Source organism: Panthera pardus, unplaced genomic scaffold (genome assembly GCF_024362965.1).
Source record: "Panthera pardus isolate Hobbes unplaced genomic scaffold, ASM2436296v1 HiC_scaffold_24, whole genome shotgun sequence".
In the NCBI taxonomy this organism is placed as follows: domain Eukaryota; kingdom Metazoa; phylum Chordata; class Mammalia; order Carnivora; family Felidae; genus Panthera; species Panthera pardus.
This window is the reverse complement of record NW_026526810.1, coordinates 52620399-52895398: the sequence shown is the minus strand read 5'-3', so window position 1 is coordinate 52895398 and position 275000 is coordinate 52620399. Positions and strand designations below refer to the sequence as shown.

Sequence of the window (275000 nt, the reverse complement as noted above, 5' to 3'; positions counted from 1 at the left end):
TATTGAGAAAAATGTGTTGGCCCAAGAGCAACTAGTGCCCTAGTGCCATATTGTAATCTCAATTATTTCCCAATAAAAGGAAATAGGGCTTCCTGGAGAAACAGAGTTCCAGATTCCAACAATAGCATGGGGGAAAGTTCAAGGAAAGCCTGAAATATGGCCTGTGCCAGAAAGGAAAGATGACATCAAAGAACACTGGAGTTAGAAAGACACAGCAACCAACTTGAAAGGGCTTCCACTAGCCAAAGACACGAAAATTTGAGCATCAAAATAACAATGACTGTAATGAGTTGAAATAAAATACATAAAAATCCTTGAGTTCATGGTGATTCTGGAAACAAAAACAAAAACAAAAAAATTCACCGGTCATATATGGCACAAAGCTCATTATTCTGAGAACTGGAAAATAAGAAGGATCAAAAATCAAGTCTTTACCCTGCCCTTCTTATAGCAACTATGTTTCGGGGGGAACACAGAGCTGGTGAAATAAAGTTCTAACTTGATAGAATAATTCCACTTCAGAAATTTGGCAGAAATAAAATAATCAGAAAAATCACTATTTTGTAACCCTTATGGAAACAATATATCCAGACAATGTACTCTTGCCAAAAACAACAGCAATCACAACATGAATCTCACCGAAGCTCTATATATCTACTACCAGTTCATAGGAAACACAGAGGCTAGAGAAACATGTTAAAAGGCACCCCAAGTATGTGATTAGCCAAATCCAGAATTTGGACTATTCTATAGAATAGAACTAAGAACTTCATTTCTCCAACAAATAAATGCAGGGGCACCTGGGTGGCTCAGTCAGTTAAGCATCCGGTTAAGCATCTGACTCGTGATTTGGGCTCAGGTCATGGTCTGATGGTTCATGAGTTCAGGCCCTGCGTTGGGGTCTGGGCTGATATCACGGAGCCTGCTTGGACTGGTTAGGTTCACACAGCAGTGGATGGTGGAATTGGTCCTGATTCCTCAGGTGTCACTTTTTTTGTCAACTACAACTTATGTTTTTCTATATATTATACTTCTGCCACTTCCCACTGGTCAATGCTATAGTCAAGAGTCAAAGCATGCCTCTCAGTCCTGCTCACTCACCAGTTCCTTCCCTCCCCATCAGTGCTGACAAGGTATCGATAGGCCTCAAAGACAGAACAATAGGATATTTTTGATACAATGGGAGAAATTAAACACTGCATAGATTTTAGATGGTATTGAGGAATAACTTGTATTTGATAGGTGTTTAAAACTACTGTTTATGTTATTTTAAAAAAGGAGCACCTTACCACAAATTATAGATCTTAGTTATAATAATGTATCAATACTGGCTCACCAATTATAACAAACATATCCCAGAAGCAGCACCAGGATGCAGAAGGAACCTAGCATTTCTTAAATATTTCTTAAATATTACTCCAGCAAGGTGGCAAAGAGTGTTGAAGGAGTAGGATATAGCTGCAACAGGACTGGCCAAGTGCTGATACATCAAAGTTGAGTACTGGGTACAAAGAATGTTCTTTATATAATTATTTCCATCTTTGTGTATATTTAAATTTTTTCATAATAAAAATTAGGGAAAATAGCAAAGTTAAGATTTGCCTGTCTTGCTGCAGGATTATAGCTATGTATCAAAATTTTATAAATGGAACAGGAATCTTTATAAAAAGCATTGATGATAGGTTTCTGAGGTGCTACAGAATTACTGGTGATCAATTTGAAGTCATGAGACAGAAGGTTTTTTCCTCTTACACCAGCAGTGCAAATAAAACTATACTTACTAAAAAGACCAAAAACAAAAAAAATGGTATAGTGAGATACAACTCAAGAGGGCCATTAAAATGGAGAAGTGAAGATAGCTAGGATATTGCTACAAACATGTACTGAAGATGGGAGAAAAGGAAGGAAAAGGAATCTAACAGACGAGGGAGGCAATTATCCCCTTAGCTCTAAGTTTCAAAGCAACTGAATTGAAAAAGGTTCGGAGACAGTAAAGTCCAAATGGAGACAAGGAAGAAACACAAATAAATTATACACAGATATATATTACTAAAAAGAAAAGCTTATTAAGTTGTATGGTTCTATTTACTAGGATACTTTACAAAATAATAACTAAGTGTAGACGTACTATCTAGTACTAGAAGTACTGCCTACAGACATGGTTTAGTCTAGTAGCAACTAACGCATTCAAACATATTTTTATTTATTTATTTAAGTTTATTTATTTTGTGAGAGAGAGAGAGAGAGAGAGAGAGAGAGCGAGCACACAAGCAGGGAGGGGGCAGAGACAAAGGGAAATAAAGAATCCCAAGCAGGCTCTGTGCTGTCAGTACAGAACCCAACGCAGGGCTGGAACTCATGAACCACAAGATCATCACATGAGCCGAAATCAAAAGTTGGACACTTAACCAACTGAGCCACCGCCCCTCAAACACATTTTTAAAAACCAAGTACAATTCAGGAGTCAAACTTGACTCAATAGAGAATTGTAGGATACATCCAGAATTGGTTCAGAAAGCTGTGAAAATAGAGTAATCTGAGACAGTAGCATAGGGAGGTGATTTAGAAGAAAAGATGGGGTAAAACGCTAAGGCCTTCACACTTCAGGGCCGGTGAGAAAGGATCATACTAGTAATGAGAGTTCTGCGTGAGCTAAGGAAATACAGGGTTAGACTGAGAGAAAATTGAGAACTGAAGGAATCCAGGAAAAAAAAAAAAAAAACTGTGAGAATTTTGAAAAGGGGGATTGATTTATTACAAGGAATAAAACTTAGGGCTCTGGCTAAATTCACCTAAAATATCTTTTTATCTTATAAAGAAACAAATCCTTATACTACCTATCAAAAATTGAACATCAGTTAAAAACCAACCAATCCTGGGGCACCTGGTGGCACAGTGGGTTAAGCATTCGACTCTGGCTCAGTTAATGATCTCACAGTTTGTGAGTTTGAGCCCCGCATCAGGCTTTGCACTGACAGCTCAAAGCCTGGAGCCTGCTTTGGATTCCGTGTCTCCCTCCCTCTCTGCCCCTCCCCCACTCACACTCTGTCTCTTGCTTTCTCTCAAAAATAAACATTAAAAAAAAATCTAAAACCAACCAATCCTTTAAAGGGTTAGCCTCTGGTTGTATATCTTCCCCTTATACACTTAGCCTTTTTATTGGGGTCAGTGAGTAAGAAGTCATTATATCAAAAGGAAGGCAAGCAAGTCAGCCCCATAAAAATGTTCTCAAAAAGGCCCAAATTCTAAAGCACTTTCAACAAAAAGAAGTTGTGAAGCATTAAATACGCAGAAGGCATAAGTGAGAAAGCCAAGAAGAGTCAAGAGCTGCCTCACTGAAATACAGAGCATAGAAGTGAAACCTTAAAAACAAAAGAAGAAATACAGACCAGAAGATAAAAACCCATTTATTTTTGGAAGGTGAAGGATTCTGAGAACTAGGATGTGGTTATAAGCGGGTAGGAAAAACATGTCAGTTAATAGTATGAAAGATAAAATAGCCAGAAAGAGAAGGAGAGCCTCAGCATCTCAGGGTTTAGCATTAAAGTTGGGCACCTGGGTGGCTCAGTCAGTTAAGCGTCCGACTTCGGTTCAGGTCACAATGTCACAGTTTGTGAGTTTGAGCCTCCCGTTGGGCTCTGTGCTGACAGCTCAGAGCCTGGGGCCTGCTTCAGATTCTGTGTCTCCCTCTCTCTCTGCCCCTCCCCTGCTCACATCCTGTCTCTCCCAAAAATAAACAAACATTATTTTCTTCCCCTTCCCTTCCCCCATGTCTTCTAAGTTTCTCAAATTCCACATATGAGTGAAAACATATATGTCCTTCTCTGACTGACTTATTTCACTTAGCATTCTACCCTCCAGTTCCATCAACGTTGTTGCAAATGTCAAGATTCATTCTTTCTCATTGCCAAATACTATTCCATTGTATATAGAAACCACACCTTCTTTATCCATTCATCAGTTGATGGACATTTGGGCTGTTTCCATAATGTGGCAAACAGAGAGGGAGGCAAACCATAAGAGATTATTAAATACAGAGAACAAACTGAGGGTTGATGGGGGGGAGGAGAAAATGGGTGATGGGCATTGAGGACGGCACTTGTTGGGACAAGAACTGGTGCTGCACGTAAGCGATGAAGCATGGCAATCTACTTCTGAAGCCAAGACCACACTGTATACACTGTATGTTAGCTAACTTGACAATAAATTATATTTTAAAAAATAATAATAAACTAAATTTTTTTTAAAAAGCTACTGAAGTTATCTTCAGGCTTTATCCCATAGAATCCTGGGTAAATTGCAGTCAAAATAGGCAAGAAACCTACTGAAAGACCTATAGAGCTATATCCTGCCTCACCTGGAAACATCTTCCCAGGGCCAAGTAGGAGAAAGGTGAAATGGCACTGTGCAGGCCACACTGATGCTGACATATCCTTTATGAGCTTGTCCGAGAGTCAAAGAGATCTGCTAAGATCTGAGCAACCCAGGAATTGGTAGCTCCAGCCGCACCTATTTGTGTGGCCTCTATGTCACTGAGCTGAGAACAGCTCCAAAGAATCAGGGAGTACGGAGAAAAGGTGAAAAAAAAAAAGAGAGCACCATCTTTTCCCCTACTATTCCTTCTCCAGTTATGTTTCTTCTAATAGGTATTGATTTATCCACTGCTTTCCTAATTTCTCATGTTTTGGGAAAGCTAATTTTGGACTAAAAAATAACTATTAAACAGATCTATAATTTTATTAGCATCAGGCTCTAATCAAACGAGCCAATTGTTAGAGAAACCTGGATAATCAGAAAGCTTAGGCAAAGGGCAATGATTAAAAGAACAGACATTGCCAGAATACGTAATACACACACACTTCATTAACTTAACACAAACTAGTTTACTAGAATTCCAAACATCAAGAATTCACAAAGAGAGCACATTCACCCTAGAGACTACACAGCCATGAATTTGAAGGTCCTAGGCTACACAGCATTTTGTGCTTGCTATTTCTACCAACTACAGTTATTTCTACTAATTCTAGCAACTTTCTTTGCTCTATATGTTACCACTAAATTCCTTTAGATACTAATGAATGTCCCATAACAATATCAAACCGTCTAGAGCTTAACGAGATAATTTAATGTGCTAATAACCCCATTTAATTGATTCAGACAAAACATTTAAATATGAGTAATATCAGATTACATCATTAAGCTGAAGATACAAAGATGAATATAAACTAGCAATAAATTCAGGGTATTACATGACTGGGTTAAAGTCAGAAAAAAACTTATTTATCCTTGTAGTAAGAAATAGGAACCCAAGTAGAAAACAGATCTCAAAAATGACAACAGGGCAAGAAAAAGTTATCCACACAACAAATAGTATTATTTTTAATCCATCCTGCAGTATGATTTGAAGGCAGCTTCCTTAGTGATTAAAGCATATTTACACCCAATGACATGAGTAGAAACAACTCAGAGGTATTCATGTTTAGTGGTTTAAAAAAAAAAAAAGGCAAATTTTTACCAAAACAGACTTACAAAAACACTTTCTAAAGCAGAATGTTTTAGGTAATTCACTCTGTCATCCTTGTTCACCATAAAAAGGAATTCCCAAAGTCCAATTAGCCTAAGCAATCAGTATCTCCACTCCTACTAGCTAGTGATAAAATTTCCAAGAGAAAAATGCTATGCATTGTTTATTCCTGATTATTCATTAATAGTTTGAGAATGTAACTGAGGTTTAGAAAGGTAACAGCAAATTATAAATTGTTTGGTGTATCATACAAAATAGCTTACCTTGTAGTTTTTTCAGTACAGCAACCTCCATTTTCAGAACTTGTTTTGGTTGTTGAGCTGATTCTACCTTCAGTGCAACATTTTCCCTGGTAAGCATGTCCAAGGCATCGTAAATTTCTCCAAAGCCCCCACCCCCAATCTTCCTCAACTGCAGGGGAAATAAGAACATACACACATAAAATTACTAGAACATTCTAATTGGAAACCAATTCATCTCTTGTATATAATTTTACTATCCCTATTTGAGGATAAAAGATCTCAATATCGTTAAATTAACTGCACATATGCCAAGAAAACAGATGCCTAGAAATACCATCAAAACCTTTTCCCATGGTTTTGCCCACAAAAGGTAATTAAATTATTTCAGCCACAATTTTAAAATTTAGTCTACAGCATCAAAAATGTCACAAAAAAGGACAGCACCTGAAAGTTTCACTTGCCACAAATGCCCCCCAACAACCAGATATGTTATTTTAATTCTAGGGCAACATTTGTAAACTTTTAAACCATGAAATCTTTTTGCCAATCAAAATCATATCTGGACCCCAGCTGAGATGTGTATGTGCAGAGGCTGGAGGTGGGAGTGAGGCAACCAGAGCCCAGCCTTCTCAGCACCACTTATCCTCCTCTCTGAGGCACTGAGCAGACTCCACAGAAGAGACAGAAAACTCCTGTTCTAAACTATCCCAGAGTTCACTATATAACTATATGCTCAGATAAGACAAAGTCTAATCAAATAAAACACCTTCAACAAACACTTAATATCCTTACTGATAAAACGTATTAGCTTAACTAGGGAATACCAGGATCTCTGTCTGAGTACTACAAGCAAGTTCTCAAGTGTTAGTGACAACTAAACCTGTAGAGCTATGAGCACCAAGGTGGGTAGTATACTTCAAACCAGATGTAGCACGGAATTAGCGTTCTTCCATTTCCTGAAGATCTTCTCCTTTCCACATTATCAAACACCTAAGACGTGATGTAAAGCAGGCAGTCCTCACTGGAGGCACAAGGGTCCTAAATCCTAACCACCCCAGAGGACTCACTTTAAGCTCTACTTCTTTCAAGAACACTGCATTACTGATTACCTCCAGGCATATTTCTCTATCTTCTGAATCTCTATAGGAATTATTTGCTTAATCATTTAATCATTTTACTAACCTAAACACCTCAGATATCACTTGTATTAATACACTATACTATTTTTTGACTTTCCACTGTCAATGTCCTAGCTCCCTACAGTGAAACTAAGTTTCTTCAGAAACAGCCACACCTTTCTATTTTTTTGTTTCCCTTACAGCAAGTGGCTAAGTGGTAACTACATAATTATTGCTAAATAACTATTCATTGCTTTGTATATAAGAGCCATAATCCTTTATTCCAGTTGGGTGATGGGAAGAGATAGCATGAGAAATTCCAGTATGAGCGCAGGATTAAAATAAAGTTCCAGAACTTCATTGCAGTTAAATTGTTTTTTGTTGGGCCCTGATTGATACTTACAATTCTTAATATCTGTCTATTAAACAAAGCCTAGTATAACTTTAAAAATCCATAAGCAATACCAAAGGGACATTTTTCTAATTATGGACAGTGGTGAGAGGTACCTTCATGTTTTACCTCACAACAACCTTACCAAATGACAGAACAGAAAATCTAGACCAAAGTAATGATTTTGCTCCTTGGTCTACTCCTATAATGTCATCTCAACAATAGTGGGAACATTAATATTTTTTACTGAGCTTGACAAAGCATTAAGACATCATCAATGTTTATAAAGCAGAAAGCTAGAGGCAGTTTAGTATGATGGGGGTATGTAGATTAGGGAAAGAATGGTGGTAAGGCCTGTGGCAGACTTTGTTTCCTAAAGATGATCACAACAATATCACCCATCCCTTTTCCTCTTCTTCAGTGTGACCTTGCCCCTCACCCAAGATATAGCATCCATTCCCCACCCTCTTAAATATGGGTTAATCTTGTGGCTGCTTTAACCAACAGAACATGGTGAAGTAATACTGCCCCAGCCCTGAGAACAGCCCTTAACCAGCCCCGCAGTTTCTGTTTCCTGTCTCTCAAAAGCCAGCTACCATATAAAAAGTGTGACCATCTGAGAAGCCACAGACCTGTGAAGAGGTCCTAGAAAATAAGCTACCAGGGATGACAGGGGGAGGACTAGGGAACTAAGGACCTTCAAGTCACCAAACAGCCCACTTGGAAGTTGGGTCCTCTAACCCACCCAACCCTGCCGAGTGCCACATGGTTAAGAGACGAACTGGGGCACCTGGGTGGCTCAGTCGGTTGAGCGGCCGACTTCGGCTCAGGTCATGATCTCACAGTCTGTGAGTTTGAGCCCCACGTCGGGCTCTGTGCTGACAGCTCAGAGCCTGGACCCTGTTTCAGATTGTGTCTCCCTCTCTCTGACCCTCCCCTGTTCATGCTCTGTCTCTCCCTGTCTCAAAAATAAATAAAAATGTTAAAAAATAAAAAATTAAAAAAAAAAAAAAAGAGACGAACTATCAGGCAAACTCATCTCAAATTCCTAATCCACAAAATTATATGTAAAAAAATAATTGTTTTTTAAGCCTCTAAATTTTGATGCAGTTTGTTCATAATGGTAGATAACCAAAACACCATCCATAACAATGAGACTATTTCTTACTAAAATGCTACTATGCCTGCCAAATTTGGGGGACATGTTCGATATGTATATTAGTTCTAATTATCAGGACAGAGCAACTAAGCCAGGCATAGCTTCATTTGTCACCTTTTGATATGTCTACTGGAAACAGCCAAACTTTATCACAGCACTTAATACAAAGCACTCACCAAAGAAACACTCATTTCTGACTTACATAAAAGATTACTAATTGTAATCTTCCTGCACCAATCCATGATGACAACATGATTCTTTTCTTACATTTACTCAAGTAAATTTTCAAAGCCAATTGATTTGCCTAATTGGTTAAAACACTGTATCATAGAAACAAAATTTGTATTTCTAAAGGAAGAATCTTCTTTTTCCAATCTGTTGATAAACTAAGGAAACCACTAAAACAACTTTCCTACACCTGGTAATGAAAAAAACTCTGATTAAAATACATATTTAAATACATCTGAAACAAAAATTGTTCCTTGAAGAGCAGAGAAGATGGCAGATTCCAAGTCCAGGACAAGGAAGATATCAAAGGACTATTAGGATCATGTTGAAAGACTCAAGAGACAACTTGAAGGGTGTCCTCCCTTAGTCAAATGGGACAGTTTAGGGATCAATAAGGATAGTAATGACAACTGACTGAAATATATGAAATATGCTTAAATCCATGCATTCTTGACTACCTATTTTTAAAAATCTCATTGGTCACTTTTGGAAAATGCCAGGGAACCAATTCATTATTTTGAAAACTGGTAAATTAAGAAAAAGAATTAAGCATTTATTCTCTTTTCCTAATCAAAATGTACCTCAGGACAATCAAATAGTTGACAACAAAAAATTTCTCTTTGTAGATGTACTTTAAAAAATGAAGGAATGACAGGAGTGCCTGGGTGGCTCAGTGGGTTGAGCATCCATTTTGGCTCAGGTCATGATATCTTGGTTGTAAGACTGAGCCCCATGTCAGGTTCTGCATTGAGTGTGGAGTCTGCTTCAGATTCTCTCTCTCTCCCTCTTCCCCACTTGCACACGTGTGCACTCTCTCTCTCTCTCTCTCTCAAGATAAATAAACAAACATTTAAAAAATGAAGGAATAACAAACGCTCAATAATCTGCAATTAACAGACCTAGAAAATGATGATCAGGACTGCTAAAATGAGAATGGCCAATAGGACACACAATGTCTTGATGGGTGATAAGACATTATGTGCCTCCTATTGAAAGATCACAATACCCTTTATGAAAAAAAAAAAAAAAAAACGCCAACTCAATAAACAAACCTGAACTTAGATCTAATCAAACCCCAATAAATAACAATTTGGGGATGCCTGGGTGGCTCAGCTGGTTAAGTGCCCGACTCCTGATTTCAGCTCAGGTCATGATCTCATAGTTCCTGAGATCGAGTCCCACACTGGGGGTTGTCGGTGCAGAGCCTGCCTGGGATTCTCTCTATCTCTATCTCTCTGCCCCTCCCCTGCTTTCTCTCTCTCTCTCAAAATAAATAAACTTCTAAAAATAAGTAAATAAATAAGAATTTACATAAAATACATGAGACAGAGAAACCTATTAATACCACACAGAAGAAATCAGAAAAATCCAAACTGTGAAATTCTACAGGTAAATGACCAAGTTTCTTCCATAAATAAACTGTGAGGAACAAAAGCAAGATGAAAAGAAATCTAGAAATTAAAAGATATTTAAGCGATGTCAACCAATTGCAGAAGAATACTTAATGACATTAAAAAATTATTACTTTTTTAGATGTGATAATATTATGACTACATTTTTAAAAGAATTTTTAACCTTTAGAGATACATAATTGTAGTACACACAGAAGAAATACCAGAGTAAAAGATTTGCTTCAAAATATTCCGGGAGGGAGGTTAAAGAGATAAAACAAGACTGACTATAAATTAATAACTACTTAAGCTGGGGCATGAGTATATAAAGGTTAATTATATCAGTCTCACTACTTTTATGTATGCTTACAATTTTCCTTAATAAAAAGTTCAAAACTTTTTTAAAAGAGAAGTTCATTGTACTGTATTTTTTTTTTTTCATTTGTCTTTCTCTAAGTACACTTTTTTCTACCTTACTCAGCATTAGCTATCAGTGGTTAGGAAAACTGACTACTGTATAAAGCAAGAATTATTGTATAAACAAGACAATCACAGGAAAATAACTGAAAACTGATTCAGGCATATTAGCAATATATATATTATTTCCTAAGGAAATCCTATTTTTATCAAGATACCAAAAATTACCCCACATGTTGTCTCTCTCTCAATCTAAGAGAGATACCCACCACTTTCCATCTTTCTTTGACCAAGATTCCAACACTGAGAATATCCGGCTGCTCTCCTCCTCCACTCATTGCAATTCACTGATGTGATAGAACGGTTATACAGGCATCCAGCTCCCAAGGGTGGTTTCCATTTAACCTAAAACAAAAGAAACAGCAGCAGCATATCAGGGCTAATTAATTAACACAAACATTCCAGGACCAAGTAGCACCATTAATTCTATACATTAATTAGGTTGCTTTGTTGGAAAGGGAGTAAAAACACCACAAACTCAGTTCCAAAATCTGTTTAGTGCTTATATAAAAAAAAAAGTACCTTTCCATTAAAGGTGCCCATGACATTACAAAGACATTATGTTACAACACAGATATAATTTCAATAACTGAGACTGCTAAACTATAGAGCAAGCATGGTGTCAATGACAATTGACCTAGACAGACCACCACCCTAACTACAACATATTGCTAAAGAAAAAGACAAGGCACCTAACTTACAACAGCTTATAGTTTAATAGGTTGTAACTTAGAGCTTATCATCATCAGAGCTAATAAAATTTTAATATTACATAATGTACAAAATGCATTCAAAATGCATAGGAAATAAACATGAGCCACAGAAATGTACTGTTGATCAGTTCTAATACAATGATATTTAAAGAAAAAGAGGATAATAATATGAACAGCATACCTACAGAAAATGAAAATAACCAGAAAAATCTGGCCTAAAGGAGATAAGGAGATGACAACATAAATCATAATTAGAAATTAGGAAGACATAAAAAGAAATCTGAGCTAACTCAGAAAAGGATCAGAAATGAAGAGGAGACACATGAGAAAACACCATACAAATTAAGGAAGAAAAAAAAGAAGAAAATGAAAAACACATTTAAAAGCAAAAGTGACAAATAAAAGGCAAAGTAAATACAAAATACATATTATAGAAGGCCCCCAAAAAGAAAACCCATGCTAGGAAATAGAACAAATGCTAGCCACTATAATACAAAAAATTTCTCTAAATTAAAAGAAAAAGGCTAAATTTGCATACTGAAATGGTATATCACTGGGATATTCTTGGGTATACCCAGGTATACCTGAGAAAACAACCCAGGAGATCAACATCAACATGCAGTCTAATAAAACTACTGGATTTCAAGGGGGAAAAAATCATCAGCATCTGTGCAGACAGTCCAAATTACTTAAAAGGTAAAGAAAACAGACACTGGCACTGACAATAGACATTAGCACAAACAGTTTACACCAGCAGACAATGAAATTATACATTTAAATATCTAAGCCAAAGATGTTCTACCCAGCCAAATTAACTTCCATAGCTAAAGGAAACAAACAGTTATGAAACACAGAACTCAAAGAACACTGTTCCCAGGAAATGCCCCTAAAAATCAACTATATAACAAGCATCAATCAAGGAATTATGGTAGAAGATCTGGCATGAGGAATGGCCTGAAAAGGCCTAAAAGCAATGATAACCCAGTAGCAATGAGTACCTCTGCCTTCAGATTGTGGACTTTAAACATCACCTCCCACTAAAAGAAATCAGGGCTTCCTGGAGAAATGGCTTTTTCCAGGTCTGACACAGGAAATTGTACACAATGAACTTGAGATATCTTGTCAAATCAGAAAGCAACAAAATATCAACAATACTACTACAGGCAAGTCAAAGGAAATCAGAGCCAGGCAAAAGGATTCTCATTTGCCAAATTTCTCCCTTGAGCATATACAAGAATGGTGACTGCAATGATTGGAAAATATAAAAAATACAAATACCAATAGTTTATAATGACACTCAAAAAAAGAAAAAGAGGGGCGGCTGGGTGGTTCAGGTGGTTGAGCATCTGACTATTTATTGGTTTTGGCTCAGGTCCTGACCCCAGGGTCATGGGATGGAGCCCTGTGCGGGCATGGAGGCTGCTTGGGATTCTCTCTCTCCCTTTGCCCTTCTCCCCCACTCACATGCAGTCTCTCTCTTTCTCTCTCTAAAATAAACAAACAAACAAAAAAAAAAGTAAAAAGAAAATTCCTCTTTGGCCATCCTGTGGAGGTTGCCAGAGTACAACTTATTACTCTGAACACTGATAATGAAACAAAGAATCATGGATTTATCGTGCCTTTCTGGTACGAACAGTATCTGGGGGAAACTAAGGAGATGAATTTTTCCTCAAAGGATAATCACAGCTAATAAATGCTAGAAGAAATGACAGAATTAGAAAATCACCATTTTCCATGGGGTGCCTGGGTGGCTCAGTCGGTTAAGCATCCGACTTCGGTTCAGGTCATGATCTTGAAGTTCTTGAGTTTGAGCCACACATTAGGTTCTATGCTGACAGCTCAGAGTCTGGAGCCTACTTTGGATTCTCTCTCTCTCTCTCTCTCTCTCTCTGCCTCTTCCCTGCTTGCACTCTCTCTCTCAAAAATAAACATTAAAAAAATTTAAAAAAAAAAGAAAATCACCATTTTCCAAATCCAAAGGTAGATGGGGAACTTTAATATGAAAGATTAAGTTGAACCCACCAATCAATCTTTTTTTGTTTTAAATTTAATTTATTTATTTGGGGGGGGGCGGTGAGAGCCAGAGAGCACAGGGGGATCAGAGAGAGAGGAAGAGAGAGAGAGAATCCCAAGCAGGCTCCATGCCACAAATGCAGAACCCAACAGGGGACTCAAACTCACAAACCATGAGATCATGACCTGAGCCAAAATCAAAGAGTCAGACGCTCAACCAACTGAGCCATCCAGGAACCACCCCCCCCACAACCACCAATCAAGCTTAACATCACTAAAAAGCAAGACAATGAAACGTAAGTGCTTCCTGATATTCTGCAACAAAATTTTCTCAGCACCACCTATGCTACGAAGCCCCTCGCCTAAAAAACAATTTCAAAACTAAATTTAATCAATATTCTAGATTTAATTATCATTTAAAAAAATAAGGGGAACAAAGGCATATGTTAAATGCCAACCTGAGAATACAGTAAGCTAAATCCATGATACTGGAGATTCTAAAGGACAAAATGACCAGTTTATCCAACAAATAAATGGTATGGAAAATAAAAGACCTTACACTATACATTACAAGAAACAATATACATCTCAAACTAAGGCAACAACTAGCAATCAGAAAAATTGAGTAGGATATAATATTAAGGAATAACTGATAATTTTCTAGAGTGTAACAATAGTGGTACGGTTATGTTTAAAAAGTCTTTCTCAGACAGATACCATATGTTTTCACTCTTATGTGGATCCTGAGAAACTTAACAGAAACCCGTGGGGGAGGGGAAGGAAGAAAAAAAAAAAAAGAGGTTAGAGTGGGAGAGAGCCAAAGCATAAGAGACTCTTAAAAACTGAGAACAAACTGAGGGCTGATGGCGGGTGGGAGGGAGGTGAGGGTGGGTGATGGGTATTAAGGAGGGCATCTTTTGGGATGAGCACTGGGTGTTGTATGGAAACCAATTTGACAATAAATTTCAAAAAATAAAATAAAATAAAATAAAATAAAATAAAATAAAATAAAATAAAATAAAATAAAATAAAATAAAATAAAATAAAATAAAAAGTCTTTCTCTGTCAGAGACACATAAACTACCAATGTACGAAGTGAAAAAAGGTCTTGAATTTGCCCTAATTCACTGTAAGGGGAAAAAGAGTTACTGTGTTAGGGGTGGAGAATTAGATGAGGTAAGAATGGTAAAATTTTTATAATTTTTCTAACTGTATGATGGGTACATGGGAATTCACTATACTATCTATTTCTGTGTATGTTTGCAATATTTATATACTAAAAGTAAAAAAAAAAGTGCATAGGTTAAAAATATCTAGAGTCTTTTGTAACAAACAGTGCTGTGATAACTACACATCCAATGCAAAAGAATGAACTTGTACCCCCATCTAATATCATATACAAAAATTAACTCAAAATGTATCAAAGACATAAAAGTGAAAGCTACAATTATAAAACTCTTGGAGAAGAAAACAAAGGCATAAATCTTTATGACCTTGGATTAGGCAATGATTTCTTAAATAGGATACTGAAAGTACAACAAACCAAAAAGAAAAAAAAAAAAGATAAATTGAACTTCATCAAAATTTTTAAAATTTATGTTAAAAGACAACCTAGAAGAAAAAAACTGCAAACTATATTATCTGATAAAGGGCTAATGCCTAGAATATATAAACAACAATTCAACAACCCAAAAAAACCAAACAACTCGATTTAAAAATGGGCAAAGGACCTAAACAAATAATTCTCCAAAGAAGACATATATATGGCTAAAAAAGCATATTAAAAGATGCTCAACATCTCTATCATTGGATAAATGCAATTCAAAACCTCATGAGAAATCACCGCATAATCACTAGGATGGCTAGTATTAAAAACAAGCAATCAGTTGTTTAACATAGTGTTGGAAGTTCTAGCATCAGCAATCAGACAACAAAAGGAAATCAAAAGCATCAAAATTGGCAAAGATGAAGTCAAGCTTTCACTTTTTGCAGATGACATGATACTATACATGGAAAACCCGACAGACTCCACCAAAAGTCTGATAGAAGTGATACATGAATTCAGCAAAGTCGCAGGATACAAAATCAATGTACAGAAATCAGTTGCATTCTTATACATTAATAACGAAGTAACAGAAAGACAAATAAACTGATCCCATTCACAATTGCACCAAGAAGCATAAAATACCTAGGAATAAACCTAACCAAAGATGTAAAAGATCTGTAGGCTGAAAACTATAGAAAGCTTATGAAGGAAATTGAAGATACAAAGAAATGGAAAAACATTCTGTGTTCATGGGTTGGAAGAATAAATACTGTTAAAATGGCAATACTACCCAAAGCAATCTACACATTCAATGCAATTCCAATCAAAATTGCACCAGCATTCTTCTCAAAGCTAGAACAAGCAATCCTAAAATTTGTGTGGAACCACAAAAGACCCCGAATAGCCAAAGTAATACTGAAGAAGAAAACCAAAGCGGGAGACATCACAATCCCAGACTAAATTTAGCCTCTACTACAAAGCTGTAATCATCAAGACAGCATGGTATTGGCACAAAAACAGACACATGGACCAATGGAATAGAATAGAGACCCCAGAACTGGACCCACAAATGTATGGCCAACTAATCTTTGACAAAGCAGGAAAGAGTACCCAATGGAAAAAAGACAGTCTCTAACGAATGGTGCTGGGAGAACTGGACAGCAACATGCAGAAGAATGAAACTAGACCACTTTCTTACACCATTCACAAAAATAAACTCAAAATGGATGAAGGACCTGAATGTGAGACAGGAAACCATCAAAACCCTAGAGGAGAAAGCAGGAAAAAACCTCTCTGACCTCAGCCGCAACAATTTCATACTTGACACATCTCCAAAGGCAAGGGAATTAAAAGCAAAAATGAACTATTGGGACCTCATCAAGATAAAATCTTCTGCACTGCAAAGGAAACAATCAATAAAACTAAAAGGTAACCGACAGAATGGGAAAAGATATTTGCAAATGACATATCGGACATATCCACACCTAAAAAACAAATAATCCAGTGAAGAAATGGGCAGAAGACATGAATAGACACTTCTCTAAAGAAGACATCCAGATGGCCAACAGGCACATGAAAAGATGCTCAACGTCACTCCTCATCAGGGAAATACAAATCAAAACCACACTGAGATATCACCTCACGCCAGTCAGAGTGGCTAAAATGAACAAATCAGGAGACTACATATGCTGGAGAGGATGTGGAGAAATGGGAACCAGCACTTTCAACAATAGCCAAATTATGGAAAGAGCCTAAATGTCCATCAACTGATGAATGGATAAAGAAATTGTGGTTTATATACACAATGGAATACTACTTGGCAATGAGAAAGAATGAAATGTGGCCTTTTGTAGCAATGTGGATGGAACTGGAGAGTGTTATGCCAAGTGAAATGAGTCATACAGAGAAAGACAGATACCATATGTTTTCACTCTTATGTGGATCCTGAGAAACTTAACAGAAGACCATGGAGGAGGGGAAGGGGGAAGAAAAAAGTTACAGAGAGGGAAGGAGGAAAACCGTAAGAGACTCTTAAAAACTGAGAATAAATTGAGGGTTGATGGGGGGTGGGAAGGAGGGGAAAGTGGGTGATGGGCATTGAGGAGGGCACCTGTTGGGATGAGCACTGGGTGTTGTATGGAAACCAATTTGACAATAAATTTCATATTAAAAAAATAAATGAAAATAAATAAATGTAGAAAAAGAAAAAAAAGCAATCAAACAGAACTAATAAGTATTGGAGAGGATATAGAAAGTAAAATATAAAGGTAAAATAGTGGCAAAGTAAAATATAAAAATGTAAAAACAGCCACTATGAAACACACAGTATGGCAGTTCTTCAAAACATTAAACATATATTTCCCACATGATTCTGCAATTCCAGTGCTGGGTATATATCCCCCCAGATTGAAAACAACGTCTCAAACAGATATTTGTGCACTCAAGTTCACAGCAGCATTATTCACAATAGCCAAAACATGGATACAGCCCCAATGTCCATCAACAGATGAATGGATTTAAAAAATGTGGTATATGCATACAATGGAATATTATTTAGCCTTAAAAAAAGAAGGAAATCCTGACATGCTACAACATGAATGAAACTTGAGAACGTTATACTGAGTAAAATAAACCAGTCACAAAAGGACAAATACTCTTATGTATCCACTTATATGAAGGATTTAGAGTAGTCCAAATCACAGACAGAATAAGTAGAATGGTGGTTACTAGGAGCAGGAAGGGAGGGAAAAAGGGGAAGTGTTGTTCAGTAGGTATAGAATTTCAGTTTTGCAAGAGGAAAGAGTTATGGAAATCTGTTTTACAACAACGTGAATATATTTAACACTAATGATCTGTCCGCTTAAAAATGGTTAAGATGGTATATTTTATATTTTCTTTACCATAGTAAAAAAGCAAAGCAAAAGGAAAGGAAAGCAAAAGGAAAGGAAAGGAAAGGAAAGGAAAGGAAAGGAAAGGAAAGGAAAGGAGAAGAGAAGAGAAGAAAAGGAAAAGGAAAAGGAAAGGAAAGGAAAGGAAAGGAAAGGAAAGGAAAGGAAAGAAAAGAAAAGAAAAGAAAAGAAAAGAAAAGAAAAGAAAAGAAAAGAAAAGAAAAAGAAAGGATGGTATGGGCCCAAGGTGGGGAAACTGGTAACATTCAGCATGATAATATACATTCAAACTCTAAACCAGTAATTATACTTCAAGAAATCTATTCCAAAGGTACCACGACAAAAAATGTGAAATGACTTCTTCACAAGACTTTTCACTGTAACACTACTTACAATCACAAGACTAGAAAAAAAAAAACCTAACAGCCCATCAATAGGGGATTAATGGAATGATATGGTTCATCTGTGTAATGGAATACTAGTCCAGGAATAAGAGAGATGTTGATACAGTGATTTTCAGGATATATTGTTAAGTGAAAAAAAGCAAGATGCAGTAAAGTATTTACAGTATGCTACTTTTGTGTTAAAAGAAGATAAATGTTAAACTTATTTGCTTTTTTTAAAAAGAAAAAGAAAAAAAGATAAGCCAAAAAATGATGAAAATGATTCCTTATAGCAGAGGTCAGTGTATTGTTGGAAAAAGGCTAGATAGTAAATATTTCAGTCTTTTCAAGCCATACAATCCTTGTGATAGCTACTCAACTCTGCTGTTACAACACAAAAGAAGCTATAGATGATATGTAAACAAATGAGTATGGCTGTGACAAAACATTATTTGCAAAAAGAGCTAGGTAGCCAAATCTGGCTTACAGGCTGTTGTTTGTCAACCTTTTCTCAAACGAATGGAGAAAACAGAATAGAAGGGATAAGAACGGGAGTCAGACTTCTATGGATCTATTTTATAACATAGGTTGAGATTAAGCCCAGCGTTGGATGAGCTTGGAGCCTGCTTAACATGCACTCTCTTCCTTCTTTCTCCCTGCCCCTCTCCCTTGCTCTCCAAAATTTAAAAAAAAAAAAAATTAAACCAAAATCATTGTTTTGCATGAGAAAAAACTATTATAATTAAATTCCAAGTTCAAGAAAGTAACTTTCCAATAGTAATCATCAGAGCTGGCTTTAAACTCATCCTCGTCTATCAATAATAGGTATGAATAAGTGACCACACTTCAGAAAGTCTACTAATTAGGGGATGCCTGGGTGGCTCAGTTGGTTAAGGGTCTGGCTCTGGATTTCGGCTCCGGTCATGATCTCATGGTTCACGGTATCGAGCCCTGCGTTCAGCAAAGAGCCTTCTTCTAGGATTCTCTCTCTCTCCCTCACTCTCTGCCCCTGCCCTGCTCGTGTGTGTGGGTGTGTGGGTGGGTGTGCGCGCACACACGCGCACACCCTCTCTCTCTCAAAATAAACAAACATTTTTAAAAAGTCAACCAATTAGCAGTGACACTCCATAACCACATGTACATAACGAAAGTTCAACCACTTCCTAAACAGTCTCACTTCACTGATCCCAGAACTCTTAAGCCTCATAGCTCTCCCTTGCACAGAGAGACATGAAAAAGCATTTGGTTCAGATATTCAGTGACGGCCTCTTCCTTCAAGACAATTAAAAGATATAATTAGGGGCGCCTGGGTGGCTCAGTCAGTTAAGTCTTCGACTTCAGCTCTGGTCATGATCTTGCAATTCACAAGTTCAAGCCCTGCATCGGGATCTGTTGCTGACAGCTCAGAGCCTGGAGCCTGCTTCTGATTCTGTGTCTCCCTCTCTCTCTGCTCCTCCCCCACCTTTTCTCTCTCTCTTAAAAAATAAATAAAACATTAAAAAAAATTTTTTAAGACAAAATTAAATTTAAAAAGAAAAAAAAGAGCCAAACATCAAAAATTTTACACAACCTCTAAAAATTTAAAACAGACTGAAACCAATAACCTACTGTTTTACCAAGTTTGTGGCTCTAAAATACAGTAATTTGATTGTACATTCCCTATTCTAAAGGAATAAAAGAACCACAAAGAAATGTTAAAACAGCCTTTAGTAGTTATATTATTAGAATATTGATTACATTATTTTAAAACTATTATAGATATACTGCAGAACACAGCAAATAACTGATTACATTAAGCCACTAGGAATCAACATTTTACGCAAAAAGAGATATAAATACAGAAGTCAAAGAAGTAAAAATCCTGAAATCCTATAATGAAGAAAGTATGAAAAAATATGATCTTTATTTAAATATGTACTTCACAACTAACCATGAGCAGTCCTAGGAGTAACACAGAACAGTCTCATTAAACATTTATTAGTATACAGACTGAGGGTACCAAATACCATTTTCCTCCCCACCACACCCAAAACGAAAAAGACTGAGGGGTGTCTGGGCAGCTCAGTTGATTAAGTAACTGACTCTAGATTTCGGCTCAGGTCGTGATCTCATGGTTTGTGAGCCTGAGGCCCACATCAGGCTCTGACGACAGCGGGAAGCCTGCTTGGGATTCTCTCTCTCTCTCTCTCTCTCTCTCTCTCTCTCTCTCTCTCTTACTTTCTCTCTCCTCTTCCTCTCTCCCTACCCCTCCCCCACTCACATTCCTTCTCTCTCACTCTCAAAATAAATTTTATTTATTTATAAACTTTGAAAACAAAACAAAAAGAATGAAAGCTCCTTGGACAAATGACTACTTCTAAACTACGGCAGAGTATGTAAAAGATATGCCTAGAATCTCGCTATGCTTGAAAGCAGGGAATATACAGGGGTGCCTGGATAGCTCATTTGGTTAAGTGTCGGACTCTCGGTTTCAGCTCAGGTCATGATCTCACGGTTTGTGAGTCTGAGCACGTCAGGCTCTCTGCTGTCAGCAAGGACCCCACTTTGGATTCTCTGATTCCCCCCGCCCCCATCTGCCCCTCTCCTGTTGATTCTCTCTCTCTCAAAATAAATACATAAACTTTTTTTAAAAGTTTAAAAATTTTTCTAATTTATAAAAAGAAAATCTACAATCTAAAAAGGCTAGTAAAATATTCCTCCCTTTTACAACTGTGTCTCTGTATGAGGCCACATTTTCTTTATATACTTCAACCAAAGCAACATATTGTAAGAGAATGAACACAGAAGTATGAGAATCCAGCTGTCTTCTATCACGCCAGATATTGAAGAGACTTAAAAAAACATAAAAGAATGCCATTCATTTCATCAACTTGCTTTTCTGTTTTGGAAAATAGTTAACATGCAACAGTTTTATTATTTTAAAATAAATAAATTTAAAATATATTTTAATCTTAATACAGAAAATATCATTATATATAAATCTATGATTAAAAAAACAAACTCTTTAGGGTCCTCAAAAAATTTTAAGATTAGTAAGACAGACGTCCTGAAACCAGAGTTTGAGAACAGCTAAATTATGTTATAGAGATATATATTTTTCCCTATTAATAATCCTGACTTATGGTATACAAAGCTATGCGAATGAGTAAACTTTTTTTAGAGTTCCATTTTTGTTTTATAATGTTTTCTAATATGCCATTTTGTAGTTTTTTTTAATCATGAGAAGTGTACTCTTTAATCCCCATTACCTATTCCCCCATCCACTTAGATTAAGAGTCTGTTTCTTGGTTTGTCTTTCTTTTCCTTTGCTCATTTGTGGTTTTTTTTTCTTAAATTCCACATACAACTAAGACCATATGATATCTGTCTTTCCCTGACTGACATATTTCGCTTAACATAATACTCTCTAGCTCCATCCATACTGTTGTAAATGGCAAGAATTCATTCTTTTTTATGGCTGAGTAACATTCCATTATGTGTGTGTACACGTGTGTGTATACGTATCTTCTTTACCCCATTCATCCATCTGTCGACAGACACTTGGGCTGTTTCCATAGTTTAGCTATTGTAAATAATGCTACAGTAAATATAGAGGTGCATGTACCCCTCTGAATTAGTGATTTTTGTATTTGGGGGATAAATACCAAGTAGTGCAACTACTGGATTGTGGGGTAGTTCTATTTGTAATTTTTTGAAGAATTTCCATGGTGTTTTCCATAGTGGCTGCACCAGTTTGCATTCCCACCAACAGTGCAAGGGGGTTCCTTTTTCTCCATATCCTCGCCATTACTTGTTTCTTGTGTTTTTTTATTTTAGCCATTCTGACAGATGTGAGGTGATATCTCATTGTAGTTTTGATTTGCATTTCCCTGATGATAAGTGATACTGAATAATTTTTCACATGTCTGTTGGTCATCTGTATGTCTTCTTTGGAGAAATGTCTACTCACATCTTCTGCCCATTTTTTAATAGGATTATTTGGTTTTTGGGTGTTGAATTGTATCAGTTCTTTATATATTTTGGATATTAACCCTTTATTAGATATGTCCTTTGCAATTACCTTCTTCTATTTGGTAGGCTGCATTTTAGTTTTCTTGACTGTTCCCTTCACTGTGCACAGACGTTTTGTTTTGAAGTAATCTGAATAGTTTGTTTTTGGTTTTATTTCTCTTGCCTGAATAAGTAAACATTTTTTAAAATTCTACAATCTCAACTTTTACTAATCATCCTTTCAATAAACATTTGATGAGGACCCTGCCAAAAACTGTGGAAACACTAAGATGAGTAAGCCACAGTTCCTAGCCTGTAGGACAAGAATGGCTCCAGGAAAGAGTTCTCAAAGATGATGCTATTGATAGAATACCTAAATGAACCTGAATACATTAAGAGGAGACCTGTACAAATTGAGGAAAATTTGGGACTGAATTAGTGATTAGGAAACTAACCAACCAAACACACAAACAAAAACAATTATAAGCTCTAGGAAAAAACAAACAAAAATAACAGTGTAGAGAAGAAAAGATACCATTATCTCTATTTATATCTGTATAGATAGCAAATTTCACCTACATGTCAAAGCATTTAGAGTCAAAATAAAGTCTGAATATTCACCTAATCAAAATTAAGATATAACATTACTGAAAAAATAGGACTTAACTGTAGTAGGAATGAGATAAGCAATGAAAAAAATAAAATTCCCATCTTCCATAGAAAAAAGCCAATATATTATAACTAAAATTTAAAAGTTAGGGGCGCCTGGGTGGTTCAGTTGGTTGAGCGTCTGACTTCAGTTCAGGTCATGATCTCTTGGTTCCTGGGTTCGAGCCCTGCATTGGACTCTGTGCTGACAGCTTGGAGCCTGGAGCCTGCTTCAGATTCTGTGTCTCCCTCTCTCTCTGCCCCTCCACTGCTCACACTCTGTCCCTCTCTCTCAAAAATAAACATTAAAAAAAAAATTTTAATAAAAATTAATCAGCAGCAATACAAGCACATCAGTTTAAGATATAGAGGTAAACAATGAAAAAATCAGGAAAAAGTGTTCAAATGAGTACTTCTGCAGAGTTGTAAACAGGGCAGACGGGGAGGAAAGAAAACTGTTCTTTTCTATAATAAAGTGCAGAGAATCATTAAACTTTACATGCATATTTAAATTAATTGAAAATTAAAAAATAAATTTAAAAAGTAACTTGTTGGGGCAGTTGGTTGGCTCAGTCAGTTGAGCGTCTGGCCCTTGATTGTGGCTAAGGTCATGATCTCATCATTCATGGTTTCCAGCCCCCCGGAGAGCGTGCTTGGGATTCTGTTTCCCCCTCTGCCCCTCCCCCACACTCACTCTCTCCCTCTCTCTCTCTCCTCCTCTCTCTCTCCCTCTCTCAAAAATAAGTAAATGAACATTTAAAAAAAAGTAACTTGTAAAATATTTAAACATGAAAAATTCTTTATGCTTCAAGTTAAAGAGTTATAAAACAGTATATATAGATATATACATATCTATCCATATATATAGATAGATAGATATGTATATATAATCCCATTTGTATTTTTAAAGTGTACACATAAATTATGTATAGAAAAAACCTGCATTGGGGTGCCTGGGTGGCTCAGTTGGTTGAGCGTCCAACTTTAGCTCAAGTCATGATCTTACTCGTGGGTTTAAGCCCTGCTCCCCCCAAGTAGGGCTCTAAACTAACAGCTCAGAGTCTGGAGCCTGCTTCCGATTCTGTGTCCATCTCTCTCTCTCTCTCTCTCTCTCTCTCAAAAATAAATACACACTTAAAAAAATAAAATAAAAAACCTGACTGATATTTATCAACTATTAACAAATTAACAAATTAACTATTAACAAATTATATAGTTCTATATAATAGGATTATTTTCTTAAGGAGGATTCCTCTTCTGTAAATTTACTACACCAAATACAGATTTTTACAATAAGAAGAGAAACACTGTTTTTAAAAGTTAAAAATGTTAACCCTTACATATATGGTCAAATGATTTTCAACAAAGGTGACAAAACTATTCCATGGGGAAAGGACAATCTTTTTTAAATGCTTACTTTAATTTTTTTTTTTTTTTTTTAGCGTTTATTTTTGAGAGAGAGAGAGAGAAAGACAGTGCGAGTGGGGGAGGAGCAGAGAGAGGGGGAGACACAGAATCCGAAGCAGGCTCCAGGCTCCGAGCTGTCAGCACAGAGCCCGATGTGGGGCTTGAACTCACAAACCGTGAGATCATGACCTGAGCAGAAGTCGGATGCTGAACCAACTGAGCCACCAGGCGCCCCTTAAATGCTTACTTTATAATCGTATGCAAAAATTTACTGAAAATAGAGTTAAAAAAAACTATACAACTCTTAGAAGACTACATAGGGGAAAAGCTTCATAACATTGGATCTGGCAATGATATCTTGACTATAATATCAAAACAAGAAAAAACAGATAAATTGGATTTCATAAAAATTAAAAACTTTTGTGAAGCAAAGGATGCTATCAACAGAATGAAAAGGCAATGGAATGGGAAAAAAAATATCTGCAAATCATATCTGATAATGGGTTAAATATCTACAGTATATAAAGAACTATAACTCAACAACAAAACAATGTTTTTAAATAGGCAAACAACCTGAATAGGTATTTTTCCAAAGAAAATATGCAAATGGCAAGTACATTAAAAGATGCTGAACATCATTAATTATTAGGGAAACACAAATCCAACCAGTAACCACTTTATACCCATTAGAATGACAATTATAAACACACACACACACACACACACACACACACACACACACACACACACAAACTGCTGGCAAAGATGAAGAGAAACTAGAACCCCTGTGCATTTCTGATATTAACTTAAAATGGTGCAGCCACTACAGAAAACATTATTGGCGGTCACCCTCAAAAGTAAGCATAGAATTAAAATATGATTAAATAATTCGACCTCTGAGTATATAGCCAAAAGAATTCAAAGTAAGGAGTCAAAAAGACATTTGCACACCATTGTTCATAGCAACACTATTCACAATAGCCAAGAGGTGGAAGTACCCAAGTCTCCATCCCAAGTGACAGACTAATGGATAAACAAAATGTAGTACATACATATAATGGAATAGTATTCAATCTTAAAAAGGAAGGAAATTCTCAAACACACTACAACATGAATGAACCTTGAAGACATTATGCTAAGTTAAATAAGCCCATCACAAAAGGTCATATTTATGGTTCAATTTATAATAGGTACCTAGGTAGGCAAACTCATAGAGACAGAAAAGCAGTTTCTGTCTGGTGGGTTGCTAAGGGCTACAAGGAGGGGATAGTGTTGATTTACTGTTTGGATACGGAATTTCATTTTGGGAAGATGAAAAAGTTCTGGTGGCACAATAGTGTTAAGGTATGTAATGGCACTGAATTTGTCCACTTAGAAATGGTTAAAATGGTAAATCTTATGTGTATTCTACCACAGTAAAAAAAAATTTTTTTAATGATTACTAGTTACCCCTCAGATATAACTACAAAATCCAAATAATTTTCATGGTCTCACTCTAGGTTACCAATGGAAATATCATGGAACAAATGATACCCTGGGTGGAGTCCTTCACAGAACACTGAAATAAATCTAAGAATACACCTGTTCCAATTAGGAACTGAACCCTACAGAAAACACCTAGAATCTTATAAGCTACCAAGATGTACTACTTGTACTGCTTCTAAAATGGCTCCCAATGATCTCTCATCTCATGCTTTTGATCCCTCCTTGAGTGTAGGCGAAATCTAATGACTTGGGGTGCCTGGGTGGTTCAGTTGGTTAAGCATCCGACTTTGGCTTAGGTCATGATCTCACGGTTCGTGAGTTTGAGCCCCGCATTGGGCTCTGTGCTGACAGCTCGGAGTCTGGAGCCTGTGACTCCCTCTCTCTGCTCCTCCCCTACTCATACTCTGTCTCTCTCTGTCTCAAAAATAAATAAACATTAAAACAAATTTTTTAACAACAAAAAAAAAATCTAGTGACTTGCCGCTAATGAATAGAATATAACAAAAGTGATAGGTTGCTTCCCAAATATATTACTAAAGACATCTACCTTGCTCACATTCTTTCTCTTTGGCCCTTCCCACTTGGTGCTCTGATGAAGCAAGCTGCCATGTTGCCTCCCAAGAAAGGCCCAACATGGCAAAGAACTGAGGACAGCCCTTGCTAGCAAAATTATATGATTCCATTTATAACTGGTACCAAGAGCTATAGCAGAGAGCTGAGGCCCTCAGTTCAACCACTCCAAAGGAACTGAATCAATGCCAACCATCGGACTAAGCAAGGAAACAGATCCTTCCCCAGCTGAGCCATGTGACAACTACAGCCTATCCTGACTGCAACCTGTGACTGACCCTAAAACAGAGTACCTACCTGACTCACACCCAAAATCTTGCCCTAAAGACACTGTAAAATAACAAATGTTGTTATTCCAAAACACTAAGTTTTGGGTAACTTGTTAGGCAGCAATAAATAAGTGACACGCCAGCCTTCAATGGTATGGGGCAATAGTTCTTTCTGATTCCACATCACTAAGTATATCTAAACAGTGAATGTAATTTGGCTGCAAATAATTGGAATTCATTTTTCAGTAACACTAATAACTTAAAAATAATCAATCTTGATGCAAGAAAACTAGATACTGCAAGAGAAAAATTAAAAATTTCCTCCCTAATAATATTCATGACCTAGAATAACCTAGGTGACCTTAATGACCTAGATCCTAATAGAGTAAACAGCATACTGATGAATTCAGTCGATGAGGATAAATCTGAAGATGTTGCCAAAACAGACCCAAAGATGATGAAATATGAACAAAACATATTAAATGGATATTCAATTTGTAAAATAACATGTGGTGAAAAATCACTTGAAACATGTGTTAGATAGAAAAAGACTGAGAAGAAAACAGCCAACAAATTAATAAGCAAACACTGACAATCCCCTAGATTATAAATCCCTTAAAGATGAAAACCATATCATAATCACATATCCTCTGCCATAATAAAAAAATATATAAACTTTGCAGTTAATCAATAGATATCTGAGGGGTGCCTGGGTGGCTCAGTTGGCTGAATGTCCGACTCTGGCTTAGTTCATGATCTCATCGTTCACGAATTCAAGCCCCACATCAGGCTGTGTGCACAGCTCAGAGCCTGGAGCCTGCTTCAATTTCTATGTCTCCCTCTCTCTCTGCCCCTCACCTGCTCACACTCTTGTCTCTTTCTCTCTCTCTCAAAAATAAACATTTAAAAAAATTTTTTTAACACAAAAGTGTATTTTAAAAAAATAGATATTTGATGAAGTTAATTAACAAAACGAAAATGAGGAAACAAACTATAATTTAAAAGTTATACAGATTCACATACACAAATAGAAAGATGCGAAGAAAAGGAGAAAAGGAAAATGAAAATAAGAATAAGAGGAACAATGGCAAATAGATAAAAAATCCTATAATAATTCTATAAACATAAGCTAGACCAAACCACACCAAATGAAGAGAACTCCCTATAAGAGAAATTAACATAATACTGCAGTGAGTTTATTGTGTTCTAAGTCCAGGGACTTCTCAAAAAATAGACATGAAGACCAAACTACCTGGAGTCAAATCCTGGTTGTGTAATCTAAGGCCCATTACTTAGCTTTTCCATGCTCAATTTCCTCATCTAAAAAAAAACAGGTAACAATGGTGGCTATCTCAGGATTAAAAGTGACAATATATGATATATGTAAACTATTTATCACAATGCCTGGCATACTAAGTGTGCTCAATAAATGGCCATGATTACTTAATAAATCATTGTGTATGCTTCTTAACCAAAAGAAGAAACAGTCACATTAACAGACATACTACTGTCCAAAGCAGTCCCTGTGCTGCTTGAATGCTGATGAACAGAAATTATCATGTTTGCATAGAGGCCTTGAATTTAAACCTATTATACAACTACTACTTAGCAAATTCATACAAAAATGTTTTTGCCAGCAAGAGAAAAATATTACTCTACAACTATGATTACAAATTAAATTACAGCATTTGCATTGTTATAATCTTGCTTTTAAGGTTAAGTGAAAATTGGCTGATCAAAAAGGGAATAAAAATAAACCAATGCCACCTACTATTTCTAAATTCGAAAAAGTATAAATTAGTTCCTAAATGTGTCTTGACTTGAAGCAAATTTTGAGAATCCGCCCACATAAAGGAAGGAAGCATTATCATAGTGACTATCAAAGAAGAAATTATTTAAAAATAAAAACTTAGACTCTCATAAACCATTGGTAGGAATGTACTCTGGAAATAGTTCTAAGTAAAGCTGAAAATGTGCATACCTCGTGACCCAATAACTCTCTTCCCAGGTATATATCCTAAAAATACTCTTCTCTCATGAGCCCCAGGAAACATACACAAATATGTTCATAGCCACACCATCCATAAACGCCAAAACAAAAAACAACTCAAATGTCCAGTAAGAGAAGAAAGGATAAAGTGTAGTATATAGTCATACAGTTAAGAAAGAAAGAAAGAAAGAAAGCAAGAAAGAAAGAAAGAAAGAAAGAAAGAAAGAAAGAAAGAATTAGTTTCCTACTGCTACTGTAACAAATTACCACAAATTTATTGGCACAACAATGCAAATTTATAATCTTACAATGGTAGAAATCAAAAGTCCAGGCTTCTAAATGGGGCTAAAATCAAGGTGTCAGTAAGGCTATGCTTGTAATGGAGGCTCTAGGAGATAATCCTTTATCCTGTCTTTTCCAGCTTCTAGAAGCTGCCGGTATGCTTTGGCTCACGGCCCCATCCTGCATCTTCCAACCTAGTTGTACAGCATCTTCAAATCTTTCTCTCTGAGCTCTGCTTCAAACATCATGTCTCTTTATATATGTCTCCCTCTTCTAAGGTCCCTTGTGATTACACTGAACCAACCTGGATAATCAAAGATAATCTTCAAAAGCCTTAACTTAATCACATCTGCAAAGTGCCTTCTGACATATAAGGTAACACATTCACAGGGCACCTGGGTGGCTCAGTCAGTTAGGGGTCAGACTCTTGATTCCATCTCAGATCATCATCTCACAGTTGTGGGACCGAGACCCAAGTCAGGCTCTGCACGAGCAGTGCAGGGATTAGGGCACCAATATCTTCAAGGGACCATTTTCTACCTACCACAAAAACTATGCTAAACCAAAAATAAACTACTGTGACACTGAACTACTAGAACAAGTCTCACAAACAACATTGAAAAAAATCATACAATATAGATCCTTTTTTTAAACTTATTTATTTATTTTGAGAGAGAGAGAGAGGGAGCATGCAAGCCAGAGAGGGAGAGTGGGAAAGAGAGAATCCCAAGCAGGCTCCGTGCTGTCAGCGCGAAGCCTGACGCAGGGGCTTGATCCCATGAACTATGAGATCATGACTTGAGCTGAAATCAAGAGTCCGTTGCTTAACCAACTGAGCCACCCAGGTGCCCCCCCCCAATATAAATCCTTTTATATTAAGTTCAAAAATAAGCAAAACTAAATTATGTTAAATAGGGATGCAAACATAGGTAGTAAGTCTATAAAGAAAAGCAAGGACATGATTTTTTACAAAAGTCACGAGAATAGATTCCTTTGGGGTATAAGGGAATAAGATCAGGAAGGGGCTTCTGAGATGCAGGTAATGTTCTATTTCTTGACCATTTATAATAATGTTAAATTTCACACCAATGTTTTACGTAGTCTATGATTAATATGTCTTATTAAAAAAAAAAAAAAAAAAAAGCAGGAGGGATACCGGGGCACACAGTTGGTTAAGTGTCCCACTTCGACTCACGTCATGATCTCATGGCTACAGAGTTCAAGACCTATGTCTCAGAGCCTGGAGCCTGCTTCGGATTCTGTGTCTCCCTCTCTCCTCTCTCTGCCCCTCCCCCGTCTCTCAAAAATAAATGTTAAAAAAAATAAATAAGTGAAAACAGCAAAAGATAATAGTCATATAAACCAGAGGCAAGTAAGCTAGGCACAGAATAGATTAGGCAACAATCATCTAGCAGTGTGACAGACAGCAGGAGACTGTTCCATCTATGCAATAGTGAAAAGCCAGCTAACCTATGAGTTGGTCATAGGGCAGAAATCTAGGTTCAGAGTAAAGAAGCAGGCTTATAAGCACATACATAATTTACAATGCTTTAAATTTCTTGAGGTCAAGAGCAGAATTCTTCTCATCTTTGTACTTAGTATCTGGCATAATACCTACCACAGAACAATCTTTCAATAAATGTTTAATTATTGGAAGAATGAATACAACTTCTTTCACATTCTATACAGCTGAGTCAAATTAAGTCATCCTCAAACAAGTAATTGAGAGTTGATTTGAAAATAGTCATTCAATGAATTGTTATAAATACACAGAAGAGTAGGTAGAAATGTAATGCATGGTTTTGCCCTTAATTAATTTACAAGCAAGGAAAGAAGAAAACATAAATAATTATTTCCAAATTATTCTTTAAAATAGAATACATAATGCAAAAACAGAACGTAACAGTAATTCTCTGGACTTAAAAGGTAAAAAATACAAAAAGTTAATCAACATCAAACTGTAAGGGCCAAGTACACATGACAAATCAGAAATGCGAGAGGTTTACATGAGATAGGATGATTATACAAAGTTTCTCAGAGGAGGTGGACAGGATTTATGATGATGGTTCAGTAGATTGCAAAATAACCACAAATTCCTCCCACTCCTGTATACATATCTTTTTACAATGTGACCTTGCTGCATCTCCCACAAAGAGGTAGAGTTTCTTTATCCTGGAAACTGAGGTTGGCCCTGTGACTTGCTTTGACCAACAGAACATTAGCAAACATGACCCAGAAGCTTGAAAAGCATTTATGCTCTCAACTAGCCCTCTATTGCTTGTTTTGGAACCCAAATTGTGAAGAAACCCAAGCTAGCACAATGCCTCGCATACATGAGCCCAGACAAGACCAAAAAAGAATATGCAGTTGGACCCAAACGGCCAATCCACAGAATATTTTACTAACAAATTGTGTTACCCTCTGAACTTTGGGGTGGTTTGTTTGAAGGCAAAAGCTAACTGACTGAGGAGCTAAGCAAAGGCACATAAATGGAAATGAACAAAACACACAAGTGCATGGAAAAATGAATATGTACAGTTGTCTACATGGACTAAGATTGGTCTAAAAGAGTTCTGATCATAGAGAAAGAATACATAGACATGAAAGGTAAACTGAGTTCAGACTGTAAAAATCATGCTAGGAAGAAAATGAACTTTATTCTATTTCAGCAAAGGGGAGCCAATAAGGAACTTCGTATAAGGGGGATGAATATAAAGCAAAAGGAAACAAAGTTCAGTTATAACTATTATTATCTAGATATACTATAACTAGATATCCTCCTATTTGGAGGGGAAGCTAGATAATTCACAAAATAAATAACAGCATGGTTTTTATACATAGTGCCATATACAGTTTATGTTAGATTCTGCTCTTGAACAGAGTAGTAGGAAAATTATTTTTACTACAATTTTAATCCCAATAAGAAGAGTGCTAGAATTAATCATCAGAAGCTTATGATGTGTCTAAAGGGCACAGAAGATATCTTTGAAGCTATATTTGGGCATAAAGATAATACATAAATTTCTAATGACAGCATAACTGTGAAATATGACTCCTCTTTGAGATTTAAATATACTCACCAGGTGAATGCAGCTCCTGGCCACAATAAAGTGACAGGGACCAGATGTACCCTACCACATTAAACAACTAGAAAAAAGGACAAAATATATGAAACATGGTTTTTAGACACTATTGACAATAAGCACTACAGAATAGGGATTCATGAGAAAAAGGGAAATAAAGTTAGCCTTACAAGTGCCCCCAACTCACTACCTGGAGAGAATTTCCAGGCCACACTACAGGGATGGGGAACCCAAAGAAAGACCAGAAATCTCACTGAGTTAAGGAGACAAAATTCAGAGTTCTGGGGAGGTCAAGGCAAAACGAAACACTGGAGAGGAGAAAGCACATCAGCACAAAGAATGAGCTGTGGATATCTAGAGAGAATTCTCCTTGAGATTCTGGCTAAGTACTTATCAATGCACCTGTGTAAGGAAGTGAAATGATCAAAACCAAGTTCAAACCACTGGAAAGGGGCAGGCAGAACAATCTTTGATGCTCAAATAAGGCTAAGAATAGTTTGCATACTCACCAGACAGAGTGAAAAAGACCTTCAAAAACATTCAGAGCCTTGGATGCATCAAAGTATTTTCAAATAACTGTATCCCAAAACAAACTCCCCAATATTTAAAGGAATACAAAAAAAAAAAAAAAAATCCAGCACGTAACAATGTAAAATCATAATGTCTGGCACTCAAACAAATTACCAGGGATGCAAAAAAGGAAATATCAATCAATAAAAACAAACCCAAGTCAAAGCATTCTGAAGAAAGAAGAACAAAGCTGAAGGTATCACAATCCCAGATTTCCAGATCTACTACAAAGCTGAATCATCAAAACAGACACACAGAAAAGAGAACCCAGAAATAAAACCACACATTTATAGTCAATTAATCTACAACAAAGGAGGCAAGATTATACAATGGAGAAAAGACAGTCTCTTCAATAAATGGTGCTAGGAAAATTAGACAGCTACATGCAAAACAATGAAACTGGACCACTTTCTTATACCATACGCAAAAATGAACTCAAAGTGGATTAAAGACCTAACTGTGAGACCTGAAACCATAAAATCCTAGAAGAAAACATAGGCAGTAATCTCTCTGACATTAGCATTAGCAACATTTTTCTAGATAGATCTCTGCAGGAAAGCAAAAACAAACTATTGGGACTACATTAAAATAAAAAGCTTTTGCATAGTGAAGGAAACCATCAACAAAACCGAAAACGTAACCAACTGAATGGGAGAAGCTATTTGCAAATAATATATCTGATAAGTGGTTAATATCCAAAATATATAAACAACTTACACAACTCAACAGAAAAAAAAAAAAAAAAAAAAATCCAAAGAATCCAATTTTAAAATGCGCAGAGGCCCCAAATAGGCATTTTTCCAGTAAAGACATACATACAGATGTCCAACAGACACATGAAAACATGTTCAACATCATTAATTATTAGGGACATGAAAATTAAAACCACAATGAGATATCACCTTACACCTGTCAGTGTGCTAGCATCAAAAAGATAAGAAATAACAAGTGTTAGCAAGGATGTGGAGAAAAAGGAACTCTCTTACACTATTGATGGTAAGCAAATGCGCAGAGCCACTACGGAAAACAGTATGCACGTTCCTCAAAAAAACTAAAAATAGAAATACCATGTGATCCAGTAATTCTACTACTAGGTATTTATCCAATGAAAACACTAATTCAAAATGCTATATGCAGTGCTCGCTTCGGCAGCACATATACAAAATGCTATATGCACTCCTGTGTTTACTGCAGCATTACGTATAATAGCCAAGATATGGAAGCAAACTAAGTGCCCATCAAGAGATGAATAAATAGGGGCATCCAGGTGGCTCAACTGGTTAAGTGTCCGACTCTTGATTTCTGCTCCAGTCATGATTTTATGCTGGGTGTGAAGCCTGCTTAAGCTTCTCTCTCTCTCCCTCTCTCCCCTCTTCCCCTCCCCCACTTGCGCACATTCTCTCTCTCTCTCTCTCTCTCTCTCTCTCGCTTTCTCAAAAAAAAAAAAAAAAAAAGAGAGAGAGAGAGAGAGAGAGATGAATGAATAAAAAAGAAGTTACATATCATGGAATATATATGGAATGTGGACTATTACTCAGCCGTAAAAGAATGAGATCTTGCTATTTGTCACATGGACCTAGAAGGTCTGTGAAATAAGTCAGACAGAGAAAGACTAATACAATATGATTCCACTTATATGTGGAATCTAAAACAAATAAAAACAAATGAACAACAAAAAAAGTAGATGCACAAATACAAAGAACAAACTGGTGACTGCCACAGGGGAGGGCCGTGGTGGGATGGGCAAAATGGGTGAAGGAGATTAAGAGGCATAGACTTCTAGTTAATGGAGTGAATAAATCATGGAGATGAAAGGTTAAGCACAGGAAATACAGCCAATGGTATTGTAATAGCATTGCATGGTAACAAATGGGAGCTACACTTGTGGTGAGCACAGCATACATAACTCTAGTCTTACCTTAGCACTGTACTCTACACACCTGAAACTAACGTAACATTCATTGTGTATCAAATATACTTTAATTAAAAAAAAAAAAAAAAAAAGGAAGAACAGAAAGGAAAAAAGAAAAGTAAAAACAGACCCAGAAATAGAAGTGGTAGACAAGGACTTTTAGACATTAAAAGTATATATCTGAGATAAAAAAAAAAGGGGGGGGGGGAGCGCCTGGGTGGCTCAGTCGGTTAAGTGTCTGACTTCGGCTCAGGTCATGATCTCACAGTTCATGAGTTCAAGCTCTGAGTCTGGCTGTGCACTGACAGCTCAGAGCCTGGGGCCTGCTTCAGATTCTGTTTCCCTCTTACTCTGCCCCTCCCCTATTTGTGTTCTCTCTCTTTCAAAAATAAATAAATAAACATTAAAACAACAACAACACTGGATAGGATTAACACCAGATTAGCTACTGTAAAAGAAGGGATTATGAACTGGAAGATAGAGAAGAGAAGAGAAAAAAAAAAAAAAAAAAACTATCCAAAATGAAACATACAGAGAAAAAGAAACCCAACCAACAGATCATCAGTTAGTTATGGGATAACATCAAAAAGCCTAAAACATGTAATGTAACTGGAGTCCCAGAAGGAAAGAACAGACTGTTTACACTTTTATTTTGTTGTCAGTTACTGTAACCATACTGTCTTATATAAAGTTTCTTTCCACTTTTAGTAGATATTTTAATTTCTAGATACACTTATTGGGCCCAGAGGGATTCCATGCTAGGGGGAAAAAAATCTAAAGAAAAAAAAGTCTTAAATTTTTTCAAATTTGATAAAAAAAACATTTATCAAACACCTCCTATTATTAGAGTAAAAGACCAGATGCTTTCAAAGTAATCCTGATCTATTATATAAACAGGTAGAATACATAATCTGTAATCCAAAAATAGATTAAAATATAGTATGATGCAGAGTGGCTACCTCCTATCTCAAAGTCAAAATAATATATTTTTCACATTATAAAAAATAACCTTGGGGTGTCCAGCTCAGTCAGCTAAGCACCCAACTTCAGTTCGAGTCACGATCTCCTGGTTTGTCAATTTGAGCCCCACATTGGGCTCTCTGCTGTCAGTGCAGAGCCCAATTCAGATCTTATGCCCCCTTCGTCTCTGCCCCTCCCCCCTCAGTTTTTTTGTTGTTTAAAAAGTTTACGTATTTATTTTGAGAGAGAGAGAACACAAAGGGGGGTTAGGACAGAGAGAGAGGGAGAGAGAGAATCCCAAGGAAGATTCACACTGTCAGTGCAGAGCCCAACTAAGGGCTCAAATCCACAAACTGTGAGATCAAGTCAGATGCTCAACTGACCAAGCCACCCAGGAGCCTCTCAGTTATGTTTTTAAACAAGCTGAGAGACAGATGCAAGTTTACAGAGGTACACAACAGCTAAGTTTTTCAAGACACTTAATAATATTAATGTAAAGAACAGAAATAACAATCAAGAATAGGATAAATCTCATGGGATTTTGTTTTTGTTTTACCCCAAAGATTTTTGGCCAGAGCCTCTCTAAAGGGCTATTAAAAAGAGATAAAGATTTGTGATTAATGCTATTTGCTGATAGCAAAAGGAAAAGAATATTTAGTCACCATTCATACTTCAAATGTTCCTTCTAAACTTTCACAGGAGGTAAATTACACTTCTAGCAGCATGGAAACTCTCTGGGTTCAATAAATATATTCAAGAAAGTAAAATACCTATTAAAGACAAACTTTACAAGTCAGTATAGTTCCAATTACTGACAACAGGATAAAAGTGTAAACAATCTAGTTCTCTTCTCCCTGGCTACAACACTAACAACACATAAGCAAATCCTTTCCCTAAAGAAAGTACAGTGTAACTTACATGGCCAGATTGTAATGAAAACACTGAACAAGACCGTTCCTTGGGTAAAATCTTCTGTAGCTATATCAACCAAACAAAGCATTATATAGGTCTATGATCTTCCCACTAAGACAAAGGGAAAAAAATCAATACAGAAACTTCTCTGTAATAATCTCCATTTTAATTATATTAATTTTCCTTTTTAAAAACAGCAAAACTGAGGCAAAAAGGAGTTAAGTAAAGTACTATGATATGTTACAGTAAAGATTAGAATACACTCAAATTGCATCCTGATGCATAATTAACAGTTTGTATTCACTTGCTGTGTAAGCGTTTATTTTTTTATTTTTTTAATGTTTATTTATTTTTTTTAAATATATGAAATTTATTGTCAAATTGGTTTCCATACAACACCCAGTGCTCATCCCAACAGGTGCCCTCCTCAATACCCACCACCCCCCCTCCCCTCCCTCCCACCCCCCATCAGCTCTCAGTTTGCTCTCAGTTTTTAAGAATCTCTTATGCTTTGGCTCTCTCCCACTCAAGCATTTATTAATGTAGAGGTTAATGGCTCTAGTAACTTTATTTTCTAAACCAAAATTAGGTGCCAGAATATGGTAAGAGACTTTTTTTTCTGATTTAAAATGCACTACATATTTTTAAACTTACAAAGATATCCAAATTATATCCTAATTACTTGTATATTTAATAAGTCACCTATAGGGGCACCTGGGTGGCTCAGTCGGTTAAGCGTCCGACTTCAGCTCAGGTCACGATCTCAGTCTGTGAGTTGGAGCCCTGCGTAGGGCTCTGTGCTGACAGCTCAGAGCCTGGAGCCTGCTTCAGATTCTGTGTCTCCCTCTCTCTCTGCCCCTTCCCCACTCATGCTCTGTCTCTCTCTGTCTCAAAAAAATAAATAAAAACATTAAAAAAAATTTTTTTTAAATAAAAAAATAATAAGTCACCTATAAACTGTTAGATTCTAGCCACAGAGAGACAGTTACTTACCTGGAAGACTTCTTTTTTGTAGCCATACATACCCTCCTACTGGTAATGCCTAGTCCTCATTTCTGAGATTCAAACACAGAATGTGAAACATAACATAGGAATTCTGTCAGTACTCAAGCAACTGAAGCCTGAGAAAACCCAAAGTAGATACTCATACTGTACAGAGAGGTGGACAGACTCTGTAGAACCAAATTTTTCAAATGCTCTGGTGTTCTGAAAGCATTTGTCTGAAGCTGTTTCAAAAGCTGTGTGAACATTTAATTCTTATTAAATTGTTTTATTTAAAAAGCTTATTAAAAATAAATTATTATTTTTAATTACTTAACTGCTTATAGCTGTAATATATCTATTAACCTCTGAATCTGCTGGCATATGGAGAATAAACTGTGGGTGACAAAACAGAAGACTACTTCCCTGAACCCACTCCCCAGACTGTTAGTTCTGTCTGGTAATACGTTCACCCAGTAGTCTGCATTTTCCCTTCATGATACTTGGAACACTTAGAATTCCTTATTCTATAACAGACTGCCTCCATTATATTGTTAAGCTCCAGAAGTGACATCATTTTTGTCCTTTTCACTGCCAAATCTCTAACCCCTAGCATAGTAACACAATAGATGCTGAACAAATATTTAATGAACAAATGGATGAGGCTATTACAATAGTTCCAAGGAGAGATAATGAGGTTCAGAGCTGCCACATGTTTAAGGAGAGGTAATGAAGTGAAAAGAGGCTAAGTTAAGGTACTTACAATAGAAATAAAAAGGAGAGATTCTGTGCAGGTAGAACCAGGGGGAAAAGGAAACCAAAATATATACATACATAATGAGATTTTTGAGCTTGGGCAACTGATTAAATAATAATACCTTCATTTGTAGAACTAAAGCACTTAAAAGAGGGCTGACTTTTGTCTTGGACATGTTGGATTTTCTAAGTGCTAAACAAGCGCAGCAGAAATGAAGTCCTAATCTAGTTTACTATCTACCATACGAATTAGCTTCCAGATGATTTTTTCAAATCAAATTTCATGAGAGGCAAGAGTCTCTTTAGCTATTCATTTTTTCCTACTTCCTCCCCTCATCTCTGCCTCATTGGTCATTGCAAAATGTTGATAAAACCATTTCTGAAGTATTTTAGAAACTAGGCCCTTAATGGATCAAAGAAAGTAAGAAAGAGGGTCTTTCCAACTTAATATATAATATATAACATGTATAAAACTAAATGTCAGACAAATATTAACAAAATACAGTATTTAAATGAATAAGACAAGGAAAACAATGTGAAATCACTTTTTTAAAAAGGCAATTATCTTGAAACTGCAGAAAGAAGAAAAGACAAATGTAAAAAAATGATAAAAGGAAGCAACCAAGTGTCCATCCATTGATGAATGGATAAAGAAGTGGTATATATACACAATAGAATATTTCAGCCACAAAAAACAATGAGATCTTGGCATTTGTGACAACATGATGGACCTAAGGGGTATTTTGCTAAGTGAAATTAGTCAGACAGAAAAGGACAAATACCATATTATTTCACTTATATATGGAATCTAAAAAACAAAACAAATGAACCAACAAAAAAGCATTAACAGACCCATAAATACAAAGAACAAACTGAGGGTTGCCAAGGGCAGGGGGCAAAATGGGTAAAGGGGAGTGGGAGGTACAGGCTTCCAGTTATGGAATGAATAAGTCATGGGAATAAAGGGTACAGCATAGGAAATATAGGCAATGGTACTATAATAGCACTGTATGGTGACATATGGTAGGTACACTTGTGGTGGGCATAGTGTTACATATAAGTTGTGTACATATGAAACTAAAGTAACATTTTGTACCAACCATACACTTCTATATAAAAAAAATGATAAAAAGCATTCTGGTAAAAATACATATAATGGCAAATAAATTTCCTATTTCAAACATTTAAAAACACCAATTCTTATTTTCATTAAGATGCAAACTTTCTATAAAACAAAAATGCTGATTCCTAAAACACAGTTAAATCCTGAAAGCTTACCAGAGAGAGTGAAAAGCTACCACCTCCCATTCTTTTTCTTTCTTTTTTTTTTTTTTTAATCTTTACTTCTTTATTTTTGAGAGAGAGGGAGAGAACTCAGGGAGGGGCAGAGAGAAGGGGAAGGATAGAGAAAAGGGAAGGGGCAGAGAGAAAGTGAGACACAGAATCTGAAGCAGGCTCCATCCACGCTCTGAGCTGTCTGTGTAGAACCCAACTCGGGGCTTGAACCCACAAACCATGAGATCATGACCTGAGCTGAAGTCGGATGCTTAACTAACTAGGCCACCCAGGCTCCCCTACCACCTCCTATTCTTCAGAAGACACTAAAACACCTCAGATTCTTTTCAAAGAACACTTAATTTTTTGTAATGTTTATTTTTGAGAGAGAGAGAGAGCGTGTGCGCACACATAAGGGGGGAGGGGAGGCGGAGAGAGAGCATAGGAAGCAGGCTGACAGTAGAGAGTCTGATGCAGGACTCTAACTCACGAACCATGAGATCATGACCTGACCTGAATTTGAAGGCTTAATGAACTTAACCACCCAGGTGCCCCATAACACTTAATTTTTTACCATGGGAAGTTTAAATCTAAGTGAAAGTGAATTTCTTAATACAATAAAAAGGAACTATCAACATCCCAAAACATCGAGGATCTCATATACAAAGGTTAAAAAAAAAAAATCATGAAAAAAATTCAATACAAGTCCAACTCTTGATTTCACCTGAGGTCATGATCTCACAGTTTGTGAGCTCCGTCTCTGCATAGGGCACTGTGCTGGCAGTGCGGAGCCTGCTTGGGACTCTCTCACTCCATCTCTCTCTGCTCCTCCCCTGCTTGTGCTCTCTCTCAAAATAAATAAACATTAAAAAAAAAAGCAGACAAACAGAACAGGGGCGCCTAGGTGGCTCAGTCAGTTGAGTGCCTGACTTCAGCTCAGGTCACTCATTATCTCACTGTTTATAGGCTAAAGCCCCATGTCCAGCTCTGTGGTGACAGCTCAGAGCATGGAGCCTGCTTCAGATTCTGTGTCTCCCTCTCTCTCTGACCCTCCCCTGCTTGTGTTCTATCTCTTTCTCTCTCAAAAATTAACAACCATTAAAAAAAAAAAAGAACATATAAAATAACCACAAAGAGAAGAATAATTATGTTTATCATAGTCATAAAACATAAATGAAAATATACCAAGAAATCTGCTTAAAAATCACCGATTTAAAAGATGAAATTTTCTGGCAAAATTGACATTCACATTACGTAAATAATTTAATTTCAGTATGTATTTTAGAGATTTTTATTTTTTTTAAGTAATCTCTAGACCCAAGGTGGGACTTGAACTCACAACCCCAAGATCAAGAGTCACATGCTCCACCAGCCAGCCACCCTTCAACCTGTATTTTAAACCTACAATAAGATCACCAGATATTAAGGAAGACAGAAACTTTTTTCGAGAGAGAGAGAGAGAGAGAAAGAGCGCAAGGGGCAGGGGAGAGAGGCAGAGAAGGAGAAGGAGAAAGAGAGAGAGAGGGAGAGAAAAAGAGAGAGAGAGGGAGAGAGAATTGCACACAGTCTACATGACCAAGCAGAGCCTGACACGGGGCTTGATCCCACAACTTGGGATCACAACCTGAGCTGAAATCAGAGTCCAACGCTCAAAAGATTGAGCCTCCCAGGCACCCCAAGGAAGACAGTAACTTCTGAGTGGCAATACTATATGTTTGTACATATGCTCAAAAGTTAGCTCTAAAATACTCAACTTTTTCATACAGACTTAAAGACTCCTGTCTCAAACATGGAAGTATGACATTTAACCTGAAAACACTGAGCATTTACAAATAAAAGTTATAAAAGTATTTTCAACACAAGGATTCTATCCACTGAAGCCTCAGGTGGGGTGGGGGGGGGTGGTGGCGGGGGTTAGAATCCACCACTGCCATCGCTATTATTTACAATACACTGCATAACAACAACAAAAAAAGGATGACAAGGAAGTAAAATAGCATAAATATGTTTAATTTCAAAAATTCATACATTGAAGATATCCTGCAATATTACTAATCAAATAAACGGACACAACTCCAGCTATATGTTGAGTATTTCTCAAAAACCTCAAGAAGAGAAAAAAAAAAAAAAAGGAATACATGACTAGAATCATTGTGAGTAACTTAAATTGTAAAGTTTAAATTATAAAGCCCAAATCGTAAAGTTGTTTGTCACATATCTATAAAAGAATTTTTCTACAGGAGACTTCTTTAAGAGTGGGGAAGGGGGGCGCCTGGGTGGCGCAGTCGGTTAAGCGTCCGACTTCAGCCAGGTCACGATCTCGCGGTCCGTGAGTTCGAGCCCCGCGTCAGGCTCTGGGCTGATGGCTCGGAGCCTGGAGCCTGCTTCCGATTCTGTGTCTCCCTCTCTCTCTGCCCCTCCCCCGTTCATGCTCTGTCTCTCTCTGTCTCAAAAATAAATAAACGTTAAAAAAAAAAAAAAATTAAAAAAAAAAAAAAAAAAGAGTGGGGAAGGATGTAAGCTATATTTTCCATTAATTCTAAAAGGCTATTTTATTTCGTGAATCAATTCAACCCACACTAGTTCAATAATGGTCATTAAAATTTTCCCCTTGTTATACATTGCTTTTTGTTTTTAGGCAACAAACATTCATTAACTCACAGAGTTTCTGAGGATTAGGAATCTAAGAGTGTCTTAGTTGGGTGGTTCCAGGTCAAAGTCTCTCACAAGTTGCAATCAAGTTGTCATCTCTATATAGTACTTTTTAAGGTTATAAAACATAAAGAATTGACTGCCCCTGTCAAAGTTAGATTCCATGATAGTGAACTAAGCTCTGTAAGATTTGTTTACATTGAAAAACCAACAATCTATCACTAATTATCACCTTTTAGCCCATTTTTTTGAGGTAAAATACTTTCAAATTTGTCTAAATTATACAAACTTCACTTTCAACTCTACATTTAAAACTATTTGAAGCCCTATATAACTGAGTTCAATTTGCTAAAGCAAATGAGCGTGTTCTCATGGAGATTTCCTGAGGCATTAAAATAATCAGTATTTTTTTAAGTCAAAAAAAGACACAAAATCTGAAATCATATATAGTACAATAGAGAATTTACTAAATTATGTATTAACCACAGTACAAGAGCATAAGCAAGATCTATTATTTTTAGCCCCTTACTGAAGATCAGATTTATTTCAATTTGATATTATAAATTAAATTAATGAAGCTAGGGGCTTCAATTTCTTTTATGTTTCTAAAACTGAAAGAGAAAAAAACATTTCCTAACATTCTATCATAAAAGAATGAGAAACTTTCCTTTATAAGCATGCTTCAGACATCCCTTTCAGTGCCTTGATCTAAGATACATCATACAGGAAAACATAACCTTCTAAATTAAAGGTTCCTTTTGGTATGTTTTCAATTTGAATGGATCACAATATGCCATGGAAATGAGTACACTTATTATTTGAAAAATTTCTAGAGTTAGTTCTTCAAGATTAGTCATATTAGTAATATTTGTCAACATTACTGTTTCTTTATAAGAAATACATAACATTCAATTCCCTCGATACTTTAAAATCAATCTCCCATCTCTCCTTTCCCCCCAAAGAGAACATTATTCTACTGAGCCAAAAGAAAACAGCAAACACATCTTTCTTTGTGGTCTACTCTGGCAAATCAGTGTTTAGAAACCAATGCAACTGTTATTAATGGCTCAGAACACACACTAACAAAACACAGAGTGGATTCTCCCTGCGTGTATGTGTACATGCGCCCATTCATAATAATGTGATCCTCGTGTATTTCAGTTTTTTTGGATTACAAAATCTCAATTTCTACTGAATACCAAAACATCTTTACATAATACATAGAGTATAAGAAAACTGCTCTCTCTCATGTTTAAAGAACAATTTCTAAAGCTAAGGATGAGAAGAGTTAATACCGGGATTGCTACCACCTATCAACTTTAATTCAAAGCAAAGTACAACTCAATGTCATTTTTACCTCCAATGCAGCCACGACTGAAACAAAATTAACTTCACTGTGCGATAAAGTATCCTGGCATCCAATGGATTATTTACTTCTCTGATTTGACAGTACAAACGTGTGGAGTCTTTTGTCCCTCCCACAGCACCCAGGGTGTCAACATCATCTTAGTCCAGGCAAATGGCAGGCAAATCCTTCAGGTCATTACTTTGCACCTTAAGTACCAGAAAGTCATGGCCTTCATTGTCGTTACTACACAGCAAACACACTGCATAGTCCCATGCCTCCTTCTATTATATTTGGGGAGGCGGGGTGCGAAAGAAGCGCTCAGTGTATCCTGAGAACCCTCTGTGCTCAGCCCTGGTACCAGAAGCTGCATAAATACAAGCAATATATGGGTCACCTACAGAGAGAGAAACAGACGAAGCTTCGTGACCCTCCAAGTTCAGTCAAGACACCGAAAGGCTCTCGGGAAACAGGGCACAAGCCTTCGGGTAAACGGTGTAGAAGCAGACGGTCTCCGAGGTGGAGTGACTAGGTCTGGCACAAGCCCAGGGCGTGGGCAGCTACCGAGGAGACTCTCGTACCCTTCCCCTCCGCACCAGGGTCGGTCACTCCGCGAGGGGTGCGGCTGGAGGAGGGGGTCAGGACTGGGGGAGGGCGGGGCCCGGGGCACCCCAGAGGCGCCCGGGGGGTTCGGGGGGGTGTGTCCTACCTGGGCTGTGGCAGACGCAGGGATTTCGGGCGGAGGGCTCGGATCCAGCTCAGGACCAGGACCGACAGGGATCAACCCTCAGCAGGCGGGACCGCCGCCGCCTGCCCATCCCCCGCCGCCGACTGCGGCGGGAGCCGAGCGCGGCTTCGAGGGCCGGCCGGCTGGGTAGTCCCCTCGGGTACCGTCCGCGTTTACTGGCGGCGGCGGCGGCTGCTGTTAATGCTGCTGCTGGCCGCCCCCAGCCGCTGCTCTTGTGCCAGCCCCTGCTCCTCCTCCTGCCGCCGCCGCCGCCGCCTCGTCCCCACCGCTCCCATCGCCGCTGCGGCGACTACTGCAGCGCCCGCTGACCCGACCCGACGTTATTCTCCCCCTTCGCAACCCGACACAGCCTAGCCCACCTGCCCTGCCAGTGCGCACGCCCACCTCTCCGCCGCAGGTGCTGATTGGAGAGCACGACCCGAACCCGCCACGTCGGTTGGCTGGTCCCATTGCCTATCACGACGGGGGCGGAGAGTCAGGCAGAGAGCGTCTCCGCCCCCCACCGGAGAATTGCCGCTATCTTCAGGTTTGCCTGAGAGGGCGAGTTACCGGGAAAGGAGCATCACAATGGCAGCGCGCGTGCGCGCTGGAATTCTGGGCCTTGTAGTTCCAGCCACAGCCGCAACTGCCCGTGGGTCCGGAGCGTAGAAGTAGAGCTCCTGAGACTAGTGGTTGGCCCACGTTGGTGTCCTCTTAGCTCAGTAGTTAACTTGCTTATAGAGGCATGATTGTGACCCCAGGTTTGGGCTTTTTGGAAGAAAATCGGAAATGCGTTGTCACGATACGAATTTACACTGAAGGAGTCACGAAGAAGGGCCCCAAACCGTGAGGCCCTACCATGCCACCTCCTCAGAACCAGAGCTGCCAGGATCTGGCAAATTGGCGCCATCCCCAGAACCGCCTAACAGGAAGCTAATCACCGGCGGGCACTAGGAAGAGGCCTAATGGTAGAAGGAGGAAAGGAGACCGAGACCTCCAGAAAAGACTACCAGCCTGGAGCCCGAAGTGTCCTTACTGCAACCCGTGAAAAACGAGGCTTCCTTACCTTTTTCAAACACCACTAGCAAAGGATACACAGCCCTTGTGAGGGTCAGGATGGGAATCTAAGCAAGACAATTGCGGGAGTCCCTCGAAGACTTTCAAGGAAAAGCGAGGAGAGCAGGGCAATGAGGCTGTGTGGGATAAATTTGTATTAGGTGTTGTGTCAAGCTCTTTGGTGAAGAGGAAACCTTAAGATTAAACCTCTCTCCCATCCTTACCCACCCATTTAGAGAAGAAAAATCTCAAAAGAAGTTAAGCAACTTTCCAAGGCCATAAAACTAATTAGTGGCCAAGCCAAAACTCGGGTCTCTTGTTTACTCGTTGTGTTTCAATTATTTATTTTATTTTCATTTGAGAGAGAGAGAGCGCGTGAGCGGGGGAGAGGGGCAGAGCAAGAGAGAGAATCTTAAGCAGGCCCCTCATTCATGGCAAAGCCGGTGGCAAGGGCTGGATCCCACCATCCTGGGATCTTGACCTGAGCCAAAATTAACAGTCAGATGCTCAAGACTGAGACACACAGGTGCCCCTAATTTATTTTAAGTAATCTTTATACCCAACATAAGACTTGAACTCACAACCCCAAGATCAAGAGTTGCTCGCTCCTCTGCTTGAGCCAGCCAGACACCTCAAAACTCAGGTCTCTTAAACTTACTCCTGTGTCCAATGCTTTTTTTTTATTTAATAATCAAAATGACTCCCAGGAGTCTGCCATGGACTGAAAGGATGCAATGAGTTACAAGCTTCATCTTACATTAAATATTTTTCTTCACTCAAGTGACATTATGATTGAAACTAATTAATTGGGAGTATGGAAAGGTTAATAATAAACCCTATGTTCAATCTCAGAACTGTTATAGAATCTGTTTCTTCTTATTCAGGAAATGCCACAGCCTCCCCACATTCTTTAAAAAAAAAACAACAGACACCTCTGTCATGCCTAGATCCTTGGATAAAAAGCAGGACAAAGTGTACATTATGCACATTAAAGGCAATTGATGATGACACAGCTTATCTTGTTCTGTTCAAACTTAAAGAAGCCAAATTGTTTCCTTTCCACTGATTAAAACCACAAGTTGTTTTTCCCATTATTTTGTCCAATGGAATATAGTTCACTTCAGAATATTGGCTGGGCAAGTAATTTGAATTGGAAAGGATTAGGGTTTCTGCAAATGTTTTTCTTTAAAATTAAAGAAGTTTATAGGGAAAAAGTTCAGATTCATTGAAATTATGCCTAGCAATATTTCAAATAGCTATTCTCGGTTCAAGATAGTATTTTTCACTCAGCAAATACAGTGTGTCCTCTTCAAGCTACCCAGATAAAATCTCTGCTATCATGGGTAAGAGTTTTAATTAATGTATTCACAGAACTATTATTTTGTTTATTTTAAATGAATCAGTAGGTACAGCTGGATTCTCCAAATATGGAAAGATGATTATTTTTCTGATTGTTATTTTGTAACCAACTCCATTTGCAAATCCATGAAGGGTAAGGTAATAGCAAAGTATGTGAGAAAACAATCCAGTAGCTGCATATCGAGAACAACAAAAATTTTTTAATGCAGTGCAGAGGGAATTGCTCTAGGATGAGTATCTTAAGAATAGGGTACAGTGGGGGCGCCTGGGTGGCGCAGTCGGTTAAGCGTCCGACTTCAGCCAGGTCACGATCTCGCGGTCCGTGAGTTCGAGCCCCGCGTCAGGCTCTGGGCTGATGGCTCGGAGCCTGGAGCCTGTTTCCGATTCTGTGTCTCCCTCTCTCTCTGCCCCTCCCCCGTTCATGCTCTGTCTCTCTCTGTCCCAAAAATAAATAAAAAACGTTGAAAAAAAAAAAAAGAATAGGGTACAGTGTATCTCAGAGTAGGAAGTGTAAGAATTAATAGACAGTAATGAATAAATAAATAAATAAATAAATAAATAAATAAATGGTGAAAATGCCACAGGAGTGGGAATCCTATGATACCGGACTGGCCAAAGAAAAGCTCACCAGGTCACCCTTTTCCGGGATCTTTTCCATTTTAGAAGTATTGAGGCAGCTCTTTCTGCCCATGGGTCCTGTCTCTGTGCTTTAATAAGATCACCTTTTTTAAGCCAAAAAAAAAAAAAAAGTACTGAACTGTCCCAAAAGGCATTTTTCAGTTAGAATAAATGGCAAGGTAATATATTACTGAAGAGCTGGTACTAGTGTTAAGGAATCCCTTTTGAGATAGGTAGATAGATAGATAGATCTCAAATATGTATGTATATTTGAGTGTATCTATTTATTTTGAGAGACAGCAAGCAGGGGAGGGGCAGAGAGAGAGGGGGAGAGAGAATCCCAAGCAGCCTCCTTGCTGTCAGCACAGAGCCCTATGCAGGGCTTGATCCCAGAAACCATGAGATCATGACCTGAGCTGAAATCAAGAGTCAGACGCTTAACCAACTGAGCCACCCAAGCACATATATATATGCATACACATTTTTTTTAAATAAATGTAGTGGCCAGCCTCTAAAATGGCCTCCAATGATCCCTTCTTCCTGGTATGTTCACCCTTGTGTAGTCCTTCCCATACTGAATTGGGCTAATCTGTGTAACTAATAGACTTTTTCAGAAATTATGGTATGTAAATTCCAAGACCATATTGTAAAAGACTTTGCAGTTTCTGCACTATCAACAAGAACCAAATTATTGCTTATTAGAGCCCTAATGCCCATTGACTAATGAATGGATAAAGAAGATGTTGTATATATATACGATGGAATACTACTTGGTGATCAAAAAGAGGGAAATCTTGCCATTTGCAACAATGTGGATGGAACTAGAATTATGTTACTAGTATTATGCTAAGTGAGGTAAGTCAGAGAAAGACAAATACCTTGTGATTTCACCCATATGTGGAATTTAAGAAACAAAACAGGTGAACATAGGGAAAGGGAAGGAAAAATAAGATAAAAACAGAGAGGGCGGCAAACCATAAGAGTCTCTTAAAGACAGAGAACAAACTAAGGGCTGCTGAAGGCAGGGGGCAGTGGTACAGGCTAAATGCGTGATGGGTACTAAGGAGGGCACTTGTGATGAGCACTGGGTGTTGCATGTAAGTGATGAATCACTAAATTCTACTCCTAAAACCATTATTACATTAATGTTAAGTAACTCAGATTTAAAAAAAAAAAAAAAAAAAAAGACTTTGCAGCTTCTGCTTTATGCTCTCTTGGATCACTTTCTTAGAGGGAAGCCATTTGCCGTAACATCAGGATGTTTAAGCAGGTGGCCCTTAAGAGTGGCCACCTGGCCAGGAACTGAAGCATTTCAACAGTCAGCACCAGATTGTCAGCCATGTTAATGAGCCATTCTTGAAAACATATCCTCCACCCTAAGCCAAGCCTTCAGATGACTGCAGGCCCAGCTAGCATCTTGACTGCCATCTTGTGAGATACCCTAGTCCAGAACTACCCAGTTAAGCCATTCCCAAAATCCAGACCCACAGAAACCGTGTGATACGACAAATGTTTACTGTCACTTTAAGGACTTAGTTTTGGAGGGCAATTTGTCATGCAGCAATTCATAACCAGTGCAATAAAATTTACAAAAATAAGAGAATGAGGAATGATTCAAGTCTAGGGATATCTGCCCTGGATAACTGAGTCTGAAAGAATGAGACTCTGGTCCTAGGATCAGTCTTAGAGCACATTCAAGGATAATGAGCAGATTTCAGATTTATGCTGATTCCCCACCTAGAACATAATAGCGCCTTTCAACACACCTTTTTTCTCGTAGCACAGAATAAATCACATATTAGAGAATGCTTTTTCTTTCTCTCTACCTCCATTTGTGGCCTCCTCTACCGATCTTTAGACACCCAATGGTTTCCTACTTTCTAACTTCCCCCTAATCCAAACAAAACCATCTAGATGGGTTATTTATATCATTATCAGGAGGACAGCACCACACGGAACAAACTAGGGTGCAATTCAAGGAAAAGAGACCCCTTCCCTTTTGCTTTCCACCTCTCTCTTCAAAAACAAATCTCACTATACCTAGTACACCTAGTATACCTGAAACTAGTCTAATGTTATGTCAATTATACCTCAGCAACAACAACAACAACAACAAATGTCAGAATTGTATACTTTAAACGGGTGGATCATATGGTATATGAATTCTATCTCAATAAATCTGTTTTTAAGAACTCTGCACAATCCTTTGAAGCATGAAACAATAGTGAACTGGTGCTCAAGTATTTCCACAAACCAGGAAACAGCCCTGTTGATAAAATTTTTCATCAATCTAGTGAGCTTCTATTTAAATATTGCTTAATCCACTAAACAAAAATTTTCAGGGCCCATTAATGCCAACTACTCTGCTAGGTACTGGGAAAACAAATATGAATAAACTCAGCCCCTGTCCTTAAGGGTTTCACGATGGATCAGCAAACATGCAAATCCTTTTACAATGCATTGCAGTAACAACAATGATAGAGGTATATTCTGTATCATATATAGATGCTCTAGAACAGGAGTCAGTAAACTATAGCCTACAAGCCAGCCAAATCCTTAGGGTCCTCTGAAAGCTAGACCTCTTTAAGCCAGTGTTAGTTGCATTCTGATTTTGACAGAGATGCATTCATACCAAATATGTTAACTACGTCAAGTATTTGTGGGGTTTTGTTTTATTTTAGAGAGAGAACATGAGTGGGATCATGACCTGAGCCAAAATCAACAGGTGGACTGGGCACCTGGGTGGCTCAGTCGGTTAACTGTCTGACTTCTGCTCAGGTCATGATCTCACGGCTCATGAGTTTAGGCCCCGTGCTGGGCTCTGTGCTGACAGCTCGGAGACTGGAGCCTACTTCAGATTCTGTGTCTCCCTCTCTCTCTGACCCTCCCCCGTTTATGCTCTGTCTCTCTCTCTCTCTCAAAAATAAAGATTAAAAAAAAAAAAAAAAGATTCTCTCTACAAAAAAGAAAAAAGAATCAGACACAACCAACTGAGCCACCCAGGCACCCCACAAGTATTTATGTTTTTGAAATCAACTTCATCTTTTGTTGTGAAAGGCTTTATAATATTTTAAATTTCAAGAAGAAATAAGCAAGAGAAACCTAGGGGTGGGAGGATATACTCAGTTTTGAGTATGTGTATCTATTACCTTTTAACATATTGAATATCAGTTTGTGTTTGATAATAATTAAAATAGAGTGTAGTATCAGAGAAGATGAACACTGATTAGAACTAGTAAAATTAGAAAAGAAACTAAAAGTTAGTTTGCAGTTGCATTTATAAAATACTAATTATAAGCATGTTTTCATTTTTATTTTTTGAGAGAGAAAGAGGAGAGGGGCAAAGGGAGAGGAAGAGAATCTTAAGCACACTCCACACCCAGCACAGAGCCTGACACGAGGCTCAATCTCACAACCGTGAGATCATGACCTGAGCTGAAATTAAGAGTCGGACACTTAACTTACTGAGCCACCCAGGTACCCCTCTGTTTGTTTGTTTGTTTGTTTGTTTGTTTGTTTGTTTGTTTTGAGAAAGGGAGAGAAAGTGTGAACGGAGAAGGGGCAGAGAGGGAGGGAAAGAATCAAGCAGCCTCCATGCTGTCAGCGCAGAGCCCCACTCAGGTTCAATCAAATGGACCTTGAGATCATGACCTAAGCCAAAATCAGGAGTGGGTGGCTTAACCAACTGAGCCACCCAGGCACCCCTATAGTTAGCAAATTTCAAATGACAAAGTGGTGAGGTAATGTGATTCCTGGTGTGTTCCTATGATGGCCTGGAAAAGGTTCAGTGAATTTCAGTCTGGTTCAGCAATAAACTACTGGAAACATGGGACATCTTTCTGGGATTTTCAGGCTCTACTGCCTGGAAGACTAACTGGCTGGGGATGCTAATAGCGCACCCTAGTGATCATAGTATTCCACTGCCAGCTATATTGAAATAAAACAGAATGGTTTCTTCTATCTTATCTTACTGACGAAAGCAAATTATCCAATGGCTAGGGATTTTTATAATTTTTAAAAACCTGATGATCATGATGACAAAGATGATCTTTAAAAATATTTTCCTGGTGGTGATATTTGGGCACTGTATGTTCTGCAAAATAAAATATATTTGCAGATGCCAAATAAAATTCCCAGAAATTTATTGGGTATTTACATCAAGGTATTGTATGGTATCTTATGGAGGATTAAAAAAATATTAGATGTTGTTCCTATATAGACAATTTTGAATTATATTTTTTGGTACATATATCTTATTTCTTTCTATAAGTATAGAAGAATCATTTCTTACACTATGTATTTTCCATACTTTCTTCACTTTGTATTTATTAAATACACTCGGTATTTTTAAATGAATGAATGCAAAAAATTAAATACTAATAATACAAAAATACAAGTGCCCTCATACTTTGTATTAACTTCCAAACAAGTGCTGTCACCACCTTTGGGTTTGTCTTTTTCTGCATCTTTTGTATTAAGATGATTATATATTGCTCTTTGATTTTCTTTACTTCTTACCCAGAAACATAACGAAGGATGATTATTAGAAAACAAACAGGGGCAGCACCTGGTGGCTCAATGGGTTAAGTGTCTGACTTCGGCTCAGGTCATGATCTCACAGTTTGTGAGTTCATGTCCTGCATCAGGCTCTGTGCTGACAGCTTAGAACCTGGAGCCTGCTTCAGATTCTGTGACTCCCTCTCTCTCTGCTCCCTACTCCCTTTCCCCCAACTCACGCTCTGTCTCTCTCAAAAATAGACCTTAAAATTTTTTTTTAAAAAAGAAAAAAATTGGGGCGCCTGGGTGGCGCAGTCGGTTAAGCGTCCGACTTCAGCCAGGTCACGATCTCGCGGTCCGTGAGTTCGAGCCCCGCGTCAGGCTCTGGGGTGATGGCTCGGAGCCTGGAGCCTGTTTCCGATTCTGTGTCTCCCTCTCTCTCTGCCCCTCCCCCGTTCATGCTCTGTCTCTCTCTGTCCCAAAAATAAATAAAAAACGTTGAAAAAAAAAAAATTTAAAAAAAAAATAAATAAAAAAAAATAAAAAAAAAAAAAAAGAAAAAAATTCCCTGTGATTTTTTTCTACCTGTGTGGAGGTTACAGAAGAAAAGAGAAAGAGAAAAGAGAAAAATCCAGCTGAATTTACTGTAATAACAATATAGAGCCAGAAACTGGAGTTTTTAGGTTCCGGGGCCAGTCTGTCTTTATACACAGCATTCAAATAGGGTCCTTGCCTATTCTCAGCACTGCATCCATCATTGGGTGTCCATAAGCTTGCTCTGGTTAATTCATGGTTGCAAGTAAGTGTTGGTGACTAGATTCAGTTGAAGATGAACTCTAGCCTACGCTCTTGAGGAAAGATGCTATCCTTATACCTCCTTTTTTTTTTTTTTTTTTTTTTTTGCAAAGTAAATTGAAGTTTTATTTTACTTGTTCACACAGATTTTTAAGGAATCCATTTCTGGAAAAATAAAATTTTGAAACCTTCAATTCTAGTTGGAATAGGGAGTTTGGAAATAGACTCAACTATGTTTAATATATGATAAAAATGGCATTTCAAAGAGTTGAGACAAAGATAGATCTTTATAGAACTTGTGTTCAGATGACCAAAAACAGCCATTTGAAAAATATAAAAATAGGGGTGCCTGGGTGGTTCAGTTGGTTAAGCGTCTGGCTCTTGGTTTCGGCTCAGATAATGTTCTCACAGTTTGTGGGTTCAAGCCCCACATTGGTCCCTGCACTGACAGTGTGGAGCCTGCTTGAGATTCTCTCCCTCTCCCCTTTCTCTGCTCCTCCCCCACTTATGCTCCCTCTCTCTCTTTCTCAAAATAAATAAATAAACTTTAAAAAAATTTTAAAAAGGAAAATATACAAGTGAAATACGGCCACAGTCAAAAATAAAGTCCATATGGATCAGAGATGTAAATGTCAACAATGAAACTATACAAGCACTAGAAGAAAACATGGATGGGTTTCTTTAAACCTGGGTGAGAAGAAGCTTTTAAACTATGACTCAGAATCCAAATGTAATGAAAACAAATTGAAAGACTACTACAAAACTTTAAATATCTTTCCATGACATGAATCACCATAAAGTAAAAATGACCAAAATCAAATATTTGGAATGTGTTTCACGGATAAGAGATAATATCTTGAATATATTAAAAACTCTTAAAAATCCAGGTTATGGGGGAGAACAAAAAACAATAGAAAAATAGACAAAACAAACATATTCACCACTTGGCTAAAATTAAAAAAGACTAATAGCACCAAACGTTTGAGGATAGAGCAACCAGAACTCCCATATATTGCTGGTTGAAATGTAAAAGGGTCCATCCACATTGAAAAAAATATATCTGGAAGTTTCTTTAAAACTGCACATACATGGGGCGCCTGGGTGGCGCAGTCGGTTAAGCGTCCGACTTCAGCCAGGTCACGATCTCACGGTCCGTGAGTTCGAGCCCCGCGTCAGGCTCTGGGCTGATGGCTCGGAGCCTGGAGCCTGTTTCCGATTCTGTGTCTCCCTCTCTCTCTGCCCCTCCCCCATTCATGCTCTGTCTCTCTCTGTCCCAAAAATAAATAAAAAACGTTGAAAAAAAAATTTTTTTAAATAAAAAAATAAAATAAAATAAAAAATAAAACTGCACATACATTTACCCTGTTTTTAGCAATCTGACTTCTAGATATCTACCCAAGAGAAAAATATGTGTTTGCAAAAATACCAACTCAAGAATGTTTGGAGCAGCTTTATTTATGATAGCCCAAAGTAGGGAAAAGCGCAGGTGTCTGTCAATAAGAGAGAATAGATAACAAGCTGTGCTATATTCACAAAAGAAATACTCATCAACAATAAGAAGGAATGGGACCACACAACAACATGGATTAATCCCGGAAGCAATAGTCTGAATGAAAGAAACCTTACACAAAAAGTTCATATGATTCTATTTATATGACAAAGTCTTACAGAAAATAGTTTATATTCTCCCAGTTATATAAAGCTCTAGAACAGGACACACTAATCTATGGTAGAAAAAAATTACAACAGTGGTTGCTATAGTGGTTGCAATCTCTGTGGAGGTGGGGAAAGGGATTAACTTCCAAGGGGAAAACAGGTGATGATGATGTTCTGTATCTTGACAGAGCTTTAAGTTACACAGGTGCATTTTGTCAAAACTCAGTGAAAGTAAACTTAAGATTTGTACACTTCATTCCAATTTTATATCCAAAGGAAAAAGCCTGTAAACAAATATTGAATTCTAGCTAATTATATGCATGCTAAAATATACAGGGGGATATGTATTGATATCTGCAATTTACTTTGAAATGCATCCAAAAAATAAGTTGTATAGACGGATTAATAGAGGGACGGACAGATAGATATGTGACAAAGCAAGGATACTAAATTATTATTGGTAGAATCTAAGTGGTGGTATATGGATGATCACTGTAAATTTCTTTCAACTTTGAGGTATGTTTGAAAATATTCACAATAGAATATTTGAAAAAAAGATTTGACAAACATGTTAGTGAGCCATTTTGGAAATGGGTCCTCTGGTAGATGTCTACACAGGATCGGTGGGGGGGCGGGTGTGTGTAAATTTAGGGATTGTTCAATTCTACCCAGGGTTGAGGGGAATGTATTAGTTTTCTAGACTGATACAACAAATTACGAGAAACACAATGGCTAAACACAACACAAATTTATTATCTTAGAGTTTTGTAAGTCAGAAATCTGAAATGGGTCTCACTAGGCTAAAATCAAGATGTGAGCAGGCCTCAGTTCCTTTCTGAGACTCAAGGGGAGAATCAGATCCCTTGTTTTTTTCAGCTTCAAGAGGCTGCCCACATTCCTTGGCTTTTGGCCCCATTTTTCCATCTACAAGGTCATGGCACCGGTGGGCAAAGTCGTCATGGCACATCCCTTTGACCCGCTCTTCTACCTCCCTCACTTTTAAGGACTCATGTGATTAGACTGGGTCTACCTGGATAATCCAGGATAATCTCCCCATCTCAAGGTCCACACCCTGAATCACATCTACAAAGACCCAAACACAATGTAAGGTAACATTCCTGGTTAGTACATGGACAGTTTGTAGAGAGAAGGGGACATTATTCTACCTACCACAGAGTTAAGAAAAACTTCCTGAAAAGTAACACTTGAGTTCACTCTCAAATTTTCTTGCAACTTTTAATTTTCATTAATTATATTATTCATTGATATATTCTTGCTTTTGTCATTTGTGCACCAATCATTAATTTTATGTTAGAAGTTTAGGATTCCTTCAAGAATTGGCTGCAAATCCCTATGGTTTGTGTCATGTTTGCTAAGAATTACAACCAAAAACAAAAAGTTCAAATCAGGGGTGCCTGGGTGGCTCAGTCGGTTAAGCATCAGAATGTTGATTTTGGCTCAGGTCACGATCTCACTCTTTGTGAGATCAAGTCCCAAGCTGGTCTCTGTGCTGACAGTGCAAAACCTGCTTAGGATTCTCTCTCCGCCTCTCTCTCTCTGCCTCTCCCCTGTTCACATGTGTCTCTTTCTCTCACTCTCTGTCTCAAAATAAACATTAAAAAATTTCAGATCAGCCTTATTTTATACTCATCTAATTGTTGCTTTGACCTTGTGCTCTTGTATACACTGGACAATAACTGTTGGCTTTTTCCAGATTATAAAGCCCCACTCAGCAAGAGTAAACTTGTTAACTTTTACACTGTGCCTACATAGCCCAGAGTCATGTACACACAATAAGGAAAAAACGACAAGAATCCAAGAATAAACAAATATACCTTTAACTTACTGTATACCAACTCATCCAAGTATGAGGCCCTCTCGTAGACCATAAAACTGAGCTCTAGACAATATTAGCTGCTGTTCAACAAATAGTTTAATTTCTCTCTCTCTTTTGTCATTTAATTCTGCCCCTAATTAGAATCAATGTTTTTCATGGATGAAATCCCCAAGGAAGAGCTTACAGAGCAAAAAGGCTAGAGGGCAAGATTGGAACCTGGAGAAAAGTCAATATTTAAAAGGAAGATGGTGGGACAGTATCCAGGAGAGGCCATTGGATGGGACAATTTGACCTGCTCAAGTCTCACCTTTCCACGGCTCTTGCTTCACAGTGTTGATACCTGCCCTAAGATTCCTCTTGAAAGGATCTTAGAAAGGTATATTCTCAGCTGCCTCTTGCCTATTCTTTCCTGACCAGAAAAATGCTCATCTGCTCTGACTAAAAATGTCAGGAGGAGGATTTGGCAGACCATCTTCTCTCCCCCTGATTTGGTTGGTTTGTGTGCTTGTTTGTTTAATAGAGAATATATTCACATGGTTCAATATTCAAAAACTGCTAAAACAGCAGGGGTGCCTGGGTGGCTCAGTCGGTTAAGTGTCTGACTTTGGCTCAGGTCATGATCTCATGCATGACCCCCAGCCATTCAATTCACCTACTCTAATTACTGATTTCTTGTGTAGCTTTCTGCCCCATATGCAAACACAGCTACCGATTCTTTTTCTTTACACAAATAGCAAGCAGCACTTCATGCACTGACTGTTCTGCAGCTTTCTTTTCTCATTAGTATTTTCTTAGAGTTTCTTCAATATTAGTGCATAAAGATCTGCCTCATTATTTTTGATGATTGTGTAATATTTATTTGGAAATGAGATTTGAAAAAATAGGCTATTCTTTGGAATAATTTTAGATTTACAGAAAAATTGACAAGGTAGTATGTATGGAGAGTTCTCGAATATCCTCTCATCCAGTTCTCCCTGTTATTAACAGCTCACATTTGTATGGCACATTTGTGTAATTAATAAAATAATATTGATTCATTGTCATTAACTAAAGTTCATAGTTTATTTAGATGTTTTTAGTTTTTACCTAATAATTTTTTCTGCTCTAGGATCCCATCTGGGTACCACATTACATTTGCATGTCATTTCCTTCAGGTTTCCTTAGTTATGACAGTTTTGATGGTTTTGAGGAGTATTGGTCAAGTATTTTGTAGGATGCTCTTTTGGATTTTGTCTGATTTTTAAAAATTGTTATACTGGGGTTAAGGGTCTTAGGGAGGAAAAGCACATAAAGCTCCATTTTATCACATCATATCCAACATACATACTATCAACATGATTTATCACTATTGATATGGACCTTGATCACTTGACTGAGCTAGGATTTATCAGTTTTCTCCACTGGAAAGTTATTATTTTCTTCTTCCTTTCACACTGTAGTCTTTGGAAGGAAGTCACTATCCACAGCTCATACTTAAGGAGTAGAGATGTAATGGGAACTTTTAAGTACCTGTTAAAGTTATTTTTACAAATTGGCTAAAAACCAGAGTATAGCTGGTTGCACAGAAAGGGAAGAAAACTCCAAAAACTGCAAAACAAAAAACCCAGAGCCATGTTTTAGAGGCTCTTGAGTTTCATGAGCCACTGAAGATTTTTGGGGTGCTACTGAGGTGCCACTGTATCAGCCAGAGGTATTACCGGACCTGTGCTTTAGGAAGATTAAATTTGTGACAATATGCAGAATTAATTCAGGAAAGGAAGAAACTAGGGAAAGAAGACCAGCAAGGAGGCCGTTGCAACAGTTCTGGCAATGATGTAAGAAGGGCCTGAAATGGAGAGGTGAGAGTACAGAGCAGAGGACAGATAATCAGAAGAAACAACTGATGAGACTTGGTAACTTTGCCAAGCAACATACTGTGGAAGAGTCAAAGGTAACTTAGATGTCATGCATGACTTGGATAATGGTGGTACATTTAACAGAAGTAAAAGACAGGAAGGAGAATTGGTTTGGGGCCAAGGATGAGTTTGATGAACTTGACTCTGTGAGCTGTAAAGTCCAGCAGCACCGCCAGGTAAAAAGTTGGAAATGCTGGCCTGAGGTCAGGATTGGACACATAATTTTGAAAACTTTTCACCTAGAGATGAACTCGAAGCTGGAGAAATCTCTAGGGAGCGGGGCATCCACTAGGGCAATGAGGTGAGGGAAGGGTTCAGGGCAAAAGGAAGGAAGAGCAAGAGAGCAAAGGAGGCAGAGGAGTAGAAGGAAGCTGTCCTAGGAGTATTGAGGCCTTGGGTGAGTGTCACAGCTGAGTTACATTCTCCAAAAGTCATCTACTTTTGTCTTTTTGCATAATTCACAGATTTTCTACTTTTGTCACCTTCTCTCCTATTTATGTCTTTTGTGGATGTTGCTGTTTTCCAAGTTGGTATGATCTTAATTATTTTGGTATCAACCAGAGGTGGTTTACTTTTTTTCTGTTCATCTATATGGCTTATCAAGGGCCACATCAACTATTGCTACAATTTAGTTCACCAATTCTGGAAGCTGGCATAAACAACTTGTGACTTGCCTTGATTGGGGCACATTTATAAGAAAATAAGTTTTAGTAACTAACTGATCTTGCATTCATTGAATTGCATTAGTTTCATTTTATATTTTACACTGAACCCAATAGTTTCATTTGTTTCAAGTTCTTTTTGTTAACAGCTTGAAAACATTTGTTAAAGTGTTCTTTGTAGTGGCTTCTGGAGATGAATTTCCCCTAAATTCAGTCTATCTCAGAATGGCTTGAAATATGTGCACATTTTTATTGATTGCTTTACTGAAATCACACTTGATGTGGACTAAGTGGAGCCAGACATATTTTATTTTTTAAAAATCAATTCTTCTCCATTGCAATTGCCACTTTCCTGGATTAGGTCACCACTTCTTAGCTACATTACTTCAGGAACCTTTTAACTGGCCTTCCCTGGTATCTTTATTTTTTCCACATCATAGCCAGAGAGCTTTTTCTAAATGCAAATTTGACCACATTATTCATCTATGAAAAAAATATTAGTGATTCTTCATTGCCCTGAGCAGCACTTAGAAAACTCTTCATGATCATTTTCTACTCTTGCTATTAAGCCACCACAACTCTATATTGCAGCCTATCCAGTAAGAGATGAGAAGAAATAAGGTATAAATCCTGGAAGGGAAGAGAAAAAATATATTTATTGTCTACACAGTAAATCTCAAAAGCATCTAAAAAAAGTGTTATAATTAGTGAGAGAGTGAGCTACCATTACATACCCACCGGAATGGCTACAAGTGAAAAGACAGCAATACCAAATGTTGAGAATAGGGAGAAGAGGAATGATGGCAAAATACTTGACAATTTCTTAAAAGGTTGAACATGGATCAGTTCACACACACATGTATTTCATTATATATCTCATTATATTTCTTACTATAAATATACACACACGTATATATATACATACATATATATACATATACATATATACATATATATATACATATATATACATATACATATATACATATATATATACACATACATACATATAGTCTTCAAGAGAAATCAATGCATGTTACATCTCTAAAACAAAACACTTGTATAAGAATGTTCTTAACAGGGGTGCCTCGGTGGCTCAGTAGGTTGAGCGTCTGACTTTGACTCAGGTCATGATCTCATGGTTGACGAGTTCGAGACCTGCGTCAGGCTCTGGGCTGACAGCTCAGAGCCTGGAGCCTGCTTCGGATTCTGTGTCTCCCTCTCTCTCTGCCCCTCCCCTGCTCATGTTCTGTCTCTCTCTGTCTCAAAAATAAACATAAATATTTTTTAAAAATTTTAAAAATAATGTTCTTAACAGCTTTATTCATCATAGCCCCAAATTAGAAACAACCCATATATCTATCAACAGGAAAAGGGATACATTTTTGTGTATTCATATAATGATGAATACTGCTTAGCAATAAAAGAAAGGAACTACTGGTACATAAGACAACATGGATGAATCTCACAGGCAAAAGAAACTAGACACAAGGAGTACACACAGTATGATACTATGGATGGGCATATGAGTATGTGTACAAAGTGTGAAGATTTTTGCTTTAGATGTTAATGCCCACCAAAAGGCTTCATGGTATGTCCATTACAGAAGACATACCAAACAAGCAAGTAATCCAAACAACTTAGACATTAGCATCCTTTGGCAACTGACACAATAGGTGTACGACTGGAGAGATGGAGGTTAAGCATGGGCCCAACAGCATGGATTCCACTTACCAAGACTGTTAGAGCTACTGCCACCTTGGAACGTCCATCCTGCCAGCAATGGAGTCCATTGCTCTATTGATATGGCATTGTTCTTCAAGGAGATCAACCAGCTACTGGGTGGCAAGTTGATTTCACTGGGATGCTTCATTCTCACATGATTGGACATCTATTCAGGGTATAAGTATGCCTTTCCTGCCCACAGAGCTTCAGGTAACACTGTTATCTGGGGGCTTGTAGAGTACCTGCTCCATTAGCACGGAATTCCACACAATATATCATGCCATCAGAAAATACACATCACAGCTAAGGAGGTATAGGAGGGGGCCCAGACTGTGGGATATAGAGGTCGTTTTGCACACTGCATCATTCAGGAGCAGCTGGTCTGACAGAATGTTGGAATGGACTGTGGAAGATGTAGTTCAAGTATCAGCTCAGAGGCAATGCTCTGTGAGGATGGCATGCCATCTTCCATAACGCGGGGTATGCACTGAATCAGAAACCTTTATATAGTGCCGTGTTTCCAATAGGAAGTATATAACTGAGGTTCAGGGGCCAAGCAGTGGCTCCCTTCATCATTCCTAATGGCTTCCTGGAGGACTTCATGCTTCCTATCCCTACAACTCTGAGCTCTTCAGAGTTAAAGGTCTTGGTGCCTAAAAGGGGCTCGCTCTTGCCAGGGGACATGGCAAAGATCTTGCTGGACTATACACGATGGCTGCAGCTCGGGCCTTTGGACTGAATATTACCAGGGACTAGCAAGCAAGAAGAAGAGTCACCATCTTGGCAGGGGTAAGTGGCAGGGATCAGCAAGAAAGTATAAGGGCTGTTGTTAGATAAAGAGAGGACTATGTATGGAATTCAGATGATTTGCCTGGGCACTTCTTGGAACTCCCTTGCCCAGTTGTAACTGAGTGGATTAGTGCAGTAATTTAAACCTTTTGTGCTCCCCAATCTGTCTCAGTGTCTGCTTACCTTAAGACCCAACTAACACACTGATAATTTTGTTTGGGTCTATTATATCCTTACAAATGTTTTGTCTACCTTATCTAGGTTTGGGAGATGTTTGTTAAAGTCTCTTTTATTAATGTGTCTATTTATCCTGTTTTTTTGTTTTTGTTTTTGTTTTTTGGTTTTTTTTGGCTTTATGAAAGTTGCCGCTCTGTTACAAGATGTCTTCAGCTTGGATCGTTCCCATATACAAAGTTTTCAGTTACCGTGTTTTAATGAAATTAACACCAGTTCCTCAACAAAATGATTCAAATTTTGCTTATGATGGTATGTTAATTGTAATTGCATAAAGTGTTAATTTTGCAGCAAGCTCTTCACTTCACAAATTACTAAATAACAATGCTTGTCATGGTCAGTGGCCAATTCTGTTTGGACATTGTACATCTGTGTCAAAGCATTCAGGTCAGGGACAGAGAGCAAAGCATGTCGTTGTGCTGTCTTCTTGCCTCCCAGTGATAAACCCATGTGACGTTTTACAAAAACTGATAATCAAAACAGGGAATTGGCCAACAAAGATAAAAGCGCAACAAAGACACTCAAGTGATAATGCTGGAAGTGAAATTTGGGTCAAATATAAATGTCATAAAAGTTATATAGGAGTTATAGAAGAAATAGTTAACTGCAGAATTGTTGACATTACTGTTGCTTAAGGGACTCTAGATATGCAGTCAGGGAAACTTAGTGAAGACAAACTTATTGAAATAAATAAGTTTTTATGGCAAGCGCCCCAGAAAAAAACGATACTGGCACAAAACTTCACATTAAAGGAATGCCTGAAAGTATTTCATAACACTGGGAACACAAAGGATACATTGTTGGAAGTAATTCAAACTTAGATGAATGACAATTTGCCAAGGTGTAGAAATAAATTTCATGTGTATCATAAATTACACAGGGAAGAAGCAAGCACCCTTGATGTTTTTTCTTGATAAGTCTTTCGAAAAGAAATAAAACACTTTAATTTTCAGTTTTCAATATTATAAATCATACTAAATGTTAGTTTTTTACTATTTTTATTTCCCCACACATTTATAAGAATTTGTTTCTACCAGAATTTTCACTTTTTTTAATGTTTATTTATTTTTGAGAGAGAGGGAGAGAGAGCGCGCACACTAAGGGCAGAGAGAGAGGGAGACAGAGGATCTGAAGCAGGCTCTGTGCCAACAGCAGAGAGCCCAATGCGGGGCTCAAACTCACAAACCATGAGATCACGATCTGAGCCCAAGTCAGATGCTTAACCACCCAGGTGCCCCTCCACCAAAACTTTTAAAGGCTATGGAACAATCACAATCTTTCCCATTGTTTATTAAGAGTGCTTTCCATAGTTTGTTTGCATGGCCATATTTACAATAATTCATTACCATACAAAGTGAAGCCTGCCTGTATTTGGTTCCAATTTCTCTACATCCTTGCCAACAGGTATTTTCTGTCTTGCTCATTCATAGCTATTCTAGTGGGTGTGAAGTGGTGTCTCATGGTGGTTTTGACTTGCATTTCCCTAATGACTAATGTCGTTGAGCATCTTCTCATGTACTGATTAGAAATTTGTATATCTTCTTTGGAAAAATATCCACATATTTTGCCCATTTAAAAATTATGTTCATTTCTTTATTTTTCACTGGAATCTATTGGTTAGCTCATCTGATTTTTTTTTTAATAGGGGAATTAAGCCCATTTACATTTATCCATTGGTCTCTGAATTTTGTTACAGTGTTTTACAATGTAGCCTCTTTTCTTTGCCTTTTTTCTCCTTTTTAGTATTGCATTGTAGTTCTGGTTGTAAACATTATACTAACATCTTTATGTAATGTTCTAAGTACTCTTTTTTTTTTTTTTTTAATGTTTTTATTTTATTTTTGAGACAGAGAGACAGAGCATGAGTGGGGGAGGGGCAGAGAGAGAGGGAGACACAGAATCCGAAGCAGGCTCCAGGCTGTGAGCTGTCAGCACAGAGCCGGACCTGGGGCTCAATCTTCTCAACCGTGAGATCATGACCTGAGCTGAAGTCGGTTGCTTAACCAACTGAGCCACCCAGGCACCCGTCTAAGTACTCTTTCTTTAAAACTGGCTGTTGTTTTGCTAACATGTAAGCAATTTTGAAATTGCTTACTGGCCTCTTCTTTCTCACTATGTAGCCACTAGTTTTATCCCTAGTGTCAATTTGTGTAAAGTTTCGTTTTTGATTTGTCGGCTTTGAGTGATATCTTTTTAGCTAATACCACTGATGCAGTCAGTTCACTTATTTAACTTCGTACCTATTCAACCCTTTCCTCCCATTTTTTGTTAATTGTATTAGTTTTACATTATCAGAGCATCTGATTTTGTCTCTCATTTTTACTCCTTCTTTACTCCCAACTCTTACAACACCCAACCCTTGGACTATATGCCAAAGCTTCTATAACCATTTTGTGATTATCCAAAAATTGTTTTCTGGTAAATTCCTCAATCAAGGCTCATGGGAAAAAAATATTTTCCTGAGTATTAACTTGCTTTTAACAATTTGTGTGAACTTTATACCTGGGCAGTTTGGACATAAAAACTCTTGAAAATCCTTTTATTGAGTATATTTAAAATGTTGCTTCCAAGAAGTCTAATGCCAATGTCAATTTGACTTTATCTTACGAGTGACTTGGATTTTTTTTGCCTAGATGTCCAAATGATTTTGTCTCTCTTGTTCTTAAGATCCAACAGCTTTACTGGGGCAGGTCTTGGTGTTGGACTCCTCTGGGTTGAATTTGACAGTGTTTCCTTTCAAATGTGTATTTTCAAGGGTTTTTTTTTTTTTTTTTTCCGGGTAAGTTTTGTCAAATTAGTTTTCCATTTGTGTTCTGTTCCATATCTTTGATTTTTATCAGGAACTGTAGTTAATATATATTCAATCATTCTTGCCTATCTTCTGTCTCTTTTGTTTTATCTCAAATGTTTTTTTATCTTTTATTTTTTTCTATTTTTCTATTTACTATTTTTCTTTACTGTGTTTTTCATGGTTGACTTTTCAGCTTGTACTCATTCTAATTTAGTCTTTTCCAAAATTTTTTCCTAATACTACTTGAGTTTCATGTCCTCCTGTTGTCTTACTGTATCACTTTTGAGATCTTCTATTGCATTTATGAGTTGTGTCCTGACAAAGCTTTGATCATTTAAAAAAATTCTTATATCTCATTTTCAATTGTTAGGTTACAGGTTCTGTCTGCTTTGGGGCCACAATTTTCTACTGTATTCTCACTCGTTGCAGTTTTGCTCAGTTCATTTTTTGTTTCCTTTTCCTTGTAATAACTTTGGGGCTAGTTTATTATATTAGGCTTCTCTAGAGAAACAGAGTCAACAGAAGATACACACACACACAGACAGAGGTATATATGGGATTTATTATAGGAATTGGCTCATGTGGTTATGGAGGCCTAGAAGTCCCACCATCTGCACTCTATAAGCAGGAGAACTGGGAAAGCTAGTGGCGTAATTCCATCCAAGTCCAAATGCCTGAGAACTAGGAGCTCCGAAGCCTGAGAGCCGGAGATAGACATCCCTGTTATCCCTGTTAGAGAGAGGGAAGGGGCACCTGGGTGGCTCAGTCTGTTAAGCCTGACTCTTGATATTGGCTTAGGTCATATCACAGGAACATGAGAATGAGCCCCCTCATCAAGCTCCACACCAGGCTTTGTGCTGACAATGGGGAACCTGCCTGGGATTCTCTCTCTCCCTCTCTCTTTCTGCCACTCCCCTGTTCGTTATCTCTCTCTCAAAATGAATGAACTTAAAAAGAGAGAGAGAGGGAGAGAGGGAAATCATTCTTCTTCTTTTTGTTTCATTTGGACCCCTGGAGGATTGGATGATACCTCCAGAGGATGTGAGGATAGCTATGTTCAGTCTACTGAATCAAACTCTAATCTTTTCCAGAAACACCCTCACAGATACATCCAGAAATTATGTTGCAACAGCTATCCAGGCATCCCTTAGGCCTCTCAAGTTGATATAAAAAAACTAACCATCACAGGTGGTGCCAGGGTGGCTCAGTCGGTTAAGCATCTGATCTTTTTTTTTTAATCTTAATTTTTTAATGTTTTTTAAATTTATTTTTGAGACAGAGAGAGACAGAGCATGAGTGGGGGAGGGGCAAAGAGAGAGGGAGACACAGAATCCGAAGCAGGCTCCAGGCTCTGAGCTGTCAGCACAGAGCCCGACACAGGGCTCAAACCCATGAACACTGAGATCATGACCTGAGCCGAAGTTCAACGCTTAACCAACTGAGCCACCCAGGTGCCCCAAGCATCTGATTCTTGATTCTGGCTAAGGTCATGATCTCACCATTTGTCAGATAGAGCCCTTTCAGCACAGAGCCTGCTTGGGATTCTGTCTCTCTCCTCTCTCTGCCCCTTCCTGCTTGTTCTCTCTCAAAACAAATAAATAAATACATTTAAAAAATTAACCATCACAATTATATTATTTAAGTAATGTGGGGCTTGAACTCACAACCCTGAGATCAAGAGTGAGATGCTTACCCGACTGAGCCATCCCAATGATGCCCCAATCAGAGTTATATATATTTTTTTGTAGTCAAACTTTTTTTTTTTAATATATGAAATTTATTGTCAAATTGGTTTCCATACATCACCCAGTGCTCATCCCAACAGGTGCCCTCCTCAATACCCATCAACCACCCTCCCCTCCCTCCCACCCCCCATCAGCCCTCAGTTTGTTCTGTTTTGAAGAGTCTCTTATGCTTTGGCTCTCTCCCACTCTAACCTTTTTTTTTTCCCTTCCCCTCCCCCATGGCACTTGTACCCCAATGTTTATAGCAGCACTCTCAACAATAGCCAAATTATGGAAAGGGCCTAAATGTCCATCAACTGATGAATGGATAAAGAAATTGTGGTTTATATATACAATGGAATACTACTTGGCAATGAGAAAGAATGAAATGTGGCCTTTTGTAGCAACCTGGATGGAACTGGAGAGTGTTATGCTAAGTGAAATAAGCCATACAGAGAAAGTTATATTCTTTTTTAAATGAGATGGATTTTCTGCAGGAGATATTTGTCATATCGGCAGAGATTGGCCAAGAAAATGTTCACAGCTTCACAGCTCAGAGTTACCTCCTCCATTTTTAATGTCAAATACTCAGATAATACTCTCTCTAATACTTATATGTTTAAATGTAGCATTTTGCTAATAGATTACTTTGTATATCACTCACGCATACAATCTGAATTCTCTCTCTTACTCACAGTATTGCTGCCATTCTCAATCTGGTTTGTTTTTAGTTTTCCATAGGGCGATTCTCTTTCTGTAATGAAGGCAGTATTTAATGGTTATTTATAAGAATACAGAGGACTTAGACTGCCACCACATTGTTGGATTCTCTCAAGACAGCAGTCTTTCACTGACCCTCAACTTAGAACATGTGAGGACTTCAGTTAACTCTGCTGTCAATTCTCAGTCCTGATTGTCCAGGATTTCTGTTGACTATGTTTCTCCCCACTTAAGGGTCATTAGCAATTTCTTAGTTCTGCAACTCTTAGTTCCCCTTTCACTTTCCACAACTTTCACTACACAGCCTTGCTGCTATTGGTGCTTTGGGTGTATCTGCCCAGACTTGGAAATTCATGGAGAGGCCCTGCTGCTACCTAGTTTTGTTAAACTTTGGGGTTTTTCTTTTGTTATCCTGGTTAGTGTATATGGTTTTCAGGAAGAGTATGGGGGAAATTCAGAAACTGTACTGTTGATGTGATTATACCACCTAACTCTGGGTATCTTTTTATTTTATTTATTTATTTGTTGTACTGAAATTTAAATTTTTTTTAATGTTTAAATGTTCATTTATTTTTGAGAGACAGAGCACAAGCAGGGGAGGTAGAGAGACAGAGGCAATGAGAGAGAGAGAGAGAGAGAGAGAGAGAGAGAATCCCAAGCAGGCTCTGACACAGGGCTTGATCTCCCAAACCGTGAGATCATAACCTGAGCCAAATCAAGAATCTGATGTTTAACCGACTTAGCCACCCAGGTGGCCCTAGAAAATTTAAATTTTAATGTAAATTGTGAACAATTGTGAACAATTGTATGATTTGTTTTTCCTAGTAGTGCCCACTCTAGTATAAGCATGGAGAAGATTCCTTAGTGACCTCTACCTGACAACTGTATTTTCATAACCAAACCCTTCCTTCACAGCCTCCAGTATTACCCTCCTAGAATATCGCACAGTCTTAAAACTAAAGCAAGGACTTTTTGTTTTAACTCCAGGTACCCTTTCCTTAAATGAAAGCATACACAGAAACTCCAACTGAAATATCACAACTATCCAAGTTTGACACTTTCCTCCCTCTCTGATCTACTTTTCTTCCTGAGGCTCTCTGGTACTTAGACCAAAATCACTTAAGTAAAAAGAAAGAAAGCTCTAAATTTTAAGAGTAATGGTATAGAAACAGAAGGAAATCACAATGATTTTACAAAGGTTCAATCTCAGGAGATTTGGATTCAAGATCCGGGCTGAAATCCCAGAAATTTATATTTTGTTAATAGTCTTTAGGTGATTCTAACACAATCAAGTTTGAGAACCATTACACTAGATTTAATGCTGTCCAATATAGTAGCCACTAGCCACACATGATGATTTAAATTTAATTAAAATCAAATAAACTTAAAAATCCTGGTGTTCAGTTGCACTAGCCACATTTTAAAAGTTCAATAGCTGCATGGGGACAGTAATTACCATAGTGGAGGGCAAATAGAGAACATTCCCATCATTGCAGAGTTCTCCTGGACACTGCTGCCCTAGACGACTCTGTCCACAGTGGAGTGTACATACTCAATGAAATCCATAGATTCATGTGGAAAATCTTTAAATAGAAATATTCTAGGGGCACCTGGGTGGCTCAGTTGGTTAAGCACCCAACTTTGACTCAGGTCATGATCTCGTGGTTCCTGGGTTCAAGTCCCGTATTGGGCTCTGTGCTTACAGCTCAGAGCCTGGAGCTGCTTTGGATTCTGTGTCTCCCTCTCTCTGACTGTCCCCTGCTCACGCTCTCCCTCCCAAAAATAAATAAACATTTATGGGGCACCTGGGTGGCTCAGTCGGTTAAGTGTCCGACTTTGGCTCAGGTCATGATCTCATGGCTCGTGAGTCTAAGCTCCATGTCAGGCTCTATGCTGACAACTCAGAGCTTGAAGCCTGCTTCAGATTCTGCCTCCCTCTCCCTCTGCTCCTCCCCTGCTCATACTCTGTATGTGTGTGTGTGTGTCTCTCTCTCTCTCTCAAAAATAAACATTGAAAAAATTTATTAAAAAATAAACATTTATAAATAAATAAATAAATAAATAAATAGAAATATAATTATTTTTCAGCTGATTTTTAAAATCTCCATTTTTGGGCAATGTTTTATAATGTATTTAATACATTAGTATAGTACTGAATATAAAAAATTCTCTCTAGGGGCACCTGGGTGGCTTAGTCAGTTAAGTGTCTGACTTTGGCTCAGGTCATGATCTCACCATTTATGAGTTCAAGCCCCATGTTGGGCTCTGTGCTGATGGCTCAGAGCCTGGAGCTTGCTTCGGATTCTGTGTCTCCCTCTCTCTTGGCCTTTCTCCTGTTCATGCTGTCTCTCTCTCTCAAAAATAAATGAACGTTGAAAAAAAATTTTTAAAAAAATAAAAAATTCTCTCTATATATCAGTTCATGCTTAAAAATTATTTACTGATGGGGCACCTGGGTGGCTCAGTCGGTTGAGTGTCCGACTTTAGCTCAGGTCATGATATCAGGGTTTGTGGGTATGAGCCCCATATCGGGCTCTGTGGAGCCTAGAGCCTGCCTCAGATTCTGTGTCTCCCCCCTCTCTGCTCCTCCCCAGCTCATACTGTCTCTATTTCTCTCAAAAATAAATAAACATTAAAATTTTTTTAAAAATTAAAAAAATATATTTACTGATGGAATGTATGGTCAAAAAGTTTGGAGACCATTACACCAAATACCTATGTCTGTTAAAGAATTTGAGCTGAGAAGGCTAACTTTTAACTAGAGCTCCTTTCTAGGTACAGATTTTTATACTTCAAACCCAAATCCCCAAACATGAGAAGTCCCTTTTTTCTTTGTAAATATACACATATAAGATATTTTATTTCAAAAAGCACAAGAACATTATACAAGTTTTAAATTTACATTTTGCAATAAAAGATATCAATATATGCATTATTTGTATAACTTCATCATGGATGGAATTTGAATCAGTGGTATAAACATGTCGCAGTCACTAAATATAGATCATCGTCACAGTGAACCAAAATGCATAGTTGTTATGAAATGACAAATGACCACTAAAGTGAACTCACAGCCCATACATCAACAAAATAAATTAATTATACAGATATACGTTTTTCTTCACTGTATCATTAAAATTCCTGTCAGCCCCTCACCAAAAACATGAGAAAAACATAGTTTTGGAGCCATCCTGTTGAACCAGTTCCTCCACATAACTACACTAATGAAAATAAAGTGACTTTTTGCTCATTTGTGAGTAAACTCGATAAGCATAATTAAATTATTTGCAATGATGAGGGCAGACCACTATCATATTTGAATATAATTAGAAATCCCTAGGGCTGGGGGCAGCACTGAGACACGTGTTCATCTACAGTGCAGGGGTCTGAATCAATCTCAAAAGTGGAACTCAATATGAAATGGGTTCTTTGGCAGTAAAGGTCTGACTGGCCATTACAGGATAGTCCCTCTGGCAGCCTCAGAGCTTAAGCCCAGGATTTATGAAATGAATATAAAAAGACTAGAAACAAAGTCAGTATATCTTTGCTAAATTGGGGCCAATCAGGGCAGAAGTCAGTACCTCCTGTTGCCTATTTTGGCTCAGACTTACCAAGTCAGACAATCCATCCAAAAAAATTATCTAAGAAATAAAGGGAGATGTTCTTATCACTTAATCATACTGGCAAATTGGACAAACTGAATACTGAATTTTCTGATCCTCATTCATCAACTGTTACAGATTGCTCACTGGAGTTGTATCTATTTCCTGATACCTTCTGAATAATAATTATTCAAGTAGAAAATCATGATTGTGATTCTGATGCCTGTTCATGCCCATCCTTTACTGCAAAACCCACTTTACATAAAAAATACCAAAAAAATCTAACCCCAAATGTGCATCATCAATCACTGTGCAAATATACTTTTATTTGCTTGCCTTGGCTGAGCAAAAAGAAGACAGGAAAACATGTACACACGTTTATGACGTAGTCACCAAAGGCAAAATCAGATGATCTTTGAATGCATCTTTTCAAATTCATAACATTATTCCAGAGACAACAGAAGCTAAAATGGAAGATTTCAATTTATCTTCTATCTGCTGCTCATATCACAAGTTCTTGATATAAAAAGTTAAAGCCAAAAATCAAGAAGTCTATGCACGGATTCAGGAGAGCACTATTATTTATAAACAAGATGGCTCAACCACAGCATATTATAACAGGACACAGACTACTGATCACATGGCTTTTTTGGTTGTCTGTACTAGACATAAAACCAGAGTTTATGAAAACATTGTACACAGATAACGAAGGATTTGTCTTTAACAAAGACATAGGTTACAGAATTGGCTTAAATCTGATTGTTCTAATTTACAGCTGCCATGCTCCATTCATTGGGGGAATTTTCTTGTCCTCATTCTATAGACAGTTTTATATCAGAACTGCCTCAGGTTTTTAAGAGTCAAACAAGAGATAAGTGAACTCATTTTAGAAACTTGCCTTTGGAAATAGAAAGTATAATTTCAAAACTTAACAAAGCTATTTGTGGTAAAAGGAGAGGATTACACTTTCTTTGGCCCGTCAGGGATGAATAATGAATACATTATCCTAACTCTTCTTGAGGTCTACTGTGGGAAAAAAGCTTTTCCACAGTGGCAGAAATTTGTCTTAGAAGTGGCAACTCTGTCCATAGAACTGTTTAATTTCTGGCTGAAACACTAAGTGGCACATTAGGGGGAATTCCTTAAAAGAAATTTACTCTTCTGAAAACTTTCTCAACTGAAGTATACTGCATGGTTCCTGCAATTCCTCTTGAGCTGCAAGGAAGACTACCACAGATTAGAATCTTGTCAGTGTTCCAATGTCAGCTAAACGAAACTTGGGTGTGTGTGGGAAATACCAAATACAGAACTGTAGAAGAGTTAACCAACATATAAAAATGTCCATGACTGCTTGATGTGACTTCATTTACCAGGTGAATGAAATGACATGAAATGGGACAGATTATGAAGGGAAATGAGTTTTCTGGAAATAGCACAGTGAGACATTTGGGGTGAAGAAGAATTTTTTTAGTGTTCTGGAATATGAAACATTAATCTATGTCGTCCTTTTACTCCTTTAAGCATATTTTCACTAATTGAAAGCAATACTCCATTAAGGAATATTTTATTAATGTATGCAAATCTGGACATGGAGCAAAAGACCCTCCAACCCTTCCCCAGCCCTCAGAAAGAAAGATCTCCATAATTTTCAATCAGTCTTCATTACTGTCTTCACTTGTGATTGTCCCAAGGCAGAGTTGAAGCTCACAATAACTGCCAGTTGAATCCAAATAACATCTGATTAGTTTCCTGGCTCCTAGCAATCTCTTCTATAATGCAGTGCTGTTGCCACACCAAATGGAGCTTCCGATACCGTTCACGAGATAAATGAAGGGGATTGCCCCTCCTTCAGGAAAACAAAAAACACCAACATGTAAGTTTGAATCAAATAACTGCCCATATCTTTATTGCCTAAATTAGTTCAAACTTTAAAAAAAATTTTTTTGGGGGGTGGGGAGGGCTCCTGGGTGGCTCAGTCAGTTAAGCATCCGACTTCGGCTCAGGTCATGATCACACAGTTTGTAGGTTTGAGCCCCGCATTGGGCTCCGTGCTGAAAGCTCAGAGCCTGGAGTCTGCTTCAGAGTCTGTGTCTCTCTCTCCCTCTTTGCCCCTTTCCTGCTTGTGCTTGCTCTCTCTCTCTCTCTCAAAAATAAATAAAAACATAAAAATAAATAAATAAATAAATAATTTTTTTTAGAAATAAAAAAAAATTTTAATGCTTATTTATTTTTGGAGAGAGAGGGGGAGAGGCAGACAGATAGAGCATAAGCAGGGGAGGGGCAGAGAGAGAGGCAGACAGAATCTGAAGCAGGCTCCAGGTTCTGAGCTGTCAGCATAAAGCCCATTATGGGGCTTGAACTCACAAGCTGTGAGATCATGACCTGAGCCAAAATCAGTTGCTTAACTGATTGAGCCACCCAGGCGAGATGTTCTTAGAGCAGGGGGGTAATTACCAAGAGGGTTTCAAAAGGGATATTCTCCCTTCACTACTGATCACCATGAACTTAATAGGTTACTTAGCTGATGAAGCAGAAATTTACTCCTTGATTACTCAGAAAATAGGCAAAGTATATCATAGGCATTATTAGACCTCATTTAAATGGACAATGAGATTTATAACCCGAAGCAGCTTTATTCTTTTTTTGGGTACTTAGTCTGATAGAGCTTTAATGGCTTTTCAGCTTCATACAGTGTATTTAGCTTTAATTTCTGGTTTTTGTATAGTAGAGATTAAGTCTGAGGTATAGAATACTAAGCCCTCAAATTATATTCTGCTTCTCAGAAATATTTGCTAATTGTTGTCTTTATGACACAAAAAAAAACTTGCTGGTAATTAGCAAATATTTAAATAAAACCACTCCCCATCAATTCTAAGGTTGTACAGTTTGTAACACTGTAGAGCAGCTAATCCAAAATGACTAAAATTTGGCCGTTGCCAGTAACGGAGAACTGTGAGATTCTCATTCTGGAGGCACTCAAAGTGTCTCAGCTGATTGGGGATTTTCAAATTGCCTAATTAATTTAAAAATTCTGCTTCTTTGTACCTTTCTGGAACAACTCAGATTTCTTATCCTCAGTCATTAACTACTTTGAACCATTCAGCCTTTTTCTCCCTTAATCCAAAAACTACCTCCATACATAATTCTGTAGAAAGGTTGCTTAAAAATAACATAACATTCAAACATTAGAACAGCTGGGTGTCTTTAATTTTGGAAAAGTATTACCTTCACATTCTAAAGCAGCACAAAGCTGTTCAAAATTATGTGCTCCTCAGGATCATATCATATTTAATATTTTTAATTTGCAACTATTTAAAAATATCTTTCAATATTTAGCATTAGTTTCTGTGTTTAAAGAACTGTTACCATCCATGTACAATAATGTGACTACAATGAAACAAACAAACAAAAACTAATCTTACTTCAGGCCAGGGTCTGTTTCTCCATATTCATCCAAATAAGGGGCTGGATAGGCACAGCCTCTGGCTTTACCTTCAACCAGAACTACTCTGCATTCTCGGATTCTGAAGGACAAAAGAACCAAGAGGAAATATTATTAACTGCATGAGTGCAAATGATAGGCACTGCATCAAAGTTAATCTAGAGAAAAGATATGGCCAGTATCTGTCAGGAATTCAGTATAAAGACAGTAAACATAGACAAATAGACTAAACTGTGTTTTGTCTAAAAAAAGACAGTGAATATTGTTATTTTTATTGACATTATGGGAAAAATCAATGGGTTTAGGGAAACAGGACCATTAATACTGACTGAATATACTGAAGAGAGGAAGGAAGCTGTTCTACTTGAACCACAGATACCATGGAAAATGATGGCCAATGTTGTTTCTGTTCTGTTTCCTGACCCACGATCTGGAGTGGGAGGGAGCTTAACAGAAGCACAGAACAACATCTGATAACTTTGGGCCAGAAAAGAAGGTCAGCGAGGCAAGTGTTAATTAAGCCTTTTCTGGTCAGAGCCAGCCTCCAATAGTGCAAATTATAAAGAATCACTGCCACTTTGAAGGTACTTGGGACTCTTACAGTAGAAAAATGAAGACATACAAATAATGTTTGGGTATGTGTATACAGAAGGGATAGGTACTATAGAGTGACATTACAAAATAAGCAGTTGGAATAGGTAGTGGGTTTATTTGCTGTAGGTTCCCTAAAAGAAGAAAATAGGTATTTGGATGTGGCTTCCATGCATTCATTCACATTGTTCCAACAGATGCCTACAGGCAATGGTTAGGGAGACATGGGCTTACATAAACAGAAACTACAGTACATGGGGAGATGGAAAGAAAAAGCACACGCATCCACTTTGAATTTTCTCTCTCAGGCAACTTGCACTCTTCTTTCATAAACATGAAATAACTATGTTCCACTCTCAGTCTTTTGCAGAGAAACCAGGAAAAACAACAGTTGCTTTGATAGAGGAAATGAAGAAAATGAAAATATTCAAAGGACAACTTAAAATAGCAATGTACAGGTACTTTTTAAATATACTTGTTTTTAGGACTCCAAGCCCTTTCATTGTACCTGAGTGTTCTGTAACACCAGAGTAATCAATGCAAAGTCTATCATGCTTAAGACATTTCACAAAAAATTAAAATGTGGACAGAATCCTATGGGTTTTTTTGTCTGTTTTGATTCGGTTTTTTTGTTTGTTTTTGTTTTTTACTTATTCTGTAATATCTTCTCTAATGCAATTTCATGTGATCATTTCCTATCAACACACTATCCTACCATAATAGCTTCCAGATTGGATCCGGATTCCCTAAATTCATTATGAAGATTCCGAAACACTCACTACTCACTTTAGGAAAATGCAGACTCCAGCTCCACAGTGAAGTGCATGAAAAATGCAAGCTCCAACCTCTTCCCCATTCACAATTTCTTGGCAGCAAATGTTCTGAGAACACAGTATGGCTCCACAGAAAAGACAGAGGACAGGGTGCTTTCGTTCATCATCTGCAGACCGTGGGCACCTCAAAGGGAAAGAAAACAATCAGTGTGGTGGAAAAACAATAAAAGCATGACATATCCAGTTAGCAATGAAATGTGTTCATCACTGGCTGCTTTGTAGCAAACAAAGATCCTAAAACACAAGAAAACATTTAATTAGGTGATTCTTCTTTAATAAGGATGTAACAAAACAATCTCCTGATTAAGAAGATTTACTATTAAGTATATAGTGTCCTGATAATTCCATAGTTTGGCCATTAAATATGCCTCACTGACATTGTGATACATTTATAGAATCCAGTCTTCATCTGACATGACCAACTTATAGTCAGCTCCCTCCTCTGGATTGGTTTAGTCAAACTTATATCCTCAATATCAGAGGAATATGACCTTTTTAGGTGTACAATTTTTTTTTTTTTTAATCACAATGTGCAGTAAGGGTTCAGACACATTTCCTGTCCATTTAAGTATTGAGATCTTTAGGGCTGAAATGAGAGACTAGTCTTAAAGTTGATATACCCTCCATCTGGGAAACAAAGCAAGTCTTTAGGAAGGAAAAAGTGACAGAGTTGGCTTGCTTGAACCAAGCAGTACTTTGAGATCTGCCATTTTATGTAGTAGTATGCTATAGCCTTGCTACAATGCCCCCCAAAGGAGGCGGATCATTCTCTGAATTAAAGTGATAATGGCCACCCTGGAAAAAAGGAGCTTTCCACCCCTATCTCTGCCTTACAATGGACATAACAGAAACATCCAGAATTCCTTTATTTGGGCAGTAAAAAAATAAATGCAACCACTAAGCTGAGATCCAATGAGGTCAGAATAAAGAGCACCAAAATAATCTCCAATAGGGCATTAACAGTTTATTCTCTGATCCTTTGTTTTTCAGCGAAGATAAGAAAACCACCACTGTCTACTAGGAGCAGAAAGACTCTGTGCATAGATATTCCACCCATCTTCTGTAGATGAGGGGACTATTTCACTTCTAGGGGAAAGAATATAATTATAGCTCTTTTTGGATAAAGCTAGTATCTTTCACCTTTAGTGAAGGATGGCTGAGTCCTAGTCTCTAGTATCCTACAGAGGAAAATAAAGGTGATACCTAAAGTATAGTAACCAAGCAGCTTACCCTCCTATGGCAGAAATAGCTCAGTCTTTTTTTTTTTTTTTTTGAGAGAAGGCGCAAGTGAGTGAGGGGCAGAGAGAGAGAGAGAGAGAGGGAGGGAGAGAGTGGGGAGAGAGACAGAGACAGAGACAGAGACAGAGACCGAGATAGAGGGAAAGAGAAGAGGAGCTCACCTGACAGGGCTTGAGCTCAACAGAAGTTGGGCTCAAACTCAGGAACCACAAGATCATGCCTTAAGCCGAAGTCAGATGCTTAACCAACTGAGCCACCCATGTGACCCAGTCTTTTATTTATTTTTTAGGTTTATTTACTTATTTTTAGAGACAGTTTATGTCCTCAATATGACCTTGTTAGGTATACAATTTTTAAAAAATTTTTTTAATGTTCACTATTGTGAGAGACAGAGAGAGAGACAGAGAGACAGAGCACAAGTAGGGGAGGGGGAAGAGAGAGGGAGACACAGAATTCAAATCAGGCTTCAGATCTGTAGCTGTCAGCACAGAGCCTGATGTGGGGCTCAAACCCATGAACCGTGAGATCATGACCTTAGTCAAAGTCAGATACTTAACTGACTGAGCCACTCAGGTGCCCCCAATTTTTTTTTTTTATCATGATGTGCAGCAAGGGTTCAGACACATTTCCCATCCATTTTGTTGAATGTGGGTAGAGAATACAAGTGGGAGCGGGGGGAGAGAGAGTGGGAGAGAGACTCTCAATCAGGCTCCACGTGGAGCCTGACACAGGGCTCAATCTCACGACAGTGAGACCATGACCAGAGCCAAAATCAAGAGAGGGACACTTAACTGACTGAGCCATCTAGGTGCCCCCAAATGGCTCAGTCTTAACAGAAACTGATGGTGACAATAAAACTGGAGGAGATCATCAGATTTATTTTCATTTTTACTTGAAACCAGTAAGTAGTAATATCATCCAGGGGGATCTTCACTGTGATTAATGACTAACACTTTTCTCACATCCTCCTAAGAGCCAACAGCGATACTCTTTAATGCCAGGAAGATAATACTTATTCACTGGGATTCTGTGGTAGCAATACAGCCCTAAGATTAGGGGAATCACTGAATTTAGAGCTGGATGCAATCTCTGACATCACCTAGCTAATTTTTTGAGGGCTGGGAGGTAAATGATGCAACCATTTCTTTAGGTGGCTGAACTTCTGAACTTAACCTGCATGAGACAAGCAGCAAGGTAGCTAATACCAAGGTGAGTTCTATCTAGTAACAGAGACTGGAGAATGGGCTGCCCAAGGCCCTGCTGGGGCAGTTAAACTCCCTGGCTTCAGGGTTCAAAGCAGGGGTTATAACTGAATATGAGAATTTCCTCAGTCATGCTGTAGGGTAGTGATTCTCAGAGTAGGCCACCGTTGGGTTCTTCAAGCCCTAAAAATGATGATACACTGTAATCCCTATTTTTGGCCCCTTCAAATGACAGCAATTATTTAACTTATGACTAAGGACTATAATAGTCACTTTGCACACCAAGGCAGTTCATTAGAATTATTGATATCCTTAAAACAAAATTTAAGAATTCTTTGTGTTTTCTGAGAACTCTAATTAAAGTTTATTAAGAAGTTTGGCAGCTGTGCAATGCTTACTTAATATTACATAACTCCTAACTGAGCTTAGGAATCCTGCAGTTTAGGAAAAAGATGCTGTGTTACTGGTACATCAGCAATGAATTCTCGAATAGGTTTTGATTTTCAGACTGCTGACATTCTTGCCTTCTAATTACAAGTTACTGCTCATTTCATGTCATCATTATTAATCCGATTTGCTATGGGTGATGGTGTGATGCCACCTGAGTGTCAAGGATACATAATTGCATCAATTATGGCCTATTGGAATTTTGGCCTATTATTTCCAAGACATGATGCATTGTGATTCAAATATGAAATATTCACACACCAATGGTTAAGGCAGATATCAACAGAATTTCTATAGGGACATAGCTCATGAATTTATGCTATCTGAATAACTTACGTCATATTTAGCAAGTGTAAACTGTTACTTTATAGGATATTATTTTATCATACAGAATAAGGTATTTAACGTCATGCTATTTTCTTACAAAGGTAACTAATGGGTAATTCATACATGATATTAGTAATGAGTATAATGTAACTAGTGTATTTTACTTCTCACCAGTCTTTATCATCCAGATTTTTTTTTTGGAAAATAATCAGTGAAAAGGAAGAGGAAGATAAAAGAAAGTCTAAGAAACACTGTTTTACATTAGGTTTTAATCTGATTGAGGTGTGTGTGTGGCGGGGGGCATGGTGCCACACAAAGCTACGGAGGTTTACTCCTCTCTCTAGTATCAGGCTTAAACCTGAGCCACAATGCTATTATTTATTTTACTGTAATAATGGGCTTCCATATAAGATTTTGCTTGGAAAAAAAAAGTGGGGGTTCTTCAGTGTTATTTCAGTGAGGATGTGGTCACCTCACTGTAATGCACATAAAACAGTGCTTAAAGACACACATATAAAAGATATTTCTAAGAGAACTACTTGTTTGTAAAGTTGAAAACAGGGTTATTTCAGTGGATGGATGTGTTGACCACACTTGTACATGTAAAGATACATGAATAAATGATGATTCTTCGAGTGCTTAAAAAAACACAAAAGGCTCCTGTAGCTTTAAAAAAAAAATTGAGGAGAGATGTCATAGAAGATGGTGGAGTAAGGAGCTCCAGGAATTGGTTCCTCTACCAATACAACTGTTGATCTGGCAAGAACTGTCTGAAGCAACTATTTTGGAACTTGGAATCTAGGTGATCATTGCAGCATCCACAGGAGTGCTTAACAAAGAAAGAGGCTGGTAAATTTTAGTAAATTTTGGCTTTTTGTGTAGTGGCTACCACCCCCTCAAAAAAATGAGGGTTGTCCTCAAAACTCAGGGTTGTTTACTTCTTCCTGGCAGTTCACTCAGGGGCTGACACACACACTGGCTATTGTTTCAACTTCTATGGGCTGAAGGGACTTCCTTGGCGGTGATGGCAGAGGGGACTTAAAGAGACAGAATATTCTTTATATTTTTTCTTATTGGATCCAGAAATTTAAGGAAATCTGTCAGTTCACTGGCTGACGGCAGCAAAAATGGAACAGAGACTTCAGTGAACACATAATAAGGAATACAGTCTCTGCAAAAACCAGTCTGGTCACTAAACAAACAGACAACTACAGCCTTCATCAAGTAACAGTGGCAATTCCAGGGGAGGGGGTAGAATCTGATTTCCAGAGCTACTACATTACAATATTCAAAACGTCCAGTTCTCACCAAAACTCACAAAGCTTACAAAGAAACAGAAATGATGGCCTATTCACAGGAAAAAAAGAAACTGACAGAAATCATCCCTGAGGAAGCCCAGACATGACACTTGTTAATAATCAAAGATTCTAAATTAACACTTAAATGAGTTCAAAGAGCTGATGGAAACCATTGACAAAGAACTAAAGGAAATTAGGAAAACACATGAAAGAGTAGGAAATACTAGCAAAGAGAAATTATAAAAAAAAGAAACAAATAGAAAAGTACAACAGCTGAAATAAAAAACCTACTAAAGGGGTTTAACTGCATATCTGAGCTGGCAGAAGAATCAGTGAATTTTAAGACGGGATAGTTAAAATTACTGAGGAAGAGGAGCAGAAAGAAATAAGAATGAATAAAAAGGAACAGAGGGATTTATGGGACACCATCAAGCATACCAACATACACACATATTATGAGAGTCACAGAAGGAGCAGCAAGTGAAAAAATATTTTTTTGAAGAAATAATGGCCCAAACTCCTCAAATTTGTTGAAAAACATGAATTTACATGTCAGGAGTGAAACTGAACTACAAACAGGACAAATTCAAAGAGATTCACACAGAAGACATATTATGATCAAGCTGTCAAAAGTCAGAGACAAAGAAAGAAGCTTGAAAGCAGCAAGAAAAGCAATTCATCACATACAAGGAATCCTCAATAAAATTAACAGCTGAAACCATGGAGGCTAGAAGGCAGTAGGATACATGTAATGTCCTCAAAGAAAAAAAGCTGTCAACTAAGAATTCTACACCTGCCAAAACTATCTTTTAAAAACAAAGGAGAAATGAAGACATTCCCAGACCAACAAATGCTAAGGAAGTTCATCGCTGCTAGGCCTGTCTTACAAGAAGTAATAAAGGGAGTCCTTCAAGCCAAAACAGAAAAACACCAATGGCAACTTGCAGCCATGTAAAAAAAATATAGATAACTGGTAAAACTAACTACACATGTAAGTATAAAAGCTAGTATTATTATAACTTTGGAAAAATGACTCCTCTTTTTTTGTTTACTATATTATTTAAAAGACAAATGAACAAACCATCATTATAAATCTACATTAACATGCACAGAATGCATAAAAATGTAATCTGTGACCTCAACGACATAAAGAAGGGAGAAAAAATTAGAAAGGAACAGTTAATTATGCAGCTGAAACTATGATGTTGTCAAGTCAAACTAAATTTAGAATGTTAAAAAAAAAATAAATTTAGGATGTTAACTGTAATCCCTATGGATACCCAGGTAAGTTGTAGGGTACACACAAAAATCAACTGTGTTTCAATACACCAGCAATGGAACAATCCAAAAAGGAAATTAAGAAAAATAATTGCAGGGGCGCCTGGGTGGCTCTGTTGGTTAAGTGTCTGACTCTTGGTTTTGGCTCAGGTCATGATCTCATGGTTTCATGAGTTTGAGCCCCATGTTGGGCCCCATGCTGACAGTGCGGAGTCTGCTTGGGATTCTCTGTCTTCCTGTCCCTCTGCCACTCCCCCACTTGCATGGTCTCTCTCTCAAAATAAATAAATAAACTTAAAAAAAAAGATAAATAATTTCATTCACAATAGCATCTAAAATACTAAAATATCCAGGAATAAATTTAACCAAAGAGGGCAAGACTTGTACACTGGAAACTACAAAATACTGCAGAAAGAAATTAAAGAAGGTCTAAATATGGGAAGGCATCCATGTTCATGGACTGGAGTACTTAATATTATTAAGATGGCAATACTCCCCAAAGTAATCTATAGGATTAATTTAATCTCTATTAAAATTCTAACTGCCTTTTTGCAGAAATGGAAAAGCCAATCCTCATATTTGTATGTAACTTCAAGGGGCCCCAAATAATTAAAACAACACTGAAAAAGAAAAATAAAGTTGGAAGGCTCACATGTAACAATTTTAAAACTTCTTTTACAAAGCTATAGTAACTTAAAAGTGTGGTACTAGCATAAGGATAGACAGACATAGAGACCAATGGAACAGACTTTAGGATTTAGAAAGAAACCCAAACATCACTGGCCAACTGATTTTCAACGTGGGTGCCAAGACTATCCAATAAGGGAAGAATAGTCTCTTAAAAAATGGTGCTGTGATAAGTGGAAACCACATGAAAAAAAAAAAAAAAGAATGAAGCCAGACTTCCTGCTTTATTCCAAAAATTAACTCAAAACAGACCCACAGCTTAAATACAGAGCTAAACTATAAAACTATTAAGAACAGACTGAAAGAGAACAGAATAGGCCACCCCAAAGTATGCTGCTTTGGCATAATGATTATTTTGAATTAAAGTTACTTAAGAAACAGCAGGTGCAAAAAGGACACTCTGACATCTATTTCGTTCTCCCGAAAGCAGGAAATAAATCTCCCATGTGAAGGTATCCTCCCTATACCAAAAGGATAGAAAATACCCTTACTGCCAAAGTTAGGGAAATCAAAGTCAAGAAGGCTGTATATATAAACTCTCTTACTTCTTCATTAATTTGGTACTCGAAGTGTAAACTCCTTTGTTTTGTCAAATCTTCACAAATAATTGTTTCTTTAACTGTAAAGTATAAACCTAGTTTCTTCTTTGAGTCACGTATCTCTGTGATCTCCCATATATATGAAATTAAATTGGTTTTTCTCCTATTAATCTGAGAGAGAGAATCCCAAGCAGGCTCCACACTGTCAGCATGGAGCCTGATGCAGGGTTCAAACTCATAAACTGAGATTGTGACTCGAGCTGAAGTCAAATGCTTAACCAACTGAGCTGCCCAGGCATCCCTCTCATATTATTCTGTCTTATGTCAATTTAATTATTTGACTAGAGGGAAGAACAGAGAGGGAGGAACAGAGAGGGAAGAAAGGAAGAGTCTCCTTCCCCTTCAGTATAAAGAAATCTTACAACTCAACAACAAAACAGACAGTCCAATTACAAGATGGGCAAAGGGCTTGAACAGGCATTTCTCCAAAGAACATATACAAATGTCCAAAAAGCACATGAAAAGATGTTCAACATCAGTGGTCATTTAGAAAATGTGTATTAGGGCACCTGGGTGGCTCAGTTGGTTAAGCATCCAACTTGATTTCAGCTCAGGTCATGATCTCATGGTTCATGAGTTTACGCCCCATGTCGAGCTGTGCACTGACAGAGCAGAGCCTGCTTGATAGTCTCTCTCTCTCCCTCTCTGCCCCTCATGTGCTCTCTCTCTCTCAAAACTTACACTGCTGATGGAAATGTAAAATGGGACAGCCATTTATGGAAAACTGCTTACTGGCAACTCAAAGAGTTAAAGATAGAATTACCATAATGACCCAGTAATTCTATTCTTAGGAATATATATAAGAGAAATGAAAATATATGCCCACATAGAAACTTGTACATGAATGTTTACGGTAGCATTATTCATAATAATCAAAAGAGGGAAACAACCTAAGTGCTCATCAATGGATAAATGGATAAACAAACTCTGTATATACATACAATGGAATATTTAAGATTTTATTTTTAAGTAATAGCTATACCTAACAGGGGGCTCAAATTCCACCGACTAAGCCAGCCAGGCACCCCTACAGTAGAATATTATTTAGCCAAGAAAGGGCCGAATACATGCTACAACTTGGATGGACTTCAAAAACTATACTATGTGAAAGCAGCAAGACACAAAAAATCATATATGATACCTTTTATATGATGTATAGAGAGTAGGCAAATTCAGAGACAGAAAGCAGATTATTGATTACCAGGGGACTGGGAAAGAGGGAAATGGGGTGTGATTACTTAGTGGATACAAGGTGTTTCTCGGGATGATGAAAAAGTTTTCAAACTAGAGAGAGGTGGTGGTTGCACAACATTGTGCAGACACTAAATTGTATTGAATTGTATACTTTGTCATCATTAACTGTATGTTTTGTGGATCTCACCTCAATAATAAAAAAGAAATCAGCAATCACTGTTATAAAAGATGCTAAGTGGTCAATTTTTAAAAAGTTAGCTAGTGGTGGTGCATACCAATTACAAGCTTAAAATTAAAAAAAAAAAAAATTTCTTCTTACCTGAAATGAGAAGCTTGATTTAGGAGGCAGCTATAGTCATCAGGTAGCTCTATCAAACTATTTCTTTTTCTAGGGTATCTAGAAATATAATTTAAAAGACAATTTTACTTAAGAGTAAATAAACCCATGTCAAAAACCAACTAAGTAACAGAAGGAAGAATGTCTTAAAAATAACAAAAGAACCCATACTTGCACCCCATAGTAATTCCCCCTGTTGACAACATTAAATCCAAGCATCTGAGCCTAGAATTCCAAATCTTTCATCAGCTGGTTTCCTTTCCAAACTCAACCTCCACTATTCCTGAAGACTAAATTGTTCTAGCTAGATTTCCATAATGGCTAGGAAGGTAATATAAAAAAGTTGTTAAGGATACACAGGCTTTGTAATCAGACGCAGCTACAAATCCTAAATTCTCTAGTATCTAACAAGTCACTGAACCCAAGCCTGTATTTCACGGTCTGTAAACTAGAGGATGAATATATTATACTTTCTCAGTCATAAGGCACACTATCAATTTAATAATAAATTTTTGAGGTGGGGGGGAAGAAATATAGAAGACTCATGCTGATTTAAGAAATGTCAAATATAAATAATAGAATCAAGGAAACTCATAGAGCTGTTGAGGACTCAATAAGATACTGAAGTGGAACATAACGTACTTAGTACTTGATACATGTTTGTAAATGTTATTCATTCTTACAATATAATACAGATACGATAAAAGCCTTCCATGAATGCCCTGAAGAAGAATATCTGAATAACATGGACATTCTATCCTCAAACCACAATCAACTTAAATTCTGTAATTCCTTCTATGTTCAGCTAAAAATTATCTCCTCCAAGAGTAACCTGGCATCATTAAAAATCTTCTACTGTTTAAATTTCTATAGCATTAACAGTACATTCCATATACTATTACACTTTATGTTTTTAGTTTATGTACACAATTTGATTATAAATTACCCATGACCAAAAAGCTGTATGTGTTAGGTCTTTTAATTCTCCCAAAGTATTTTAGAACCATACTGGGGAAATAGTAGGTGTCTAAAAGGCACATGAGGTGCCCCTGGGTGACTCAGTCAGTTGAGTGTCGGACTTTGGCTCAGGTCATGATCTTGCAGTTCGTGAGTTCGAGCCCCACGTCGGGCTCTGTGCTGACAGCTCAGAGCCTGGAGTCTGCTTCAGATTCTGTGTCTCCCTCTCTCTCTGCCCATTCCCCGCTCATACTCTGTCTCTGTCTCTCAAAAATGAATAGACATTAAAAATTTTTTTTTAAATAAAATAAATAAAAGGCACATAATGAACTGAAATAAAGGAAAAATTGTGTGAGATTAACAGTCCTAAAATATATACTCATCTTTTAAACTTTTCTCTCTACTCTTTCTTTTCTTGGTGATGTGAATACTACTCTATCTAAGTTATAAAAGCTGCTCTATAATCTCTAAACCACTAAAGTGGGGTTAAGGGGTAGGCAGCATATGCACATTTACAGTGAAGGCTAAAGAATTTGAAAGAGTGAGAAAAGATGAGAATAGAAGGTGGCATATGCACTTTGTGTCACAATGTTTGCTTTGGCCATGGAAAAATGGTACTACTGATGTTAGCATTTAAGGCTAGGGGTTAATTACTCTGCTTGTTTACTGAAGCAATTCAATTTGAATAAAAATTAGACACATATAACATAAAGTAGGCCCTGGTGGGATACAAAGAAAACAAGCATGCGATCTGGCCTTATTGAACTTACTGTTGAGTGCTTTATGGTGCTGGCAGGTACGCATGCACACACACATATGAGAGGGTGTATTAGGAGAGACTTGTGGGATGAGGTCAGATTTGAATTGGTCCTTGAGGAAGAGGTGGATTATGACTGAGCCATAACTTAAAGGACACAGGAGGGCTGAAGAAAATTTTGTTGGGTAGTCTCTAAGTATAAAGATAGGAAGGGAAGGGGTAAAGGGAATAGTTCTATTTATATCTTACTCTATTCTCAAAAGGAAAAAAATGTTGTACAGGAATACTGTCACTACCCTCTGATTGTAATATACCAGCAGCTCCAAGATGCCATCTCTTCCTGTGCCTTTTAATATGCATGTACACGCTTAAGAAAGAGGAGCTGGTGGAGTTAAACAATTTAAGAGGGAAAGGACAGTCCCTCCAAGAAAAAAATCAATTGCAGGAAGAATCTGAATTCTGGCAAAGACCTAAGAGAAACGCAGGAAACAATGTACTGAGTAAGAATGAAGAAGACAGACTAGAAATCATATTCAGCAAAGCAACTATTTTTGGAAACACAACCTGTAGGAAAGGACTAAGAAGTAAAACCAACCTGACTATGGTGCTTTTCTGCTTCAAACAGTTTAGTAAGGCAGGATCTGCACACCACCTATATGGAGAGCCAAGAGAAAAGCAAACAGGTCATCACAACTTCAGCACAGTGTTCATGAGTGAGCCACCCTCTCCAAATCTGTCCCTTCTTTCCATGTTCCCTCCACTAGACTTCTACAATCTTGCTCCTTTGCTTTCCTTCTCTTTGTTTTTGTGTCTGCCTATTTATTTTGTCCCCTTTCTGTTATTGATTTCTTTTTTTAAGGGCTTATCAATCAAGGTCTTACTAGAAAAACAGAAACCATTCTGAAGAGGGAATTTAATACCAGGAATTGGTGATAAAGATGACAGAAGGGCTGCAAAGCCAACCAGGAGATAAAAACACAAGGTGACCCAAAGATTAGCCAGTAACAGGAAGCCACCGCCTCTCCCAGGATGGAGGAACGAAAGGAAATTGTGGTATTACTAGAAACGAGGGGCTAGGGTCACTGATGGATACTGGAACCACCAGAGACTTGGCTGATGGGAACTAGAGCCAGAGAAGAGCTACAGTCACTGGCCAGAGATACCACACAAAGCAGAGAGAGGTGGCCTGAACACTCAGGCTTCTCTCTTCCTCCTCGCTTCCAATACCCTATTACTGCCTCCCCCAGGCTGAATACAGGCAGACGCCAACTGACAAGAAAGACTAGGCAATACGGCTTGCAAGTCTCAGTCCCCTGTACTTCAGAGCAGAGGATAAGGGGAGGCTCTGCAGGAATGGTACAAAGTGCAAGGACATTCTGTTACAAAGTTTGAATTTTTGTCATTAACCTAGAAGAGTAAGTTTAAAATGTACTGACTCCAACAACATACAAGTAAAATCAGTATAACCTATTGTGATTGTACTCAACACAAAGCATGATGCTAATTTTTAAAGATCTGTTTTAATTCATTTTTAATCACACTGGAGATTAGAACCCCTCATAAGAAATGAAGATACACAAAAAAGAACCTAACAGAAGAGATGAGAGCACAGAAAATGTGGCAGGAGACAAGCAGACATTCACACAAATCCTGACATGGACACGGAAAAAGAAACACTAATGAAAGAAAAAGGAGAAAGGTAAAGGCAGAAAATTGAAAAAATAAAGGAAATCATGGGTGTGATCATGTGATTTATAATAATAAGTATGTATATTTAGTCTTCAACCCAGTTCCCAGCACAGGGAATTTCCTAAGTGATGACAGCAACAAAGGTGTGTTTTAGGATCCCTCCTAGGGATGGGGGCTGGGTACTGGGAGAACCAAACATGCAACAGAAGATTGGAACTTTCAGCTCTGCTACTTCAACCACCATGGAGGAAAGAGGGACTGGAGGTTGAATCAGTCACGAATGGCCACTGATTTAATCAACCATGCCTATGTAATATAGCCTCCAAAATCACCAACAGGACAGGATTTGGAGAACTTCCACATTGGTGAACACGTGGTGATTTGGGGAGGGTGGTGTGCTTAGGGAGTATGCAATCTTGGCTCCCTTTCCCTGTGCATCTCTTCCACCTGGCTGTTCCTGAGTAAACTGGTGATCTAGTAAGTAAAATGTTTCTCTGAGTTCTGTGAGCTGCTCTAGCAAATTAACTGAACCCAAGGAGGGGTCAGTGGAGCCTCTGTTCTATAGCCATTGGGTCAGGAGCACAGGTGACAACCTTGGACTTGCTAGTAGAAGCTGTCTGAAATGTGTCTGTATGTAGGCATGCCAGTCTTTTTTTTTTTTTTTTTTTTTTTAATTTTTTTTTTTTCAGCGTTTTTTATTTATTTTTGGGACAGAGAGAGACAGAGCATGAACGGGGGAGGGGCAGAGAGAGAGGGAGACACAGAATCGGAAACAGGCTCCAGGCTCTGAGCCATCAGCCCAGAGCCTGACGCGGGGCTCGAACTCACGGACTGCGAGATCGTGACCTGGCTGAAGTCGGACGCTTAACCGACTGTGCCACCCAGGCGCCCCTAGGCATGCCAGTCTATAGCAATGAGTCCTTAACCTGTGGGATCTGATGCTATCTTCAGGTAGACAGTGTAGGATTGAGGTGAATTGTAGGATACCCAGCCGGTGTCAGAGAACTGCCTGTTGGATATGTGCCCAAAACATCCTCCCCAAACACCCCAAACACTGGGTGTCAGAATCTGTAATGGAGGAAATAAAGTAAGAGTAACAGTGAGAATTAATTATTAAAACAATGCTACGTGTCAATTATATCTCAAAAAAAAAAAAAAAAAAAAAAAAGATGGAAATTGTGGAAGCAAAGATAGGGAAGGACACTAGAGGTTAGAAGGGTAGACAGTGATCAGGAGGGCCAGAAATGATGAGGTAGAAAGAAAGTTTTTCTCAAAAAAAGACCCAGCTCTCTCAGGGAAATTTAACTGATACATTTTGATTCACCAAATGACTTTTTTATTCCCCCTCAGGCACCCTCCTGAGATGTGCGCTTCCATGTGAGATACGCTACTGTTTTAGACAGAGCCCCAATTTTGTTTCTTTTGATATTTAGTTGTGACTATGTGGCTGCTGACAACATGACCACCTCCCCCTGCTGCCCAGCCTGCCTGATGATTTATAGGAAACGGCAGCTTTAGGGAAGAGTAGTACAAGGAACGGTAATTATGGTGGGACAAGCGGAAATTCCAGCTGCCCATGGCTGCTGGACTTGTCTCCAATTCCTTGAGTGTGTGAATTAGGAACACAACAGTATAATAACCCAACAGTCACATTTTGCCCTCATAGTACCTCTGGAGGAGGGGTCTTACAGTATCCCAATATTCCTGGAAAAGCAGGAACAAATTTGTGGGTAAAGATAGATAGCTACAGAGTGCGCTGTATTCTCCTTCTGCAGGATCTGCAAGAGAATAACAATACATTTAGTAAGCACATTATTCTTACCTGGTATTACAGCACCATCTAGATAAATTAATACATGATTTTTTAAAAATGCAAAAAAACAACTATGTGGGAAGTAGCACCCCATTTACAGGCACACCAGTTCAGTTCTAGACCACCACAATAAAGCGAGTATTGCAATGAAGCAAGTCAAGTGAATTTTTGGCTTCCCAGTGATTATTAAAGTTACGCTTCTACTATTTGTTGTCTATTTAGTGTGCAACAACAGAATTATGCCTAAAACAAAAATGTACATACCTTAATTAAAAAATATTTGATTGCTAAAAACTGCAAACCATCATCTGGCCTTTCAGCCAGTCATAATCAACCATCACAGATCACCCTAACAAATATAACAATAATGAAAAAGTTTGAAATATTGCAATAATCATCAAAATGTGACACAAACATGAAGTGAGCAAATGCTGTGGGAAAAATGGCACTGGCAGACTTCCTTGACGCAGGGTTGCCACAAACCTTCAATTTGTAAAAAATGTATCTGCAAAGTGCAATAAGGTGATGCGCAATATGACAAGGTATGCCCGTATACAGAATCACAACAAACTAGATCAAATAAACCCTACTGAACTGAGTTCAAGATACAGAAGCTGAAAGCCAATAAAGCTGACCTGTTCAGCTTAATCTCAAAGGACAAAAGCAAGAATCTCTAAACAATTTTGGTGATGCTTCCAAAATCATACAAATGTTCTGATTTTTACCCATACAAAAGCACAAGGAAGACTTGTCTACTTTGATCTAGATTTAAGGCAAGTAAAGAAGAAAGGAAATGACTGGTACTCAAACATACATATCCTCACTTTGTTACAACAGGACTTTCCTAGCAGCATTTTACTTCTTTTGTAGTAGTCATATGTTCAAAAGTCAAATAAGGAGTATAAAATAACATTTTCCTCCTACTTAACCAAATTGTTCTCTTCCCTAAATGCAACCAATGTTCCTAATTTTTTGTATATCCTAACAGTTATATTCTGTGTGCACACATTTTATAAGCTCAAGTACATCAACTATACATAGATAGGAGTCCTGAGTATGTTTTGCATATTATGAAGCTAATCTCACTTTTGGTCTCACCTTTAGCCCATACCACAGCAGGGGCACACATGTTGACAGTGAACATTGATGAAAGAGGCAGAGAACAGAAAAGTAGTTTTGCCCTCACCTTGTATTTTTGAGGTTGAAGGTAAGAAAAAATATCTATTATATCCTATTCTGAGATTTCACTTTCCTACTTACTTGTCAGCAGTTCATCAGGTGGAGTTACTCCAAGTAAATAGTGGAAAAACAAGGCAGCACAGCGAAGGTAAGGGGTGATACCATTCTTCAATGAGACCCACAAATACCAGCCAGGAATACCACACCCAATGCAGCTAAGAAGCAATAATTCCAGAACAGAACAGGATACTGATCAGACTAAACCCCTAGACTTTAAACACATCCTCATTTAAAAACATAGCTAAGTATTTAAATAATTTTTTATCCATTTAATTTTTAAACATTTAAAACATAATATTTAACTGGCAATAGCTTCTATATTTAAATCTTCTGAAAGTTTCCTAAATAAAACCACAAATCTTGTATCTTTTACCATGTAGGTTTTTATTTAGTTAAAAAATAAATCAATTATTTATATTATGATTAGCAATATGTAATAATTATTAATAATATTAATAATCATTAATTTTTAAATGAGGGGCAGGCAAAGGTTTATTAGAGTATAAGAAAGTAAGAATAGTATGAAAGCTCTTTACAGAGAGGGGGCATATGAAAGTGAATGCCCCTACCATGTAAATTTTTAAAGCAAATAACTATTTTCTTCTTTATCCTAACCCTTATGATGAAATGTGAATCAGATATATTTATCAATAACTAACCAAAGCAGTTAAGTTAGCTAAAAAATTAATACTTTCTTGATTTCTGTATTTAAGTTGGTGATTCATAGAGCAGTGAAAAGTACTCTATATCATACTTGCAATGTTACAACACAAAGAGTGAACCCTAATGTAAACTATGGACTTTAGTTAACAATAATGTATTGACACTGTTTTATCATCTTTAACAAATTTACCACACTGAAGGCTGGATGTTAATTACAGGAGAAACTGGTGATGGGAGGGAGTATACAGGAACGTTATATACTTTCTGTTTAAATTTTCTGTAAGCCTAATAAAACAGCTCTAAAAAATAAAGTCTAGTAACACACACACACACACACACACACACACACACACTGTCTCTCTCTCTCTCCCTCTCCCTCTTCCTCTCTCTCTTCAGTACCTAACTAAAAAACAAAACAAAACAGAAAACCTAACTAAAAATTGATGAAGAAAATGAAAGCAAAGAGGGGAGAGTTTGGCAGCATGTAGAGCTCAGTGGGGCACTCTTATTATACTTTTGATTTTAGCCTTTGCATCGCCAATATATTTCACATGTTACATAAAAGCCATAAAAAAAAATCTCTAGTTAGTTAAGCGTATCAACTGTATAGATTGCTTTAAATGGATGACCTATTTTCTATTTTGTACATTTATTTAAATTCTAAATGCTGCCATTTGTTAAAATTTTATTATCTTTGGCCTATGTTCCCCGAACAGTTATAAAAGTAAAGATGTATCAAAACTGTTCTTTATAACAAGAATAAAGAACAGTTTATAAGAGTAAAGATGTATCAAAACTTGTTTCAGTCTCAGAAACAAACAAATGGGTAGCTGTAATTCCAAAAGCTCTTAACTGATTTTTAAAAACTGGAATTAAAATGGTTCAAAAGTTATTGTGCCAAACAACTGAACAAAGAGGTGGAATTATTAAAACAATACTGAAATAGGTTGAACTAATGAACTGCTACTCACCCATTTGTATATTGAGAAACTTCTGCCAAGAAAGAAGATGCAGAACGAGCCTCTTCACTCTCTTCTTGAACCTGAGCAAGGGGGAGGTCTGAAAAAGAAATTCTGAAAGATAAATCTATGAGTTTCCTATTCAATGTATTAATTACACCTCAATATCATGGTGTCAGGATAATAAACAATGTCAACTCAACTGAGGCTCTTTTCCTTTTTCTCAATCTAAATAGTTGATTCTAAATATTAAAACTGTTGGGTAAGGGGCACCCGGGTGGCTCAGTCAGTTAAGGGTCCAACTGCAGCTTAGGACATGATCTCATGGTTCGTGAGTTTGAGCCCTGTGTCGGCCTCTGTACTGATAGCTCAGAGCCTGGAGCCTGCCTCAGATTCTGTGTCTCCCTCTCTCTGCTCCTCCTCCGCTTGCGTGCATGTGCTCACTCGCTCTCTCTCTCTCTCTCTCTCTCTCTCTCAAAAATAAACATTAAAAAAAAAAACCTCTTAGGTAAACTTTATCAGTATATTAGATGAAGAAACACATAGGGCAGAATCACATGGATGTTTAATAAATGCTTATCTCATTGTAATATGACCAGGTAAACAAATTAGTGGTCATCTATCTGCTTTGCATTCCTAGGAGTCTTAGCTAACAGGTAGAAATTCAGCTTCTAGAAAGGGAAGTAGGTTGCTGTCCTGCCTTTACTCTCAAGCAACACATTAAGAAGAACCTCGTAAGGTAATTTCCTTCATTAATCTATCCTTAAGGAGGACCATCCTAAACCTTTCCACCAATTGCTAACTCACTCACTTAGGTTAAAGCTCTGGATAAGACACTTAAGTTCTCTGAACTTCAGTTTTATCATATTAAAATGGGTAGAAAAATGCCAACATTGGAGTTCAATGTGATGGATGGTTACATCCCATTCGAATAGTGCTCTCTTGTTTTAAAAATACTTAAAAAAATATATACATTAATTCATCTGAAAGACAATTAAAATTACCCTGTGTCTCTTACTTTGGTTGGATATTGCTAGTTCTTCTCCTTTCAGTTAAGATCTCTTTAGGAAAAACACACTTTTTTTAAAAAAAGGAAAATATGGGGCGCCTGGGTGGCTCAGTCGGTTGAGCGCCGACTTTGGCTCAGGTCACGATCTCGCGGTCCGTGAGTGCGAGCCCCGCATCGGGCCCCTGTGCTGACAGCTCAGAGCCCGGAGCCTGTTTCAATTCTGTGTCTCCCTCTCTCTGACCCTCCCCCATTCATGCTCTGTCTCTCTCTGTCTCAAAAATAAATAAACGTTAAAAAAAAAAAAAAAAAAAGGAAAATATATCATGAATTCATATTGATATTTCCAATTTAAATATGTTTAATATTTGCATGACTGAAGTGAATTTTACATGCAGTGAAATACACAAACAATAAATGTACCATTTGATGAGTTTTGACAAATGCACACACCCATGTAACAAGATCTTTTAAAATGAAACTTTATTTCTTAAAGCAGTTTTAGGTTCATTACAAAATTGAGAGGAAAGCACTGAGTTTCCAGATACCTGCCCTACTATCAACAGCTTGCACTAGAGTGGTACATTTGTTACAATCAATGAACCTATACTGACACATCATTATCATCCGAAGTTCACAGTTTACATTAGGGTTCATCCTGGTATTGTGCATTCTGTAGGTCTTCACAAACGAAATGTAGCCACTGTTACAGTATCATACAGAGTAGTTTCACTCCCCTCAAAATCCTCTGTGCTCTCCAAATTCACCACTCTCTTTCCGCCCCCCCCCGCCCCCCGCCTCCCCCCCCCCCCCCCCCCCCCCCCCGGTAATCACTGATATACTGTCTCCATAGCTTTGCCTTTTCCAGAATGTCATATACAGTTGACCCTTGGACAACATGGAGGTTAAGGGTGCCAACATCCTGCATAGCCAAAAATCTACCTATACATTTTGACTCTCCAAAAACTAACAGGCTACTGTTGACTGAAAGCCTTACTGATAAGATATTGAGTCACTTAACATGCATTTAAAAAAATTTTTTTTTTTAAGTTTATTCATTTTTGAGAGAGCACAAGTGAGGGTGGGGCAGAGAGGGAGAGGGAGACACAGAATCTGAAGCAGGCTCCAGGCTCTGAGCTGTCAGCACAGAGCCCGATGCAGGGCTCAAACTCACGAACCGTGAGATCACGACCTGAGCTGAAGTCGAACACTTAACCAACTGAGCCACCCAGACGCCCCAACACGTATTTTGTATAACATTATATATGTATGTTACATGTTATATATTTTGTGTGTTATATACTGTATTCTTACAATAAAGTAAGTTAGAGAAAAGAACAATCATTAAGAAAATCATACGAGAAAATCAGGCAACAACAGATGTTAGCGAGGATGCAGAGAAAGAGGATCTCTTTTGCATTGTTGGTGGGAATGCAAGCTGGTGCAGCCACTCTGGAGAACAGTATGGAGGTTCCTCAGAACATTAAAAATAGAACTACCCTACGACCCAGCAAATGCACTACCAGGTACTTATCCAAGGGATACAGATGTGTTGTTTCAAAAGGACACATGCACCCCAATGTTTATAGCAGCACTATCAACAATAGCCAAAGTACAGAAAAAGCCCAAATGTCCATCGATGGATGAATGGATAAGAAGATGTGGTATATATATACAATGGAGTTTACTTGGCAATCAAAAAGAATGAAATCTTGCCATTTGCAACTACGTGGATGGAACTGGAGGGTATTATGCTAAGTGAAATTAGTCAGAGAAAGACAATAATCATATGACTTCACTCATATGAGGACTTTAAGAGACAAAACACATGAACATAAGGGAAGGGAAACAAAAATGATATAAAAACAGGGAGGGGGACAAAACAGAAGAGACTCATAATTACGGAGAACAAACTGAGGGTTACTGGAGAGGTTGTTAGAGGGGGGATGGGCTAGATGGGTAAGGGGCACTAAGGAACCTACTCCTGAAATCATTGTTGCACTATATGGTAACTAATTTGGATGTAAATTTTAAAAAATAAAAAAAAAAACAAAAACAAAAAACACAACATCCATAAAGAAACAAATAAATGATCATTCAACAAGAGAAATAACGTAGAACTTTGAAATATGTGATATGACTAATTGCATGCATAATTAATTTTGCCAATAAACCATGGGCAAATGTTATTTATTTTATAGTTAACTGATGTGAGCTTTACCTGTGTCTATGGTAAGAAGGATCTGAAGCATGTGTGCCATGGTGATCAAATGGAAGAGATAAAGGTGGTTATACGAGGAACTAATTGATGAAGGCTGCAGATCAACAGTGTCATCCCAATACAAGGATGGAAATGCTAACACAGCACCAACCTATAAGAGAAAACAGATATCAACATGAGTGACGACAAAGACCAGTGCAAGCTAATCTCATAACTCAAAGTACAGAGCATCAGATGCTCTGTGCTCGTGTGTGGGTTTTTTTTGTTCTTGTTTTTTATATATTTTGTTTTTAAGGAATCTCTGCACCCAATGTGGGGCTTGAACTCATGACCCTGAGATCAAGAGTTACATGTTCTACCGACTGAGCCAGCCAGGCGCCCCTGTGTGGGTTTCTTTTTATAACTAGCCACAACATTTTCCCTAATTATTCAATAGAATATCTTAGAATATAGTGTACCATAAATGGAGAACAAAAGTCATCACCTAACAGGTTATCCCTTTGCTGAAACTTCTTTTTCTAGGCAGTGGTCTCAATCCTGTGGTTGAGAAGATTCAATATTACAATAACATGGGGAGCTCTTAAAAGAACACCGATACACAGACTAGTCCAATCAAATTAGAATCTCAGGGTATAGAGCCTATTTACCAGCATTCCTTCCAAAGTTTCCCCAAAAGGTTCCAAAAGATGGGAGTGACAACCACTGGGCATAGTCCTGAACAATGAGGGATGGGGGACACTGACTAATCTTATATCCACAGATTCCATACTCCCAACCTCACCAACGATCTCTCTAGGGGACTCATTTTGAAGGAATGGAATCATAGGGCTGGAAAAGCTCTACAAGAAACTCATAAAACAGTTGCCACCTATCCATAGGTGTTTGGGAGAAGCCCACATATGTCAATGGCCTGGTACCCATCACCAAATGATCAATGATTTTAATTTAAGACAGCTCATACTGTCATTTACTGCTTATAATGTAAACAAGTTAAGAAAAGGGGGGAGGAAGAAAGCACAATATATATTTTAAAAAGTCTGCTTGGACAGACACCAACTCAATATAATCAACTAGGACAAGAACTGCAAAATAAAGAGTAAATGTGCTTTCACTTGTAAAGTTCACTTGTAAAGTGATTTTGAGGGGTGCCTGGGTGGCTCAGTCGGTTAAGCGTTTGACTTGGGCCCAGATCATAATCTCACAGATCGTGAGTTTGAGCCCTGCATCGTGCTCTGTGCTGACAGTTCAGAGCCTGGAGCCCGCTGTGGATTATGTGTCTCTCTCTCTCTCTCTGTCCCTCCCCTGCTCGTGCTCTCTCTCTCTCAAAAATAAATAAACATTAAAAAAAAAGTGGTTTTGATGGTCTCATTCAAATCTCTATTTTAAACAGAATGGAGAAGAGACTAAATTTCATAATCTGAACACCAATAATTTATAATCTTGAATAAAGGAACATGAACTTGAATGAGGAAAACATATGAAATTATAAACTTGAGAGACTTTAAGAAATTTTATTGAATACTTACCAAAACATGAAATAGGTCTATAGACAGAAGGCAAGGTGTATCTTCTGATTTTAGGTTAGGAAGAACAACTAAAAAATACCAAACAACAGTGCAATTAATTAAGATAGCAATGTGGTTATAAATATAATGCAAAACACCTAAAACAAAAATATAACAGGGATATAAAATACAGAAACTGGTAAAATGGCATATCACACTTTTATGAATGGGGACCATAATTAAAAATAAACTATACTGAGAAAAACTTCCTAGAAAGCCTTGGATATAATTTAAGTGTTAAAGGAGAAGATCCAGGAAGAAAAGGTAAAGAGCATAAATGAAATAGAGGTTGTTCAATAAATATTTGCTCCATGAATAAGAAAAATTACTTTTATACAATGTTCCTTAATACTTTTTTCCTAACTATACATTTCTAAGTGTTTTGTGACACATTAAATATGTGAACAATTTGGAGGGGGGCAGAGAGAGCATGCAAAGCAGTGTAAGTAAAACGAGGATGAAGAATATCCCCTTGAACCAGCAAAATTAAACCTATTTTTAAATGATCTTTCCATGTCATTGCTCCCTTTTCTTACCAGATGAGGACAAAAATATGTTAGTGGTTGTGGATGTTGATTCAATAAAGCCTCTAGGTGGGAACAAGGGACATAACTTGAAAACATTTGGAAAATACCTGAGTTTTAAAATAAGACTACAGTTATTGTACGGGCATCTATGTCTTTGTTTTTTCTTTTAGAAAGCTGCTATAGTAGTGTTCAAAATTAGTTCAGTGTGTTGTTTCCGAATGATATACACTGCCAGAAATGCAAAGGAAAAAGACATATAATAATATTCAGAGAAGAGTCTACCTGATAGGAGACGAATCAGATGTTTCTGTATCAGGACCTGAGGACACGTAATCTTCTGTGCAATGGCAAACTGCATTAATGCTTTCAGACCATTATGCTAGATTGTAAGAGAGGGGAAGAGAAAAAGGGCAGATGACAGACCTAAGTCATTCACTATAAAAATCATTCCCAGTCTGCAAGTATTAGTTGTAGCCTTATTATAAACTTTACATTCTTGCAATTAAAGTATAATATTTATAATATTTTTAATACTTTCAGGAAGTTTTATGAACTTATCAAATTTTAATAGATTTTTCCATGACCAAGAGATATTAAAGCTATAATTATTTCAATTCTCATTTAGATACTCATTTTCCCCAGAGTCAATTTCTTAAATTTACTGGATTAATTTACTCTGAGGCCTGGGCAAAAAAATTTATAAAAATTCTAAAATCATGGCCAGAAAAACCCCACTAAATGCAGGGAATAGATCTGCCTTCCAAACAGGCGGCCAGGAAGTGTAGGGAAGCACATTGTATATTAAAAGTCCCCTGTGCCTTGGGAAAACAAGAGGAAAATGGCTAGGAGCAGGGGTGCTCTATGGAATCCTTGGTTGCCCACCCTGTTTTCAAGGGGCTATTTCTTGAGCTTAGGTCTGGAGACGGGTATAGTCCTGTAGTGTTAAGATCTGCCCATCAAGGAGCCATGGCTTAGTTTTACTCTTGAATTCACTATGATTATTTATGTAGAGTTAAGCCAGCATTAGTACTTAATGTTACATGATGGCACAAAATTAGCGAAGAAGGAAAATGTAGGGGACACTGAATTTCTGACTTGGCAATAAGCAGAGAAGGGGAGAAAAAAGGGACAAAGTATCATCTGAAATCTATGAATTACATTTAACCACCGAGATTGAGTAAGCTCTCTAAAGTGCACAATGCGGGCCATTTTGTCTCCTGTAAGACTGAGGTAGCTTTGTAAAAAAGAAAAAAAAAATAGAATTCCACTAATTTTTACAGAAAAAGGAGTGAATTAAAAAAATGATTTTAAAAACTAATAAATTAACTATAGATTATACCAAAAAAGCCTACTATGAGTTACACATACCTTGCTGGAATATACATACCTGTCTATTTTGAAGTGCTCCAAACAGAGGTTTTCCTTCATCTCCCAAGAGGTTTTCTCAAAGAGTAAGAAAAACAAAAATAATAAATCCTGAATACTGCTACAATTGTTTACTTGGTTTCTATCAGATGTTCTTTAAATATATTTTTGACCAGATGATTTGCACTTTTCCCCTTCAAAGTTTCATGTTTAAGTCTAGACCAAAATTTCCAAATTTTTGAGTGAGAAGATATTATAGAAGCAAACTGTCACTACACATAATAAAGTCCCTGCAGCTCTCTACAGAGAGTACCTGGGAAAAACAAAGCAGCCTGGTTTATTTTTCGTCCTTTTAACCTCTCTTCTACACAAAAAATTTTTCAGCAAGTAATTTTATGTACGGTCACAACGTATTTTGTTTTAAAATACATAAGGCAATGCAGGTAACTATTGCTCTTATGCATACTTTTAAAAAATAATTACATGACAGGAAAAAAAATTGAAAATTCAAAAAACCCCACGGATTCAGATACATTTTGCCTTGTTGGCTAGGGCATTTATTGCTAAATTACTCTTACTTTCATTGATCTTTGGCAGCAGATACACCTATGAGTTAGGAAGGTTTACTTCCTATTTTCTTTTTCCATCTTTGAATGGACAGTAAAAAAAGACTCTGTATATTGATTCTTCAACTGTAGTTCCTAACTATGCCAACATGTTCTGTGTATGTCTTGCCATACCCATAGGGAATGAAGTAAGTCAGATGCTTATGCACTAGGAATAAAGTACAGCACTATGTTCTGGGATGGAAAAAGCACTGAAGTGAAAACAGTATAATACTGTATTAATAAAATAAAACCCAATTACTAGGTTACAGAACCACATAGGAACCACTGGACCACTGGAAGCCCTCCAGTGAACTTCTCATCACTTTTCTGACAAAAACTGTGACTTTTTTTGTGTTAACTATCTAAACTCCCGATTCCTAACGTTTGTCTTGCCAAGGATAGTAAAGTGTAAAATATCTTCACTGAAACTGTCAAGAGACTTAGTAGTAGATCATGACTCCAAAAGAATGCTTTACATTTCTTACCGGTTTGTTCAGATTCTATTCTGTTTAAATCTCATTCTTCCTATTTCTCATTTTATTCAACCACAGGAAAGATAAACCTGTGTGTAATCTTTTATCCATGACTTAAGTCTGACAGGTTTGGATGTGACTCCTAAAATCTGTTCAGGAGGCTGAAGCTCGTGTGCAGGAAGGTTTTGTGGCTTCGTGCTACTTAATTCAAATCATGAAATGGTGTCTTGTTACAAAAATATATGTAAATGAAGAAAAGATGATAGACTCCATTGGGAGCAACCACCAAAAATGTATATTGGAAAGGGAGACTGAAACCATCTTGGATAAAGAGGACATAAAAGAATTACAGTTCTTACTCTTTTTTAGATAGTATTCTATCTCATACTGTAATAAGCAAATATGCTGATTTTAAAAACTAAGAAATCCTTCACTACTACACTCTTCTTCCCCCCATCCCAATTTATACTGTGTAAATTTAAGGTATACAACATTTTGATTTGATTGCTGCATTCTTCTATAAGAAGTTTAAATTTTGGCAGAGAATTTGACAGTGGGGTTCCATTATGACCTGGTGAGTTCCTGCCTGCTAGTCTGTCTCTCTCACAACTACCTCAGTCTTCTTTTCCCTTTTCTGATAATGTTTTAGGTGACTTTGGTTTCCCTTTCTTTTTTCTCTCAAGGTGTAAAAGAAACAAAAATTACTGAACATTTCTGGCTTGATTCTTGTTCCTTTGCCTTTTTTCCCCTTGATTTTCCTAGTGTGTTATAAATCTGCCAGCTTTTGAATATAGCTTGCTTCATGCTATACCTTTCAAATATTTTGAGCTTCTGTTGCATATGACCAATACTGTAGTTAAAAAGGGATCAATACAAAAATTATCAGACTAAATGGCATCAGGCTACAGTAATCTACTGAGATACCAATAGTCCTCAAACAATTCAAACTATTTTAAGACACCAGGGAAAAGGAAACATTTCTGGTCAATCAATGTTAATTCTTTTTCTATGAACCCTCCGAAGTAGTCTCTCACAGGCATTACCAATTGCCTGGACAGTGAAAGCACATGTGCTCCAGGTCATCATGGGGACTCGAGGATCCGTTTCATCAGGAGGTACTTTTAGTCCAATTCTGTAAATTGTTGTAGCAAAGAGAATGACCATTTCCTTGATGCTATTAGAATATTTTATCCTAAAAGTAAAACAAGAAAATTTTATATAGTGATTTAATAAAAGGGGTTACCTACAGAATAAGGTACAGAAACAAAAATTTAACAATTTAGGTACTGAAACAACAATTTAACTCTTTTGACAAAGTAAAATGCTCTTTGTCAAATTGGAGATTAGAGCCTCTGAAGAAAAAATGGGACTGTAGCTCTTATAGGTAGGAAAATATCTCTTACAAAATGATAATGGCTCATATAACTTTACTTCATATAAAAGATGTAGTAAAGGATCACAGAAAGGATCCAGGTCCAAATTAAGGACAGACTGGAGAGAAGGAATAAAATTCAAAGCAAACAGATCTGACCTAACAAGTTTTAATGTGTGGAAAGGGACTAAGAGAAACTTCAGTGTTAACAGGGTGTGTGTGAAACAGAGAGAGAATGAATACACCATGTACTTGGGAGTGATAAGTTCTGATTTCCTGAACTTCCTTTTGTAAAAAGTATTTTGTTTTTTAAGTTTATTTATTTTGAGAGAGAGGGAGAGAGAGAGGGAGAGAGAGAGAGAGAGAGAGCGCACACGTGAGCACGCGAGAGTCCGTGAGTGTGAGTGGGGGAGGGGCAGACAGAAAGGGAGAGAGAGAATCCCAAGCGGGCTCTGCACTGTTAGCAAGATCTCATGAACCATGAGATCATGACCTGAGTTGAAATCAAGAGCCGGACGCTAACCGACTGAGCCATCCTAGCGCCCCTGTAACAAGTATTTTCAACAGCAAGAGGATTCAAAATATAAACAAGAATCACAACTAAAAAAGTGTACATCAGAAAATATTTATTAAATAATAATGATAATAATAATAATACCTGATTTGGATACATTATATTTTTCAAAGTGTTTTCACATAAGTATTTTTTCAATAACCTTATGATGTAAGATAAGAAGCTACTGTTTCAATTTTACAAACAAGAAAATGAATGGGGGTGGGGGTTGACCTGAGACTTTACAGAAATCAGAGTTAGATATGTCTTTAATTGAAATCTCTTAAATTCTGCTCTTATTGTAGGTTGGACTATATAGAAATGGCATTTTTGTTGGTCAAAAATGGTTAATTACAGGCAGGATTCACTCTAATACATATTACTCTAATACCTCAAACCACTTAATTTTATTATACAAATAAAACTCCAGGGAGAAACAAGACAAAAACGGGATAAAGAAACAATTTTGCAAATAAGGCAGGAAGGAAGGAAGGATTGTTCTTCACTCTTATTTTCACAGCCATTTACAAACTACTCTTAACTACTTGGATACTTACGAAGGCTGAATTCCAAAACTCAGGATAGAATGGAACTCAAAAGTGGAATCTCCCATTCCTTGATCAACTAAGACTGGAATTGGTGGGTTTTCTCCTTATAAATGAAAAGAAAAAAGAATGAAAAATCACAAGGGTTTAGTGTGACACACACTTTTCTAGCTGTTTAAAATTATATATGACCATTTTAGAAAACTTAGAAAATGTTAATAGACAATAAACTATCGCTCAAAATTTCTCTACTCAAATAACATTTGGGTGATATTCTTCTGTTCTCCATATAAATGTTGCAAATACAGATTCTTTTTTTTTTTTTTTTAAATTTTTTTTTTTTCAACGTTTTTTATTTATTTTTGGGACAGAGAGAGACAGAGCATGAACGGGGGAGGGGCAGAGAGAGAGAGGGAGACACAGAATCGGAAACAGGCTCCAGGCTCCGAGCCATCAGCCCAGAGCCTGACGCGGGGCTCGAACTCACGGACCGCGAGATCGTGACCTGGCTGAAGTCGGACGCTTAACCGACTGCGCCACCCAGGCGCCCCTACAGATTCTTTTTAAAAAGACAAAATCTATAGTAGTACTCTGTATCTTGTTTGTCACCAACAGATCATAAATGTCTTTCCACATCAGTAACTGTCCCTCTATATTTCCATTTTTAATGGATGGATAGTATTCTACTAGTAAGGCAGCATACAATAGTGAGTAAGAGCCAAGGATCTGCAGCCAAGCTGCCTGGGTTGGCATCCTAACTCTGCTCCTATTACTAAGACCTTGAGTGAATACCAACCTCTTTGTGGCTCCATTTTCCATTTCCTTATCAAATTAGCATTGTTGTTCCCCTATGTGAAATGAGTTGTCTTTTCCTGCTTGCTCTTGAGACTTTTTTCCTTCATCTTTGGTTTTCAGCAGTTTAGGTATTATCTATATGGGTGTGATTTTCTTTTAGTTTATCTTTGAGTTTCACTGAACTCTTAAATCTGTAAATTTATGTGTTTCACCAAATTTTGGAGGTTTTCAGTCATCAGTTCTTCAACTATTTTTTGTACCATCTTTTTTTCTTTTCAGGACTTGTATGACATAAATATTGGATTAAAAAATTGGGTCCATGTGTCTCTAAAGCTATTTTTCTTTTTCAGCACTTTCTGTCTATTCTTCAGACTTGGTAATTTCTACTGATCAGATTTCAAGTCCACTAACTCTTATCCTTCCCATCTCCATTCCACTATCGAGCCCATCCAGTTAATTTTTATTTCATATAGTATTTTTTCAATTCTATCCTCTCTATTTGGTTCTTTATTTTTAATAGTTTCTACTTTTTTTCTGCTGAGAACTCATATTTTTTCCATTCATTTCAAAAGTGTTCACCTTTACCTTATGTTTAATGATTATTGGGTGCTTTAAATTTTTTGTCTAAAAAGTTCAATGTTAAAACATCTCAAGATTGGCATCTTATTGATTTTTTTTTTCCTTGAGATTGGTCAGATTCTCCTGGTTCTCTGTATGTTGAGTAATTCTGGATTGTACCTTAGATATTTTGAATATTACATTGTGAGGTTTTGGTTCTTCTTAAAATTCTGTGGAAAAATGTACCTTTCTTTTTGTATCCGTAGGCAATCAACACAATTAATTTCAACAATTTCTGTCCCACTGTCTGTGTATGGTGGTTCCAATGTTAGTCTCCGAGCCTTTGCTACACTGTTTGGGTCTGCCTATACATGTACTACTCAGGTGTTAGTCTGGGACTTAAGTGATGGTTTTAATGCAGTTTCATTCTCAAACCTGTTGCTGTTTCTCTGGGCCTGTTCTGCACATGTGCAGCTTGGAGGCAAGCCTAGGATCTGTGCTGTTCTCAAAAATAGGAGATTCCCCTTCTATAGCTCTCTTCTTTCTGGGATTTCCCCCATATTCTCTAGCTCCAAGGGACCCTTTTCCCCACTTCCTCTGGCCATAATGACATGTTTCTCTCAGTTTTAGTCCCTTCTGTTGTCAAGTAGATTCAGGTGACTGGGGCTACCCTTGGGATAAAACTGTGAGGCAAAGACAGAAAAAAAAATAATGAGGATTCACCCTGCATTCTATGGAACACAGAGGTCCCTTTTTTTTCCAGTTCCTCCAGCCAGAGAGACTGGTTTTCTCTTGGGATCTTACATATCTATGTGGCCGCCACGGCATTGCAGCTCCAGCTCCCTGACTGGGGCTGGCATCAGGAGAGGGTCAGAAGAGGAAAAAACAAAACAAAACAAAACAAAACAAAACAAAACAAAACAAAACAGGAATTCCCTTTATACTTTCCAGTTCTGAGGGACTTTTTTTCCTGGTCCTCTGGCCAGAAAGAGGGCATCTCTCTTGAACTTTTTGCTATTCATGTCCATTGCAAGCTCTGTGACTCAGGCTATGCTGAGTTCAAAGCTGGGTAATAAAGGAGGAAAAAAACCCAGGAAACTCATTGCCTCGACCATTCTTCAAATTTTGACTTCCCTCCTTCATTTGCCTACCATTGTTTACTTCTCAGAGTCTTTAGACTTTTTAGTCTTATCCCTCAATTGTAAAGAATATATAAATGAGGTAACAGTTTAAAAATGTTGTTTTTTTATTATTAATATTAATGACAACATATTAACAAAATTAGTAATAGTAATGGCTAATGCTCATACAGGATTGACTATGTACCATGCATTGTTCTACTTTACACAGGATACCTCAATTCTTAAGTCAGCGAGATAGGTGCTATTATTATTCTCACCCTGCAAATAAGAAAGTTGAGGCACAAACAGGTTAAAAAACTTGTCCAAGATCACAGAGACAGTAAGCAATGGATCTAAGATTTAACTCCAAGCAGTGTGACTCCAGATTAATCACTGTCTATATTGCTTGCCAGTATGAAAACTATTTAAGTGATTTAAGTCAAACTTAATTTTGGCTTTGAAATCTTTAGGTCCTGATAGTCGACAAATCTATATCTGCAAACCATATTTTAGAGCAGTAAGTACTTCAGAAAAATATTAAAGACTCTGACACTTAAATCTCAAACAGCAAAATATAAAATAATTTTGAGCAAACCTTTAGCGTGTTTCATATTATAACCTGATATTCTGGCCAGAACAGTCTGTATCCATTGTGCCAGCGTCAAAAGTTGAGCAAGAGCCTCTGCATTCTCACTGAAAAATGATATTTAAAAATTATTAAGCCATTGGCACAAACTCAAACTGAAAAGCTGAACTTGTAGAGTCTTTCTATGGATAATTGGCTGTATGAAAACATCAAATTCCTTCAGATTAACTACGTAGGTTATAAAAGCACATACATCTAAAAATGTAGTTTCAGCATCATTTGCAACAGCTGCAATATGGAAGCAACCTAAGTGCCCACTGATAGATGAATGGATAAAGATGCAGTATCCCACACAATGGGATAGTACTCAGCCATAAAAAAGGATGAGATCTTGCCATTTGTGACAACATAGATGGGACTAGAGAGTATTATGCTAAGTGAAGAAGTCAGAGAAAGACAAATACCATGTGATTTCACTTGTATATGGAATCTAAAAAACCAAATAAATGAACACACAACGCAGAAAGAGACCCATAAATACAAAGAACAAATTGATGGTTGCCAGAAAGGGGGGTGGGGTGTGGGAATGGGCAAAAGGGGGTGAAGGAGAGAGGAAGATACAGGTTTTTAGTTATGGAATGAATAAGTAATGGGCATGGAGGTACAGCATAGGGAATATAGACAATGGTATTGTAATAATGTTGTATGTGACTGATGGGAGCCACACCTGTGGTGAGCACAGCACAGTACAGTTAATGAATCACTATACTGGAATCTGAAACTATGGTAACATTGTCAACTATATTTCAATAAAATAAATAAAGTAAAAATGTAGTTTTGGGTAGGAGGGGAATTTTAAAAGTACAAGGAGTAAGATACCATTCATAGGCCCATCACGTAGAAGTAACAAATATCAATAAATGGAATCACCATTCTAGTCACTCAAATAAAAAACCGGATGTCATCACTGATTTCTCAGATTCTCTCACAATCCACATTCGAAGCCAGCAGCTAGTCTTGCTGGTTTTACCTTCTAAATATATCCCAAGCTGAGCACTTTTTTCTACTTCCATTGTTACTACCCTAATCCAAGTTACTTCATCCCTCACTGGAACTATTTCAATACATTAACTGTTCTTCCTGTTTCCACAACAGTGCTTCATTATCATCTATATTCAATGCAGAACAGCCAGGGGGATCTTCTAAAATGTAGATCTGATCATATCACTCCTCTGTTCAAAGTACTCCAATGGTTTCCCATCACACATAAAATATTTCGTGTTTTTAATACTAAAAATAAAATTCTAATTTCCAATCTTATAAGCCCTTTTATGATCTTGTTCTTTGCTCCATTCCAAGCATGCTGCCTTTCTGCTGTGCCTCAAACATGCTGATGGTATTCCTATTTCAAGGGTGTTTGTTCTTTTTAAAAAATTTTTATTATTTTATTCTTGAGAGACAGAGTGAGACAGAGCGTGAGTGGGGAGAGGGGCAGAGAGAAAGGGAGAGAGAATCCTAAGCAGGCTCTGTTCTGCCAGTGTCTACCCAGACGTGGGGTTCGATCCCACGAACTGTGAGATCATGACCTGAGCCAAAATCAAAAGTTGGATGCTCAACCTACTGAGCCAGCCAGGTACCCCCAGATCAGGTTTTCTAATGACAAGGAATAGTAGAGATAGAGCAACTAACTTATTGACGCTGATTGCCAAGCCTATCACCTTTGAACACTTTTGTTGTGGACACATGTTAAGTGTTTTTATCAACGAAATTATTTTCTATAGCAAAACTTAGGTCAATCATTACAAATTCACTGAGTTTTAAGAAAATGAACAACAATGAAGAATACTGTTATTAGGGGTACAACAGTGACAACACAAATATACAATTATATGCTATAGCTATCATAAAAAATGAATAAATTTGCTACTGAGTTCCATTCACAGATGGTCAGAATAGAAAAGTTTAAAAACTTGGTCTAAAAATTTAAAAATTATTCAAAGATATGATTAATCTACTGTTTTTCTTTACTTTTATTGTTAACATTTTGTCCTCATCTTTACAACTATGGCGATTGGCTCTTCAGGGAAAAAAAAAAAAACAGAATTAGAAATAATAATACAAAGACATTTAGAGAAACCAAATTTCAAACATTAACTCTAATGGTGTAAAAAGTACTATTTGAAAGGATAAATCTTCTCAGCATCTTTTCCCTTTTTGTGAATGCTAAGGTAGAGATTCATGTTCTACTGTTTTCATGGCTGTTAGAAGATACACACACAACATACAGATTTGAGTTAATGAACATTCCAGTTATTTTAGAAACCAAAAATTGGAGCTTTTCATCATATTTTAAAGACAGAATACAACTTATGGAAAGAAAAAGTATTAATTACTTCAAACAACAAAAGAAACTAGTGATCTAATCAAAACAGGCACAAATGAAAGGATTAAATACAGCTTTTAAAAATTCAACCCAAACATGAATTAAAACATACCTGTTTATCCTTTGAGGTTGCAAAGGAATAATGGGGATCACAGTATTGCACAGAGACTTGCAAAGTGGGCAAAGATACTCTCCACTCTCTAAGTCGAAAAGGTCAACATGAATGCGCTGCTGAGAGCTCAGTTGTACAGCTTCAAAATACCTGCAAAATTTTAAGACATGGGTCCCTTCAGAATGATACATGTATCTTCACTCTAATCCAAGTGACAAAAGTCTGGAATTTTTGCTTTAATAAATGTCTTTAGAATCTACATGCCCAAATACCGAAGTTGCAATTATACAAGAAATAGGATGCCCATTCTTTTGGGGGCAAACAAGACACATCAGGGCAGAAACAAACTTAAAATAATTTTACTGAATCATAACTTGGCTCCTAACTCAGCAGCATGGAGATAAAATGCAGACACTACTTCCTTCAGTTTCCAATGGCCAGCTGATGTTGTAAAGGCTATTCAGGAAGATTATGTACTCTAACCCAATGCCAAAAGAATGAATCCTATACAAAAGATTTCCCAGGAATTATATTTCTGAATTTTTCTCTTCCAAAGGTGGAACTAGAATTTCCTGTCTTATTCTATCTCAAAGGTACTTTTCACTCTACATTATCAGGGAAATGAGATTTTTTTTTTTTTAATGTTTATTTATTCCTGAGAGACAGAGCATGAGTGGGGGAGAGGGAGAGAGAGGGAGACACAGGATCTGAAGCAGGCTCCAGGCTCTGAGCTGTCAGCACAGGGCCAGATGCAGGGCTCGAACCCATGAACCGTGAGATCATGACCTGAGCTAAGTCGGACACTTAACTGACTGAGCCACCCAGGCACCCCATGGGAAATGAGATATTTTAAGAAAGATTATAGCTTTCTTTTACACAAATACTGATCAAGAGCAACCAACTAGCTCATGGAGAGGAAGTACAAAGGAGTAGTGAAAATTTTAAGTTGATAGTTTATTACATCCATTTCTTTTTTTTTTTTTTTTTTAACGTTTATTTATTATTAAGAGACAGAGAGACAGAGCATGAACATGGGAGGGGCAGAGAGAGAGAGGAGGAAACACAGAATCCGAAGCAGGCTCCAGGCTCTGAGCTCTCAGCACAGAGCCTGACACGGGGCTCGAACTCACAAATGTTGAGATTATGACCTAAGCTGAAGTCGGCCGCTTAACCGACTAAGCCACCCAGGTGTCCCTATTACATGCATTTCTGAAGGTGATAAGATAATGAATATCATGCAAACAAAATTAGTAATTAAAACTGCTTCAATTATTCAGATAAGGAAGGAAAGAAGACATGAGAAAACATGCCTTTTTGTGGCCTTTAATGAACTTCAGTATTCCTAGTTTCTTTCAAGAACATGTCAGAAGGACAACTTACTTCTGCCAGCACACCGCATGCATCACATGACCACAGCTTCCTGTGTAAGTTCCATATGCCAAGTCTGGATCCATGAAGAGCGGGTCCAGGGTTTCTGGTACAGGAAGACAAAAATAGGAGGCATGTATTCATCTCCCCCCATGGTTATAAAATGGGGGAAAAAAAAAAGAGATTATCAAGGTCTAAAATTCTAATCATGAACCTTCTTAGGAATGTCCAAGTAAAGTGTCACAGTATCATGGTAACAGGATATATATTCTTAGTAGTAAGCAAAAGGAGAAAAATATAAACCTAGACTTCCAGGTAGGATTTAAAATTAGTGTGAATTAATGACAACTTCTATTTTTGATTTGTATTTTTTATTCTGAACATCAGGTTTAAGTTGCCTTATCTTGGTTGTTGAAGTGATTTTTCTATGATTCAAGCACAATTTGCTCTTCTAATTTTAAGAGTAATTTGAATTACTTTCTAAGGTATACTTAGGGCATTATAATATGGATAAAAGCAAAGACATAGTGGTTAAAAATCTGGTTTCATTACATATAACTTGTGGCCTTGGGTAAATTATTTAACTTCTCCGTGCCTCAGTTCCTTCATCTGTAAATGGAGCCAATATTGGTACCAAACTCATTGGGTTGCTGTGCGGATTAAGCGAGTAAATACACATAAAGCACTTAATCAGTGCCTGGCATACAGTAAGTATTCAGTTAATGTTAGCCTTTTTTATCATCATCATTATTATTATCCCAAGGGTATTTTATAAAGCAGTAACTCTGATGTGACATAAAAAAAAATACATTACTTAATTAGTATTCCTGCCAAGAAAATACTTAACATGAACCTAATTTTGAGGCAACAGACAGATCTACAATGTAAGACATGTACAAAACAACTGGTCTACATTCTTCTAAGAAGTTATTATCATGGAAAAAAAAAAAGAACAAGTGACTATTCTAGATTAACATAGATTTAAAAAGACATAATAAAAACAAGGCACAAAATATGTCTAGACCCTAAATGAGAAAAAAAAAGTCTAGCTAAAAACGTCTAGTTGAGGACAGTTTGGGAAAATCCAAATATGGCTTTTATATTAGGTAATATTCCTGAATTATTATTCATTTTCTTGAATGTTATAATGGTATGACAGACATATAATAGACTATCCTTAGTTTTAGAACATGCATGTGTAAATATTTAGGGATGAAATGTATATGCCTCCATCCTACTTTCAAAAGGTTCAGCATAGAAAAATGGGGGTAGATAGGCAGATAGAGACAGAGACTGAGCAATGTGGCCAAGTGTAACAAAAATTAAAATTAAAAAATAAAACAAAGGAGCAAACATGGTATGTAAATATCTAGAGACCATTTTACATATGGGTAAAATATGATCTGACTAAATAAGGCTAAATATAGTCTCACTCCCAAACTTCTTCCAATATTTTTTTCTCATTATATAAGTATGAAAAGAAATGCTCAAAAGGATATTTATTAAACAATACATACCCCCTGAGAGTTCTATGGGTTTTCCCCTGTGCTGGGTTAAGGCGGTGGATTTCTGGACACAGGCCGATAATACCATGGCATTATTTTCTATTTTCACCTCTTGTTCTTCTTGGCAGAGGATGCATGTCAGCACCTCCTTTTCAGTAACAGTCGGACCCCGTTTAGGACCCAAAGCAATTCTAGAGTAGTCACTGACTGCTGGGGCACTACCAAGAGAAACGACCAGAAATGAGGACACATGTTTTGGTCACTTGTCTTTATATTTTGGTAGATTTTAAGTAACTGTAGTGCAAGAACTTTAAGAACAAAAATAGTAAAATAAAAATGATATTCAGCAATATTAGCTTAAAATCTTCCCCCTTGATTTTTCTGGCTCATATCAGTTAATTTGCTTATTCAAAAATACATTTTGTGTTGCTGAGTGCAAAAAATGCAGATCACAAAGTAGAGTGTATATTAGAATTATAGTTAATTTTCATACCAGGAAGCAGGGTTATCTGGTTTTTTTCTGATTAGAAAAGTAATACATGCTTAAGAAAATTTGGAAAATCTATAAAAGTATAAAGAAGAAAATAAAAAACATTATACACTCACAAACTAGAGATAACCATTTGTATATTCCCGTCCAGTCCACTTTGTTTATACCATTCTTTTTACATAATTAAGATCACATATACAGATTTGCACCTGCTTTATTCACTTATATCTTATTTGTTTTCTTGTGTCATTAAAGTTTATTCAGAAACATTGTTTTTAAATGGCTACACAATACTCTTTCTATACGTGCCTGTAAGAGTTTTAGCCTTTCCCTCTTCTTAGGCATTTAAGTTCTATTCTATTCTGATAGACTTTAAAATAAAAACTTACATCTTAATGATTTAGCAATTCTTACATGTACTCAATGTGTATAATAATAATATAATAATAGCGAATATTTGTAAAGCACTGATTGTGATGTGAGGCACTGTTTCAAATACTTTACATTAATTCATTTAATCTTTCCAACAAATCCTATGAGGTAGGTACTAAGATTACCCTCCATTGTTAAGATGAAGAAACTGAGGCCTAGAGACAGTAAGAGACTTACCTAATGACTCATCACTACATAGTAGCAGAGCCTGGATCTAACCCATGTGATCTGACTTCACAGGCCATGCTCTGAACTGCTTTGCAATACTGCCTCTTTACCTGTGCAAGAAGGTCCCTGAATTGCCACAGATCATTCAACAAACTGGAAATAACTTAAATGTTCATCATCAATGTAAGTGAAATTACACCATACAGAATACTAAGCAGTATTAAAAGGTGCAATTTGAATGCTAGATGGGGTACCACCTCATAGGAGGCATTCAGCAATATGTGAGGTAAGGTTTACCTTTTGGTACCATAAGGACTACAGGACGCTACTGGAATTTAGTGAATGAGGAGCCAGAGATGTGGACTGTCCTGCAATTCATGGAGCACAAAAAAGAACTGCTGCCCAAATACCAAGACTGAGAAACACTGAGCTCGTTTGGTACATAAGAACATAGAGCATAGATTTCCAAGTGAATATGACAAGTTGCAGAAGGACACATAATACCATTGATGCAAATAAAACAAAAGACTGAATGATACTATGTAATTTCTATGGTTACATATATTTACAGGTAATAGCATAGTAGAAATTCTGACAGGAGATACATAAAATTTATAACCAGAATATCTTCTGAGGAAGGGCAGAAAGGAGTCCCAGATTTAGGCCAGTGCTCAAACAGAAGTAGCTTTATCTCTGACATCTGATTTTTAAAAGGAAAATGTGTCAGTATAACTGTGTAATTAAAATGTTTTTGGGGGCATCTGGGTGACTCAGTCAGTTAAGCGTTCAACTTCAGCTCAGGTCAGGATCTCACCGTTTGTGAGTTCGAGCCCTATATTGGGCTCTCTGGGGTCAGTGTGGAGCTCACTTTGGATCCTATGTTCCCCTCTCTCTCTGCCCCTCCCTCACTAGTTCATTCTCTCTCTCTCTCTCTCTGTCTCTCTCTCTCTCTGTCTCTCTCTCTCTCAAACATTTTATTTTTTTATTTATTTTTTTTTTTTAATTTTTGTTTTCAACGTTTTTTATTTATTTTTGGGACAGAGAGAGACAGAGCATGAACGGGGGAGGGGCAGAGAGAGAGGGAGACACAGAATCAGAAACAGGCTCCAGGCTCCGAGCCATCAGTCCAGAGCCTGATGCGGGGCTCGAACTCACAGACCGCGAGATCGTGACCTGGCTGAAGTCGGACGCTTAACCGACTGCGCCACCCAGGCGCCCCTCTCTCAAACATTTTAAAGAATTTGGTGAACAATCATATGAAAAGATGCTCAACCTAGTACTAACTAGTAATAGGGAAATTCAGCCTGGCAGAGATTTATAATGTTGACTATCAAATATTTTCAAGTACTGATGATAATAATAAGCATTGATGAAAATGAAGAAAATAGGAACTCTCAAACATTGTTGGGAGTAGGAATTGGTAAAACTACATTGGAGTTTTATTGTGATAGTATCTATTAAAATTTAAAATAATGATGAGCCAGTACTTTCACATATTAGATTCTACTCTTGAGAAGTACTTATACAATTGTACAAGGGAGCAAATATACAAAAATATTCTGACACATTGTTTATATTAAGGGAAAATTAGAAAATAAGGGAAAACCAACTTAAATGCCCCAAATCTAACAAACAAAATAGTGTATATTCACACATAAAGAATCATGTAGAATCTAATAGACCTATATGGAATGACATGAAGAGATTTATAAAACACTGAGTAAAAAACCAAGCTGCAGAACCAAAGGTATGGTAAAATAAACTATTAAAAAACACAAACCAATACTCATTTATGCATATATGTTAATAAATGCATAGAAGAGGCCTAGAACAATAGTTATTTATTAACAATGGTTATCTGTGCAGAAAGATCAGGAATGCAGAGGATGGTCTAAGGGATCTAACTGTGTTATTTGAATTGTTTTCAACTAGAACACAATAATTTATGTGTGCAATCAGTCAATAAAAATAAATAAAAAGCATTGAGGCCATTAATTAACTCTGAGCACATTTTTTGCTTCCTATCCTCTTGTTTGGCTAAACATACAGTAGTCTCTTTTTCATAAAGAGCATGTTGCTAATATAAAGTATCTCCAGGGTTGGAACTTCTGTGAATTGTTTATAAAGTTTTATATTAATTTCTAGTTCTATTACTATTGTCAGCTAAGGATAGCTTACCTTCATATATATATATGTATATATGTATATATATGTGTGTGTGTATATATATATATATATATATATATATATATTTTTTTTTTTTTTTTATCTTTAAAATATATAGTCTTTATTCTTTGTGGTCCTTGTTAACGTACCCTGCTTCAAGATGACAGATAAATTATGTCTGTTTCTAATGTTATTGCAAAAGCACAATTTTTTAAAACTATCCAAAACACACATTATTTAAAGAGCAGTCAAAGCTTATTTTTAAAAATAAGCATAGGATGGGGGAGAGGGGAAAATGGGTGATGGGCATTGAGGAGGGCACTTGTTGGGATGAGCACTGGGTGTTGTGCATGAGTGATGAATCATGGGCATCTACCCCCAAAACCAAGAGTACACTGTATACACCGTATGTTAGCCAACTTGACGATAAATTATATATAAAAAAAAAAAAAAAACAAACAAACCATAGGAGGTATTTACATTTTAAATTGGAGTGCTTTTAAAAGTATCCTTATTTTCCCTCCTTTTCACACTGCAACCATACAAGAGCTCACAAAGTGTGGCTCTCAGAAGGTTAACTGATTTCCCCAAGAGCACACCACAGTAGAACTCAGAAAATCAGATTTATTGATTCCCATTGTAATGTGCTGTCCATGACTACAATTACAGGCAGTGTCTTCTTTCTCTTCAAGAAAAAAAGAAAAACAAATATAAACTACCTTTTTCAGGTGAAAGATTTTTTTTCAACCCGTAGTAACTACACTCATTTTTACCAGAAATTATAAAAACGGTGGAATATATGAACTGATATATAAATGTGTACCTAAAGGGGCCCTCATTTATACAAGATAACAGAAGCTGATTTCGATTTTTACCATTTCCATTTTCCTTTTTGTACATAAAGGCTTTTAACAAACTATTGCGCACTTGAACTGTTCATCAACATAAACTTACATTCAATAATACCTTAGAGTTCCCACTGTGTTTTTGCTAATTTAAACACAGTATAATTTCTCTTACTACAAAACATATTTTGGAAAGATTTTATTTAAAGTGAATATGTCATTTTCCCTCAAAAAAACTGAGTTGCTAATTTTTAGTTTTGCTAGGTTTTACCTCTCTTCCTCCATAATGGAGTCTTCTTTCCCAGACATTTCTGAGGTGCTGTCATACATCAGTTTGTGAGTTTCAATAAAGTTTTTCTGTAAGGCAGACATCTGAGCCATGATCTTCTGGCGGTGCAGTCTAGCAGCTTCAGCTTTTCTTTTCCGTTCTGCTTTTTCCTTATCATGAGTAATCTGGGTATTAAAAAACCACAAAAATTAGGTAGGATCCATTGTTAAAATTGACATACACTATTCAGTCAAGCAAAACTTCCTAGAGTAAGAGTCTGATAACACTTGATTTCCCCTTAAGCCTAGATTCAATCTGATGTCTCAGAACTAGCATATAGGCTCCATCCTATCATACAACTAATTGCTCTTTTGGTTATTTCAATAATTTAATCTAAAAGCCCCAAGTACTTTAAATATCTAATAAATGGTCTTTTATACTCAATGCAGGTAGATTAAGAAAATTAAATGAAACAAAATTTTTAAATCATATGTTAATTGTTTAATCACTGACATTTAATCAATTTTGACCAACCTGACACTATCTAACAGTTACTACTAGATGCATTGCTAAAACTGAGAACTTTAACAATATTACTGACATGTATGGTGTCTTTTTATTGTTTATTCTAACTTAAGTCCAGTGTTATTCTTTTAGGAGGAATAGTTACAAACTATAATAAAAAAATCATAAGTAATAAATAGTATTCTAATAATTTTAAGATTAGAATCATCATAACCTGAATATTACTACATTTCATTGAATCTAAGATGTACCATTTTCTTATGTTCCACTAAGAATGCTGACTAAATTATAAGAAGTCATTGATTATAGGATATATCCCAATTTCAGATATTAAAATATTTTAAAAATTAATAAAATATGGTATTTCCGACAGAGCTCCACGTACATCAATTTCCTCTGATTTTGTAAAATACATATATTATACTGGACAACTATGTGTCAAGCAGCACTAAACCCTGTGGTACAGAAACACAATGAACAAAAGAAGATGGGACATCTCACAAACTTTACAACAAACAGCTTCCTTCTAATAAAAAAGCAGCAGCTACCTTAAACCGGTAAAGTTCAAAGACCAAGAACATCACCATTAATATAATGTTATTACCTCATCATTCTTAATAGATTCTGATCCTGATGTAGTTGCTACAATTAAACAAGATTTTTCTCTTAATCGCTTCACTGTGTCAAACATCTATGAAAAATAGATGAAATGTTAAAAAAAAAAGATTTGGTTAGACTGATAAGAAACAGAAAAATTCACTAATTTGATTTTGTCATCACGTCACCAAACGTCTCTGACTTAAACTTTACATACACACAGTCATGCATATAAATAGTTATATAAGTAGTTTTAAGTATATAAAAAGTGACTCCTGACTGTGACAAACACCTGCCCTAGTTGATTAGCAATACAGCTAAGCAGGAGGCTGCAGGCAACAAAATTAGCTAATTCCATCTGTAGGTATTAGCATTTCTCTGCTTTTCCTAGGGAAAAAAAAATTTTTTAGATTATAAATTACTTATTTTAATGCAAAGGCATATAAAGACGAGAATACAAAATGGAAAATGAAATCCTCTCCCTGATCAAGTCCCTCTCCCCAAAATCAACTAAATTAAAGATTATTAGTATTTGTTTGCATGAAAAAATTATCAGAATACATATTTCTTTATATTTACACATATTCTCATCAAAAGCAATCCTACCATATACATTGTTTCCTATCTTCCATTTTCACTTAATCATTTATCTGTGAAGATGTTTCCATAATAGCTTGCATAGATCAGTCTCGTTGTTTTTAACAAAAACCAATGTTTCAGCAATAGGATGGTACATCCATCCACAAAATGTTTATATTTGAAGGAGTCTCAGTCTCATGTGTAAATACCTCCCACTAGGAACTTACAACACAACTTTATATTGAACATTTGAGGAAAATTCCTAATGATTTTAACAGTGGACACTTGTACTTCTGTATATTTTGACAATAAACTTTGATATTCTACAAGAAAATCAATTTTCAGGAATAGATCTCTAATATATAACACTGTGTCTGCAAGACATACATGTTGAAATAAATGACAGTTCAATTTATTTTCTTAATAAAAGTTGTAAACTTATCTACTTTGTTTTGTTTTTGTATTTTAAAGTAATTATATTGGCAAATTTAACACAAATACTAAATTTCTTTGTGAATTCTGCTTCAAGAGAAACCTTAATAATAACATTACCTTATAGCCACAAATCTAATTATATCAAACATGTTTAATGACTTACTCTAAGGAATAAAAAAAGCCAACTTCTTGAAGTACAAATCAGTACAAAGATCTCCAATTGATATGAATATGGAAATTAATCAATCCATATTCTAGTTATCAAAACAATATCTATCTGATAACATCAGAATCTTTTAATAAGTCCAGTGAGGTGAAGCTCCAAAACCTTGGCTTCATGTTTCCATGTGGAGGATTCCCATTAAAGTACTATTTCCAGCTTCTCTCCCTACCCCTTCCTTACTCACTCCTCCCCAAAGGCACTGCCATCCACCCAACAGTTCAAGTTCCAAATGCAGGAGTCATTTTTGATTCCTTGATCTCCCTCATCCACCATATCTATCAGCAAGTTCTACAGATTCTACTACCAAATTACACCTGAATCAGTCCAGCTTCTCGCCATCTGCATCCGAGCCCTGGTCATGCTTATCTCTCACCAGGATTTCTGCAACAGTTTTCTAATAGTTTCCCTGCTTTTACTCTTATACCCTATAATCCACTTACCCCACAGCAGCCAGAGTGATCTTACAAAAGTACAGACAATACTATGTCACTTAAAATCCTTCAGTGCTTTCCCACTGTTCTCAAAAATAAAATCCACCTTTTTACCTTCACCTGGAAAGTTCTATATGATCTGGCCCCTGGCTGTCCCTCTGACCTTGTTGCCTACCTTTTTCTCCTTCTCTCATTGTGCTTCAGTCACACTGGCCTTCTTTCTGGCCTCCTTAGAGCTTTTGCAGTGCTGTTCCCTCTGTGTGGAATACTCTTCCAGATTTTTCTAAGACTGGCTCCATGTCATTCAGTTTCAATGTCACCTCCTAAGAAAGGCCTTTCTGGTTACCCATCTGAAGTTACCCTCTATTCATCTACTGAATTATCCTTTTCTTTCTTTCTTTCTTTTTTTTTCTGATTATCCTTTTCTTGTTTATTGCCTGTACCTGAACTAGTATATGCTCCACAACAGCAACCACCTTATCTATCTTGTTCAGTGTCTAGAAATGACCATGGCACATAAAAGGCAATCAATAGATACCGACTAAATAATGATATAAATGAATAAATTTTAATTAATTAAAAAAAAATCCTTTCAGGGGCGCCTAGATGGCTCAGTCGGTTGAGCGTCCGACTTCGGCTCAGGTCATGATCTCACAGTCTGTGAGTTCGAGCCCCGCATCGGGCTCTGTGCTGATGGCTCAGAGCCTGGAGCCTGCTTCCAATTCTGTGTCTCCCTCTCTCTCTGCCCCTTCCCTGCTCATGCTCTGTCTCTCTCTGTCTCAAAAATAAATAAAAACATTAAGAAAAAAAAATTAAAAAAAAAATCCTTTCACTAAAATAGGAAAACATGTGAGTGACCACGAAATCAATAGTAAATGACTTTACAGTTAGAGAACAGTAGTTTAACATTACAGGCAAACAGAGGATTCTTAAATATATAAACCAAGATATGATTAGTTTATCAGGTTCACCTGGAGTATCCATGTTATCATGTCTTTCTGGCCTTCTAACTGGGGAATTCCTTTGAGTTTTTCCAAAAGCATCTGTATATTCTGAGCATTCATGGCTGAACTTCCCAATCCTTTTTTAAAACACAAAAGTTACAAATCATAAATGAGTATCTTCATAATTATGTATAAATTATAATTTATAGTTAATGTTATTCACATTGATAGCCAAAGTTCACAATCACTTCCTTAAATACATTAATTTTTCAATGGAAGAATCTGCAATGACATGAAGTACTCAGTACTAAATTAAACATGAAAAACTTGAATTACTTTAAAATTCTTAATACATTTTCCACTGGGGCTAAGTGAAAGCTACTTTTAAGGATCTGTGTCTCACCTTTCCTCCACTTGGTTCATTGTCTAATAAAAGTAGTTAATTAGAACCAAACCTCCCCAAAATATGAACGTGGGGGCTGTTTATGCCCATAAACTGAATACGTATATGATGTCTTCAAGGATCGAAAAAACTCAGTTTATAAATAGAAAAAGAGAAGCTTTTCTCCTTTTGGTCTCCTAATCAATGTCCCTGGAATGTGCTTTGATGAAAACTATCTTAATCTAATAAATATCTAAATAAAACTTAAAAATCTAATCTAAACCTATCCTGTTCTGCCAGGTAAAAAACAGTGCCAAACACACACATTATCATTCACTCAGATGTCTGCAATCAGTTTACATTCAGGAACATTAATAACTTCCATAGATGGGTAGTGTGAATGTTATGGTTGATGAAGCAGCAAATATTTGGTAATACTAGACAAAGAAGGCAAGTAAGAAACCATCAATATATTTATCTCCCATTCAAAGAAGGGGGGGGGGGATCATGCAGTAAAAAGATACAGCAGAGAATTAAAAAAACACTTTTATTTTTGAAAACATTAGTTAAGAACTAAAGATGCTAGGAAACGTCTTAAACAATTTCAGAATTGTCTATGCTTTAATGAGTGGCAGATTAACACTCTGTAAGAGCTAAACTTTCACTTGGTAATTAGCTGAAACTATACTGAAAATTAATACTAAAACATACTTGAAGCCTTATGGTAAAAGTCAAATGTCACTTCTTCTTCAGGAGCTTTTTCAAGCTGTTGCTTTTCTTCTAGTAAACCCAATGCCAGAATATGAAATGCCTGAAAGAGGAATATGAAAAAAAAAAACCTGTATTAAAAAAGTTTTTTTTAATGTTTATTTATTTTTGAGACAGAGCGTGAGCAAGCACAGGGGAGGGGCAGAGAGACAGGGAGACACAGAATCTGAAGCAGGTTCCAGGCTCTGAACTGTCAGCACACAGCCCAACACAGGGCTCAAACTCATGGACTATGAGATCATGACCTGAGCCGAAGTTGGATGCTTAACCAACTGAGCCACCCAGGCACCAATGAAAAGTGGAAGAGGAAGAGGAAAGAGGAAACTATGATTCCTCAAGTAAATATATTTTAAATGAAGGTATAAAAATAAGCAATCTTATGCATAAAAATGGGCAAAGGTTATGAATGAGCAGCTCACAGAGAGAAATGATAAATACACATATGAAAAATAGTCAACCTCACTAAAATGAAAGAAATGTGAACTGAAATAAGACCACCCTGTTTTCCATCTTTTAAAGTGGCAAAAATTTTACAGTTAAGTAAAATACAGAGTTGGCTGAGGTGCTGGGAAACAGATACTTTTCACCACACTGGTGATGGGAAAGTAAACTGATATACATTTTTGAAGGACAATTTGACGATATCTATCCAAAATATAAAGGTACAGACTTAGTATTAAGAATCAGTCTCAAGTATGCAAAGATATTTGTAAAAGGATGTACAAATTTCATTGTGATACAAAGACCTAAAAACACCCTAAGAATGTCTATAAATAGGAGACTGGTAAAATGCACTACTGATATCCAAACAATGGAATATGCATCTATCAAGAATAAGATAGGCCCATGGGGCGCCTGGGTGGCTCAGTTGGTTGAACGTCCGACTTCGGCTCAGGTCATGATCTCACGGTTTGTGGGTTCGAGCCCCGCATCGGGCTCTGTGCTGACAGCTTGGAGCCCGGAGCCTGCTTCGGATTCTGTGTCTCCCTCTCTCTCTGCCCCTCCCCCACTCACACTCTGTCTCTCTCTCCTTCAAAAATAAATAAACATTAAAAATAAATAAATAAATAAAAAAGAATAAGATAGGCCTATATTTGCTAATGTGGAATGATTTCCAGAAGATACAAACCTTTTAAGGTTTATTTATTTATTTTTAGAGACAGAGAGAGAGAGAGAGAGAGAGAGCATGCACATGAGCAGGGGAGGGACAGAGAAAGGGAGAGAGAGAGAATCCCAAGCAGATTGAACTGTGAGATCATGAGCTGAGCTGAAATCCAGAGTTTGACACTTAAACCGACTGAGCCACCCAGGCACCCCAGGAAGATGACAAACATGTAACAGTGTTTATCTTCTAGGCATGACCCTAGGAGGTAGGCAAAGATATTTTAATTTTTGATTTCAAAAATATCTCCATGGTTTGAAATTTTTTACTCATGTATTTACCACTGCTATAACAAAAACTGAGATACACATACAGGTATGACAGCATTTAGAGCCTCCATACCAACAACAGCCACGGAAGAAAGAAAATTAATTAAATTAAATTAGTTAAATTTTAAATTAAGTTAAATAAATATCCAGTTACAGCTACCAAAGGTGACATTATTAAGTAATTTATAATTGTATTAAGAAAAATAGCTGCTTCCACTTAATGAGCTAATTCTCATAAAAACTCTATGAACTAATTATACTTACACCACTTACCAACAGGGAAATTATTCTTTACTCCTAAATAAAAAGTGGTGTAACCAAATCTGTCTTCAAATCTTTATTATACTGCTCATAATTCAAGTGAAATAAGAAATATAGAAAATTATGATGCAAAAAAGATATGACAATTTACTATTAGCAGGCAGGATTTTTAAAAAAAACTTTTTTTTTAAAGTTTTTTTAACATTTATTTATTTTTGAGACACAGAGCATGAGCAGGGGAGGAGTAGAGAGAGACAGAGATACAGAATCCGAAGCAGGCTCCAGGCCCTGAGCTGTCAGCAAAGAGCCTGATGTGGGGCTGGAACCCACAAACTGCGAGATTGTGACCTGAGCCAAAGTCCAACACTTAGCTGACTGAGTCACCCAGGGGTCCCCCTTCCCAATTTTTTTTGAGTTTACTCATTTATTTTGAGAGAGAGAGAAAGTATGGGTGGGGGAGAGGCAGAGAGAGAGAGAGGGAGGGAGAGGGGGAGAGGGGAGGAGAGAGAGAGAGAGAGAGAGGGAGAGAGAGGGAGAGAGAGGGAGGGAGAGAGAGGGAGGGAGAGAGAGAGAGGGAGGGAGAGAGAGAAGGAGAGAGAGAGAGAGAGAGAGGGAGAGAGAGGGAGAAAGAGGGAGGGAGAGGGGGAGAGAGAGGGAGAAACAGGGGGAGAGAGAGAGGGAGAGAGAGAGAGAGGGAGAGAGAAAGAGGGAGAGAGAAAGAGGGAGAGAGAGAGAGAGAGAGACGGGGGGGAGGGAGAGAGAGAGGGAGAGACAGGGAGAAAGAGAGAGAGGGAGAGAGAGAGAGAGGGAGAGAGAGGGAGAGAGAGGGAGAAAGAGGGAGGGAGAGAGAGAGGGAGGGAGAGAGAGAGAGAGGGGAGAGAGAGAGAGAGAGAGAGGGAGAAAGAGAGAGGCAGAGAGGGGGAGAAAGAGGGAGGGAGAGGGAGAGAGAGAGGAAGAGAGAGGGAGAAACGGGGAGAGAGAGGGAGAGAGAGAGAGAGAGGGAGAGAGAGAGGGAGAGACAGGGAGAAAGAGAGAGAGGGAGAGAGAGGGAGAAAGAGGGAGGGAGAGAGAGAGGGAGAGAGAGAGGGAGAGAGAGGGAGAAAGAGGCAGGGAGAGGGAGAAAGAGAGGGAGAGAGAGGGAGAAACAGAGGGAGAGAGAGAGAGAGAGGGAGAGAGAGAGGGAGAGAGAGAGTGAGGGAGAGAGAGGGAGGGAGGGAGAGAGAATCCCAAGCAGGCTCCACAATGTCAGCATGGAGCCCAACGAGGGGCTTGAACTCACGTACTGTAAGGTCATGACCTGAGTGGAAGTAGGATGCTTAACCAACTGAGCCACCCAGATGCCCCCCACTTTTTTTGTAATATAAATGGTCCCCAAGAGTAAGGATACTAAAAAACATGACAATGTGTGTCACTAAGAAAGTCTGTGCCACATCTAAACTCTTTTTAATGACCCCTAGGACTAAAGTTAAAAAGACCAAAAATATTCTCCCTGGATCCTCAAGCACTCTATGAAGTAAAGACAATATTCGAAGTAGAGAAAATATTTCAGGTACACATACCATCTGAAGCATCCCTTCAGTCCACAAGTTAGAATCTGTGTCAATTGCCCGCTCAAATATGGTCCTGAGAATGTACATCATGATATCACAATTGAGAAGGTTAACCACTTTGCTGAAAGCAGGGCAGAATTCAGGAGGTGGTGGTGGTGGTAATGCTAAAGTGAGTGGGAGATGGATGGCAGAAGAGACAAACAAGTACATTTTTATTTGGGTTATCCTACACGCTAAATTGCGTATATCAAAATCATGGATTACATGCAAAACAACACATGATTTTTGTTACTTTTAAAGCACTGAATGCATCAATGTCAAGGGAAATATAAGTCACTATATCAGTCACCCAAAGTAAACTCCATTTGCTATAAATTTAAAAATTGTATCACCACTGATGTAAGGCATATCTTAATATGAGGACAAGAAATAAAGGGGTCTATGCACTTTCATTAGTTGCCCACTCTTAAAAACAACAAAAACAAAAGTGAAAAACACTATATACTAGGCTGATACAAAACCACAGAAAATAGTCAAAATGAGTCAAATCAGAATCTCACTTTTTACCTTCATCTTTGTTTTCTTGTTTTCTCCTTTTCTTCTGCATATGTTCTGCCTATGTGTATATATATAAAAAAAAAAAAAAGTCTATCTTTAAATATACTGCTTGGCAAGCATGAAACAAATGGAATACTTTGAAGCAGGCAGGAAAGATCCAGGAGCCTACCAAAATATCTTATATACTGATGTATTAAAAATGTTACCTGGTGCCAGAAATAAAATGACTGTCCTAGGAAAAGCCACTGCAAAACAGATGAGTAACATCCCTCCTCAAGATTTTAGTTCCCATTCTTTCAGTCAACAATATTCATCTCGTGCCTATTATATTCAGGGCATTGTACTGCGGCCTGGAAATTATTCATTTTGTAAGGACGAGTCCAGACATCACCGTAAGTGATCAAACTTAACATCACCCTTAATGGGACAAATACACATCATGTGCCTGATTTGATACAACGTATTATCTATATAATATTTTACCCCAAAACATTTAATTTGAATCTAATCATGAGAATACAATCAGATACATTCAGAATGTAGGATATTCTAAAAGACCACTAGCCTATACTCTACGTGGCAATGGCATATTATAAAATGGCAATATTATGAGAGACAAAAAAGGCAAAAACATCATCCTAAATTAAAGGAGATTACAGAAACATGACACCAAATAAAGTGCATGATCCTTGACTGAATCCTCCTCCCCATGAGACCGGGATAAAGGATATTTTTGGTAAATCAGAAAAATTTAAATACTGCCTGTATACTAGGTAACATTACTGATTCAATTTTAATTTCTTGGGTGAGATAATGGCCTCTATTAATGAGAACCAATATAAAACTATAGAAAAAAAAAAACACGAAATTTCCTGCAGAGTTAGAAAGCATAAAGCATTTTAGGCTTATTTACTGAAGAGGATATCCTTTCCTACCTTGCTATGTTGCGTTTTGGAATAATGATAAAAGTACATATTGAAGTCTTTCAATGATTCATCTCTCAGTTCATAAACTCCATGGCCTGATACACCTGGTTTCCTAAACGGACAGAAAATACAGAGATGAACTGCAGGATTTCTACAGTATACAATACTGACAAAATAAGAACCTAAACAGTAATTAAAACTCAAACTCTAGAAGAAATAATCATATCTCAATCAGCTTGCTTAAACTGAAATGAGAAATTTCATTCCAATAGTAAAACTAAAAACCTATATGGCAAGCTCAAAGTCCTGATAACAGCTCAGTTGTGTTTCATAATTAAGAAATTTAAACAAATTTGAGCAAGTTTATTTGATATTTTACAGACCTGATCTCTGACTTATTTCGCTTAGCCTTATACTCTCTAGCTCCATCTATACTGTTGCAAATGTCAAGATTTCATTCTTTCTTAGGACTGAATCATGTTCCAGTGTATAATATATACCATGTCTTCTTCATCCATTCATCTGTCTATGGACACTTGGACTGCTTCCATAATTTGTCTACTGTAAATAATGCTGCAAGAAACATAGGGGTGCACGTATCCATTTGAATTAGTGTTTTTGAACTTTTTGGTAAATACCCAGTGTGCAATTACTGATTGTAGGGTAGTTCTACTTTTAACCTTTTGAGGAACCTCCATACTGTTTACACAGTGGCTGTACCAGTTTGCATTGCTACCAACAGTGCAAGAGGGTTCCTTTTTCTCCATAACCTCACCAACACTTGCTGTTTCATCTATTTTTTATGTTGGTCATTCTGACCATACTGTTTTGATTACTATAGCTTTGTAGTATATCTTGAAATCAGGAATTAGGACACCTTCAGCTTTTTTTTCTTTCTCAAGATTGCTCTGGGTATTTGGGGTCTTTTGCGGTTCCATACAACTTTTAGTATTATTTGTTCTAGTTTTGTGGAAAATGCTGTTGGTATTTTGACAGGGATTGCATTGAATCTATAGATTGCTTTGGATAATATGGAGATTTTAATAATATTAACTCTTTTAATCCATGAGCATGGAATATTTATTTGTTCATCTTCTATTTCTTTCATCAATCAAAAACTTAACTATTAATAGCCCACTACTGGTTAGGAACCTTACTAATAGCATAAATAGTCAATACATGTTTTGTATGTTAAATGTATCATACACTATATTCTCACAAAAAGTAAGCTAGCAAAAAGAAAATGTTAAGAAAATCATAAATGAGAAAATACATTAACAGTACTATACTGTACAAACTTCACGTGTAAGTGGACTCATGCTATTTGAACATGTTGAAGGGCCAAGTGTACTTACTATTTAAGTCACTTAATATCATGAATCAGTATTTCTCATATACTTTCCAAAAATACTCATTTTTTAAAATTAATTAATTTTAATATAATTTATTGTCAAACTGGCTAACAAACAGTGTGTGAAGTGGGCTCTTGGTTTTTGGGATAGATTCCCATGGTTCATCGCTTACAGACAACACCCAGTACTCATCCTAACAAGTGCCCTGCTCAATGCCCATCACCCATTTCCCCTCTCCCCCACCCCAACCCACCTTCAGTTTGTTCTCTGTATTTAAGAGTCTCTTATTGTTTGCCTCCCTTCCCCCATGGTCTTCTACTAAGTTTCTTAACATCCACATATGCAAAAATACTCATTTTTTTCAACAAACACATTACTCAGTGCTTAACTGTGTGCCCTTCATTTTCACCCTTTTTCATCTGTACTCCATTCTTGCTCTTAGGAGTTCAGGCAAGGACTTCCGAGCTTCTACAAATATCCAATGTACAATACCAAAGATTGGTCTACTTCCCAAAATAAGCATAAATGTTAAGTACTTACTTAAATGTGGCCACTTTGTTTATGACATTCTCTAATCCAGTTTCATTATTTTCCTGTTGAAACAATATTTTTGTCATTTTTACCTTCATGCAATGACTTTTCCTTCTCTTACTGTGAACTGCAATACATTTCAACAGCATTCCTGAAGTACTTTGTAAACAATAAAAAAAGATCAACTTCCAGTATAAAAAAATTGGGTCTGAAACCAATTGTTTTGAGGAACCAATTTCTTAACAGAAATAAGATCTATAAATAAACTACTTAAGGAAGAAATTTTATCTAAATTTGCCCTCATATACACTTATGTATATAAACACACAAACACACACCCAACAGTTCAAAGAAAAAGAGCTCAGGGTGCCTGGCTGGCTCAGTCAGTGAAGCATGTGACTCTTGATCTAGGGGTTGTGAATTCGAGCCCCAGGCTAGGTGTGGACACTACTTAAAAAAAAAAAGAAAAAGAGTTTTCCTTATTTATTATGTTCATCACCCACATCATTTAAGGACATGCCCATGCTGTACCAATACCTAAAACCAAGGTTATAAAATAAATGGAATCTACAGCCAAACACATGTAGATGTCCAAATGTAGTCTGGCTTCTGCATTATAATAATTTTCTGATTGGCCAGGACTTTTCCTTGATCGAGGAATTTTTTTTTTTTTAATGAAGTCATTTAAAATCAGGATAAGAACATAGTTGAGATACTAAAGTAAGCACATAATAATTTTGCAAAAATTGAGGCATTTAACCTCCTTTTAAAATAACGCACATAGTAGGGGGACTAGGTGGCTCCGTCACTTAAGCGTCTGACTCTTGATTCTGGCTCAGGTCATGATCCAATTTGTGAGTTCAGGCCCCGCGTCTGGCTCTGTGCTGACACTGCAGAGCCTGCTTGGGATTCTCTCTCTCTCTCTGCCCCTCCTCCTGCTTGTGCTCCCTCTTTCTCTCTCTCAAAATAAATAAAATAAAATAAAATAATGCACTTGGGATAAGCAATGAAGTTAGGGTATGCCTTAAAGCATTCTTCTTGCAAAGTATGATATGTGTATCACTAGTGGTGTATGAAATTATTTTATGTTATACAGTTATATATTTTTAAAATTGTGAATAGTTACTCACTTATTTTAATACATATTAGAAAAAAAATCCAGAAACTAAACCTATTTCACTGATAGTATTGCTTAGAAAGATGCCAAGAAAAATGTAAATTAATCTTAAAATGTATTAATAATTATAAAATGGGTAGATGGATATGTAGAAATTATGAAGGTGATATGCCAAATGAGTCTGAGAATCAATTAACAATAAAACTGGAAAAAGGGGTACCTAAGTGGCTCAGTCAGTTAAACATCCACTTTAGCTCAGGTCATGATCTCGCAGTTTGTGAGTTCGAGCCCCGCATCAGGCTCGACAGCTCAGAGCTTCGAACCTGCTTCAGATTCTGTGTCTCCCTCTCTCTCTCTGCCCCTCCCTTGCTTGTACTCTCTCAAAAATAAACATTAAAAAAATTTAAAAACAAACAATAAAACTGGAAAAAGATACAAATATTTTTTTAGGAAAAATGACCAACAGTCAAAATTTATCTCTATTCTATTTCTCTGGAAAACCTTGATAGATAAGTCCAATTCTCTTTTAAGAATCATTGTTCTAATTCATAATTAAATCCCAGAAGAAAAAATATGAGACCCATAATCTTTTTTATTTTTTTATTATCATTTTTTTAACATTTATTTTTGAGACAGAGAGAGACAGAGCATGAACAGGGGAGGGTCAGAGAGAGGGAGACACAGAATCTGAAACAGGCTCCAGGCTCTGAGCTGTCAGCACAGAACCCGATGCGGGGCTTGAACTCATGGACCGTGAGATCATGACCTGAGCCGAAACCGGACGCCCAACCGACTGAGCCACCCAGGCGCCCCGAGATCCATAATCTTTAGGACTATTACTTCAATTGTCAGCAAATACAAAAACTTAAATATCACCTGTGGCCATGAGACTGAGATGTTTAATTTCCTAATGCCCAGAAGTCCAGAATTATTAAAGTTTATACCACTAAAGAATGAATAGTTGTAGATCTGCAAAATTCATTAAATAAATTTTCCTAAAACTTCAAAGTAGTTTTGTTTCCAATTCCAAAAAAAGAAAAACAACAACAACAACAATGCTGGACTTACATTCTCAGGTAAATTTTTGGCAATGGCGCTATGTGGCATGGGTTCAATACAAAGCAAGTGAATAATTTCTCTCATTGTGACCTCTTCTTTGGTTACATTTCCCACGCCAGGTACATAACGCTCACCTAATACAAACAATGAAAAGAAAAGTAAAACAATCAATTGTTTTCTACTTAAATCTCTTCTACCAGGAACACTTAATACACAGAATACTGCATTAAGTCTATGAGAGAGGGACCAGAAATTATTTGGACATTTTCCTAAATCTGAACAAAAGTCTATTTGCTAAAAGACAGAGGAAGAAAAATGAAGAGATCCAAAGAACACAGGCCTTCTCTTAACCTATACACACACACACACACACAGAAGTATATGTACACATACTCACACATTATAAACAAGGCCCCTCAATTAAATTAGCATGTGTTTCTAATACTAGAAAAAAGGCTGATGGCATTGAAAGACTACTGGCCATCAGTGAACAATAGCTTTTCTTTCAAGATCTTCCTTGATTTTGTTTATATTTGTTATTTAAGACAGAATAAGGTGAAAACCCACAAACAAGATACTTAAATATGTTGTTATGGATTAAATGACAAAACAGTAATATGTATCAGGAATGACTGGTGTTGCTAAAATGCCCACATGACCATTTTCCATTTTTCATCTCAATAAACTGCCAAACAGAGAGAGAAAATAGCTAAATTAACTATGGGAACTGGTGTTGAAAGCATCTAATTCCCATTGTCTTAAGAAGGCCTATGGTATCTGGCCTTATGTCACCACTGATTTGTAATATACAAACTCTTATGATATCTATAACAAAGTTATTACACAGGCAGGAAGCTTCTGCCTAAGAGATTTGATAAATTCTATAAATTAGCCAAAGAATGACTTTTGTGAAATGAATTCATTTCAAATAGATCATCCCTCTTAACATTTGTAAAGCACTTTATAACTTTCAATTTTTTCCCCCTAAAACAGTATTCTCTAGAAATTTAGTGCTATAAGAAAGCTCAGAGATCACATAGATTACCTTCAAATTTTACAAATCATGAATCTAAGACCCCAAAAATGTAAATGGCATGCTTCTGATAGTTAATATATTATAGATAATTCCTAAAAATCAATAATACAATATGTATTATAGACTATTATATAGTTAATATATAGTATTACATAGTTAACACTATATATTAACACATATATATTAATGATAATATATATTATATATAATGATAGTATATATAAATAATAATATAATATATATTATATTAATGATTATACATATTAAATGATAATATATATAAATGATAATATATATCTCATTAATATATATTAATGATAATGAAAGTAATGAAGTTACTGTACTCAGGAATATAGCAGGTATTAACAAAAAATCAAATCACATAGGAGGAAAAACCCATTAAATTTAGATAAACACAGTAATAGCAATAATAAAACAGTAAAAATATAAAACAGCAAAAATATAGTACTAGAAATTCTTCACACACTATTCCAAGAACAAACATAAAAATTCTCAAGTTTTTATAATTTAATAAAGTATATCATCAATTTAAAAATCTTTTACACATTTACAACTCACTTTGCAATGGCAATGAAGTTCACCACACTTTCTGCTGAGACAAGCAGCCAGTCAGTAACTAACTCTCTGAAAACAAGTAAAATGAACCCATGTTTTCAGATTTAGCCAGGGGTAGAATCCTCACTAAGAACTAACAATAAAAAGCATGTTTGCTGCCATAAAGTAAGAAACAATATCCAGAATGAGAAGTCAAGAAATTTTACTTAGCTCGTAAAATCAACAAAGTCTATAATACAGAACATTAAAAAAAAAAAAAACAACCAAAAAAGTATGGCCAATATTTACCCAAAGTAAAAAGAATGACACAATGAAAAAAAAATTTTTTTTACTAAGACCTATATTACTTTGAAATTTCACATATAAATAAAATTTTTAGCACTCAATGTATAGGTATTTTTCATCTACATTTCTAACTAGGATAATCGTATTCCAGTAAAACAAGACCAAATAATTATAAATCAGGTATTGAAAAACAAAGATGTAACAGAACTGTGCTTTTTAAAAGCTAGGTTTCTAAACACATCAATCATATTAGTCACATTAATCTCTAATATTCTATGCTGTATTTGCGAGAAGGGTAAGATGATAAATTATAGTTTTTATTAATGCTCTCTCTGAAAACAACTCATAAGATTAATGTTTTAATCTTACCCACAATATAGATGAGGACTTGAAGCATTTCTTCTATTAATGTATTATATTGTTTAATCAAATCCTATTGAATCAAAAAAGAATAAATTAGTTACAAAAGAACCAAAAGCCTTTACAAAACATACATTTCTGGATCAGACTCATGGTTCATGCAGTCCAGTATTTTCCTTCAGACTGCAGCAGAAAATTAGGTGAATAATTCCCTTTACTGACATCAAATTCCATAAGGTTCACAATACCTGGCATATAATAAGAACTCAATACAAATATTATTTTCATTATCATTACCATATAGCCTTAAGTCAACAAACTAATTCTTATGACTTCCTTCTTACCTGGGTTGGTGGGACAGTGGCTTCAAATAACAGATACCAGTTCGTGAGAATACTCTTCCTTAACACCCCTCTTACTTAAGCAATGTATAGCAAAATGAAATACTCATTTTTCACCAAGTATAAAACATGACTAAAAATTAGCTTTGTATTTTGTATCCTATTCTTTGGTCCTTTGCAAGTAACTTCTAATTTGAAAGAATAAAATAACATGATTCATAAATTTAAAGTACATAAGGACTACTTTATAAGTTTGTATCAAATATGAAAGCAATGAAGATGTAACAAAACTACACAGTACAACAAATTATAAGCTATGAAAAATGTAACAAATACAAGTGAAAAATATCCTTATTAAATAAGGAACTTTAACAGAAACTGAAAAAGGGGAAAGGGTTGGAAAGATAATTTACTATCAGAAAGGGGGAAAAAAGGCCAATAATCATGAAAACATGGTCAACCTCAATGCTCATTAAAGAACTACACCTACAAATAAAAGACCACCTTTCACCTACCACATCAACAAAGAGTAAAGATACTAGTGCCACTACAGAGGTACACACTGCTAAAGAGTGTAAATCTGAGTACCTCTTCTGAGAGCAATGTGACAATATGTATTAAGAGTCTTAAGAAAAAGCATACTGTTTTCTCCAGGTAATCCTCTTCTAAAAATTTATCTTAACAAAATAATTAGGCAAGTGTTTAAACCCTGAGGTACAGAGATGTTTATAAGACCAAAAAACTAGAAAACCTCTTCAGCAATTCGGGGATCAAAGTATAATGCAATTGTACAGCGCAATACTATATAGCCTTTAAAAATTATGATATAAAAAAAAGTGGTGGTATATTTATTTAAACCTATCACAACATCTCATTAAGCACAGAAAGCAAATAACCAAATAGCACATACAAAATGATCCAATTTTTGTTTCAAAAACAAACAAGACACCAAAACTTAGAAGGTGATCATTTCTAGGAGGCAGTCTTTCATGTGATTTTTCTTCTCCTTTTATTAATCTAAACATTCTAACTTTTTGTAGAGTAAAAACAGTACATATGTGCATATGTAGATATACGTGCATGTTATGTGTATATGTGTGATTTTTGGAAATACACATAAAGAAATAAAAATCCTAAATATGATTAAAATTGTTAACAAAAATACTTCCTTTGGAATTGATACACATGTCAGTTTCTGTTGCTTACCTGGTCTTTTGTGGATATAGTCTTGTTAAAAGCATCAGCAAGTTCATACCTCTGAAGTACCAGTAACAAGAACCTGTTGGGATCCATTAAAGATGCACCAATCTGTGGAAGAAACGCAGCATGACAGTTCCATGTGTATTAAATGAACAAACATTTGTCTCCAGTAGGACTGTCAGAAAGAGTATAAAGTAAGTCTGCAAAAGATAATGTAGTAATCCCTTCCATTTTTTATGATACCCTAATAAGTTTTAACAGTGAGAAAAATTTAAGTAAATAAAGTTAAAAATAATTACTGTATCTTTTCTCTCCCTCTACAAGGGATCGAAGAAGGTTAAGACATAAGTATCCAAAGTAATTTCAATAGGTACCTGAAGCATAATGATATCTTTATCATACATTTCTTCTCTGCACTTAACATCTTGGTAGTAAAACACCTGTAAAATAAAAGATAGAAGTGGCATGAATTGTTTTATTTCAAACAGAATTCTTAACAAACACTATTCCTAAAACTTTCTCTAAACCAGAAACTCCAAGAACTCCTTAGTGGCAAAAAAAAAAAAAAAAAAAAAAAAAAAAAAAGCTGTAAATCTATGAATCACTAAGGGATTCGTGAGATTTTAAAGTAAGGAAATATGGCATGAAAATACTTCCAAGTTTAAAATGCTCTTATTATTACTCTCTCAACATGTGCAACAAAAGAATTTATTTCCTCTGATTTAAAAATCCCCACTTCTATAAAAGTAAACTAATTTCTACAATCAATCATAACACGATTTTTCTCCCAAGTGGTATCTTTACAAGTCCAGTTTCCCCATCTTTTAGGAAAAGCACTTCTCTTTATTTGCTCTAGAACAGAGGGAAAAATTGTTAAAGTGGCCTTCTATTAAGAAAGGTGATGGGAAGACTATAGGTCTCCAGGTAAGGAAATCCTCATAATGTTAATGGGCACATTTCTACTGGCTATCACCTAATCTATCTACTCACTAGGAGAAATATCTACATGGTTACTAGAACTTTCATTTCTGAGTTCATATAAGAAAACAGAAAGCAAATAGCAAAATCCAGAGACACAAGGTTAAATTATATAAGAGAAAAAACAATCAGAAAATTAACACACTCACATTCACATGAATGTGAATAGGCCTTGCCATACCTGGCTAATGAGAGAGAGTCCATTTCTTCGCCACATTTCAGCAACAACCTGGGCAACCAACACCAGACAACGCAAAGGATATTCCACTAGTACCTCTACTTGAAAGTCCTCCTGAAAGAGAGGAACAATTTCATTATTTTTCAGAGGGCTTGGATGTGTCTCAAAGTCATGGCACTAGACATTCTTCAGTTTTCTCATCTGTAAAACAGATGGGCTTGAATGAGTTAACTCCAAGTTTTGGTGATTTAGATTTCAATGTACTTATATAGAAACCTAAAATTACTAAATGGGAATTATCCAGGTAGGTTTCAAAATTTTTCTTCCCTCTCATCAACCAAGAGGTGTTTAGAAATAGGGTATAAGTAAATCAGCCCTTAATAGAGTCACTTACAAAAGGCACAAATTCATGTAGTCTTGAAACGGCACCCAGCCTGCTTAAACGCACATGAAGACCTAAAGGTTAAAAAAAAAAAAGAGAGAGAGAGAGAGAGAAATGAAAAAGCAATAAACCCAGTTAATGTATCCCTCATTAACTCAAGTTCAGAAACTTATGAGGTTTAAATATATATTTACTGAGTTTAGAAATGCAAACTTTTGACTTCTAATTTTAAAACATAGTATTATTAATGTATTTAAGATCCTACATAGTGCAAGGTGTGTTTACACGTTATATAAAAATACTGTGCTGCCTCTCAAGACATCCTTATTCTGCTCTTAACTAATCAAAAGAAATGAAAACTAATTTAAGTATTTCTTTTTGTAAAAATAGAAGTGACATAAAATCACATCAATTATACCATGTGCAAAAACTAAAAATGAATCAAAAACCTAAACATAGGAGCTAAAACTGTAAAACTCTTAGAAGAAAACAGGGAATAGACTTCATGACATTGGATTTGGCAATAATTTCAAAGGATACTATCAACAGAGTGAAAAGGCACTCCAAAGAATGGGAGAAAATATTTGCAGATCATATGTTTGATACATAGCTAATATCCAGAACATACAGAAAACTCCAACAACTCAACAACAAAATATCTGATTAAAAAATACACAAAGGACTTGAACAGACATTTCTCCAAAGAAGATATAAACATGACCGGCAAGCACAGGAAAAGATGCTCAATAATCACTAATCATTGGAGAAATGCATATCAAAACCACAATGAACTGGGGTGCCTGGGTGGCTCAGGTGGTTAAGCACCCGACTCTTAGCTTTGGCTCAGGTCATGATCTCATGGTTCATGGGTTCAAGCCCCACATCAGGTTCTGTGCTAACAGTGTGGAGCCTGCTTGGCATTCTCTCTCTCATTGTCCGTCCCTCCCAGGATTATGCTGTCTCTCTCAAAATAAATAAATGAACTTAAAACAACAACAACAACAAAAACAATGAACTACCACTTCACTCATTAGGATGGCTATTAAAAAAAACATACAGGAAAGAAGATGTGTTGGTGTGGATGCAGGAAAAAATGGAACCCTTGTACGCTGCTGGTGGGAATGTAAAACAGTGCAGTTGCTATGAAAAAGAGTTTGGTGGTTCCTCAAAAAATTAAAAAGTAGAATTACTTTATGAACCAGCAATTACACTTATGGTACATACATCAAAGAACTAAGAACAAGGACTCAAACAGATACCTGTACACTCATACTCACAGCAACATTATTCACAACAGCCAAAAGGTAGAAGGAACCCAAGCATCCATTCGTAGGCAAATGGATAAGCAAAAGGTGGTATATACAAACTATGGAATATTATTCAGTCTTAACTAGGAGGGAAATTCTGACACATGCTACAATATGGGTAAACTAAGGATATTGCACTAAGTGAAATAAGCCAGTTATAAAGGATATGTATATGATTTCAGTTAAGTGAGGTACTTATAGGGGTCAAACATACAAGTGGAAGGTAGAATGGTGACTTCCATAGACCGCAGGGAGTGGGGGATTGAGGAGTTATGCTGAACAGGTACAGAATTTCAGTTTGGGAAGATGAAACATATTCTGGAGATGGATGGTGGTTGATGACTGCAGAGCAATATGAATGTACTTAATGCCAGTGAACTATACATTTTAAAATGGTTCAAATGATAAATTTTATGTTATATGTATATTTACCACAATTAAAAATATAAACATAGAGGCATCTGGCTAGCTCAGTCAGTAGAGCATGCAACTCTTGATCTCAGGGTTGTGAGTTCAAGGAAGCATGGAGCTTCCTTACTTTCTAACTAACTAACTAAATAGAAAGCTGCTATCAGCATTCTTCAAAAATAAATAAATACATACATACACTTACATAAAGTTATTAAAAAAAAAAACCTGACAGGACCAATTTACATGGAAATGCAAATCAAAGAATGATTAAAGAGAATCTTATTTCTTTCTTTTAGTGGTGAAAGGAATAACAACAAAGATAACACACTGGTGTAATCTCATAGAGAAGAGGGTTAAAAACCAGTAACAATGTGTGTTAACTATACTTCAGTGAAAAAAACCCCACAAAAACCAGCAACAAGATTTTACCATATTTAAATTGGGGTGGGAAATGAGTTACCAAGTTAATCCTTCAGTGTATATTAAAAGGATTCATTAGCTGACCCAAATAACAAAAGGCCCAGGTAAACAAGCATCCCGAGATCAATGTTCTGGTGACAACTCTTTGAAGGACAGTGACAGTTCTTAACTGCAGTGTGATATGAATATGTTTGTACATAATGAGTACAGAACAAAAACAGAAATAGTTCTACTACTCTGAATATCTAAAAAACAAAGCTAATAGAAAGATGCAAAAAACAAACACTCACCAGCAAGAGTCCTGGAGAGTGGCAGATGTATGCTTACAAGATCTTCAGATACCTTGTATGACTTAGTTTCCAGAGTATGACCCCACAATTGTACTACTGTCTTGCTACTAGATATAAAACTTGTACTGCACCGCATCACAGCTTTGTGACACTCTTTATAAGCCACCAGTAAGAGTTCTTCCTAAAAGGAAATTAAAAATGTACACAGATTAACAAGTCATCTACTTTACCACACCATTCAATAAATATTTAGTAAATATAAGCACAAAATTGTTCCATGTATAGCACAGTTACTTCCACAGGATCTACAAACTAGTTGGAAACATAAGACAGACAGACACACACACACACACACACACACACACACACACACACACACACACAATCAAAGTAAAACATTTTAAGTACTATGTAAATTGTACAAACGAATTACTCTAAGAGGGAGGAAAAAGAATTACAAACAAATGGGAAGACATTATTTGTGAAAGCAGTTTTGAGTGGGGTCTAAAAGAATATGCAGAATTTATGGGGAAAAATGAGGTGACAGTGGTATAATAAGCAGAGATATAAGAGTAAACAGAGAAAAAAGGGAAGTACAACTCTTGTGCAGGCAGTGTAAAGGAATAAACACTAGATAAATGAAAGGCTTTATGGATGAAATTAATGAGCAGTGCAGCTGGAAATATGCCTTGCCATCAGTATGGGAATATACTGATGGTGTCTCAAGTGTAACAATGTCAACATGCTGCTTCAAGAAGAATTAATGGGTGTCAATGAAGATGACAGATTGGAGAGAGTGATGTTAGGAAACAAGGGAACCAACAGGAAGATTACTATGAAGTCTAAGTCTAAGGTGATAAGGGTCTTAACTAGGATGGGGGCAGTCAGGGAAAAAGAAAATGAACTCACAGGAAATAAGTTAGAATTGTAAAATAAACTTAGGCTAAGGAAAACTCACATCAGGGAGAGAGGAGTCAAACTCACTTTTCAAGACAGTGTTTTTCACACTGATTTTATCCTGAGAAACAAATGCTATGGTCCAATAAATTTTGGGAATATTCCACTTAGAAATTAGCACACTGAATAATTTAAAGGGCTTGAGGGGCGCCTGGGTGGCTCGGTCAGTTAGGCATCCGACTTCAGTTCAGGTCATGATCTCGCAGTTCACAAGTCCAAGCCCCATGTCGGGCTCTGTGCTGACAGCTCAGAGCCTGGAGCCTGCTTCGGATTCTGTGTCTCCCCTTGTCTCTACTCCTCCCCTGCTGGCACTCTGTCTCTCTCCTCTCTCAAAAATAAATAAAAACATTAAAAAAAATTTTTTTTAACCATAAAGGGTTGGAAAAGTTCAGTGGCATTAGAAAGAAAAATCATACTTGATTTTGTTCAACCTAACATTTCTCAATCTTATGTGAACATAGAACTTTTTCCCCCTGAAAACTCTGCTAACATCTAACACAGAGAATGCAGTGGCTCTGAGATTTTCTGTGTGGATGAATGTATGAATCATAGTGTCATTGTCTTGATATGGCATGAATCACAGCCATACGACTCTGAACGCACCCAATCTCATCTGAATCAGTGTCATTAATTGAAAACTGGAAGTCAAGAAGGGAAAATGTTAAGTTGAAGTAGAAAGAAATGATGACAAACCAATTTAATATATTCTGAATTTGAAATGTAAGTGTAAGATCTAAGCAGGAATGTCTAGCACACAAATAGAATACTATAGCTCCACAGTTTTAAATGAGGTGGTAGAAATGAAAGACCTGTAAGAAAGAGAATATTCAGAATGTATCATTCAGTAGTCAGAAGGAATTGGGAAAAAAAAAAAGGCAATCAATGATTGAAATGTTGAATCAGTAACAGAAGTATTATAATAATGTAGACTTGTAAAAATCAAAGGGAAAGAAAGTTTCAAAAAGATTAGGTATTCAAGAGAAAACAATGCTACAGACATTTGCAGGAAAATGGGGACTTAGAGAAGACCCTCTGAATTTGGTTACTATAAAGATCCTCTGAATTTTTTTCAAAAAGCAGTTCCAATCAATTTGTAAGGGCAGAAGCCAGACCCTAAAGAAGTTTCAGAAGCTAGAGAGATGACAGCAAATATAGATGGCTGCAGAGGGTTTGGCAAATGTCAAGATGAACAACACATACTCTGACCTCATCTCCAACAACTATGCATGCCTTCCATAAAGGTGATGGTTGCCAAAAAATATGTGCTCTGGCTAGTTGCTGGACAATATTTCCTGTCCTTATTGTTCCACAAAGCTACAGTGCTAGATTAAATTCTATCATGTCTGTATGACTGCCACTCTGAACCTGTGACCAACTGCTGGTGGGGAAGCAGAAGAGAGGAGGAAATAAGAGAGCTCACAGTTCACAGAGGTAGCAGAGACAAGTAAGGGGCTTTTACTCTTGTTGATGTTAAGGACAGGTGCGTCCTGTGTGTGTAGGCAAGTGAATCAAAGAATGGGAAATACCAGAGGAGACAAGTGAGGAAGCCAACTCCAGGATGAAGTAATGTAGCTCAGGACCAAGAGCCTAGGTAGAGACCTTAGTTTTAGAAAGAAAGGAATGCAAAGAAAGAGACCAATTGTGAAGACATAGAGAAACGTAGTGAATAGATTATGTCATGTCAGCAGCACAGAGAAACCAGGGAAAATGAAAGAATTTGACTCAGATAATGGTGATTTTCTCAAAACAGAAATAAATGAGGTCATCCTTCCCAAAAAGGGAATCTGGGGTAGGACTGTGTGTTTGAAGAGGATTATGGTCTCAAATTATTGTGTAAGGAGATACATTAGCTCTGTGTTTGGAAATTAATATTCTTAATGGTTTAACATGTATAACAGAGCTCATGATTGCATAAATATCCACTATTCTCTACTACCAAAGTATTTTAAAGTCCATGTAGTCCTAATTTTCATATTATTAGTATTCATGTCCAAGGAAATAAATGAATACACAAATAAATAAATGTATTTTGTTGTATTGTTTTGAAACATTTTATTTATTTTTGAGAGAGAGAGTACCGGTTGGGGAGAGGCAGATAGAGGGGAATAGACACAGGATCCAAGGCAGGCTCTGCGTTGACAGCAGTGAGCCCAACGCGGGGCTCGAACTCACGAACTATGAGATCATGACCTGAGTCGAAGTGGGATGCTCATCCAAATGAGCCACCCAGGCACCTCTGTTGTATTTTTCAAACCCCACTATTCCCAGAGATAAATCAAACTACCATGGAGCACATTTTTAAATCAAACATAAAAAACTGGATTTTCTTCCTAAATTCAGGAAGACAAGTTCAAATACACAACTATTTAAATAATAAAATCTTATAGCAAGGAAGTCGCTACATAAAACCTTATTACTGATAATCATTAGAGCACCTAAAACCCACTGATCCTGGGGCACGTGGATGCTTAGTCAATTGAGAGTCCAAGTCTTGATTTTGACTCAGGTCATGATCCCAGGGTCATGGGATCAAGCCCCATGTTGGGCTCCAAGATTTTCCCTCTCTCTCCCCTTTTCCCCAGCTCACACGCTCTCTCTTTCTAAAAAAAAAAAAAAAGCACTGATCTTACTAACAAATTTTACTTACATCACAAGCACACCACTCTTGGAACATGAGTAAAATATTCTTCAATTGCATCTGTATAGCAATGGCAGCCTCCCAGTCAGGATCCACTTCTATGTGTTGCCCAACCTGTCTTCTGATTTCTTCCATTCCCTATAAGAAAAGAGTGATTACACACACACACACACACACACACACACACACACACACACGCACAAACTCTCTCTCTCTCTCTCTCTCTCTCTCTCTATATATATATATATATGCATATTACATAGGCCCTTTTTCTTCGCTCTTCTACTGTCAAAATATGAAGTTGTCAGAATTTATAATCATATATGCATAGCTTTTTAACATGGCTATTATACAAGGTCATAATGCATGGGTTCAAATCCCAGCTCTGTCACTTTCTAGCTGCGTGACCCTGGTCAAATTATTTCTAGACTTCAATTCCCTTATATGTAAAATGAAGATAATAACAGTAGCTACCTCATAAGATTGCTATGATGCTCAGGAGAGATAATGCATGTAAAGTGCTTACTACCATATCACAATCAATAAACATTACTGGTAATAGCAGTAGTTAACTGAAGTATATAGAATTATACCTATTAAATATCTATTAAAGCGGGATCAGTAAAGCAGTGTTTAAATTTTATTTCTACTTTGCTAGATATAGTCTTCCTTACATAACAACCACAATTTGCTTAAAAGAAACAAAAACTGGGGCTAAATTTTTAATATTTATCTTACTGATGAATAGAAATATCATACCTGCATACAGGTAAGAATCTTCAAAAAAGACCGAAAACCTTCAAGGAACTGCATTCTTAATCTTTCTGTCCATACTGTAGGTTTGCTGATCAGGATATACCTATCATTTCAAAAAACAAAGAAATATTTCACTTCCCCATTTTGTGATAATTTTAAGATTTTCAGAGCTAAAGACAATGTTGATTCATCAAAACTATGGATTCTGATTTCTTAAAGTAACAAGAAGCTCTGGGCAGAGCTAGAATTATACAGCAAAATGTGAAGGCTCTAGAGAGGCATATGTCAAAGCTAAGCTTGACTTCTCAGAAGTTAGTCTACTTAAGTGAACTTAGAAGCAACCTAGCCTGTCACATCTGGACAGCCACAGTACAGATTTTCCAGGAGCTCAGAATGTGTTATTTTCCCCTTCTCCTTGTAATTATAGATTTCTTGACTTAAGTAAGGATGTTAAGAAGTTGTAATAAGCATCAGAAGACTGGAAAACTTTAAAGTAAACTTTCAAACCAGTGACCCTAAAGTTTTAACATACGGCTAAGTATCTAGAGGTGTGTTAACTCTCAATTATTTATTGTAGAGAATAACTAGAGTCAGAAATCGATAAAACAAAATAAAATGTGATAAAACAATGAAGTGATTATGCACAACTTCCCTGGATAAAAAACATAAGTCAGCTACAAGAATATTTCACAGTAATGAGAGCAGCAGTATAGAGACTTCACCTGTACAAAGAAGGAATAATGAATACTCTGATTTAACACTGATAATTTTAAGTACTGCCATTTGGAATTTTTGTGTATTTTTTGCTTGTTTGTTTTGCATACATGTAATTTATGCATAATTTGTGAAGCACACTGGTAAGTGATGATTCACTACTGAATTCATCTACCATCTCTGTACTGAGGTTGTGATGACATAACAATTTGCTGAACTTTAGAGAAAGATGTATAATCATATTTAAAAACTGAGGAATCTGAAAAAATCTGGAAACTTCTTCCTTAATAATATCAAGGATCCAATGCATAATTCTAGAAATCTGTCAAGTGTATTTTTAAGCAGACTATTTCTAGGTTGTTTGGAAGTATGTTTCCACCTCTCAATGCACTAAATGGTCACTAAAAGTAGACAAAATTACTTGCCTGGGTGGCTCAGTTGGTTAAGCCCCTGACTCTTGATCTCAGTTTAAGTCATAATCTCACAATTCCTGAGATCAAGCCCTGCATAGGGCTCTGCACTGACAGCGCAGAACCTGCTTGGGATTCTCTCTCTCCCTCCCCCACTTGCACTCTCTTTCAAAATAATTAAATAAACTTAAAAAATTTTTTTAAAAAAGCAGAGAAATTTAGAATGATTTTTCCCCCTTGGAGATTAGAAACAATTAATCATATATATATATATATCCCTTGGAGCACTTTATTTTAAACAATAAACTAAATGAAATGCTTTTGTTTTAATATATTCTTAAAAGAAAATATTTTAATATTTTTCTTAAAGTTTATTTATTTTGAGAGAGAGACACACAGAGAGAGAGAGAGAGAGAGAGAGAGAGCACAAGCACGAACTTGAGCTGGGAAGGAAGAGAGAGGGAGAGAATCCCAGGCAGGCTCCTTTGTCAGCACAGAGTCCAATGTGGGGCTCAGTCTCACAAATTGTGAGATCATGACCTGAGGTGAAATCAAGAGTTGAACCCTTAACCAACTGAGCTTCCCAAGCACCCCAAGAAAAGAATTTTTTGAAGCTTATGATTTACTGAATACTTGAAATATCACAACTCTTATAATATTCACCAATTCTAAAATAAATGGAAACTTACTTCTTTTTTTTAGTATTTATTTATTTTTGAGAGACAGACTGAGACTGTGCAAGCAGGGAAGAGGCAGAGAGAGAAGGAGACACAGAATCCAAAGCAGGCTCCAGGCTCTGAGCAAGGTGTCAGCACAGAGCCCAACACGGAGCTCTAACCCACAAAGCGTAAGATCATGACCTGAGCTGAAGTCAGATGCTTAACCAACTGAGCCACCCAGACACCCTGAAACTTATTTCCTTTTAAGTCCAATCATCCCAAATGTGATGTTATGTGATTTCAACTTTAGTTTAAAAGGCAACTCTAGCCTCTTCAGCCAAAAAAAAAAAAAACCAAACAAAAAATATCAATAACTTATTTGTATGTATGAAAGGAGTTAAAAAGAAACTCACATCAACAAGATTATCTGAAAACTATGCACAAAGAGACTACAGAAGAAGGACAGAACCAAAGTGCATGAATGAAAGTGAGTGAAAGACATGGTAATTACAATGGAGATACATTCAGTGACCCTGAGAGACCCTATGTTCCTGTAACAGGTCCCTCCTTAATACCTTCCTTATTAACCTGGTTTTAACTCTATAAAAAGCGTTCACTTAAAACAATTATTAACATGACACATTAAAAGTTCTTTGTACTTGTCATGATTATAAGGAGAATTCTAGATAACCAAAAGGATCAGTAGTTTATTTATAAAACGGAATACAAAAGCACTGTGATTAACAGGTAACTTTTGACTTGAACAACTTACTTTAGATCACATATTACTGCATATACTCTTCCCAATTTGTCCTGGCTATAACCCTGGAAGTTGAATTTATTGTTCCTGTCCAAGTATTCAGGCAAAACTTCTAGCAGAGTTTCAGTAATGACAGAGATAACGTTCTGTTCTTCAATAAGATGTCGAGCCTGCAAATATTTCAAGAATATTGTCTTTATAATTAACTCATGATAGTATGGACTTAATTTACTCACGCATTTGGCTGGTCAGTGAGTCATTTTAACTAAATGTTTACTGAGTACATAACCCTTAGTCTCACAGGATAGCTATTTCTGAGAAGTTTTTTTCTAAAGGTAAAAATTCCTTACTCCCCAGTAACTAGAAAACACCTGTTGGACACTCCAAGCCCATCACACAGATTGTCAACATAAATGTTTACCATCAATAATCACATGATGAGCAAAGCAGAACAAACATAGATATACGTCATGACTTCTATCATATTACTATCTATTCCCGCATCTCCCAGTCACTCCTAATCCACTGTCTACTCTCCATCTTCTTCTCTAGCCTTTGAAATGAGAAGGTAAGAATAGTTAACCAAACCATCCAGAAGAAACAGGAAAAGAAGTAGTACCAAAAAAAAAAAAAAAAAAAAAAGGCAGAATTTTCCACTTTCCTCCCAAGCTTAAGCAGCACCATATCAGCACCTATCTCATGCAAATGCTTCACCGTCATACTTTCCCCTCCAGCTTTGTTTTATCTTCATCTATCTGCCCCTCCCCACCAAACAATAACTAAAGAACAAAAGAATAGCCAAAAAAAAAAAAAAAAAAAAAACAAACCCAAAAACAGTTTGGGTATTGAAAAGGCACTCCTCTTAAGTTAGCCTGGTTTCTGAGAAACCAGCTCTTGTCTCCTCTCACAGGGATCGGGACTTTTGGACAGCAGTCATGCTGTCACTCCCACTCCACAAACTACCTTGTCCTCAGGTCCCACTAAAGTATGCAGGTATCAATGAAGTATCATTCAATCTTCCAAATGAAATTAGCCCAATATAGAGATTTTGACATCATTTTAATTTGATTTGATACTAAAAAGAGTTCTTAAAAAGCAAAACAGGTTTTACTTGGGAAGACTGCAAAGAAATGATCAATACATACCAGGGTAGGAACAGTAAACATCTGAACTGAGAGTGCAGTTACTGAGATACTTCTGTCATGATCATCACTAATATACTCTTTCTGCAGCTGTTTATAATACTGAAAGATATAATAAATGGAAAATCAATTCTAAATTACTGAAAACTTTTAAAATCCCAATTTTAATACATGCTATAGATGTTTTTATGTATATGTGTACTATAATTCCTATTTCTTTTTTAAGATTTTTTAAAAAAAGTTATCTCTACACCCAACATGGGGCTTGAACTTATAACCCCGAGATCAAGAGTTGCATACTGTACTAAGCCAGTCAGACACCCCTATAATTCCTATTTCTTAGAAAAAGACAATACAGTGAATAAAATATAATAATTTTTTTTTACATTTATTTTTGAGAGACAGAGAGACAGAGCATGAGTGGGGGAGGGGCAGAGAGAGAGGGAGACACAGAATTCAAAACAGGCTCCAGGCTCTGAGCTGTCAGCACAGAGCCCAACATGGGGCTCGAACTCACAAACCGCGAGATCATGACCTGAGCCGAAGTCAGACGCTCAACCGACTGAGCCACCCAGGCGCCCTAAATGAAATATATTAGAAAAATAACAAACAGGGGTGCCTGGGTGGCTCAGTTCGGTTAAGCATGTGTCTTCTGCTCAGGTCATGATCTCATGGTTGATGAGTCTGAACCCCACATCGGGCTGTGTGCTGGCAGCTCAGAGCCTGGAGCCTGCTTCGGATTCTGTGTCTCCTTCTTTCTCTGCCCCTCCCCAACTCATGCCCTCTCCCTGTCTCTCTAAAAAATAAATAAACATTTAAAAAAAAGTTTAAAAAATAAACATTAAAAACAATCTTTTAATATTAAAAAAAAAGAAAAATAACAAACAAAAGACCAAACATGAATTCAGTTACCCAATCTCGCAGAGCTGGAAGTGTTAACTATAAAATGTATAAAAAGCCAAAAACCAACACACACACACACACACACACACACACACGCGCGCGCGCGCGTTAAAAAAAAAATCACAGAGAAATGCAGTGGTACAGTATATCCTTTCTCTAAACAGAGCCTGGGACAACCTTTAACAGATTCTATCCCAATGGTATAGGGCAGAGGCAATATTCAAATTATTTAAAAACTGATATGACCTAGTAAACCCATCAGATTCATTCCAGCCTTAAGCAAAATGAATGCCAGCTGCAGATAACTTCTCAACTATACTAGCTGAAAATCAAACCTAATATACTGGGAGAACAAAAATAATACATCCACTCATGTATCAAGCATCATGTTAGATCCCTGAACCACATATTTAATTTTATCCACTAGAATTTCTACAAAGAAGTAACCGTGGTCAAAAAAACAAAATTTAAATAGGAGAACTGTTTTCATATAAGAAAAAAAACTCATTTCAGATCACATATATGGTCCAATATTCTATCTCTTAAAGAAGAGTTTTAGAAGAATAGAGTTAATAGCTTGAGTTGTTATCATCTTTCAGGAAATGGAATGTCTCAGTTACTTTTAACAATCTACTCCTAAAATCCAGAGAGTGCAGGTTTCTTGTCCCACAGTATCATTTGCTTTCTACTGTCATTATTTCACTCTCTGCTTCTAGTTCCATCCTGGATCCAGCCTTTTAAGTTTTATAGAACTGTCTGCAACCCAAAATCAGAAGAAACCAACAAGTATCCACTGGATACTTTTTAAAAACTGTTTTATTAATTATTATCATTTTTTAAAGTAGGTTTCACACCCAACATGGGACTTGAATTCACAACCCTAAGATCAAGAGTCACATGCTCTACTAACTGAGCCAGCCAGGCGCCCCTTGGATATACCTTTGTATGAGGCAAAGTGGAAGATTCAAAAAGTCTGTTATGTATTACCTTGCAATGCAACTTGAGAGGTAGACCCCTCTGCCCAAAAATACATAAATAAAACAATGTAAGGGATATACAATAGATTAATAAAACAAAAAGCTGTAAGTTTTATCTTTATGTTTTAGCCTCATTAAGTATAATTCTTGCCTGTTTAATTCCCTTTAGCATGCATATCTGTTCCTTTTCGATGCTGTGTCTTTCAGCTAGTCACTTCTTGTTATAATTTTATTTGTTATAAGACAGACAAATGATCAGGAAGAATGAATGCATGTGTAAATGTGGTAACCTCCAAATGCTCTGTCCAGGCAAATAATAGATCTTTTTCCACCTATCTCCTCTTCTAGACTACTGCTTCCATACTATCAAATGTGAAAAAAAAAATGAGCCTTTGACAAATCACAAAATTAAATTCTAAATTCAAAATTATCCCCTTTGTTTCTACAACTCTCTTTACAAAATGTTTTTCTTTTTCTATTACTGATATGTATTTTAAAGACCAATTACCTTCACAAATTCCATAGCAAAGAATTTTTTGTATTCCATCTCCATAAAAAAACTGCTGAAGATCAATTCATGAAGTATCTTACGGGCACCTGCAGATAATTTTGGGGGGAAGTGGAAGAGAATCACCAAGGCAAAAAAAAAAAAAAAAAAAATGCCAGCTATACGAGATGACAGAATATTATAAAAAAAATTAACATACTAATAGACCTAAAGGAATCAAATATGAGTAGTATTTATTACATTAACATTTAATTATATTAATACTTAATACTTAAAATACTTACACATATGCGTTTTCCCTCTCATTCTGCCCTTCCACTTTACCTTACTTCATTCTACCTCATCCAAACTTTCTCTATTCCTTTTTATTCGATTTCACTCAAAATTACTCTTACTCTGTCTTCCCTTCTCTATCCCCTTTAGCCTTCTTTCTCACCTTTTACTTTTTGTTCTACATTTGTATTGTAAAAATAAAAATGAACATAGTGTTAATAATGGCACCACTACATGAATATATACTCTTAAGTATTCTTTATTGGCCCTGACTAAACAAAATGGCACTATAATTAAAAGGCAACATCCCCAGGTTTTAACACAGAAGAATACATACTGATTGGTTAACTTTCCTTTAAAATATAATATCTTATCAATCAAGATCACTGATTTAATAAACAAAAAAGATTATAGCTCTACTTTAAGGTCATGCTTCATGGCAAGCAGCATAAGCAAAGACCTACCTACCTTTATAAAGCTTTGCATCCCAAAGCATTAACCTGCTTATGAGACAGGGATTCTCAGAGCCAGGTTCTTCTCTAAGGCATGCTTGGCAAAAGATCTGTCTAAAGTCACCTATAAACGAAAGAAGTCAGGTAACTTTTATTCTCACAATATTTCTTCCACAAGTACATTTCCTACAATAACATGAAAAAAATTAACATTACTTTCCCACAGTCTGATATCAAGAATTCTATCAATATAAAAGAATCGAAAGCTTTACAAAGTATTAGCTATGGCACTTGAAAAGCAATTCTGGGGGCGCCTGGGTGGCTCAGTTGGTTGAGCATCCGACTTTGGCTCAGGTCATGATCTCACAGTTTGTGAGTTCGAGCCCCGCGTTGGGCTCTGTGCTGACAGCTCAGAGCCTGGAGCCTGCTTCCGATTCTGTGCCTCCCTCTCTCTCTGCCCCTCCCCTGCTCATGCTCTGTCTCTCTCTCTGTCTCAAAAATAAATAAAACATTTTAAAAAATTAAAAAAAAAAAGCAATTCTGAAAATTAATCAAAATGTATAAGCCAAAAAAATTTTTTAATTTTATACTCAATGACATTTTTTTAAGTTTATTTATTTATTTTGAGAGAGAGAAAGTGGGAGAGGGGAAGTAGGAGAGAGGGATAGAGGATCCAAATCCATCAGGCTCTGTGCCAACAGCAAAGAGCACGATGCAGGGCTCAAACCCACAAATTGCAAGATGATCACCAGAGCCGAAGTCAGACGCCTAACTGACTGAGCCACCCAGGTGACCCAGTATACTCAATGACATTTTAAACTTTGTGGCTATTTCAAAAACCAGTAGTTTATGAGAAATAAGAAAAACAGGTAATATGCTTACTTGAATAGCTCATAATTTTGTTCATCCAGGAGCCAAGACGCAAAGCAAATTTCTGGTGAGCCATAACCTCAGAGTGTAATACTTCTACGTGAAGTGGATGTTGAGAGACATTTTCTGAATGACTCTACAAATGAAAAAAGTGTTTAAAACAAAACAAAAAACTAGTTTTAGAATTTTTATCTTGTTTTAACGAAGTAATCTATTTTTCCAAAAAAACATGACACTTACAGCTTCAAATCTCTGGGACTAAATGGCCCAATCCTATCTTTACTTAGGATGCCAAACCACTTCAACATTGTAATTGTTCTACTTTGGCTCTTGTAATGTGAATTCCTCTTAAAATTCTCCTTCATCCTAATTCAGAAAATTACCTTTATATCTTCCTTTGCTTCCTGACAAGCAGCAAAAGCACCTGCTTTGACAGCCCGACGACCCTAATTATAAACAAACATGAGAATTCAGTAGTAGAATGATAATCCCAATCAATAAGTAATGTATAGCCCAAAGGCCTAATGAGCTCTGAATTATTAATTATGTGCCAACTGCCTAAAAGTCGTAAGATGGACAATACTTGGATGATAAACCTAAATGTTTAACACATTTGTGAAGCTTCAGAACTTTTGATACTGCTCGTAGAGAATATACTTTAGGATGCTGGATTTTCTCCTTGGCAATAGTATCAGTTCTTTACTTATTATAGTGTATTCCATTCCTATCCAAGAATAACTTAGGTTTTTACTGAACTCCTGCTATATATTTTAAATACTTTTCATGAATGAACTTACAAGTTCCTCAACATGTGTTCCATAACACACTTGTGATCCACTAGTGGGTTACAGGTGTGACCAGGATATTGATTCCTCAAGCCCTAGATCACTACACTTACTAATGCCACACTGCTTCTTCCACTATATTACACTCCTCTCACGGACAGGGATTAGGTTAATAATACTTTTTTACTTGGAAAGACATTTTACTTTGGAAATATATTTTTAAAAAGCAGAACCACAGAATCAGTATTACGCTAAAAATAGTTGTAATAACATTAAAAAATGTCAAAATTCATACATTCATGCACTCCATAAATTATGGAATGCTATTTCAATAAATTATAGAAACAGACTAAAGCTGACAGTCTTAACTACTTTTTGCCAGAATATTCAATAACTTTCTAATTATTTAGAATGAAAGAGGAAAGGTAATAGTTATCTACAATTATGATACACAGAAAAATCAAGTTTTAACCAATTTACCTAGGACCTAAGAAATAAAGAAAGGGGATGACTGTTCCCAACACAATACTAAAGAGCACTCAGCAAGAGTTCAGTCAACACCTAATTCTCAGGAAGCTGACTTAAGAGAGAACAATTCAAATGAAGCTCACGAACCTCTTTGTCTATGGCAGTGGTGTGCAACTGGGCCTCTGCAAGCTCACAGTCAAGAGCCCTTTGTAGACTGTATATGACGTGGTCATATGAATGGTGTTCATCATTGAAAAGGACACAATAGTATCTTTCATTTTTCTCCCTGTTAAAAAAAAAAAGATATATTCAAAAAAAAATTTTTTTTTACATTTTATTTATTTTTGATAGAGAGACACAGAGCAGAAGTGGGGGAGGGGCAGAGAGAGAGGGAGACACAGAATCCGAAGCAGGCTCCAGGCTCTGAGCTGTCAGCACAGAGCACAGAGCCCAATGCAGGGCTTGAACTCACAAACCGCGATATCATGACCTGAGCCGAAGTTGGACGCTCAACCGACTGAGCCACCCAGGCACCCCCAAAAAAGATATGTTCAGATACTGAAACAAATAAAGGAAAACGTGAAAAATAGGCTAAGGTAATATACAACATCTGTAACAAAGCACCACCATGTAGTTTCTTATGTATGAGAAAGTACCACTGTAATAACTGATACAGGAGATTATTTCAAGTGGTACAGTGCCATGAAATTTTTAAAACCCTGATAAAAGCACTACTGTCTCCATTTTTAAAAATTATTTCCAGGTGTGAATGATTACTTTCAGTTTAGTGGGAATATGTCTTTAATACTACTTACTCTTAACCCTTGCTAATCTCCTACTGTGGCAAAGGGAGACAGCCTTGGGCTCAGGACCTTCAAGCAGGCAACGATAAATAGTAAATAACTAATACTTAGTTTTCATTGAATTTATTCTTACTTTTACCTTATATTTAATTAATAAATTAATTCATTTTTTAAAGTTTATTTTTATTTGGCGGGGGGGGGGGGGGGTGTGCACAAAGTGAGGGAGAGAGAGAATCCCAAACAGGCTTCCTGCTGTCAGCATGCTGACAAGACCTGAGCTGAAACCAAGAGTCGGATGCTTAACTGACTGAGCCACCCAGGCGTCCCACCTTCTATTTAAGTGATACTGGTTTTATAGAACATTTAACAAAAATGTGAACAAAAAAAGGTGTATAGATTTAAAGTGCTAGCACTACCATTTGACTGAGGGACCTTAGGTTGCTTAAGCTTTTAGTCTTGCTGAGATGACAAAGCCTCTTCTATCTTTAAAAGAATATTAACAGGGGAGCCTGGGTGGCTCAATCAGTTAAGTGTCACACTCTTGGTTTTGGCTCAGGTCATGATCTCACAGTTTCAGGAGTTCACGCCCCAAGATTGGCTCTCCACTGGCAGTGTGGGGCCTGCTTGGAATTCTCTCTCCCTCTCTCTCTGCCCCTCCCCTGCTCGTGCTGTCTCTGTCTCTCTCAAAATAAATAAATAAAATTTAAGAAAAAAATATAAAAAGAGTATAATAACCCATTTACAACAACATGGAAGGAACAAGAATGTATTATGCTAAGCAAAATAAGTCAGAGAAAGACAAATATATGATTTCATTCATGAAATTTAGGAAACAAAACAGATGAAAATAGGGGAAGGGAAGGAAAAATAAGATAAAAACAGAGAGGCAAACCATAAGAAACTCTTAAATAGAACTGAGGGTTGCTGGAGGGGTGTGGGATAGGCTAAATGGGTGATGGGCATTAAGGAGGGCACTTGTTAGGACGACCACTGGGTGTAAGGGATGAATCTCTGAATTCTACTCCTGAAACCATTATTACACTGTATGTTAACTAACTTGGATTTAAATTTAAAAAATAAATTAATTTTAAAAAGACACACATTGCTACTCAAAAAAAAGAAAAATCAGCAACAACAAAAATAAAAATAAAGAGTATAATATCTACATTCAAGAATGGTGTAAGGATCCTATAAAAATGTGAAAACACAAATGTCAAATGTTATTATCAGTTTTAAACAGTTTATAATATGCTTTTACCATACACTCAATAGATTCCATAACTCTAAGAGGAAAATTTTCTCAGGCCTCTTAGAGCTCAGGAAACAGGTTCAAAAAGACTTCTCCAGGGGTGCCTGGCTGGATCAGTCAGTAGACTCTTGTCTCAGGGTCATAAGTTCAAGCCCTGAGTGTAGAGCTTACTTCAAAAATAAATAAATAAAAGACTTCTCTATGGTCACAATGCCAATAAAACCATGAGAAGGCCTGAAACTCAGGTCTATGAATCTAAAGTCTGGTGCTACACCATATACATACTAAAAGCTCATGCAACCCTCCCTTTTCAGGCAGGCAGAACACTAGTATTGTTTACCAACACAAAGTTTCTTGAAAGGTTTCACCGACATTATCACCTATCTGAAATTAAAGCCTTTGTGAATGCAATCTCTGATGACCTTTATTTCCCCAAGCATTTTATGGCCCAGCAAGAGTCAAAACAATATATGTAATGTCTTTATAAATTAGAATTTTTAGTTCTCTCTCCTCCTAAAATAAAACAAACAAACCCCAATAAACTCAAAGAACAATGGTATTTAAATTTATAATGCAATTTTGTGAAATCCCAGTATTACACAGATAGAAAAATTCCCACAAGGCCCAAACCATATTTTCAATATCAGGTCTGGAATTCTCTTGTGGATTTATAAGGTAAGAGCAAATATTACTGAGACTGACAGACTCATCGCTGTTAGAAAGTGCTGGGTTTTAGTTTAAAAATGTTAAATCCTTCTAACTGAAATAATCCTAGGTATCAAAGCACATGGCAAAGAGCTACCTCCTCATTCCTACCACAAACCTCTAGGGAAATCTGGAGGTTGATCTAGGGCAGGATCAAACTGGGCAATTTACTTCTCAGTTTAACTGGAATGAGAAGCTGACAGATCATTTAGAATAAGACCCCCAAAATGCTTTTCCTTCTTTTGGTTTAACTTCTGTTTAGTGCTAAAACAGAACATCTCATATAAAGGGAAATTTTGGAAGTATTCCCCATAAGATAATTTTCCACAAAATTTTCATAATGCTGATAAGCAGTAAATAACAGCAACAAAAACATTTTTCTAACATTTATTTTGCAGTATCAATAATCATTGCTAAAACTTCTCCCTTTTGAAAAATGTCCCTACCTTCTCTGGAGTTCAGGAGGCAGTTCTTTCTCCTCTTCCCATATAGTCATTTCTACAATGTATTTTATCACTGAAGGGAATATTTTCCGGGCTTGGGCAATTACCTCTTCATTCAATGGGCAACGTAAACTCTGTAAGAAAGTATAAAAAAAAAAACAACAAAAAACAGAATTACCAACACTGAGAAAATATTATTAATTTAGAAATATTTTAATGATTTCATTACACCATCCTTCAGGAATGAATTCAAATTGAGCTCAAGAGGGTTGCTATTCACATCAGATTCACTTAATTCCTTGTGGCCAACTTAGTGCTACAGATAGAAAAGGAGGGGGGTGGGATCTTAAAAAAAGAAAAAGAAAAGGAGACAGAACCAGAGTCCCCTTCTGAGGGATGCTCTCCCTTATGAATGTTCTCTGCCTTTCTGAGTAGCCTAATTATGGTAATGTCAAAGAACATTTGGTTATCTCTTAAAGCTCACAAAAAACTTATTTATTTCAACTGAAGCTCATAGCCACTCTGTAAGACAGGCAGAGATAGGCACTGAAAGGATAAGGTGGGGCAGGGGGCGCCTGGGTGGCCCAGTCGCTTAAGCATCCGATTTCAGCATAGGTCATGACCTCGTGGTTCGTAGGTTCGAGCCCCACACTGGGCTCTGTGCTGAGCTCTCAGAGCTTGGAGGCTGCTTCATGTGTGTCTCTCTCTCTGCCCCTTCCCCACTCATGCTCTGTCTCTCTGTCTCTCTCTCAAAAATAAATAAACATTAAAAAAAATGTTCAATAAAGGATAAGGAACCCTTCCAAGGTAAAAGAGGCTATAAATAGCAGAAGACTAAAACCTGAGTCTTTGACTCCTAAAAAAAACAATGTTCTTTTTATTACAGACCACCACCTCCTTAACAAAACGCTTGTTGAAACGAATCAGCTAAAAAATGCATTCAGATGCTCTGTATCACAAGCCATGACAGAAATACAAATCAAAACCACAATGAGGGGTGCCTGGGTGGGTCAGTTGGTTAAGCATGGACTCTTGATTTAGGCTCAGGTCATGAGGTCATGGTTCGTGAGACTGAGCCCACATCAGGCTCTGGGCTGACAGTGCGGTGCCTGCTTGGGATTCTCTTCTCTCTGTCTCTCTCTCTCAAAATAACTAAATAAACACACACAAAAAAAACCCACAATGAGATACTTCTTCACACTGCTACAGTGACAATAATAAAAAAGACAGACAACAAGCACTGGCTAGGATGTAGAGGAATTTGAACCCTTACACACTACTGGAGGGAATGTGAAATGGTATAGTCAATTTGGAAAACAGTCTGACAGATGCTCAAAATATTTAGCATAGTTATATGACCCAGCAATTACATTCTACATATCTATCCAAGATAAACAAAAATATCTCTGGAATAAAAACGTATACACAAATATTCATAGCATCTTTATTCATAATAGCCAAACAGTGGAAACAACCCCAATGTCCACCAACCGTTGAATGGATAAATAAAATGTGAATATTTATACAACATAATATAATTTGGCCATGAGAAGGAATGAAGTAAATGGTACAACATGGATGAACCTTGAAAACATTATGCTGGTGAAAAAAGCCAATCAAAAGAACATATAGTGTATGATCACATTCATATAAAATGTCTAGAATAGGCAAACCTATAGAGACAGAAAGTACAACAGTGGTTGCCTAAAGCTGATGAGTCTGGAAGAAATAGAGAGTGACTGCTGATGGGTACAGGGTTTCTTTTGGGGGTGATGAAAAGCTTCTATAATTGAGGTGATGGTTGAACAACTCTGTAAATATACCAAAAAGCACTGAATTGTACACTTTATTTTTATTCGTTGACTTGTACACTTTAAATGGGTGAATCTTTAAATATGGCATGCAATTTTTAAATATGGCAACTCAACAGGCTGTTTAAACAAAAGAGTAAACAGGAAAAAATACAGGAGCTCTTTAAGACTAAAAAAAATCCCGTAGAAATTCAGGGTAAGATTTTAATATTAAATTTTAACCTATCTGCTGCTGACTGTTCTAATGAACTGTCTTTTACTCTGTGTTCAGAATAAAATCTTAACCTATGCATTTTTACTCTTTTACACCAATTTTTTCTCACTCACCAATGCTTTATAATTTCAATTTTTACCTTCTTTTCAATATGTCACCTTCTCTTAGGAGATTTTGCTCAGAATCATTTACCAGAGAGAGAAACAAAGAGAGTCAAAGTACTAAGACCAATTTTGGTCCACTACATTCCTCTTTCTTATATATTTTTTAGCTCAATATATCCTTTTGAATTCTTAAAAAAAAAAAACCAAAAAAAAAAAAACCTAGTCTGAGGTGAACAGTTAAAAGAATCAACTCATGGGGTGCCTTGGTGGCTCGGTCAGTTAAGCGTCCTACTCTTGATTTTGGCCCAGGTGATGATCTCACAATATAATCTCATAATTATAATATATAATTATATATATATAACATATTATATATTAAAATATATAATAATATATTAATATTTTATATATGTATATATTTATATTATATATTATATTATATATATTATATATTATATATAATTATAATTATAATTATATTATATAATATATATAATAATAAATTAATATTTTATATATGTATATATTTATATTATATATATGTTTACATAAATATGTATAAACAACTCATTATTTCTATACCATATCATTCAGAGTTCTTTAGAAGAGGTCTGGTAAATATATAAGAAACTTTCAATCAAAGCATCTAAAGCTTAGAAAATAAGAAGGTCGGGGGGTGCCTGGGTGGCTCAGTCGGTTGAGCATCCAACTTCGGCTCAGGTCATGAACTCACAGTCTGTGAGTTCAAGCCCTGAGTCAGGCTCTGTGCTGACAACTCAGAGCATGGAGCCTGCTTCAGATTCTCTGTCTCCCTCTCTCTCTGCCCCTCCCTCACTCATGCTCTGTCTCTCTCTGCCAAAAATAAATAAACATTTTTTTTAAATTAAAAAAAAAAAGAAAATAAGAAGGTCAATGAGAGGAAACAAAAGGGCTGTAATGTAAACAGGGAGAAAAAAAAAAAAAAAAACCAACCTTAAGTGCAGGACTTGAGAGAAACTGCTTTCACATATACCAGAAAGCAGCTTCTCTTGAAAAGACATTGCCAAATGCTGGATGACTGACTGATTAGTATCAGCCAGATCTGATTACACTTGGTAAATCCCCACTATGGCTAGCACAATGCAACGCACCTGGTAGAGTACGGATTCCGTTCACCAAAGCAGAGATGAAACAAAATGCTATGTACACAGGGCTGTTTGTGTTGAGTGAATTGATTAGTTATGTGCTAGTCATAGGTACCTTTCTCTCACCTCCAGATAATGACTTAGTTCCAAAATAACCAAATTTACCTTTAGGATAAGCCTAAATGACCAATCACCTTTTCAATCAAATTCTAAATCCAGAGAAATCCAAGATCAGTTTAGTTCATAACTAAATTCAGTATTCTGAGGCAATATGATTCAAGAAAACCCCAACAGACTGGAAATCCATGAGGCAGAGGAAGGGAAGCTAGTTTTGTAAACTCAGTGAGTCAACTTAACTCCCAAGGAGTCTTTGGTATTTAAAAAGCAAAGACAGGAGCGCCTGGGTGGCTCAGTCAGTTAAGCATCCAACTTCAGTTCAGGTCATGATCTGGCAGTTCGTGAGTTCGAGCCTCACATTGGGCTCTGTGCTGACAGCTCAGAGCCTGGGGTCTGCTCCAGATTCTGTGTCTTCTTCTCTCTGCACCTCCCCCACTCATGCTCTGTCTCTCTCTCTCTCTCAAAAATAAATAAAAACGTTAAAACAAAACAAAACTTAAGGGGCACCTCAGTGGCTCAGTAAGTTAAGCGTCCGACTTGAGCTCAGGTCATGATCTTGCAGTTCGTGAATTCAAGCCCTGCGTCGGGCTCTGTGCTGACAGCTCAGAGCCTAAACCTGCTTCAGATTCTGTGTCTCCCTCTCTCTCTGTCCCTCCTCCACTCACACTCTGTCTCTCAAAAATAAACATTAAAAAAATTTTTTAAATTTAAAATGCAAAGACAGTTTTTCCATAATAAAATTACTTTCTGACTTTATTTCAAGACATTTCAGTATTCTTTCAAAAATATTAGAAGAGGAAAGTGAAATAATCAGAATTAAGAATATCTGTTAAAATAAAAATGAGAATAAATTTGAAAGAGTTAAATGGTATTTCAGGTAATAGACATTTGATAATATTTAATCAAGTAACAGGTACTTGATAAATATTTGTTAAATGAAGGAATGGCCATCTGAGATCCGGGCAAGTAAACGAGTAAGAGAGAAGAGGCAATCTAAACATCAAGTGCTGAATAATAAAGTAAATGGGGGAAAGTGGTAACAATTGGTGAATGGATATGAATGTCCTTTGTACTCTTTTTATTTTTATAGCTTTTCATAAATTTGAAATTAAATTCAAGGTTTTAAAAACCGTGTTGGATCCCAGAATCTAAAGATCTGAATTTTATGTCCAATTTTGCCACTGGCCAGATCTGCAAACCTGAGCAAGCCACTTAACTTTACTGAGGGTGTGTTTCTCCTTCCATAAAATGGAGCTACTATATAAGTACCTCATAAAGTAGTAATGGAAGATAAAATAATAATGCCTGTGAAAGATCCCTGTTAAATCTAAAATATACAAATGTGAGGTATTATTAGTATCAGAAGTAAGAACAGGTAATGGGAAAAGTAGTCGGAGCTGTAATAACACTAATGATGATGATAGCTAACATTTACTGGGTCCTTACAATATGCCAGGCATATTCTAAGGCTAAGCACTTTACCTGTATTATCTCATTTAATCCTCATAGCCCTGTGAGGCAGATGGTATTATCTCCCAGTTAGAGATAAACTGAAGGGTAGAAAGGTTGAATAACTCTGCCAAAGTCACAGAGCTAATTAGTCAGGTTATAAAGCAAACCAAGGATACCTGTTCTAGAGCCCTTCACGTTGTGCTCTAATGCTTCTACTCAAGAGAAGAGAACACATTTCATTTCTCAAGATATAATTCCATTTCTTTACATTTTGGGTTTCGTAAAATAGGGTATACTACACACGTGAGTGGTCAGATAGCACAAATATACAGAATACCAGGGGTTTCTTAGTGATAGATCATTATACTTTATGACATATTGCAGTGTTTTTTCCAGTATGTCATTATTTCCTCCTAACAAGTTTATAATTTCTTTTCTAAAAAATATTTTAGGGGTGCCTGGGTGGCTCAGCTGGTTAAGCATCTGACTCTTGATTTCGGCTCAGGTCATGATCTCACGAATTGTGAGATCAAGTCCCATGTCAGGCTCTGCACTGGCAGCACAGTGCCTACTTGGGATTCTCTCTCCCTCCTGCTCTCTCTGCCCCTCCCCCATGCACTTTCATGTGCTCTCTCTCTTGAAAATGAATTGACTTGAAAAAATAAAAATAAAAAATAAAAAAGCTTTTAAAAATCCTTGATATTTTGGAATGTATCTGATCAAGTTTTTTCTATTTTTTTCCTCAAATGGGTCGTCAGTTATGTAGCACCACCAACCAGAAATTCTGTCTATACTACCAATTTGGGTTTATATACTCTTTTCTATTCCATTATCTGCTGTCTGTTCCTATAGCAAGAGTCACATTGTTTGGATTACTAGAGCTCTTTAACACATTTTAAATCTGTTAGACCTATTCACACTCCTAACTCTTCATTTCAGCTTTTCCTGACAAATTTCACAAACTATTTTTCCAGAAGAACTTTTGACTACTTTGTCAAGTTCCAAAAGAGTATTTGGCTGGGGATATATTGACTTTGTGGATTAATTCTAGAAAAAGTTTTATCTTTGTAATATTGAATCTTCCAATCTAAGAATGAAGCTTGTCTTCTGATTTTTTTTTTTTTCTTTCATGCCTATCAGAGTACAGTTTTCAAGTTTTTTAAAAATACAGCTGGTAGAGGGGTACCTGAGTGGCTCAGTCAGTTGGATGTCTGACTTCAGTTCAGGTCATGACCTCACAGTTAATGGGCTCAAGCCCTACATGGAGTTCTGTGCTGACAGCTCAGAGCCTGGAGCCTAATTCAGATTCTCTACCTCCATCTCTGTCCCTCCCCCGCTCACACTCTGTCTCTCAAAAATAAATAAACGTTAAAAAAAATACAGCTGGCAGATTTCTTACTTTTTTCCAAGGTATTTTATCTTTTCTCATGCTACAGTGAATGAGATCTTTTCTTCCATTACATTTTTTTTTTTAAGTGATCTCTATACCCAACGTGGGGCTTGAACTCAAAACCCTGAGATGGAGAGTCAGATGCTCTACTGAATGAGCCAGCCAGGCACTCCTTTTCACTACATTTTCTAAAAGCTATTGCTTGTAAGGGCATTTAAGTAATATTTGTTAAATACACTAAATAGAAAAACTAATGGTTTTTAATATGAGTTCTGTAACCAATAACTTGATCAAGCTCTACTCTAGTTTCCATTTCTTTTCTAGTTAATATTCTTGGGTTTTCCAGGTATACACTCATGAGTATTTTGCCTCCTCTCCAATACTGATATATTTTAGTTCATCCTGTGAGTCTATTTGATTAACTTCCAGGAGGTGTTAAATAACAGTGGCAATAGATTTCCTTCTCTTGTCTCTATAATGGGAATACACTAATGTTTCATCATCAAACATGATTAATGACTTTTGATTTCAGGTCAATAATCCTGGAAGAAACTGAGAATGTTATCAAAGAGCTAACTTTCCCAGAAAATGCCAGGATTAATGGTTTCACAGGTGAATTCCAAGAAGAGTTCATTCCAGGAACATAAGTATGACAGTGTTACATGATTGTTTTAAACTTGATTTCACCTGCTAATGTTTTATTTAGTATTTCAGCATAACAATTATTAATAAAACTGATCTGTAAATTCTATATTTTGTCAGATCTGAGATCAATATAATGTTAGCTTTATGTAACAAATTTGGAAACTTTCTCTTTTCCCCTTGCTATGCTTAAGAACAGTTTCTATGCTTTTGTTTATCTGGAGTTTACTTGATGATTTTTATTTATTTTTATCAATAAAAAATTTTAAATATAGAAAACTAAGATCAGTATAAGAAACACAACTTTTACCTAAGATTTAGGTAATTTAGGTTATTTTCCATACATGTATTTTTTTTGTTCAAGTATTTTAAGGTTTACCCCCAAATACTTTGATATGTATCTATAAAAATTTTTTCCTACATAATCATAATACCATTATTATATCTAATAACATTAACAATAATTTTTAAACATCATCTATGTCTTGAGCATATTCAATTTTCCTAATTATTCCCAAAATATCTATAGCATTTGATTATGTCTAAGTCATTTACATCTAAATGAATGTCCCTTCCACACCTCCAGCCTTTTGTTCTTCATGACAGAAACCAGGCCAGATTTCCTATAAAAACTCCTACATTCTAGATTTATCGTGAAATGTCCTATATTTCCCACTTATCTTCCTTGTGGTCTTCTTTATGTTTTTCATGTCTTCCCTGTATTTCCTATAAGCTAGAAGTTAGACCTCAAAGTTTCATTAAGTTCAGCTTAAACATTTATTTATTTAATTTTTTTAATGTTTATTTATTTTTGAGCATGAGTGGGAAAGGGACAGAGAGACAGAGAGACACAGAATCTGAAGCAGGCTCCATGCTCTGACATGTCAGCACACAGACTGAGGTGGGGCTGAAATTCATGAACCGCGAGATAATGACCTGAACTGAAGTTGGATGTTTAACCAACTGAGCCACCCAGGCATCCCAGGTTAAACACTTTTATCAAGCATATTTCAGGGGTGCCTGGGTGCCCCAGTAGGTTAAGCAACTGACTTCAGCTCAGGTCATGATCTTGCAGTTCGTGATTTTGAGCCCCGTGTCAGGCTCTATACTGACAGCTCAGAGCCTGGAGCCTGCTTTGGATTCTGTGTCTCCCTCTCTCTGCCTCTCCCCCACTTGTGCTCTCTCTCTCTCTCTCTCTCAAAAATAAATAAAATGTTAAAAAAAATTTAAAGAAAGAATATTTCATAAGTGAGGCTCTAGGTACTTCAATTTTTTAACAGCATGAGATGTAATTCACCAACCACACAATGCACTCAAAATATACTATTTAATGGTTTTTAGTATATTTATAAATATTTGTAACTATTACATCACTAGACATGTTTCATGACCTCAAAAAAACAAAAACAAAAAAACCCTTTAGTGATTTCTTCCTCCCTCACCACAGGCTTCATCTCCCTAGACCTAAACAACCACTAATCTATTTTCTGTCCCTATAAATGTACCTATTCCAGATGTTCATTTAAATGTAATCGGCTGCTCTGGAAAACAGTGTGGAGGTTCCTCAAAAAATTAAAAATAGATCTACCCTATGACCCAGCAATAGCACTGCTAGGAATTTACCCAAGGGATACAGGAGTGCTGATGCATAGGGGCACTTGTACCCTAATGTTTATAGCAGCACTTTCAACAATAGCCAAATTATGGAAAGAGCCTAAACGTCCATCAACTGATGAATGGATAAAGAAATTGTGGTTTATATATATACACAATGGAATACTATGTGGCAATGAGAAAGAATGAAATATGGCCTTTTGTAGCAACGTGGATGGAACTGGAGAGTGTTACGCTAAGTGAAATAAGTCATGCAGAGAAAGACAGATACCATACGTTTTCACTCTTACGTGGATCCTGAGAAACTTAACAGAAGACCATGGGGGGGGGGTGGGGGGGAAGAGGTTAGAGAGGGAGGGAACCAAAGCATAAGAGACTCTTAAAGACTGAGAATAAACTGAGGGTTGATGGGGGATGGGAGGGAGGGGAGGGTGGGTGGTGGGTATTGAGGAGGGCACCTGTTGGGATCAGCACTGGGTGTTGCATGGAAACCAATTTGACAATAAATTTCATATTAAAAATAATAAAATAAAATAAAATAAAATAAAATAAAATAAAATAAAATAAAATAAATGTAATCATATGTGATCTTTTGTAACTGGCTTCTTTCACTTAGCATAATACTTTTAAGGTTCCTTCAAATTGAAGTATGTTTCATTACCTCTCTTTTATAGCCAAATAATACATTATATCAATTTACCCATATTTGTTTATCCATTTATCAGCTGATGGGCAGTTGGGTTGTTTCTACCTTTTATTATGAATACTATATTTTATTATGAATACTATAATTTATTATGAATGCTATAATTTATTATGAATACTATATGAATATTACATTATCCTATAATAATACTATTTAATTACAATAATACTAATATATTATGTAAGTTCTAGATATAAGTTCCTTATCAGATAATATGATTTGCAAACATATTTCTCCCATTCTATAGGCTTTTCATTTTCTTGACAGTGTCCTTTGATGAAGTCCAATTATCTATTCTTTCTTTTATTACTCAGGCTTCTGCTGTCATATCTATCAATCCACTGCCAAATCTGAGGTCATGATGATTTACCCTCTGTTTTCTTCTAAGAGTTTTATAGTTTTAGCTCTCACATTTAGGTCTTTGACCCATTTTGAATTAATTTTTGTGTACAGTGTGAGCTAGGGATCCAGATTCATTCTTTTGCATGGGGATATCCAGTTGTTCTGGTACCATTTGATAAAAAACAGTATTCCCTAGTGAATGGCCTTTGTATTCTAGTTGAAAAACAGTTGACCACAGACATGTGGGTTTACTTCCGAGCTCTCAAATCTATTCTCATGATCTCTATGCTTATCATTATGTCATACCACACTGTCTTGATTACTGTTGCTTTGTAGTAGGTTTTGAAATAGGGAAGTGTGAGTCTTCCAAGTCTGTTCTTTTCCAAGGTTGTTTTGGCTATTCTGGGTCTCTTAGAATTCAATATAAATTTTAGAGTAAGCCTGTCAATTTAAAAAGAGAGAGAGAAAAAAAATTCCCAGCTGTAATTCTGATAGCAATTGTGCTGAATCTGTACATCAACTTGGGGAGTATGGCCTTTGATGTGATTTATAGTAAGAAATATATTTGGTCTTCACTGTTTCTGGTTCAGAGCTCCTGAAACTCTTGGAATTTCCAAAGGGATGAGGAATTTTTAAAAGTCTTACATTGTGTTATTGAAGTGACTTTTAGAAAGCATCTAAGATGGGGGCTGGGTGACCATGATTTAATCAACCATGCCCCTATGTAGTGAAACCCAAAAGGACAGAATATGGAGTACTTCTGGGTTGGTGAACACACAGAGATTTGGGGAAGGTGGTACGCTCAGAGAGCTGAAAGATCTTAGCCTGTGGGATCTAATGCTTATTGCCAGGCAGACAGTGTCAGGGTTGAGCTAAATTTATGGGACCTAGGTCAGTGTCAACAGAGAACTGAGTTTGATGACTTGATGGTGTTGGGAAAAAAAACACCCATTGTACTGCTACATTAACAATTTTAAGTCTTCCAAATACCATCTGATTTCACTCATGCAGAATTTAAGAAACAAAACAAACGAGCAAAGGGGAAAAAAAGAGAGAGGCAAACCAAGAAACACACTCTTAACTATACAGAACAAACTGATGGTTACCAGAGGGGAGGTGAGGAGCGGGTGGGGATGGGAGAAGTAGGTGATGGAGATTAAGGAGTACACTTGTCATGACGAGCACTGGGTAAAGTATGGAAGTGTTGAACCACTATATTGTACACCTGAAACTAACGTTATACTGTATGTTAACTGGAATTAAAATAAAAACTTAAAAAAAAAAAACCTGTAAGTCTTCTAATCCAGAAACATAGGATGTTTTTCCATTTATTGAGATCTTGAATTTCTTTCAACAGTGTTCAACAGTTTTCAGAATATAAATTTTATACTGCTTTTGGTATTTCTAAATATTTTATTCTATTTGATACGATAGTAAATGTGGATTTTTTTCTCAATTTCTTCTTCAGATTTTTCAAAACTGATGTATAAAAATATAAGTAATTTCTGTATAATTATCTTGTATCCTACATTCTTGCTGAACTTATTAGTTCTAATAATTTTTTTTTTGTGGATTCCTTAAGATTTTCCATATACAAAGTCATGTTAATCTGCAAAGAGAGCTGGTTTTATTTTTTCCTTTCCAATCTGGATGCCTTTTCTTTTTCTTGCATTACTAATTGCCCTAGCTAGAACCTCCAATAGAGTATTAAATAGATGTGGCAAGAGCAGAATCTTTGTCTTGTTCCTGATCTTAAGGGGAAAGTATCTAATAGCTGTGAGGTTTTCCATATACGTCCTCTATCAGGGTTGAGGAAGTTCCTTATAAGTTTAAGTCTTTTTTATGATGAAAGTGTGCCGGCTTTAGTAAAAGGCTTTTGCTACATCTAGTAAGATGATCTTGTGGTTTGGGTTTTTTTTTTTAATATGGTGTATTATATTAACTGATTTTTAGATGTTAACCTATGGACTTTATTTTATATGCTATGAAGAGACTCATTATGCCATATTGCCCTGCTATTAGTAATGATGCTAATATTGATGACTAGTTTCAGGAGATGACAATATGATACCTCCATTATAAAGTTTCACTTTTTTCCTTTATGACTAGCAGGTAATCTATGAGATGACAATTTAGAACTATGTGAATACTGTTCCTTATTAACTGATGTCTTAATGGGTTTAGCATCTATTAATGATCCTTGTCTGAATCAAATATTTCCTTAGGGTTTGCAAAATGTTAATTATTCTAGGGGCGCTTGGGTGGCTCAGTTGGTTGAGTGTCCAACTTCGGCTCAGGTCATGATCTCACGGCTTGTGAGTTTGAGCCCCTTGTTGGGCTCTATGCTGACAGCTCGGAGCCTGGGGCCTGCTTCGGATTCTGTGTCTCCCTCTCTCTGTGCCCTCCCCCACTCATGCTCTGTCTCTCTCTCTCTCTCTCTCTCAAAAATAAATAAACATTTAAAAAATTTTTTTAAATGATGGGGCGCCTCTGTGGCTCAGTCGGTTGAGCGTCTGACTTCGGCTTGGGTCATGATCTCTCATCTCAGTCTGTGAGTTCGAGCCCTGCGTCGGGCTGTGTGCTCTCAGCTCGGAGCCTGAAGCCTGTTTCGGATTCTGTGTCTCCCTCTCTCTCTGCCCCTCCCCCACTCATGCTCTGTCTCTTTCTCTCTCTCTCAAAAATAAACATTAAAAACAATTTTTTTAAATAAAAAATGTTAATTATTCTAATTCTACTAAATCTTCTCTATTAGGGAGTTAGCATGCATCTAGAAAGAAGAGCTTTAGGGGCGCCTGGGTGGCTCAGTCGGTTAAGCGTCCGACTTCAGCTCAGGTCACAATCTCGCGGTCTGTGGGTTCGAGCCCCGCGTCGGGCTCTGGGCTGATGGCTCAGGGCCTGGAGCCTGCTTCCGGTTCTGTGTCTCCCTCTCTCTCTGCCCCTCCCCCGTTCATGCTCTGTCTCTCTCTGTCTCAAAAATAAATAAACGTTAAAAAAAAAAAAAAAAAAAAAGAGCTTTACCTCATATACTGGTAATACTTGTTTACAATGGAATACAATTCCTATCGAAAAAGTAGAATAAATGCTTAGTTCATTCCCTTTACCAATTTTTAGAGTGAAGAAATTACATAACAACCATCACCATAGCAATGAACCAGTGACTTGGCAACATTATTTTTTTATTTAAGCTCTCTATAAGTTTTATTAGGAATTCATGAATTTTCATGTACTTTGATTCATTCAATTATAGTAGTTACTTATTAGTATTATTTTGATACTCCAATTGCCCAACTCAGATCAGTGACAGCTCTTTCAAGTTAGATCCTAGATTCTTTTGATACAAACCCATCCTCACAAGCTTACCTATTCCCTGATAATGTATTTTCACCTGGTCAGGTATTTTTATAAGCCCTGATTTCTTTTAGTGAGTAATGCTACTTAAAGACATCAAAATCTGGGCGCCAAGGGTCTTCACTGCTATAGGACTACATGGAACAGTTTAAAGACTACTAAAACTATTTCTTGCAGTTTTGAAAAGGATTACTCTGTGAAACCATTTGAACAGCATTTTTTAGGGAAGTACTTTCTTGTGACAGACTATATTCTGAATCTCTTCAATGGTTATTAACTGTTTATGTTTTCTCTTTGTTTGAATAAATTATAAAATTGTATATTATTTGATAAAATGATCCATCTTCAAATGTATTTGCACAGTCATGTAAAGAGTCTTTTATAATCCTTTCAATTTCTTCTTTGTCTATGGGTCTATAGTTATTTTCCCATTCTCCTTCCTAATTGTCTGTATCTGGGCTTGCCCACTTTTTCTTGATTAGGATATATAATGGATAATCAATTTGTTGACTATTTTTTTCTTTAAGAAAAGCATTATTAAAGTTATGTGTCAATTCTACTGTTCCATTTGCTCTTTTAGGCTTATATATTGTTCATTCTTACTTCTCAAATTGACTGCTTAACAAATAGAACCAAGAAATTCACTCTTTCTTTAGACAAATAAAGAACACAGAGTGGAATAAAACTCCTTATATTTAAATACTGGAACATAAAACTCAGGATTCTTAATGGAATTGAGTTTAATCCACACACATAACATTTATCTCCATCTAATTGTATCGCGCTTAAAATAATTAGCAATTTTTAAAAATAATATTCCTTACCTCTTTTGTGGTACCTGCTCTTCCAGGTTCATGAATTATACAAAAAGGGCCTGTTTTCCATGCCTCTGTGTCTCCACAGTCACAAAATCCCCCTCCAGTAGAAGTATGCATCTGACAAATGAAAAATGAGTTTGTCTTGATTTCAAAACATCTTACAAAGCAAGAAAGGATAAAGATGACTCAATACTCCCCAATACTTAAACATTACTTGCCTTTAATGAAATAGAAAATATATCCGAAACCATTTTGGTTAACAAGAAAATAATCTAAATACTTAATCATAACAAAAATGAGCCTTCAAAGTGATAAAATTTTGAAACATGCTTTGAAACATCTAATTTTTAAATAACAATTTTTAAAATTGTGTACTAATGGAGAACAGATTGTGAAGTATGCAAAAAAAAAAAAAAAAACCACCATACAACACCTAAAATGCTCGAGTAATGAGATTTTTCTGCTTAAACACACTTCTAAAACTCATTATAATAATACTTATATGTTGAAGAAATGTATACAATATTTACAATTATTTGATGTTCCATTGTACCTAAATTTTTTACAACCCTTTTCCTTTGAAGGTTCCTGCAAACAACAAAAAAATAATGCAGATATGTGAATCCAGATAGAGGATGATGACAATGGCCTAATTTTGAATCTCTCCCCAAATTCCCCCCTCCAAAACATACAATGAACAAGGAAAGCACTAAAACCACATGACTCATGTCCACAGCATTACTGAGAGATGAAAAATAAATGCCACAATCTTCAAATGATTTGTTCCATTAAAGTTCCTGTTGCCTATTACTTCAAGCTTATAAATGCAGACGAGAAAGGAGCTTAAGAGATTCCATGAAAGAGAAGAGATGGGTACAGAGGACTTAGATGAAGCACAGACAAAATCATGCCCAAAATCGTGCTGAGGAACAACTATTGAACACAGGTTGAGACTTGGGCGTTCACAGACAAAGAGATCAAAAGTGAGTAGGACCAGCAGTAGCAACCTCAGAGAAGCATTGCTTTTGTAGGAAAATGAAATACAGAAAAAAAGGTGATAAGCCCTTAAAGATTTGCCAGTAAATGAAAAAAGGAAACAAGAAGGAAAAATTAAGGATCCTACAGAAATGAGAAACAACACATGCCAAATGCTCTCATCCCACCTCTACTCTCAACATCATCTATAAAAGAAATTACACAGAAGAGGGCAGAACTGACAGAAAACAGCACTTGTAAACCCTGTCCATGAAATGAAAAAGAAGAAACAGACCATATTCATTCAAAACTATAACCAGGGTGCCTGGGTGGCTCAGTCAGTTAAGTGTCCACCTTCGGCTCAGGTCATGATCTTGTGGTCTGTGGGTTCAAGCCCCATGTTGGGCACTGTGCTGACAGCTGAGAGCCTAGAGCCTGGTTTGGATTCTGTGCCTCCCTCTCTCTCTGCCCCTCCCCCCCCACTCTCTCTCTCTCTTTCTCTCTCTCTCTCTCTCAAAAGCAAACATTAAAAAAATTTTAAATATATATACAAAACTATTACCAAAAAAGAAAGGCAAAAAATGCAGTCAGAGCCAAAGCCCAACCACAAAACTGAAGAAAACTGTAATGTAATGCTCTAAACTTAATTACATGCCTCAAACAAACATTTGCTGGATATGAAAGCCTTTAATCGGATTAAAGCACCTTTAATTAGAAATACAGAAACTAAGATCAGACATGGACACAAAAGGAATATGAGACTTGACTGAACTCGGGGAAAAAATAGCAGAAAACTAGAAATTCCTACTTGAAGTGAATTCTAAATTACAAGGTATCCAAGACAAAAGACTCAAATGAAAAATAAACAGCATTGAAACAAGCAGGAAAATAATCAAGAAATGATAATGCAATGAAGCAAAGACATACAGGGTCAGAGAGAAAGTGGTTGCAACAGAAGATAGACATAAAAGAGCCAAGCTAAGTATAAATGAAGTCACAAAAGAAGAAAATCTAAACAATGGAATAGAGCTGTTATTTAAAACTATAATCTGGGGCGCCTGGGTGGCTCAGTTGGTTAGGCATCCCACTCTTTTTTTTTTTTTTTTTTAATGTTTATTTATTTTTGAGAGAGACAGAGACAGCATGCGAGTGGGTTAGGGGCAGAGAGGGAGACATAGAAGCAGAAGCAGGCTCCAGGCTCTGAGCTGTCAGCACAGAGCCCAACATGGGGCTCGAACTCACAAGCTGTGAGATCATGACCTGAGCCGAAGTTGGATGCTCAACTGAATGAGCTACCCAGGCGCCCCTAGGCATCCCACTCTTGATTTCAGCTCAGGTCATTATCTCAGTTGTGAGATGGAGTCCCACATTGGGCTCCTCTGTGTTCCGTGTGGAGCCTGCTTAAGATTCTCTCTCTCCCTCAGCCCTTCCCCTGTTCATGCTCTCTCTCTCTCAAAACACAAAAACAGAAACCCCCATTGTAATCTAAGGAAACTTCCTGAAAATAAAAGACTTCAATCTAAACACTGAAAGCACTCATGAATAACTAAAACTCAACCCAGTATCATCAACTCTGAAGTATATCCTACTAAAATTGTTAGAATTTATTTTTATTTTTTAATGTTTACTTTTGAGAGAGAGAGAGAGAGAGAGAGAGAGAGAGAGCGAGCATGAGCGGGAGAGAGGCAGAGAGAGAGACACACACACAGAATCCAAAGCAGGCTCCAGGCTCTGAGCTGTCAGCACACAGCCCGACCCGGGGCTTGAACCCACAAACTGCAAAATCATGACCTGAGCTGAAGTTGGACAATTAATCAACTGAGTCACCCGGGTGCCCCTAAAATTGCTAGACTTTAAAGATAAAAGTCCTGAGGCCTTCTGGCAAAAAGATGAAATAACATAATAGCAAGAAAACTAGACTGGTAACAGGCTTCTCAATAGCAACATGTAAAACAAGACAACAGCAAGGCTCTGTTTTCAAGCAAAGAAAATGCAAACCAAGGATATGGTCTCCAACCAAGCTATAAAAATAGAATTTTGAACGTGTCATCACTTAGGGAATACTGTATATATGCACCCTTCCTGAGGAATCTACTTGAAGAGCGTTCGGGAGCTTTATGTATAAAGAAACAGACATGAATATGTGAATATGTTAGGCTTTGCAAGTCATACAGTCTCTGCTGAATTACTCAGTTCTACTGCTGTAGTGCAGAAGTAGCCATAGACAACAAATAAATAAATAAGCATTGCTATGTTCCAATAAAACTTTATTTATGGGCACCAGAATTTTATTTTTATATAATTTTTATGTACCATGAAATAGGACTTTTAATTTCACATAATTTTCATGTATCACAAAATATTATTTTTCTTATCTTTTTCCCAGCCATCTAGAGATATAAAAACATACTTAGCTTGTAGGCCATACAAAACTGGTAGCAAATCAGATTTAACCCACAAACTTTAGTTCAGCAAACCCTAGAGGATGGGCTTCATCTGACCAAGAGGTGACTAGGAAGACTTTAGAAAAAGGATAGAGGGTGAACATTTTACAAATTTAATTGCAGAGTTAAGAACAAGTCAAAAGTAAAGGCTCAAACTCATGAATAGTGAGATGACCTGCACTGAAACCAAGAGTCAGATGCTCAAATGACTGAGCCACCCAGGCGCCCCCCCACCCCCCATTTATTTTTATAATTAAATGTTAGACATCAGGTCTATGGATCCTTAGTGTTAGTCCTTTGGATCCTAACATTTCAAGAAACATTTGTTGAAAGCATTTATGTCCCAGGTACCACGAAAGACACAAAGGTACAAAGTACATGAGACCTGGGCCTTGTCCTGGAGAGCTTATGGTCAGATGGGGATGAAGGGTACATAAATGTATCATTGCAATTTAGCAAATGAAGATAGAGACATACACAGGAAGGGGACACGGAAAAAGAAGACAGGTAGTGGGCTTTGTTTTCTTCCCCACATTTATTCTAATTGACTCTGAAATGTGTTCAATAAAATGATACCGGTTATAAGCTGGCCTGATTTGTTATCAGCTTCCAAGATACAAAAAGACCCTAGTTAGATGAACTCAGCCACTATTTTGGTTTTATTCGATCAAAGTTACATTATTGTGATCTTTGCTTCTTAGAATTTAATCTACTTATCAAACCAACGATCCTGTCCTTTCAGCAAGGATGGTGGCAAAATAAACAAAGACCTTGTTCCTATTATCCAGGAATATGGCAAAGTTAAGTAGCCACCATTCCAAAATAAACAAAGAGAAACATTAAATAAAAAAAAAATACAGTTCAATAAAACTGGGAAAACATTTTTTTAAGCTGGGTTCAGTTTGAAAATTTTCTGTTTAAAGGATTAAAGGTTTTTGCAGGTTCTGAAGGTTTCTGTACCACTACTTGTAACACATTCAGTAAAATTCTTTCCTGAAGCAATTAGGCAAAATATACTAAGAAACTTCTTTGTTTTTTACAACAGTTGTAAGTTTAAAGAAACATTAAGCAATAAATACCGAGTTCCCATATATTCCTTCTTCCCCTGACCATACAGTTTCCCCTACTATTGACAGCTTGCCTTAGAGTGTTACATTTGTTGCAACTGAGAAGTCAAAGTTGACACATTATTTTTTGATACATTATTATTAACTAGAGTCCATAATTCACATTAGGGTTCTCTGTGTTGTACACTTTTTTGGTTCTGACAAATTAATAATGACATGTATATACCACTACGGTATCACACAGAATAAACACCCCCTCTGTGCTCCACCTATTCATTCCTCCATCCCTTCCACCATCATCTCCCAGGCCCTGGGAATAGCGAATCTTTTTACAGCCTCCACAGTGTTGCCTTTCCCAGAATGTGATACAGGTAGAATCACACAGTATATAGCCTTGCACAGTGGCTTCTTTCACTTTGTAATATGCATTTAGGGTCTTGCCCTCTCTTTTAGTAGCTCATTTCTTTTTATCACTGAAGGATATTCCATTGTATTGGTATACCAAAGTTGGTTTATCCATTCATCTATTATGGACATCTTGGATGCTTCCAAATTTTGGCAAATATGAATAAAGCTGCTATAATCATTCTTGTGCACTTTTTTGTATGGACATAAGTTTTCAGTTTATTTGGGTAAATATCAAGGAACACAACTCCTGGATTGTATGGTTACAGTATGTTTATTTATTTTTATTATTTAATGTTTATTTATTTTTAGGAGAGACCGAGTGAGGGGCAGAGAGAGGGAGACAGAGAATCCAAGACAGGCTCTGTGAGGTCAGCACAGAGCCCAATGTGGGACGTGAACTCATAAACCGTGAGATCGTGACCTGAGCTGAAATCGAGAGTTGGATGCTTAACTGACTGAGCCACCCAACTGCAACTTTTTTTTTTTTTTTTTTTTTTTTTAGTTTATGTATTTTGAGAGAGAGAAAGCACACATGTGAGATCAAGGCAGGAGCAGAGAGAGAGAGAGAGAGAGAGAGAGAGAGAGAGAATTCCAAGCAGGTTCTGCACTACCAGCACACAGCCCACTGGCAGCCCTACACAAGGCTTGATCCCATGAACCAGGATACAGTGACCCAACTGAAATCAAGAGCTGGATGCTCAACCAACTGAGTCACCCAGGCACCCCAGTATTCTTCTATAAGAAACTGCCAAACTGTCTTCCAAAGTACTATTCTGCATTTTCCCTAGCAATGAATAAGAGTTTCTGTTGCTCCCATACTCATCAGCATTTGATGCTGGATTTGGGCCATTCTAATATGTGTGGAGTGGTACTTCATTTTTGTTTTAATTTAATAACATATGATGGTGAGCATTTTTCATGTACTCATTGGCCATTTATATATTTTCTTGGTAAAGTTTGTTTCAGATCTTTTGCCCGTTTTTTAAATGTGTTGTTCACCTTATTATTTAAGAGTACTTTGTATGTTTCGGATACCACTCCTTTACCACATACGTGTATTGCAAAGACTTTCATCTAGTCTGTGGCTTGTTTTTTTTTTTTATTTTCTGAAATGTCTTTATTTTTTAATCCAATAATTCCACTTCTGAGAACTTATCCTAAGAAAATAATCCGACATATAGAAAAGTGATTCACACATAAAGATGTTTATAGCAACAATGCAATGCTTATCATTAAAAAAAGAAACTGAATCCTAATTACATTCCCCCAATAATAGTTCAAATAAATTATGGTTAAACATTATATCCACAATATGTTTTAAAAGAAACACCAAAAATCGAATGCATAATTTTACATATTTTGCTTTTTCCATATAAAAGTATACCATGAGAGGGGCTCTTGGGTGTCTCGGTTGAGCATCCAACTATTGATTTCGGCACACATCATGATCTCATGGTTCGTGAGTTCAAGCCCTGCATCAGGCTTCATGCGCACCGACAGTGTGGAGCCTGCTTGGGGTTCTCTCTCTCTCCCTCTCCCTCTTTCTGTACCTCTCCTGCTCACACACATGCTCTCTCCTCAAAATAAATAAACTTTATACTACACTGTAGTCTATTGTCTAAGTTTTTAAGTGTCATTATGTCTAAAATATGATATACATACCTTAATATAAAAATACTTTATTGTTAAAAATGCTAACCATCATCTAAACTTTCAGTGAACTGTAATCTTTTTTGCAGGTGGAGGATCTTACCCTGATGTTGATGGCTGCTGACTGATCAGGGTGGTGTTTGCTGAAGAAGGAGTGGCTGTGTCACGTTCTTAAAATAAGACAACAATGAAGTATGCCACACTGATAGACTCTTTCTTTCATGAACAATTCCTCTGTTCCACACAATGCTGTTTGATGTTCTACACTAGAACTTCTTTCAAAATTGAAGTCAATCCTCTCAAACCCTGCTACTAATTTATCAACTAAGTTTATGGGATATTTTGTCATCATTTCAACAATCTTTACCAGGAATAGATTCCATCTCAAGAAACCACTTTCTCTGCTCATTTACCAAAAATCAACTCCTCATCCATTAATTAGTTTGATCATGAGACTGCAGCAATTCAGTCACATCTTCAGCCTCCACTTCACAGACTAGTTCTCTTGTTATTTCCACATCTGCAGTTAACTTTCTCCACCAAAGTCCTGAAATGCTCAAAGTCATCCATGATGGTTGGAATCAACTTTTTCCAAATTCCTGTTCATGTTTCTTGCTCTTCGCATGAAATCATGAATGTTCTTTTTTTTTTTTAAATTTTTTTTTTAACGTTTATTCATTTTTGAGACAGAGAGAGACAGAGCATGAACAGGGGAGGAGCAGAGAGAGAGGGAGACACAGAATCTGAAACAGGCTCCAGGCTCTGAGCTGTCAGCACAGAGCCCGACGTGGGGCTCGAACTCACGGACCGTGAGATCATGACCTGAGCTGAAGTCGGACTTACCCGACCAAGCCACCCAGGCGCCCCGAAATCATGAATGTTTTTAATGGCATCTAAAGTGATGAATCCTTTCCATAAACTTTTCAATGTACTTTTCCCAGATCCATCAGAGGAACTACTATCTATAACAACAATAGCTTTAGGACTATAGTATTTCTTAAATAGTAAGACTTACAAGTTGAAATGACTCCTTGATCTATGGGCTGCAGAATGGATGTTGTGTTAGCAGGCATGAAACAACATTCATCTCATTGTACATCTCCATCAGAGCTCTTTGTTACCCAGGTGCATTGTCAATGAGCAGTCATATTTTGAAAGAATCTTTTTCTGAGCAGTAGGTCTCAGCAGTTGGCTTAACATATTCACCAAACCATGTTGTAAACAGATATACTGTCATCCAGGCTTTGTTGTTCCATTTATAGAGCATAGGCAAACTAGATTTACTGTAATTCTTAAGGGCTCTAGGATTTTCAGAAGTGTAGGGGTGCCTGCCTGGCTCCATCAGAAGAGCATGTGACTCTTGATCTTGGGGTCATGAGTTTGAGCCCCATGTTGCATGTAGAGATTACTTTAAATAAATAAACAAAATTAAAAAAATGTAAATGAGCACTGGGTTCACCTTTAAGACATCAGTTGCATTAGCCCCTAACAAGAAAGTCAGTATGTCCTTTGAAGTCTTGAAGCCAGGCATTGACTTCTTTCTAGCTATGAAAGTTCTAGATGGCATCTTCTTCCAATACAAGGCTATTCTGTCTACATTGCAAATCTGTTGTTGAGTGTAGCCACCTTCATTAATGATCTTAGCTAGATCTTCTGGATAATGTGCTGCAGCTTCTACATTAGCACTTGCTGCTTCACCTTGCACTTTATATTATCCTTTACAGAACTGAAGAGAGTTAGGGCCTTGCTCTGGATGGGATTAAGCTTTGGCTTAAGGGAATGCTGTGGCTGATTTGATCTTCTATCCAGAACACTCAGATTTTCTCCATAACAGCAATAAGGCTGTTTGACTTTCTCGGGGCACCTGGATGCCTCAGTGGGTTAAGCGCCTGACTTTGGCTCAGGTCATAATCTTGAGATCTGAATTTGAGCCCCACATCAAGCTCGGTGCTGACAGCTCAGAGCCCGGAGCCTACTTCAGATTCTGTGTTTCCCTTTCTCTCTCCCTTACCCTCTTCTCTGCTCACCCTGTCTCTCTCTCACAAAATAAATAAACATTAAAAAAAAGGGGGGGGGGGGGCGCCTGGGTGGCTCAGTCGGTTAAGTGTCCGACTTCAGCTCAGGTCATGATCTCACAGTCCATGAGTTCGAGCCCCGGGTTGGGCTGTGCGCTGACAGCTCAGAGCCTGGAGCATGCTTGGGATTCTGTGTCTCCCTCTCTCTCTGCCTCTCTACTGCTCAGGCTCAGTCTCTGTCTCACAAATAAATAAAAAGATTTAAAAAATAAATAAATAAAACCTCTTCCTTTGCCTTCATAACTTAGCAAACTAGCACACTTAGCAAATCGGCTTTCACCCCAACTCAGCTTTAAACATACCTTCCCAACTAAGCTTAATCATTTCTAGCTTTTAACATGAGAAACACGTGATTATTCCTTTCACTTGAACACTTAGAGGTCATTGCAGGGTTATTAACTGGCATGATTTCAATACATTTGAATCTCAGGGAATAGGTAGGCCTGAGTAGAGTGAGGGAGATGGAGAAATGGCCAGCGAATGGCGCAGTCAGAACACACACACCTGTATCAGTTAAGTTTGCCATTTTACATGGGTGCAGTTAGTGACAGCGCCAAACAATTACAACACCAAATATCATTGACCACCGTAACAAGTATAATAATAGTGAAAAAGTCTGAAATACTGCAAGAATTACCAAAATGTGACACAGAGACACGGAGCGAGGAAATGCTGTTGGAAAAATGGTACCAATAGACTTATTTGACTCAGGGTTGCCACAAACCTTCAATTGTAAAAAACACAGTCTGCAAAGCATAATTAGGTGAAATGCAATAAAATGAGGTATGCCTATATATTGTTTTTTGTAACTCACTTTCCTCATTTTAGATAAAGGAAACATTTATCTATGCTAAAAATAATCTTGGGGTGCCTGGGTGGCTCAGTCGGTTGAGCGTCCGACTTCGGCTCAGGTCAAGATCTCACGGTTCGTGGGTTTGAGCCCTGCATTGGGCTCTGGCTGACAGCTCAGAGCCTGAAGACTGCTTTGGATTCTGTGTCTCCCTCTCTCTGCCCCTCCCCCACTCACACTCTGTCTCTTTCTCAAAAATAAATACATATTTAAAAAAAAAAAAAGAACATCTTGGAGGAGATTTAGACAATTGGTGCCAATTTGGAAGTGAATTAATACTGAAAATATTAAAAACTGAGCAAGTCACAAAAATCAGATCACTATTAACCCTTGGAAAGCTAAAAAAAAATAATAATAATCTTTAGGGGTGCTCAGTTGGTTGAGCATCTGACTCTTGATTTCTGTGCAGGTCATGGTATCATGGGGCAATATTGAGCCCCATCTTAGGCTCTGTGCTGACAGCACCCAGACTGCTTTGGATTCTTTCTGCCCCTCCCTGGCTCACTCTTGAAAGAGAAAAGAAAAGAAAAGAAAAGAAAAGAAAAGAAAAGAAAAGAAAAGAAAAGAAAAGAAAAGAAAAGAAAAGAAAAGAAAAAAGGAAGAAAGAAAGGAAAAAAGAAGAACAAAGTTTTTAGATAATCTTTAACAGTGGGTGCTTTTTTATTTTGAGGAGAAAACGCAGAGATTAGCTTTTAGGTGTTTTTAAAAACCAGTAATACAGTATGTTCTCTCTTTTTATACACACTTTTTTTGGGTGTGCACATTTAAATGCTCCTCTTTTAGCAAATTTCAACTAAAAAATATGGTGTTATCAATTATAGTCACCATGTTATATATTACATCCTAAGATTTTATTTATTTACTGTAGGTTTTCTGAAGAGGTAAACTGCAGAGAACCTAGAAATCACGAAGGGTCACATTACACACAGTAGAACAAATAGCTCAAATTTCAACTTTGTTATTTTCTTGTTTTCAGGTTGTTTGGGACTATTCTACCACTAAAGGTTTTTCTTGGTCCTGCCTTCATAGTGTTCAATCTTCAGTCTGTCCCGTCATTACTCTTCTTCCTCTTCTCTGAAGCAACACATATCCTTTCTTATTTCTTCTGATCTTTTTTTTTTTTAATGGCTTCATTTTTTTTCTTGTATGAAGTGTTTTATTATACAAAAAAGTATACACAGTGTATAGATAAGTTACAAAATATAACAATGAGATGAATACCCATGAACCCAGCACCCAACCCAAAAAAGTATTACTACTGTTGAAGCTGCCTGTGTATAATAATCCAGAGTCCCATCTTCTTACCTGCCCTGGAGGTTACTACTCACCTGAATTATGTTTATTAGTCATTCCCTTGCTTTTCTTTAAAATCTCACCAACTTATTCTCTCATCAAAAGTGTTCTCTTCTCTTCACACTCACTTTTGATGGGTAATATTCTTTAAAGCTTACAGACATAATCTTATATTAGTCACAAAATAGCCCATCCTTCTGATGACCCAAAGATTCATGAGTAAGCCATGTAAGCACCCTCTGTAAGAAGAGTTCTGAAAGACCTCAAGATAGTAAACCTAAGTATGCTCCATAAAAGAGTGCTTTGCAGTAGCAATATAAACTGGTTAGCTTTAAAAACTTCAAGGTAGCTTAGTGAAAGGTTCCCAAAATTTAACAAATAGGTGTGTACCAGTCCACAGAAAAACCAGTACAGGAAAAACTGTAGTGAGCTCTTTCACAGAGCTACATGTATGCAGCCTTTTGTTTTTTTGTTTTAATTTTTATTTTTAGAGATAGAGAGTGGCACAAGCAGGGGAGATGGTCAGAGGGGGAGAGAGAGAATCCCAAGCAAGGTCAATGCTGTTAGCACAGACAGAGCCCAACATGGGGCCCAATCCCATGACCATGGGGTCAAGACCCAAGCCAAAAGCAAGCGTCAGACACTCAACCAACTGAGCCACCCAGGTGCCCCTACATGTATGCAGTTTAAAGAACTAGTCTTTATACTGGGATTATCCTACTTTCTTGGAATTAAAATATCTTTTCCTTTATAAAATGATATAAGATGGCAGGTATATTTGGTTGCTGTTCATGTGTCTTTTTTAAAATTAAAATTGAACTTACTTGGCCAAAGAAAAATTTGAAAACCCTATGTGATATCCAATGTTTTTGGAAATTGTACTGACCCACAAACTCCCAAAGCTTAGAAAGCATAGGCTTAGAAGTCTTTAAATCTGAGGAACTGGAAAACTTTGATCTTGAGCCTTTACTATCTCTCCCCATTAGTCTCCTAGAGTAAAAATGGGAAGAAATTAACAACTTCCTCCTGTCTCTACTACTGGCATTCTTTCTTTGGTTCTCCAACATAAGAAATACTATAATTAATGAAGCTGACTAGGAAATACAGAATATAACCAATGCTTGGGGTGCCTGGGAGGCTCAGTCAGTTAAACATCCGACATTGGCTTAGGTCATGATCTCATGGTTCATGGGTTCAAGCCCCGCATTGGGCTCTGTGCTGACCACTCGGAGCCTTGAGCCTGCTTCAGATTCTGTGTCTCCCTCTCTCGCTGCTCCTCTCCTGCTCATGTGTTCTGTTTCTCTCTCAAAAATAAATAAACATTTTTTTTTAATTAAAAAAAAAAAGAATTTAACCAATGCTTAACTTTAAAAATCTTGGGGCACCTGGGTGGCTCAGTCGGTTAAGCGGCCGACTTCGGCTCAGGTCATGATCTCACGGTCCGTGAGTTCAAGCCCCACGTCGGGCTCTGTGCTGACAGCTCAGAGCCTGGAGCCTGTTTCACATTCTGTGTCTCCCTCTCTCTCTGCCCCTCCCCCGTTCATGCTCTGTCTCTCTCTGTCTAAAAAATAAATAAACGTTAAAAAAAAAAAAAAAATTTAAAAATCTCATCAGTGATTAGCTTTCCAATCTTGGGAAAACATTTTAACCATACTATATCATAGGTTCCTCAATCCATTTTTTCTTGTGCACAATAATACCCATAATCTATGCCTATGGCCCATCACTTCCTGAAATAGAAGTAGTAATGTTGAGGCCAGTCTAATTACCTGAACAGCACTTTGAATTCTATGGTGGGCACAGACCTAACTTTGAGATGTTATATACACTTACACAACACTTTAGGCATGTTTAACAGGATGTTAAAGAAAAACATCAATAACATCAACAACATCTGTCTAAGCCCAGAATATACAACCAGTACAATTATTTGAGAAATACATTTCAGCTCAGAATAACAAAGCTGTCTAATGATGTAAGAGGAAAGGAAAAAGTTCTCAACCTCGTTAGTGATTATGAAAATTAAGACCACTATTTGATACTATTATATACCCACTAGATTGACTAAAATTAAAATGAGTGACAACACCAAATCTTGCAAGTATGTGCAGCAATGGGAACTCTCACATACTGCTGGAGAACCCATAAATTGGTATGACTACTTTGGATAACAATGTGACACTATTACAACTAAAGAAGATTCATATACCCTAGAATTCAGCATTCTATTCCAGATATGTATCTTAGAGAAACTACTGTACATGTGTACAAAATACACAAATAGGAATGTTCATAGCAAAATTGCTCATGATAGCCCCAAACTGGAAACAATCTACATATCCATATACAGTACAATGAGTAAGGACAACATAGATTATTGAACACCATAAAGGTCAGTGGACAAACTACAGCTATATACATAACACTGGGTGAAAGAAGTTATTCAATAAGAAAAAGATACAGCATGACTCCATCTATATAAAGTTCAAAAACAAAATTATTCATTGTGATTTGGTGATAAGTTAAAAAAGAAATAAAGATTATCACAAAGAGAGAAGAAAGGAGAAAGGTTATCACAAGGGGGGAGAGAAGGGACAAATGGGAGGCCTTTGAGAGCTGGCAACACCTTATTCTTGACCTAAGCAGTGGTTACACAGGTGTTTGCTTCACAGTTCTTTAAGGGGTTCATATGGTTTATACAATCATTTGTATAAAAATGACCTATCTCACAAAAAATTACAAAGGGCTGCATCTTGAGGTGATATTATGTGATATTTAACCAAAGCTAAAGGTTCAGTTATCAGAACTATTATAGCAGGAATTCAAGTACTGGTCAGGTATTTGGACCAGATGGCCACCAGGTTCCTGCTAATCTAGAGATTTTATGGATCTATTTTCATACCTTGTAACGATGATTTTTATGAACACTATTCTGGAAGCAGTCCATACAGAGTACACATGTTGGGTCAATTGCACAGTCCCTGAAAAAGATTGAGAATTAGATTCCAAAATTCAGAAGACGTCAATGATGCTTAAGATATGACTATAATATAATGTGAATGAGTTTCCCGTGTGGTACACGAACTGAATATGAAAATGTCTCAAAAACTGAATTCCAAATAACTTGAGCCATATTTGAATATGTAAGTTTGGATGTTTGGTTTTTGCCTCTTAAATCAACCTCATTATTTTGAGCTTTTAGCTGGTTTCAGACTGTTAAGTTGCAATTCAAGATTAGTTTTGTGAAAAATGATTAACTTTTTTTCCCCATTATCTGTCATCATCTTACCCTACTGCATTTAAAAACATATTTTTACAAACAATGATTGTTCACTGGTAAATGAGGCTTGAATAAAGACAAAATTCATTAGAATACAAGCAGCCTGGGGTGCCTGGGTGGCTCTGTCGGTTAAGCATCCAACTTCGGCTCAGGTCATAATCTTGGGGTCTTTGAGTTCAAGCCCCGCGTCAGGCTCTGTGCTGACAGCTCAGAGCCTGAAGCCTGCTAAGGATTCTGTGTCTCCCTCTCCATGTGTCCCTCCCCCATTAGCACTCTCTCTCTCTCAAAAATAAACATTAAAATTTTTTTTAAAAAAAGAAGAAAAAAATGGAATAGAAGCAGCCTAAGGGCAGGAATGTTTATGACTGTGTTTATGAATGATATGTACTAAGCACCCAGAATAGTGCCAGGCACATGGTAGGTATTCAATTAATATTTACTGAATGAATGAAAAAAAAATTCAATCTCTCTTAATCTCTTCCCTACTAACTCCTAAAATGCACATAAATCTTATTTAACATTTTTCAGAGAAACATTAGAAGCAACATAAATTGGTGAAAAGTGCAAAATTAATTTTTAAAATACTGATTTAGAAGAGTGGAAGAGATGGAATTGGAAAATTTTAAAAATTATATATATATATATATATATATATATGTATTTTTTTTTTAATGTTTATTTTTGAGAAAGAGACAGAGCGTGAACAGGGGAGGGGCAGAGAAAGAGGGAGACAGAATCTCTCAGCACAGAGCCTATGCAGGGCTTGAACTCATGAACCACGAGATCATAACCTGAGCTTCAGTCAGATGCTTAACCAACTGAGCCACCCAGGCACCCCTGTTTTAAAAATGATTTTAAAGGCTAATAGGAAATAAAGATAGCCTAATAATACTCTCAAAAGCATACATTATCTACTGTCCAGTACTGACATTCTGAACTGGATAATTATTTGCTGGGAATAGAGGAGACTGTCCTGCACACTGCAGGATGCTTAAGTGTCAATCTTGGCCTCTACCCACTAGATGTCGTTACCATTTCCCCAGTTGTGACAATTAAAAATGCTTCCATGACACTTTTGGAGAAATGAGATCTACAAATGTCTACTGTGCTTTAGCTGAAACAGACTAGGCTTCAGCTCAAATTTATGTAAGAAGATAAACCTTACTACCTACGTAGCAAAATAGTACACAAAATATAAAAGCTGACTTTTTTCCTAAGAAAAGAATAGGGTAATGATACTATGTTCTAAACAACTATTAACTACATATAAACCAGCCAAACCTAGAATTACAGGAAGTAAAAGCCAATTCTCTGAATTTATGAAGTCTAAAAATTCACTCCTAACCTAAACTACCTCTAGTAAAGGGAAAAAACTCACTAAAACTAAAGTGCAACTAAGATCTAAAAGATGAAAGCTTCAGGCAGGAGCAGGGAGTAAAACCGTTCTCTGTGCTACCATGATTTGTTTTTTTTTTTTAAGTTTTTTTTTTTTTTTAACGTTTATTTATTTTTGAGACGGTGAGAGACAGAGCATGAACAGGGGAGGGTGAGAGAGAGGGAGACACAGAATCTGAAACAGGCTCCAGGCTCTGAGCTGTCAGCACAGAGCCCGACGCGGGGCTCGAACTCATGGGCCATGAGATCATGATCTGAGCTGAAGTCGGACACTTAACTGACTGAGGCACCCAGGCGCCCCTGTGCTACCATGATTTGTAAGGCAACTGCTCTCACAAAGGGCAAAAACCCTAAGGCTGCTTTCAGTTTCCCTACCACTGGCCTTTTCTACTCAACTTAATTCCAACTGTTGCTATAGGTCCACAATCCCCTGATACCAAATCTCACTTGGTAGAAAAAAATGACGTGAAATGATGTGAAGACTATACCATTTGCTGTGAATATTCATAGATTTCTTACAGAAATGCTATGTTTGATGATAGGATCCTGTCCTAACTCTGCTGGAGAAGAGTTCAGAATTCAGAAATACACTGGCCCCAGGGTTTCATATTAAGAGTATGTGGACTACATTAAAAACAAGACAAAAATCTATCCGTTATATGCTTTTAGAGAACAGGAAAGTGAGACAACTATTTAAGTCATACGTTCAAAAACAAGCTGTACAAGCAAAAACCGACCTATAAGTGCGTAATAAAAGGAAGTTAATTAAGTAGGATTAAGTATACTATAAATAGTAATAAATTTTTAAAAATACATCATAAAATAAGTACAAAATACCAAGACTGAAGTTAACTAATCCTATAAATTTCTAATTCTTACCTACAAGAGTACGTTGTCTCTCCACTTTTGAAAACCTTCCCACAGAGTTGAAATGCTCCACTGTGCTTCAATTTCTCTAAGCAAATATCCGGATCTTCTCCAAATAAGTACCATTCCAGTGGAGTAAATATAGACATTTGTATACTCTCCTCCTGCTTTTCCAAGTCTGGGTCCATTTCAGCAGAATAAATTTCTGGCACCAACTGTGCCAAATGGTGCAAAAAAGTAGTATAAAAGTCAACTTGCTGATCCCACCACTGAAAGAAAACAAAAATTACACTTGGTTACAAGTTTCTTCTTAAAGATGTAGGGGTACAAATAATAGCACAATTCTGAAATTTCTGAGAGGCTGATTTACGATATATTCTTATTTTATCCCTTACCAATATAAAAGGAAAGTGGATTAAAAAAATAGCCTTGGAAATTAAGTGGCTGCTCACATACCACATATATCTGGGGGAAAAAAAAAAAAAGAGCAGCTGCAGTGGATGAGAATTACCCTTCCCTTCTGGACTGGGCAACTCCTGATCTCTGAAGATAATTCTAATACTAGTCAGGGGCTGTACAGACAAAGCATTCCCCACATTCTTAGTTTAAATGTTGTAAGGAATTGTAACATTTACTGAGAGATCAAAATGAATGAGTAGAAAAGAGTTTTTAGAACGCCAAAAGCACTAAACATAAAAGGAAATGGATTAATCAGACTCCTCGAAAGTAAACTTAAACCCTTCTGCTCTTCAAAAGAAACTACTACAAATGGCTTATTTGCCATGTTTATTTGTACATGAAAACATGCTCAACATCATTAGGGAAATGCAAATTAAAATGACAATGAGAAACCCCTACACAACTTATTTGGGTTTAGGTAAAAGAGAATATAAAAAACTTGACAATACCAGGTATAAACAAGAATGCGGAAAAGGAAAATGCTAGTAGGAACTGAAACTGGCATAACCACTTTATGAAAGTTTGGCAGTTTTATAGTTAAACATGCACTTACCTTACAACACAGCAATCAAACTTCTAGCTATCTACCTAAGAATTGAAAACTTAGGTTCATACAAAAACTTATACATGAATGTTACAAGAGTTTTAAGTTGCCAAAACCCAGAAATAACCCAATTGTCCTTCAACTGGTGAATTATAAACAAACTGTGGTATGGCCAAGCCATGGAATGAATACTGCTCAGGAATAAAAGGAATAAGTTATCAATAAATGCAACATCAAAATGTATTCTTATAAAACCAGTAAAGTTCAAAAGGCTATGCATTGATTGCCTCTTAGCAGTTAGGGCCATGTTCATAGAGCATCTGTGTGAACTGAGCAGAGCTCTCATCTCTGTGCCAAATTCCTGATTCCCGTAATAAGTAGGTTTCACAGACACTATATGAAGGTTTCAATAACACCATCATCTCATTCTTATCTTCAATCAAACAAGAAAGCTTTCCAAGCACCAAGAAATTCCGTCAAGAAAGACATTCGGTGATTACTTGCTGGCAATTTGGGCTTAAACATGAGGTATGATTACCCTAAACCATCCAACCAACCCAGCCCAATCAGTTTTTAATGCCACTCAGTAATAGCAAGCTTAAATGAACAGAGACAAGGGAAACAAAAGGTTGAGTGCACAGCTCTCTACTATCAACCCAATATTGACAATTTAGTTGCAGTTAACATCCTTCTAGTTAAATGAATGTTGCTCATTTGAAATGGGCTGGTTTTCTGGCTTTATTAGTATCTCATGTTTGTCTTATAATTATGTAAAAACTGGCATTTATACATATTTTGTATTTGTACACACTTAAGCTATATTCTAAAAACTAATTTAAAAATTTCTAAAGGCTATGTACTTTATAATCCCATTTATTTATTTATTTATTTATTTATTTATTTATTTATTTATTTATTTCTATTTTAGAGAGAGTACAAGTGGGAGAAAGGGGCAAAGGGAGAGAGAGAGAAAATCTTAAGCCACCTGCATGCTCAATGTGGAGCCCAACATAGGCCTCAATCCCACAACCCTGGGATCATGACCTGAGCTGAAATCAAGAGTCAGACGCTCAACTGACTGAGCCATCCAGGCGCCCTATATCACTCCATTTACAAGACATTGTGGAAAAGGCAAAACTACTACCAAGATGGAGGACAGCACAGTGGTTTGTCAAGGGTTTATACTACAAAGTAGAAATGACAGAATTTTTGAGTGCGATGGGATTGTTCTATACCTGTGTTATGGTGATGGTTAAACGAATGTTGGCAAATGTCAAAACTCACAGAACTGTACAATAAAAAGTTATTTATGTAAAATTTAAAAGTGCATTTTAAAGTACATAGTTTATAAAACGAAAAGGAAAGCCACAGATTGAGAGAAAATATCTGCAATAATACACTGAACACTTTCTCCCAAAGATAAAGAATAGGCAAGGACATTCTTTGTTCTCTCCTATTCAATATTGTTCTGACGGTCTTAGCTAGTGCAGTAAGGCAAGAAAAAGAAACAAATGGAATGATGATTGAAAGGGAAGAAGCACACTGTCTCAGGGTCATGAGTTCAAGCACTGTGTTGGGCTCCACACTGGGAGAGGAGCCTACTAAAAACAAAACAAAAAACAAAAAAACAAAAAAAACCCCAACTGTACTTCTGTATACTACCAACAATTTGAAAATGAAATTTTGAAAAATAGCATTCATAGTAGCATTAAAAATCTTAAAATATTTGGGCATCAATTTAATAAAAGATGTAAGACCTCTACACTACAAACTACAAAATATTGTTGAGATAAATTTCTAAAGCACCCAAATAAATGAAGAACTATATTATGTTCACTGATTGTAAAATTCAATATTAAGATATCTACACTTGCCAAACTGATCTACAGATTCCACACAATCCCAGCAAACATTTTTGTAGAAAGTGACAAGCTGATTCTAAAATGAATATAGAAATATAAAAAATTTAGAAGAGACTCATGTTACCTGATTTCAGGATTCACGTAAATCTATGCTAATTGAGACAGTGTAGCAGAGGCATGAAAAAAGACATATTTATCAATGGAACATAAGAGAGAGTCCAAAAATGAATCCACACATAGTCAATTTTTTCATGAAAAGGAACCAACACCATTCAAAGAAGATGGTCTTTTCAAAAAAATTATAGAGGCAATCAGATATCCTTATAAAAAAGTAAACTTCAATCTATACTCTATGCCAAACACAAAAATGAATTTGAAATGCATCATACACTTAAATATAAAAGCTAAAATCATAAAACTTCTTAATGAAAACTCTTGCCATCTTGGAGCAGGTCAAGATTTCTGGAACAGGGCACAAAAAGCATTAAGCATTAAAAAAATGGATTTGATAAAAATTAAAGCCTTCTGCTCTTCAAAATGAACATGAGTAACTAATATCCAATTCTGCTACTCACTATGCATTTTTCAAATCTTTCACACAACCAAATAATTAAGATTAATTTTGGAATGGATATATGTTAAAATGAACATGCCTCTGCTTCTTGAGTCTATTTAGCTATATACCTTCTGTGAAATTACACAGAAATAGGAAGCAACAAAGAAGTTTATTTATCACACACTAATCCAACTTGCCGGCAGGGCACAGGACATCCACCCATAAGCTATCTATATAGCCAAGGCCCTGGCCCTCTTGGCACAGGAACACCCTTGTCCCAAGCTGTGAGACTGACTGTTCAGTCCACTAGGAAATGTAATCTAGGCAAAAAACTCATCAAGAGAATAAAGGAACTCTAGAAAAAGTAACAGGTATGGAAAATTACAACTCTTCAGTCTGTAAGAACAAAGGCTAGATAATGTTTATAAAATCATGAGGAGTTTTGACAAGGTGAACATATAATTGTTCACTATACCTTAAATTAACAGGTGCCCCCTTAAGAGTGTTAAAAACAATTTTCAGGGCAAAGTACAGAAATCAGAATTTTATTTAGCTATGATAAACTCATAAAATTGTCAAAAGAGTTTTATAAAGCTGAAATATACTTAGAATTAAGAATTTACATAAAGTTCTGTACAGGTAACAAAAAAAGTTACAGATATTTGACTATATATAAAGCTTTCTGAGTGTGCTTTCCTGAAGCTCAACATGCCATCCATAAGTAAATTCAACTCATTAAAACTTTATGTAAATTGGATTATTTGGTGGTGTTTTAGAAGTTCTTTATGTATTTTGGATACTAGCTCTTTATTAGATATATCATTTGCAAATATCTTCTCCTATTCTGTGGGTTGCCTTTTAGTTTTGTTGACTATTTCCTTCACTGTGCAGAAGCTTTTTATTTTGATGTAGTCCCAATACTGTATTTTTTTGTGTCCCTTGCCTCAGGAGGCCTATGTAGAAAAAAGTTACTGTTTGTGTTCTCTTCTAGGATTTTTATGGTTTAGGTCTTTATCCATTTCAAATTTATTTTTGTGTATGCCTTCATTCTTTTGCATGCTGCTATCCATGCAAAAGTGTCTTTTTCCCATTGGATATTCTTCCCTGATTTGTCAAAGATTACTTGGCCATATAATTGCGGCGTTATTTCTGGGTTTTCTATTCTGTTCCATTGATACATGTATCTATTTTTGTGCCAGTACCATACCGTTTTGATTACTACAGCTTTGGAATACAACTTGAAGTCTGGAATTGAAATGCCTCCAGCTTTTTCTTTTTCAAGGCTGCTTTGGCTATTCAGGATCTTTTGTCATTCCATACAAATTTTAGGACTGTTAGTTCTAGCTCTGTGAAAAATGCTGCTTGGTATTTTGATAGAGACTGCATTAAATGTGTAGATTGATTTTGGTAGTACAGACATTTTAACAATATTTGTTCTTCCAATCCATGAGTTTGGAATGTCTTTCCATTTTCTTGTGTCATCTTCAATTTCTTTCATCAATGTTTTATAGTTTTCAGAGTACAGGTCTTTCACTTCTTTGGTTAGGGTTATTCCTATGTATCATGTTATTTTTGGTGCAGTTTTAAGTGGGACTGTTTTCTGAATTTCTCTTTCTGCTGCTTCATTATTGATGTATAGAAATGCAACAGATTTCTGTACATTGATCTTGGATCCTGCGACTTCACTCAATTTGCTTATCAGTTATAGCACTTTTTTGGTGGAATCTTCCAGGTTTTCTATATAGAGTACCGTGTCATCTGCAAAGAGTAAAAATTTTACCTCTTCCTTACCAATTTGGATACCTTTTATTTCTTTTTGTTGTCTGATTGGTGTGGCTAGCACTTCCAATACCATGTTGAATAAAAGTGGTGACAGTGGACATCCTTGTCTTGTTCCTGACCTTAGGGGAAAAGCTCTCAGTTTTTCCCCACTTAAGGTAATGATAGCTGAGGGTTTTTCCTTACATGGCCTTTATTATGTTGAGATATGTTCCCTCTAAACCTACTCTGAGGAGGGTTTTTATGAATGTATGTTATATGCTGTCAAATGGCTTTTTCTGTGCCAATTGCAATGATCGTATAGTTCTTATCCTTTCTCTTATTGATGTGCTGTATCACACTGATAAGATTTGTGAATATTTGACCACTTTTGCAAATCAGGAATAAATCCCACTTAATTGTCGTGAATGATTTTTTTAATGTAACATAATTCTCCAAAGAAGACATACAAATGGCCATCAGAAATATCAAAAGATGCTCAACATTGGGGCATGTGGGTGGCTCAGTCAGTTGAGTGTCCAACTTTGGCTTAGGTCATGATCTCACAGTTCGTGGGTTCAAGGCCCGCAATGGGCTCTGTGCTGACAGCTCAGAGCCTGGAACCTGCTTCATATTCTGTGTCTCCCTCTCTCTCTGTTCCTCCCCCACTCGTGCTCTGTCTCTCTCTGTTTCTCAAAAATAAACACTAAAAAAAAAAAAAAAAAAGATGCTCAACATCATTCACCATCGGGGAAGTGCAAATCAAAACTACAATGAGTTATCATCTCACACCTGTCAGAATGACTAAAATCAACAACATAGAAACAACAGGTGTTGGCAAAGATGAGGAGAAAAAGGAACCTTTCACACTGTTGGTAGGAATGCAAATGGTGCAGCCACTGTGGAAAACAGTATGGAGGTTCTTAAAAAAGCTAAAAATAGATCTACCTTATGATCCAGCAATCATACTACAGGGTATTTATACAAAGAACACAAGAACGTGAAGTTAAAGGGATACATATACCCATGTTTACAGCAGCATTACTTACAGTAGCCAAGATATGGAAGCAGCCCAAGTGTCCATCGATTGATGAATGGGTAAAGAAAATGTGATGTATATATATACACAAGAGTATTATTCAGCCATAAAAAAGAATGAAATCTCGCCATTTGCAATGACATGGATGGAGCTAGCCAGTATAATGCTAAGCGAACTAAGTCAAAGACAAATACCATATAGTTTCCCTCATATGGGGGATTTAAGAAACAAACAAGCAAAAGAAAAAAGATGAGAGAGACAAAGAGACAAACCAAGAAACAAACTCTTAACTATAGAGAACGAACTAATGGTTACCAGAGGGGAGAGGAGTTAAGGGGATGGGTAAAATAGGTGATGGGGATTAAGGAGTGCACTTGTCGGGTGCCTGGGTGGCTCAGTAGGTTAAGCGGCCAACTTCGGCTCAGGTCATGATCTCACATTTCATGAGTGCAAGCCCTACATAGCGCTGTGTGCTGACAACTCAAAGCCTGGAGCCTGCTTCAGATCCTGTATCTCCCTCTTTCTCTGCTCCTCCCCTGCTCACACTCTGGTTTTCTCTGTCTCTCTCAAAAATAAGTAAACATTAAAAAAAAAAAAAAAAAGGAGTGCACTTGTCACGATGATCAGAGGGTGATGTACGGAAGTGTTGAATCACGATATTACACACCTGAAACTAACATAATGCTGTATGTTAACGGTAATTAAAATAAAAACTTTTAAAAAATTTATGTAAAATACATTATGTTAAAATTAGGTATTATCGTAGGAATGGAAGTAGCCCATCCTCTCTGAAGGGTAATTTTGAGATAATTATTAATTTTTTTTATTTAAAAAAATGTTTAGGGGCGCCTGGGTGGCTCAGTCGGTTAAGCATCTGACTCTGGCTCAGGTCATGATCTCACGGTTTGTGAGTTCGAGCCCCGTGTCGGGCTCTGTGCTGACAGCTAGGAGCCTGGAGTCTGCTTTGGATTCTGTGTCTCTGTCTCTCTCTGCCCCTCCCCCACTTGTGCTCTATCAAAAATAAATTAAATGTAATAAAAAAAGAAAAAAAATGTTTAATGTTTTTATTTTATTTAGAGAACAAGAGAGAGAGAGAGAGAGAGAGAGAGAGCGAGCACGTGAGCAGGGGAGGGGCAGAGAGAGAGGTAGAGAGAGAATCCCAAGCAGGGTCTGCATATCAGAATAGAGCCCAACAGGGGGCTCAAACTCACAAACCATGAGATCATGACCTGAGCCAAAATCAAGAGTCAGATGCTTAACAAATAAGCCACCCAGGCACCCCTAAAAAAATTTAAATTTAAAAATCCTTTGCCCCAGAATTCCCACTTTTAGAAATTTATTCCTTGGGTAAACTCAAATGTGCAAAAAGAACAAAAATATAAGAAATACAAGTATTTTATTTGCAGCATTATTTATAATAGTAAAAGGCAAGAAACAACCTAAATGTCTCCCAATACAAGTTGAATAGATCATGATATATAAATTCAAATGCAGCCAGTATAAAAAGCAGGAGGGCACAGATCTGTATTTCCTGATATGGAACATTCTTCAAGTTACACTGTTAAATAAAAAACAAAAGATATGTAACTGTGAGTATATGCTACCACTTATAAAGGGAGATGGGGAAAAAAAACAGAGGAGACATAGTTATGTATGCTTACATTTACACAGAAAATCTCTGAAAGGATTCAAAATAAATTACAGTAGGAAGAGCTCTGAAAAGGATTTATTTTTCTCTAGACAGCCTATTTTACTATTTTATTTTTTTACTATTTTATTTTTTCAATCTACACATTTTACGTGTGGAAAGTTATTCATAAAAACAGTAAACTAAAAACTTTAATGTCCATCAATAGGGAAATAGCTTAAGAAATTGTGCAATCTATCATTTAGCCATATTGCCCAACTGTGCAAAGATATATATACCAGGGTGTTCCTATAATGTCACTTGTACCTGAAAAAATGAGGTCCACCTAAATGTCTATTTTGTACATCATATACAAACATATACTTTCCTAAACACAGATAAAGATCTGGAAGGAGAAACACCAAACTGTTAACAGTGGTTACATGGAGAGAAGGAACTGGGGAGACAATCCAGGGATTTCACATTTTACTCAAAACAATGTTATACTGTTTGACCTTTTTTACACAAGTGTCAATACTTTTGCAATTAAGAGAAAAAAAAAAATTAAAAACTCTGTAAGATATAATACACCCATTTAAGGTGATGCCAAATAGTTTCAAAATATCTTCCTGAAGACAATAACTACAAAGAAAAAATATAATAACTTTAAAGTAGAGAAACCTTGCAGATGCCAATTTGACCAAGTGATTAAGATAAATATCTCTAGTAACAAGAATATTGATACCAAGAATCCCTTAATGTGATACACTGAGAAGCTTATGGTACCACTTTTGTATTATTTTGCCAAAAATGCATAGCCTCAGGGCGCCTGGGTGGCTCAGCTGGTTAAGCATCCGACTTCGGCTCAGATCATGATCTCACAGTTCATGAGTTTGAGCCCCATGTCATGCTCTATGCTGACAGCTCAGGGCCTAGAGCCTGCTTCAGATTCTCTGTCTCCCTCTCTCTCTGCCCCTACCCAGCTTACACTCTGTCTCTCTCTCTCAAAAATAAATAAACATTAAAAAAAATTTTTTTTTTAATTGCACAGCCTCATTCTAATCATGAGAAAACATCAAATCCAAATTGAGGAACATTCTACAAACTAACTTCAATATTCTTAAAAAATGTCAAGGTCACGAAAAACAAGGCAAGATGCGGTGCCTGGGTTGGGTAAGCAGCTGAGTCTTGATCAGGCTCTGCGCTCACAGTAAGAAGCCTGCTTTGGTTCCTGTCTCCCTCTCTCTGCCCCTCCCCTACATGTGTGCAACGACCACACGCACGCGCTCTCTCCTTCTCTTGCTCTCTCTCTAAAACAAACAAATGTTTAAAAAAAATTTTTTTTTAAAGAAATATAAGTCAAGACCAAGACGCTGTTACAAACCTGAAAAGACTTTGGAGAAATTGAGACATAGTTATAGGCTGGAAGAGATCAAGGAGAAATAATAACTAAATGTAATGTGGGATCCTGGATAGGACCCTGGAACAGAAAAACAATGTTAGTGGGAAAAATAGTGTAATTCAAATAAAGTCTATAGTTTAGTTAGTGTCATTAGTTTCCTGTCCCTGATACATACTGTGGTTATGGAAGATGCCTAACATTAGGGAATGCATGAGTGAAGGATATAAAAGAACTGTGCTGTTTTTGCAAGTTTTCTGTAAAAGTCTAAAATGAGTTCAAAAGAAAAAGAACCAGTACTGAAGATGTTTATTTATTAATACAGAAAGGCATTAATAATGTATAGTTTAGTAGAGCAAATTACAAAGCAGTATATATAAAACCTTATTTTGGTTAAATATATCTATTTATATGAGGGAAAAAATCAGGAGGAATACACACCAAAATGTTAAGAGCAGTGGGTAGTGAGATTTTAATGTATTTTCATGGAATCTGTATGTTTGCTTACAGTATATGAACATATTTCCATATTTGGGGGGATTTTTTTCAATTATAAAATTAAAAATATTTTACTAAAACCTTAAAAAAATAAAAAAACTACACCTTCCATTCCAGTATTCTAACTCCAACTTTTCTAGGGTACTCAACAGACCAACATCTTGTTTTCTCCAGAAATGTAGCAACAATTGTAACTGTGAAATAGAGAATATCTAATGTTCTACGGTATACCTAAGGTTATTTTCTCCAAACAGTACTCATGAAAAACAAAACAAAACAAAAAATCCTGAATATTTACTGCTATATACCAAACAAAAAACTTTTCTGTGTTACTTATATAATGGAAGTCATAGAATTAGTTCTTTTCAAGTTTTTGAAGAATTCTTAGAAGAACATGAGAAATTTGACAGTCACCAAAACCAAAGGGATCTTCTGGTTCAGGTCTCTCATTTTATATATGAAAAAACTGAATCACAGGGAGAATTAACTGGCTTTTCCAAGATCATATAGCCAATTAGTATCAGAGCCAGGAACAGATCTTAGGCATCCTAACTCCTTCAGTGCTCATTCTACTCAACCAAATAGAAGTACACAGTTCTTTTAAATTTACCCTCCAGACTAACAATTTCACTTTAGTAGTAAAACAAAACAAGTAACATAGTTTCACCTTTTTATTTTTTTTTCTTCCAAATGAAGTCTCTTCCCTAAAAACTGCCTATTGCATATCTTAGTCATTGGATGTTTTAGTACGAAGAACTAGTATTTTATGATGTTATCTTTATATTGTTGGCTGATTTGGGCAGAATGTCTGGGTGTTGATGCCTTAAATGTCCTCTCCAGTGATCTTACCACTAGCTGTCCACCGTTCCACCCCCATGGAGTGTTATTCCTTAAGGTCCATCTAGCTTAAGGCCCTCCTCTGTGAACGTTTCACTGATCAGCCTAAGAAAATTATTCTCCCCTGTAACTCCAATACAGCACTTACTGAAGGAGGTAGTCATTCAGTACCTATACCTCTGGCAAATAATATTAGTTATCGTTGTATGTGTACACTTAGCCTCTTCACCAAAACTATAAATTCCCTGATGGGAGAACCATTGCCTTACGAATCCCTGTATCCCCACAGGCCTACACAAGTACTTAATAAAAGTTCTCAGTCATTGCTGAATGTTATGGACTTCTTGCTAGAGAGAACAAAGCAAATGATGACATTAAGCCTTCTAAAACTATAGAATTCTTAAATGAGCTAAAGTATAATTTTACTTTTTCATGAAGACTTTTTCCTAGATTATTGTCACATCTATGGAAAATCTTTTTTGACTAAGATTGTCTTTTTTTCCAGATTAGAAAAACTACACAGGATGTATTTTACTAGGTGACATGTTCAGGGATTACTGGTGGCTAGAGTAGGCCTGATTTTCCTATTGTTTGGTTGTTTTTAGTGTTTTTACCCATTTGACATAAGAATAAAATTAAGAATTTTTAATTTCAAGGTCCAGAAGGAATAAATTTTTTTTTCAACATTTGCGGTTAAGAGAAGGCTTTCCTAACTTGACTCTTTGCTAAAAACAAGTTCTCACAATATTTAAATTCCCAAACATTCCAAACATTTTCCTCATCCCCACGGAGATTAAAGATATGTTCTCAATTCTGACCCAGGGACTTGGATGCCTGCTTGGAAACATCATTCTGGAAAAGAAACTAACTTGTAATAGGTTACTTTTGTTCAAACCACAGCTTACCCTTCCTTAGACAACTGTTTGGTATCTACCAGGCTTTAAAGGCCCTGTAACTTTTTTTCTAATTCTTCTGTTTTAAAGGAGTAACAAAATCTGGAGGCTCTAGAATTGTTCATGGTTAAGTACTGGATTAGTGTAATTGGAATATCTCCAGGCACCAAGAAATCTTTTGGTTACACTAAGTTTTCTTGTAATACTATCTGACAGATTCATAAAGCTTAAGAACAAGTAAACAATAACAAAAACCCTAGTTCAACTGCTTACTCCATGAGGAAATTCTACAACACATCTGATAATCAGTTCCCTAAACCTGTCTGAACACTTCCTCTCGGCCAATGTCCATTCTTACAGTTCATAATCAACCCAAAATCTACCTTCCTATAACTTTTACCCTATGCAGTCTGAAATAATCCAATACAATTTTGGGCTCTTTCAACCAACAGCCTTTCAAATAAATGAAGAAAATAACTATTAAGTCTCTCATCAGTCTCTTCATTCTGGGGCTACACTAGAACATAGAAATTAAAGAAATCTGTCCATCCCTAGAAATGACATTTGGCCATCCCTAATGACATGGTATTCAGACCACTCTCCATGTTGATTACTTTTATGGAATGTGACCAACATGCCTCCATACAGAGAAGTGGAACTGTTTCTTACCTTCCTTATCCATGGCGCTAAATAGCTCTAAAAGATCACATTCTTTTTTTGGTAGCCATATCTCATTATGACTTACTGAGTTTGCAGACAACCAAAACCTTTAGACTGATCGCATATAAGAGACCTGGTCCTATACACAAATACCGAGTCCTAGGTATAAGGTTGTATTTTCACCACAATTAACTTCCATTTTGTCAGTTTTGATGCAATATTCAGCCTGATTTCTTTCTGTGTATGTTCTATGATGTATTTCTTATCCCTGCCAGCTTTGTGTTGTGTGTAAATATGATAAGTAAGTATACTATGTCTTCATGGCCACTGATAAAATAAGCCAGGGTCAAATACAAAGTCATGTGACAAAAAGGCCCCTCTTTTTTCTTTTCTGTTAAGATAATATACAAGCACCCTGTCAGAATTTAGTTTTTGAAGGCATCCGGTCCCTCCTAAGCCATTCTCTCCCTTTTTATTCTCTGATCACAGGTTCATGCTCCAATTTTCTAAGCTCCCCTTGAAGTCTTTGGATGAATGAAATCTGCTTTCCTAAACTGTGGAATACACATTATCTTTCTACTCTATTGAATATATATCTGCAAATAAACTAAAATTCTTTCTTAGATGACAAGGTAGAGTATGTGTGTACATAAAAGTAAATGGGGCACCTGAGTGGCTCAATTGGTTAAACACTGACTCTTGATTTTGGCTGAGGTCATGATTTCACGAGCCCTGCATCAGGCTCCATGCACAGAAGCCTGACTGGGATTCTCTCTCCTCCTCTCTGCCACTCCCCGCTCATGCTTTCCCTCTCTCTCAAAATAAATAAACTTAAATAGTGAAATTCTCAAGGCAGAAACTTAAAAAAAGGAAGAAAATATGTTAAAAATAAATAAATGGATAAATTCATAGATTTTTCCTTGTGTTCTCAAGTCATTCTGGCTTACTCATAAATATCAAAAGTTCAAAGGCATTTTAAAAGGTAGTCCATAAAGACACAGCAAGTGGTTAAGCCCCACTCCTCCAAACAAGTCAAATAGACTTTGTTCTGAAGAATGGCATTAAATAAACTATTAGAAGGAGAATTATTACATTCAAGTGATTAACAGCAGACCCCATTCTCAACAGGGCCTATATCATTCCCAGACAGCAAGGAGGCACTTAAGGAAGCACAATAACTCTTCCAGAGTCATTCAGTAACATTTATTTAGTACAGCATATTTCCATAAGCACTTAACTTATTATAGGGTACAACTTAACATTTAAAAAACTGCTGCACCAGAGGCACCTGGGTGGCTCAGTTCATTAAGTGTCTGGCTCTTGATTTCGGCTAAGGTCATGATCTCACAGTTTGTGAGATGGAGCCCCACATTGGGCTCTGCACTGACAGCATGAAGTCAGCTTGGGATTCTCCCTCTCTCTCAACCCCTCACGCCCCTCAAAAGTATATACATACACTTAAAAAAAAAAAAGTATACAAATGCTTTAAAAAAAAAAAAAGAACTCATTAAATAACAATTGTTTCTTCAACAGGAGGCATGTTAATTCAGAATACCTTAAAAGAACACATAGGAGTTCATAGTAAATTACCCAGGACTAAAGAGGTCTTAATATTTTGTCTTAAGTCATCTGAGGCAATGAGTTAAAAGCCTAAAGAAAACTTTCATAGAGCACAGTGTATAATTAACACTTGTAGAAAATGGGTAAAATGATGGCAAGGGAAATCTGAAATAATCCCACATGAAGAGAGGATGGGCAGGACACTGCATTGCTTCATCATGCATTACTGATTATACACATATCTACCCAGTCCCTCTCTGCAGTATTGAGGACAAAACCCTCTTTATTTTGCAGGATGATGTCTGTTATTAAACATAAGCAGTCAATCATCAGCACCAGCTTATCCACACTAAATCACTAGTCTTCTCTAGACTATTACAGGTAGTGGGACTGTATCGATCACTCTGACCCGCAGTTTTAGGCCTCAGCTTCATGTCTGAGTTCACAGAGTCTGATACCGAAAATCAATTTTCTTAACTGCCTGCAATAAGAATTAGGAGATGGTGATAAAAAAAACAACAGGCACTATGCCCTGCTATGATCTGGTGACAAAGCCCTTCAGTCAGAACTCCAGAGACCTTGGTTTTCATCCTAGTTTTCTCCTTCTAAATGTGTCTTAACTACAGAAAGCTATGCTGTGGCCTAAAATGATATAGATATTCCAATTTCTAAGGAATATCACCACCACTGAAAAGAACATATAACTTCTTATTCCTTCGTCTACTATCTCAGTATTTTATTTATTTTTTAAAGACTTTTCTTTTTTTTATTTTTTAGTATTCATTTATTTATTTTGGGAAAGTGAGAGTGCAGGGGAGGGGAAGGGCAGAGAGAGGGAGAGAGAATCCCAAGCAGGCTCCATGCTCAGTACAGAGCCTGACTCAGGGCTCAGTCTCACAACTGCAAGATCACCACCTGAGCCGAAACTAAGAGTTGGACGCTTAACCAACTGAGCCACCCAGGCACCCCAAGGTTCCTATTTTCATAAGTAATCTACCATCCAATCTGGGGCTCAAACTCACAATCCTGAGATCAAGAGTCACATGCTCTTCAGACTGAGCCAGCCAGGCACCCCATCTCAGTATTTTAAAGTCAACTATCAAAAAAAAAAAAAAAAAATTGTTATCAATTAAAGATTCAGCACACATTTGAGATTGTGGATAATTTTTTCCTTGATTTTCATACTGATTATTACACAAACATAACAATATTAGATGTAAAAAAAAAAAACAAAAAACTAAAATCCCCCCATTTGGGGACAACATAATTTTGGGAGTAATGGAAATGTTCTATATCCCAATTTAGTAATAGTTACACATGTGTGTACATTTGTTAAGCCTCATCAACCTAAATGCTTACAATGGAATCACTTTATTGTACATAAAGGATATCTCAATGTTAATTTAAAAAATTCCCCTTTCAAAAAAAAAATTAAAATGAAATAAAAATTTTCCTTTCAATTTTAAACTTTTAGCCTCATTATCTCTTAACCTCCTCAACTCTTATTATCTCTACCTCTGCTCCACCTCAGTTAATGTCTTCTCATTCATTCATTCATTCATTCATGCATGCATCAAAAACAATTTTGAAGCAATGTGTTAGTACTGGAGATACAGATGTGAACAAGAAACAGTTCATGCTCTCAAGGAGTTTATGGTCTAGAGGGAAACACAGACACTGAACAGGCAATGCTGAGGATAGGCTGAGACATGCTGCATGCAACAGAAGTATGAAAAGTGTGCCCTAGGAACACACAGAGGTTCAGCTAACCTGGCTCTACCATCACAAAACCTGATGTACCTCCATGTTCTCAAACTCCAAAACCCCTTACTGAGCACAATGTTCAGTTCTTCCACTTATGTCAACATCATAACTTTTAATACCTCAAATACCACCAATTCCCCCAGAATTCCTACTTTGGCATTTCTTACACCCTCTTCTCCCTGCCACATTCAGCCTAAACTTTAACATTAGCTACCACCCCAATATGCCCCTTCATTTTTCTCCCCATCCTCCATTCACAACCTCCCTCCCCAATCACTACCAATCTTGTTAAAACAAATCACTGATGCTGATCCTCAGTTATTCATTAAGAATATGTAGACGTCTGCTATTTCGAGCACATACTGGGATATATCAGTGAACAAGTCAGACATAATCCTTGCCTTCATGTAGCTTACATTCAGATAGGAGTGATATTCAAATAAGTAAATAAAGACAACATACTAATTGCAAATCATAGGAAGTTCAGTAAGGAAATAAACAGGGTGGTTTGAGAGACAAGGGTAAGAGGAACCTATCTTTTAGACTTGGTAAGTATCAAGAAGAAACAGAGGAAAAACACTCCAGGAAAAAAGAACAGTAAGCAACAAAAGCAAAGCACAGGCCCCGAAGGAAGATAGATCTTGTGCTTGATTTAGAAACTAAAAGGCCAGGGTGGCTAATAGTGAATGAGGAGAAATAACAGGAAATGAGGGGAAGATGTAGGGGCCAGATCACACATGGTCCTGAAAAACTTGTAATGAGTTCACATTTTATTCCAAATAAAATGGGAAGCCATTGAAGGATTTAGGCAGAATACTGACATGATTTGATTTAGTCCTAAAAAGATTACTCTGGCTGATCTGTGCAGAATAGACTGGAAGAGGGCAGAAATGGAAGCAAAGAGATCAGTTAAGAGGCCACTGCAGTTGCCTAGGCAACAGATGGTGATAGGACTAGAGAGGTGGAGTGGAGACAGAGAGAGTTGTTTGTGTTCAAGAGCTATTATGGAAGTGTCATGAGACAGGGAGAACAAAATTCTTGATTGGCCTCCGTCTTTTCCCCTCCCCAAACCTGGTCCTTTCTCTCAGAATATGACACAGCCACAGCCATGAATGCTTAAACCAAAAACTGAGGATCCAGACATCATTTGTTTCTTCCCTTTTATCCTCAGGCCTAATATCCATAAGCAAATCTTTTTGCTTCTACCATACTTCCAAAGTCTCTCTCAAATCTATCTACTTCTCTTTATCTTCAGCGATATCTCTCTCTAGTACATGCCACCATCAGCTAAGGCTTGGGTTACAGCAGTAGCTTCATAATTGCTCCCCCTGTCTGAAACACTTATCAGACATCCAAGTGGATATATCAAGTAGGCAGTTAGTTGGATTTGTGATTCTGGAGCTCAGAAGTGAGATGACCTAGAGATATAAATTTGGGAACTGAACACATACCGATGGTATTTAAAGCCACAGAACTGGACAAAATCACATAGGCTGAGTGTGTAGACAGGGAAAAGAAAAGAGGGTAGTACCATGCTAGAAGACATCTGAGATGGACTTAAGAAAGAAAATCCAGTCAAAGAAGACAGAAGGCAGAAGTTCTGTCAGACCATCCCACCAACTCTCTGAATTCCCAGTTTTTCGCAGTCCTTATCTTCTGAACCCAATAAACGACCCTCTCCTAGAAACTATACCCTATGACACCATGCTACTCTCACCTCCTACCTGCTTGGTTGTTTCCTTTTTACATCTTTCTCTGGTTCTTCCTCCATCTTCTATCCCTGAAATTCAATCATTCCTGTCCCCAGTCCTTCTCCCTCCTTTCCCTCTCCCCCTCCATGTCTGTCTCTGTGTATATGCACAAGTACACACAGACACACACAGACACACATAGACACACACACACACACACACTTTCCTCTTCAAAGATCTCCATTTCCCACAATCTCAACTGTCAACTCTATACTGACAATCTCCACATGTCTGGCTAAGTCTTACTCAAAGTGTGACTGGCCCACAGACCAGGATTTCAGAATCAGGAGGGTATGCTGTGAAAATTCCCCACCCCAGACCTAAAAAATCAATTCCTTTAATGATTCTTAAGCAATGGCTTTTATAAATGCCCCATAATTCATACCTATTATTTCACCTTAATTGCATGTTAGGTGATATTAGGAATTTGAGAGCCTCCATGCTTTTCATAGCAATAGGACAGAGAAATGATCTGGAGTTTAAGAAGAAAGTTTTGGGGTTTTTTGTTGTTGTTGTTTGTTGTTGTTGCTGTTTTTAAAGAAAACAAAGTATAACCAAGGACAAGACTAATGGAGTTGGTAAGATTTCTAAAACCTTATAATTGTCCCATACTTACTATTTTTGTTTTCCTTGCCTCCCAATGGTAGTTTATAATACAAAATGATTCAAATGTTAAAGAATTTCTGGGCTTCTTTCACTTAACAGCAAAGAAATAGTAAACTGGAAGACCAGTATCTCACTCTACTGTCAGAATAAATGAAGACGGTAGCTTTAAAAAGAAAAGGAAAGGAAAAAGTATCTGGTCTTCATCCAGATATGATGACCCTCTTAGATCACCCTGTCTTGTATTAAAATTCTTTGAACACTTGTCTGATCTGTGTCACTAAACTGTGAGTTCCCTCAGGCTATTACACTTGTCTTGGCATCTACCTACTGCTTTGCAAAACCCAAAGTCTTGCCCCCAAGAAATCTCGTATTTCTTCAAGTACAGAATTTGCAAAATAACTCTAGCTTGATTCCTGTACTAATCTCCAATTACAAATAAGTGGAGTCTGGATTGAGGAGGTTTTACTATACCACTGGAAGAATTAGTGTATCAAAGCATTGGCAAAACATTTGGCAATACAAAATTACAGTAACACTTCTGTCCAGTTTCTGTACTCCTTCTAAGAGGTAAAAAAGCACAAGCTACCATTAAGACCAGATGTTTCAGCTGCTTCTCAATTTTTCCTACCTTCTCATTTCTTATCATCTCAAAGAGATGCTTCCTCCTTCAACACCAGCAGTGAAGCGAGGTTGAACTGCTATTTGAGGTGGAGGATGGTTGCAAGCACTGCTCTAGTTGGTCACCAAACTCTTATTCCAACTCCCTCCCTACCTGGTTTCTATCTCCCAGCCAGTCGCTCCAGTCCTTCCGGTGGATTCTTATTTCTGGAGCTCACTTAATTCTCTCAAACAACAATGCTTAAGTGTCTGCATGATTAAATAGTCCAAAAAATGCTTTTATTAAAACTACAAACCAAAGAACTTTTAAAGAGGTATATATCCTACACTTTTCTATGTGCAGCAATAAAGACAAAGTGATAAAACTGTTAACATCATGCATCGATCAAAATTTGGTTATTCCCTGTCTAGCTCCCCACTAGATGTTCAGGGACATCCAGAATATTCCCTAATAGTTACCTATCTCCTATCCTCCTCATCTGCTTTCTCCCTGTAGGCAGACTGCTAACTCAAATTTGCTCAGAGACAGTGAGGGCAAAATACAAGGGCAAAATATGGATTGCGAAATTAATTAATGGTGTGCTCTGTATTGAAAAGTCTGGAAGTTTCTTCTTCACCTTTAGAAAGAACAGATGACGGGTTCCTCCACTGAGGGTTAGGCCTGGGGTTCTCAAGATACTAGAATGAGGGACCACAGTTCCTACACCCCGTATCTTGACATGAGTTGACAGCATTCCCTGCCATTACCAGGCCCCACCCAGCCAGCTGTGAAACATAACATTAGGTGCAGCGTCCTGCATTTCTGTCATCAAGAGAAGGTGGCACTGCGTCCATCGGCAAATGGCTTTTCCTCCAATCCCGTCTTAGCCCCCATACCAGAGCATCTAATAGCATCACCAGTTATTTCTACTTCAGGATAGAGACATGCTTGAACTCGTCACGACTAATAAATGACAAAGTCATAATACTCCGTAGACTTGGCCGGCAGGAATGTGGGTAATGACTAACTTTTATTCCATGGCTTCCTTCCAGATCAATCCATACGACTCCCCCTCCCCAGAGCCGCCATAAGGGGCGAAGCCCGACATCCTCCTGAGCGCGGTATGGAGGGACTGGGGGGGGACAAAAGGAACTTGCCTACAAGGACTTACAGATGCCAGGAGCTGAGGGGTCTGGGGCAACTCCGTGCTGACTTCCATCCTCTCCGCACCCCCAGCCTCCTCGTCCGCCATCTTGAGGGAAACTGACACCCGCAGTTCCAGACCCCCGGCCGAAGACAAGCGGAAACCTGTGGCCGGTCCAAGAAACACGGGGCGGGCGACACTTTTACGACGGCCCCTGAAGTCAGGTTTGACGCAGAATCGAGGCGTGGCTTCCGGTCCGCTTCCCGGAAGCAAGCGTCACGGACCTTAGGGCTGGAGGTTTTTCTTCTCCTAATTTCTTAGTCGTAGTGCCTGGCCTCTGAATAGTTTTGCATCTGGTTCCGATGCTGGGAACTGTTGCGTCTACGAGGTAAAAAATAAATTCAGCGTCCATTTTGAAAGTAAGAAAACTGTGGGGGGCTGAGAACCTGTTCTAGGTCTCTTTCTATCCAGGTTGTTGGTCTGAGTGTGTTTGTCTCCCTCCGTACCCGCAGTGGCTCCCCAGAACCCGCAAAATGAGAAAGTACTCAAAGCTATTACATGTTTAGGAATGTAGCCCATGGACACTTGCACATGCGCACAAGAAAGCTAAAGCCGCATCCGCTTTGGGGAGAGGTGGGTGAAGAAATAACGAAAAAATGAAACCTTGTAGTCGTCTAGCCGTAGAGGGAGGACAAAATAAACATGGTCATCCGCGTTAGGGAATACCATACGTTGGTGTTAAAAAGAACAAAGTAGATTTTTGTGGAAAGATAAAGATGAGTTAAGTGAAGTGGGGGGGGGGGGGGAACCCAAGTTGCCGTAAACTATATATTTGTGCTTATGTGCGTTTAAATGCAAGGGGAAAAGCCTGAAAGGAAAGAACTAATAATAGCTCTGAGGATAGGAACTTAGTCAAGAGCTACTTTAACTTCATCTGTATTGTTTTAAATTGTTTACAAACTAACGATTTAATATACGATTTTAACAACGAGAAAAATAATGATAAAGCTAACATGCTGGAAGGAATTAAAAGCTAACTATTGGGGAAAAGGCTAAGTCATATCTTTACCTCAAATCATATATATCAAAATAATTCTTAATGAATTGAAGTTTACTAAAAAAAAGTAAAAAACAAAACGTAAATATTTGTATAATATTAGGACAGAGGAGGCTTTTTAAAGCATGACACCAAAGGCAGAAAATATAAAAAGACTGATAGGTAATTTAATCAAAATTTAAAACTTACATATAAAAATAAATTACACAAAGTTAAAAGTAAACAAAAATTGGGAAGAAAAGCCTGCAACATTCATGACAGACGAACAGATAAAATCCCAAAGAAGACTATTTCAATACAAAAATAGGCAAAATACATAAATATGCAACTCACTAATTTTGTATAAAGATGAAAAAACCTAACAAGTAAGCAAATAAATGCAAATTAAACAAAATGGGATTCCATTTATTGGATGTAAAGTTGGTCTGTTCCTGTTTTTTCTTAAAGATAACCACCATGTTGGTAAGCTGGAAGGATATTCATTGTTACATAAAAAACAAGTGTATTAGTAAGCCTACAGAAAGCAACGTTCAGAAGCCAGTTTTTCTTAAATGCATACTCTTTGGCCCAGTGATTACATTTTTAAGGCCATATCCTAAAGATCTAATTCAGGATGCAAGTGAAGTTTAAACTGCATCATTACTGGTAATGGAGAAAATTTAGAAACAACTCAGGTGCTCTTAATAAAGGACATTGGCTAAATAAACTTTGGTCACTCCATACAATGTAATTCTCTGCAGCCATTAAAAGTATTGTAGAACATTGATTCTCAAAGTGTGGTCTACAGACTCCCTGGGAATTCCCCAAATTTAGGAAGCTGATGGGGTGAAAACTTTTATAGTAACTTCTATAGTGATAACAAAGAAGTTTTGTGCTTCTTTTTTTATAAGCCATGTGATATTTGTACTAACTGATGCAGAAGCAATGGTGGGTGAAACTATTGGCCTCTTAGCACAAAATAAAAAGCAGTGGCACCAAATTCAAGTCACCAAAGTGATCTAGAAGTAATTTCTTGACTACCATGCTCTTGCAGTAAAAAAAAAAAAAAAAAGTGTGGGGAGGGGAGAATCTGTTTCCCAATGTCCTTGATGGAGCAGTAAAAATGTTACAAAATCTCAACCCTTTTAAGTATTCTGTATGATGAAATGGGAAGCACACATAAACCTTTTCTGTTGTGTTCAAAAGTATGATAGTTGACTTGAGGAGAAGCACTTGAGTTGCTAAGTCAACCAGCCAGTTTTTACAAGGAATACCCATTAACTTAACAAGTAACAGGTACCCGGGTACTTAGATATTTGGCAGGCATTTTCTCAAATATGAATAAGTAAGCTTTTCTCTTCAAGGAAAACAATTAGCAATTTTTGTTGTCCATTTTACTAGTAGAGATTTCAAGGGAACATTCTGTGGAAAACATATCTGCCACTGCGAGTTTGACAAAGTCCCAATGAAATTGGTGATATTAACATGCGTGATTTTTTGGACAATGTATAATGGAATATATTGACATTTTGAAGATCTGTATAACTCATTGAGCCAAAATCTTGTAAATATCAAACACAGGGTATTATAAAGAATGGGTGAAAGATCCATTCACATTGCTAAATAGACCAATAGAATTTAATGTTACGGAGTACAAAAATTTAATTGATATGGTTTTACATTCCACATTGAATTGTTTTTTTTTTAATTTACCATTTTCCCAGTTTTGCTGTGGTTTCAAAGGATATCCACAATTATATGAAAATGCCATTGAAATACTCTTCTCCTTTCCAACTATGCATCTGAGGCCAGATTTTTTTTCATATACTTCAACCAAAATAATGTGTCACAATAGATTGAACACAGAAGCAGCTATGAGAATCCAGCTGCCCTTTATTAAAGAGACTTTCAAAAATGTAAAACATTGCCATATCTTTCAGTAATTTTTTCTTCTAGAAAACTTCTTTTTCATTAAAAAATAGTATTTATATTAACATGTATTGGGTTGATATCGTTATTTTTTTTAATGTTTATTTTTGAGAATGGGGGAGGGGCAGAGAGGGAGGAGAGAGAATCCCAAGTAGGCTCCTTGCTGTCAGCACAGAGCCCAACGCAGGGTTCAATTCCACGAACAATGAGGTCATGACCTGAATTGAAAAGTCAGACACTTAACTGACTGAGCCATCCAGGCGCCCCTGGAGTCACCAGTTGTAGTGTCTGAGACCATACAATTTAAGAGCCAATGTTCTAAAGGTGGTCTTATGGACTTAGGAAGATATTCACTATATATTGTTGGGTGGAAAAAGCAAGTTACTAAAATAATATGGTTCTAATTTTGTAAGAAAAGATTCTAGATATTTAATGAAGAATACTAATCACCAAAATATTACTCTTGGTTATCCTTTGGTTGCAAAAATGTGGGCATTCTAATTTTCTACCTATTCCTTAACTGTATTTTCTATTTTTTCTTCCAATAAATATTTAGTACTTATGTAAAACATTTTTATCTGCCTACTTCTTATGATAGGTAAAATACTAAATACTTGGATGGATGGATGGATGGATGGATGGATGGATGGATGGATGAATAGTCTATTCAGCTCAAAACTACTCCTTGATAATGTCTTCCCTGATCTAGCCAGATATGGTGGGGTTTTTTCCTCCTCTTGGAGGAACTAGTAGCTATAGTTCCTATAGTAGGCTTTAGTAGTACCTATAGTACCTATAATAGGCTAGTTCCTAGCCTGTAGAATCAAACTTTCTGTATTTGAATTTCTTTTTTTGCACTTGCGGGTTGTGTGACCTTAGGCAAATTAATTTCTCTGAGACTTGGTTTCCCCATCTGTAAAATAGATGTAGTAATGAGAGTATTTCCCTTATATAATGGTCATGAAGATTAGTGAGACACTTTACCTAAAGCCCTCAATGACTGGTAGTGTTCAGTACAATGCCTGCTAGTGTTCAGGATGGATGTTTTGTTTTGTTTTCTTTTGTTTTGTTTTGTTTTTTGTTTTCTGGCTGTCCTGCATCCAGTAGCACTTTCTTTATTTGATGCAGAAGGTCTTTCCATTGTGGGAAGTCTTGTTGGAGGGAACCGTGTCCCCAAACATGTGGTTAGAATTCATTCCTGCCTGGTATCCTAAGATAGCAATGCCCAGACTATCCTTGCCAAAAGACGGTTGTGCCTCCTGCAGTTCCTTGGGTTTCTGCTTTTTTTCTAAGCCTGTTCCTTGCCTCCTGTGGAATCTTTGAGTCCCTGATAACCTTTCAATAATAATAGTCAAAATTTAACTATTAAATTATTTATAACATAGTGCCTTATGTAGGCAGTTTTTCATGGCCTATTGAATTTCCTCGTCTAATGTTAGTTCCTTGAGTGCAGAAGCCAAGACTCATACATAGAAATGTCAGCTACTTTGTTAAAGCCTTTAGGTGCATTTTCAAGTGTAACTCTGAAACAATCCTGTGATGTAGTTCCTATTATCACCACTGCACAGACAAGGAAACTATATCTTGAACAAGTAAGATTGCTTGTTTAAACCTGCAATTACTAAGTGACAAAACCTGGATTCAAAATCAAGGTCTATCTGGCTTCAAAATTTGTGTCCTTAACCGCTTCACTGTTGTACTCCAATTAAAAAACATTTTGAAAAAACAAACCTTTTGAGTCTCTTTTACCACTTTATATGTTGTGATTGCAATGCTTATTATTAAATAAACAAAATTATCAGGTATCTGGCACACATTTTACATTCTAGTATACTTATATTAAATATTTTATAGGGATTTTATAAAGTAGATATAAACTTACGAATGATCATTCTTTTCTGATCTAGACCAAGGTATGGCTTGACCTACTTTATAACAGGAGTATGAATTTCTTTGATTCTTCTGCAAATACATATTTCTTTTTAAATTAGCATTGGCATCTAAATAACTTTTGTGAGTAAGTTGCAGGGTCATTTTTCAGGTGTCATTTTACTGTTTGAAGTATGATCAACAACTAATATACATTGATTAGCTTTCTCAAAACCCCAGGATGACCTAATTAGGACAGCCATACTCAAAACTATGTGTTCCTTAGACTCCTCATTGTGAGTTGTGCTGGAGGTTTTCAACCCTGTTTACACATAAGGATCACCTGGAACTTTTAACAAATTCTAATACTAATTCTAATCACTCTAGTGACTCTGATTTACTTAGGAGTAAGACCTGAGTATCGTTTTTTAAAAAAAAAAAAAACCTCTTCCAAGTGCTCCTAATGAGCAATCAGAGTTGGGAAACCCTCAGTGATTCTATTTTAATGGACTTCTTTCTCTAGGATATTTTCTTATATGGGATGATAGTAGTGACTACATGATTCCTCCTACCTGGTACAAATCCTTAATATTCCTCATCCCGATTAGAGAAGAGCAACCATCCTATCTGATCTCTTTATTTCCACTCCCTTGTTCATATTCATCCCTTGTTTTCCTGCCAGAAATATTTGTAAATATAAACCTGGTCATACGACTCTTTTAAGTAAATTAGATGACTACCCTATAGAATAAAATTTAACCCTTAAGCATGGCATTCACAGCCCTTCTCAATCTGTCTTGAAACACTTTTTGCTAGTCTAATCCCCCTTGCCACTTCTTACCTTAAACTATCTACACTGTTATTTCCCATATACACCGTTTAGTCTCATCGTTGCTTTTGCATCAGTTAGTCCATTGGCCTAGAATGCCCCCTCACCCATCACAACACCTCTTTCTATGAAGGGATTTCTGCTTATTCTTTAGGGATCAGCTTTCTCTGAGAAGTTGTCTGATTCATTTTCCAACAGGCAGAATTGTTCCCTCTGTGCTTTCACTGCCCTTTAAACGAAAGAATACAGGAAACTGGGATATGACCTTACTAAAATTGCAAAAACAATTTCACAACTTTTACAAAAAAGAAACCTTCAGTTTAACCTATGTGCTTAATATATACACACATTTATGTCAGTTATTCTTTCATTTACATGTTATGGCAATTCTTAGTCTTATTTGTCTAATTCATTGACTGGAGTTACTGGATTGTCTCAATTAGGCCTGGCATGTTCTTTGTCAAGAAATATTTCCTTTTTAACACTAGAGACTATCATTTTCATAATCTTTGGTCTGTTGGAAATGTAGCTATTGAGAAGCCCTCAAGAATGATTTTTATTTACTTTTTTAATATTTGTTTATTTTTGGGAGAGTGCAAGCAGAGGAGGGGCAGGCAGAGGGGGACAGAGGATCTGAGGCAGGCTCTGTGCTGACAGGCTGACAGCAACAAGCCCCATGTGGGGCTCGAACTCATGAACCCACTGTGAGATCATGACCTGAGCTGAAGTCGAACACTCAGCCGTCTGAGCCACCCAGGTGCCCCTCAAGCATGATTTTTATTTCTTTTATTTTTTAATGTTTATTTATTTTTGAGAGAGAAAGAGAGACAGAGCATGAGCACTGGAGGGGCAGACAGAGAGGGAGACCTAGAAATCGAAGCAGGCTTCAGCCTCCAAGCCGCCAGCACAGATCCCAACGTGGGGCTCGAACTCACAAACCATGAGATTGTGACCTGAGCCAAAGTCAGATGCTGAACTGACTGAGCCACCCAGGCACCCCTCAAGCATGATTTTTAAATGGCAGCAACTTGAATGTTGCTGTGTTGGAACATAGGTGTAAAATGAAGCATGTTCAGAGACAGTTCAGTATACTTTCTGTAAATTTGAAAAAGCATTTACCATATGGTGAATGTTTATTGATTAGATTGATGATTGTTTATTTTGGAGTATTTTGGAGGAAAAGTTAACCCAGACCCTTCAGAGAGGAGGGTCTGGGCTACTATCTCATGATTAGTGTAGAAAACAATATAAAGCCAAGATTTTGCACTTACTAAAGGACATATAAATTTTAAAGAAGCAAGCAACAAAAAAACTATAGAGTGGTACCACTGTCCTCATCTTATGACTTCAAGTTTCTACTCCTACTACTTACAAGGAGCTGTCCCAAGAGTGCTGGTTTCTGAGCTAAGGAAAGGGCCTGGGCTCTCTGGTCCTCTCAGGAAGTCTGTGGACCATGACAACCCCATGTAGGGGGCAGATTATACTTGAAAAAAGAGGCTCCCACATTGAGCTGAGGAGCAGGGATCATTAGGGTTTTTAGGGTCAAAACCAGGATGGAGAGGGGATAGTCTTCATTAAGACAGAAGTTATCAGTCTTGGACTAAGGTCATTCCTGCAGTTGTGGGGAGATCAGCCCTATTTTAGAAGTGGAATGGGCCTGAGAATGTGATAAAGTAGTCAAGACTGGAGGCTTGAGCATCAGTTTTAGAAAAATTGGTCCTGGGTTCAGAGATTTCATTTTTGGGATTGGCTTGAAGACCTAAGTTTACAGCAGTTAGCTTCATTTTAGAAAGAAGGATGTCCATGCCTGGGGAGTCATTTCTGGGGTAAAACTCAGATTGCTGGTTCAAATTGAGTTGGACCTAGGTTAGGGGTCATAAATAGGCATGGATCTTGGGTTCACCCTCAGCCTTGGATCCAAAGGTTTCATTTAAGGGCTCTGCTGGTCAGAGGATCTTGTCTGTTCAGGTGATCAACCACAACAGCATTTTAGCCCTGGTAGAAGGGAGGAAAGTCTGGGAAAAGAGGAATATACAGATAAAGAATTTGTCAAAGGTAGTACAAATAGGAAGAGAGAATCAGGATATGGGTCAAGATCCATACAACTCCAGGGAGCATACTGTTCACAGAGGAGCCAGGATATGGAAATGTGCACATGACTGAGAAGGAATGAGACTGAATACTCAATGGAAGGAACTTCGTTTAGACATGCAGAAAATGGTTCAACCTACCAGGAGAATAAAATCTGGTTTGGGGAGAGTCAAAGTGGATCCTTCCACCAAGTCTGTGGAAGGAGTTGTATGCCTCAGTTTGCAGCAGACTGCAACAATACTGGGGTTCAAGTGCTTTGCTGAACAGATTAAATAGACAAGAACAAATTTATTTGTCTAGCATCTGAGTAAATTCTGGAAAAAGGACCTAAGCTGGACCCATCATGGTTTGAGCACTTGTCAATACAACCTACTAACCATCTGTATATTCTATCCGGGCATCTTCTTCTTTTAAAATTATTTTAAAATAAATAATAAATGATGGTAAAAAATAAATATATATATTTAAGCATTGTCTTTCTAGGCACTGTGTTAGGCACTTTAGAGAAAAGTTTAGGCAAAGGTTGCATGCATTAAAGGGTAGATGAGATGAGTATGAACAATACATGAAATGCAGTAGATAACAGCAAAAATAATCCATTTCTAGGCACAGAGTGAAAGCAGATACCAGATACAGCTGTTAAGCTGTGCACCAGACATGGTGATCAACCAGGGTGGCTTAGAAGTCAGAAAGCTCTGGGAGCAGCTGACTCTGAAAAAAAAAAAAAATGACACAATATTTCAAGAGTTTAAAAGTGGCAAGTAGGGGTTTAGACAACTGCTGAAGACTTTAAGGTTGAATTAGTGATAAGAATGTGGAAGACCAAACACATAGAAAAATCAAGATAATTTATCAGTGCAGGAAAATGAGTTGTGCAAGCAAAGAATAGCTGTACTAGGAGTTAGCAGAATATGGCCCCAAATCCACCTGCTGTCTATTTTTATACAGCCTTCAAGCTAAGAATACTTTTAACATTTTTAGATGGTTGAAAAAAGGTCAAAGGAAGAATATTTTATAATACATTTAAAATACATAAACTTGGAGCACCTGTGTGGTTCAGTTGGTTAAGTGTCTAACTCTTGATTTCAGCCCAGGTCATGGTCTCTTAGTTTCATGGGTTTAAGCCCCAAGTCTGGCTCTGTGCTGATGGTGCAGAGACTGCTTGGGATTCTCTCTCTCTGCCCCTCCCCCACTCGTGTTCTCTGTCTCTCTAAATAGAGAGACATCTCTAATTAGCCCATCTCTAAATACCACTACATGAAATCAATAAACTTAAAAAAAAAAAAACCTGAGCTAAAATCAAAAGTCAGACACTTAACCAACTGAGCCACCCATACCCTGAGCATTTTTTTTTTAAGGCTTATGGATTCATGCCTCATTGCAGGGATGGCAGAGTAGCACTTGTATCCCAGGAATCTGAAAGCTGACAATCTTATGACTGTTTCTCCATCCATGTTATACATTTAAACACATGTGAAGCATAGATTTAAGGTCATCCAAACCTGCCGTGATTGCCTCATTCCAAAGTGGCTGTAGGGTCATTGTTTCTTTTACCCAACCATAAAATGACTTATAAGTGGTGATCATTTTAATAGTAACCTAAGATCAAGCTTCCCACATTTATTTTTTAACTTAGTATTTATTTATATTTTTTAAATTGTGGTAAAAGACATGTAACATAAAGTTTACCAATTTAGTCATTTTTAAATGCACATTGTGTATATTTTAGCTGTGTGGTGGCATTAAGTGCATTCATGTTGTTATGCAACCATCACCACCATCCATCTCCAGAACATTTTCATCTTGCAAAACTGAAAATCTGTACCTATTAAACTTTAACTCCTCATTTCCCCCTCTTTCCAGTCCTTGGCAGCCACCATCCTACTTTCTGTGTCTGTGAATTTGACTACTCTCAGTACCTTACGTAGGTGGAATCATACAGTATGTGTCCTTTGTGACTGGCTTATTTTACTGGCATAATGTTCTCAAGGCTCATCCATGTTGTAGCATGTGTGAGAATTTCCTTGATCTGTGATTTCTTACTTTTGCAGGAGTTTCAGGTTCCTTATGCAGAGCCTTAACTACCTAGATAAAATTATCCTCAAATTCGTTTTTCTAAAGAGTGAATGTAGTGTTCCCTAAAAAGCTGAAAAACTGTCTGGTACCTGCTAATGATTATAGGAGCAGCGTCCACAATAGCCAAAAGATGGAAATAATCGACATGACCATCGACAGATGAATGAATAAAGAAAATGTGGTATTTTCATACAGTGAAATATTATTCAGCTTTAAAAAGGAAGGAAATTCTGACACATGCTATAACATGTATCAAAACATTATATTAAGGGGTGGGGGAGGGAGGATGAAGAGTTAATATTTAATGGGTACTGAAATGAGTTTCAGTTTGGGTAGTGATCTGAAGGTAATTTCAACAACTTATGTTTATGAGAATCACATAGTTCAATTTATGACTATTGATGACAATATACATTGTTTGTGAAATGCCCAAGTGATACATTCCCCCTTGACTGTAGTTCTAGGAAAGTTTGCTTTCATGGTGAAATGCTACTTGCTCTGTTTATGAGATAACAAGAAGTCTACCTTTCTCCTTTGACTGACAGGAACTGAGAATCACCTTTTATGATGATGTGTAGTGATTAGCTGTCAAACCAGTATTTCCTTGGACAATCATTAACCATCATTAAATTAATAATTCCTGTTTCTACTCACTTTGAACACTGTGAGTGAAGCAGCTTGGTGACAATTCAGTGTCTGCAATCCAGACCGCTGACCTTTGTGACTTCAAACCAAGTTTCTCAGTCCAAAATGTCTTAACAGCAGGTCTGTTCCTATCATCTATCACATAGCTTCTTGTTGTATTCTATTTCTAGAAAATGATTCTCATATATTAAAAAAAATTAATCTTTATTTATTTTGAGACAGAGAGAGAGAGAGCATCAGCAGGGGAGGGGCAGAGAGAGAGACACACACACAGAATCTGAAGCTGGCTCCAGGCTCTGAGCTGTCAGCACAGAGCTGACGCGGGGCTTGAACTCACAAACTGTGATATCATGACCTGAGCCGAAGTCGGACGCTTAACCTGCTGAGCCACCCAGGCACCCCTGATTCTCATATTTTTAAGGTTCCTCCAAGGTCTCTTCAAATCCATATTATATGCCACATTGCCTTTGTTTTAAATCAGATCATCTCAACCATATCCTCCAAATTTGGTTTAAAGATATCCATACAGATTTTTTTTTTCTAGTGCAGTATTAGACAAAACTAAAACTTTATTCATATGGGCAGTGCTGTCCATATATACACCATAGCCCTAGTTCTTTTGTCACTTGGGTTCCAAATTTTGGGCACTAAGTTTTAACTATCTCTTTTTCTCTCCTCAAATATCCAATCACCTGTCAAATTCTGTAGCTTCTGTCTTTACAATTATTTTACATCTGATCCTTCTTTTAAAATGTTTATTTATTTTTGAGAGAGACAGAGGGAAAGTTTGACAGGAGCCGAGAGAGAGGGAGACACACAATCTGAAGCAGGCTCCAGGCTCTAAGCTGTGAGCCCAAAGTCTGATACGGGCCTCTACCTAATGAACCATGAAATCATGACCTGAGCCAAAGGCTGAGAAGGCTGACGCTTAACTGACTGAGCCATCCAGGCTTCCTTTCTAATCTCAGTGTCACTCTCCCATCTTCCTTCTTCAGGACTTTATAATTATGCAGTACCTGCAATCTTGGTCTATTTGGGCTGCCGAAACAAAATATCACAGAATGGTGGGTTGCAAACAGAAGTTTATTTCTCACAGTTCTGGAGGCTAGATGTCTAAGATCAGGTGCCAGCATGGTTGGATTCTGGTAAAGCTCTCTTCCACGTTGTAGATTGCTGACTTCTCACTGTCTCCTCACATGGTGGAAGGGGGGAGGGATCTCTCTAGAGTCTCTTTTATAAGGGCACTAATTCTGTTCACAAGGGCAGATCCTATCTCTAAATACCATCACATTGAGTATTAAGATTTCAACATAAAAACTTTGTGAGGACACATTCAGATCATAGCACTAGATTATTCCAATATTCTTCTAACAGGATTGTCTGCCATAGCTCTCCTCTATCCAGTCGGTTCCCTAAGCTGTTGTCAGATCTATCTTCACTCTCAACATTTATACAGGCCTTCTAAAATGTGGCTCAAACTAAAGGTCTGGTCCAATTACTACCATTCCTCTATGCATACCCAAGCCCAGACTGAAGTACTCACTGTCTCCTCAAGCTGTCCTGCATTTTCTCACCTTAATGCTTTGGTTCATGTTAGGTCCTGGTGGAAAGTGCTTCTCCTCATCCCACCCCCAATCTCTGCCACTCAAATACTATCCATCCTCTATATACCACTTCCTTAATTAAACTCCTCCTGATTCCAAAGATGTGATCTGTACTGGTTTTAACCTTCTCTAGCTTTTTATATCTGGCTGTCTCTTGTGCCAAATGGCATATTGGTCTTATATTAAACTTATTTGTGTATTTTTGTCTCCTACATAAGTTTCTAAGATAAAGAACCATGGTTTTTTAGCCATTTACGTTTCTTTATATTTTCTGCTTATAACAATGTCTTGCTTTCCAAAGGTACACAGGAAAGTATGTAATAAATTGAAATTGGCATAACTCCAATATTGGCAACATATCCCCCCAAAAATAACTCAAAGAGGGGTTAAAAAAGATGCTATTTGTATAAAAATGTTTATTCAGAACAGCGATATGTTTATTCAAAAATGTTTGTTCAGAACATTCCTAACATAACAATCCAAAAGTTCAACAATAACAGAATGGTTAGATAAATCAAGGGCAGGACCCAAATCTAATTCTTCTCCTGTGCCTGCCCATAGGGAGTACTTACAATTTATCAAATGAGAGGTATAACACTAACGGGATATGATATAGCGAAGTGCATATGAAATCAGATTTAGGTAAAAATAACATCACAAAACATACTTAATACATGTATTGAAAACCTATGGAAGCACGTTGTTAATAATCGTAAGGGCCGAAAGAAAGCCATCTGTCACATTTGTACAGTAATTTAAAAGGCGTCCTCATACATACTTTGATTCTCACAAACCTGTGAAGTACGCACGGGAGGCATTATTAACTCCGTTTTACAGGTAAGGAAACTGACCCACTGGGGTCAGGAATGATTGACTAAGGCGGAGCCCGGACTCTAGTTTCCGCCTCCCGGACCAGGGACCTTTCCCTGCCACTCCTCGGCAACCCTGATTGGTGCTGGAGGTCTCAGTTTCCTTTTCTTCCCCCGCATTCGGTTTGCAAACCCTGCCCCGAGACGCGGGCGGCTGGCGAGCTGCATTTGCGCTGCGAGGCGCAGGTGCAGCCGCGGCAGACAAGCTGAGCCTTAGGCCCCGCGCGACCATAGAGTCCGGAAGTGCGGCCAGAGCAGCTCGCGGGGGCGCCGCACCGGGGGAACGCGGGACCGGGAGGGCAGCGCAGGAGCGGGCGGAATGGCCGCAATGCTGGCCATGAAGGTGGTCACGGGGCTGGCGGCAGCGGCACTGGCGGCAGTGCTCTTGGAGCACTATGGCCTGGCTGGTCAGCCCTCACCGCTGCCCCAGCCCCGCGCCCCCCGGAGCCCGCACCCCGCTCCGGGCCCCGGAGCCAGCAACATCTTCTGGGGTCTGCAGGTGACGCAGCGGGAGCACGGCGGGGGGTGGGTGCAGAGCCTGCCCGACGGGGTGAGACGCGGGCAGTTTCCGCGGGGGCGTCACTGCCGCGGCCCCAAACTTCTGGCTGGGGACTCTGTCCTTCCTTGGGAGGGTTCGTTATTGCATTGCATCCTTGCCTTTTCCGTCCGCCTTTAGAGAGCTGCCGGGTCGCCTGCTGTCTGTGCTTCCTCTTCCTGACTCAGGTATCTCTGTTTAATACCTGCTTTCGGCAGATATCCGACATTCACCTGAGCAGGTTTCGCGATCCAGGCAGAGCTGTAGACTTAGAGAAGTTCTGTTCAGAAACTATTGGCATCATTCAACCAGCTCTCGTCCTGGCAACAGGTAGGGAGGGTTGCCGTGTGGTCGTGTTGTTCTGTGATCAGAATGGTAGAATGCTAGCCTGGGCTGCAGCTTTTCACTTCGGGGACATTGGGAACACTATAGCCCCAGCCCCCAGTGAGTCCTTCTGTAGAGGAGATGGGACATTGCAGTTACCTTTGCCGTGGGTAACTGAGTCAAGATCCAAGTAACTTTGCAGTAGCAAGGTTCCCTCAAAGCAGAAGCAAGGCTCGTGATACCCGTTAGTATGCCGTTTACTATATCTTATATCTGTACCTGTTTGTCGTTGTCGTTGTAGTTCTGGATTTGAGAGAGGATTAGGGAAAGTCCTTTAACCACAAATCAGAAGTTATCTTTTTTTTTTTTTTTTAACTAACATTTACAGTTTGTTTGTTTGTTTTACAACGTTAGTCAACCTTATGTTGTCAATTGTTTGAGGCTTAAAGTGACTCAGGACACTTTTCTTCATCTCTTGGTACTTCTGTGGCTTGAGTTCTCCGGACTAACTGCTCCCAAAATGTGTTGGAGGACAAGCTAAAAAAGCATCTGTCTTGTCTACTGGGGGATTCATATCCCACCCACCTTACTGAAACACCTCTGCTGACATGATAGAGTATCAGTCCTCATTTTATGGAAAACCTCAATTTCAACTGTACACTTAGTTTTCTAGAAATGTTGGTGTTTCATTGTCCAAACCACATCTTCCAGATTGCTTCTTGCTGTGAAAATAACACTTGGTCAGATTACATACCCTGATTTGCGGTGTGGAAATATGGTTGTCATAGATATCAGGCTTCTGCCCAGAGTGTTGGAATTTCTTATAGTTTTCATTTTTATCAGAGTTTCATGATGCATTTTGTATTGCTCTCTTTAAAGATAATTTTTTTTCAGAACCCATTTCTAATATCACAGGAGGTTAAACAGGCACTTGCTAACCCAAAAGAAACAAAGTCCTTGCTGAGAAAATCTTATTTTAAATGGCTTGCTGTGGACATAGATGGACTCATAAGTTGTTATGTTTATACATGTTGAGTACTTTAAGTGTCTTTGTTCCTTTAGTGTGCACTTAAAAACAATTTTTAACCCCCTGGGGCTTATTTTACATTGTGATTCAAGTCTTATATATAAATCTACAGGAGATCTCACTGATGCCAAAACAAAGGAACAGTTTGGATCCAGGCAGCATGAGGTAGAATGGCAAACTTACCATGGTATTCTGAAGAAGACAAGGGTCTTGGAAAAAACCAAGTGGCTTGATATCAAAGGAAATCATGGTAAGAGTCAAGACCCACATAAAATCAAAACTAGTTTTTTTCCCCCTTCAAGGGCCTACATTCTCCAATTTAGATTATAAAAGTATAAAATGGGAATGTTGTAACATAGGTTTAGATAGACTGAAGGCCACAACTCTGAAATACAACTATATTATGTGATTTAAAACATCACATGTCACTTTTAACCTATGAGGGGAAAGTTGGTATGGCCCTTTCTTTACATGAAGAAAAGCTTCTAGCTTCCTCCTATGCAGGAAGTTGTTTAAAAAATACATACATTTTGGGCACCTGGCTGGTTCAGTTGTAAAGCATTTGACTTGTGATCTCAGGGTAGTGAGTTTGATCTCATTGGGCATATTGAAGTAGCCTCCAAGCCACATTGGGCATGGAGGGTACTTTAAATAAATGAATGAATGCATGAATGAATGAATCAGTCAAATACATTTTGCTGATTGAAGGAAACTACCACCCATAAGTCTACGTACTGTGTGATTTCATTTATATGACATTCAAGAAAAAGCAAAACTGTGGAGAACAGATTATGGTTGCCAAGGGTTGGGGTTAGGACAGAGGCTGACTACAAAGAGGCATCATGAGAGAATTTTGGGAGGTGATGGAACTGTTCTCCATTGTGGCGGTAGATACACCTATGCATTTGTCAAAACCCAAAGAACTGTACATCACAGTAAATGAATTTTACTGTGTATACATTAAAAAATTAAATGGCAAATAAATCTCCATATGCATGAGGAGAGAAATAGATAATCCCTTCCCATTTTTTAGATTGTTATTATAGTGTTAGTAGGGAAATGAACTCTTCTGCAAAGTGTTCTAATGGTAGGTTTGTTTTATAAAGGTTGTCTTCCTTATGGTTAAGTACTTTGCTTCATTTGATTATTAATTGCTATTGTGTACCTAATTATATATATATTTTTAAAGCTATCATTTGAAACAGATAATTCTATCTGGTGAAATGCACAGCTATTGGTTTGATCAGAAAATGCCCTCTTTATAAATAGTTCTTACAAAACAGCTAGGAATCATTAATTGATGTTGGGATATCTGGTTTGCAACTTTCTCTGGTATACCCCATAAGTTTGGCCCCAACTAACCATGGTTCAACTTAAAATGGTTAGACCTACAATTTTCAGACTTTACAGTGGTGTGAAAGTGATATACATTCAATAGAAACTATACTTCAAATTTTGAATATTTATCTTTTCCTGGGCTAGTGATATGCGGTATGATACTCTGGTAATGCTGAACATGATCACCAGGTTAAACAGCCAATAACCTTATAACCATTCTGTGCCCATGCAACTATTCCATTTTTCACTCTAAGTATAGTATTCAATAAGTTACATGAGCTATTCAACACTTTATTATAAATCAGACTTTGTGTTAGATGATTTTGCCAAACTATAGGCTAATGCCTATAAACATTATAATGCCTATAATGCCTATATAATGCCTATAAAATGCCTTTAAACATTCTGAGCATGTTTAAAGTAGGTGAGGATAATCTCTTGTTCAGTAGTTTAGGTGTGTTAAATGCATTTTTTCTTTTTTCTTTTTTTATGTTTTTTTAAAGTTATTTTTGAGAGAGAGAGAGACAGAGCACGAGCAGGGGAGGGGCGGAGAGAGAGGGAAACACAGAATCTGAAGCAGGCTCCAGGCTCTGAGCTGTCATCACAGAGCCCCACATGGAGCTCGAACCCACAAACCGTGAGATCATGATGTGAGCCAAAGTCAGATGCTTAACCAACCGAGCCACCCAGGTGGCTACTTAAATATTTGCAACTTATAGTGGATTTGTCTGTAAATTGAGGAAGATCTGTATTTACATTTCCCTTTTTTCCTAATCCTAATTAGTGGTAGAGATCAAATTCTTTTGCAATAAAAAGCATGCCTGTACATATTTAAAAAATTTTTTCAGGCCAAGCTACTTTATTTCAAGTAATAAATATCAGACTCTTGTGATTAGATCTTGTGAACAGAACTTGTCCTTTGGAGTTCATGATAATCTAATTTGACTTGTATAGGCACAAATGCTTATGGCATGTGTTTTTATACATGTTTATATACTGTGTTAAGATAGGAGGAAACTATTTTTTATTAAGATTAACTATAACAGTGTAGTTCTTTTAGTAAGGGGATTACATACACAATAATATTTCTTTTGTCCTAAATTGGACTTAACAACTTATTCTCTGAAGTTATTAGAAATGTAGTAGATTCTTGGAATTCCAAGCTGAGGTAAATAATTTTAGTTATTGCAACCAGGCAGTCAAGCTCTATGAAATCATCATTATTTCCAGATAAGTGTTCTAGGACCACCTTACCCGTTACCATTATATAACTCTTTTCTTACTGAATCGTTTTGAGATTTAAGAAGAGAGGGACTTTGGCCCTGTTATCAAAGTGATCTGCTGTTCAGAAACACTTGGTATGGATCTTTGTATCAGGCATGTTTCACAGGATTAAAACAGCAGCAACAACAGTCCAATCTTACAACTTGAAATTGATTTATACTGTATAGTACGTAGTATCAAAGTATTTATTATTCTCTAGTATAGTAGGTCTCTTAAGTTTCCAGATAGTATGAATTCTTTTATCAAGATTTAAGAATTATCAAGCTAATTTATTGGCATTCTAGCATTTAAAGGGTTATTGAAAGTATTGCCATTTTGCTTTAGTCATTAACATATTTGTATCATCCTTTTTAATATAGATGATGTTTGTTGTTTTCTTTTTAATTAGATGTATTCAACATTGCAAGTCTGGAGAGTGCCGAGAATTATTACAGGTACTGTAATGAACAGAAGACCATGAGGTAGTACAAGGAGGGTGCAGTCAAGTCAATGAATGGGTAAAAACATTTTTTAAGTGACAAAATTTTATCTAAAGACCCTCTGGTAATATAGAATTTTTGTGTATTCAGTGACAGATTAAATTCTTTTTTTTTCTCCCAAGCCTTTTTCTTTCTTTAATTCCTTTTATTTCATATACTTTAATGCTTTTTTATTGCCTAATAAATACTTTCACTATTTCCCAGAAACTTTTTTTGCCATTGATCCATAGGAGAAGTCATTTTTTTTTTATTTTAGTTATTTTTTACTTAGGTATGACTTACATATAACATTATATTCATTTCAGGTGTACAACATGAAATTTTGATGTTTGTGTATATTGTGAAATAGTAACCACGATAAGTCTAGTTAACACCCATCACTACGCATAGTTAAAACACTTTTTTTTCTTGTGATAAAAACTTTAAAAATCTACTCTCACCAACTTTCAAATATACAAGAGTGTTTTTGACTCTAGTCACCATGCTATACATCAGAAGTCATTTAGGTTAGAGTTTGTCACTAGAGTACTGTGGATTTTAGGAATACTGAGAAACTGATTCTCTCAGCCTCTAGGAGCATCGTTGGTCACCCTGGCTGCTCTGTCCTTTTGTCCCAGTATGCCATAGAAATATTAGAATTTTCTTTATCTGCTGTGAATGTGAAAAAGACTGTGAATGTGAAAGGCTGTTTAAGTTAGAGACCAGTTCTCTAGTTTCAATGTGTTGGGCTTCTTTTAGTTGTAATTTCACTTTCAGTTCCAGGGTATTTGATAGTTTTGTCTTACAATGTCAATCACTCAAGTAGTGAGAATTTATTGAGAGCCCATCATTAGTTGGGTAATGTGAAAGATACAAGAGCTAATATTAAAAAATGTAGCCTCTACCTTCAAGGAAGTCCAGTTAAGGAAGATAAGAATTGTTTAGGAAACAATTAGAAAAGAACAATGAAGGGATGACTGATGAAATGCTAGATTATTTGGTACACATGATAATCACTATGAGAAATCTGAAAGGGCAGAAGTCAGCATAGGGCAGACATAGAGGAGACTTCATTTTATTTTATTATCGAGATTTAATTGACATATAACACTGTGTAAGTTTCAGATGTACAGCATGTTTATGTGATACGTTTACATGTGGTGGAATGATGACTACCTTAGAGTTAGCTAATAATTTGATTACCAACACATAATTATCATTTCTTTTTTGTGATAAGAATAATTAAGATCTAGTCTCTTATTGACTTTTTTTTTTTTTTAAGTTTATGTATTTATTTTGACAGAGAGGCAGAGAGAGAAGGGGAGAGAGAATCCCAAGCAGGCTCTACATTGTCAGCACAGAGCCTGACGTGGGGCTTGATCCCACGAACCTGTGAGATCATGATCTGAGCCAAAATCAAGAGTTGGCTACTTAACCGACCAAGCCACCCAGGCGCCCCAAGTCTCTTAGTAACTTCCAAATTTATAATACAGTATTGTGGGTTATAATTACTATGCTGTGCATTGGATCTCCAGAACTTATGTATCTACTAGTTGCAAGTTAGAGAAGACATTATAAAAGAAGTAAAAAGTGCATTCAGTCTTAAAAGATAGGTAGCATTTGGGGAAGTAAGAAATTTTAAGGGATATATATGTATATGTATGTATACGTATGTGTGTGTAATATATATATATATATATATATATATATATATATATATATATATTTTACATTTTTTTTTAAAAAGTTTATTTATTTTGAAAGAGAAAGCACACCTGGGAGAGGGGCAGAGAGAGAGGAGAGAGTGAAAATCCCAAGCAAGCTCTGCCCTGGCAGTGCGGAGCCTGATGCAGGGCTTGAACTCACAAACTGTGAGATCATGACCTGAGCCGATGTCAGTTGCTTAACCAACTAAGCCACTTAGGCTCCCCAGGGGGTATATTTTAGGTAAAACCCCAGAGCTTTAAAAGCTAGAATGAGCTTTTAGGGACAGTAGGGAAACTGGCATCACCAGAATAAAGGACCATTTTGAGGACTGGTATGACATTGGGTAGGTAGCTTAGGGCCAATTTATGGAGATTTTAAGTGACAAGTATAGAAATTTAGATGTGTTGAGTAATGGTTCATAATTCAGTACAGATTCCTAAGGAGACAAGTCACATAATGAAATAATATTTTATAAAGGGCAATCACACAGCAAAAAAAGAAAAAAGATAGGGATAATAAGGAAAAAAGAGGGAGATTGGAGTTTTGTAGAGCAAACAGGAGAGTCCTATAATAGTCCCGTCATGATATGGAAGGGCCTGAAGTGATAGGAGACAAACCCATCTAACAAAGTACATAGATATGATGATTATGACATCAGCTAGAAGGTGGTAGGTCAAAAAGCATTGGTTAACTAACATGTAATTAGAGTCAACATAACTTGGAGAATGAAGTTGTCCTCTTTTGTTAATGTGAGGAAGGAAAAGGTCAGAGATGAAAATTTTCTGTTATCTGTTTGTATCTTTGATGGTGGCTATGGAGATGAACTAAGAAACATTTTCAAAGAAGAATTAACAGGACTTAGGGTTGTTATCGGGAGAGTGAGGATTTTAGTCACTTGAAAGTTTCTTACCTTTATGTTTTTGTTTCTAAACACCTAAACTTTATCTGAATGTTTTTTTTAACATTTATTTATCTTTGAGAGACAGAGACAGAACATGAGCAGGGGAGGGGCAAAGAGAAAGGGAGACAGAATCTGAAGCAGCCTCCAGGCTCTGAGCTGTCAGCACAGAGCCTGATGTGGGGCTCACACCCACGAACCATGAGATCATGACCTGACCTGAAGTCGGACACTTAACTGACTTAATCACCCAGGCACCCCAAACTTTATCTGAATTTTTAATAAATGGCATTTTGCCAGAGAAATACACACTACAGATACATCAACCTGAAGGAAAAAAAAAATCTTAAAGCTGAATCTTGATTTTAAAAATGTCCCAGAGAATGCCAGAATCCAGCATTTAGAAAATGTTAATAGGTATCATATATTTTAACCTCTGCTTTCAAGTAGTGGGGTTTATTTTTAGATAGTTGGATTGTAATATGTTAAAAATGTAGGAAATGAAACAACATATATGAGATGATAAGATCCTAAAGAATAACTCTGAAAACAAATTAAGCAGGAAAAATACAAATAAAAATTTTAATGAGGAAAAAAACCCCAATATAGAAAATTTAAAAATACCAAGAAGAGAGGCAATAGAACTAATTGACTATTAATTATAATATGTATGACAATATATTTATTTTATGATATATTTGATGACTGTTGTGGCTTAAATATAGCTTTCTGATAACACATTGTTTCAGAAGCCTATTTGTATTTTCTATTTGTGCTTTTAGGTAAAGTGTCATATAAGACACCTATTTTCTTATAACATTTGGCATTTGAGTAATATAAATATGTCCCCAATGCAATCTATACCTTCCTCCATGTTCATTCAACAAATCTTAATGAGTTTCTGTTCTGTGTACTTTCCCCCTGCTCTTTACTTTCCAACCTTATGAACACCTGAACACTGTTGATACTTAGGTAGTGAGGACTTTCATTACTAAATGTGTGCCCTGTGTATGTTACCAATACATTTTTAGGAACTGAAAAAGATTTACTGACCCAGACCTAACTAACATTTTTCTCCTGGCTTGATGACTTCATCTTTGCAAGGCTTTATTGTGAGTTAAGCTTCTGTAGTCCTGTTTCAAGATGTAACCACCTTTTGTATCTCATTACACCAAGAATTCTCCTAGGTACTTAGTAGTTTCTTACTAAATTTTTCAATGATTGGTAAATACCATTTTGCTGGATTCTAACTGATCTCTTTCTAACTGCCTAAAATAGCTACCTACTTCTCTGCTTTGCTTGATGACCTTTTGTTTGGTTATTGATTAATTAGATTGCTTGAATCTTTGTAGACAATGGGAAAAACTTTAAAATTTCTTTTAATCAGTTTATTGCAGATCTAGTTTAGTGTATTTCTCTGTTGATCAGGAAATTTTCTTTTCAAAGGGAGGCAAAATATTGTGTGATACAAGGGAAGGAATTTAAACTCATTCTGTCTTTTTGTGATTGCATTAAAACTTTCCTGTCTTGTATTTTTTAGGAAATATTCTGCCGTACGTAGGGATGGCTCTTTCCATTATGTCCACAGTACTCCCTTTGGCAACTATTCTTTCATCTCTTTGGATGCCACCCAAAATCCAGGGCCCAAGAGACCCTATAATTTCTTTGGAATTTTAGATGAGGTACAGTAAAAATCTCACTTCCCTTTGTAGCTAACCTGTTTTTTTTCTTGGATACATGTGGCTCTCTTAAAACTATCCTAGGTAAACAAATTCTAATCAAGAAATTCTTGAAAAAAACATTTACTGTGATTACAAGTATGGCTAGAAGAAATCACTGGCTACTTTAGCACTGTCATCGCTATCCTGTTCATTGCTATCCCTACCCCAAAATCTGGCAAAGAAGTACCTCACATTTTATATAATTCAGTAGACATTTATTAAATATGTACTAAGAGCAACATGCACTTTGCAAGGTGTAGGGCATACAGCTTTTAAACTATATGGTATATTCCTAAATCCCCATAGTTGCCATTTCTAACTAATGGTCTGTATTTTTTTTTAATAGGAGAAGGGCAACTGTTGAAGTAAATAAGTTTCTTTTAAAGTATTTTTTTTTGTAAGTTAGATGAAAACTGTTGCTAGATTAAAAGTGTCTGGAATATCACATGTGAGAAACTCTCATTATTTCTTTTTTTTTTTTTTAACGTTTTATTTATTTTTGAGACAGGGAGAGACACAGCATGAACAGGGGAGGGTCAGAGAGAGGGAGACACAGAATCCGAAACAGGCTCCAGGCTCTGAGCTGTCAGCACAGAGCCCGACGCGGGGCTCGAACTCACGGACCGCAAGATCATGACCTGAGCCAAAGTCGGCCGCTTAACCGACTGAGCCATCCAGGCACCCCTCTCATTATTTCTTAGTACAACAAATGTCTACTCATTAATGAGCACATGCCCACATGCAAGACAAATGTGCTCATATGTAAGAATACAAAAGTGATAAGGTCAAGTCCTTCATCTCAGAATATTTAATCTAGCAGAGGGGCATAAGGCTAGTGCAGAAATAACTACAATAAGGGCAGAATTTGCTAAGTGCTGAAGGAGATTCAGAGTGATATGAGGATTCAGAAGAGCTTGAAATCAAGTGAACAGAATATTGTGCAATGCATTGTTTTCTAGTAGGCATTTTATTTAATGAAGGTATATTTTGTTATCTTGCAATTATCAAAGCCTACTCCTTAATGTTTTTTAAGATATTCAAACATCAGGTCTGCATGAAAATCAGTTGGAGTCTTATAAAATGCAGAGACTTATTAATTAGAAACCCTGAAGGTACAGCCCAGGAATTCATTGCTGTAAGCACTTTACAGATCATTCACTTATATTTATACATGTACACATTATATTTGATATAGACTTGATGAGGGATGATTTACATATAATAAAATGCACTCATTTAAAGAGTTTGAAGAATTTTGACAAGTGTATATACTTGTATAACTGTCACCACAATCAAGATAGAACATTTCTATCATCCCAGGAAGTTGTATAGTCAGTCTTCACCCCAATCCTACGGAACCACTGATTGGTTTTCTGTCAGTATAGATTAGATTTGTTTGTTCTAGAATTTATTTTTTAATCTTCTTAAAAATTTTCTTATAATGTTTTTTTTTTTTTGAGAGAGAGAGACAGAGTGCAAGCAGGGGAGGGGCAGAGAGAGAGGGAGACACACAATTTGAAGCAGGCTCCAGGCTCTGAGCTGTCAGCACAGAGCATGATGCAGGCTGAACCCACAAACCATGAGATCATGACCTGAGCGGAAGTCAGATGCTTAACCAACTAAGCCACCCAGGCGCCCCTAGAATTTTATGTAAATGAAATCATACAGTATTACTCTTGTGTCTAGCTTCTTTTGCTCAGTATAATGTTTTTGAGACTCATCCATACTATTGTGTGTTCGAATAGCTCTTTTCCTGTTGCTGCATAGCACTCTGTTGTTTGGATATACTGATGGTTTCTAGATTTTGGCTATCCTGAGTAGAACCGTTTTGAACATTTAGGTATAAGGCTTTTTGTGGACATATGTACATCTTATTTTAGAAGTTTAGTTTTAAGATCCTCTTTTTTTTTTTTTAAGTTTATTGATTTTATTTTTGAGACAGAGAGAGAGAGAGAGAGAGAGTACAAGCACTCAAGCTGGGGAGGAGCAGAGAGAGTGAGAGAATCCCAGTCATGCTCTTCATTGTCAGCATGGAGCCCAACACAGGGCTTTTTCCCACGAACTGTGATGTTATGACCTGAACCGAAATCAAGAGTCAGACATTCAACCAACTAAGCCACCCAGGTGCCCCCTCAAGATTCTCCTTATTAATTGCAATGTAGTATACAGGGCTGAAAGATTAGAGGTTCTTTTTTATTTCTATAAAGAAATTTATCATAAAAAAGAAAGAAACTTATGTAATTTAAAGATTATTCTTCTCAATTTCCTTATCCATCAAATGGGGATAACACCTGCCCTACTTAGCATAGAGTTATTTTTTTTTAATGTTTATTTATTTATTTTGAGAGAGAGAGTGCACTCATGTGTGCATGAGAGCAGGGAAGGGGCAGAGAGAGATGGAGAGAGAGAATCCCAAGCAGGCCTCATGCTGTCAGCATGGGGCCCATGCAGGGCTCAAACTCACAAACCGTGAGATCATGACCCGAGCTGAAATCAAGAGTTGAACCCTTAACTGACTGGGCCACCCAGGCACCCTAGCATAGATGTATTTTTAGGACCAAATGAATTACAATGTATGTGAAAACAGTTTAAAACAGGACCATACAGGTCATTAATTAGTAGGGTTTAAGCCCTAGACATAATATACTTATAAAACTCCAAGGGAGATGCTTAATCTATACATTTCAGCCTGAGCCCTAATTAAAGATCCTTCTGTTTTTCTCCCATTTCAGAAACGGATGGAGGAACTTCTATTACTCGTTAAGGAAAGTAGTCGGAGCAATCACAGTATTTGGTTCGGACACTATACAACATCCACTATCCTTTCTCCATCACCAGGAATTCGGTCAATAATGAGGTGAGGCAGGATTCCAAAATCAAAATTAATTATTTGTAATTCTTTTATGTTACTCAACCCATCTTGTTTTCCTGAAGAGGTCTTTTTATTAGTTTGGCATCACAAGTTATCTGCTCATTTATTCCATTTATTTTTCATTGGTTAGTTCAGCTACAGCGTATTTGTGTGGGCACCTCCATACACTAGGCGGACTGATGCCTGTTTTGCACACTCGTCACCTCCAGGGCACTTTGGAACTTGAGGTGGGAGACTGGAAGGATAACAGAAGGTAAGGGAACTACCCCACAAAATAAACCTTACACATGTGAGTCTTGATAAAGCAATGATAGGTTTCTTATTGCTATCATGGGTGATCCCAGTTAAGGAAAAACTTGTGATAGTTCTAAGTTTTGTTTTTGTTTTGTTTTTTTAATGCTTATTTATTTATTTGGAGAGGGAGAGAGTGCACATGCATGGGGGAGGGGGTGAGAGAGAGAGAGAGAGAGAGAGAGAGAGAGAGAGAGAGTCAGAATCCCAAGCAAGCTTTGTGCTCTCAGCAACCCACGAACCTTGAGACCATGCCCCGAGCCAAAACCAAGAGCCAGATGCCCAACCCACTGAGCTACCCTGACACCCTGATAGCTCTAAATTTTTAAAGTAATATATATATTATGTATGTTGATATGCAAAAACCTTGTTGTAACAGTTATGCTTGCCATCACTATGTTACATTGGGTTTTTAAGATGCATCCATTAGGAAATAGTTCTCAAACTCTTGTGTGCTCAAGGATTATGGAGAAGCTTATTAAAAATTAAAATTTTGAGGCCCTATCTGTAGAGAATTTGTGTTGGTCTAGAACTGCAAGAAACTGAATTTTTTTAAAGCCCACCAGGAGCTCTTTGGACCACACTTTGAGAAACACTAGAACTGAAAATGTAACACTTTTCCTCCTGAATTTTATATCTACCTTTTCTAGTTATTACTATAAGATGTTAGTGATATAAGTTCTTCAGATACATGATAGTTGGTTTTATAAAGATAAAAGTCTTTCTTTGAGAAAACATAACTTGTTTATCAAAAGCATATAGTATCGTTAAATGTATATAGAAAAGAACTGACTATATATTTTGAGAATAAGTATAATAGTTTAAATATAGACGAATATCATCTCATTGTTTAATTATTATCAGTTGCTGTTTAATTTATTCAGACTCAGTTCTCTGAAGATATTAGGCACTAAATAAATATTTGTTGAGCTGAATATGTTATTTTTCTATTTTTAACTACTTCCGTTAATAAAAAGATAGCTTTACATCTTGGAAGGTACTTACTCATTTCACTTGGCTCCACTAGAAACTAAGAGCTATGCTTGAAGCCTGTAATTATTTGGCAACTGTAATTACTGTGAGTTAAGGTCTGTCTATTCATGACTGTGAGGTTGTAGGCTGGGCTGGGATTGCCTCTTACCAGATAGCTTTCCTCACCCTTGATCAGCTTATTTATTTCTTATAAATGCTACAGTTACAAGTTAAGTGATATTATGAAACCATTTCCTCTCTTTCTCTTCCCACCTGCTCTCCTGTGTTCCAACCCTGGGGTTTTATCTGGAGTTTTACTAAAGGACCTAACCTATACCTGCCTTATAAACATTTAAGTTGTATTAGTACAATAGAAGAGTTTTTAAAAGTATGTTAGTAATATTAGGCTAGGCTTTGTTATGGATACAAATAAATCTAGACAATATCAGTGGCTTTACATAACAACAGATGTTATTTTTTCATTTATGTAAATCTGGTATGAGTCAAGGCATTTCTCTTCCGTGGGGTGACTCAAGGATTCAGACTTCATCTGTCTTATAATGCCACTATCTCAATATCTCAGTTCCAGTGCAGGGAAGAGAGCATGGAGAATTCAGACCCACTCTTAAAGTACTTTGGACCAGAAGTGTGATACATGTCACTTCTGTTCACAGCCCATTGACCAGAACTAGTCACATGGTCCCAACCTAATACCAGGGAGACTGGGAAATGCAGGGGAGCACGTGGAGTATTTGGTGAGCACTATTGTTTCTGCCATAGTTAATCATTTCTCTTCTCAGTTTTAAAAGTACAAAATATAAAATTTTGGCTATTCTTTAATGAATATTTATACCTTTCGCCATGCATTCAGAAAACCAAAACAACTTCAGTTAAATTTCCTTGAAATTATAGAAATAAAGGTTTAAAAGACGATTGAAGCGTTTCTAGTTGTGTTTGTGTTAATATTAGCATTTTTGAAGAGATGAAGAGTATCAAGTATTAGCTTATGATGATGTCTTAGGTTCAAAACAGTCTTAAAGTATAGAAATTAAATGAATTAATTTAACAAGCATTTATTTAAAAATGAAAGAGTGCATGCTATGTACGAGGCATTGTTCTAAGGCACAGTTAAATTCATTTCTTCACTCAGATCCCATTTGTGACTAATATGAAGTATAAAGTGGTCAGAGCAAGGGAAGAAGGACAGAAACACAGTGTTAATTTACTTTGCATTCAAATTCATGATCTCAAAGTATAGTTTTATATTTTTACATTTGTTTTGTGTATAACCTTCATGCCCTCTTATAATATGAAGTGACTAAATTACTTTTTGTCTTCTGGTCTCTAGGTACCGGATCTTTGCCTTTGATCATGACCTCTTTAGCTTTGCAGATTTGATCTTTGGCGACTGGCCTGTGGTTCTTATCACTAATCCTAAGTCACTCCTATATAGTTGTGCTACACATGAACCACTAGAAAGACTCCTTCATTCAACACACATCAGGTATGTAGCAATTTTTCAGAATTTACTTTCAGTTTGATATTAATGGAGAATAAGTGAGTGCAACTATAATCCTATGTAAAAGCTCTGAGATGCCCCACTTTATTTTTCTCAACAATGTAAACATTATATAAAGGAAATGTTTACTGTTTAATTCCCATTCAGTTAAAATATATATAATTTTTGAAGCTGCTGAAAAAAAAATTTTAAGTTTACTTTTATTTATTTTGAGAGATAGAAAGCAAGTGGGAAAGGGACAGAAAGAGAGAGGGAGACAGAACCCCAGGCAGGCTCCATGCTGTCAGGACAGAGCCCGATGCGGGGCTTGAACCCACAAACCATGAGATCATGACCTGAGCCAAAATCAAGAGTTGGACCTGTAACCAACCTAGCCACCCGGATGCCCCTAAGCTGCTGAAAGTTTTTAAAAAATCCAGAAACCCACAATCCTACCACTATAATTTTTGTGTATTTCATTTTCGCGTTTTACATTGCTGTAATCATATTTCCCTCCCCTTCCCTCCAAATAGAGCTGTTATTAACATTTCTGAGTTCTTCTCAGGCATGCTCTTCGAGGCATGTTTTTCCATCATTGTAATAGTAGGGCACAGTCTGTTCTAATTCCTACTTTTTTTCTTTCAAGAGAGAGAATGTACCACAATTTATCTAACCATTTTCCTCTCTTATTGGTGAACCTTTATGTTTTTTTCTAATTTGGGAATGAGCATCTGATGTGTGTAGGTTCTTTTCTTCATTTGAATAATTTCTTTTTTTTAATGTTTATTTGTTTATTTTTTTTAATTTTTATTATTTTTTTTAATGTTTATTTATTTCTGAGGCAGAGAGAGACAGAGCATGAGTGGGGGAGGGTCAGAGAGAGAGGGAGACACGGAATCAGAAGCAGGCCCCAGGCTCTGAGCTGGCAGCACAGAGCCTGACGCAGGGCTCGAACTCACAAACTGTGAGATCATGACCTGAGCCGAAGTCGGTCGCTCAACCGACTGAGCCACCCAGGCGCCCCTATTTGTTTATTTTTGAGAGAGAGAGAGAGAGAGAGAGAGAGAGCGCGCGCGCGCAAGAAGGCGTGGAAGCAGGGGAGGGGCAGAGAGAGAGAGGGAGAGAGAGAATCCCAAACAGGCTCCATGCTGTCAACACAGACCCCGACACAGGGCTTGAACTCATGAACCACGAGATCATGACCTGAACCGAAATCAAGATTCAGACACTTAACTGAGGCACCCAGGCAACACTCATTTGAATAATTTCTTTAGCTAAAGTTCTAGAAGTGGAATTCTAGGTGAAAATATGAATTCCCTTAAGACTATTGATAAACACTATTCAATTACTTTTTTTTTTTTTTTGGCAACTAAAATCATTATTCTTTTTAAAAAAATGCAGCAAAATATATGTAACAAAATTTACCATTTTACTGGTTTTTAGGTATACAGTTCAATGGCATTAAGTACATTGATATTGTACAACTATCACCACCATTCATCATCAGAACTTTTATCTTCCAAAACTGAAACTCTGTACCCATCTAGCAATAACTCCTGATTTCCCCCTTTCCCCAGCTCGTGGAAGTCACCGTTCTACTGTCTGTCTCTATGAATTTGACAACTCTAGGAACCTCATTTAAGGGGACTCATACAGTATTTGTCCTTTTGTGACTGGCTTCTTTAACATAATGCCCTAAGGGTTCCTCCCTCTCGTAGAGTGTGTCAGAATTTTTTTTGCTTTTTAAGGCTAATATTCCATTGTGTGTATATATCACATTTTGTTTATTCATCTGTTGATAGACACTTATGCTTTCACCTTTTGGCTGTTGTGAATAATGCTACTATGAACAGGGCTATACTCTGTCAAATCCCTGCTTTCATTTCTTTTGGGAATATATCTAGACATGGAATTGCTGGATCTCATGGTAATTATATGTTTAATTTTTTGAGGAACCACCATACAGTTTTCCATAGCGGCTGTACCATTTTACATTCCCACCAGCAGTGCATAAGGTACCCAATTACTTTTTAAAACAGATACTAATTTATAATGTTACCAGGCAATATGAGTTCCAGTTTCACAGCACTCTTATCATTTTTGGATATTGTACTTTTAAAAGATGTACTAATTAATCTGGAAAAAATGGTATCATTGATTGATTTTTGGTCAGTAGTGAAGTGAAATCTATATCTCTCAGTCAGGTTTTTTGGATAGGAGTTGGACATCTGATTTAGACATCATATTCTCTGAAAGGGCCTGGTAGCCTTAGCTCTGTTTATGACATTGTTTCTTTTGGGCAGATAATACTGGGAATCAAATGAGTGGATGTAGGATTAACATTAGATTAACAAATTGAGATGTCTAACCAATATTCTTTTCCTATATGAAAAACCAGGACTTCAAGCAGTTTATTCAGAAAGAACTTGGGATCTACTGCAGATTTATTTGTCAAAAGAAAATTGATTTTCCTTTCTAAAAAAATACAAGAATAGTTTCTAGCTTCTCACCAACTCAGGTTTGCTTATTTATACAACTCCAAGAGCCATGATTCAGAAAGCCACTAGATCTTGGGACTAGCAGTCATACGAATGGTTATACAGTGTGATGGTTCTGCCTACATTTATATAATTTCAGGTTATAATAGGGTTATTCTCCATTCTAAGTATAGTGATAAGTCTCTAAAACCACATGCTTATGTATTTTCTCATTTTAGAGTCTTGGCCTTTTCCTTATCCTCCATTACTTCTGTCACAGTTAAGATTGATGGAATCCATTTAGGGCAAGCTATTCATTTGTCTGGTCCTATTTTCATACTGAAGTGGAACCCAAGAAACTACAGTAATGGGACACATAACATAGAAGTAATTGTCCAGGTAAGTTAGTAATTTTCAACTTACTATATAAATGATTTGGCTGCAACCACACTAAACTCTGATGTGGGTTTTTTTTTTCCCCCAGTCAATTGATAGAGATGAAACTAAGTTAATTAAAAATTTGAATACACTAGATTTAGTGTATTCTGAAAATGGGCACTCAGGAATAATTCTGTTAGACAAAAAAATGGACTCATCAGTGTGCAATTCCTGGCCATAGTCTCCCCATTTCTGAACCACAGGAAACCATTCTTTTCAACTTTGGCCACAGTCTTTTGGTAATGGGAGCAAATTCCCCAACATACCCAAAGATAATAGAGTAAGTCGGAAAACACGGATTTATGTATCCATGCATTTGCTTGCTGTCTCCAAGTACAGGAAAATTTGTCACTGTTTTGAAAGCTCTAGGATAGAGGATTTTCAAGGCATCAGAGAATTTTTTTGTTTATTTGGGGAGTATACACTGATAGTATATGTAGTAACAGTCTGCCTGTGTCTATTCCAGTTCAGCTAGGGGGCATTTAATTCACCAGCACCTGCCAGAGTAGGAAGTGGTCACAGTTACCAAAAAAAGATCACTTTCATCAACACTGTGAAATTCTTGAGGGGATAGACTGTGCTTAGGAATTAGTTTCTGAAAAAAAAAATCCTACAATTTCATGATTTGATGACAGTTTTTAACTATTTCATCTCTAATGTTAAGTCTTAGTTTGAAGATTACCATGTAATCCTTCAGGAAACACATGTAATTATTTTCATTATCTTTTTTAAAAAATTTTTTAACGTTTACTTATTTTTGAGAGTGGAGCGGCACAGAGAGAGGGAGACACAGAATCTGAAGCAGGCTCTAGGCTCTGAGCTGTCAGCACAGAGCCCGATGCAGGTCTCAAATTCACAAACTGTGAGATCATTGACCTGAGCCGAAATCAGATGCTTAACTGACTGAGCTACCCAGGCTTCCCTTTTCATTATCTTTTGTGTGTGTCGCAGAGAAGGATTTTGAATAGGGAGGAGCTATTTACTGAGCTCTTTTAAGGAGATGCTGGACACTTGGAGTTTTTTACTTAATCCATATAGCAACCCTATATGGTGGGTAGTTTTATCCCCAATTCATAGAGGAGTAAAACAAGAAAAGGCATTTTGCAATGCCACCCATCTTTGAAGTGTTGTGCTTAGGAGGAAGAAGAAACTCATAGGGAGAATGTGGAAGGGACTGATGGCTGGGATGAACTCTTTTTTTTTTTTTTTTTAAGTTTTTGAAAAATTTATTTTGAGAGAGAGAGAGCAGGGGAAGAGCAGAGAGAGAAAACCCCAAGCAGGTTCAGCACTGTCAGCATGTAGCTGGGCACAGGGCTCCATCTCACGAATTGTGATATCATGACCTGAGCTGAAATCAAGAGTCAAATGCTTAACTGACTGAGCCATCTAGGTGCTCCTGGGATGAACTCTTAATGTCCTTCCTACTAGAAGTTGGATCATTTAAAGAAAACCTGAGGTACAAGAAAAAACCTGAGGTACCTAGAATAAATTATTCCCTGTCTTTACAATTAGGCAAGAGAAGTAGGAGTGGCCATAGAAGACCTCACTGTAGGAGTGAAGAATCCCCTAATCCTTGGATTGCCTCAGAACCCCAGCTTCTATAGTTTTTTGAGGGAAAAAAACATAGCTCATGTTCCCTGAAACATCTCTGGCTGCTTAGTTAAATCCTTAGTAAAAATATGAAATTAAATATACATTTTATATCTTTAATATTTCTTATATTATTGAGGTATAATTCATATACAAAAAAACTCTATATATTTAAAGAGTATAATTTGGTGACTTCCTTGACCATTACTACAATCAATACAATATATCACCCTCAGAAGTTTTCTTGTGTTCTTTTGCAGCTGTCTTCCTTCTACCCTCATTTCCAGGAAACCACTGATCTGTTATAGATTAGTTAAAAGATTAACCTAGTAGCTATTAGACCTTTAGATCACTTCTTAGTGTGGTTCCTGAATTAGTAGCATCAGCACCACCTAGGAACTTGTTAGAAATGTAAACTCCCTGGGCGCCTGGGTGGCTCAGTTGGTTAAGCGTCTGACTTCAGCTCAGGTCATGATCTCACGGTTTGTGGGTTCAGCCTGCGTCATGCTCTGTGCTGACAACTCAGAGCCTGAAGCCTGCTTCTGATTCTGTGTCTCCCTCTCTCTCTGCCCCTCCCCTGCTTGCACTCTGTCTGTCTGTCTGTCTCTCTCTCTCAAAAATAAGTAAATGTGAAAAATTAAAAAAAAAAAAGGAAAAGAAAAAACTCATGTCCCATACCAAACCTCTGAATCAAATTCTGGACATGGGACCCAACAATCTGTTTCAACAGTCCATCCAGGTGATTCCAATGTGCACTAAAGTTTGAGAATCAGAAGTTTAGATTATTGTGCCTACTTTGCCAACTGAAAGAACAGACTCCAGAAATCTGTAAATTAAAGAAAACTTGGGCTTTAAAACAACTTGTAACTTAAAGTAAGAACATTTTGAGCAATAAAAGTTTGATAAACATGAGTGCAAGTTCTTTTTGCTATTTTAAAACTTTTTTATGATGGGAAAATTTTTAAATATATGCAAGAGATAATACTATAATGAATTCCCATGTATCCATTAGCTGACTTCAACAGTTATCAACTCATGACCAATCTTATTTCATCTATACCCCACCTACTTTACTCCTCCCTACACCATGATAGTATTCTATCTGTAACATGACAGCATGTGTCCCTAAAAGATAAGAATTATTTTTTAATGTAACCATAATACCATAACACACCTGAAAAATCTATAGTAATTCCTTAATATCAAACTATCCAGCCTGTGTTCGGTTTTCCCAATTAATCATATATATGTGAATATATATATTGTATTTGGTTGGCTCAAATCAGAATTTAGACAAGGCTCAAATCCTGAATTTAGCTGATTTGTCTCGAGTTCTTTTTTCATCTACAGGTTCCCCTCTCTTATCTCCTTGTTATTTTTTATTTTTCCTTACAATTTCTTTGCTTTGGAAACTGGATCTTCTATCCTGTAGAGTTTCCTCTATTCTAGATTTTGGCTGTTTACATTCATGTATCATTCAGCATGTTCTTCCATCCCCTCTAGTTTCTATAACTGGTAGTTAGATTTAAGGGGTGATCACATTTGAGTCTGTTTTATGGCAGGAATACTTCATTTGGTGTTTTATGCTTTTTTAAAAAAGTTTTTTTAACGGTTATTTGTTTTTGAGAGACAGAGAGAACGTGCACGCTCGCAAGTGGGGGTGGGGCAGAGAGAGGGAGACACAAAATCCAGAGCAGGCTCTAGGCTCTGAGCTGTCAGCACAGAACCCAACACAGGACTCAAACTTGCAGGCCGGGAGATCATGAACTGAGTGGAAGTTGGATGCTTAACCAACAGAGCCATCCAGGCACCCCTGATGTTTTATGCTTTTATCAGAAGCCTATGAGACCTGGTTTCTCTCTTTTAGTATTGTTAAGATTGGCCATTTTATTCAGGTGTTGTTAACTTTATCCAGCAACTGTTATGTTGATAAATAACTAACAACCAGCCTGGGGCAGGTATGAAGGAGGAACCCTGATTTGTAATATTTCTCTGATTTATTCCAATTTCCATAGTATAAATATTTTTACCATAGCTGGTTTTAAGCTACTAACATGTCATCTGGCCTGCAAATTTCCTGAAAATTTAACAATTGGCTTTTGTGAGCCTGTCAAGCCAGCTTGAGCACACTGCTGGCTTCTCCCTCCACTCATTATGAAGTACCTAATCAGCTTTTCACTGAAGGATTTCTAGCAGCTGTTGATGGCCTTGGTCTAGATGAAATGTAGATCCATTATTTCATTAGAGTTATAAAATGGTGGTATTCAAATTGTCACTCCTTGTAAAATTAGTATTAATTTGAATGGTTCCCTAAAGAAAAGATCTAGAAGTCCATACGGGAAAGGTGGGTTACATTCTAAATTCTTCCCCCCACCCTCCCTTTTCTAAACCAGTTTTAAAGGTAATGAGTTGCTTTTCTAGCATCTTCCAAAGGCAACCAAAAGTATCTTTTACATTCAGCATCATTATGAATTCAAGTTTTAAAAAATATATATATTTATACATATCTGGTATGTTTCAATCCATTGCATTTATTCTTGTTAATGCTCAAATTATTCCACCTTTGGTTAGTGGGAGCCTTTCCAGGTTGACCACTAAGTCCTTTGATAAAATCTTAGTAGTCTTTGTTAGTTTTCTTACTCTCTGGCATGAAGATATTCTAAACTCTTCCTGTGTATTTCTTGTTTGAGGACTGGAATCAGGGGTGCCTGATTGGCTCATTCAGTGAAGCATTCCACTCCTGGTTTTGGCTCAGGTCATGATCTCACTGTTTGGCAGTTCGAGCCCTGCATCTGGCTCTATGCTGACAGGGAGGAGCCTGCTTGGGATTCTCTCTCCCTCTCCCTCTCTGCCACTCTCCAGCACTCCCAATGTCACATACACACACACACAATAAATAAATAAACTTAAAAAATAAAAGAAAAAGAACTGGAATCAACTATTTCCTTGTAGTGAGAAATTTTATTTTTGAGACTACAATCTGGGCACTAACTCAGCTAGATCAATGCTTTGGGGTTGTTACTATTTTTAGGCCTTTTCAGTGAGCAGAGGGAAAATACATATTTTTCTTTAAGAGAAAATACATTGTGAGTACATGCTGATATTCCCAATTTAAATCTAGAATTACAGGCATTAAAATAAGTTATATTTAAAGTGCTTATAGGAAGAAGCAAAAATAAATGAAAAAATGTAGCTTTGTCAGAGATAACTGACAAAAGTTACTGGAAACTTAATCTTGGAACATTATACATATTTAAATGTGCCTAAGAGTCACTTCTCTGCTTTCCTTATAACTAGGATTCTGCTGGGAGAAGTAAGAGTGTTCACCACATATTTTCTCTTCAAGAGGGTATTCATCTCAGATTTGATCCCCTGGCATCATTTATTCTCCTTACTGACCATGGCATCGTGGTAAGTAAATTCAACTTGAGATTAGATTCGGTCCAATCTAGTGGTAGGTCCAAAGTCGTCATATAATCATGTAATGAGAAAGATGGATCAATAAAACTAAGTTGTTTGTCTAGAAGAATAAAATTCTTTAAAGTTGATTTGAATTAAAAGAAGCAGAGGCATTGACAACTAATACCTGTTTGGGAACCTGGTTCTAACCACTACCATAAAACCAGGATAACTAAGGGAACTACAGGAACTGCATAAAATTGGATTAAGGATCTTTTAAAAATAATATTTATTTCTACATAAATAATATATGCTTAATGTAGAAAACTTGGAAAATTTAGAAATAAAGTAAAATCAGCCCACATTACTCATCATACTACCTATTATAGCCATTGTTTTTGTCATTATGATACTCTGTTTTTTTCTCATATAAATTTTGTATATGAGTCTTTAATATAAAAAGGTAATTTCTATTCTCTTTTGCTAATTTTTTTTCCACTAAGGAATTTGTTATGACTATTTTCTGACATCAACTTACATTTTATAACATGATGTTTTTTGTCATAAATATACCTTTACTTAGCCATTTACCTCTTGTTGGACATTTGGTTCCAATATTTCCCTCTACTATATAAATGCTGCTTGCAACTAAAAACTATATTAGTTTTTTGGGATAAATTCCTAGAAGTGAATTGTTAGATAAAAGAGTGGACACATTACTCTTTATACTTTCTTATATAATTACACAAATTATTTATTAAATTCATCATTTTTCATCTATCTTCCCTCATTAAAATATAATCTCCATGAGGGCAGGGGTCTTTGTCTGTCTGATGCCTAACACAGAGTAGGCCCCCAGATAAATATTTCTTGGATGAATAAAAGGGTATTTTTAAAATAGTCTTAAAAAATTAAAAAAAAAATTTTTTTTCAAATGCACTGTTAAATTATCTTCCAGAGAAGCTTGGCAATGTATCCTCTTTTTCCCTCAGATCTCACCTGTCCCAGGTACTGACAAAAAACACGTCAAAAGACACACTCTACAGTGTTGAGAAGAAAATTCAAGCCTCTTTTAATTTCACCTTCTAGATATATATAGCTTTACTATATATCATCACAGACTTACAATGTAAATTTATTATTATTTTAATTTACTTTTATTACTTGTGTGATTAAGCTTTTTAGGAATATGACTAGCATTTGTATCTCATTTTTACAAGTTTTTTGTGTGTCATTTATTTTTCTTTGGGGATCTTTAATAGTCACCTAGATCCAGCTTTGAAAACTTTGATGTACTTCTGAATCACCAGGGAACATGAGTAAGAGACAGGTTCTGATTTAGTAGGGCTGAGATAGTGCCTGAGATTCTGCATTGCCAACAGGCACAGGGGGATCCCAATGATGATCTGGGGTCCACCATACTTTGAGAAACAAGAACGTAGATTATGTCTCTTCACTGTGAGTTAATCTCCAAGTGAATGCTGTCTTGTTGGAGAAAGCTAAAGAAACTGCAGTCTCAGTTCACTCAGCCTGCAGTGCACTGTGCACTGTTTTTCTTTATTCTTATAAAACATATTGTACTTCGGGTACAGTGAAGGTGGACTGTTTTAATTTGATCACTTCGCATAACTATAAAACTACCATGTTTCAATATGGGTCTAACTATCCAAATTCTGAAAGAGTAATGCTGAGGCAATCTATAATTTTCTTTTTTGATGGATCAGTTGTTTTGATTCTCTTTGGTCGTATATTTTTCTTATATAGTTATTTCTGGTAGTGATGTCATTTCCACTTTTGTTAATGAGGCCATTTTAAAAACCTTAAATGAAGTTGCACCCCTGTATCTGTTTTACATTAACGTTGATTTCTCTGCAGGCCCGGGTCCTTTTTGTGATGATTGTGTTGGTCCAGCTCACCATTCTCATTACTTTTAGGTGTCAAGGATATCCAGAGCATAAAGGTAGTCATGGCTCCTTTTATTCTTAGGAGACTTCATTTTATTTTTTTATTTTTTTTATTAAAAAAAATTTTTTTTAATGTTTATTTATTTTTGAGACAGAGAGAGACAGAGCATGAATGGGGGAGGGTCAGAGAGAGAGGGAGACACAGAATCCGAAGCAGGCTCCAGGCTCTGAGCTGTCAGCACAGAGCCCGACGCAGGGCTTGAACCCATGGACCGTGAGATCATGACCTGAGCTGAAGTGGGACACTTAACCGATGGAGCCACCCAGGCGCCCCAGGAGACTTCATTTTAAAGTGTCATATAATGTGCTCACCACCACCAATATAAATACCAACATAAATTGTCTTTGCCTGAGCTCTGTGAGGTGCAGTCTTCAAACTTACACGTTTTCCACACTACTTGATCTTTTTTAAAAAATTCAGGTTTTTGGTGCTACATTGCAATAATATGAAGCTCAACCAGAATCGGGGCGGGGGGGGGGGGTAGATATCACAATATAGCTCAAAATGAGCACACATCTCTGCCAAATATTGAAGATCCTCCACAGTCAGGTCCTATCTAATTAGCCATATCTTCAACCAGTTACCTATATTTTAGCCTGGATAATTTTTCACTGTTCTCTACACATACCATATTCATTTCTGCTTCTGGGCTTTTGCCTAGGCTATTATCTCTAATTCATTTTTATAAACTTATCTAAATCTTACCTTCCTTTAGGGCTCACCTCAACCCCTCTTTTTCATACAATTTTCTCCATTCCAGATCATAATGAACTCTTGTTTCTTTGAATCCCTATCGTCCTTCCTGAAAATTAATGCTGTAGTTGGTCAGTCACCTTGCTTATGTAACCACTGCAAATGTATATACACTTTCTCCTCCCTTGAGGATCTGTGGTCCTTTAGTCTGTGGCCACAGAATGGACCTTCTCTGTGTGAAGCCCAAACACTTGGCACTTTTGGCACTATATTTTAAGAGAAGTTAATTTGAAGAGCTTTAGAGATCTCTTTCAAATGGAATAAGAGGATAGCTGTGAGTTAAGAGCTGTGTCACATATGGGAGAGGAGTATTAGATATTCATACTTAATATTAGACTGGAGAAATTTTGATATTTCTTTGATATACTTTTGATATCTTTTCATATATCATTTGGAAGTGTGTACATTTGGATACTAAATCCCACAGAAAACAGACTTGTCATATTTTGAGCATAGCACTATATTTCAAACCTACATGTTTAATCATGGAAAAAGGTATGTGCACATGCATATGTGTGCGTGTGTGCACATGTGTGTCTCACAGCTATACCATTGCTTTGAACTTCCTACGTTCTACAATTCTAAGTGAACTGGCTTATCAGAATTCCCGCCAACTTCTGAATTTAAAGTGGCATCATCTGTATAGTTATCATATAACAAAAGATTTGCTGAATGTATAATAGTCCATGGAAGTCTTCTAGAAAATGAACTGTATGTGTGCTTACTGGGTTTTTCAAATTTATTCTGTTTAGGGTCTCCAGGATTTATAAATTTGGCCTCATTTTCCCTCCACGTCTTGAGCAAACTAAACATCTTCTACTATTCTGTGTTGCTGCTAACCCTATATACAGCACTGGGTAAGTCAATTAGGAAACTTGAGATTGTGGAGAATTCTGCCATATATGGAGAATTTTGACAATAGAGTCATTTAGGCTCTTGAGAATGTAATGAACAGCACATAGTTTCTGTATAAATCATTTCCTGGAACATGGTCTTAGGAAATAAAGTTCTTTCCTAACACATTTAAAGAACATTTAGTTGACACCGAGTTAACTTAAGCTGAGAAGACCGTTAAGGAATTAGTGTGTAGAGAGCAACCTTCTTTGACTACCTTAAAGTTTTATCCTTTATTTCATCACACTTTTTATTCCCTTTATTATCATCATAATGATAATCATAATGATTATCTTCTGAGTTAATCATCTCTTCTCTCATTAGAATATCCATTGAGGTCTTAATCTGTCTTGTTCAGTGCTCTATGCCCAGCGCTAAGCACAATGTGTTATATATAGTTCAATGAATATTTAGTAATGTGTGGCTCTTAAACACTCAGCTCAAAAAAGAAAGAAACTGAGATGAGCAGTGAGTTCAGGCATATCCGAGTTATTCTGTTATATTATTATAACCAATACTTAGTCACTTAGCCACTTAGGGAAACAGAAAACACTGTGAATCTCTTTTTAAAGCTTTTTACTGATGTTCCTTAGTGACTAAAAGTCAATTAGGAGTAGATTAGCCTACTTGTTACTTAGTCTTGTGCTTTTATTTGACCTCAGGACTTTTCTTTGCTCACTAGTAAACTCCCACCAGAGAACAGAAAGTAGTTAAATTAAAAAATATATAACACTTTAGAATTCTGTGTAACAAACTATGGCAGATGGTCCTTTGGAGGTCAGTTTCCTTGTTCTAAGCTAGGTTGAAGCTATTTTAGACACTTATCTTGCACTAGAAGGTAAAGCAAGTGATTTGGTTCCTGGCTGTAAAAGAAAACATTAAATGGGCTGAATTTTGCTCCATGTTTAAAAGTTGAAACTTGCAGGGAAAACTTTTTTAGACTCTGTATCCATTGGAGGTTAAATAATATACATCTGAAAAAATTACCTATGACTTTTTAAAGCTGAACCCTAATATTACCAGCAAATGATGGTATTTGCATTTTGAGAACGGAAGTCTTGACTGTCCATTAATCATTCTTGACAATATAGTAGTTCCAGAAACCTACACACTGAGAAGGGGAAGTAAATAATAGGGCAGAGAGAAAAGTCATTCTGACATTCTAAATGAAAAGCAAGTTAAATTTTGTACATGTTAACCTTGAATGTGTAGTTGATGTACAAAGTAATGGCTTGGGTCAGCAAGTAAAGGTCAAAATACTTCATTAATATTAATAAAAAGAGAAGAAGTCCATTTTAGAAAGATCAAAGTGGTTGAAGTTTATTGCTTAAAGGAGTAAATAGTAGTTACCTAGAAAATTAGTTCCCATACACTTTGCTTCTTAAAGGAAATGGTAATGCATTATATTAGGTTACTATTGCAACAGAATCTTCTAAAGTTTCTGAATGTACTCCAATGTGTTTCTGGAATCTATTCAGGTACAGCATGTACTCAGACGATTTTATAATTAGACAATTACGGAGCAAAGGAGCAAATGGTTGGCTAGCTAGGACATAGGGTACAACGTAGAGATTAGCAAAGAAAAAAAGCTATGCCGGTACAATGCTTCTAAATTTCTTTTTTACATTTATTTATTTATGAGAGACAGAGCACAAGTCGGGGAGGGGCAGAGAGAGGAGACACAGAACCCAAAGCAGGCTCCAGTCTCTGAGCTGTCAGCACAGAGCCCAACACGGGGCTCAAACTCACAAACTGTGAGATCATGACCTGAGCCAAAGTCGGATGCTTAACCGACTGAGCCACCCAGGCGCCCCACTAGTACAATGCTTATAGATGACTACTCTCACACTTATTATTCCCATAAATGTACCTCGTGATGTATATAATCATGATCACAGTTATTTAATCTTCTGCTTTCCTGTCCATTGCCTCTTTCAGGACCATGGTTTGTTGGTGAAATCATTGAAGGCAAGTTGGGTTGCTGCTTTTCCTTTGGGATCTTTGTTGATGGACATTTCCTACAAGGCAGCCTAACATTTATAGTTGGAATTCTGCAGGTAAGAAGTCAGAAATGGAATTTTAAAACATCTTGGCTTTTTGGACTAATTGCATAACAGTTTTGAATTAAATCCAGTCTCAAACACTATAGATCATATTTTCTAATTTACTGGCAGGGTAATCTTTAATATTTGTTGTTTTATTTGTTTTTGAGTGCTTCTTAAGCTCGCTGTTCCACTACTCTCTAATAAACATCTAAAATACATTTTGCAGTCAGGGTTTATAAAAAGTGAAATAGATTTTTGTTTTTGTAGTTTGTTTTACTGTGTTTTTCCATTGATAAAAAATGAAATATGGGACTTATAGTAGAATAAATATAAGTAAACCAAAATTGATTATGATAATGAAGAAGGAAAATGTTTTAGAGGGAAGAAAGGAAAAATAGACACACACAAAATGGGTTAATTATCCCGTGGAAGCTGCACTGGGTAAGAACTAGGCCTAGGCTTTTTAGTGATGTCTTAGCAGCATACTTGTTTGGGAAAACATTGATAGGTTAGGTTTACATTTGGATTAAAATTCCTTTAAAGCAAACACACAAATAAAAAACTGACCTGTAGCAAATCTCTGTATATAGGTTTGAAAAGTATTTACCTATTTATTTATTTTACTCACCTAATAGGACTAAGGTACTAAAATCTCAAATGATGATCTCATGTTTGGGAAGAGATCCAAAAACATTGTTAAAAATGAGTTAACAGCCTCATAACAGGGCAATAAAGCATAATCAGCAGGATTATAGACAAAGAGGGAAGACTTCTGCCTAGTAAACACTGACCAAAGACCACAACATTCTTGGTATAGCAGTATTTTATTTTATTTTATTTTATTTTATTTTATTTTATTTTTATTTTATTTTATTTTACTTAATTTTTTTAGGTTGAAGTATTTATTCTTTTTAATATAACTTATTGTCAAATTGGTTTCCATACAACCCCAGTGCTCATCCCAACAAGTGCCCTCCTCAATGCCCATCACCCACTTTCCCCTCTCTCCCACCCCCCATCAACCCTCATTTTGTTTTCAGTATTTAAGAGTCTCTTATGGTTTGCCTCCCTTCCTGTCTGTAGCTTTTTTTCCCCCTTTTCCTCCCCCATGGTCTTCGGTTAAGTTTCTCAAGATCCACATATGAATGAAAACATATGGTATCTGTCTTTCTCTGACTGACTTATTTCACTTAGCATAATACCCTCCGGTTCCATCCACGTTGCTGCAAATGGCCACATTTCATTCTTTCTCGTTGCCAAGTAGTATTCCATAGTATATATAAACCACACCTTCTTTATCCATTTATCAGTTGATGGACATTTAGGCTCTTTCCATAATTTGGCTATTGTTGAAAGTGCTGCTGGTATAGCAGCATTTTATGTGTGCATAGGTCCCGAGTCTGGTTCAGTTCTCTTTTATGTATTATTACATAAATACGTAAGGAGGCTGTCTCTCAGGAGTACTCTTACAACAAGTAAAACCTGAGCCTTACTAAAAGGTGGTGTTTATATTCATATTTTAATAAATAGTACACTAATACTGGATTTTATGTATCATCTAGGCCTGTGGCTCCCAAACCTGTTATCCCTACCCTTGACTTGTTCTCTGCACTTCAGGTGCCTATATATCCAACTGCCATTTCACATCTTTCCTTAAATCTCTAGCAGCCATCCTCAATATTACATGTCTAATAGGAACTTTAGTTTCTACCCCAAACCTGTTCCTCCCTCATTTCTTTCCAATTTCAATAAATGGCTCCACCATTTACCTAGTTTTTCTAGAATGTATCCTTAATTTTTCCCTTTCCTTGTAATATGCTGTATTAATTCATTAGCAAGTAATCTCTTGTTTGATCTCCCTCCAATGCATATCTTGAATCCATCAATTCTTTCCATCTCTGTTACCACCACATTAGTCTAACTCATAATTATTTCTTGTCTGGGCTACTGCAGTGACCCTCAGGCTAGTCTTCCCACTGCTGCTTTTGCCTCCCTACTGTCAGTTTGCCACACAGTGTCCACTGTTGTCCTTTCAAAAGCTTAATCAGCTCACTCCTGAGCTTAAAGACCTTTAAGCAGAGTCGCGACATGATCTTGGTCCCGCTGACTGCCCTAATTTCCATCCCACTCATCATGTTCCATGTTCGTGGGCCTTAAATAGGCTAAGACCTCTCCCACCTCAGGGGTTTACATTTGTGTCTTCTGCCTGGAATGCACTTCATTCCCCTGAGTCATTCCTGTTCTTCAGGCCTCAGCAAACCCATCTCTCAGTTACCCTCTTGTGACCCAGTTATTTCCTTCATTGAATTTATCACAATCTATAATGATTATTTTTTTGGTCTCTCTCTCTCTCTCTCTCTCTCTCTCTCTCTCTCTCTCTGTTAGAGTGTAAGCTCTATGATGCATCCTTTCTAAGTTGTTCACCAGTGTGTCCTCAGCCTAGAGCCTATCACAGTGCCTGCCATGTATTGGGAGCACAGTAATTATTTGGTGAATGAATGAATGAATCACACGGCAGCTAAATTTGAATTATAACTTAAATCTTCTGATTCGCATTCCAGTATTCAGCATGCTACTTCAATTAAAAATACATGGGGCGCCTGGGTGGCTCAGTTGCTTAAGCATCCAACTCTTGATTTCAGCTCAGGTCATGATTTCACTGTTCATGAGATTGAGATCCGTGTTGGGCTCTGAGCTGACAGCACAGAGCCTGCCTGGGATTCTTTCGCTCCCTTGCTCTTTCCCCCTCCCCACTCATCCCCTCTTCTCCTCCCCCCCCCCACCCCAAATAAATAAATAAACTTTTAAAATACAGAGATAATGGGGGAACCTGACTGGCTCAGGTGGTGGAGCATGCAACTCTTGATCTTGGGGTCATGAGTTTGAGCACCATGTGTGGTGTAGAGTTTACTTTAAAAAAAAAAAAAAAAGAATAGGGCTCCTGGGTGGCTCAGTCTGTTAAGTGTCCGACTTAGGCTCAGGTCATGATCTCATGGTTTGTGGGTTTGAGCCTCACGTCAGGCTCTGTGCCGACAGCTCACAGCCTGGAGCCTGCTTCGGATTCTGTGTCTCCCGCTCTCTGCCCCTCCCCCCACTCTCACTTTGTCTCACTCTCTCAAAAATAAATGTAAAAAAAAAATTTTTTTAAAGAATAATAAAATAAGAGATTAAAAAAAATAGTGATGCCTACGTCCCCCCTCAATCTGCTAAAAAGGAGTGTGTGTATGTATGTACATATACTCAGTTCATTTCCAGCTTAAACATTACTGAGGCCTTCAACATAAATGATACCTACTTTTAAGATGAACAAAAGGATACAGGCAAATGTACAACTAACTATAAGTCACCTCTTGCTGAGTGTTATAAGCAACTGTGATTGAAGCATAAACAATCAGAGAATCAACCCCCAAGAAAGAGAGCAACATATTGTTAGGAGCCACCAATAATGTGTTAATGAGACCTGGCCCCCTAAGGTCTTGCTAATAAGATAATACCCTGTTCTGCTTCTCTTTCCAGCTGGCATTTTTTAACATCCCCTTGATGGTTTACCTGTGTTGGAGCTTGTTGCAGCGGTGCTTTGGTCACAACTTTCGGTCCCATCTCCGTCAAGGCAAATACTTGAAGGTTATACCTGTTCACCTACTTATGTTACTGCTGTACATCTGGCAGATTTATTCCTGCTATTTTCTTCATATGACATATGGCACTCTAGCTTTTTTCTTCTCCCCTTTGCGGACCTGGTTGACACTGTTGACACCTGTTATCATTCGTTGTGTGTGGACACTGAACTCTACCAAGCTTGGAACCTTCATAGCGCAGTTAAAAAGCCACTTAAGCTCCTAAAGGCCATGCCTCACCATCTGCCTCTGTAGCCCAGGCCCCTGGCCCAGCAGCAGGTGGAAGGCCAGTGTTGGTGGGCAGGCTTCAGGGAGCTGCTGCACCTTGGACACCTGGGAGTTGGGGAGGATTACCCACTACTGATTCCTGCAGAATGGACTGCAGAAAAATCTCTAAATAATGCCATGATTCCTTCCTTCTCCAAGAAGGCAAAGAGTTGATTTACTTTTGTGAAGAGAAAGTCCTAATCAGGAGATCCACAGGGCAGGGGCTGGGTGTGTGAATGGTTGTATCAGAAGCCCACTGTATTTTTTACGGTTACTTCACGTAAAGTACCTAGCACAGTGTGTGGAACTCCTCAGCTGTGAAGGGTGCCACTTTAGGGGCAGGGAACCAGTGTGAACTTGGGCCCTACCCTGACTACCCTTGAGGTACTAGCTCCCAGTCTTCTTTTCCCTCGAGGTTATGGGCTCTCTGGTTCTTTAGGTGGTTTTTTCTTTTTTTTTTTTTTTTTCAATCTAATCAAATAAATGAATGATGGGTAAGAACTCTGACTGAGTTGTGTGTGGGGGGGGGGGGGCCCGGCCTCTGGGCGGGAGGAGGCGTGGCCGGGCCTTGGGGGAGGAGCACAGGTGTGACCCAGCCTCTGGGGCGGGGTGGGTTGTTGTTGCCGGAAACGAACCCGGGTCCGTGACTCCCGGAAGTAGAACGCCCACAAGCAGAGCGGCTCGGCAGCTTCCGTGGCCGCCTTTGTTTGGAAGTTCCAGGCAATCTTCTGAGATGGCGAACGCAGCCGCGCCTACAGCGGCGGTCCCCACCCTAGCTCCGCCTTTGGAGCAGATCCGGCACTTGGCAGAGGAGCTGCGGCTGCTGATACCTGGAGTGCGGGGTGAGCTGATGCCGTTGGGTCGGGCGACGGCAGGGGCGGGCTTGGTTAGGGAACAGGCAGACTGTGGCGCCGGCGGGGGCGGGGACACGGGCGGAGAAGGTGGGGGCCGGGAGTGGCCTCGCTTATCTCTGCTCTTCCTTTTGCCCCTCGCCTGGCCCGCGTGCCACACCCACTAGTCGGCGAAGCCCTGGAGACCACCAAGGAGTTTAATCCTGAGACGTTTTGGAGGAGACTCAGTGAGTGCCTCTCCTGTTGGGGACTTGCATTTTTCATCCCTTCCTGTGTCCTAGCCCTTTTTCCCTCCCGCTTTTGCCCTGCCGCATCCTCTCGGTGGGGATACCTCACCTTCCTCATCCTGAGCACTTAGGAAGTTGGAATATAAAACATAGATTTGGGGAGGTGTTTTTGAGGCTTCTCAGCCGATAAGGGTTGAGAGGAAACGCATCATCCGCAAAGTCCCTGCTGCAGCTGCAGCTGCAGGCTTATCTTTTTGGCACTAACATGTTGGCTCCAGCCTCCTCTGTCATCCCACAGATGAGGCAGCTGTGAACGTGTCAAGGGAAGCTACGACTCTGACCGAAGTCTTCTCTCATCTTCCACTGCCCTCTCCACAGGTGGGCTTTACTTTTTGGAATTTTTGTGCTGCCTCGTTATTCATTAGGAATCCAATCATTTTCTTTCCACCTTTTCCACTCAAGCCAGGGGATTTATTTTCCACACCTGTTAAATAAGATGGCAGTTCTCACCTCACAGGATTCTTGTGAAGACCAAATTGCCAAGTGCCTTCCTTACCTGGACTAGGCAGATCTTCTAAATAGGTATTGGTTCAATGCGAAGTTCATCCTGGTTATTTCCTTTCTGATATATATATATATATACACATATATATATATATGTATATATATATGTGTATATATATATATGTATATATATATATATATATTTTTTTTTTTTTTTTTTTTTTTTTAAGCACTTGCTGTTTGCTAGGTGTTTTCACATCCATGATTCCCATCTGACAGCTGAGTAAGCAGGCTTATAGGCTCAGGTAAATAAGCAGTGGAGCTAGGATTTAAATTAGGGTCTATCTGATGTCTAAACTACACCTTTTCTGTTATACTACACAATACTCTTTATATTGAATTACTTTTTATATTTAATCAGTAACATATTAACAGTATAAATTCAGAAGATGTCAAAGTTAAGTGTGCTGAAAAGTTTATATCCCCCCTCCCCGGTTCCTTTTGTATTGTTCCATATGTGTTTGATGCATGTACACACTTACATGTATATGCCTGCTTCTTTTTACACAAATGTTAGGATACCATACACACTTTTCTGGACCTTCTTTTAAAAAAAATTAACATGGCCTGCAAATTGATTTTTTTTAATGTTTATTTATTGATTTTTGAGAGAGAGAGAGAGCACAACCAGGGGAGGGGCAGAAAGAAAGAGAGAAACACAGACTCCAAAGCAAGCTCCAGACCCTGGGCTATCAGCACAGAGTCTGATGCAGGCTCAAACTCACAAAGCGTGAGATCATGCCGTGATTGGAAGTTGGACGCTTAACCGACTGAGCTACCCAGTTGCCCTTCAAATTGATTCTTAGCAGCACATATAAAGTTGCTCAGTTCTTTGTAATGCTGCATAGTATTCAGTAGAGTTGTTATAACCATAATTTATTTAACTGGTACTTTATGTGAACATCTAAGCTGTTTCCAGCTTAGACTTATAACTATTATAAACAATGCTGTGGTAAATTGCCTAATACAGTCTTTGTGTATGCATGTATATCAGCAAAAAAAAAAAAAAAAAAAAAAAAAAAAATCCCAGAAGTGGAATTTCTGGAGCAAGAATTTATGCATTTTTAAATAACCCTTTATTATGGAAACCAATTTGACAATAAATTTCATATATTGAAAAAAAAAAGAAAAAGAAATTGTGGTTTATATACACATTAGAATACTACTTGGCAATGAGAAAGAATGAAATCTGGCCTTTTGTAGCAACGTGGATGGAACTGGAGAGTGTTATGCTAAGTGAAATAAGTCATACAGAGAAAGACAGATACCACATGTTTTCACTCTTATGTGGATCCTGAGAAACTTAACAGAAAACCATGGGTGAGGGGAAGGAAAAAAAAGTTAGAGAGGGAGGGAGCCAAACCATAAGAGACTCTTAAAAACTGAGAACAAACTGAGGGTTGATGGGGGGTGGGAGAGAGGGGAGGGTGGGTGATGGCTATTGAGGAGGGCACCTGTTGGGATGAGCACTGGGTGTTGTATGGAAACCAATTTGACAATAAATTTCATATAAAAAAAGAAAAAAATAAATAAATAACCCCTTATTATAAAACTGAGGAAAATAAACATGGTGTTATAACCAGGTGTGCTTTATTGCCAGTTTTTCTAGAATGAGGTATACTTAATTTGGGAATCAGGTTATTTTAAAATGGCATATTCATTACCTTATTTGTTTTTCATAATAGTTTCATTTTCTTTCTCAGTCTATATATCCAGATGTTTCGAAATGAAAAAATATTCCTTTGCTGCACCTACAATGATAAACTCTCCCCCTAAATACCCTAGAGATCTATGATGAGAAAATAAGAAATGAATTATTTGAGAGCATTTTAAAAGATTTGTGCAAGGAAGTCAGTATTTATTTCAAGGGGAGTATGACTATTACCTTACCTGTTGTCTCTTTTCTTTCAAATATATTTGGGATTCGCTGCTAATATTCACAGTTGATAGGATACCATGAGGAGGCAGCATGAACTATTTTTCTGTACATGCCTCCGACATTGGTTTCACTTACAGTTAAAAAGTTAGAATTTGGGGGCACCTGGATGGCTCAGTCGCTTAAGCGTCCGACTGCAGCTCAGGTCATGATCTCACAGCTCGTGAGTTCGAGCTCCGCGTCAGGCCCTGTGCTGACAGCTCAGAGCCTGGAGCCTGTTTCAGACTCTGTGTCTCCCTCTCTCTCTCTGACCCTCCCCCGTTCATGCTCTGTCTCTCTCTGTCTCAAAAGTAAATAAACATTAAAAAAAAATTTACAAAAAAAAAAAAGTTAGAATTTGGTTTTGTTTGAATTATGTGTGTTTGAATCATGATTGCTTCCTTAGGATCTTAACGTGTTAGTCCTACAGAAGTATGGCTTTGTTTTTTATGTGTTTGGATGTTGAAGCAATGTCAATTGCCTCTGGTTACCCAGAGGATGAATATAAAGCTTTAAACACTTATTCTCACACATTGTACTTACCCACCATCCCAGACTGATAACAATTCATGGACTGGCCCCAATCAGTGGACCACATTTTATGTAGCACTGGCTTAGAATATAGTGGAAAAATGAGGACAAGGAAGACAGGAGAAAGCCAGTGACTGCTTAGAAGGAAAATAGTCAACCTTGTAGAGTCCATGCTAATTTCTTTTAGGTGTGTGTGTGAGAGAGCGAGAGATCAGACACCTGGTTAATGGTCTAAGATAGGGTTGGCAGATTTTTCTGTAAAAAGCCAAACAGTAAATATTTTAGGCTTTGCAGGCCAGCTACCTAACTCTGCCCTTGTAATGTGAACACAGTTATAGATAATATGTAAATGAGTGTGGCTGTGTGCCAGTAACACTTTATTTCTAAAAACTGTCAGTGGGCCTAATTTGGCCCGTGGGCCATAGTTGCCAACTCCTGGTCTAAGATATGGTGAATACTTCACAGCAGATCATGAGTATCTTGGGATGTAAAATATTAGGAATAAGTTTTTCCTGATGTTCCTTAATGTTTTATTGAGTTGTCAGCTCAGTCACGGGGCCAGCTAATTCCTCTCTGCTATGTGCTGAGAATAGTTCAATTCCTAACTCAGAATAGGACTACAGAAAATGTTTATAGATGATGCTGTACAGATGTCTGCTCTCTTCTACAGCAAATGGACTGATGAATCTAATCCATTTCTTTTTTTTTCATTCTGAAATTGATCCATTGCCTCATAGGAAACACAGAGGTTCTGTGAACAAGTCCGTGCTGCCATCAAGGCAATGATTGCAGTATATTATTCACTTCCCAAGAATCAGGGTAAGCCACTGTATACACATAAATGTTTGATTTATAGATCAGATCTTTGCTAATATGACAGCTTCTGTCCTGAGACTATTACCTTTTCTTCAATTTGAGCATGTAGTGTAACTTGCTCACGTAAAATGCCCTCAAAGATAATATAATATCAGTGACCTCCATAAATAATGCTTTATGCTAAGATATGGATGCTGTGTTACCATCTTCCCTGCTTTGCCTGACTCAAAGGTTTTTAGTTTTCACTGGCTCCTCCCCCTCTAACCCATTATAACCACTATAGATGCTGGATCTATAGGGGCCTCCCTGGTCTCCTCCACCCATATGACATCACACACTGTTTCTGAGCTCCTTTACAAGTTAAGTGACCTCCAGCCCTGCCTGTAGGGTAATGCCTTGATTATAACCATGCCAAAATTATAAATGAATGCATGTCTCATGGATCTTTAGGGTTACTCAGAGATAGTTTAAACTTCAAGTGTTTCAGCCACAGTTGCCAAGGGACCATTGACCTTAACGAATGGATACATGCTGTCATGGAAGTATTTTGTTCCAGATCTCTTTTGGAGAGCACTACTCAGAAATGGTGGGAGGAGCAAGAAAAAGACATGGGGAAATACATAAGACCTGAGTTTTGTGTTGGTACTCACATTACTTTAAGTTCTGAAGGGCTTAAACTCTCAAGAAAGCAGATGGTGACTTCCAGAAAGGAGACCAGGCTGCTTAGTCTTTGGGTTTGGCTACAGGAATCACTCTGAGAAAGCTGGTACGAAGCACCACTCTGGACATCGTAGATGGCATGGCTCAACTTATGGATGTGCTTTTCATGACTCCAACTCAGAGGTAGTGATGCTACAATTGGGTTTATCAGTTAATGGGGTTCCTTGCTTCAGGGAGCGGAAAAAAACCTCATTTCAACAGCAAAGTTACTAATAGCTGAGAATGATGTCGAGCAAGATCATTCTTTTTTAGGAGAGAGGAACATTGGTTATTCATATATCCTTATTGATTCCTTTCCCCAGCTCAGAGAACAATGACCTTATTTCCTACAACAGTGTCTGGACTGCATGCCAGCAAGTTCCTCAGATACCAAGAGGTGGGTGAGAGTGGGAAATGGGCTGTTGACTCTGCTGGCCAAAGCAGATAGTTCTCTCATATCTAGTTTGTAGTTTTGTAGCATGTGTATATTTTAACTTACAACTTAGTGGAATGCATATAGTTTATCAGTAACATCAAAAAATAGGTATTAACATTTTTTGACAGTCTTTTTAGCTCTTATACTTAAAAAAAATTTTTTTTAATGTTTATTTATTTTTGCGACAAAAAGAGTGTGAGCAGGGAAGGAGCAGAGAGATACGGAGACACAGAATCTGAAGCAGGCTCCAGGTTCTGAGCTGTCAGCACAGAGCCTGACATGGGGCTCAAACCCACGAACCATGAGATCATGACCTGAGCTAAAGCCGGACACTTAACCAACTAAACCACCCAGGCGACCTAGTTCTCATACGTTTTTAGCCCTCTTTCTGTGGCCGTGTCTTGTTGAACAAATGTGATTTGTTCTCCTGGTCCTGCCCCAGGAGCAGTATTATGGGACACACTGAAGCCCCTATGAGGTAGTGCCAGCTGGGCCAAAAGCAGTGTTTGTCAAGAGGACCATGAAGAGGAACATCATGTTACCATTTTATTTCTTCTAGTGGTGAATGATGAAAAGCTTTTTAACTCCTCTGGTTACCCAGAGGATGAATATGAGAAAAATTTTATTAAACCACTGCTCTTGTTGACTATCCTTGGCACTCTTCACAAATGGGAACACCATTGGTTGCCATTTGCAGACTTCACAGAATTGTTGGGTTTCTCCTCTAATTCTAGTGCTTCTGATTTTTCACTCGTAGATAACAAAGCTGCAGCCCTTTCAATGCTGACGAAGAATGTGGATTTTGTGAAGGATGCACATGAGGAAATGGAGCAGGTGAGGGGACAACTCCATGATCATAGATGATACTATAAAGAAAGGAAATGTCCTGAGCATTAACTCAATAAGTCCCATCTTCACTCCTGGCTTCCAACTCCCATCTCCTACCCACACCAGTGTGTGATTTAGTACCACTCCCCTCTGTCTACTGCTGGGCAAGGGGAGTGAGAACAGGGTGCTTGAACTCTGTAGCCATTAGTGAAGTAGCTGGCTGAGGTTTGGGGATAACTCAGACATGATGCTGAAAGTGTAAAAGCCTTGGTTTTTTGTTTTTTGGGGTTTTTTTGGCATTCAAATATATCATGGCATGTCTTAGGCCGTGGAAGAATGTGACCCGTACTGTGGCCTCCTGAATGACATTGAGGACAACTCTGATAACCACGGTGATGAAGAGGATGATGGGTTGGGGTATCCAAACAATCGGGACTTATATTGGTCAGAGGAGGATCAAGAGCTCATAATCCCATGCCTTGCACTGGTGAGAGCATCAAAAGCCTGCCTGAAGAAAATCCGGATCTCAGTGGCAGAGAATGGGAAGAAGGATCAGGTGGCCCAACTGGACGACATTGTGGATATCTCTGACGAGATCAGCCCTTGGTAAGTGGAATCCCCACTTGAAACATGTGAGCAGCAGCATGTGACCTCAGCTTGTGTTGTCACCTTAAGCTTTTCCCCCAGTTTTTTATTTTGAACATTTTCGACCTACAGGAAAGTTGATAAAAGTATTGCATTGAACATCCATGTATCCTTCATCTATGTTCACCTGCTCACATTTTTTTCAATATTGGTTTATTTCTCAATGGATTAGATGTGCCATTTTTCTCCTGAACCATTTGAGAGTAAGTTGCAGACATCAGTGACATTTCACCCCTAAATACTTCAGCACGTATCTCTAAGAACAGACATTATTATTATATCTGCGAAATATAACGTTGAATAGAAAATAGTTACTATTCAAATGTCCCCATTTGTCTCTAAAATGTATTTTAAAGCCTTTTTTTTTTTTTTATCAAGGGGTCTGTCATAGTGTCACAGTGCATTTGGTTGTCATCTCTTGCAGTAGTCTGGTTTGGTTGTAGTCTCTTGCAACTATAACAGTTCCTATCCAAGAATCTAGGTCAGTTGTCTCACAGAATATCCAAAAATCTGGATTCATGTGATTGTCTTTTGTATGATTATAGATTATATTCAAGTTAAATATTTTTTTGGCAAGGATTATAGATTATATTCAGGTTAAATATTTTTTTGGCAAGGCGATCACATATTTGAGTATTTTGTGCTTCTCATTGTATCATATTGGGCAGGTGCATAATGTTAGTTTGTCCCATTATTAGTGGTACTAAATTGCATCACTTGGGTAAAGTCATGCCCACTTGAGTGACATCCATGGATGAACTCCACAGTTATTAAATTGATGGTTTCACATCCTCCCATTTTTAACTGAATTAATCATGTCCTATCATATAGGCCAAGGGAGTTTTTCCCCCCAGATTCCTAGGGAAATGGGGTAAGTAGATATTTAGTACATATCAGTTGAATTGATTCTGGTTGCTCAATTTAAGGAATTAATAGGCATTTATGGGACATTTCTCACATTCTCTCATGCCTTAATTGTGTACTGAAAACCACCCAGTTCAGCTTTGTTCCTTTTTTTGTTAATGGTTATTTTTGCTTTCTGTCCTTAGTGTGGATGATTTAGCTCTGAGTATATACCCACCTATGTGCCACTTGACTGTGCGAATCAATGTAAGTACCAACTTGAGGGAATAGCTACTGACCTAAATGTAGAATTTCCCTAATTACTAATATTTCCTTTAAGCTATAGGAAATATATTTATTTGTTACACTAGGATGCCAGTACAACAATAATGTCACAGTTCTTACATGTATTTCTGCCTGATAAATATTTATTGAAGTTGAATTCTAATAGCCATGAGTTCTGGTACTACTCTCTTCCATAACCTCTTGGGCAGTCACTTAGAAAAACCCAAAGACCTTAGAAAATGCTACTTTGAAAAAGAAAGTTTGATTTACCACAGTACTTTAGTATCTTCTCAACCTGAAGTTGTAAATGCCTGATTTCTGGTGTAGGCAAAACCAAGTGTTCCAGAAACATACTCTGTTCTAATATAAACACATTGGGTGATTTAACTACAAAAGGTCAAGCTCTTTATAAAAATCTGATTTTATTGTATTCTTTCATGTCCTGAGTCCTGTGCTAGAGAGAATTCTATTATTTTTAGAGACTCAGATTATCTCTACAGTTACTGGAAAAAGAAGTAAAACTACCAAATGGCTTATATCTTATATTCAGAATTTTCAATCCTAAAAATATTTGATAAATTAGATAGTGGAAATTAAATTCATCAAATGTATCTTCACAGTGTGCATAGGATCCTTTTGGGCATTAACTTCTTTTTTCACATTCAGTTTTATAAATTGACTTCCCAAGAAATAAACATCATTAGCAATATGCCTTGTCAATTACTCCAAATAAAAAAAAAATTAAAAGATGTACTATATATTGGTGGCATATATATATCCTCATGTTATCTTGTTACCGGTATGCTTAAAATTCTGTACATAGAATTTTTTTAAAAAGGAACTTCAGCTGTTCCTGCTATATATTCAAAGCTATCAGCAGTTGGGACAAATTCAGGTTATATTCTTACTTTTTTCATTTTTAAAAAATTTAAAAGTATTAACAAATTTTTAAAATTTATAAAATGTTAAAGTAGCAATACTAATAAGATTTTGCTAAATAGAAAAGAATCCTATAATTCTACCACCGTAATGTAACCAGAATTTTTGTTTTTGCACTTTCCTTCAAGTTTTTTTTTTTTTTCTGTTTTTTTATTACTTGAGTCTTAATATATCTTGGCTTTCCTTTCCTTTTTATAGTAGGACTCAGGGTGAGTAACTTCTCTGTTTCTTTTCTAGTCTGCAAAACTTGTATCTGTCTTAAAGAAGGCACTTGAAATTACTAAGTGAGTATGAGGACTTCTCCCCAAATAGCTTTTTTGAGAATAAACCTATCCAATCATTCTCAGCTCCCAAAGCCCCATTTTAAGAAGTAGAAGAACGTGGGTGTGATGTTTTCTTTCCACTTGAGTTGTGGAGCATCTAAGTTTCTACAAAGAAACTTGCCTTCTCTTACTATAGTTTCGTCTGTGCTCCTTTTGTGGGTAGGTTTTCCCTTGACAGTATAAATTTAACTTCTCTTTCTCCCCATTCCATTTTCAGAGCGAGTCATGTGACCCCACAGCCAGAAGATAGTTGGATCCCTTTACTCATTAATGCCGTTGATCATTGCATGAACAGAATCAAGGAACTCACTCAGAATGAACTTGAACTGTGAGTTTTCAGGCTCATTTGCACTCTCCATTCTCCTTATATCACAGGTAGCCTCTGATGTCTGCTTTTAAAATGGGGCTAGAATGCTTTCTGGATCAAAATCGAGTTCCTATCCATCCTTGTCAAGAGACACTACTACCAAAGATTGTTGGTTAGGCCAGACTGGCAGTTATTTATATACTACATAAGTCTGATATATTTTTCTGTGCTAGATACAAAAGATAATTGCATGAGTTTGCATTTCTGAATCGTGTTTCAGAGATTCCTGCAGAAGCTGCCTTATTCCCTATTTGCAATAAAGTGTGTTAATTCATTGTTAAACCTATTGATGGGCTTAATAAAATGTTGACCTGCTGGTAATTCAATAAGTAACCTTTCAAAGTTTCTTTCTGTCAGAAATACAGTGGGTTGAGACTAGCACATCGCTTTCATTTGGGTTTATAGGTCTAACGGTCTGATTCTGATCAGAACTGTACTTAGAACAAAAACGCTTGACTTTACTTCTTTAGAGAAGATGACTTCAAAGCCACTGTGAGTACTTCAGTGTGTTATATAATATTATTATTCTTATCATTAAGTCCTTCTGAATATTATTCCATCCCAGTCTCCAAAATTATTTTTTGGTATTGAGCTCATTTGTTAGGTTTGTCCACCTTATTGAACAGATTTAGTTTTCTTATAAATACTTGTATTATTGTTTGGTTATATGTTACATGTGTCTCCAAATGTAAATACAAAATTTTTATAAATCAAAAATTTTTAAACGTATAAGAGAGTTTATATAATTTTAAGGGGCTTTCAGTTAGTCCTTTTGCACAACCTTCATTATATTTTTGCATTGGTCTGGACAATCACATACTGGGAAGCAAGGTGTACATCGCCTGTAGTGATGTGTATTCTGGTGACCTGACTTGGGCCTTGTGCATGTGCTATAGGTCTCCACAACCTCTAATGTCAGTTCTTTGCCTTACATAGATGTAACTTACCCCGTCTGCCCTTCTGATGTCCCCGCGGTCTTTTTAGGTATAATCAGCAACAGCAGGCATTCTTCTGAGCCATGAGTGTGTACTTGGGTTGAAATTCCTTATGTCAAATGAGTTTTAATTTACTTTTATGAAGTGCCATTCTATAAGTTTAATAAGAGTTGTGAACAGAAGGAGCTAAAATCACACTGAGAGTGTCAAAGCAATGAAACAATGTAAACAAAAAAAAATTACAACTTTGTACAAAAGGAGTCCACTTCTTTTATTTTTTCTTCCAGTACTTATTCTCTATATAGTTAATAGTTTTCATATTTCTCCAGTGGGCCAAGTTCATGTTATCAGCATCAGACTTTAATCATGGGATACTTAATGGAAGTTTAAGAAGGAAGTTCAGGGGCTTTCACAGTGATATTTCTGTAGTTGGTTTGGTTCTGGAACATATCACAGTCCATTTCCACAGTGAGCCTCTGGGGCCCCACCTGTGTCGGTGTGAACTGGAATTGGGTGTACAAGGTCTTTCTGGGCAGCACTGAAGCTAATCTGAAATAAAGGAAAAGGCAGGTGATAGTTCTTTCCCATTGCTTTGCTGGCCCCTGTGACTCTTTCCCTACTTAAAGAGGTGAACTGTGAAGAAGTAAACATTTAAGTACCTGCTGTTGAAACAGAAGAGGTTTTCAAGGGATACAGGAGCACTGATGCATAGGGGCACTTGTACCCCAATGTTTATAGCAGCACTCTCAACAATAGCCAAATTATGGAAAGAGCCTAAATGTCCATCAACTGATGAATGGATAAAGAAATTGTGGTTTATATACACAATGGAGTACTACGTGGCAATGAGAAAGAATGAAATATGGCCCTTTGTAGCAACGTGGATGGAACTGGAGAGTGTGATGCTAAGTGAAATAAGCCATACAGAGAAAGACAGATACCATGTGTTTTCACTCTTATGTGGATCCTGAGAAACTTAACAGAAACCCATGGGGGAGGGGAAGGAAAAAAAAAAAAAAGAGGTTAGAGTGGGAGAGAGCCAAAGCATAAGAGACTGTTAAAAACTGAGAACAAACTGAGGGTTGATGGGGGGTGGGAGGGAGGGGAAGGTGGGTGATGGGTATTGAGGAGGGCACCTTTTGGGATGAGCACTGGGTGTTGTATGGAAACCAATCTGACAATAAATTTCAAGAAAAAGAAAGAGAAAGGAGGGAAGGAAGGAAGGAACAAAGGAACGAAGGAACGAACAGAGGAGGTTTTAAGGGAATACAAGACAGTAGCCTCCCTATGGTGAACAATTGCATGGTTGAGAAGAGAAACATCCTATTCTAAGGGCTTCCAAGCCGCATCTGTTATTTCTTTTTTAAAAAAAATTTTTTTTAACGTTTTATTTATTTTTGAGACAGGGAGAGACAGAGCATGAACAGGGGAGGGTCAGAGAGAGGGAGACACAGAATCCGAAACAGGCTCCAGGCTCTGAGCTGTCAGCACAGAGCCCGACGTGGGGCTCGAACTCACGGACCGTGAGATCATGACCCGAGCCGAAGTTGGCCGCTTAACCGACTGAGCCACCCAGGCGCCCCTGTTATTTCTTTTATCACCTGTGACTTCAGTCTGGTCCCACTCTTGGTATTACCCGGGGTATGTTTGGGAAAGCTTTGGTTTTGGAACCCTTGTGTTGCTAAGTGCTGTGAGAATACAGTGGACATATACAGAAGATGTCAGTATGACAACAGGTGGTCTTTGGAGCCCTATCAAGAACCTCCTGGCCTTCCTGTGGACCTTCTTACAGTGACTAAGGGCATAGTGCAGATTCCCTGTGAGGAGCTTTCTCCACAGTTGATCAGGGATACCACAAAAATGTAGTTGAATGTTGGCAGTCCCTCCTCTCAACTTATTGGCAAGAGTGATTCATTGAGTTTCATAAGGCTGAGGCACACGCTCAATAACCAGACAACTGTCAGCAATTTCAGGGATGGTAGGAGTAAGTATCGTGAACTCTAAATTGTATACTGTGTTTTCAACAAAGGATACAGTGACACAGTGAGAAGAGGTAATGAAAGAAGATTCCTGCAACATACTGAAACCAACAAGGGACTAATGTAGAGAACTCCTACAAATCAACAAGGAGAAAAAGCTGGAACACAAAAGAAAAGTGGGCAAAGAGAACACACCTTTTACAGAGGAGGAAACAGAAAAAGCTAATAAATATATGAAGAGTTGCAAATTAAAACAATGAGGTGATAGAGATATTACCTTCTTTCTATTAGCCCAGAAGAGAAGAGAAAGCAGGGTGTTGCCAAGAGTGGAGGAATGGTAGGAATTCAGAAACTCATGTACTGCTGGAGGGAGTGTGGACTTCTGCAGTCATTCTGCAAACAAATCTGATAGTACCCAGTCAAACCAGGTCATATTCTGTGACCTAGCAATAAGAAGATGCACGAGGATGTTCATTGCAATAGTATTTGTGGTGTTTGGGAGTTGGTGGCACTCTGGGTGCCTATCACTGTGGAAAGAGAGTGGTAGGAAGTCTGGGATGTACACAGTGAAGCATTATGTTGCAGAAGCAATGGATGCAACATATGCAGATGAATCTCAGAAACAGTTCTGAGTGAAAAATAAGATTAGATATAATGTACATAAGTTAAAAATACAGTCTTATAGGGGCGCCTTGGTGGCTCAGTCAGTTAAGCATCTGACTTTGGCTCAGGTCATGATCTCACAGTTCGTGGTTTGAGCCCTGTGTCAGGCTCTATGCTGACAGCTCAGAGCCTGGAGCCTGCCTGCTTCAGATTCTGTGTCTCCCTCTCTTTCTGTTCCTCCCCTGCCTGTGCTCTGTCTCTCTCTCTCTCAAAAATAAATAAAGATTAAAAATAAAAAAATACTGTCTTATAGCACACTTTTTACACATTCTGATGAAAGGATACACACACTTACAAAAGAATGCAAAAGGGGCTGGTGGGAACAGGAATAAAAAGGAATATTTAAACAAAATTTTGTATTATGATTGTCATTAGTAGAATGCAGTTCACTGGCTGCACCAAGAGGCAGCCTACCCTCCCTGTGATAGTCTCTAGTACTCAGGCCTAACCTCCCTGACTGCAGAGCAGCGATCAGGGTCGTGTGGGTGCCCAAGGGGCATGTAGCCTCCCTCACTCCTGTCTCCCAGGATGAGAGAGGCCCTAATTCTTTTAGTTCAACTTGCAGAGGTATTTCCTCTGTCTCAATGGACATGGCAAAAAGGCAGTCATTAATTTTGGGTCCCTGTCTTTCTGACTAGTTGAGGTGTTTTAGCGGGATGAGAAGCTTGTAGTCTCTTACCTGTATCTCTTCTCTCTGTAAATGAGCCCCCTTCCGAAAATGGAGATCACACAGTCCTGCATGGGAACATCTAGGAAGTTATGGACGCTGACTGAAGCCTTAAGAAGTTGATATTGCTCTGTTGTTTCTGGCATCTGTGGGAAGAGGCAAAACCTGAAGCAGATGTCAAGAGCACAGAGGCACAGTTACTGCTTCCCCTCCTAGGCATCCTCCCTGTACTCTCTTCAGTTACTCTTCTGCCTCTGCCTTCCGGACTCCAAACTCCAAACTTCCTTCCCAAACTCCACAGCTGACTTCTTTACCCCTCTATCTGGTCTTCCTGCATTTATTCTTACCCTTGATTCATGAGTAGCCATCTCTGATGGTGCCTCTCCTCCGCTTAGAAAGGTGAGGGGTAGGAGCACCTGGGGGGCTCAGTAGGTTGAGTGTCCGACTTTGGCTCACATCATGATCTCACAGTTCATGAGTTCCAGCCCCATGTCAGGCTTTGTGCTGATGGTTCAGAGCCTGGAGCCTGCTTCAGATTCTGTGTCTCCCTCTCTGCCCCTACCTTGCCACCCCCCCCCCCCACCATCTCTCTGTCTCAAAAATAAATAAACATTAAAAAAAATTATTGTAAAGAAAAAAAGGTGAGGGGTTTCCCATTGTCTTCAGAATTCATCTTTGGTTGGCATTCAGAGCCCTTCGTGGCCTGACCCCAATCTCCTTCGCCAGCCTCACCTGTTCTTCCCTCAACTAAACGACATCCCAGCCACCCTGGGCACTTTCCCATCCCAGCACACCCCTCAGGCTCCCTTCTTTTGGGCCTCTGTGTTGAGTCTTCTGCCTGCAGTGGCCTTCCTCCACCTCTGCACTGAAGCTTACCTATTTTTCAAGGCCCAGCATAAATGCCATCTCTTTCCATTAAGTCTTCCTCAAACCAGCTGGAATTAATCCCCTTACTTCACTTATCCCATAGTGACTTTGTACCTCTATTTAAGCACTTACATAAAAGACCAAACATTATGTCTCCTTTACTTAATTATAATATAACCTCCTTGAGGGCTGGGGCCAGATTGCATTAATTTTGGCCAGAGTAGACATGGAAAGAGGATTAAATCAAAAGCCATAAGCCTTTGAAACATCCCATTTTTATGATCATGGGCATGATACTCTCTAGGACTGTTTCCTCATCTGAATAATGGGAATAGTTCCACCTCACAGGGATTTTGTATTAAAAGAAGTTGAAAATACATTGGCCTATGTATAAAGCACTAAATAAACATTGGCTGGTATTATCCTTCTAACTATGAAGGCAGCAACTGGGGAGATCCTCATAAAAATCTTTAACCTGGGAATGCAAGCTGGTGTAGCCACTCTGGAAAACAGTATGGAGGTTCCTCAGAAATCTAAAAATAGAACTACCCTACGACCCAGCAATTGCACTACTAAGCATTTATCCACTGGATACAGGTGTGCTGTTTCAAAGGGACACATGCACCCCCATGTTTATAGCAGCACTATCAATAGCCTAAGTATGGAAAGAGTCCAAATGTCCATCGATGGATGAATGGATAAAGAAAATGTGTGTATATATACAATAGAGTATTACTTGGTGATCAAAAAGAATGAAATCTTGTCATTTGCAACTACATGGATGGAACTGGAGGGTATTATGCTAAGTGAAATTAGAGAAAGACAAAAATCATATGAATTCACTCATAAGGACTTTAAGAGACAAAACAGATGAACATAAGGGAAGGGAAACAAAATATAAAAACATAAAAACAGGGAGGGGGACAAAACATAAGAAACTCTAGATATAGAGATCAAAGAGAGGGTTACTGGAGGTGTTGTGAGAGGGGGGATGGGCTAAAATGGGTAAAGGGCACTAAGGAATCTACTGAAATCACTTGCACTATATGCTAATTTGGATGCAAATTAAAAAAGACAAAAAAAAATGAAGACCATGATTGACTGTTAAAAAAAAATCTTTAACCAGAAAAAAGTTGGAAGATGTAAACCTTAATAGCATATGTAAAAAACTATCTCTTTTAAGAGAGATCTGTCAACCTAGCCTTTTCGGGTAATCCTACAGCACAGTCATTTGCCCTGAAGCTTGAGGGGCTTTGATTCCTTCTGAAACAGAGCAAAGGATAGCAATTCGGGGAAAGACTGGTGCCTACCTCAATGACTAGGCGTGGTCTACAAATGGCAATGTCTTCCTGAGCAAAGCAGCTGAGGCTGGATTCAGATTGCGTTGCCGTGGCTATGGCCGTGAGTCTGAGGAAGCTGTTCTCTGGTGGGCTTTGCTCAAAACAGGAGAAGGACAGGCTGTTGGTGGTGGTTTCATAAACTGAAACATACGACAGGCAGAGTCAGTGCAAAGGAATGAGTGCATGTGCCCTGGAAAGAAGGAATAGTTACACACAGTGCAAAGTATCGCACTGAAGCCAGCAAGATGCCCCATTTCTCACAGCAATTTCAAACTTGGAACTCACTCAAGACCCCACTCCCACCACCATCACTGCCTCCGCCAGCGCTCTTGGCAGACCTCCTCAGTAGGGTTGTGGAAGGTTCCTGTAAACTAGAATGAGTTAAGCTCTCTGGCCTCAGTTGCCTTGTCTGATAAGAATGCCTACCTGGTGGGATAGCTTGTGTTAAATGAGATACTGAGTGCTTATCTCAGATGCTACCACACAGTCGTTGCTAAATATATGCTTACTTAGTTCCTCCCTATTCTGTTTCTTCAGTTTCCCTTTTGCAGAGAAAATGAAGCCATCCTTCATCCTTGAGGAATCTTCTCAAGCTCATGTTCCCATTCCCAACCCCGTAGACATAGACCTCTACCCCTGCTGCCACCCGGAAGATGAAGTGTCTGCCCTCCCCAAGTTGAACCTCCACTTTTGAGGTCTGTGTCCCATCCTGACCCCACTATTGCCTGCTGTGCAACTTCAGGCAAATTATTTAAGCTCTCTGTCTTTGTCTCCTCATCTGTAAAGTGGGGATACCATTGGTTGCTACCTCTTAAGGTTGTTGTGAGGATAAATGATATAATGCATAATGCACACTTAACCCTATGTTTGCCAAAAATAAGCTACAGTTATTCTAGTTGCCCCTCCTTTCCCCAAGGGTTGCACCGCCAATTTTAACCCATCTTTCCTGAGGCTTCAGTCTTTCCCTCTCTGTTGATTATTTTCCTCAGCACGAAAGCAGATTCTGCTCTCTCATCTTAAACAAACAAAAAAACCCACCCTCTCTCTACCCAGTGTCCCTGGCTGACAACCACTCATCCTGTTTCCTTTTTCTGTCTGTTCTTCCAGGAAGGACTGGCACACTGTGTCTTGCTTTCTCAACTCTCAATCAGTTTAACCCCTAGGATGCTGTCCTTTGCCATCACTTCTCAGTAAGACCACTCCCTCAGTGTCTACTTTTCAGTCTTGACATTTTGTGGCTACTCTCCTGACCCTGCTGGGTGGTCCTCCTGTCTTTGACTTCTCCATTCACCTTCTGCTCCTTCCCTGCCTTCCCCCTACATGCTGGTGCTGCCTGCCTTCACCCTCTTCTCTTCTCACACCCCTTCTTCTACCCCCATGAGCTCATCGATGCCCTGACTTGGCAGCCCCCCTCTGTGCTAGGATTCCTCATCTGGTCTCAAACCAAGGCCTTTATTTTGAATGCCAGGTTTAGGTTTCCAGCTGTCTCCTGGCCATCTCTGGATGTCTCATGGGCTTTCGAACCCAATGGGCCCATACTTATTCTTCCTCATTTTCCCTATTCTAGGGGTTCATCCAAACTGAAAGCAACCCTCTAACCACCCCCCCCCCCCCATACATATTCACAAGTCCAAATCTATCCCACCTCCTTAATATGTCTTCATTTGAAGTGCTGCTACTCTGGTTTCTCCTTCATTCCTTGACTTGGTTATTACAAAACTTTCCAACCTCTGATCCAGTGTTTCTCAACATTACATGCACATTAGAGTCATATAGAGAGCTTTATAAAATGATCCCAATGCCAAGCTGCACACCAAATCAATTATATCAGACTCTGGTGGTGAGGCCCAGGCAGCAATATTTTTAAAGTTCCCCAGGTAAGGGGTGCCTGGGTGGCTCAGTTGGTTAAGTGGCCAACTTAGGCTCATGTCATGATCTCATGGTTCGTGAGTTTGAGCCCCACATCGGGCTCTGTGCTGACAGCTGGGAGCTGGAGCCTGCTTCCAATTCTGTGTTTCCCTCTCTCTGCCCCCGCCCCCCGCTTGCACTCTGCCTCTGTCTCTCTCAAAAATAAATAAACATTAAAAAAAATTTTTTTTGAGTTCCCCAGGTGATTCAACATGTAGCCAAGATTCAGAACCAGTATTCTAATATGACCCTTTCCATTCCATTCTGCCAAAATGAATTTCTGATCACATTTGCTCCTCTAGTTCAATTTTTCCTAGCTCCCCACTGCCTAGAGAACAAAATTCAAACTCCTTGGCATGACATACAAGTCCCTGCATGATCCAAGTCCCTGCACCCCGCAAAAAGGAAACATGGTGGAGAAACTGGGGGCTGTGTGGGCTGGTTAGGAGACTGTTGCAATAATGTAGACAAGCTGTAGTCCACTGATTGTCTCTTGCCTGCCCATTGGAATCACCCAAAGAATTTAAACAGTTTTTGATGTTTGGGTCAAACCATGGGGTTTCTGATTTAATTGGTCTGGGGTTCAGGCTGAGCATCCAATTTCCCTGGGTGATTCATATATGCAGCAAGGTTTAAGAACAACTACTCTAGTCCAGGGTAACATAGGGAGCTTTTAAAAAGTACCATTGCCTGGACCCCATCCCAGACCAATTAAGTAGGAATTTGGGGGAGGAGGGAGAACCTGTGTACATGTTGTTCCTTCTGCCTTGAATACTCGTGACTCACTTTTCTGCCTGTCGCTGCCCTTCCTACTCATCCTTTCAGACTCGGTGTAGTCTGATGTATCTGGGAGCAGCCTGCTCCAACCTGGGTGACATGATCCCCTGCCATTGTACTCTGTTTACATCATCAAATACTTCTTATACTGCAGTCATGGTCTGTTTATTTATCTGACTGCAGTTGGAATTGTGAGTGCTTTTTTCTATGTGAAGCTCAATAAATATGTGTTGAATGACAGACAGAGGGCACACCAGGGGCTAGAAGCCACCTCTTCAGAACTTCCGGTGTGCCCCATGGCTGTTGCCTACCCAGGGTAGGAGCTGGGGGTTGAGGAGGTCTGGCAAGGCCTTAGAATTACCCATGTTGGCACCAAGCGTGAGGAACAGCTTGTTCTTCCAGAGCTTGGCAGCAAGGATGCCATTGTAGTACATTGCCTGCACCCCAATTGCCAGCTCCACAGCCTTCTCCTCATCAGTGGGGTTAACCAGGATCACTGAGAACTGGGCATTCCCTCCTAGGCATAGGGAGCTGGGTGCTTCCAAGAACAGGTATAGAGGCTCAGCAGTCTTGAGCCTGGGAGGATGGATGCCACTGTCCTTTTCATGTTCCATTCTCTCTTTCTGGACTCTTTCCAGCACTTCTTTTTCTTGAAAAGATCCTGAAGAATGGAGGAAATAAAACAGGCCTCTTATCCAGAGGGTATAGACTCTTCTAATAAAAGTCCAGGATTAAGATTCATTTACCCAATGCTACTCAAATCCCAAAATCATAAGAGCTTTGCAACCCTCTAAGACCACATTTAGCTTAAAAAAAAAAAAAAAAAAAAAAGTCCGAACATGAGACCAAAACCATAAAAATCCGAAAACACAGGCTGTAACTTCTTTCTAGATATGTCTCCTGAGGGGTGCGTGGGTGGCTTGGTTGGTTAAGCATCTACCTCTTGATTTTGGTTCAGATCATGATCTCACAGTTTGTGAGATTCAGCCCTGTGTCAGGGTCTGGGCTGACAGCACGGAGCCTGCTTGGGATTCTCTCTCTGCCCCCCACCTCTTTCTCAAAATAAATAACTAAATAAACAATTAAAAAAGATATGCCTCCTGAGGCAAGAGAAAAGCAAAAATAAACTTTTGGGACTACATCAAAATAAAAAGCTGCACAGTGAAGGAAACAAACAGCAAAACTAAAAGGCAACCTATAGAATGGGAGAGAATATTTGCAAATGACATATCCAATAAAGGGTTAACACTCAAAATAAAGAACTTATAAAACTGAACACGCAAAAAATGAATAATCAAATTTAAAAATGGGCAGAAGACATGAATGGACATTTCTCCAAAGAAGACATACAGATGACTGACAGCCTCATGACAAGATGCTCTACATCGCTTATCATCAGGGAAATGCAAATCAAAACTACAATGAGGTATCACTTCACACATGTCAGAATGGCTAAAATCAACAACATAAGAAATCACCGGTGTTGGTGAGGATGTGGAGAACCCTCTTGCAATGTTGGAATGCAAACTGGTGCAGCCACTCTGGAAAACAGTATGCAGTGTCCTCAAAAAGTTAAAAATAGAACTACCCTGCAATCCAGCAATTGCAAGTAGGTATTTACCCAAGGAAGACAAAAATACTAATTCAAAGGAATACATGCACCCCAATGTTTATAGCAGCATTATCTACAATAGTCAAAGTATGGAAGCAGCCTAAGTGTCCATCAACTGATGACATTTGGCATAAAAAAAGATGTGTGTGTGTGTATATATATATATATATATACACACACACACATATATATATATCTTGTCTGTACACGTGTATGTATATATATATATATATATATATACATCTCTTGTACAGACAAGATATATCTATATATACATACACACACACACACAATGGAATATTACTCAGCCATAAAAAGAGTGAAATCTTGCCAGAGAAAGACAAATACCATATGATTTCGCTCATGTGGGATTTAAAAAAACAAATGAGCAAAGGGGGATAAAAAGAAAGAGGCAAATCAAGAAAGAGACTCTTAACTATAGAGAACAAACTGACAGTTATCAGAGGGAAGGTGGGTGGGGGGATGGGTGATGAGGGTTAAGGAGTGCACTTGTCATCATGAGCACTGGCTGATGTATGGAATTGTTGAATCACTACACTTGAAACTAATATTACACTGTTAACTAGCTGGAATTTCAATAAAAGCTTAAAATAAAAAGGTCTGGAGCACCTGGATGGCTCAGTTGGCTGAATGTCCAATTCTTGATTTCAACTAAGGTCATGATCTTGCAGTTTGTGGGATCAAGCCCCACATCAGGCTCAGCACTGACAGCGAGGAGCCTGCTTGGGATTCTTTCTCTCCCTCTCTCTCTGCCCCTCCCCTGCTCCCTCTCAAAATAAATAAACTTTAAAAAAAACAAAAAAGGTCTTTGTTGGGCAGATCCACTCTAGATACAGCATGTCTTGTCCAAGTTATTCAAAGACCAAGTTCTTCAAGTGCTATGCATTTGTCCCTTGAATGGTGGGAGAGCAAGCTTTTGGACAAGTCTTACTGTCTCTGAGGACAGGTCTGTAGGGACTCAGATCTTCCTAAGTGAAGGAGTTGACTTATTCCAAGGGCAGTGGGGACCATGGAATATTCTAGAGCAGGGGAGTAACAATTATTTTGTGTTTTAGAAAGCTCATTCTAGAAACTGTAAATTGGAAAGGGAACAATAATGGAGACACTGGATCCCAGGGGTCCAGTTAGGAGGCTGTTACAATGCTACAGACAAGAGATGTTGAGGCCTGAATTATCTATAGGCAATGGGGAAGGAGATGAGGAGATGGATGTGAGAGTAATGTGGGGTGATGAAGGAGGAAGAGTTGAGGAGGGTGCAAGCCTTCTTGTTTGGACAGATAGGTGATGGTGGTGCCATTAACCAATATGGAGGACAGAGCAGATTTGGGGTACTGGAAGAGAGGGTGAGAAGAAGAGAGGGAGAACTTCTGGCAGCTGGACTTGGTATTAAATGTGTTGTTTTATTTTGTCCCCTGGAGGACATTTAGAAGCACATGGAGAACTTTTTGGTTGTCACTGCCCATGGTGGTGGGGTGCTGGCATCTAGTGAATGCTGATAAGCATCCTATGATGCACAGCCACCCACAAGGAAGAGTTATCCGGCCCATAATGTCAAGAGTATCAAATGGGGTTAAAAAATGCATTTTATGAGATATGGAGAAGACTGTGACTCTCTCTGGCCTATATCTTTCTGGCCATCCCTTCCCCTCTGTTGGCATTTCAGGTGCTGAAAAACCCTGCCCAATACCTTCAGGATACTTGTAGTTCTGAGTGATGTCCTCACAGCGGTCACTGCCCACACTCTTGGTGCTGATGTTGTTGCCAACATACTTAGTGTTGGAGTTGGTTAGCTCCAGTGTGTCATCCTCACAACACTTCCAGACCACACACGAGGCATTTACTGAAGCAAAAAGGTCTGATACTGCAGGTGTCAGTCCTAGTATCCCCTCCTTGACTGCTCTGACAGGAACCAGATCACAGGACTCGAGGACTGAGGGAGGAAAAGGGCAGTGAGCAAGAGGAACCATACCTAGACCTCTCCTGAGCCAGAGCTGCATAACCTTAGTCCCCATCCTATGTCCTATTTTCCCTTCCCCGAGATCAAGGTCAGAGGTAGGCACTAGGCAGAGTTTATGAAAGGGCATTGCAGAGGTGAAATTCACAACTATGTAGTGACGATCCTTTTTGGTCCTGGCCTGTGGCAGGAGCCCTCTCAGAAACTGGACAGGTAGAACCTCAGAGGACCATAGTACACAGGAGTTGCTTAGCCAGCTCGACTATGGCTATAGTTAGGAATAGTTCACTTTTATTGAGCACTTATTATGTGCCAGGCTCTATTACTATTCTGCTGCTGAGCAAGGAAGAGTGATCCTTTTATGGCTCTTGAAGATTTCTTCTCTGAGCTTGAGCCTATCCTGATACCCTCTTTACCCATATCCAGAACCTCAGAAATCTCACCTACAAGCCCCTAACCCAGCACATCTACCAGTTATCTTAAGACCCTCTACCCTTCATTGGGATTCTGCTTCCTTGCCAGTTGTTCTGAGGTAGGGCTAGTCTCCCCACAGCCTCGGGCCTAAATAGCTAACACCTTTGTTCCTTTCAGCCTACTGGCTTCAGGTCAGCATTCTGCTGGCCACTATCATTCCTTCCTAAAACTCATCCGGTTTTAGGGGATGCAGACCCTCTTGGGACCTCCTGCTGCTCATATTTCCTCTCCCACGGACTCCTTCAGCTTGTGCAGCCTAGGATGGTATGGGAGCCTACCCCCAGGCTTTACCTCCACCTCCACTGTGAGCATTTGGGTGCAGAATCTGCCATCCATCATAACCTTGAGGCAAAGCAGGCCGGGTCATCCAGCACTCTGTGGAAGTCTGGAAGATCCTGAAGGCATCAAAGTGAATAATTCAAATGAGGACAAAAGTAGTTCTGAAAAGCTGAAGACATTCTAGAAATCAGAGTCATTATTGCCATAGGACACTAAAAGTGGCTGCCATGCTCCCACGAAGGGGGGGTGGTGCATGGCACCACTGACCATCCATGTCCCACGTATAATAGTCTTGAGGGCCTCCTCTCAGTGCGAGGGTCACTCAGGGTGTGGGGGGCTTATACCATGTGGGTTTGGAGCCCTTCCATGTCTGAGACTTCATCCTCTTTGGGCTTCTCACCAGATTCTGCCTCTTTGGCCTTCTCCATTCTGAAGGCCCTCCTCATTGTAGTACTCATCTACAAACAAGCGTCCGCCAGTTCCCTGGGCTGAGGTGAATGTGGTAACGACGCGAGCAGGGATTCCCAGGCACCGCAGCACTGCGTGGAAGGGGCCAGAGAGTCAGGGGGAGCCAGAGAGGCCTGGGTATGTATAGCTAGTGTTTTCAGTGTCTCCTCTGGGCAGGCACTGTCTTAAATACCACCTGACATTGTGGAAAGAGGAGGGACACAGGCACCAGGAAGTTAGCACTGACACAGCACAGGATGCATAAAGGCTGAGAAATGAGGTGCAAAAAATTTACACAGCAGGCGGAGTGTACAGCCAGGGCAAGCTTACCGAATATTCACCAGAGCACCGGGGCTTGCTCTACTGGGGCAAAGGCAGGGAAAGTTTCAGGGAGAAAGCCGCAGGACAACCCAAGAGGCAGGGCAGACGCTCCATACAGTAGCCAAGGGGGGTGTGGCAGGCAAGCTGGCTCTGTACCTGTGCAAGCAACTGCGGCGAACACCCAGGCCTGGCCGTCGTACACAGGTCGCCCTTGGCCTGTGAGCCACTGCCGCAGGATGGGCACACTGCCCCGGCGCTTGTTCAGCAAGGCCGCTTCCTGGATGGTGTGGGTCTGTGGGGTGGGCAAGACCCTCTTCTCCATGAAAGCATGCAGCTGTTTGTGGAAATGTGTGGATGATACATGGGGCCCAAGACAGAATAGCCTCCAGGGGGTGAATAAAGAGGGCTTAGACCAACTGCATGAGAATCACTTGGATATTCGTGGGCTTCACCCTACCCACTGGGTTGTAATCTCTAGGGGTGGGGCCCGGAGAATTCTCCTCTTTATCAAGTCCTCTGGAAGCCAGGGACTTGTAGACCACATGGCAAACAAGCCTCACATCACAAGAAGAGCAAGAGCGCTGCCTCTCCCTGGGGGCTGCTTTCACTGCTCCTTCACTTGCCCTGGCCCTGGTTCCTTTGAGGGTGTTTGCACCTGGGACGTCAAGGCCCACTTATCCCAAGCTTCCACCTCCACCTCCTCACGGCTTGACCTCATCCCTCTCCACCTCTTCAGAGGGGAGTCCAGAGGCACAAGAGGAAATGGGAAACTCATTACTCCTCTGAAAGGACATTTAGGAACAGCGGGAAGCACCAAAGTACCTGGGAGGAAGGGACCATTTGTGATTTGAAGATTTCCAGGGCTATAAAGATGGGCAGCTCTGGCAGAGAGCTCCTGTCTCATCTCCCCACGCTGGCCTCCTCTCCCTCCCACCTCACTCACCGAGGCGCCCAAAATGTGGGCCACATGCACGGGGTTGCCCCACTCCTCCACCTGCTTGTCCATGCTCAGTAAGTGCAGACTGAGGTCAATGACATCCACCTCAAACTGTAAGGAGCACACAAAACCATGATAAACGGCCTCCAGGTTGGGTACTCACCCCCCACCATCACCTCATCCTTCTTCCAGACTCAGGTTCCACTCCTTCCTGCCATGCCTTCTTGTCTCCCATGGGAGTTCTGGCTTTTCCCTCCCTCCCATTGTGCCCCCTGGTCTGTGTGTATGGGCAGTCTGGTCCTTTGCCTCTTCTGTTGTCTGAGTTTCTCAATAGGGTGTGAGCCCTTGACAACCAGGGCTGTATTGTTTCATTTCTATCATTTTCCATTTAATGTGCTCCTACAGCTCCTGCCAGCACTGCCCCACGTGGGGAGGATACCAAGGCAGCTCTTGCTCTTGAGGAACCTGCAGTTTAGGAGTAGGGAGGGACACAGAGGCACTTAGAATACAATCTCAGCAACATGGTTGGGTTCTAGGAGAGATGCCAACCCAGAGCAGAGGGCACAGCAGAGAGAGTCACTCTTACCTTTGGGGCCTGGGAAAAACATCCAGACAGTGTTAAAGGATGGGTAGGGGGGTGCCTGGGTGACTCAGTCGGTTAAGTGTCCGACTTCAGCTTGGGTCATGATCTCACAGTTAATGAGTTCGAGCCCCGTGTAGGGCTCTGTGCTGACAGCTCGGAGCATGGAGCCTTCTTCAGATTCTGTGTCTCCCTCACTCTCTGCCCTTCCCCCACTCATGCTCTGTCTCTCTCAAAAATGAATAAACATTGAAAAAAAAAGAAAAGATGGGTAGGAATTTTCTGGGGGTGACAAAGGAGGAAAGGTATTCCAGACATATTCAACCTGTCTGTTCAGGGGATGGCTAGAAGCTGGAGCATGGGATGGCTAGCTCTTGAGGAAAGAAAAGTACTGGACTGGCTATGAAGGGCCTTAATGTGTCGAGCCAGGGAATTTAGTTATTATCCTGTAGACAGTGGGGATTTAACAGAGGTTTGATTTGCTGTGGTGTTTAGGAAGTTAACTCTGGAAGCTGTGGAGGAAGGTCTGACGTGGCCCTAAGGAAAGAGAGGCACCACATGGCTGAAACTGCCGAAAGAAACAGACTCATTGACACACCAGGGAACAAGGTTGTGAAAAAGGAGGACTTGGTGTGGTGCCACCATTTCTTCCATCTTGGGTCTGGGTGCCTTTCACAGAACTTCCAACAGCGTTATGTTGGGACAGAGCATCTGAAGGTTCCCAACCTCTGTGGTCCGTAAGAGCCACTATGAAGAGAACCCAGGGACGAATTTGCCATTTTTAGTGGAAAACAAGTGGCTGTTACTAATTATGAGGATTATGTACTTTTTGTTTGTTTGTTTATTTCGAGTGGGCTCCACACTCAACATGGGGCTTGAACTCATGACCCCAGCATCAAGAGTCAGATGCTCCACCAACTTAGCTAGCCAGGTACCCCAATGACTATATACTTGGGATCTGAATTTGCTTCATCTTTTTTTATAGTAAGATACTAACTGCTTAAGGAATACAGGTGTTTTAATTAATCCATTAAACAGATGTGAAAGGGAGCTTTTTAAGAGGTGCAGTCTTTGAAAACTGGATCAAACTCTTGAATTCAACTTACTTGATATGTTTGCAAATAAACTTATGGACTGAATCCTTAAAAAAATAAGAAAGAAAAGAGAAGAAAAGAAAAGAGAAGAAAAGAAAAGAAAGAAAAGAAAAGAAAAGAGAAAAGAAAAGAAAAGAAAAGGCCTCATGACTTAAGGGCTTTTGGACATGCCAGCTCTGTCTGGCCTGAACAAGGCTATGTGGCTATCACTGGCCCTTGTCTTCCCCAGAGGTCCCTGTACCTGGCCAAAGTCCCAGGGCTCCTCCTGGATGCAGTCAGCTGTACCCAAGTAGATGAGGCCGTTCTGGTTCAAAACATACTCTGTGCGTTGAGACTCCCTCTCCAGGAACACAGCATCCTCTGGTGAAAAACAGGCAGGGATGAGGTTCTGTGGGGTGGTAGGCCTGCCCTCCATATCCAGGCCTCTGCCCTCCTTGCCCAGTCAGGTTTGGCTGTAGGTCTTCCCTTCAGCTCTGGGCCTGATGAAGACTGAGGAGGAACTCCCTCTTTCCACTGACTCTACTGCAACCCAGACTCTTCTCTGGTACAGAGTAGGGAAAGGGGTCAGAGTCCCTTGTCAGCCAAGGTGACCTTCATGGTCAGCCAGATAGATAGTAACAAGCCAACCTTAAAAAGCCTACTGGTTCCCAGAAGACATGTGCAGCCAGAGTGCTTTTGGCCT

At 37.7% G+C, this 275000-nt stretch overlaps 5 protein-coding genes and 1 long non-coding RNA gene across 19 annotated transcripts in view; 3 read left to right on the top strand and 3 right to left on the bottom strand.

Moving 5' to 3' along the window:
• The window catches only part of TTBK2 (tau tubulin kinase 2), a 165570-nt gene extending 121305 nt beyond the window's left edge, over positions 1 to 44265 (bottom strand). For 2 of the 3 annotated variants that reach the window (XM_019442417.2, XM_019442418.2), the window contains exon 1: positions 5788 to 5902. Coding sequence is in view for 1 of the 3 variants with exons in the window: in XM_019442415.2 (XP_019297960.1) it covers positions 5788 to 5935; positions 10740 to 10808 (217 nt within the window). In the remaining 2 variants the exon portion in view is untranslated. Of the gene's footprint in view, positions 1 to 5787; positions 5936 to 10739; positions 10876 to 43869 lie in introns of those variants that run through there. The other variant, XM_019442415.2, reaches the window with a different exon arrangement.
• A 25633-nt stretch (positions 44266 to 69898) lies between these two features.
• Positions 69899 to 202011, bottom strand: UBR1 (ubiquitin protein ligase E3 component n-recognin 1). Of its 2 annotated transcripts, XM_053889137.1 has the most exons (47): positions 201904 to 202011; positions 182334 to 182590; positions 179682 to 179760; positions 166024 to 166134; positions 152339 to 152469; positions 149283 to 149421; positions 148266 to 148328; positions 147895 to 148018; positions 147029 to 147136; positions 146288 to 146376; positions 143903 to 144001; positions 142770 to 142927; positions 140218 to 140317; positions 139468 to 139596; positions 135864 to 136044; positions 133448 to 133509; positions 133057 to 133167; positions 132272 to 132337; positions 131904 to 132005; positions 130366 to 130429; positions 128109 to 128233; positions 125933 to 125985; positions 124050 to 124152; positions 123124 to 123172; positions 122566 to 122720; positions 119258 to 119357; positions 118192 to 118301; positions 115560 to 115646; positions 114434 to 114615; positions 110074 to 110279; positions 108569 to 108662; positions 107189 to 107338; positions 104703 to 104800; positions 101646 to 101739; positions 100207 to 100355; positions 98105 to 98160; positions 97000 to 97096; positions 96152 to 96219; positions 94626 to 94776; positions 91411 to 91498; positions 89798 to 89931; positions 88394 to 88502; positions 85631 to 85687; positions 83304 to 83381; positions 74667 to 74837; positions 73270 to 73371; positions 69899 to 71693 (listed from the first exon to the last, which is right to left on the bottom strand). In XM_053889137.1, exons 1-47 carry the CDS (start codon positions 201982 to 201984, stop codon positions 71552 to 71554), a joined length of 5262 nt encoding a protein of 1753 aa, XP_053745112.1. In that variant the 5' UTR covers positions 201985 to 202011; the 3' UTR covers positions 69899 to 71551. The 2 variants fall into 2 exon arrangements, 1 of the variants encoding a protein (XP_053745112.1); XR_008417101.1 differs by lacking the exons at positions 69899 to 71693; positions 73270 to 73371; positions 74667 to 74837; positions 83304 to 83381; positions 85631 to 85687 and having other exon boundaries at positions 91411 to 91512.
• A 170-nt stretch (positions 202012 to 202181) lies between these two features.
• LOC109263093 (uncharacterized) lies at positions 202182 to 202974 on the top strand. The gene is made up of 2 exons (XR_002078071.2): positions 202182 to 202295; positions 202389 to 202974. It is a non-coding gene; the product is annotated as an uncharacterized LOC109263093 (long non-coding RNA).
• An 11931-nt stretch (positions 202975 to 214905) lies between these two features.
• Positions 214906 to 247685, top strand: TMEM62 (transmembrane protein 62). Of its 3 annotated transcripts, XM_019442392.2 has the most exons (14): positions 214906 to 215323; positions 215578 to 215689; positions 216823 to 216960; positions 219721 to 219766; positions 223936 to 224077; positions 226849 to 226973; positions 227119 to 227241; positions 229600 to 229755; positions 232466 to 232625; positions 237552 to 237665; positions 239529 to 239613; positions 241124 to 241228; positions 243204 to 243322; positions 246827 to 247685. In XM_019442392.2, exons 1-14 carry the CDS (start codon positions 215144 to 215146, stop codon positions 247151 to 247153), a joined length of 1932 nt encoding a protein of 643 aa, XP_019297937.1. In that variant the 5' UTR covers positions 214906 to 215143; the 3' UTR covers positions 247154 to 247685. The 3 variants fall into 3 exon arrangements, with proteins under 3 accessions (XP_019297937.1, XP_019297942.1, XP_019297939.1); XM_019442397.2 differs by lacking the exon at positions 215578 to 215689 and having other exon boundaries at positions 215066 to 215323; XM_019442394.2 differs by lacking the exons at positions 214906 to 215323; positions 215578 to 215689; positions 216823 to 216960 and having other exon boundaries at positions 219721 to 219829.
• A 149-nt stretch (positions 247686 to 247834) lies between these two features.
• The window catches only part of CCNDBP1 (cyclin D1 binding protein 1), a 39486-nt gene continuing 12320 nt past the window's right edge, over positions 247835 to 275000 (top strand). Inside the window, exons 1-13 of one of the 7 annotated variants that reach the window (XM_053889140.1) lie at positions 247835 to 248036; positions 248213 to 248272; positions 248571 to 248650; positions 252020 to 252101; positions 252845 to 252941; positions 253121 to 253194; positions 253991 to 254067; positions 254387 to 254667; positions 255756 to 255816; positions 257011 to 257057; positions 257314 to 257424; positions 264452 to 264609; positions 269896 to 274378. In XM_053889140.1, the coding sequence (XP_053745115.1) occupies positions 247928 to 248036; positions 248213 to 248272; positions 248571 to 248650; positions 252020 to 252101; positions 252845 to 252941; positions 253121 to 253194; positions 253991 to 254067; positions 254387 to 254667; positions 255756 to 255816; positions 257011 to 257057; positions 257314 to 257424; positions 264452 to 264608 (1236 nt within the window). In that variant the 5' untranslated portion in view covers positions 247835 to 247927 and the 3' untranslated portion in view covers position 264609; positions 269896 to 274378. Of the gene's footprint in view, positions 248037 to 248212; positions 248273 to 248570; positions 248651 to 252019; positions 252102 to 252844; positions 252942 to 253120; positions 253195 to 253990; positions 254068 to 254386; positions 254668 to 255755; positions 255817 to 257010; positions 257058 to 257313; positions 257793 to 264451; positions 266753 to 269895; positions 274379 to 275000 lie in introns of those variants that run through there. The other 6 variants (XM_019442377.2, XM_019442383.2, XM_019442381.2 and 3 more) reach the window with 6 other exon arrangements.
• EPB42 (erythrocyte membrane protein band 4.2) overlaps positions 258645 to 275000 on the bottom strand; it is a 22830-nt gene continuing 6474 nt past the window's right edge. For all 3 annotated transcript variants that reach the window (XM_053889139.1, XM_019442374.2, XM_053889138.1), the window contains exons 4-13: positions 274560 to 274678; positions 272651 to 272755; positions 271864 to 272041; positions 271340 to 271478; positions 270952 to 271055; positions 269920 to 270162; positions 266961 to 267260; positions 263885 to 264054; positions 261720 to 261853; positions 258645 to 258947 (exon numbers count right to left, since the gene is read on the bottom strand). In XM_053889139.1, the coding sequence (XP_053745114.1) occupies positions 258785 to 258947; positions 261720 to 261853; positions 263885 to 264054; positions 266961 to 267260; positions 269920 to 270162; positions 270952 to 271055; positions 271340 to 271478; positions 271864 to 272041; positions 272651 to 272755; positions 274560 to 274678 (1655 nt within the window). In that variant the 3' untranslated portion in view covers positions 258645 to 258784. The remainder of the gene's footprint in view (positions 258948 to 261719; positions 261854 to 263884; positions 264055 to 266960; positions 267261 to 269919; positions 270163 to 270951; positions 271056 to 271339; positions 271479 to 271863; positions 272042 to 272650; positions 272756 to 274559; positions 274679 to 275000) is intronic.

Coding starts and splice junctions, on each gene's coding strand:
- UBR1 (XM_053889137.1), bottom strand. CDS start 201,984: ATGGCGGACGAGGAGGCTGGGGGTGCGGAGAGGATGGAAGTCAGCACG. Junction 110,280..114,433: donor TCCATTATGGAGGAAGAGAG/GTAAAACCTAGC, acceptor TTCTCTTGGTAG/TGCCCCAGCAGTCAGTGACT. Junction 91,499..94,625: donor CCTTCTTACCATAGACACAG/GTAAAGCTCACA, acceptor TTTCTTTTTCAG/ACCTCCCCCTTGCTCAGGTT.
- TMEM62 (XM_019442392.2), top strand. CDS start 215,144: ATGGCCGCAATGCTGGCCATGAAGGTGGTCACGGGGCTGGCGGCAGCG. Junction 215,690..216,822: donor AGCTCTCGTCCTGGCAACAG/GTAGGGAGGGTT, acceptor ATAAATCTACAG/GAGATCTCACTGATGCCAAA. Junction 239,614..241,123: donor AGGATATCCAGAGCATAAAG/GTAGTCATGGCT, acceptor TATTCTGTTTAG/GGTCTCCAGGATTTATAAAT.